A 288,358-nucleotide genomic window follows, 5' to 3' on the forward strand; every position below is an offset into this window, starting at 1 on the left:
CAGCACCTTCCTACTTTGTGAGCACCTCAGGGTTCATCACACTCAGGAACAGAGCAAATTATGTTTTAACACTTTGCCTAACTGTGATATATGATGTAAAATGATTTGTGTTCATACAACGTAATGTGAAATAATTCATGTTCATGTAATATAATGTGAAATAATTCGTGTTTGTAATCGGTGGTGTAAAAACATTTGCGTTTTAGAAGAAATACGGTAACAGTCACTCAGGCTTGGAAATAGAGAAAAATGTTCAGGAATTGTAAACACCCTTGCTTGAAACTCAAGCAAGGACCAAAATTTGCAACAGAAAGAAGGGTGACTCTGAGAAGAGATAAGCCCACTCCGGAGATGAACTTGACAACTGATGAAAGGATTAACACTTGATATGGATCTAGCCTTCATCATCTGGGGTGTACATCCCAATACAGGATTCCCAGAAATCGAATCAAGTATTCATCTCTCCTCCTCGGAAATCTGTTCAACCAAGGAAAGGCAGTGAGGAAAGGACTACATGAATTTGGAAAAGAAATTGGAAAGACAAAGGAAGTATGAGGCAATGCCCTGTCCAGCCGAAGAAACTGTATATAAACTGGTCCTGCAGAGACTGAATTTGTGAACAGGGGAGCTGTAACTGGATTTCTTAGAGATCACGGACATGATGTGTTGTGGAATGAGATTTGAGCTGTCCCAAACTGGGCCTCAGATTTGGGCCTGCTAGGCCTCAGATTTGGGCCTGTGTAGAAGTAGATAAGCTTGTGGTGCAGTTAGAATTTAGGTTAAGGTGTGTGTATGAATTAGACAGGATAGTTAGAGCAAAAGTATGGTAGTTACCTTAAACTAAGATTGTTTACATTTTTGTTCAGGCTGAATGCCAATTAGAATGCACCTGAAATTGTAAATTATTTCACACTGTATAAAACCAGCCATTTAGAGAATAAAGAGGAGAACGTATGATCTGACCATATTGGTTGTACTCTGTGTTACTCGGTCCAGCCTCCATTAATAGAGCCCTGGCAATAGGAAGCTCCGGTGCGATAGAGGCCAAAGCTAAGTTCACCCAGTGCCGACCCCGGGCTCTACACTGATTTTTGTTTGTGGCTTTTTCTAAATTCTATTTTGTAAATTATTAATAAAATTCTTTATTAATTTAATTGGCTACAGATTTATAACACCAACCATGACTATTTTGGGATAGAGCACCACAAACTGCACAAATCCCTTGGCCAAACACTACCCAGGGACAGGTAGCATTGGTGGAGACCCCTTAAAAGAGGCAGAGCAGGTTTGGCTGGACTGACATGCAGAGCATTCCCTCGTCCCTTCTGCATGCTCCATCCTCTGAAAAACACTCTAGCCATGGCTTGCTCTGACCTTCCTTTGCACCTCCAGTAGCAGTGATTTCATTGCCTGAGCCACGGCTGCCCCTGCCCATGCAGCCAGCTCCTCCCTTGGGTCTCACAGTGATAACAGGAAGAAGCCAGGGGCTCAGGAGCAAGTCCCTCTCCAGCAGCCCAGAGCACATCCAGGCACTTCTGACAGCCCTGCAAACCATCCACATGCCCATCCCACACTGTCAGGGACAAGATCAAGAGCAGAACCAAAATTAACAGTTAACCAAAATGCCATGTGAGGTCGTGTAAAAGAGGTGGTAAAAGGGGAATCGACTTATCCCACAGTTAGCTGACAGGAACTTCAGGATCTTGAATTACTCCTTTAGATCAGATTAGCAGGTCAAGACCACAATGACCAGGAGCTTCTGCCAGACTGTCACCAGAGATGGAGTCTGGCACCCCATCAGGCAGTGGGATCCATCAGTCTCCTTAAAAATAATTAAATTATCTGTCTATATCATGCTAAAAATGATCACTCTTCAAAGGCTGTAAAAACAAGTTTCAGACAAGAAGCATGGAAAATGCACAGAGATTTGACTGTGCAGGATGAGCTACAGAGCAGTGGTTGTTATTGTTATTATCGTTACAGTTATCACTATCATGCCCTCACATACAGGGGCTCTTTGCCCCCCTAGGAGTGACTGTCTGTTGTGGAGGTCTCTGCAGAGGGAGGTGACACCAAGACCATCGAACAGCCATGCATAGAGCAGTTGGGTGTCCCCTCCTTCCCTCAGTGCTCACATCCTACCTGCACTCTGTGCTGAGACCTCTCAGTGATCCTGCCTCTCCCTCATCCCTTGCTTGGCCCTCCAAAACTGGAGACTTCGGCTCATGCCACCTACAGCACCTGCTGCCATCTCCCCTCTACGCCTGTCACCTGCATCCCCCAAAGCAGTGGCTCCACAGGGGGATGAGTTAGTCACCAACTCCAGTGGGCTTCTTTGTCTGTCCCTGGAAAAGACATAAATTATTAGTGGTGAAACCCTTCAGCCTTGTGTCCCAGCAACAGCGTGAGGGGAAGCAATAGCTTCCTCTTGAGCATTGCCACAGAGCTGGAGCGGGGACTCTAATGATGAGAGTTTTTCTCCACTTTTCTGCTCTTTTTTACATTTTTTAAAAAACTGTTTATTTGTGGTCATACATTTGGTGTCTGCAGGGTGGTTTCCATAAATGTGGCACAGCTTTTACAATACTAAATAAAGCAGCATGCAAATCCCATTCCCACATTTGCAGACTTGGAGTGTTTAAAAGGTGCAAGACCAATGTCTCTAGTTATTCTTTCACCAGCAGATATGCTGCTGCTAAACATTTGTCTCCAAGCTGTGTGACACAGCCACCCCATGCAGCCAGGTTCATTTCCCTGTTTGATCTTTCTGCTAAATCACCTCCAGCTTTAAGGCAATCCCTGTTATATTAATGAAATTTCTCCCTCCCAAAGTAGCTTTGTGTGTTATTGAAATGAACAGGGCTAATGCCTTTATTAATATTCAACTCTTTATTAGAGAGATCAGCTGGTTGGGGGAGCCTGATGATGTTTTCCCATGCTGTAGCAATCCAGAGGAACAGGAAGCGCCCCAGTTCACTACTCAGCTGCAGGCAGTAGGTGCTGAGTCCTTGTTCCCATGAGAACAGCTAGAAGCTCTCTCTGGTCAATCCTGAGGAGGCCGAGTGGTGCAGGTCTGTTGCTGAAGTGCAAAGCAGCAGACATCAGCTCTTTACCCTCATGGGAAAACCTCAAGATTTTCTTTCTGAATCAGTCATTAGAGCTGGCCCAGTCCCCATGCCTGTCAGACAGTTAATAGATCATGGCGAGTCTTCAAACCAGGCCAGGGGGTGCATCCACGTCTTTCTCAGCCAGGGCACCATCTAGTTCCTCTCTGCTGCATCCAGCTCTCCATCTTGGGGTGCTTTTCTTCTCAAAGAACTCTCCCAAGATTCACAGGGTTAGTTTTATTTGCATATGCATCCTTCCTCGAGTAGGCGGGGGTGGGGGGGAAGGGGGGGCTAGGTGAGCTCTGATTACAGTAGATAAAATCAGGACAATCAACTACCTTTTAACGTGCTAATTCAGAAATGCAGGACTGGCAGGATATCTGCCCAGTAGGGCACTACAGCCTCCGTGAGGACGGTGCCTGTCTTAGTCCCGCCACATCCCGCCATGGACGGGGTCACCTGTCTCTGAGGTGCCGGGGCACCGGCGCCTCCCATTGCCCCTTCCAGAGCCCCGCAGAACCACGCTCAGCACTCCTCCCTGGCAAGCCACGGCTCCCGCCAACAGCGACAGGGCCGGGCGGTGGGGCTGCCGCTGCCCAGAGGCGGGGGCCGCCACACCAGCAGCTGCAGTGGCTCCGGCAGCCGCCAAGGCATGCCCCCAGGGCAAGGCCCCGCCTATGGCGGCAGGGGTCCGGCAGTGGATCCGTCAGGGCTGGGGGCGGCAGCAGCAGTCCCAGGAGTTCTGGAGGCATAACCCTGTTACATCTCAGGCCACGGCAGCCACACAGGGGCAGCCTTTGGTGCACTCACACTCACTGAGAATTTGTTCATAACATTATGGCCCTCTGGACTGGTCAAGCCCCCAGCACCATCCTCATATGCCAGAGAAGAGCCTGGCGCCACGGATTTCTTCCCCATTGTTACTCTCAAAAAGGTGTTACCTCTGCCATGGCTTGAAAAGTGGGTCACCATTTCCTTGCCCAGGCCTCAGTGTCTCTTGCTTTGTGTGGGAGCATCTCAAGGAAGTGAAAGGGCAAGAATCTGAGCTCACACAGCTGCTACTGCCCCTCACCCCCATGCCATGGGGAAAGAAGACAAGGCTGCCCTGTACCCCCAGTCTTGGGCACTGAAATGCATCCAGCTTAGAGCAAAACATCTCCTGTTCCCCAGACCCAGCCAGGCTGGCTGGTGGGAGCTCAGGACAGCAGTGCCCCAGATCCTTTCAGAGCTGTGCCTTGGGAAGAGGCAGCAATTAAGGAAAGAGCTGCTGGTCACAGGCACAGAGAAGCCTCCTTTTCTGCCATCAGTCCTTCATTAACAAACTAGTGTCACCCCACAGGCCTGATCTGACCCTCCCTGCAATTAACCAGGCCAATTAGTGCCTTTACTCCTCCATAAGACACCATCTCCCTGCCCCATGCTGCCCTGCCTCACCCTGTGAGCCCCCAGCATTTGCTGGAAGCACTGGCGAGGGCTTCCATGGCCACTCAGGTGGCGGTGCCCAGCCTGGGCTTGCAGTATCATCAAGGCGATTAGCAGATCCTTCACAGGGGGTTTCACACCCCCAAGGCTGGTGATACCAGTGGAAGAAATCCTCTTCCCTTGCTCTCCTGTTCTATCATCCTTGCCACGAGCAGAACAGTCAAGAATCTGGAGCAAGGGCCCTGCCAGAATGATTCAAGAAAGCAAGATAGTGGTACTTTGGTGGGGTGGAAATAGTATTCCTCTCCTCTGATGTGGTCACAGGAGGCTGAGACCAGCAAAGCCATCCCTGATGCCTCTGTGGCACTGCCATGGCAAAGTGTCCAAGCTGGATACCACATTCAGGAGATATTTATCCCACACAGAGTAACAGGCAATAGCACTAACTTACACCATGGGTCTGGCACCCTGGGCCAAATCCTGGATTGTTCCACAAGTTTCAGCTCAAAATTATGAGTCACTAATGTCATCATTCTCCCTTTACTTTTTTTTTTCCATAAAACTTTGTTTTTCCATCAAATGGGAACAAATGAACCAAATACCAGGAATTTTGCTAGATGGAGTCCAGATGACAAGTTCTCAGAAAACTGTCAGCTGCTCAGATTCAGATTCAAGAGACATCATCCAATGTTAACCATAAACTGATGCCTTGGAAGGCTGACCTGAAACAGAGACTGGACAGAGCTAGAGAATAAAGTAGGCATTTATTGAAAGGCCTCCAGGATTCACCTTGGGCAGCACAGGAACCTGACCAAGGCTGCACCCAGGGTGGACTAAGAATGGTCACGAAATGGCTGACCGGTCACAAGATCTTACATTTTTATAAGTTTTGGTCCATTTGCATATTGGGGTTTAAGTGTCCAATTACAGCTTCAGGTTGTGAGATCTCATCCTTCTTGTTCCTCCCTTCAGTCCACCGTTGTTTATGCTTTTGGGCCTGAAAGTTGTCCTTGGTCCTCAGCAGGAAAGGATTTGTTTTGTCTACCTGCTCTGTGAAGAGAGCTTACTAGCACTTAATATGAGGCTCAGAACTACACCTAAGCAGCGCAGAATCTAAAAACATGAAAGCTAAAACTTACGGCATCATTTCTCCCCTTTAGAGGCTTGACAATGTGAAAAAGGCTTGTTGTGTGTGTGGCTCTATGCAGATATTTACTATATACAATAATGCTGGATAGAAAAGTTATGCTGTATTGACATTTGAATAATATAGTAAATGTAGTTTTTAGCATTAAGTTTTAGTAATAAAAGAATTGTGTGTAAGATATTTTCTTTAGCTCAAGAAGGAAAAAAAATAAAAAAAAAAGGGAGAGGCCCAGAGGTGTTTCTCAACAGAGATAACAGTTACAACAAGAAGAAGAGAACCCCCCCTTAGGACTTTCAGAAGACAAGAGGCATATCTCCCTGTATCCACAGAAGCCACCTGGTCAACCCAGACTGAATCCACACGAACCACCTGGTCAAGCCCAACTCCTGGACGCCCAGGATTAGAAGGGGGACTCTGGGCAAACGGGTCTGTCTTAAGATAAAGATTGCATAATTTTGAAATTTTGGTCTTCAAAAAGGGGACATTCCTCCCGAAGGAGGCCCTTCTCCTTCACAGCCTTTGTCTGAGAGGGAGGGGGGACGGTAGACCCGGGCTACCTTCTTTGCTCTTATTTGCCTCATTATTTGTCCTGTCTCTGAAAACTTTTTAAACTTTTATTATTGTATTAATTTTTTTGTAACCAATTTTTATTCTTTATTAAATTTTCATAAATTTCAAAAAGCGAGTGATTGGCGTTTATCACAACAAGGTCTTCTCCTTGTCGAGTCTCTATTCTAACTATCTACTAATAATAGGTATTCAATAACAAATAAGTATCTAACAATAGTAAACAGCCAACCATAATAAACATCTAACCATAGATCAATATCTAATAACAGTAAACATCTAATACCAGTAAATATCTAATTGCCGAGGCCGTTTCTACGGGCTATAGGTCTTAAAGGTCTAAGAACATTTTAAGGTCTAAACAGAGTTGTTTATTATATGAAAGCATGTATTTGAAGGTGCGTGAGTCCTAAATGAGCAGTCTTACAATGTCACAATCAGTTATAAACATAAAGTCTTAGCAAGCAAATTCTAGTAAAGCATAGAATTTAACATCACAGCCTCCAGGTAAAACAGCCTTCAATTCCTGACCCCAAGCAGGGTTTCCAGCCATGGGGTCGCAAAAACAGAAAGGGATCACGAAATCACAAATCCTAGACAGGGGTCCCGGCCGAGGGGATCACAGTAACAGAAAAGGCCCTGAGATTCAGAACCTGCACAGAGTCCCCGGCCGCGGGGACCCGATGGCAATGGGGGTCCCGAAGTCCCAAATCCCACGCAGAGTTCCTGGCCGCAGGGATCGCAGAGACAGGAAGGGGGTCCCAGGGTCGCAGAGGCAAGAAGGGGTCCCGGGGTCCCAAACCCTCGCAGAGTCCCCGGCAGACCCGAACAGAGTTCCGGGGCAAACGCTGCAAGGGGAAAGGGAAGGGATGGGACCCCAGGGCCCAGACCCCAGGCAACAAAGACTACAATAGATGGTACCTTTAGAATCCCATTCGGCTCCCTGGCAGGGCTCGTTCCTCAGGCTGCAGAAGGTGGAGGTTGGATCGATAGATTGGATTGCTCAATCGATACTTTCACTTCCAACCCAGAGGCTTTTTATCCATAAGTTACAAATGCATATTCATATCTTTATCTGCACACTACCCAATCTAGGTGCAATTTTCTAAGTTCGTAAAACTACGAAAAACTACGAAAAGCAGCATCAAAAACCTACGCATATAGCATATCTGTTAGTGCAAAAACTATCTTACTAGAGTAAAAGTTCTATCTTATTGTGCATAAAAATTCTATCGTGTTATGTGAAAAACTCTATCTTAACATACATAAAAAACTTTATCTTATTTGTGCAAAATTCATACCAAAAATTATAAACAGTATTTTTGTGGTGTCTAAACCCTGTCACTAGGCCTGAAGCTCTGTACTTCTACACTAACAACTAGGCACTTAGGGCATGTGAAGCTTAAAACTGAGGCTTAGATTTCTACTTTATGTGTGTGTGGCTTTATATATTCTAATTTTTCTAAAGGTTTTAATTCAATCCCTTCACATTTCACTCTCTGTGGAGGATCCATGGAAACATGGACTCCAACATCTAATAATCGATAAACATCTAGCAATAACAATGATAAACAACAGTAATAAACATCTAACAGTAGTAATGTCTGGTACAGTTAGGTATCATGCAAAGAAGAATAATGATTATTGTGAACAGTTCTTTAAGCACAGAGGAGAAATCATTTAAAGCATGTTTTCATATGCATCAGTCTATGTTTTTACGGTTGTTTCAGGAGCAGAAGCTTTCTTAACTCTGGAATAGTGAATCCAGGGTCCTTTGCTAGCAATTTTGACTGCAGTGAGGATGGTCAGCAGAACTTGGAATGGTCCTTTCCACCTGGCTTGTAGAGGATCATTGTCCCACCACTTAACATAGACCCAGTCTCCAGGTTGGAAGGGATGTGCAGGTGTGTCTAGTCTTATGGGTCTGGATAGCACGATGTAAGTCTGGAGCTTCTGCAAAGTGGAACTTAAGGCTATTAGATATCTCTGTAAATCAAGTTTCTCTTTCATATGAATTTCACCTGTAAAATGTGGGATCTGATATAGTCTGCTGTAGAATATTTCATAGGGACTAATATTATCGCTCCACCTTGGTTGAATGCGGATTCTCAGTAAAGCTATAGGCAAGATCTGAACCCATGTCATAGATGTTTCCTGACAAATTTTGCTAATTTGTGTTTTGAAAGTCCCATTCATACGTTCAACTTTACCACTCGCTTAGGGTCTATAAGGTGTATGCAGATCCCAAGTAATTTCAAGAATCTGGCTAACTTCTTTAACTACTGCTGCAACCAAGTGTGGTCCCCTATCTGATGACATCCCAAAGGGAACCCCAAACCTTGGAATTACATGGTTGAGCAAAACTTTCACCACTTTCTTGGCTGTAGTAGTGCGACAGGGGTAAGTCTCTGGCCATCCACTGAAGGTGTCAACTAACACCAGTATGTACTGGTATCCCTCCTTGCGTGGTAACTCTGAAAAATCTATTTGCCAGTAATCTCCAGGAAGATCCCCTGGTTTTGTTACTCCTAATACAACTATTTTCTTCATGTTGGGGTTGTTTTTACAGCAGATTTCACACTTGTTCACTACTGATTGTATGTCAGTCATTCTTTTTCCTACTACTACTTTTTTAGATGTTTCAGAAGGTTTTCAACCCTGAAATGTGTGTTTTCGTGTTCTCTTTGAGCTAGCTCTCGCAGGATCAGGGGTGGGGACTACAACCTCATTTGCTGGTGTAACAGCCCACCCACTTTCTGTGATCTCAGCTTTGAGAAACTTGATTAGTTTGTGGTCTGCTTGGTCATATTTTGGGGTGAACCCAGACAAATCAATCTACTTTTGTGGAATTACTGCAAGAATACCTTTTTCTGCAATCCCTTGTGCTGCTTTATCAGCAAAGCGATTTCCCAATTCTGGAGTGGTTTTCCCTTTTTGGTGACCTTTACAATGCAAGATAGCTACTTCTGCAGGTTTTTTAATGCTCTTTAAGAGGACGAGTATTTGTTCAGCATGTTTGATTTGATTACCTTGAGCATTCAGCAGTCCTCTCTCTTTCCAGGTGGCTCTATGGGCGTGGACAAAACTAAATGCATATTTAGAGTCAGTCCATATATTAGCCTTCTTTCCTTTGCTCAGGTTTAGGGCTCTCGTTAGTGCAATGGGTTCAGCTATCTGTGATGACACATCTGCTATCAGGGCCTTTGCTTCAATTACCTTATCCTGTGTGGTTACTGCACAGCCTGTCATCCTTTTTGCCATTTTTCATAAAGCTGCTTCCATCCGTCAAAAGCTCCCAAGATGGATTTTCCAGGGGCACATTTTTCAGGTCAGGTTGGCTGGAATAGACCTCTTCAATTATCTGTAGACAGTTATGTTCAGGCTCATTGTCAATTAAGGTGGAAGACAGAAACATGGCAGGATTAACAACAGAAGTTGTTTTCAGGGTAACATCATCCTGTTCTAATAACAGTGCTTGATATTTAAGCTTCTGGTTACCAGACAACCAACGCCCCCCCTTTTGTTCCAGTACAGCTGCTACAGCATGGGGTACATATACTGCAATGTGTCGCCCAAGGGCGAGTTTTCGGGCTTCCTGGATCAGGAGGACAGTGGCTGCCACAGCCTTCAGGCATCCTGGCCAGCCCTGGGCAACATTGTCTAGCTGCTTGGAAAAGTAGGCCACAGCCCTCTGTTGGTTCCCAAGGAGTTGTGCTAGTACCCCCAAAGCCATATTCAGTCCTTCATATGTAAAAAGTTCAAAAGGTTTAGTTAAGTCTGGCAGTCCCAGTGCTGGAGCTGACATTCAAGAGTATTTCAGCCGTTTAAAAGCTGCTCTGGTGTTTTCAGTCCATATGATAATTCCTTTTTTGGCTGCTTTTAATGCCCCATATAGGGGTTTTGCCAGCAGTCTATAATTTGCTGTCCACAAACAACACCAACCTACCATTCCCAGGAAAGTTTGCATCTCTCTCACAGTATGGGGCTCTGAGAGTCGATAGATGGTTTCTTTCCGTTCTTTGCTGAGCTGTCGGTGTCCACGGAAGATCTCAAGCCCCAAGTAAACTACTGTCTCTTTAGCAATCTGTACTTTGTCTTTAGAAACTTTGTACCCACTCAGTCCCAAGAAGTTTAATAAACTTACACTGTCATATGCAATCATCTCTAGTTCTGGCTGCAATCAGGATGTCATCCACATATTGAAGAATAACTCCTTCTGACTCCTGTCTTCTCCAGTCCTCTAATTCCTTTGCTAGCTGGTTTACAAATATTGTGGGGCTGTTCTTGTAACCTTGCAGTAAAACCGACCATGTGAGCTGTTTTCCTCCCTATCTCAGGATTTTCCCACTCAAAAGCAAAGAGCTCCTGGCTGTTTTTATGTACAGGAATGCAGAAAAAGGCATCCTTCAGGTCTACAACAGTAAACCACCCTAATTCCTCTGTCAGTGTGGTCTAAAGGGTGTAGGGATTGGCTACCACTGGGTGTATGTCCTCAGTAATTTTGTTAATTGCTCTTAAATCTTGTACTGACTGATAACTCTTACCATCTGCTTTCTTAACAGCTAAAATTGGGGTGCTGAATTTGGACTCACATTGCACTAATAAACCATGTTTCAGGAATTTTTCAATTACAGGTGCCAATCCCTTGCGGTTCTCTAATTTGAAAGGGTATTGTCTTTGCCTTACTGGTGTGGCTCCTGGTTTAAGTGCAATAGTCACTGGTTCTGCTCATTTGGATCTTCCTGGGATATCACTGGCCCATGCTATTGGATTTATCACATTTCCAACTTCAGCAGGGATTTCACCACATTTTTCCTGTATAAAAAGTGCAGCAACTTGGACGAATTTAGATTCAGGAATTACAACTTGTACACCCTTCTCCTTTTTAAATTTAATTTCTGCTTCCAATTTCTCTAGCAAGTCCCTCCTCAGCAATGGTTTAGGGGAGTTAGGCATATAAAGGAATTGATGGGTTACCCAGTGCTTCCCCAGCTTAAATTTTAAAGGTTGGAAGAAAGGCCGTGTTTCAGTTACCCCAGTAGCCCCAACAACATGTACAGTATCATGACTTAGTTTCCCTTCTAAGGTATTTAACACAGAATAAGCAGCTCCAGTATCTACCAGAAATTCAATATTCTTTTTCCCCAGCTTAGCTACAATCAAAGGTTCTGCTGGGGAAGAAACCTTTGGTCCCCATCACTCAGAACCTGAGTCACTTGAGTTTTGCACCACTGGAAGTTGGGGAACTGAGGATTTTTCTTTCAGTGCTCGACAGTCCTTCTTCCAATGTCACCGCTTCTTGCAGTATGCACACTGGTCCTTCTCTGTAAGGGAGGTTTTCTTAGATGACTTTTCTTGAGTTGCTTTCTTACTAGGTTGTGTTCTAACCTTTTCAACTGAGCCTCTATCTTGAAACACCTTCCAGGCAACCTCTAGCAGTTTATCTATGTCTTGAACCCCCTCTATCTTTTGCAGCTTTCCCCTTATATCATTTGAAGCTTGACCCATGAACAAAAGCATTAGATGTACTTTGCCATCAGTTGATTCTGGATCTAAGTCTGTGTATTTGATGGCAGTTTCTCTTAGCCTGTTTAAAAAATCAGTGGGTGATTCATTATAATTTTGCTTTACTTCATAAATTTTTGACCAGTTTATAGCTTTAGGGACACCATGTTTTAACCCATATACCACAAGGCTTTGATATTGTTTTAACCTTGCCAATTGTTCTGGTGTATTTGGATCCTATCCCAGATTTTCAAGGGGGAATATCTGTGGGACAGTGCCTTGAAGTAAACCACTTGCAATGCTTGCCTCGACTGAGGTAATGATGGCTTTGTTCACCATTCTTCTCTCAGTAGGGCCAAGTAATGTGTCTGACATAGAGTTCAAATCAGCCCTTTCAGGGTTTTGTGAGTTAATTGCCCGTTCCACTGAAACATGATATTAGAAATTAGAGGATATTAATCATAAAAATTAGAAAAAGTTCATTAAAAGAGTAGGCATTCAGATGATGTATTGCTGCCCTTAGAAAGAGAGAAACAGAAGTATGTAGGAATGCAAGGATGCTTGATAAGAAAGAGAATGCTTACCCAAAGCAGGAGACAAGAATGCAAGTGAACCAAAGATACTAAAGATAACAGGCGCCTTGCACCCCCAGGGACAGATAAAACTGACCTTACAGCTTGAACTATGACCAGAGCATCAGTGAGCATGTGCAAGGCGGCAGGGTCAGAAGTTCACCTCGAGAGGAAGACTCCTTCCTTCATCGCCGAGACCCCCGAAGACGACCACCAGAGACAACTGCGCAGGCGCAAAAGACTGATGAGCTAATTAGCATACGAAGCGGAGGGGGGGGAGCCAAAGGATGAATATGCATGAGGGTATTGTGAAACTCAATACATATGTAACATTCCAGAGGATAAAAGAAAACGTAAAGTGAGCGAAAGGGCGCATGCCTTTGAGAATTATCTCACATCACGCCCAGCGCTGAATAAACCACATACCTACTTTAAAACTCGCTCTGCCTCCGAGTTTGAGAGTCTTTCCGCGCGTCACCACTAACGCTGCTACTTTATCTGGGTTCTCTTTATACTTCCCCACAGTAGTTTTCCACTGTTCTAACACCATAAGGGAGTATGGAACTATCACATACATTGGCCCCTGATTGTCGACAGCTTGCCTCAATGGAGCTTGTAAAACTGGTTCTGTTCTTTTTGCCCTGGTACATTTAGCAATCGGGCTACATTCTCTGATAGCTCGTCTCGCTATTTTACCTCTCCTTCGCCTGCCTAAGGCAGGAATCTGCTCAATCTAATCCTCCTTCTCAGTATCCGTCCCATCCTCCCCCTCAGAGCTATCTGATTCTGTTGTTTCTGTTGTAGCATATAATCTGTTTCGCCTAGTCCCGATCACAGGAAGAGCCATACAGGATTTACAACACTGCTGGTCCCAGGCTGTGGGCCTGCGCACCCCAATGACATCATCTGAGGCAGCTCCCTGGCATTCGGGGTTGCTATGGAAACTCATAGGCCTGGGAGCAGAGGAAGCACTACTCCTCTCATAGGAGGTTCCCTCTCCGCCCTCTTTATAGAAGGCTTTGCCCGCCAGCTCCTCCTCTAGGGGCGGTGCCTGGGCTGCATATGCTGGCTGTCCCCTCCCCCCTCCTCCTTCACTGGCTGGGAGCCTGCCAGGGACACGCCCCATCCCGCTCCCCCTTGTTCGGGTGGCTGTGGCACCAGCCTGGCCGCTGGTGGCAGCGGGAGAGGGGGGGCCGATCCAACCTGGAGCTTCAGCAGCAGCGGTCCCTCTGTTCCAACCACGGGCTGTGGCGGGAGTAGGGGGGTCAGCCCAATCGGCGCCGGTGGCAGTGGCTGCCACAACCCTTCCCCACCGCCTGCTTTGATGTCGGTGGTGACGGTGCCAGCGGGAGCAGGATCAGGGGTGGAGGAGCCCGCTGCGCCATCAAGGGCGGCACTGGCAGGGGCGGGACCAAGGGTAGAGGGGCCATCGGGGGTGGCACCGGAGGGACTTGGGGTGGAGGGGCCTGCGGCACCATCGTGGGTGGCATCGGTGGGACCAGGGGTGGAGGGGCCCCGTCCGGACCCAGGCTCGAGTTCCCCCTCAGATCAGGGGCTATGAGGTCGAATTCCGCCTCCTCCTTGTTTTTACATTCACTATTCCACATCAACTCATCATTTTCCTTACTTTCCCCCTGTTTCTTCTTTAAGACCAATATATCCAAGACTCCTTTTTCTCTGGCTCTTGGCAACAAGCCAACACCATAAAGAGCCTAGCATATTCTAGCTTGTCGAGACATGGGTCTTCATGTATACGGAAGATTAAACTTGATATCAACTTTTTATCAAGACTCCCGAATTCAGGCCACATCTGGTCATCAACTAATTCATAAATCAGCTAGAGTTTTTCTGAGAGTCTAGTAAATTTAGATTAAAATAATAAGAAATCCCCTCCAGTTAAATCAGTCCAGTTTTTCAAAACTAATGCCAGGGGACTATCTCTTGGGATGTTATTACAATATTCACAAGAAAATGTACACCCCACACCTCAGCAGTTATGAGTGAAAAAGTAATTAAGGGGAGAGAGAAAGCAAGCAAGGATGGGATTCCAACTCCTGCCCATTGGAGCCATAGAGCAGGAATTTACTCCGTGCACCACTGCTGGCTTCACACCAATAGCTCTGCAATCTAACCCTGTCTTTCAGAGAGCGTCCTCTCACTACCAGCGGGGAGACAGAGAGCACTCCACCTGACCCTCGGGCCCTTTCACTAACACCTAACTCAGGTGCTGAACAGAATACCTTTTTATTCAACTACTCACGTGCCTCTGCCAGGTCCACGGAGCTTTAGATTCTTGGGCTCTGATACCTCCTGGGCCACAGCTGGGGCCACCCTCCTCTCAGAGTGCCAGCAGGAGCTGGGTGTTCCTCTGGTCCAGGGGAGTTTTTCAGATGCCTCACCATCCCGTCTGGGTCACCATAAACTGATGCTTTGGAAGGCTGACCTGAAACAGAGACTGGACAGAGCTAGAGAATAAAGTAGGCATTTATTGAAAGGCCTCCAGGATCCACCTTGGGCAGCACAGGAACCTGACCAAGGCTGCACCCAGGGTGGACTAAGAATGGTCACGAAATGGCTGACCGGTCACGAGATCTTACATTTTTATAAGTTTTGGTCCATTTGCATATTGGGGTTTAAGTGTCCAATTACAGCTTCAGGTTGTGAGATCTCATCCTTCTTGTTCCTCCCTTCAGTCCACCGTTGTTTATGCTTTTGGGCCTGAAAGTTGTCCTTGGTCCTCAGCAGGAAAGGATTTGTTTTGTCTACCTGCTCTGTGAAGAGAGCTTACTAGCACTTAATATGAGGCTCAGAACTACACCTAAGCAGCACAGAATCTAAAAACATGAAAGCTAAAACTTAAGGCATCAAAACAACAGGGGCAACAAAATGTCTGGCAGATCTTGAAGTGACATGAGATGCCTGCGCTCTGCAACAAACCCATTTCACACCACAGGAAAGGTTACCACTTTAATCCACTGCTGGGTGGAATGTAGACAAATGTCATTCTTCACATCTGTAATTAAACAGCCTCTTGCTTTGCTATCCAGTCCATGTTTATTTTCCTATTTGCCAACATGGTGGATGGTAATATAATATGACACTGAAGGGATACAGGCTGTTACAGGCAGGCTTTCCACTTCTTTCTAGTGATTTGCCTGCAGAGAGCTGGAGCGAAGGGTGGTTGTGTTGCTTGGATCCAGCAGTGATTTCCTTTCTGGATGTGCAGCATCTTTGCACACTGAAATAATAATAGCAGACAAGAGTGAAAGCAAACAAAAACAAATGGCAGAGATCCCTAAATGTGTTGACTTGTTGCAAGAAGTTGCTGAGGTCTCTGCTGGGCTCCTACAAAAGAGAAGACAGCAAGTAAACTGGGAGGTTGAGGCTAAATCTGTACTTCTGCTATGAAAAATCTGGTTTTCAACACTGATAATGTGCTGGATCACTTGGGAGAAGTCTTCCTTCTCCTTTTGGCCACCAAGGAACATCTGAAATAATGCTGGATAATCTCTAATGGGGCCCTTCCTTCCCCACAAAGTGCTCTTGGGTACCAGCACCAGCTTCTGCCCTACCACACGGCACCCAGGAGGAAAAACTCCACTCCAGCAAGAATGTTTTTTCTCTTTCCATACTTTTTGGGCTGCAGTGCTGGCACATGGTTCACAGGGAGCCTAACCAAGAGTTGGACATGATGACTTTGCAGGGAATGGCATTATCTGTCAGGAAGGACTGTGGGATACATCACTTTGCAGCCCCAAGGCATGACCAAGTACTTCAGATCCTAGCATGTTCTCAGCTAAACAACAAGATGTTTATTTTCAAAAGTATACAGTGTTTGACAAAATAAATGTTATTTGATTAATACCCACTGCTTTTCTAGGATTTTTTTTTGGAAGGCAGTTAAATTGCTGATTGTATAAACATGTCACAGTGCTTCTTCTTCCTATGCCAAAATTTTAAGTTACTTCATCTCCAGGCAATGCCTTTAGTAACATTTTGACAAGCCTATTTAGGGGGTTGTTTGTGGGTTTGGGTAGCTTTTTTCCCCCAACTTTTACTTCTTAGGGAGGTCTCCCATGAGCAAGCCACAGGCTGAGGCTGAGCAAAATCCACCCTTTCTCTTCATATTGGGACCTTCACCATGTCCCGAAGAGAAAACCCAAATTCCCACACTAAGAACCAGCGAGCATCCTCCAATGACATAGTTTTACCCCATTCCCTTCTGGCTGCAGATTTCATTCCCCATTACCTCCATACCTAACTCCTTGCTAAGGGAACAAATAACACACTGGGAGAATTTGTGATTTTTCTGGTGCCCAGCTGAGTCACCCTCAGCTGTGGTGCTCAAACTTAAAAATTTCTGGGTTTCTGGGAATGGACACCTGCTTCTAGGGGGTGTGGTGTGTAATCTGGTAAAGTTTTAGCAGCACTTGTCAATCATTAAGCTGCAGTGCTGCTGGAAAGGTCAAGAAAATTCCCACCAAGGCACCCAAGTGTTTGGGAACCAAAGGATATTTCTGGGCTGCTTTAGCTTAGGTGAGCTGGAGAGCCTGCAGGGCAGGACGTGTCTGGTGGGTTTGGCCAGTCCCACCACTGAGCTATGTGCTCCAACATGGGAAGGAGGCATTTCAGCAGCACACCTGGCTGTTTGGAGCATTTTGAGTGTTTGTGTGGTTTCATATATTTTACTTTAGAGACTTACACAACATCCCATATGTGGTCCCTGCTGCAGCCTGCTTGTCTCCCTGCTCCCTTGGTGTCTCTTGCCCACCATCACCTCCTACCCATCTTACCATGGACCAGTAGATGCCAACAAAGCAGAGCAGGAGGCAGTGCAAGACAGTCACCTCCTCCCTCCCAGCACAGCAGTCCCCAGTGTGCCACCCCACCAGGACCCTGAGCTGTGCACCAACCGAGCACCCTCCAAGGCTGGGGAGCAGCTGGAAAGTGCCCTTTTGGTTGGTAGCATCTCCCTTGCTGTGCCCATAGCTCAGCATGCACCGGTTTGGACTGAAAAGCAAATCAAAATACCTGACAGCACAGGATTCCACCTGTCCCCCTTCTGCAGACCCACAGGAACATACCCATGTCCAGCTGCCAGGTTTCACTGATGGTGCTCTCTGCATCCTCCATGCAAGGGGCATTTTGTTTCAATTGGAAGCCTCAGTGAATCCAGCCCTGGATGCTTGTTAGGCCTAGGCTCCAGAGAGTTTGAGGGCTTTGCTCATGGAGATGAATGAGGAATTCTGAAAATCTCCCTGAAAAACAAAACTGAGACACTCTAGATTTCACTTCCCCAAACAGCATGAGCCATAAGCACCAGCTGTTTCTAGCAGCTGTTCAGTGTGTTAGATTTTACCATTCTAGCACTAAACTATTAGTCAATTGATTAATGAACTGGAACTTCCCATCCAACAAAAATATTTTGGTTTTAAATGATAATTTGATGCATGGTTAGTGCAGAAATACATTACACATACTAAGCACATGTTTGCATCTCATCACCACCCTCAGACACAGGGAAAGGTGTCAGCTTCATCACCTTTTTAAGGCTGCTTGCAAACCTCTCCAGAGAATGCAGTTTTACCTTTAATGCAGTTTTTTATTTTGCAGAATACATGAGCGGTGATGCTGTTTAGTCCTGCCCACATGTGGGATGTGCATGGGGCAGCAGGCTTCTGCCACCCCACTGCTGCCAGTGGAGCTTAAAGGAGCTGCAGAACTGGCCAGGAAGCATTAAGGTTAACTGGCAGGAGTGAGGGGTCAACCACTTGAGACGGGAAACATTCCCAAGGTTGCCAGGCCTTTTATCTAGTGCTAGCACAAGGTCCCAAGTCCACGAGGCACCATTGGGACACAGTGCTGGCAGCTGCACCGAGAAGTCCATGGCTCTGCACAGGGAAAGCCCCCTCCTCCTTGACTCATATAAACATATTATCATATATATATGTATACTCATTAATAATATATAATAATATCAATAATGAAAAAATTGAAATAATCACTACTGTGTATTATCAGTTAAACCTGCATGCCCTGGGACAAGATTTGGAGTTCAAGGTGCACATGCAGTGGGGAGGTAACAGTGCCCATTTCCTGATGGAGGGGCTCCATCCCATGGCAAGGCATGTCACAGTACACAGAAATGGTGTAGAGAAACAAACAGGAAAAAAATTTTCTTATTTCTCATGATGGGAATGAAACACTGCCCAAAACTGAACATCAGCTTTATTCTACCTCAGTGGCCAGGGTATTCCTTGCAAACCCCCATTAAAACATGTGCACAAAACCAGGGCAGGGGAAAATTCAATAGCTGCTTTTTCAAGTTATAATTCATTATTTTAGAAACTTGGCAGATAGTGGGCTCAAAGGTTGTTTTTTGTGATCTCTGATCATAACAAAGTCTCCAGCAAGCATAGCTTTGCTAAACAGCAAAGGGAAACTAGGCTCAGCGTGCCTCAGAGGGATCTTCTGCTGAGAAGCATCAACATCATGCTGTGGTGATGCAAGTGGGAGAACCCATCAGGCTTTGTGAGACACAGCAAGGCACAGCAATCTCCTCAGAGAGAAAACACTCTGGACTTGTACCAAAAAACTGCTGCCACCGTCTCATCCTGCTGCTTATCTAAGGAAGCAACAGCACACAGAATATTCCTACATAATATTAGAGATGATGTTCCTGCACTGGTACCAGCGATACCTGGTGAGGCAGAGGCAGCACATAATCTCTGAACAAACCCAGCAGCCCACTTCCACCCCAGCGCTCCTGGGGGATGAAAGGAAAATGATCAGAAGGGAAGAAGCGATTCAAATTCAAGTGGCGCTAATAAAATATTCCCTTTGGTGGAGCAGGGGGTCATGGGCTCAGCCAGCTGCAGCATGGAGAGCTGGGATGATGCAAAGAGCTGGGCCAGAACAAGAGCTGAGCAGCAGGAAGGTGAAGAAATGCCTCTGCCAGCACCACCATTAGCTCTCCCTTGCACTGCCCCATGCACCAGGACCCCTATGACCCAGGGGTCAAAGCACAGTCCCAAGAGACAGAGAGGATTGCAGTTTTGTTTGTGAACATGTAAAACATAAAATACAAAAACATGTAAAATACAAAACCGCATCACAGTGCATGGATGCAAAAAATCAGCCCTTACAGGAATACCGCATGTCACCAGCACTGCTCGAACATCCCCAGCAGTCACCCTGGTGTGGATGGGACATGAGGATTATGAAACCCAGAGGACAGGTCTCTAACAATTAACCATCAGGTCCTGCCATGGGTTAGCCCAGATCTGCTCCTTTGCATCAGGAGTGGTGAACTGGGAGTTAACATCTCCATGCAGAGGAGTGGGGAAACAATCATCTCTCCTTCTGCCGCAAACCCAAAGCACTTCACACAATTCCAAGACTTCAAATCAGAGTCAGACAGATCAGCTCTGCCACTTAGACTGGGTAAAGTTTCCACTCTCCAAACCATCTGACTGCATGGTTTGGAATTATCTACTTTCTCCTAAACATAAAGCTGCTGTAAAAGAGGCCTGATGCACACAAATATTTGAAGCATGCACATGTGTGTGAGGGGCTGTATACACACGTACGTGCACGTGCTGCAGCTTAAGATACTGCAGATATAAACGCTGTAGTAAAGGCGGTTCTTAAACAGAAATATGCAACCATCTTGGCCAGAAACCAAACCAAATCCAGCCCATTCATTTAATCAGACCAAGTCAAGTCTTTCCCTGTTGTCCCTGAGCTGGGCCCAGTTGGTGTTCCCAGGCTTCCCACTCCAGTACAACACAGGCTATTGTCTCACACACATGGGAGGCTACTTCCAGGGCACTCCTTATAGAGCAATCAATCTTTATTTTAGAGATAGCTTACGTAAGGAACATGCAAAGAAACACATGAGTAAGTCTCATCTGCCTCAGGCTCCTGTAAATCCTTTTCTTTTCCCCTTTCATAGCACAACACGTTGGACAGCCATTGCTCACCCTGCAAAGCACAGCGTATACATCCCTGCCATCTGTCCTTTGGCTCGAGCTGTCTTTGTAGGTTTCCCACGGGAAAGAAGGTGCTTCACTTCTGAAGAATGAAACCAGGTTGTTGCATGTGTCAGAGGGATGCTGGTGGGGATCAGCCACCTGCACTGAAGGGCTTCACAACCTGGCTGGGAGGTGAGCAGCAAAATCACCTGCAACTTGCCATGATGCAAGTGGGCTTTGTGCCCAGGGGAGAACATCTCCACCACAATCCCAGTGCATGACAGCTTCTCTTCCACAGCATCTTTCCTCCTGTCTGATCTTCTCTCTCCCCTGTCTTCACATGCTCTCTGTTATGTCCTGAACAGATTCCCAGGGGTGAGACTTGAATTTGGAGTAAGTACAAAAACTGCTTGAACTACAGAAAAAAATCTGTATTAAATCAACTAGGATCAGGGGTATGATATTTGCTGAGAGTATTTCATAAACCATAGGTGTTCTGTACCCCATGCATGTTCGAACAACTCAAAATGAAATATGGTCTTCACCTTAACAGCAAGGGAGACCTCAGTGTTCAAAAACTGCGAGGAACTCCTGGACTCCGACAACAATTTAATATGAATCTGCTTATATTAAACAGGATTGTCTTTAAAAAGCACTGTTAGATATTTACTAGTTTGCCATGAACCAACACTTTTTTAATTTGGGGTTTTTTTTCTGTGAAGAGTCTTGAAAAAGTGATTCAGGTCATTTGTCCTGTTTTTGGAAATGTGCATATATTTCAGAAGAGGTTCCAAATATCTTCCTCACTAAAAAAAGGCACGGAGAGACACGGAGTGATGACACCAGCACTGCTCATGGCTGGTGGCCCAGCAGCAGTAGGAGGACCAGGGCAATGGCAGCAGCAGGACTGGGGTGGGTGGCCGCACTCCCAGGGTCACTGCTGGGGACTGCAGCACCATCTTTGCTTTGCTGATTCAGAAGCTGCTTATTTGCAGATGTCGTCCATATCCAGGTCATACGCCAGCTCTGAAAGCAGAAGGAGACAGGTGATTAGTAACAGGTGGTGTGTGTCAACATTTGACGCACAGCACATCCAGCCCCCCCAAAAACTGGAGTTCTGGGGGAAGCCCGTGCCACAGCTGACGGCAGCTGGATCTGGGTGCAGTCAAACGTACCATAGGGCTTGATGGGCCAGAGGAGATCAGCCAACATCTTGTCAGTCCTGTACTCACCAGTCTCAGTACCCTACACCAAATCTTATGCTCGGAGAGACCAAAAAATCAGAACTGTGAGGTGCTCCAGTAAGAAAACAAAAGAGATAAGGGATGTGTCTTACTGGAGAGCTACTTCCCAAAGAAAACCAGCTGAGCTTTAGAGGGGGTGTTTAGCAATGCAAATTGCATCTGCTCCCCAGGCACAACAAGGATGTATGCAGGAGTGAGGAAATCCTGGTGAGCACTAACACTTCCCCAAACCCAGAGTCAGCAGAAGGCCTTGCTCACCAAAATCTCCTGGATGTAGGACCTGAGGAGCTCTGCATTCCTGCAATCTTATGTAAGTGTGCAAAATATGCTTCTTACAGCACTGAGAATACATCCCATCCCTGGTCCACTTCATCAAAAGAAGGAATGTGAATGGATCATGCACTCTGGGCATGCTGGTGTTGCAACATGGAGACTGAGATGAAGCACATATGGGTTTCAATCTAAGAAAACATCCAGTATAAAAGTTTTGATAGTCCTGGCAGAGGAGCATGACATTAATAGAGGAAAAAGCTTGTGGCAACCTGTTGCTGGTGCCTTTCAGAACGCGGTCCCGCCCTGCCCAGGCTAGCTCAGGCACCGTGGCAAGCAGCAGGTACAGCTGGCGAGCAGTGCAAGCCAAGCCAATCCAGTGGGTTTTTGATTCTGACAAGACGTTGAGGCACAGGTGGCAAGGGGCAGACAACGGCGGAGAATGAAGAGAGGAGCCGGCTGAGTAAATCAAAGGGGGTTTATTTGAGGGGTCAGGCGGAGCCTCCCCACCTGCCAAGAACTTGCTCAGACCGAGCCAATTTTGGCTTTTTTTGACCCCCTTTTATTGGGGGGCAGTACAGAGGGTGGTGAGGAGGGTACAACCAATTGGGTTCAACACAGGAGAGGCTAGGAAGGTGACTGACAGAAACGAAGACCACACACAAGGGAGAGGAGGGTTTTTTCCCTGAACCTAGCCTATCACTCGAAGCCCCTCACAGAACTTTCTAGCTCTGAGGCAGGGCTCTGAGATGACAGGCAGGCTCCAGGGAGGAAGGGGGAAAGGATTGACACCTAACAGTTACTGAGGGAGTTCCAGGGGCAACTATCAGGAAGACAAAACTGGGGGTACAAGGAACAAACCATCTTACAAAGAACTTAGAAAAACTTAGAAACTATAAAGAACTCATTAACACACCACTACAGCAACCCATCACTGGCTGCGAGGGACCTGCTGTGCAGTAACTCAGTCACCCTTGTCTTGCTGGGTCAGGGAAGAATAAAGAAGTCCAAATAAACAATATGGAAAGACAAGACACCAGCAAATCTCAGGGCCAAGAACAAAGAGGAAAAAGGTGTTTTAAGATGCCATTAGCTAGATCTACCTGGGGCATTTGAACCTGTCAATCAGCTGGACTGAGTGAGTGAGTCTCAAGGCAGTGGGGCCATTGCTCTTCTGCTTGTGCTGCTGCCATCTCCTTCTGGGGTCCAGGTTTCTCACCCAAATGGGAATCAGTTAAGCCTGTTTGTCTTACCCTCAGAGCCTGGCCTTTGGAGTTGGAGGAAACTGGTAGTTTCCATCAGAAGAGACCCTGGCTCAAGTCTTTTACAAGCCTCCTGGATCACTAGCATATTGGAAAGGTTTGGATCATCCCACCCCACCCCTGAGAAAGAATCCGAGACTGAATAAACACTCTGTCTAAAAAATTCCACATCAATCCAATGAACACCACTGCCAAGGCAAACAGGCAATATTTCTTAATCAAAAAATACCCAAACATTGCAAAACAAAAGCAGAAGGATGTTAGCATGACAGGTGAGTCATCCCAGGCCATCAAAGAGAGTCAGAAATGGCTCAAAGGGAGCAGTTATCCATCCACACAAAGGGCCAGGTGCAAGCAGAACCTGCCTGGTAAACTGAATTATCAAGTAGGTTCCCACAAATACTGCAATTCCTCTTTACCCCAACTTTCCTGCTTTTCTTCTAAATTGTACAGATATGTTGCTGTCCTCTGGCACTGCACAGCCATGGGAAGAGCAGAGGAAGAAAGGTGCCACCTTGAAAGGGATGTACTGGGAGACTTCCCAAGCACAGAAAGAACAAGTCCCTCTGGCACGAGGCATGCTCAGGCTTCAGGGCAGTTTGGGAGCAGCCTGCCTACACCACCTTATTTTCCCAAGCTCATTTCTGGAAAATAAGTGAAGGGATTTGGAGTTAATAAAATCACAGCAGATTATTTCACAGTTGCTTGTTTGACACGACTCCTCAGCTGGCACAATGTTGGATCACAACCTGTCCTAGTGTGTTTTGGAAGGTATTTCCACACATTACAAAGGCTCCTGAAACCTAAAAGATGCTCTATGGGGTCACAGTATTATCAGGTACCCATATGCTCCCAGACCAGTGATCATGAGAGCATTTGGGGCAGAATATTCTCTTACTTGACATCCTAGCAAAACTAAAAAAGTCCCCAGGAACTGAGTAACTACTCTTGCCTTCCCTTTAGAAAAGAAACTTGAAACAAAGGAGTGTTTCAGCAAGGTCCTTAACAGCACAAAGGGTTTTGATGGCCTCATTTACAGTCTTGTTGTGGGATGTAATTTATGAGATTTCCTGCATGGTCTCAATGCAGCAGTTGAATCCTTGTTGCGGTGCCTTTAAGAGAACTCAGTCTCTCTGCCTGCCCGGCTAGCTCAGACACTGCAGCAGGCTAAAGGTACAGCCAGGCAAGTCACACAAGCCGGCTGATCCCTGTGAGTTCTTGTCCTGAGAGGCTGTGTGAGGCAGTGGAGAATGCTGACAACGACAGAGAAGAAGAAGGGAGGAGCCAGTCCAGTAAAACGACAGATTTATTTGGTGGTCACACGAGACCTCCTTACCACCTTCCAGATCCTCAAACTGCACCCCCGAGGCGCTTCTGACCTGCCATTTTATACAGCAGTGAAATGGGGCGTGGTAAGGAGGTTACAACCAATGGGCTTCAACCAAAGAGGTGGTACGAACATGGGGTGACATAACAGAAACCAATCAGGGACAACAGGGAGGGGTTTACACAGACCATGAGAAAAGATTGACAAATAGCTGAAGAGTTATATAACTTGGGGAATTCCAGGATAATACCAACAGGGGAAAATGGGGTACAAGGAACATACCATTGTACAATCAACCTGCACAAACCCAACAAACCTACCATGAACTTAATTCCACACCACCACAAATCCTGTTGGAAATGTTCAGCCAGGACATACCAAAATGAGTGTTCCAAGCATATTCTTTGCATGGAAACTTTTCAAATTCTGCGATTTCACCTCAACTTGAGTAAGGATAATTTTTTAAATCATAGCATTTCACCCAAATGGGGATGGTGATTCTCTCGCTATTCCCTTCTGGTCAAATTAAAGAGAAGGGAACAGAAACCCTCTTGTCATCAGAGATGAGAGTGCTATTTTCCTCACTGTGTTTGACTGCTTCAGAAGTTTAGTGCCTCGGTGTGCCGTTTGTTTTCACTGTTCCTTCCATTGTATCCTACTCCTTATTTGTACCCAACTGTATTTTTAGGCATGATGGATTTAGCCAAACAACTTTTATTTTGTATTAATAATGGATTTGTAACCCTCGCAAATCCCTTTCACTTCTAATGACCTTTTCTACATCAGAGGAAAGGAAAATAAAAAGTATGAGCCTCTAACAGACCTCAGCCAGCCAATCCAGCCAATAACAACATTAAAAATATACATCACAGAATTGGTAGGGTTGTAAGGGAGCACTGCGAGTCATCTGGTTCAAACTCCCTGCTCAAGCAGGGTCATCCCAGAGCACATGGCACAGGATTGAGTCCATGACATTTCTTGAATATCTCCAGTGAGGGAGACTCCACATCCTTTCTGGGCAACCTGCTCCAGTGCTCAGCCACTGCACAGTAAAGAAGTTCTTCCTCATATTCAGGTGGAGCTTCCTGTGCATCAGTTTCTGCCCACTGCTTATATTATTGATAATAAACATATTTCAAATCCAGGAATCCAAATTAGCAAATGCTCTAAACCCAGTAGTTCTTGAGAGGGGTCCATTATGATTTCCAGCTTTTGTTAGGAACCCTGGTTAGACCAGGTCACCTCCACATCCCTGCACCTCTTGCTCCCACAGCCTCCAGGAGTGAAAGAGCCTCGGCATAAGGGATGGAACTGCAGGACGGCTGGTGAGGTAAACAAAAAATAGCCTTCCACATACTCCATTTTGGCCACTTCCACCCAAAACTTTGCCTTTATGCTGCAAAATAACCTGAGAGAAGCTACTCCTCTGCCTCCCCTCTATCCAGCCACCTTCTGCATTAAACATCTCCACCAGTTCAGCTCTGATCACTCAATTCACTGGCATCAGTTTCTCAGTACAAAGTGGCCCTTTGGCCTGTAGAGACTTTCAGAGTAGAGCAGGAAACTAGAAAAATCTGTTTCTATTTATAATCAGTCAGAGTCCAGGGGGTATTACCAACAATCTGCACTAATTAAAAATTCAATCTTCACTCATTTTGGTCTCTCTTGTCCTCTGGGCTGCAGATTAGATAATCCCTTTAAAATAATAGTCAATCATTAGCTCTGCTTTTTTCTCCCCCTCCTCACACAAGCTGAGTGTGCGTGCTGTTTCCTGGAATCCTCACACAGCTGATGAAAGGTCTCCAGCTGCACACAAGCTGGTATCTCTGGAAGCATCTTTTGTAACCAAAGCCCCTCTAACACAAAGCTGCTGCTCTGTGCTCCCAGGATGGCAACAGCTACAATGGCCTCGCAGTGTGGATGACAAAAACCCGTCGCCAGCTCTACAACATGCACTTTCTGCATCCACAAAACAAAGCAGTGACATTTTCCCATGGATTAGGACTAGAATTGGGCATACTGACTCTGCACAAGCTTATTGGGCAGGAATCATTGGAAAGCTCTTGCTGAACCACACCAGCTTTGGAGACAGCTACAAAATATGGCTGAACTGGGAGAAAGTTGGTTTGAGTTGGGATAAAATGTCCCATGGCAGCTGGCACAGCAGGAGCCGGGAGAAAGAGTACTGTCACATAGGCTTTCCTCTGCCAAATCCAATGCTGCCTACCAAAACACCCCTTTTCACCCCAAAAAGGACATGGCCTTAAGCAAAGAACTCCTAGCAAATGTCTGGCAAATGACCTCCAAGAGCCCTGCTGCCACAGGCTGGCTCAGCTGCTGCCTAGAGCCCATAGCCAGGGAATGTCATGCCCCAACCAGGCATCTGGGCTGCCTGCCTACCAAGCTTGCCCCAGCAGATGGTTCCAGCGATGGACCCAATATAGTAACAGAGCCATAATGGATGGCCAGGCATGAGAACTGCCTCCCCCTGGCACTTGATAGCTCTGCCAGTGCCTCCTGCAGCCGTGAGGGGTGTGAGGGGATCCTGACACAGGTGAAACCATTAAGCCTAACACAGCGTGTTTACAGCCAACAGGGCTGCTGTGGTGATGGCCCTGGTTTGCAGATGACGGAAACACTGTGGTGTGAAGGGAATGGATCATGTTTCCAGTGAGCACAAAATACATCAAGTAGAAATGTAACAGACAGGTAGGGCAGCTTGGCAAGTTTCTGCATCTGCCAGCATCTTTCCTTCAGGACTGTTTTTTCTTAGGAAAGCACATGCTACCATTGCTACTGAAAAAGACAATCTCCAGAGTTCATTGCTTTGTTTAGTTTTTTTAAGCAGCAAGCATCTTCAGTGTGGGGAAGAAGTTGCCAATAGATGCAGTAGACTGGCTGTCTCCAAAACAGGACAGAATTTCTTAAAGGGAGAGATGTTTGAGTCAAGGCCAAACTGTTGACTCATTACAAGGTGAAGCATAAAAGCCTGTGATTCCACAGACCGGTCTGCCTGACCTTGGTTCCCAAATCTCTCCTCTACAGTACCAACCATTTCACTTTCACAGGTATTTACACCTGAAATGTAGAACAGTCCAATTTTATCCCAAACGTTTCCTGCTGGAACAACAAAAGCTCTGCTCACCTCAGCCTGCAGTTATCTGGTTTTCTCATGCAAACAGCTCTTATTACAAACACACCTCTGCCTCCCTAAAGACAACACCTGAAGCCATCCATTGGGTTACATGGCACCAACAGACACAGCTGATATTCCCAACAATCTGCTTCTCCAAAAAACCTTAAACTCTTCCAAACACCTAGCCAAGCATGGTTTCATCTCATAAGGGAGGTTTTCCCCTCTAGCTTATTACCATTAAAATCCTGGAGCACCAACAGGTTTGCAAGTTATCTCTTGCACAACGAGCTGCAACAGCCCAGCCATAGGTGCGGCCGTGCCAGTGTGTAATTAAAGCGCTGAGCCAGGGCTGGCCGTGGTGCTTTTGTTGGCACAGATCACCCAGATAAATGTGCAGCATGTGCATGGTCTTGTGCCTCTGCTTTTCCACCTCCTCCACAGCAATTTAGGGCATGTGGCTCTTGGCAATATGAATTTGGAAAAAAAAAGAAGAAAAAATCCAGCTCAGCATCACCCTGCCACCATTAGCAACATGGCCAAGAGAGCCTGGCATGGCTCAGCAGCAAGGGGTAAAACCAACTTCCTGGGCAGAAACCCAAAGGAATCAGGTTTGGGATTGCTGATTTGCAAACCAAAACTTTTACCCCACTTGCCTGTTTGCCACCTCTCTGCTGCTGGTGCGCCACCAATTGCCCATGGCCTGCAGGACGTGTTCACCAGCGACCCAGAGACCACAGGTCCCACCACAAACCCAGGACCAACAGGGGAGGAAGTTCCCCTAGGACTGATGCTCTCTGGAAGGCAGCAGTACATTGATTTGGGGGGATCCAGATGTGAGGAAGGTCCATCTCAGTCCCACACCAGGGGTTGAACCAGGTGCTGTTCAGGGTACATGAGGCAATGAGCTCTGAGAGGCAGCCAGTATGCACACCCCGGCTCCCCAACCTCCAGTACTACCACAAGTCTCTCCACACACGTTTGCAAGCTTTTGATGGGGTGAAGGGACAAAACACCCTCAAAACCCAACACAGTGTACAGGCAGAGGGGCTGCACCACGACCCAAATTCCAACAATTGCTCCTTCCCCTCACCTTGGTCAGAGGCTGGTGGCAAGGAAGGGCCATCATTTAGGACCTGGGCCTATGTTTACTTTGAAAATATACTCTTTACATTCTTCTTTGCCCCTTGGTTTGTTCTAGGTCTACCCTGAAGAGAATCTGGCATCTGCAATTGCATTCCTCGTTTTCCCCTTGGCAGAGCGTGAAAGAGTTTCTGAACTGCACTCGTGGAGCGGAGCCACAAAAACATGTTTAGCAAAATGCACTCATGTGTTCTATTAAAAATTAACAAATCTCATTAGCATTATTAATTGAAAGTGCCGGAGTCCTTGTACTTTGCTGATGAAGCAGCATTACCCTGGTCTGATATCCAGATGTACAGTCCAGAAGAAGAGCTGCTACCTAAAGGAGCTTAGAAGAATAGCATTGAAAAATAGGGAGATAAACATGTACAGCCAAAAACATCTACAAAGACAGGAGTCAACAAGTAAAAAGAGGAATAGCTGGAAACAGAAGAGAATAGAAGTGAAATTATTTAAGTGGCAGCAATACAGGACTGGGTCAAGCAATGGTCTTGCAGATCTCCCAGTACCTCGACCCACCCAGATGTGGAGTAATCTTCTTCCTGCTTGGAGACCTTCAAGATCTAAATCACAGAGATCCCTTCTGATCACTCTGCTGTCACCTGAGACATCTCCGTACAGTCTTGATTTTGGGAAGTAAGGTTACCAATGATAGCAGAGCAAAATTAAATGCTTCGTATTCCCTCTAATGACTGAAAACAACATACTCCCATCTAACTGAAATTTTCTTCTTCATGTTTTCTTCCCCAAAAGCTTTTGGATATGACTGGGAGAGGAAGCTCTTTCTTGCTACATGCTAGCCTTCAACTCTCTAAGCTCAGGACATTCAGTGACATTACGGTATTAGCAGGACCTGACAAAATGCAGTCGGAAGGAAAATGAAATGGTTGCTGCCTTCCAGATGTTAGCCACTAAAAGCAGCGCTCAAGGCAGAAGAATATGTCTCAGTGCTTGATTAGAAAGTTCATGGTGGTGTTATGGCACCCAGGAACATCTGACACTTTCCTTTGTGACTCACTGTGTGTGGAAACTGAAAAGAACAGGGCATATGCCTTTATTAATATCCAGCTCTTTATTAAAGTGATCAGCTCTTTATTAAAGTCATCAGCAGGATTGCAGAGGCCAATCAGAGTTTTCCACACTGCTGCAGCCATCCGAAGGAGCAGGTGCTGTCCCAGTTCATCACTCCACTGCAAACAGTGGGTGCCAAGTCCTTGTTCCCATAGGAACAGCTAGGAGTTCTCTCTAGTCAACCATCAGAAGGCAGAGCGCTGAGGGGTCTGCCACTAGAGTGCAGAGTCAGCTCCTTACCCTCAGGGAAAAACCTTGAGAGTTTCCCATTGTCTAAGTCACTTCAGCTAGCCAGTTCCCATTCTATCCAAGCTTCTCATAGGTTATAGTGAATCTTCAAACCAGGCCAGGGGGTGCATCCACTTCTTGCTCGGCCAGGGCACTATCTAATTTTCCTCTGATGCATCTAGCTTCTCATCTTGGGGTGCAGTTTCTCTAAAAAACCCTCCCAGGATTCACAGGGTCGGTTTTATTTGCATATACAAATGCATATGCATTTGTCCTGGTCGAAGCAGAGGTATTCCTGCTGAAGGAGGTAGTTACAGAGAACAATGACAGGGCTATCTAGGCAGGAGCTGCTCCTTTTCACATTTTAATGAAGTAGGAGAATGCTGCCGAGCGACTTTCCTTCAGGGCAGCTTCCCTCCATCCTCAAACTTGCTGGGGTGTGGGGGTTACCTCTAGCCGGGAGAGGGTCAGCTGCTTTCGAGGGACAGCAGCCTCACCCCAGCTGTGGGGTTCTCTGCAAAAAGGAGAAACCTCAATTTTTCTTGAAGGCTGGGTGACGGCACAAATTGGGAGGAGGAGAGGTTGCATTCTGAGAGCTCAGAGCTCTTTTAATATGCTAATGGGTGCTCTGTGTTTTCCTCTGGGGGGGATGGCGCAACTGTCTTGCTATGGGGCTAGGACAGGGATAGCCCAGCCCCCTCCAGGACTGGGAAATTTGTTCATAACAGAAACCAGACCTGAAAGTGCCCAGGCTACAGAGACATGGGGTTTGTGGCATTCCTGCTTCAAGCAGGCAATCCGGAATGTGCCTCTTCAATTAGAGGAGACAAGGACTTTGTGCAGTGTTTATATTCAGTGAAAAATCCCTGGACATCCACCAGGCTACAACTCATGATGCCAAGGGAAGTATCTCAAGTGAGATTTCAGGTCAAAACCTGTGCCGGTGTGTGAAATTTGGTTTATTAAGTTTGTTATGTCTTCCTTTGTTCCCTCTCCACCACGTGTACCCCTGCAGCAAGTTACGTAACTGTCAGTTTTCTGTCAGTCATGAAGCCCGCGAGTTTTTGTATTTCTCCCCACTTCCCTGGTTGGTAAAAGTTAAATATCGCACCTGTGTAACGGTCCCTAGAATCCCCTTTATTGGTTGTTTTGCTTTTACCCCTCCCTGATACCATCTAGATAAAAGTTTACGCAGAACCGCCCCTCAGGGCAGTTGCGAGAGCAGACGCAGGCTCGGCCATATCGCGCTTGCCGCACAATAAACGCTGCTACCTCACTGCCTCCCATCCTGCCTCTGTTCGTCACTTTAACATCGCTGCCAAGGATCTCTCAAAACAAAGAACCCACAGGAATCAGTATCGTCGCATGGCGCACAAACTGGTCCTCGTCTCTAGTCATGGTGTTCCGGGCTGGCCGTGCGTGGAGACGCTGAGGTCTCGAAACACAGCACCGTGACAAAAACCCAAGAATTTGGGTTGTGCATAGACATACATGCTCAGCTCACAGTAGAGCTGGCAGGTAGGCTCAGGCATGGTAATACTCCATGATCCTCTGCTCAGCCTGCTTCTGCTCCTGGAGAAATGTTGCAATGTGGTTTTATGGTTTATTCCTGAACCCCTGTTTCTTCCCCTGGGTTTCTCCTCCCAGCTATGTCAATCCTTCCTCCTCTCCCCACCCAGACCCCTGCCAATCTCCAGAGCCCTGTCTGTTACCAAAAAGGACGTTCCCCTCATCCTGGGGGAAATCCAAAAAGGGTGTTGAGTGAGTGGGCAGATTTAAAAGATGCCCCCCCTTCCCCCCCCCCCCCCCCCCCCTTCTGGAGGGTATTGGGCTATCCAGATGTCCTTCTTCCCTTGAGAGCCCCCCTCCCCTGCCTAGCTGGTGGCCTCTCTGGCAGAGGGATAGCGGAGGAAGAGCGGACCCTCTGCAAAAGGCGGCTTCAACCCGCCGCCGCTGGGGCTCCAAACAGGTCTGAGCTTGTCACCACCTGCCCGGCTCTGCTGCCTGCAGCATCTGGCTAGCCAAAAGCGTCTCTGTGGAACACTACCACAGCTGCCACTCTCTGGCTCAGCCACTGGATTTCGGGCAAGCCCGGGCTAGCTCTGTCCCGTTCTGTTCGTACCACCAACAGGGAAACTTTGTGAGGTTTTGTGCTCTGACACTGCCCAGGATCACCAGCATGGATGGACAGCAAGCTCCCCCCATCCATGCCAGGGAAATATTTGCATAGAGCAAGAGCTGAGGTGAGAGAGCTGCCAAGGGAAGGGAGCCAAATGGCAACAGCATTGCCTGGCTTTTTTCATTGTGTTAACCTGCATAAATAACAAATTAAAAAAAAATCCTGGACCTGCATTAAAACAAAATTAAAGAGACTTCAGCCTATAAAAATGTGGTAATGCAGAAAGTCCTGGGAAGCATCACAACACCCAACTTTTCCACTTTATATAGAAGAAGGTTTGGGTTCATAGGCTGTAACGTTTTAACAGCTTCAGGACATTTTCCCTGCTCTGGAAGCAGCTCCAGGAACAGCCTCTGTAGTCTGAAACCAGGACCTGGATTTGCACTGCATGGCTGTGGAGAAAGACCCAAATTAAACCCAGCTACTCACTGGGTGCCTGTAACATCTGACAAAAACCCTGGCTGATTTCTGCTCTCTGCCTCCCATCCAGGCCAAGAGCAAACCTTGACCCCAAAGCACTGGTGGAATGATGGTGCTGAAAGCTGGATCTGAATGGTGGTGGCAGTTCCAATGGGAATAGCAGTGTCATCCCTACTGAGCACCAGGACACTGCAGTACTTGGGCTGTGCTGGACCTATGTCATCACACTTACACTTTCTTGGGGGCCCAGGGCCTCCCTGTCATGCTTGGGATCATGCTGGAGCTCAAGAAGACTACCTTGACTGCTCCCACTCCAGAAGGAGGGAGCAAGGGATGGAGAGGATTGGCTCTGGGCTTCTGCCTGGCATCTCCCCGGGTCAGCTTGTACAGCCACAAGAAGATGCCAGGGACAAGGAGACACTGCTCATGTGGGAGAATCCAAATTGTTCTGGGGACACCTCCATTCACCCAGCAAGCAGTGAGACATGGAAGTGACAACTCAATATGGCTCCAAGGTCTAAGCCCACAAATGCGTCCTTCTCCATCCTATCTGAAGCAATCATGGCTCTCTCTTAGGAATGTCACAATCACAGAGGAAAACCGAAAAAAAAAAGGCTATGTAATCCAGTTTGTAAATCCCTTCAGATAGACAAAATCCTCTCTAAAATGGATTACAGAGATTAGAGATAAAATTTTCCTGGAAAGCAAGAATTGCATTTCTGCCTCCCCATCTCTTCATTGCCGCAGAAAAAAAAAAAAAAGTATTGCTTGTGGCTGCCACCCCAGCTCACTCCTCCCATTGTTTTGGTTCGGAAAGACAGGTATCTGTCAGGGAAAACTGGAGTTTCCCTTGGAATGGAGAATGTAAAACCCCTCCCTCCAAATTATTACAGTTTTGCAATTAGGAGCTTTTAGGCAAAAATATGGGAATAGAAGTAACAGTTCTTTACTAGGAATATTAAAAATGCAAATACAGTAATACAAAAAAAAACCCCCAAAAAACTATCAAGCAAACAAACAGAAAACCTAGAAAACCCTGAAGGAGTCAGGAATACGACCTGACACCCTGTCGGCCAGTGTGGAATCCCCCTGTACTGGTTTCAAAGCAAAACCAGTGAGACTCCAAGTCAGAAATACAATTTAATAGAGAGAGAAGAAACAAACAACAAAAAAGGATTAAAAAAAGGATTAAAATAAAATAAGATAAATGCAACAGTACAAAGGACCACTGACAGAGTCAGAATGCAAACCTGACACCCTGTTGGTCAGGGTGTTGGAAGCAGCCCAAAATAAGTCCTCCCGGAGTGACAGATGTGGCTCCGTTGAAGTAGAGATGATCCTCAAGGAAGGGTCCAGTCATCCTCTGGGAATCCAGTGGAAACAGGCTCCCTTGGTGTTTGGGATTGCTGGTTTTATCCTGGTGTAAAGGCTTTCGCTCCTCCCACTGAGTGGAGCATCTCACAATGGAATGAAGTAATGTTATCAGTCATGTGAGAGGCCTTAAATGGCCCATTCACAGGTGATATCCCTCAGAGGAGGATGGGTGGAGGAAGAGCTAAGAAGGCACTGCCTTATCTGGTGTTATCAGGTGTCCCATTAACAGAAAGCATCCGCCCTCTTTCCACCCCTAGAATTACAAGATATAAAGAACAGTATCTCCAAACTGACTTCAACAGTGTTGTGGTTGCGGGGGAGGTGAATTTTTCTAGGGGGATGTGGGCAGTCCAATCAGTAATCAGCTTTTCTGCTAGCACCTGGATTGGTCACTCGGAGGTTTGGACACGCCTCTGAGGACACAAAGAGTTAAAAGCAGGACCCCAAGGGGGTTCGGCCTCTTTTTGGATCTTGGTTTCAGCAGAGAGACGTCTCAGGTCTCTTTCCTCTGCCTAGCTACGAGGCCGGGTGGGGGAGGGGAAAACACGTGGTCGGGCTCAGGTAAGCCGGAGCTCCGGGGGGGAGAAGAGAGTGGACAGGACGGGAACTGAACTGCCTCGTCCAGGATGGAGGGGTGGAAAACTGTGGAAGTGCCTTCTGTGTGTGCTCACCCCCTCTTCCCCCCAAAATCCGGGAGAAGGTGCCTAGCCACGTGGGGGTTGCCCAGCCTGGGAGTGCCTCAGCCCGCACCCTGCTGGGAGATAGAAACTGTTAACTCTTGCTTGGCAGAAAGAAACTTTTCTTAGACATTGATTCTCATGACTGGTGATTTCAGAAAAAAAGAGAAGGAAGCGGCCTGGGACTGAGGTGATAAAGCACGATTGGAAGGAACCTGATGGGCAAAGAATGAGAGGAGTAGCTTTCTGAGCTGGACTTTTCTTGCATAATGTCAGCCATGGACTGAACTTGAGTCTCTTTTGAACATAAACTGCATTTTTGGGTGGATACAGCTGCCCTTGCTTTTGCTACAGTGACTGGCACTTGAAGAGTGGAGCGAGCAGAAAAGAGAGGGGGAGGGTGTGGTGGCGCCCTCTGCCCTCAGGGCAGACCTGCTCTCAGAACCTCGGCCCCTGGGTAAAAAGGGGAGAGCTCGGCATGCAAGCATCCTTAAAAGAGCCCTGTATGCAGTTTTCAGCTTGTGGACAGCGGTGAGAGCGCTGGACATAGGAAAAAGAGAGAGTCACCCTGGCAGACTTCTCCGGGCGGTGCCACGGGTGACATGAGAACACATAAGGGGTAGACCTGTGTGTTCTGGAGAACAGTCTGTGGTGCGAGAGAGACTCCTCTCTCCCTTGCTGAATTGAAGATTGGTTTGTTTGTTTTTGAGTGGTGATTGTTTGATCTAAAACCCAAAGGTTTGGTCTGTAAAGAGTAATGTGTGGGGGATGGAAACTGGGAGAAGAAAAAAAATGTCCTGGGAAGTTTTTATTTCTGTCTCTGTGTGTGTTTAAGAGTTTTTCTGTTGCTGTTCTTATGTAATGTAATAAAGTTTTGGTGTTTTTTTTGTTTTCAAGATTTAAGCCTGCTCTGCTCTGTTCCTGATCACATCCCACAGGAGTTGTTAGAGAAAAAACATATATTCATGGGTGCATTAACATCTGGCCAGTGCCAACCTATGACAAACAGATAAAAAATAGAATACACAATTTTGGTTACATTTTTCAGCCCAAGACACCTCCCTTTTCTAGGAGGCTGAAATCTGATCTTACTCTCCTTGTGTTAACCCCTCCTTTGACCCAAACCCTAAAACTCCGCCACTTCAACACCCTATAAAACTTCACAACTCGGCTCCTGTGCCGTCCGTTTTTCAGCCCCTTCTGTTCCCCCTTCTGTTCTTACCCCCCATACCTTCGTCTCCCTCCCCGGTCCGGGGGAAAAATAAAAATGGATCCTCGTGCTTAACCAAAGAGAGGCTTGTGTCCTCAGTTTCCCTGCCGGTGGCTGTATCTCTAGACACGATGGTCACTGTTGCCATGCGATGCAACAGGTCAGGGTGTTGGAAGCAGTCCAAATAAGTCCTCCTGGAGTGACAGATGTGGTTCTCTTGGAGTAGAGATGATGACAGATGTGGTTCTGTTGGAGTAGAGATGATCCTGAAGTGGCGGTGAGATGAGTCCTGTCTTCCACTGGGAATCCAGTGGAAAAGAGGATGCTCTGCTGTTCTGAATCTCAGGTTTTATCCAGGTAGGAATGTTTGGCTCCTCCCACTGGGTGGAGCATCTCACAATGGAATGATTTAATTTTATCAGTCATGTGGTGAGCCTTAATGGCTCATTAACAGCAGATATCCCCCTGGAGGGAGGATGGGTTGTGGAAGAGATAAGGAACATTGCTCTCCTGGTTTTAACAGCTGGCCCATTAACAGAAGGCATCCACCCCCCTCCCCCCTGGAGTTACAAGAGATAAAGGCAAAAAACATCTCCCCAACTGGTTTCAACAGAAATAGAATACACATTTTTTGGTTACATAACCTAAGACACCCATCCATCATCCCAGATTTGGGGAGCAAAAGCAGCTCGCTCCAGCCCCTAAAAACAGCAGAGCTTTTTCTACCTGACTTTTCATAAGCAGAATTTTGGGGCACAATCTGCTTCATATACCTTAGTCTGTGGAAAACGTGCATCAGTGGTGGGAAACCTGCCTGCATCAGGGAGAGGAGGGAACAATTGCCATGCTTCTGCAAGAGTTTTGGTCCATCCCTACTCCAAACAGGCACCATGTGGTTGTGCAATATACTGCCATGGTTTTGTGAGCTGCAGGACTTGCACCCAATCCTGTGGGTGCCTCGCAGAAAAACATTCTCTTAAATCAGAGTGGTCTTCTAAAAATCACCTGTGTGCCAGTGGTGACAATGCTACCAAGAAGAGAAAGGTCAAACACCCATGTGGGGATGATATAAAATTATTTAACAGCCATGCCATTATTATTCAGATAGATAAATTCATCATTTTGTTTAATATTTTGACTCAAGTATCCACAGTCAGTGGTGGTAGGACAATTTTCTGTTGGGAATTTTTATTTCATGAGAGTTTTTGTCCTTTCCTTCTTTTTTGGAACAACAACAACAAAAAGGGATTGCAATATTAGCATTCCCGGCAGAGCACACATTCAAGTGCCTGACCTGTTATTGCTCAAGGACTTCTGCAGCTGCAGATGCCTGTTTGGAGCTACAGTTAGGTCACTTTGAATGATGCTCATAGCATAAGGATCAAAACACTCACAGCTTGATCAAAAGGACATTTTATGAACATTGCAGCCTGAGTTAAGTGCTGATTTGAATACTTAGGTTTGCCCTTATATTACCTCAGCTTGGTTCTAATAAAATTAACTCCCTTTTAAATAATGCACTCAGTTTTATTGGTTTCATGTTTTTGTGCCTTATGGCTTTAAAAACATATTCTCAACCCCTTTCCATCACATTGGGAATGTTTAGCTGTTTTGGCATCTGCAAATCAACATCTTTGTACAGAGGAATAATAAGGGTTGCTCCTTTGTATCATTGTTCCACATGCTCTAACCTGGATTTTTCCACCAAAGGTTGGGAGGTTTTCTTTCTGCCCACAAAACAGGGCAACCAGTCACTCTTTCTTTTCCCAGGAAGAATTACCACCTGTAAATAAACAACTAAAAACTGAACTAGAAGCACCAGCAGCATGAATTCTCCTTTGTAAAGAGACAACAGGAAAAACAAAGCAGCGAAAAATCCAGTCTCTCCTCTGCATTTCACTTGCACATTAGAGACAAAATGAACTTACAAGTCCAGGACAGGGAATGTCTTACTGGTGCAATACAGCTGCTAAACTGTTCTTTAGAGATATTCATCTCAAAAGCCAGAACAGAAAGAGCATTTCCCCCCCTTTTACCCCTTTTATTTATTTCTCTCTCTTTTTTTTTTTTTGTTTGTTTTTTTTGGGGTTTTTTTGTGCTAACTCAGCTGAAAATCACATTGAGATTGTAATTATGGGAAGGTCTCATCTAGTAGATTTGTAAACTCTGCTATCGGCTTGAATTACTGGAATTAGCAAGGCTAATTTAATGTTACTGTTCAAAATAGCTCAGATTTGGAATTTCTTAATGGCCTTCAAAAATGAGTCTTTATGCATACTGCAATCTAGGCTTCATTCTTAGACTAAATTCCTTCTCATAGATTTTGTGAATGACCTCTTTTGTAGCCAACACAAACTCTGTCCAGTAAAATAATGCAAGGACTCAGAATGAAAAGAGATTAGCTGTTCCCTGCTCCTGTTATTTTAAAGCAGAAATAACTTTGGCTTCTACTGATTCATAGACAAAGCTTGAAATGCAAAGCATGCTCAACTCCAGATTCAGCATGAAAAGGACCTTAAAATATTCCTGAGTGCAAGTAATGGACTTATAAGAGGGATGAAAAGAGGCACTTTTCACAGAATCCCAAGCTCTTTAGTCCTATCAATAATCTTCCTTAAGAAGTTCATTCCATTTACATATATTTCCCTTCCAAATATCCTACCTGACTCTTATGAAATACGTTTATGCTTTTAAAGTGTTAATTTATTTCTGTTAATGCTTGATGATGTAAAATGTCTGTGGATAACCCAGAGCATGAGCAATGGTGTCACGAGGGGATGGGCCAGGGAGCAGTTCTGTGCAGTTAAACATATGAAAATTGATAAATGAGGAGGGAATTTTAAAGACTTGGTTAAAAGCATCTTTTTTAAATAATGGCAGTTCATTGTGCTGGAACTCGACATACCTGCAATCTGTTGAACTCTTCTTAATGTTCACATTTAACACCCACAAAAACAATGCTGAGAGTACGAAAAAAAAAAAAAAGTTTTATAGACAGCAGGAAGGAAATTTGCCTAGCTCTCATAAGCTGCCAAAGTATATCAATTTTTAGCGCAGTTTTTCTACACTTTGAAAGATGGTTTACTCTAGAGCCAGCATGAAGCAACTAGTGACAATTTTCCCTCTTTGTCTGAAGAAATTGCTGAAAAACAAAGGGAATTCAGGAAAAAATCACAAAAGTCTGTGTGGGCATAGCAAGGAAGGAGAGAGATGCTCCCTTTTTAAGGAGTGAGGGGATTTTTTTCTCCATTTGGCTCCCTACCCCCAGAATAATTTGCACTGACTGGAGACTGTCAGCAAGGAGGGGAAATAAGATGTTTGGGGCTACATCTGCCCATAGCCCTCTACAAGACAGCACCAGGAGACCAAAAGACCCCCAAACATAGTGACAGGATGAGTGGCCACACTGAGATGACCGTGTCTGGTGTGTGGTTCTGGCCAGTGATGATTTTCATAGACCAAAGCAGATTTCACACTGCCCAAGAGACCCAAGGGTCTCAAAGCACACCACAGATATAAATTACACCCTCCACTTTGAAGAAATTAAGCACTGAAACCTTCTGGTCCCTGAGAGCCAAGCACAAGCCTCCATTCACTAATGGCTAAAACTGAGCCAAGGTTGTGATGAGGTTTCAGGAACACTGACAGGCAAGCTGAGAAAAGCACCTCTGAGTGCCCTGAGCCATCCTGAAAATGCAGAATCCTCCCCCCAGGATACTTCTAATTCCTCTGGACATGTCCCAGCAAGTCCTCCTGAGAGGGCAGCCATTTGAGGTTTGGCTCTGAATCACTCTTTATGGCAGGGCATGGAAAGCTGACACTCCAGGAAGCTGGGAGGGTGAGGGCCAGTCCCATCCTACAGTTACCCTTCAGGACATCTGCTCAATCCCTATTTCTAAAGACTCCTCAAGAGTCTCTGACATTAGCAGTCATTTTTCCTAATAACAAACTGGACACCTCTGCTGAGACATACTCGTGCCAAGAAGTAACAGGAGCTACTCACATCATCCTTGAAATGAACAGGGCTAATGCCTTTATTAATATTCAGCTCTTTATTAGAGTGATCAGCTGGGTGGTAGAGCCCGATGGAGTGTTCCACACTGCTGTAGCAATCCGGAGGAGCAGGTACTGTCCCAGTTCATCACTCAGCTGCAAACAGTAGGTGCCGAGTCCTTGTTCCCATGGGAACAACTAGAAGCTCTCTCTGGTCAACCCTCAGAAGGCAGAGCGGTGGAAGTCTGTCAGTGAAGTGCAAAGCGGCAGACGCCAGCTCATTATCCACATGGAAAAACCTCAAGAGTTTCTCTCTGAATCTGTCACTCGAGCTGGCCCAGTCCCATTCCAGTCAGACTCTTAATAGATCATGGCGAGTCTTCAAACCAGGCCAGGGCGTGCGTCCACTCCTTCCTCGGCCAGGGCACCATCTAGTTCTCCTCTGATGTGTCTAGCTTCCCATCTTGGGGTGCTGTTCCTCTCAAAGAACCCTCCCAGGATTCATAGGGTCAGTTTTATTTGCATATACAAATGCATATGCATCCTTTCTGGTTGCAGCAGAGGGAATTCCTGCTGCATTCTTGCTGGAAAAGGTAGTCACAGCAAAACAATGACAGGACCATTTAGACAGTAGCCACTCTTTTTCACATTCTAATGATGTAGGAGAATGCCACAGGGCAGCTTCCTCTCATCCTCAAACTTGCTGGGGTGTCAGTGCTTTTGTCATTTCCTGCGGGGCTACATCTCACCTAGCCGGGAAGGGGGCCAGCGGCTCCCTAGGGGCAGCAGCATCACCCCAGCTATGGGGTACCCTGCAAAAAACCCCATTTTTCTAAAAGGCTGGGTGACAGTACAAATTGATGGGACGAGGGGGTTGCATTCTGAGCAATTAGTAACTCTTTGAATATGCTAATAGGTGCTCTGCATTTTTCTCTGTGGGAATGGGGCAGCTGTCTTGCTATGGGGCCCACGACAGGGATGGCACAACCCCCCCCCTCCCCCCCCGACAGGGGGTTTACCATCCCTGGAAAACGCTGGGGGTTCCAGTGCTCCCCATTTGCTCTGTTCGGAGCCCGACCATTGTTCTCGCCAGCAGCTGCTGTGCCTGTCAGGGCCGCATGGCATGGCTGTGGCTGCCCGGCAGCTGGTGTTCTAGAGACATAACCCCGCCTGTCGTGGTTGCGGGGGGGGTGAATTTTTTCTAGGGGGATGTAGGCAGTCCAATCGGTGATCAGCTTTTCTGCTGGCACCTGGATTAGTCACTCAGAAGTTTGGACACGCCTCTGAGGACACAAAGAGTTAAAAGCAGGAGTCTAGGGGGTTCGGCCTCTTTTTCAGATCCCGGTTTCAGCAGAGGGACGTGTCAGGCCTCCTTCCCCTGCCCGGCCACGAGGCTGGGTGGGGGAGGGGAAGCACGTGGTCGGCAGGTAAGCCGGAGCCCCAGGGGGGGGAGAAGAGAGGGGACAGGACTAGAACTGAGCTGCCCCGTCCAGGATGGAGGGGTGGAAAACTGTGGAAGTGCCTTCTGTGTGTGCTCACTTCCCCCCCCCCCAAACTCTGGGAGAAGGTGCCGAGCCACGTGGGATTTGCCGAGCCTGGGAGTGCCTCAACCTGCAGCACTCTGCCGAGAAAAAACTGTTAACCCTTGCTTAGCAGAAAGAAACTTTTCTTAGACATTGATTCTCATGACTGGTGGTTTCGAAGAGAGGGAAGCGGCCTGGGACCGAGATGATAAAGCATGATTGGAAGGAACCCGATAGAAGAATGAGAAGAGTAGCCTTTAGAGCTAGACTTCTCTTGCATAATGTCAGCCATGGACTGAACTTAAGTCTCTTTTGAACATAAACTGCATTTTTGGGTAGATGCAGCTGCCCTTGCTTTTGCTACAGTGACTGGCACTTGAAGAGTTAGAGCGAGCAGAGAAAAGAGGGGGAGGGTGAGGTGGCGCCCTCTGCCCTCAGGGCAGACCTGCTCCTGGAACCCCGGCCCCTGGGTAAAAAGGGGAGAGCTCGGCATGCAGCATCCTTAAAAAGCCCTGTATGTAGTTTTGGCCTATGAGACAGCGGTGAGAGCGCTGGACATAAGAAAAAGAGAGAGTCACCCGACTTCTCTGGGCGGTGCCACAGGTGACATGAGAACACATAAGGAGTAGACCTGTGTGTTCTGGAGAAGAGTCTGTGGTGCCAGAGAGACTCCTCTCTCCCTTGCTGAATTGAAGATTAGGTTTTTTTGAGTGGTGATTGTTTAATCTAAAACCCAAAGGTTGGTCTGTGAAAAGTGATGGGTGGGGAGGTAGAAACTGGGAGAAGAAATGTTCTAAGAAGTTTTTATTTCTGTCTCTGTGTGTGTTTAAGAGTATTTCTGTCCCTGTTCTTATGTAATTAATAAAGTTTTGGTGGGGTTTTTTTTGTTTTCAAGATTTAAGCCTGCTCTGCTCTGTTCCTGATCACATCCCACAGGAGTTGTTAGAGAAAAAACATATATTCATGGGTGCATTAACATCTGGCCAGTGCCAACCCATGACACCGCCATATCCCAGGGCCACAGCAGCAAACAGGGGCAGCCTTTGGAGCACTCATACCCACTGGGAATTCCTTCATAACAATCCTTATTGCTTCCTTGTGTGTTGTTGGCTGCTGGGCTGCTGTGTGACCCATTCCTGGGTGTGATATCCTCCAGCCCCATCCTCCCAGCTTCTCCACCTGGAAGAGGCATCCCCAGCAGACCCATGGGAAGCAGATCAATGGGCAGGCACCCCAACATGCAGAGGTGGTCCAAGATGCTCCAGAAACCATCCTCACTGCAGCATTTGCTAAGCTGGTATCCTCTGCTGGAAAAAGCCCACACATATGACATGGCCTTGGTCACTCTCCGGCAATGCTCTAGTAAAGAAACAAAACCCTCTCTGCCTCCTGATTCCCCTGTTTTGCTCCATTAAGGCTTGCTGGATGCCTCCCCATCTTTCTATCTGCCTGGATGACTTCATGTCCTCTCAGAAGCTGGACGAGCCATTTGCCCAGGGCACTCAAAATGGATTTAGAGGAGCAGCCTTCAAAACCACGAACATCTGCTGTCACTGTTTCTTTTGCAACAAATGCCTGGATAAAATAGGTGACAAGTGCATTAAAAAAATATGATACCTGTGCTGCAGAGAGCTGGAAGGCAAAGGGGGATTGCCAACCCCTGCAGCTAAGAAAAAGTGGTGGCTGTGCTGGAGCTGCGGTCTGGGAAACCCCTTAAGACCACATGGGGTGTCAAATAGGAGTGCTGGGCTTGCAGGGTGTGAGAAATCAGGTTGTGATTTGTGTCAACCGAATAGCATCCACCTATGTATGTGTGTCTGCGGGCAATGCGGACACAGACCATGGGATTATTATAAAGAAGAGTTTTAAAAATCAGCTAAGTAAGGCATGGAAGTGGGGTTTAACAAGGCAACTATATAACAGTAGACTTTCAGTTAACAGTTTGTTTTAACAACAAAATTGTAATTGCTTGTAAGTAATTAATATAAGCTTTAAACTACCTTGTAGTATAAATTTTGTGAAAAATAGGGTTATTTAATTCATGTTTTATGGATAATTATAAACTGGAAACTGTAATATACTGTATACATGTATGATAGATGTGTACGTGCTCCACCCGTGTGCCTCACAGATTCCCGTTGAGCACCTCTCCTGATTTTCCAGGTCCAGAAATAGAAGGTGAAAAATACAAGGCAAAAACGCTGTCAGAAGAGATTCCTGAGAAGACAACATCGCCAACCTACCTACACCCTGACTACTTGCGGCAAGCCATCCACGCTGCTACGGCCATTAATCACCTCAAAGCAAGGACTGAATCTGGACATTAGCACTTGAATAGGGAGCGAGGGACTCTTTCAGGGCCTAATGAAAACACTCTTAATTGCCGGTGCTTAACAGAAACTATGGGGAGAATATTGCCGAAGGGGAAATAAAGCGTATTTAAACTGAGTCCCTAAGCGGACAAATTTGTGTACCCAGCTAGAGACAGCAGACTGCCAGGCTCTGTGTCTCAGAGGTCACCCTTGGCTATTTTCCCAGGAAAAACTCTGTCAAGTAGGTATCACTGTTTGTGGGGGTTTTGTTGCCTAAAATTCTGTGATTTGATTCCTATCCAAATTTTGTGATTTGAATTTTTATTAAACCAAATTATTGAATTTGGAAATAAATTGTCCTGGCATTTATAACAAATTTTAAACTATCCTTCGTACAAGTTATAAATTGGGGGTTGTTATAAATGCCAATCCACAAGTCCAATTAAAATGTAATTTAGTTTATTAAAAGATCAAATTACAGAATTTTGGTAAAAATCCCCAGTGAAGTTATGTTGACGATTGACCCGGGGAATCGTCAAGGGTGAACTGGGACACAGTATCTGGCACACTGCCGTCCCCCCAAAGTTCACAAATTCACCTTGTTTGGGGCTCGGGTTTTATACACTTTATTTTGCCCCTGGCACTAGATTTCCCCATATTGTCTTTGTTCCCGGGACTGGTTATTCGAATTCATGGTCGTCTCTGGTAGGCTGAAAAGATTTTCCTCCACTACTGCGAGGTGTCAATTTCGGGCTTCCCATGGGTGAATGGAAACTGAAGTTTATGAATGGAGGGGCGTTCTTCTCTGGGGATCCGGGCGATGATGGTGCTCTGATGGCTTTCCTGCCCATGGGAGGAGAACTGATTTCTTATCTTAATGTGTCCTTCTTTCAGATGCCAATCTCCTCATCTCCAGTTCCCGGCACCTTATTGTGTCCCCCTGAATAGTGGTTACTGGGTGGTGCCGCATAGGAATGCTAATTCCATGGCTGGCTGGAATTTAAGTTACAATTTATTTTATATTTTACCAAACCATGATTATATTATGTTATTGTTATAAATGCCAATACGATATTCCAATTAAAATAATAATTTGGTTTATTAACAAAGACCGAATTACAGAATTTCGGTAAACCTACCAACAGCAGAGATACTTGACAGTCTTTTTCCCGGGAAAATGCCAAGGGTGAACCATGAGACACAGAACCTGGCAGTCTGCTGTCTCTCCTACGGTTCACAAATTTGCCCGGTTTGGGGCTTAGTTTTTATACACTTTATTCTGCCCTTGTAACCGAGTTTCTCAGAAGTCGTGGGCATGATGTGCTGGGGGATGGGATTTGAGCTATTCCAAACTAGGCCGAACTAGGCCTCAGGCCTGGGCCTAGTAGGCCTCGTACGTCCAACATATGTAGTACCAGATAAACTTATCTGGTACTAGGAATGTGTTAAGGTATGGACATTTACAGAATAGAAGTAATTACACTGAAACCCGTAGCTGCCTTAACTCTAGATTGTTTGCATACTTTTCTACTCTCACTGCCTATCAGAATGCACCTGTTCTTGTAAACCATTCTGTCTGTATTTAACCCGCCATCTCAAAGATTAAAGCGAAGAACGTGTGATATACCCACATTGGGTTAGACCCCGTTCTTTAGTCCCCGATCTTTAACTGTTCCCAGCAACATGCCCTCGGCAATATTTCCCCATATTTCCCTTTGTTTCCCGGCTAGCTATTCAAATTCAAGGGTGTCTCCAACCAGGCTGGAAAGAGTTCTTTTCTTAGTTCATATGTTAATGTCCAGTTTCTAGAGATCCTTATGGCTGATGAATGGTCGAGATATGGATGATGATGCTTGATGATCTGTGAGGGTGTCTTGATAGGTCTCCCGGTGCTCGAGGAAGCTGCCGGTTTCCCGTAAACCTATTGTCTCTTTCTGAATGTGAGTTTCTCGGGTGGTGCCTGCCTTTTCAACATTTTGGTTTAGCCAAATGTTACAAGGTGTCCTGAAACTTACATTTTCATATAACACACACAGATATACAGTTTTATAGTTTTCAATAACATTTCATTAACTATAAAAACATGAATTAATCATTTCACATTTTTCACAGTTATTATCCCCAAAAAACGCGAATTAACCCGCTACATTTATTACAGGGTTTTTTTGAGTATGGAAGAATTTGTAATCACTTAAAAAGGGGAAGTAGGACTAACATAAGCTGAGAGGCTCTAAACATGCTGACTTTGGGTTTTGTAATCACTGAGAGAGGGGCCCTACGAAGACACCTATTGAGAAATCCTAGCTTTAAGAACTTGCAAAATGTATGCTGACTAACAGAATAAAATGCTTGCATAAGCAAACTGTATAACCAAAAATAATGCTAGTGGAAAAAGATATTTTAAAAGAAGAATGGGAGGCTGGAGAGACATCAGAAGACCATCTCGGACCACGACCCAAACAGATCTTCAAAAACCACAACTGCTGATTATGAAGAAAAGCAAGTAGAAAATAACTGAAAATTTGGGGAAGTGCCTAGAATGATATAAGAAGACTACCATTCAAGACCTGAATTTGTGTGTTGGTTGGGGCAAAGACCCCCCCATGTACCCAGTGCTGTCAGTTGTTCACCCTCTTATTGAACAAATTAATAAATTTGCTATATTGCTTGATGTATTGGCAAGTCTAGCTTTTCATTTATAAGACAGGGCAAGCAGGAGCTGGGCAGGAAGCAAATTCAGAGAGATCAGAAACAACAGGAGTTTCTCAGCGCACGCCTGCCTTTACCCTCCCAAAAACTTGGAGGAGCAGGTGAACAGGCACACCTGATCTGCAGGTCAAGCAGAGGCAGAGGTAGTATCCCCATGTGCATCCCATCCTGCCATGGAGAGATGTCCAGCGAGGGATTCCTCAGAGTAGGGCTTGCTCTAGGGGTTGTATCTGTTAGCTTTGCTTTAGGGTTAGTGCCATCCTGCAGCCATACAGTCCCCCAGTGTAGGTTTCAGTGGGATGGAGGGGATTTAGGAGCCTCCAGGCAATCCCATATAGTGGTCCCAGTTACCCTGTATCCTATATAACAGGAGCTGGTTAAGTATTTTTACAGACGGGTTTCTGCTCCTTAATGTATGCAACTGGTCAGGGTGAACCTTAGTTATTAGCAACTGAAATCAGGCTCTAAGATCTTGCTTTCCAACCCAAGCACAGAAGTAATTTTTGTTCCGTGTGTAGCAATACTGCCTTGCTATGTCCTTATTTTGGGATTTTTTTTTTGGGTACACAGAACCATTTTTCTTTTTTCCACATTTTCAAATGAGTTCTGGCAGTAGGAAGTTGTTTGTAAATCACACAACTATTTGTTTTACTGGAAACATCTGCTTTAACACATCTGTCTTTTAAAAAAGGCCAATTTTTTTTAAAGAAAGGTATTAAGCTGCAATGTAAATTGGGCACATCTGTTTATGAATCAATAGCACTGCCTCTAGTGCACCAGATCACATGGATCTTCAGGGGCCTGATCCAGCAAATTAGAAACTCACAGCTTGCTCTGCTCCCTTTTCCAGCACTCCTCTTCCGAGAGCACTTCTGCCTGATTTAATAAATTAAGGCCACTAAATGAGAGAGACCTATTTAGTGTCTGCTAATAATATTAGGTGTCTGGCCCAGCAGACAATCAAGTATCAACAAGAGACTTAAGCTGGTGCTGAAGTCCACAGGCACCAGAGGGCCAAGTTCAATGCAATTATTTACAGCTGGGAACTCCAGGTTGCACCAGACCCACTCTGCCCGTGGTGCTGTACCACCTTTGCTGCCTTCAGCTGCTCAGGGCTGCCATAAAAAACATTTAGAGAAGCCAAATAGAGGGAAAGACATCAGCTGAACCTCCAGGATCAAAACCTGATCCACCAGTTGGTATTTATTCACTGGAAACAGGAAGGTGGGCAGACCTGGGGGACTGGTCTGAGGCCCAGGAAAAACCATTCAGCTCTGGTAACTGCAGTGGCTGGAGAGCATCCCTGATGATTCTGGGGTAAATAAAGCCAATGAGGGGTGGGAAGGAGGGAATCCAAACCAGCAAGGAGATGCCTGGAGAGGGCAGATTCAGGACCTCCATTCCCACAAGAACTGCCAGACTCCAACTGTCCAGGACAAAGCTTTCTGACTGTCACCAAAGCCCACACCTAAATAAAGCTACAAGAGTCAGGAAGGGACACGGAAGGCAACGGTGCATCAGATGCTCCCTGAGAACAGGTACTGGAGCACAAGTGGGGAAGTTCGCTTGTACAGGGAAGGGGAGAGGAGAGCGTTTTGGGTATAAATGCATTTTCACATTCTCTGGACATACTTTAGCAGTGATTTATGTGGACAAGAGAAGAGATACTGCAGGTTGTGTTCTGTGATGGCTTTGGGGAGCACACAACATCTTTTTTTTATTTACTTTTCACTGGAATGATCTACAGAAAACCAGAAGAGGATGAGCAAACATACCGAAGCTGCAGAGCAGACAGCAGAGAGTTATCAAGGAGACAGAGGATATTACTCAGATTCTGATAATAACCACTGGCTCCCACCTGCCAACTGCAGGCTGGCTGACACAAAAAACTCCAAAAACAGGCTGGAGCAGATGTCTGCCTCCCCATGCAGGAAGTGTCTCCAGTATCCATGAGACACAAGCAAAATAGCTTAGAGTCCAGCAATTTTACACAGACTTGAGATAACTGAATTCAAACAGGAAGGAGGGAGAAAAAAAAAAAACAAAAACAGTAAAGCAAAAGGATGTGTTGCACATTGCAGTTGTAATTTACATTTTAGAAATCCTGCTGGGACTTCTGCACTGGACTGAGGCAGTGACAGATGCCCTGGCAATCTGTCCAGCTGCTAAACCTGATGCTCAGCAGCCAGCAGTACCTGCCACTGCAAAACATCCGTCCCCACACATTGCAGAACCACCAAGGGATGCAGCAGCATTGTGGGCACTCAATGGTGCACAGGGTCCCTCAGCACCCAGCAAAGACTCAGCCCCAAGGCAATGCTTCAGGCACCAGCTCCCACCTCCCTGGAGATGGGATACACAGAAAGGGCCCTCCAAGGAAGGAAGGTGTGGGAAAGGGAAGGTGCTGGTGGGTTTGCATTCAAGCTCTGTGCTGGACACAGGCCCAGCCTCCTGCAGGAGGGAAGGGCAGAGCATTGTCCCAGGTCTCACAGGAAGCAAAGAGCAAATGAAAAGCAGGAACAGACAGCAAGATGTCATTGAGAACCCCAAATACCATCAAAGACACTTTCTGAAACAACAGAAGCTGGTCAACATGCCAGATTTCCATTCCCATAAAAGAAGGGGAGTGTGCTACTGCTCCAAAGCAGAACAAAAGCAAAAGATGTCCAAATCTTTTGTTGTTTAAATTAAAAAAAAATTAAAAGGCAAGTTGACATACAACTCCAACAAAGTCCAATCAATTCATTTTTTTTCCCTGTGGTATAATCAAAAACATAATTTCAAGCAGACTTTTAGACAAGAAGCTGCTGTGGAGTGAAAGCAGACAGCATTACCTTGTGCTTCAGGCTGCTGCTGCTTCACTTTCCTGCTGCAAGAGCAAAGATTTCAGTTTCTTCCAAAACAAGAAAATCCCATCCAAAACTCTAGCATGCTTCACTGCCTCCCAGTTCCAGCAGAGGCAGTTTGCAACACAAAGTCTCCCATCAGAAAGTTTCTGGCTTGCCCTAAAAGCAACATGAGAGGAGATTAAATTTTGAAGCCAGGGCACTTTTGCCTCAAGGAAGATGCCCCAGAGACCCAGAAAAGCTGGCAAAGCCAGCAGACTCCAGAACCACTTGGTTGCCTGAAATTGGTTCCTGTGGAAGAAACCCATCTGGGCCCTCCTTCGAGCTGTGAAAGCCCCAGGGCAGGAAAGGAGGGAGAAGGCAGAGCACAGCAAGTGGCAGCCACTGCGTGGGAAGGAGGACATCCCACATCTAGTTCACAGCTCATCCATCCCAGCGGGAAGGGTCAGGGATCTGCTGGAGATACACAGGGAGCCTGTGCTCAGGCAAACACACCTAGTTCAGTTCACATTATTCCTGGTGTCAGCCCCAGCAGATGTGTGCACAGCTCAGGGCTAATGCACAACAGCTGAGGAGAGCTCCTGCCTGACAGATGATGGATCCCCTGTTTCTGGAGCACATGGAGCAGTGTTGACTCAGTAGTTGATCCTGTCCTGCTAATGCACCAACTGATGAGTGATTTGCAGGCCAGACCCAAATCCATACTATTTTCACTTGCAAAGCAAGGGGTGAGAAGACAGAGAGAAATGAGGATTTAAACACCAGGATCCTAGGAGGCTTCTCTGGAGAAGCATCCTTCTTCCCCTTTCCAATACCTTTTTGGCAAGGACTGAAAAAGAGGCTGCTTTCTGGGCAGGTCTGTGTTTCTTTCTTCTGGAGACCAACAGGAACCAGCAACAGGCTCTGTAGTCAGTCAGGTCTGTGCAAAAGTCCAGCATGGGCTGTCCATTGATTTAATTTTGAAAACCTCATCTCAAGTAATGCCTCTTCCTCCACCCAGGTTACATCTAGATCCCAACATCTTCCAGATATTTAACTCAGAGCTTCATTTAATCAGGCTTGATTAATTCATAGTCACTTATATTTATGGAAAGATGTAAAAACTAATTTTCAAAATGCAAGTGCTACTGCCTGCAGCATGTAGGGACCTGTCGGATCCCAGGTAGGGAGATGCTGCCATGCAGACTCTCACTCAACCACATCTAAGTAAACACCAGCTCCCCAGAGCTCCTGGTTGCTGCCACAATGCGATGCTGCAACTTGCACTGACAGGCCATTGCCACAATAACCACCTGCACAAAAACAAACACATTTGTTCAAATTTGAAGAGGGGAACCAAGAGGTCAGGCTTTTTAAGACAGCCTGGAGAATTTGAGCATTCTTCCCTATTGGGCTCAAAAAGTACTCTGAAAGTTGTACCCAAAATGTTTCCAGTAATTGAGGGTTTCCATGATCCACCTGACACATCACCTGTTTTCCTGGACATCTTCAGGGCAAGAGGATGGACAGCAGTTCAGCCGCCACAGCTGAGAGACCAGGGCTGTTGGAGTCTAGAACATCCCTCTGGCCACCCTGGAGGGTTTGGAGACCGGACAGGGGGGTCTGGGATCTGTACAAGGGGGTCAACCAGCCCCACACAGATCCCAGGAGGACACTGACTCTGATTCCTGTCCATGGGAGTGAACACTCACATGCAGGAAGAATCACAAATCCTAAGAATTTAAAATAAGAAGTGGATAGTTTATTATAGAATATAAATATAGAAATTAGGATTCTTAGTATATGGGGCTGAAGAGACAAGATGGAGGAATTGGGGAGTGGCCCCTGTGCTCCTTGTTCTTGCTCTCGTCCCCCATCTTGTGCTGAGTTGGGTTTTAGAGATTGGCTTTGAGTAGAACTGACATGTTAGTATAGGTAGTAGGTATTGGTAAAATTTTGTAAATAAAAAATACGTCTCGGACAGTGGTTGGGTCAAGGGTACCGTACTTAAGGTGCGGGGCTCTCTGATCCGCCCCAGTCCGCCGCGTGTCCTGCTCTGCTGGGGATGCCTCACAGAGCTGAGAAAGAACTAAGATAAGGTACCCTGCCAGGGAGGCCTGGCAGAGTTGAAAAAGGACTGAGATAATGAAGAATAAACAACCTTGGAAATGTGCACTGGCGGACTCAGCTTGTCGTCTCTACCTCTGGTGTGAAACACTTCGGGCAAAGAGAAGACGGAAAACCTTATTACCTCGGGGAACAGCAACCCCGAGGAAACTCCTAGGGAACAGCAACCCTGGGGGAAAAACCTTATTACCTTGGGGAACAGCAACCCCAAGGAGAATCTCAGGGAAAGTTAACCTTGAGACAGGGCCTCCTCCTATGCACTTTCAATGATACAGGGCCACCTGGCCCAACATTCGTTTTGTCTTCAGCTATTGACATAGTTGTATTTCCCCTAGACACTTTCTAGACACTTTTTGGACAAACTTGTTTTATAGTACTTGATGGACCTTGGTTCTGTGAACTTGTCTTCTTTTGTCATTGAAAGGGACCTTAAAGACCATTTAGTTCCACCACACTTGCCATGGACAGGGACCTTCCACTAGAGCAGGTTGCTCAGACCCTCATCCAAGCTGGCCTTGAGTACATTTTCTGAGAACAGGAGCTGCAGCAGGCATGGGGCAGGAAAGGGATGGCCCAGCCCTGTGCCCACAGGACATGCTGTGATGTTTGACAGCTGAGTGCTGGTGCACTGACACAAGTGCTGGGCACACACATCAGCCAGAACAGCTGGGACACACTCCAGGGCCAGAGCCCTCTTCCACAACGCTGAGCAGGGCTGTGCCCAACAGCCTCATTTATTACATCCCCATAATCTCTGTTATCAGCTTACCTGCAGTAAGGCATTAGTAAAAGCCAAGCCACTCATTAAAGGGGCACCCTCTCCTATGTGAGAAGTCAATCAACATGTTATGTTGTTATTGGGCTCGCAGACAAACCTCTCTTTGTACAAAAAAATGTGCAGATATGGTGCCCTGACTGTCAGGGTGTCCTATCAGTGTAAGGCTATCTTGTTGGGCCTTTAGCAAGTAGCACCTGATCTGCTTCTGTCTGAAATATACCTTTATTGTTGTCCCTTAAAAAGAAAACCAGTTAAATTATTTTGCCTCTCCACAAGGAAAAGCAGAACAAAAAAACCCAAAAACCAAAAACCAAGACTGTATCCAAGTCAGGAATTGTTTCCCAGCTTCATCAGAATTCATGTGTTTTCAGCCACAAAAAACAGATTCATCATCCTTTAAAGATAAATATGGCCATCAGTATTGCAACTAGGCACATTTTTGTGTACTTGAAATTGTTTTGAGGTGTTCAATCTTGGAAGATGCTGCACTCAGTAAGAATTTAAAGAAACATTAGCTCCCAAATTACACTGTTGAAAAGTATCTCCTTAGACACCCTGGCATAGTACAAACTGTTATTCAAACGTGCAGCCTAACTAGAGGGTGAGTGGTTTGCCAGCAGACTGGCATTATAAACATCTGGGAGTGATGAGCAGTCACAGATTCCCAAAGACCTTGGCACATTTTTACATGTTATAGCAGTAGCACCATCTCATCTGGCCTTCAGTGTGTTTCCAGCCCAACAGCCTCACCCAGTCACCCCACACTGAGCCCACAGACCAGCCTCATCTTCCAAAAGAAGGATTTAGACCAATGTCTGCTCACACTGGGAATGTGATGTATCATGTGATTTATGAATATCCCCTCCTCTGATTCAGCTTTTAAAAAAATGGTACATCACTCTTAGCTTTGGATCAGACTGGACCGAGGCAGAGGAAGTCCGAAAAATATCAGATACAAATTGCTCAGATGGATCTGTAAGCGCAACTCTGAAAAAGTTAAAAAACATTTAAAAAATGAAGTGAAATTGAAACAAACAAACAAAAAAATAGAACCATGAGATTAATATGTCCAGTGGATTTACTTGATGATTCCATAGATGGTTTTTGTATATATGTAGTTTTTCTCAAAGTACAGATTCTGATAGATGGCTTTCTAGTTCTTCAGTTATAGAATTAGTGTTTCTTTGGAGGAACTCAGGGCACAGAGGTCACAAGAACCCTTAAAAATGTACACACTGTGCACAGTGTGAGGCCTGCAAGAGTCACAGCAGCACAGCCAGCTGAAGGATGCTACGAATAAGTCCTTCTCCAAACACCACCAATAATTTTCCCAGTCTGTCAATAAAAAAAACCCAACATTTTTTGCTGACATGAAAAGTAAATTAATGAACTTGCCACTCAATCAGAGGGTCAGTCAACTGTTACATGACTCCCTCTCCATCTTTTAGCTTTTATTTAGATGATGATGAGGAATTCTAGACTTTGAACCAGATCTTCATTAAAAGAAAAACTCAATAAACACGAACATTTGAAATAGAAAAGCAATAATCAGACTATTGCACTGTTTTTGCCAGCACAATTCCAACTCTTCCATCAGGATAATCTAGCTGACATTTGGCCTTGTAATTTTTTCACTCTGGGACAGGATGAATGTCTTGAAACAGCACATTTCTGCTATCCTTGCTTCAGTCAAGCATTCAACAGCACTCTCTTTGGAGAAGAAAAAAAAAGAAAAAGTAAAAAAGAAAAGTAAGTTTCTTGTTATAAATGTCCAAGCCAATTTTGATTAATAAAATAATTTTTATTAATTAAAGAATTATAGATCAAAAAATTTTGGTAAACCAGCAATCTAAAGTGCAGTGCCGATAACCCAGGATTGACACTGGGTGAACAGTAGCCACAGCCTTTGTGACCTTCCCCTGTTCACGAATTCCACCCATTTTCAGGGTCCCCTTAAATAGCCTTTATTTAGCCTGTGGTCCCCCAGTTCTTTGTTCTATTCGGCGAAATCGCCCATTAAACCGACTCTCCAAAGAAAGATGAAGAATCATTTCAGTTTTTCATTCAGCTCCTTCTTTCACTGAATAGACATTTTGGGGGAAGATGAATGCTAATGTTGGGGTTTAAGCTGATGAATAGAGGAGTGTCTCCTTCGATGCAGTTGCCGAGATAACTCTTAATGACTGAGCGATTTGCAGTCCTTATTGCCCAGAAAGAGTTGCCTCGTTTTTTTCTTCTGGTTAATGGCTGTAGCTCTCCACTATTAACTCCACCTAGCCAAGGTTTTGTTTTCTGAAAAGCAATCTTTACAAGCCTGGGCTTGCCCAATTTTTCTTGTTGCAAACCCCGGCTTGCATGTTACATTTATTTTATCCATATAAACTGCAAGAATATGTTATTAAAACACGAATTATCCTAGGTCATTTATAACATTTCTGCTACTAAAATGATAGTTAGAAGCCCTAAAGCTTTTAGCAGATAAAAAGCCCCATGGGAAGGATGCTGTCAATCCAACCCGGCTCACCTGGTGCCTGAGCCAAGGACAGGCCAGCCCTGCTGAAGGCTGAGCAGAGCCACGCACAGTAAATATTGGTACAGCATACATGATATTTGTCAGTAGGACCATCCAAGCCTGCAGGCTGTTCATCAGGATGGGACAACAGCCACGTGGCCCTGCACTGTCAGCAAAACCCACACAGATGGGTGTTATAAGTACATATTACGTTATTGCCTTTTCACAAATAATAAAATGAATGCTATATGTATAATGTTGGAAAACTTTGCTGTATGAATATAGTTTCTTTTATTTCTGCTATTAACAAGACTTAGTAGTGTGATATATATATATACTTCTTGGACTATAGCATGGTGTGTAGAATACTTTTGTTTATGTAGCTAACTCAGAAGAATGGTAAAGATAGTCAGGAAATTTCCCCACATTCTTGGATTATCCTATCTGGATGAAGATAACAGTGACAGGCACCAAAGGAAGAATTTATTGCCTCTCCATTATCAGGGAGTGTGGGGGACAGAGTGGAGCCAAAGGAGAAATGGAATGTGCTGCAGCTGATCCTGACGATAAGAGAGGGACTCAGGGAGACATTCTCTGGGTTGTGAGCAGATCCAAGCCGGAGGCAGGAACTCCTCCAGTTTATTTACAAAAAGAAACTTGTATACACCTCCTATGATGTCCATCCATTGGAGGACCAAAGTCCCACCTTTCAATTCCACTGGCCAAACTAACTGTCTATTACCTTTATTCCTCCCATCTAGAAATATGTAAACAAAGAGAGACAGTTAGCTAAACACAGCCAGTGTTTACATTAACAGGCGTGAGAAAGCTGCATATTCTCTCTCAATATGAGCATGTGACATAAAGGAAAAAACCTCATGGCAACATCTCACCCTTTTAAGTATATTAAAAAAGAAAACAGAAAAAGAAAAATGAACAATAATGTTACAGGAAAAAAGAGAAAGAAGAAAAAAAAACACACCTGTATAAAGTTCACCGACCTTCATTTAGGTAACGGTGTGAGGGCTACACGTTGGTCTGATTCTGCCTTTGCTACCCAGGGTTTCACCCTGAACCCCTTGCAATAACCTGCTCAAAATATCTCGAGCATAGTCTAACATAATTTAACCAACAACCCTCATATGTTTAAATTTTTATAAGATACAAGGGAATATATGTTGCAAAAGGCAGGAGCATTCCAAGAAAAATTAACCACTCAATTCAAAATTCTGAACCCCAAAAGTTCTGTCCCAAAACCACAACCCCAACAACATGCACTTTCCCCACAGAGGTCAAATGGCTACAGTACATAAAACTGAACCATAGCAAACAGTTCCTCTGAGTCCATGATTAACAGTCCACTGGCTCTCAGCATCACACTGCTCCAATCAGTCCTTGTCCAGCAGCTCCACAGGATCCAAAGTCTCTATGGAGGCCATATAGGAAAAGAGAGGATGCCAGTCCGTGTCCATGTCAATCAGATCTCGAAGAGGCTTCTCTGATGGGTGGCACTAGGGTGGCACAGGGTGCACAAGGTTTCAGGATCAAACAGGATCAGTCCAATGCACCTGAGGCAGCTCAGCAGACTTTCAGCGGCCGCCTTCTTGGCAAAGATCGCAGAACCTGAGGATAGAGAACTTAGAAAACACAAATTGAGCAATTGACTTTTTCTCAAAGAATGCATGATATATAGGATGTGGACGTAGAAACCCACTGCAAGGTCCAAAGAAAACTGACCATAGCTATGTGGCAACATCAACACTTCCTACACTTGAGATGATGGCTGTAAACCAGCCAGAGAATTTTGCTCTTGTTCTAGAGCTTGGGAAACTGTTTCGTTCCCCTGATGTCTTCGGCTTTTTCTTCTTCGCCTCCGACTTTTCAGGCTTGGCAAGGGCTCGGCATGACCCACTGCTTTGCATGTTTCTGCAGTATGGTCTGGATCCCCACATTGTGCGCAGAAAAACAAGGGAGTCACTTTCTGTGCCTCCTTTTCCTGTTCTCCACTAGCCTGAATATCTGCCTGTGTCTTATGTTCCTTATTCAGCCTTTTATCAGCTGGCTGTGAAGCAGCCGTCAGGGCAGGCACTATATAATCACAGGTGTTTAGAACTGCACAGGTCTGGATCATTTCCAGGACATTAGAAGTCTCTTGAATGGTTTCCAGGAGCCTCTGGCAAGAAGAATTAGCATGTCTTCTTGCTAATTGCTCTACCAAAATATTTCTCAAAATGCTATCCCTGACTCTCGTCTTTAAAAAATTCATCAGACGATATATAAACTTATGAAAGGCTTCCTCTGGCTTCTGTGCTATGTCTGAGAAGTCTTGCTTTGGGGAGAAGGATAACTTGGTTTTTATCAATGCAGATATCCCTATGCATCTGCACGAATCTAAGACAGTGCGAGAAAGACCAGTCTGCACATCAGGGCAAGCATATCCACTCCTCCCCATAAGCAGATCAGCTCCGACCCCAAACAAGGGATCGTCTCGAGGCAGGTGGCTATTTTTGACAGCCATTTCTCCAGCTAGGAATTTCCAACTTCTCTCAAAGGTAAAAACCTGTTGAGGTTCAAACATCACTGATGCAAAGCCTCTTATTTCATAAGGAAATATGAGATTCTCAAATTCTGCACTTATCCATTGAATTGCCTCAGTGAAGCTTGTATTATTTTTTGCCACGTCCCTTAATAAGGGAAACGGGACTACCCACGATGAGGCATCGTGGCTATGATGCTGTGGACCCATGCCCACAGCTCCCTGAACTGGCTCGTGCAAAGCTGCATCTTCAGGCAGCAGCTCCGTTATCTCAGCAGCCTGATTCAGCTGGGATACAGGACTAAAAACCTCATCCGATTTCATGACAGGAAAAGCGTGCACATCAGACAACGCTTTCGCCCCGTTATCATCCCCCACCGCCGACTCGACCCCGCTGGGAGGGCGGGCGGGGGATAGTGACACGCTCAGCCTCTGCTCTGAGCAGGGGGGTGCTCGTCGCCCTGGGCGGGGGGGGTGGCCGATGGGCCACTGCTCTCAGCTCCTGCCCGGCCAGCCGATGGGTCGGTGGGCGGGGCCAGAGCCGGCGGCAGCTCTGCGGCTTCAGTGCTCAGCCCCGCCCCCTCTGAATGGGGAGGGCACGCACGTCGCGGGGGCTTCGGCCGGCGGCCCCCCCCACTCCCCGCGGCACTGGCGCAGCGCTGGGACAGGGCAGGCCGGTGGCGGGGGGGGGGCGGTGGTGTGGCAGACCCTGCGGCCGCGGAGGCCGGGGGCCGGGGCGGCGCAGGGGCCGCCCCTGCCAGGTTCCTCTGCTGGAGCACGCGCGGCACGGAGGGGGGCGGGGCAGGGCCAGGTGGCCCCCTCGGCTCCCTGGCTCCCCACGCGCTCAACGACGCTGGGACCGGTCCAAAAAAAGCTTCACAGCCCTTCCAAAAACCCCGCTGGGCGTGCCCAACCCCCGACATGGGGGCTGGGATCTCCTGCATCGGCTGTAACCCTGAATCAGAGCAATCCTCGTCATCAAAGGCGACGGAGCTCGCAGGGGAAGTTCTGCTCTGTGTCGAAAACCCAGAATCAACTTCATATTCTTCTCCAGACTCTTTTAAAAGCAAGAAAACTTTCGCCCATTCTCCTAAAAGAGCGCTTGCTCTCATATTTCCGTTCAGGACGGATGAAAAAAGGCTTTTCCCCAGGGTTTTCCACGGCCCAATATAAAGTGCATTTTCAGCACTACAAAAAATTCCATGGGCTTCTCCCCAGGCATATAGTTCTCTTACGTGAGTCCTCGTCAGGTCAGTGTCACGGGACATCAGAAGGGTCTGGAACAGTTCCAACAGAAGTTTCTTCTCTGAGAACATGGTGGGTTGCTTCTTTTTGCAGCTGTGAAAGACAGATTTTTTTTTTTCTTCTTTTTTTCTTGTCTCACTAGCTTGCTTCTTATCCACGATTGGGCGCCAGATGCCGCAGCTGATCCTGAAGATAAGATAGGGACTCAAGGAGACATTCTCTGGGTTGTGAGCAGATCCAAGCCGGAGGCAGGAACTCCTCCAGTTTATTTACAAAAAGAAACTTGTATACACCTCCTATGATGTCCATCCATTGGAGGACCAAAGTCCCACCTTTCAATTCCATTGGCCAAACTAACTGTCTATTACCTTTATTCCTCCCATCTCAGTTAGCTAAACACAGTCAGTGTTTACATTAACAGGCGTGAGAAAGCTGCATATTCTCTCTCAATGTGAGCACTTGACATAAAGGAAAAAACCTCATGGCAACAGGAATGGGGGCAGGTTGGGGGTTAAAACAAAGCAAAAGAATGTTTGAATAATGCATGAAGGTCTATGAATATGCAACATGCGGGTGCATTTAAAGAAATGTTTTCTGAGTTAGCCCCATGCTCTTGGCTGAATGCCAAGCACCTGGCCGTGAAATGAACAGGGCTTATGCCTTTATTAATATTCAGCTCTTTATTAAAGTGATCAGCTCTTTATTAAAGTGATCAGTTGGGTGGTAGAGTCCGACAGGAGTTTTTCACGCTGCTGTAGCAATCCAGAGGAGCAGGTACTGTCCCAGTTTATCACTCAGCTGCAAACAGTAGGTGCCCAGTCCTTGTTCCCATGGGAACAGCTAGAAGCTCTCTCTGGTCAACCCTCAGAAGGCAGAGCGGTGGAAGTCTGTCACTGAAGTGCAAAGCTGAAAGCAGGGGCTCTATTTGGGGTTGGAGAGGGAGCAAACAGACACGACCAGTGTGGTTAAAACATACGTTCTCCTCCTTATTCCCTCAATGGCTGGTTTTATACAGTGCAAAATAATTTACAGTTACAGGTGCATTCTTACTGGCATTCAGCGTGAACAAGTATGTAAACTATTTCAGTTTTAGGCAGCTACCTGTATCTTCACTGTAATTGCCCTATACAGTCTATGCCCACACCTTAACTTAATTTCTGATTGCACCACAAAGCTTATCTACTTCTATGCAGGTCAAAATCTGAGGCCTAGCAAGCCCAAATCTGAGGCCCAGTTTGGGATAGCTCAAATCTTATTCCAAAGCACACTGTGCACACGATCTCTAAGAAATTCAGTTACACAAAGCGGCAGATGCCAGCTCTTTATCCACATGGAAAAACCTCAAGAGTTTCTCTCTGAATCTGTCACTCGAGCTGGCCCAGTCCCATTCCAGTCAGACTCTTAATAGATCATGGCGAGTCTTCAAACCAGGCCAGGGCGTGCGTCCACTCCTTCCTCGGCCAGGGCACCATCTAGTTCTCCTCTGATGTGTCTAGCTTCCCATCTTGGGGTGCTGTTCCTCTCAAAGAACCCTCCCAGGATTCATAGGGTCAGTTTTATTTGCATATACAAATGCATATGCATCCTTTCTGGTTGCAGCAGAGGGAATTCCTGCTGCATTCTTGCTGGAAAAGGTAGTCACAGCAAAACAATGACAGGGCCATTTAGACAGTAGCCACTCTTTTTCACATTCTAATGATGTAGGAGAATGCCACAGGGCAGCTTCCTCTCATCCTCAAACTTGCTGGGGTGTCATTGCTTTTGTCATCTCCTGCGGGGCTACATCTCACCTAGCCGGGAAGGGGGGCCAGCGGCTCCCTAGGGGCAGCAGCATCACCCCAGCTATGGGGTACCCTGCAAAAAAACCCCATTTTTCTAAAAGGCTGGGTGACAGTACAAATTGATGGGACGAGGGGGTTGCATTCTGAGCAATTAGTAACTCTTAATATGCTAATAGGTATAAGCTGAGGCCTGGTAGACCGGGGGCTAGAGGAACGTGAGTCCGACCAATATGGTTATAAGCACGTACTCCGGTTTATTTCCCGAGATGGCGGGTTATATACAGAGAGAGTCGTTTACAGTTAGCAGGTGCATTCTGATAGGCAGTGAGAGTACAGAAGTATGTAAGCTATTGCAGTTTAAGGCAGCCACCGTGTCTTCTCAGTAACTGTTCTATGCTATTAGCACTCCTACCTTAACACATTCCCAATACCAGATAACCTTATCTGGTACTACGTATGTTGGACGTACGAGGCCTACTAGGCCCAGGCCTGAGGCCTGGTCTGAGGCCCAGTTTGAGATAGCTCTACCTTAGGATATAAGTTTTCCTGCTCCTGCTACAAATAGGTGCTCTGCATTTTTCTCTGTGGGAATGGGGCAGCTGTCTTGCTATGTGGCCCGCTACAGGGATGGCACAACCCCCCCCCCCTCCCCCCCCGACAGGGGGTTTACCGTCCCTGGAAAACGCTGGGGGTTCCAGTGCTCCCCATTTGCTCTGTTCGGAGCCCGACCATTGTTCTCGCCAGCAGCTGCTGCGCCTGTCAGGGCCGCATGGGGTGGCTGTGGCTGCCTGGCAGCTGGTGTTCTAGAGACATAACCCCGCCATATCCCAGGGCCACAGCAGCAAACAGGGGCAGCCTTTGGAGCACTCATACCCACTGGGAATTCCTTCATAACAGCCATATTTTACTTTATTCTGTCTCCTAATATTCTTTTTTATAATTAAACATTTTAAATTTTACCAAGAAAGTAAACCTCGTTTTTTACATGGGGATATCTTCCACTTGTGGAAGGAGTATTTTAGAAGTCATTCAGGTATTTGAGAATTCCTGCTTCAGCAGAGGGATGAACAGCCCAAGACCCAGCAGGAAATGGAGCAGAGCAGCATCAGCAGATACAGGTGCTGGGATAAGGGCACCCTGGAAGCACTGGCAGAGCAGTGATCACTGTGATAAAGGATAGGAATGCATCATCTTGTAAATATTTTAACTAGTGTTAGTCCGTCTCCCAGTACACACATGGAGTGAGCCTCGGCAGACTGATTGCTATTCCCAGGTTGGGAGTATCTCCCTTTCTAGCATAAATGCACATTTCTAAGGAACTTTTCCCACAGAAATGAGCAGCAGAAACCAGGAGGGCAGCATCCAAAGTTACGTTGGCTGGCCTCCCCCTCTGCCATTCACAGCCACCACCTTGGCAGGGAAACACCCTGGTACATTTGACCTCCAAAATGAGCAGCCTCAGGGAGGGAGCTTGGATTGATGGCACTCTCCTGAAACAAACCTGGGAGAAGACAGGGTGAGGGGTGGAAGGTCACCAAAGGCTGAGCTGTAGGAACATCTCAGCACTGAGACCTTGAAGACATGGAATGTTTTTCTGGGCATTGGCAGCTGTTTAAAAGCAGAACAGGATGAAAGTTGCAACTCACAGGGTTTCAGAGCAGCTTCCAAAAACATGGTGCAAGATAGAAAACACAGGGGTCCCACTCTGTGCCCACACAGGGCACGGCCACCACACAAACACAGAGATCTCCACTGCCCTGTGATGTGCGTTCCAAATTCCCATTTGGAAGCAACTATGCCTTTAACATGGAAAAGGGGGCTACCAACAAACAGCCTTTCCACCTGGGAAAACACCCCACTTGGCCAGCTCAGAGGCAATATTCAAGCCTGCAATTTGATGATGAGAGCACTCAGAAAAAACCCAGCCAAGAGGATAAATCAGTGGCAAAGCAAGCTAGAAGTTACTAAAGAGTTACAGATCTGGGTAAGTCAAGGGGGAGACTGTGCTGATCCTTCAAAAAGCACCTAGGTATGGCATTAATTGCTGGAAACCCACAAAGGGTCTGGCAGCAAATGGGCAGGGTGCAGGAAAACATGGGGCTTCCTTGGGGGCTTAAGCTACAAACTCCCTCTCTCACTTAGAAATAGCCAAGGGACAGCTGAGAGCAAAACTAACTGCAAGTTATTGCAGCAGGAGCAGCCAGGCAGGGGAGTTGTTTTACACACACACAAACTTCCAGAGCCATCTTTATTTATTTTTATTGCACACATCTATCCTTACATATCTCATGGGATGAGGCCAACTTCCCTTCCCAGGACAAACTATTTCTACTTAATTCTGCCAAATCCATCTGTTCCCAAGACAACTTTTGTTGCTGCCTAACACAGATATTTTTGAAGAGTAAATCTTCCCCTCAAACTCCCAATCCCTTCCCCAAGTTGCTGGATTGTTCAGAATGCTCTCTGTGTGCTTCAGCTACTAAAACAGATCTTTTCCTCCCAGCAAAGCTTGTGAGGAGCCCAGGGGCACAGGTGAGCTGGAACAAACCACCTTTGCAAAGCCCCTGCAATGTCTGCACCCCCTCCCCCCCAGCATTTGATAAAGCCCACACCTGGCACAGGAACCTGTCCAGCATCCATGTTTTAATTTCAGGCACCCTGGCAACGACCTCTGGTTCCAAGTGGCATCTGGAGTGAGCACACCCACGGTGAGCTAATTAGTAGGTGGCTAGCTGGAGCATCAGCAAAGCACCAACCACCCTGGGCTCTTTTTCCTTTGGGTGCCTGGTGCAGGATGACTGACCCCAGCAGGCTGCGAGCACGTTTGCATCACAGAGCCTGGAAGACATTTGCACTGACTCATAATTTGGGGGGAAATACTATAATTAATTTGCAGACATGATTTGCCATTGGTGTGGCATAAATATATGTGTGTGTATGTACAGACCTCCATTTTTAGAGCTGCATGGCCAGGGTGCTGGCTCCATGGGTACTCCATTGACAAACAGGATGCACTCTTCTCTGAGCTGGGAGGTTTTCAGTCCTCCTCCTTATTGTAAACATCATCTGCCTTCAAAACCCTTAATGTGTTGCAGGTGTGACAAACAATAAAAGACCCATCATAAAAAAAAAAAAGGCTGCCATTGTGTTTCCCACTGGGGCAACATAATAATGAATTTATTAGCATATAGGGGTCACCAACATATGTTTATAGTCACTCACAAACTTTTGACTTGACAGTTTACAAGTATATTTAAATCATTAAAGTTTAGGTTGACTGTCCAGTTATTACAGGCTCATTAAAAATAGGAAACAAAGGTTACATTTTATACAACAGGTGAGAAATCTAAACTAGTCTGCATTTTAGACTGACTTTTTTTCCCCCTCTTTTGCTTTTATTTCATCTCCTTAAAGACCTTCTGAGGGGACATCTTGGTGAGGCCAGTGCTCAGCAGATGTTTGCAGTTAGCTGGCAGGACCAGTGGCACCCCTATCGGGGAGCAGGAGAAATTCCCACTGCATCTGAGAGATGCAAAGACCTCAGAGGTGGCAAACTCTGCCAATGTTTTCACTCAACCAACAGCCAAAATTGGTGCCAGCCCAAGACACTCACCTCTCCTCCTCCTCAAGGTATCACGGAGTCCATCTGCAAGGTTTGGGAAACCCTTTGGAAGGGTGGAGCTCTCCACTGCCAATTTCCTCGATCTGAATAAAGCACCTGAGAAAAGGAGGGAAAACCCCCAAACTGTGTCCCTTGACTGCAGACCTCGAGGGTCAGCAGAAGGACTCAAACATGCTCAAATGGGGGGTTGGGTTTGACCACTGCACTACAACATAGCCTGCCATCCATGTTCCTACTTTAACACTGCAGAGAATCCATCAGGGGATCAAACCAGGGACTCAGTAACACAACCCCAGCCACTTCCAGTCCCTTCTGTCTCTATTACAGGGTAACCACCTTAGGAAGGAGAGAGATAAAGCCACATCAAATGTAAAAGTTCATTTTGTAAACTATTTCCAGATTTCAAAGCTTGGCATCATTTCAAATAGGCATGCTACCCTAAAATTTAGAATTTGTGGAAGGAGGGGGGGGAAGGAATGTGGAATGGTTTCTGGTCCCTTTTATTTCTTGCTATGTACATGTGATATGACAGAAAAAAATTAATTGAAAAATACCTACCCTTTCAAAGTAAAAAGAAATATCATTCTCAAAAATGTTGAAAGTGAGTATTTCCACACCATCAGTAACTTTTCCTGGGCTGGTTTCCAACATAAAACTTGAACAGAGTCACAGTTTATATTCAATACCAACCAAATAGAATTCTGTCACTGTCATATCACCTTCACCTTTCTGCTCTAAAGCAAAACACAAAAAAAAAAAGATCATATGGCATGGGCAAGCAAGGAAGAAGGTCTCCCTGACGGCACAGGTCATGCCCTCTGAGCTCAGTCAGTGCCTTAAAGCCCTGCTGGACAAACTCCACACTCTCAGCAACCTGAAAGACTTTACCTGCCAGGAACCCCAAGCCCCAGAGACACAACTGCTTTAAAGTTAATATTTACCCATAGAAAAGGCAGCAGCAAACACCCTCCAGCAGAGCAGCACAGGAGGACAAGTCCTCTTTCCCTGCTGCATGTTCCTGTACCACAGTGACAAAAGGGATCTAAGTTGCCAGAAGGGCAAGTTACCAGGGAGATCAATACAGTGAATAACCTAGCCTAGATAGGCAGAATAAGGCAGAAAGGATGATATATCTGACTTGAGAGATCATTGTTGATAGTGTGAGGAAGGCTTTAAGAGGAAATTAGAAACACATTAAAAATAGCATCAAGGTGTGACACAAAGATCATGGAAAATGAAACATGTATCTCTGCTCTCAGCACAGGACACTGAATCACCTGTATTTATTGAACATAAACTTTGTTATTTAGTTCTTGGATGAAATTAAGTGTGTTTTATCCCTCTCAAAATTCTATGTTTCTCTTTCAGACTTTGAGTGGAGGACTTGAAAAGTCTTTTCTTTCCCTTACTTAATATCTGAATGTATATCTGTATTTTATGCATTTTACATAATGTGTCAATAATCTTTGATATGAGACTGGCATTTAATATTTCAGCTCTCACTTCATTAGGATATTTTAATTATACCAGACCAATGGGAGGGAATTTATAAATATCTGTGCTTCGTTTAGGAGCCCAAATTTGCCTTTTAAACTTCAAAGCTGCAAAGCTGATTTTATCCAGGTTCAGTTGTCTGGTCTCTCGAAGAGCACTGTGTTGCACTGGAACCAGCATTAGCTGGGCCAGGCCTCCAGACCACAGACCAACATCCAGCACTGTTCATCCATGCTGGACACAGCCTTTAAAAGCCTGGACTTGCTCACACAAGCAAACCAGATGATGCTGCTGAGCTCCACAGAGTCATCAGTGGGTCTAGGAGAAGGCCCACACCAGCAGCACATGTAACTGCCCAAGTCACAACTGGTCCTTTGCTTTCTCCTCCCAATGGGTGACCAGGGGCTACCTCATTAATAACATCAGGAGTGCCTAAGGGCTGTTTTCAGAGCAACCACAGACATGACTCACACTGGCAAGCAAAGTAATTTTTAGGCTCCCAAGTACCTAAATCACTTCTGCAAAACAAGCCTGAGGTATTTGCAAAAAATCATTGGGGATTTCTAAACCCTACATCAGAAATAACCATCATTTGCTGCAGTCAAACAAGCCTTCCTGACTTTCTGATGCCCTCCAGGAAGCTGAGAAGCTCATCTCAAATTTCAAGATTGTAGGCAGCAGTGGGAAGAAGGGGGTGACCCTGGGACCTACATCAGATTTTCACCTTGCCTCAAATCCTCTCCAATGGGCTGCCCTCAATACACCCCTACAGAACCAGTCTGGAAAAGCAGAGGCATTTATTCTCCAGCTGCTGCCTCGACTGGCACCACAACCAGCCAGCACAATTCTGGGAATCTGCGGCCTCTGGGCTGTGGCTGTGGAGGGCATTGGGGGTGCCTGCAGCAAGTGAACCTGAGCAGACCCCAGGGAGCAGCTCTCTATCACCAAAACCTATAACCCACAGAGGGGCAGTTGCTGCAATACCACCATCCCCATCACTTGCTAAGAACCAGAGCTGGTTCCTCACTCGCAGCTCTCCATCCCCAGAGCCTCTGCTGCACTCATCTTCATCGTCGCGGTCTCCACTCTCCTCCTCTGCGTTTTTTCCTGGAGCTTTTCAACAGGGCAAAGTCTTCCCTCTGAGCAGCTGAAAGACATGAGGAGCCACAGTCAATCAGCTGCTTCCCTCCACTCTTCCTGCTGCTTCATCCTGCACTCGCTGGAGGAGCGAGTGACATGAGTGGGACAAAATTCAGTGGAGCCAGGAAAATGGAACAAGACCCCAACACACTCCTTGTGCCAAAGTGAACCTGAGGAGCTCAGGTTCACTCATGGACAAAGCTGCACAAAACTTCAGTGGAAGAAACAAAAGGAGGAGGCAAAACCACATTGAGTCATTCTGCCCTTCGGCTTCTGCCCAGTGAGAATCACATGAGCCCTGCAAGACCCCAATTGTTGCATCGTGCAGCTGCGTGTCCCTGAGAGCAACCTGCACCTCAGGGGCTTGGAGCACTCTGCTAATAAAGAGCTGACAATAAAGGCGAGGAGATGGGGTCCCGTTTGGAAATCTGAGGGCTGTTTATTGTTGGCGCTTGCATCGTGGGTACAGCCTCAAAAGTGTTCCAGGGACGAGAGATGAAAGGGGTCCAAGGGCACAGGGTTATAAACAGGACAACTAGGGCGGGTCTTGAGGTCAGGGTCCAATAAGAATAGGAAAAAGTGGTGCAAAGGGGTAAATATAAACTAAGGGGACTAATGGGGTTACAGGGGTGTAACACTGGGGCAAATTTAACCCAATGGGGTTCAAGGGAAAGAAGAACATTCTGGCATGGGTGCATATATGGTAACAGGGTGACATAAACTTAAACCAATAGAACAACAAAACCTAAGAAATATTAACATGTGGCTGCAAAGCCCCATGGGAGGGAGGTTTTCCTCACCATGACCTAAAAGGGTAGCTTCCCCATTTGCTTCGGTCCCTCCAGGGTTGAGGCATATCTACCTTGGGGATAAGCCCCTGGGCCTCCACAGCCAATGTCACCAAAGCTCTGGGGTCAGCTACAAAATATATGTCCAACGGTAGGCCAGATAGGAAAAAAACAGTAGCAAGAGGAACCTCCGTTCAGGGAATCTCACTACTTTCAGGGACTCTCACCCATTTTAGGTGTAACACATGAAAGGAAATGGCAGATTTCCCAAGTCTGTATGGACCCCACACACATAACCTAAAAATCTCATTTCTCACTCTTGAAGCACAGAGGATGCTAGTGAAAGTTTTTGAGGTAGCCAAGTGACACAATTAAAGCATCTTTTAAAGGATGTTTTAATGCTGGCTCCTAAGTAGCAGTGAGAGTTGCACATCACTGAGATGGAGATTTGAGAGCCTCCCCTGAGCATGGGGTCAGAACCACTTTCCAAACATGGGTGGGTGTGGAAAACGTGAGATGATTAATTCATGTTGTTATGGTAAATTGGAAAATTATAAAGCTGTATAAATTTATATCAGGTAAAAGTCTATGTTTCAGGAGGTTTCTGCAGCAGATGGTGAAACTGACCACCCTGAAAATCAGGCGTCTCCATTCAGAAGGGAACAAAAGACTTTGCAGCCTTCTCAAGTATTGGGAGGGGACCTGTTGAGATGAGCCGGTATCAGCAACTCACACCTCTACGGCTCAGAGCAGGTACTCTCACCAATCAAATGCTACGTGCCAACAGGGACTCTCACCGATCAAATGCTACGTGCCAACAGGATCATCACACACTTCTACGACAGTTACATTACTCAAAGCAAGGACTAACTCTGGACATTAGCATTTGAATGTGCCAAGGGGACCCTTTCTGGATTTAGTATAAACAAAGTTAATGGCTGGTGCTTAGTGAAACAATGGGAGAAAGGTTGCCGAGGGGGAAGTTAAGGGTATTTAAGTTAAGCCTTTGGGTGGGCAAAGCGTGAACCCAGTTAGAGACACCGACTGCCAGGTTCCGTGTCTCTGGGTCACCCTTGGCTCAACTTTTCCCGGGAGAACTTCTGTCAAGTAAGTGTCGCTGTTTGTGGGGTTTCGTATTGTTTTGTTTTTATTACTTAAATTGTTATAATTTGATTTCAAATTTGTGATTTGAATTTTAATAAACCAAATTATTGAATTTGGCAATAAATTTGTCCTGGCATTTATAACAGTGGGAGATCCTCACACTCCCGTCACAGCACACAGAGGGATTAGGCATATTATAAACTATCAGCTTCCTCTCTTTGCTGACTTTCCCGATTTTTCTGTTGCTGAAAGCAGCTGGCTAATCCATCATAAACCCAGATTCCCTTTGAAAAAGTGTGAGTCAGCCTATTAATATACACTGAAAATTTTTATCACTGCCACTCTGCTGTTAAAAGCTTCTTGAATTTAATCTCAGCGCTAAGAAAAAAAAATGAAAAGGATAAGTGTGGAAAATAGGGTTATTTAATTCATGTTCTATAAATAATTATAGACTGGAAACTGTAATATATTGTATAAAGGTATGTGTGTCTGCTCAACCCGCACGTTTCACGGACTTCTGTAAAGCACCTCTCCTGATCTCCCTGGTCCAAAAATAGAAGGTGAGAACACGAGGCACTGATGAGACAATGAGTACCGATCAACCTACCCTTGCCTACGTGCAGCGAAAATTACCAGGACTTACACCAGTCGAATGCTACGTGCAGAAGAGTCATCACACACTTCTACGGCTCAAAGCAGGGACTTCCACTGATCGAATGCTACCTGCGGAGGAATCATCACACACTTCTACGACGGTTCAATTACTCAAAGCAAGGACTAACTCTGGACATTAGCATTTGAATGGGCCAAGGGATTCTTTCAGTAATTGAGTATAAACAAACTTAATGGCCGGTGCTTAGTGGAAACAATGGGAGAAGGGCTGCCGAGGGTGAAATTAAGGGTATTTAAGTTAAGCCTCTAGGTGAGCAAGGCGTGAACCCAGCTAGAGACACAGATGGCCAGGGTCCGTGTCTCTGGGTCACCCTTGAGTCATTTTTTCCCGGGAGAAATTCTGTCAAGTAAGTGTCGCTGTTTGTGGGGTTTTGTTTTGTTTTTTTTATTACTTAAAATTCTGTAATTTGATTCCAAATTTTGTGATTTGAATTTTTAATAAACCAAATTATTGAATTTGGCAATAAATTGTCCTGGCATTTATAACAATAAGTAACTGTTATAAATGCCAATACAATAATCCAATTAAAATATAATTTTTAATTTATTAAACAGGATCAAATTACAGAATTTTGGCAAAACCACCCACAGCGGAGATACTTTGACGACTGACCCGGGGAATCGTCAAAGGGTGAACTAGGACGCAGTATCTGGCCAACTGCCGTCCCCCCCTGAGTTCACAAACTGGCCTTGTTCCGGGCTTAGTTTTTATACACTTTATTCTGCCTCTGGCAAAAATTTCCTCATAGTCCTTTTGTTTCCAAGCTAGTTATTTGAATTCATAGTCGTCTCTGGCTTAGCTGAAAAGAGTTTCTCCTCTGCTGCAAGGTGTCGATTTCTAGTAAAAGTTCATCTCCAGAGATGTTGATGATGATGGTCCCCTAAGGGTGGTGTTCCGGATGAGGGTGTTTGGATGGCTGAAGATAATGAGCTGAGGAGTCTGTCATCCAGGGAGGGGAAGACTGATAGCTTATCTTAATGTGTCCTTTTCTGATGCCAAAGAGAAGGCCAGGTTTTCCCTGTAAGTCCTTTGTCTCCTTTCTAAATGTTAATTCCAGGGTGGTGCCTGCTTGTGTCTCAGCGAATTTTTAAGGCAGACTGAAACTTAAGACTATATTCCCCTATAACATATATATACAATGGTTTTTATAATTTCTAACATGCCATAACCCATAAGAACACGAATTAACATCCCTTATTTTTCACAGTAACAGAGAAGATACTGCAAAATGGGAGCTTTCCACATGCTTCAGGGGTTTGGTTAGTTCCATCTCTTGCAGCAATATCCATGCCTTGCAAGGCATTTTTAAATATCTGGAATCTAGGTTTGCCGAGGCCATTTCTACAGGTTAATAGATCTTAAAGGTCCAAGAACATTTTAAGGTCTTATACAAAGTTGTTTATTACATGAAAGCATGTATCTGAAGGTGCGAGAGTCCTAAATGAGCGGTCTTACAGTCTCACAATTGGTTATGAGTATAAATTCTTAGAAATAAAATTCCAGAATAAACAGTAGTCTTAACATGGAATTAAACATAACATTCCAGCCTTAGGATAAAACAACCTTCAACTCTTGACCCCAAACAGGGTTCCCAGCCGCAGGGATTGCAGGGACAGGAAGGGGGTCCTGGGATCCCGAATTCCAAACAGGGTTCCCGGCCGCGGGGTCGCAGGGACAGAAAGGGGTCCCGGGGTCCCGAACCCTCGCAGAGTCCCTGGCAGCCCCGAACAGAGTTCCGGGGCAAACGCCGCAAGGGGGAAAGGGAAGGGACGGGACCCCAGGGCCCTGATCATGAGAGACAAAGACTACAATAGATGGTACCTTTAGAATTCCATTCGGCTCCCTGGCAGGGCTCGTTCCTCAGGCTGCAGAAGGTGGAGGTTGGATCGATAGATTGGATTGCTCAATCGATACTTTCACTTCCAACCTAGAGGCTTTTTATCCATAAGCTACAAATGAATATTCATATTTTTATCTGCACACTACCCAATCTAGGTGCAATTTTCTAAGTTTGTAAAACTACGAAAAACTACGAAAAGCAGCATCAAAAACCTACGCATATAGCATATCTATCAGTGCAAAAACTCTATCTTGCTAGAGTAAAAGTTCTATCTTACTGTGCGCAAAAATTCTATCTTGTTATGTGAAAAACTCTATCTTAACATATGTAAAAAACTTTATCTTATTTGCGCAAAATTCATACCAAAAATTATAAACAGTACTCTACTCTATTTTTATGTCTAAACCCTGTCACTAGGCCTGAAGCTCTGTACTTCTACACTAACAACTAGGCACTTAGGGCATGTGAAGCTTAAAACTGAGGCTTAGATTTCTACTTTATGTGTGTGTGGCTTTATATATTCTAATTTTTCTAAAGGTTTTAATTCAATCCCTGCACTTCTCACTTTCTGTGGGAGATCCATGTAAACATGGACTCCAACATAGGTTATATTTTTAAACTATTAAGCTAGCCTTAGAAAACAGTTTCTAAAATATTTATCTCCTGAAGTTTATACAGCCTTGGAGGAATGCCTTTGGCATCTGGCTTGTCCTATCCACAGCAATGTCCACATACCTTAGTGTTTATATTAGAGGAGCATAACATAATGAAAAACAAATGGCTCCATGTGAGACCCCTTTGGGTTCCCCAGCTGCAGCAAACCCTGCAGCAAAGCTCTCCCTGGCATGTTGCTGAAGTCTGCCTGGTGTGAGAACCATGCTGTGTGAGTCCCACATCCATGGTAGCGAAATGCAGCTCATCTCCTCAAAACTCAGGGCATCTGCTTTCATGGCCTCCAACAGGCTTTGGCTCAGGCTAGTTAAGTTCACTTTTCAGGAATTTTACTTTGTTTGGACATTTACAGGCCTCTCCCAGAATATGGTGCAACCACAGAAAAATAACAAATAAAAAGGCAAGTGCAGCGCTGGGGGTAACACGGAAGACCTTGCCCAGGAGCTGAACATGACAACCACCTAAGCCTTTACATCATCACTTGTACTTTGGTCCTCCAAACAAAGCTCCCAGCTAACAGCAGTCCTCAGATGAGGTGGAATGAGGGTCTCCCATGCACAGCAGCTAATTAGCACATACATCAGTTCAAACCCAGTGCACCACTACCAAAACCCAAGCCCATCGTGCTGGAAGGGGCCGCAACTGTTCAGCAGCAGGATGCTCGCTCCTCTGTGGGATGCTCGCTCCTCTGTGGGATCCTCGCTCCTCTGCATCCCAGGAACAGAGCAAGCCAGATGGGACCCCACCACGCAGCCCAGGTGGCACAACTTTCATGACTTACCCTAAAGAGCAGAGGAACTTTCTGGCAGAGAGAATTAATCGTTGGGATATTTTCAGATTTAATAAGCTCAGTGGGGGGCAAGGGAAAATCAGGATTTTTCAATTGTTTGTTTTCAAACATTAAAATAACTGAGCATTTCTTGTAGCACTGCTTTTTTCCTTGGCATGTCATAAATTAGCAGCTTAATTTCTATGCCTTTGTATCCACAATAAAAGAGGAACTTTCTGAGAAACATCACGTGGGCCCCAACTTTGGATCAAATGAACGTGACATCCCTTTGCCAAACTGTTCTTTCCTTTGCAAGGAGAAAAGCTCCATCCTCAGGCACGCCCTCCCCAGCTGCTGATAACTATAGAGAGGTTCAATAAATTTTGCAGCTGCTTGTGGGAGATATAGAACCCATGACACAAAACCAATGGAAGAGTTAGCAGGAGACCAGGCATGGGGTAGAAATCCCACTCCATTCCATTGGTACATCCAGACCCAGGAATGCTGTTGAATGTCTCATCTTCATCCAGAGCAGCAGCCCTAGTCCCATTCATCAACCATTCCACAACCTCCCTGATGGTTTGCATGCTTTATGAAATTATATTTGGTGTACTGAACATAGATTCCCCATCCTTAAATAGCAAGCAGAGCTGACTGTACCCTAACATTACAGTTTATTCATGTCCTGTGGTTTAAAGCCCATGGTAAGAGGCAGGAAAATACACAGTCTGGTGATCACTAAAGTAGTATGTAACAGTGAGATAGCTTTAACTTAATCACAGCTCACCCAGCTGTAAGAGTTTACTGTCATATCTGCTCTTCTTTGTTAAACCATAATGGCAAAAATACACTGTAACGTAGCCGATGTAAACTGGAGCACTCTGTGGGAGGCTGGGCACACACATCCATGCACCTCCAAGGGGGCTGCGGGGCTTTCCTCCCCCATCCACACAACCACCATGGCAAGAAACTCCCTCTGCTCCTCACTACAAGTTGTAATGGATCAGGCATCCATCAGTTCTATTTCCAACCCCATCCCTTTTAAACCATGACCCTCTGGATGGGTAGGGTGGGCAGTGCCAGGGCATTGGAAGGAGGGATTCCAAGGGACACTGGGCAGTCACATCTGGTTTCCATGTACTTCTTCGTTGTTTGGCTTGTCTTGTGGTCTCTCTACAGCCTAAAACACAAGGCAGATGGGAACGGTGTGCCGAGCCTTCCTGCTAAGAAAGGTCCCCAGGGCATCTCTGCGTGATTTACACAATTATTCATAACTGTACAGTGACCAGACAAAAACAGATGCAGCAACATGGGGTAATGACTCAGCTTGTCTTGGACAGGCCACTGTATGCTGAAATCTTTTTAACTCCTCATTCTTTACAACCACTTTACTCAGAGCTCGCCATCTCACCAGCCCACTGAGCCACCTGGTCCTATTTTTCCAATTTTAACATAAACAATGGGAGCTGAAACATACTTTTTTATCATTAATCTCCCATCTCTGAAAAGAGCTCAGCATCATGTTTCTTGGACTGCAGTTTAATAGCTGTTTTCTCCTTTTGGAAATAAGCCTGCAGTATTGCAAATATCAATTTGAGCAATACCCAAAATTGTGCCCACAAATTCAGATTAAATACTGCCAGCAAGCTACAAGCACTGTGCTCCTTTAGGGCAGAAATCATCCCTTTCAACACACTTCAAAAATATGTAAAGAGAACAGCCAAAGAGATTATTAAGGGGAATAAAATACTTTTAGAAAAACATTTCATTCCTTCATGAGTTATGGGGAGAAGCCTGATTAACATTTGTAATCTTTTGGTGGACAGAGCTGTCATTTAATTTAGCTTGCATGACTGAAAAAATTTAACAAAAAGTGTTCCAGAGAGTTTCGCTGAAATTCTTCACATGTTTTTAGTAAGCCTCTGGAATACGATCAAACCTAAAAAGCTGGAGAGGATGAACACTAAACTTTTAGCTAAAATAATATTCAGAATTTAAATATATGCTTAATAATCAAGTATTCACATCCAGCAGAAAAAGTGCCTCAGTGCACAAATGACTCTGGAGCCCCAGCCATGTGTCCATGTGCTCCTTGGCATCAGAAAGGGAACCCTGGAAACTCATCCTAGCAGTGAACACCAGCTCCTGGCTCTGCTAGAAACCTCCCAAAACTCAATGAATTTCACCAACTCATGACTGCTTGCAAAGCACAGGATGCCTTCCTTCAGGAGCCTCATAAGGAAGAGTTTTGGAAGAACAAAGGTGTTCCCTTTCATCACTCCAGCCACACGCTTTCAACTACCTGACACAGGTACTGAGGTACTTCTCACACAACTCCCGAGATTCCCAACAGATCAGCTTTTTCTATTTTAAATTCCAGTCTGCTAAAAATATTGGTTTTGAGGGGTGAAAAACTAGATCTTATGTGGCCAATCCTGACCTTGAAATCTGAAATACCAAATAATTTATATGTGGCTTTTGAATCAGGGTAGCATCATGGGAAACATGCAGATTTTCACACAATACTGTTCCCTGTTAACAGCTCATTACAATGTACAGAAGTATATTTCCATTATGAAACACAGCTGGGGTTGTTTTGCTTATGAAGGTCATTATCTGATCACAGGCAAGAATCAGGGAAAGGAACCCATTTTATAATGCTGAAGTTGTGGACTTTTTCAAAACTCACATGTTTTGAATTTGGTGGCCTGATCATACACAAGCATGCAACAGCAGAATCGATTCTCTCCATTTCCTCTGCTAATTAGCCCTGCAAATAGCATGGAAAAATTATCTTTTATTAGCAAATACTTTATTATTTAACCAACTCTCATTAAAGTGCTGGTGCCCTCCACATCACATTTCTATTTCCCAGCTCCCTTAGGTTTATCCACTCTGTGGAGAGGCACCTTGGTGGCACAGGAGTGTGCACCATCACAAACTCAATGCAACATCAACAGCACCATTCTTTTCATTGCTTCTTTCCAACCTCCAGAGAGCCTTCCCCCTCCTGGGCAGCAGCAAAATGCAATATATATTACAGAAAAACTCAATGTTCCCTGGTACCAAGCACCAAACTCTATTTGAAAATAAAGATAGTTAAAACTTTAAAAATATCTGTAAATACCAGGATCTGTACTTCTGTCTATCAAGAGTGAACACATGAGTGTGTGCACACCAGCAGGCACCACTGCTCTTCTGATCACAGTGTTGGCCCATGGACAGAAGAACACATTTTGGGAGAACATCTGACTTGTGGTTTCCTTATGATCCTTCCAGTTGGCTGCACCTTGGCAGCACAGACATGGCAGAGAAGAAACCTGTTCCTCATTGAACTCCTACTTCAAGCTCAGCAGAAGAAAGGATGATCATTAATCAAAAGTAAATAAATCAGACTTCAGAGATGGAAAAGTAATTTTCAGTGCTTGGAAAAATGATGAGTTAGACATGGCCATTTTCTCAGCTGCTCTAAAGACCAATCCTGCATTTCCCTGTGCTGCCTTCTTTGAGACATCACAGGTTGCTGCGGTGTGCGTTTCCCAGGATGCACATGGCAGCATTGGGTTGCAACACATTCCCCCTGGGGAGACTCTTCCTCCCCGCTCAGGAACTCCGATGGTCTCAGCAAGTACTTTTGGGGCACAGAGATGAAGCAGAGGTGAGACAGGTCTTGGGGTAAACTAAGGAGATTTATTAAAGGTACAACTGAAGAATAAAACCTAAAAGCTGAACCCCAAGAACCGGGAACACACTTCCTGCCGTGGGTTTTATAGACAGGGCAATACAAAGCAAACAACCAATGAAAGTGCACTCAGGGAGGAGTCTAAGGCAGGAATACAGAACTAAATCCAATGGGAATAGCAAAAGCAGTGCAATGATACAAAACAGCAAATGATATATCAAGCTAAGGAAGATTGGCAAGGAAGATTCTAGCAACAGAGGCAGGGATACAGAGAACTGACACATAACGGTATGCATAATTTAAATCATAACACACAAATGAAATAGAAAGCTAGCCTGAAAACTCAAAGCAGAAAACCCACACCACAACAACAGGTTTTGTATGGATGCTGAAAACCTGATCAGAGAAATCAGGCAGCAGCAGAGTTTGTGAGAAATCGAGGCACATAACTTTCTCACACTGGCCTGATAAATTGTGAGGCGGAATCAAAAACAATCCTTGGAAGGTGGAAAACCGTTAAGGTGGAATGCACCATTTGCAACAGGCCGTCTCTACAGGTTAAAAGAACTTAAAGGTCCAAAAGCATTTTAAGGTTTATGCAAAGTTGCTTATTACATAAATGAATAGGTCTGAAGGCAAAAGTGTTCTGAATGAGCGATCTTACAATGGTTATGAGTATAAAATCCCAGAAAGATGAAACACCGGGGTAAACAGCAATTTAACACAGAATTTAGCACAGAATCCCAGCCTCAGAGAAAAGCAGCCTCCCGCTCCAGCTCCTGTCCCCAAGCAGCATTCCCAGCAGCAGAGCCTCAGTGGCAGGAAGGGGTCCCGGGGTCCCAAGCCCCGAGCAGCGTTCCTGCTGTGTGCCACAAAAGCAGAGGAGGACCCTGGACCCTGATCCCAAGCGGCAAGGACTGCAATAGATAGTACCTTTTAAATCCCATTTCAACTCCCCGGCAAGGCTTTTCCCTCAGGCTGTGGAAGGTGGAGGTTGGATCGATAGATCGGATTGATCAATAGATACCTCCACTTCCAACCCAGAGGCTTTTTATCCATAAGTCATAAATACATATTCATACCTTTATCTATAAACTACCCAATCTGTCCAATTCTTAAAGTTCGTAAAACTATGAAAAACTACGAAAAAACAGTATCGAAAAACTACGAAAAACAGTATCAAAAACCTACGCATATAGCATATCAATTAACGTAAAAAGCTCTATCTTACTAACATAAAAACTCTATCTTATTGTATGTAAAAACTCTACCTTATTGTACGTAAAAAACTTTATCTTACTTGCATAAAATTTATATCTAAAGTTATGAGCAGTACTATACTATATTTTTGTTATGTCCAAAGTTATCACTAAGCCTAAAGCTCTAAAATTTACACTAGCAGTTAGGCACTTAGAGTGCATTTCCTTAAAGTTAAAGCTTAAATCTCTACTTTATGTATGCATGGCTTTATATATTCTAATTTCTCTAAAGGCTTTGATTCAACCCCTGTACTTTTCTCTCTCTGTGGAGAATCCATGAAAACATGGACTCCAACAGTGGAAAACCGTTTAAGGTGGAAAACTGTAAGCAGGTGGTGTTTTTTCTAACTTGTTATTTACTTGGGAAAATGGTCAAGGGGTGTTGTTCTGAATGTCCAATTATTTCTCTAGCTAGGAAATGTCTATAAAAGAATGGAGAAACAATTAAGATTGGCTCTCTTTGCCTTCTGAGAATGGAGGGTCTGTGTCATTGTCTACTGCTGTCCCTAATCCTACAACAACAGGTTTGTGCTACTGGGGCTGAACTCAGCAGACCAAGCCCCAGACAGCTCCTCCTGCCTGCTCTGAGCAGCATGAGCAAGGGACGGCCCTGGAATTCCCTTCCCACACACTGATCTTGAGTCACTCTTGCTTTGTGGATCTGCACCAGTCCATGGTGATGGGTGACTAAAGTTGTGAACTATAGGTCTGAGCTTATGTTGTGGCTCCTTAGCCATAAAAATATTTTAGTCTTTAATTCTAGCACTCAAAATACCTGGAACAGGAAAAATCCCTACCATGCCTCACTTGGGGTTTACCAGCACAGCAGGACCCACTTTACTGTCTTCACAGGCTCCAGAGGAGATGCTCTTGGCTGCCAGTAAATCAGTTTTCCTGGTCACTCTCCTGATAGCACAAAGAAGCTGGTGACAGAAGTGAATTATTGACCAAAGGGTGGCCCTACTTTATGGATCATCAGCTTGATTCCAGATTAGCTATCCAAACTGACAGCATCCCTATGGGTAAAGGAAGACAGATAAAGACTCCTAGAGTGCTGGCAGTCATTAACACGAGTCTGCACTGGACAGTAAATCTCTTTTGGAAGCAGAAAGGGCTACCAAGGCATTATGGATTGCTCTGGTTTGGTGAGGGCAGGCTGATGCCTGGGACTGGATGCTCCCGTGGACGTAAAGCCCTGGCTGGCACCATGGAAGGCACAGGGACCAGCTCCTGTCTGCTGTCCCCCAGGCAGGGGAGGTGTCACTTCCCTGGCCTGAACAAATGCTCATTCATCACCAGGCACATGTGAAAAAGAGATTACTCAGGCTTTACGATCAGCTCATTCACCTTATATCCAGTTCCTTCCTCTTCCACCCCACCTATTTATGGTTTGTTTTTGTGCAGCAGTAGGAAGGAACAGGACAGTGTGGGTGCTGAGCAGGGCTGAGGTGTCTAGCCCAGCCTGATGGGGTCCTGGGCAGTCCCTGTCTGCTTCTGGCTCATTCCCTGAGCCCTACATCGATGCCAATGCTGGAGAAATGCTGCTTTCCTCTTTGGGCTACGACAGCCCCTTCTCCTATTTTGCCTTTCCAAGCCTTAACTATCGCTGGCCCTTCAGCATCCCTTCCTACATCTGCTTCCATCAAACACAGACATCCCTCAAACTCAAAAAATCCAATAATTAGACCAATCATAAAACATGTGGTTAGACCAGGCAGTAGATGATGCCTTCAGCACTTTGCTGGAGTCTACCTGGACCAATTCCTCTCAGGATCAGAAAGACTTTCATGACCTACCACTTCCCTAGAAGCAATATAGCAATGCAGCTATTTACTGCAAACACCCCCTTCCAGCTCTTCTTCATTTTGCCTGGGCTGATCAGGCACACTGACTATCCACACCTGTTAAGGGTGGTGGAAAAGGTTTTGCAAAGATGCTCCCTTGCTTGCTACCTGCAAGGGCTGTCTATCTTGTCCCCTTTCCACATTGTTTTTCCTCTGGCATCATATCCCTGCTCCTTCTTCCCAAAAAGTTTCTCAGTCTCCTACCAGTAGCCCCAGCTGCCTTTTCCTCTCCTTTCCAGTTGCTCTGCATCACTAGAAATAAGAACCTGGACCAATTTCTCCACCTCTTAAGCAGCCACCCCTCAGGGTGTTGGCAGCTGACTGAAGGAGGGGTGTGGGAGCCTACATGGGCCAGGACCCATTACTGCTATTATCCATATTTTCCCTGTTTTGTTTAGTTTTGTTGGAGCAGAACCCCGCTCTTCTACCCAGACACCACTCAAGAAGGCCCAAAGTTCATGTCACCAGAAGATGAAACATGAGACAACAAGCAAAGTAGGAGTACAAGAAACAAGACAAAATGGGCAGAGGTGGAGCCATCAACCACCTCATTGCCATCACATCCTTCAGACATCTGAGCAGGGATGGCCTGGATGCAAGAGCACCTAGAAGGACGTGCAGGTCTCACATCACCTCGAGCCATTTGCTATAACAGCCTCATGGTTCTGTAGAGGGGATCAGCTGATCAGGTTTGGTAGAGGTGACCCAGGCAGGGGGTGCAGCAGCCAGGGGTTCCCACAGCCTCCTCCTGCCTAGCCCAGCCCAGCCTGTTGGAGCAACTGGAAGATTTCCTCTTGGCTCAGGTTCCAGCACACATGGCGGCTCTCCAGCTGTTGGCGATGTCTGCAGGGCTGCCTGTGAGACAAACATCTTGTCCTTGGCACCAGGTAGGAAACAGCAAGCTGAGAGCTGGGCCAGAAGGATTTTTTTCCTTCCTCTTCTCTTTCTGCAACACAAACCCCTCTCTCAGCCGCTTTCCTTTCCCCCTAAAAGCTCCCAGTGGAGAGGCACTCCTCAAATCACGTATTTTTGTGCAGTGTTGTGTTGCACAGAGGTTTCTGCCAGAACATCAGCTTGAGTTACCCTGGCTGCATCCTGCCCTCCTGGGGGCTGCTCTTTCCAAGCTTTACTTTTGTATTCACTTTCCTTCAAGGCTCTGGAAGCCCAAAAAGCAACTACAAGCAGTTCTGATAGATGTCCCCTGGTCCACAGAGCTTCACAGAGAACTGAACAGCTGCCTTATAAGCCAGTTATCTCCCATCAGACAAGACAACCTCAGTGTGGGGTATATATCAAGCTGTTGATTTCAGCAGAGACTTAAATCAGTCAGGGGGAGGAGGACTATGGCAAACATCCCCAAACCTGTTAGCTAGGCAGGATCAAGCAGCTGGTCTCTAATTAATAGCTGATGGCTGGACTGGCTCCTGGGCAAGGTCTCAGCTCACCTCTGTGTTCAGAGCACGGATGCTGCCTGCAAAAACAAAAAAACTCCAGGGACACAACTTTTCCAGTGTCAATATTGGCACCTAGGATGGGTCTACCAACAGGATAAGGAACCAGCCATCCAGGCTCCAGCATGGGCACTGCTGACACACTGGGGTGCAACTCATCACTGATGCTGAATGTACCCAACAGAAAGGCTCAGGCCTCTGGAGCTGCAGGAAGGAGGAGCCCTGCCTGGTGTGGTTCTTCCACACCCAATGGACAGATACCAAATGAACAGCTGAAGCAACTCAGTGTTTAAATTAAGTTCAAAACTGGTGACTTTATACCCTCCCTCAGTGAGACGCAGCACTCACTGAGGAAGCCCTGAAATGCACCTGAATTGTTAAAAAACGATATGATCATGGACAAAGACCCTCTAACTAAATAAAGTTAGAAAGTGGTATGTTAATTCACCTGTGGGCAGCACGGGAGTCATCTCCAAAAGGTGTGACCACCCTGAACAAGGTTCTTTTCCCTCTATTTATTTCCCAAGATCTTACATACAATACATATACATAACCCCAGCACCTCCCATCCCCATTCAATATTAAAATGAGGCTATTGGTCCTTCATGGATGCTCAATTCTTCTCTTGAATTGGGTCGATGGTCTCGAATTGGGTCAATGGTCTCAAAGGATGAAGTCAGGAAAGTCTTTATCAGGTCTCTGTGACCCTCTGGCACTATCCAAGGCCCCCTGCTTTGTGATTGATTGGTATAGAGTCTAGGTGCTGGCCATTGTTCTCACTGGTTTCAATCTGTTCTTATAACAGTTCACTTACTCCACTTTCTTCTATAAACAAGCTCATAATAGCAAGCAATATAACAATTAGCTCTGGCTTGAGCATCTAATAATCATTAACCTACCATTTGCTTATCTGACTTACATCTTGATCAATATAAATTGTTTTTAACCCTTAGCTAAAATCTTAACTCTAAAAATCGTGATTCACACCTACATGAGTCTCACCCTCAGCTTTTAGATTATGTGCTGCAGGAAAAGGTCAGTAAACTCCTTCCCCACCCACGGGCAGGAGGCATTCAAGGGGTCTTGCCAAAAATAAAAGGTAACATCCAGCCCATCATGGTATTTCTTGGTGGCTTGAACACCCACCCACTGCCAGCTGCCTCCCACTTCCTTGCTGACCCTGCTGCATCAGCAGCACCTTCTTACACGTCCTCAACCAAGCATATTTCCTTCTCTTAAATATCACTGCTGGAAATACAGCCAAGCGAGACGACAAGCAACAAATCTTGCTGCAACCCAAACTTCTCTCTTTGCTCACAGTTTGATGTGCTGCAAGGGCCATCTCATTGCATGGAGTCCAGCAGCACGAGCACATAAATACTAACCAGTCTCTGCAGCCAGTTAGAGGTCAAAACCAAGCCAAGAATTTTAATGAGCAACAGCATTAACCAAGAGTCTTCCTGAGCCATGAGAGGTATTTACACCTGCCCCAATGCAGTCAGGTAAAAAGGGTCTCACTGACTGGGAACAGGGTTTGCCAGCACAGGGGAAATACCTGCCACAAGTGTGTCTTGTTCCCCCTGCAAGCACAGGGCTTAGGTGAAGTGGCAGAATTGCAGTGGGGAAATTCCCAACTTCAACCTGCCCAGCACATGAAGCAGCTCAGGGTGCAGTGGGAATCTCTCAGGCATTTGTGCCACACTACCTGTACACCATGCCACAGCTGGGCACCACATTCCCACAGCACAGCCCAGGGCTGGAGAAGGAAATTCTTGTCAGAGCTGTCCCTCTCTGCCCACAGCGAGTCTGACAGTGCTACCTTTTCCTCCTGCCCCTGAGAACATCATCACTAATCAGTCCTACACCACCTCAAACTGGAATCAAAAGTAACATTGTTGTTATCAAGGCTTTTTCTTGGGAACAAAAGCAATTGGATTTCTTCTGCAGCCAAGAAGACCAGAGGTTACTGTTGCCATGAGTTTTGCTAGTTTTCTGAGCTTTCATATTAAAGTAGAAGTTTTCACTTCTCATGCTCTGTTCACGCAAACAAGAGATTGTTTTTTGTAAACACTCTCATTGTTTTGCATTCTTCTTGATGAGAAGAGAGTGTTGGTTGACAGTCCTTTTGACCAATGTGGTTGAGAGGTGGGAATTCCACCCTCCAATCCGTGGTCACTTTTCTACAAGTACATAATACAATGAAATAAACAAATCAGGGCCTTTTGGCCCCTGCTCCGATTTCTGCAAAGTTCCAAGTGTCTGTGTGGTCATTTCAGAGTGGCAACAGCAACACCTGGTGCCCAACTGGTCATACTGCAAGCTGTGGGACGAGAGCTGACTTTGCCATTGTAGAAAGAAAAAGAAAAAATTTCCCAGTGCTTCAGTGATGGAATCCAAATTTTCTTCTGATGATCAGCTTGTGCTGGAACTCTTTCAGTCCTTTTTGATGTGCTGCGGAGCAGCGCTGCCCAGGGAACACGTGAGAAAATTGTATCTCTGGGGAAAAGACCATGGGATTTTTCATAATGCTGAGAAGGCGCTGTCAGTGGCCCTGTGGAAGACTGTGGGGAAAAGTCTCTTTGCATCCATTTTTGATGGAAATCTGACTGCGGCCACGCTGTTGGGATTTTGGAGTCATTTTTTTCTGTTCCTTCGAGAAACTGCTCCGGACTCAGACTCTGGAATTTTGACCTAGAAAGACAACTCTCAGTGCGATTCTGAGAGCAGGGCAGGCTCCCCTGCGGGCTGTGTCCTTGTGGACGATGACCCATCTGAAGCGGGGCCCAAGCCATGGCTGGGGGTTTCTACCCCTGTGTCAGTGGTTGCGGGTGGCCAGCACAAGTGTTGGGAGGGGTGCTGGGCTCTTCCTGGTCCCTCTCCTTGGGCACTGTGTGCCGGTGCGCCCGGTACACTGCGGAGGGAGAGCGTCCCGGTTCCTATGCCAGATCTGGGACCGGCAGTGCCTGTTGCGCAGACTCTGGATGCCAGCAGTGCCCCCCCCCCCCCCCCCCCGCCCCCTCCAGCCCTAGGGTGGGGACGGAGGAGCCTCCTGTGCCTGTGCCATTGGAGGACGTGCCGGCGGGCAGGATCTCTCCTGACCCACCAGCAGACCCTGCCCCCGTGGGGGCAGGGCCACCCCATCCCACCCCATGGGGTCTGTGTCATTGGAGCAGCCCTGCAGCCTGTCCCCTGCCCGCGTGGCCTCTGCCCCTGCGAGCCCCACGTCTTTGCCACCACTGCCTTTCCCCAGCTGGCCCCTGAAGGCTGTGCCGGGGCGGGCGGGGCTGGATCGCTGTCAGTTTTGCACGCCCACCCTGCACTGGATCGAGATGCGTTGTCTTGCCCTGCACTGCAGCCAGGTCCGGTCGGTGCCGTTGTGGAGCCACTGCCTGAATGTGCGGCTGTGGTCTGACTGGTCCCGAGAGCTTGGGCGCAGTTTTGCAGCCTCACGGTCTATCACCGCGAGCCTAGCTAGATAAGGACACTCAGGAGACAGAGGTCTGGGTTCATGAGAGCAGCAGGGCAGGAGAGCGAGAGCCCGAGTTTATTTACAAAACTCAGTTTTATACATTTCCTATGGGGCCTGTGGATTAGAGGATGGAATTCCACCTCTCAATCCACATTGGTGAAGCCAACTGTCAATCACCTTTCTCCTCCCACCTAGAAATATGTAAACAATGAAAGACAGCTAGCAAAACATGGCCAGTGTTTATAGTAAGGAGCGTGAGAAGCTGCACACTTCTGCTTTAGTATGAACACTCAGCAAACTAGGAAGATCTCAGGGCAACAACGGTCATGCCGTGCCATCATGGGAGGATGTGCCTGCCTTCTGAGATGAGGTGGCCAAGAGTGATCTCGGTTTTTCTGAGGTCATGCAGTTGATCTGTGTTAAATTTGTGTATTTGTTCCTTCCATTTGATATTAGACACCTGGTTCTGGTGTTATTTGGACCTGTTCGGGTTTTCGTTTTTGAAGACAATTGGAGATGGCTGGCTACAGAAGTGGCTGCCTGAAATGCTCAATTGTCTCAGCAAGATCCCATGTTTGGGGATGGAGTCGATTTGCTCACGGGGAAAGGTGATTTTTCTTATCCTGATGTGCAGCTCGGTGTTCCTCAAAATGTGCTGAATCAGTGCCAGAAAATAGGCATAGCAGCACTGGTGAAAACAATTGTATTCTCTTCTCTAAAGCAGGACTTTTTGACTATAGTCCAAGGGCCAAAAGAACCTTTTTTGCAGTTTGTGGGACGATTGGCCGAGTCTTTGGAGAGGCAAGTTGAGGATGATGCCGCAGCTGGGCCTGACGATAAGAGAGGGACTCAGAAGACATTTTCTGGGTTGTGAGCAGATCAGGGCAGGAGGCAGGAACTCTTCCAGTTTATTTACCAAGAAACTTATATATACCTCCTATAATGTCCATCCATTGGAGGATTATATTCCCACCTTTCAATCCCACTGGCCAAACTAACTGTCCACTACCTTTATTCCTCCCATCTAGAAATATGTAAACAAAGAGAGACAGTTAGCAAAACATAGCCAGTGTTTACATTAACAAGCGTGAGAGAGGCTGGATATTCTCTTTCAATATGAGCACTTGACACACAGGAAAAAGCTCATGGCAACAGGATGACACTTTGAAACAGATTTTGCTCGAACAGTTTGCGAGGATCAACACTAATGCTGCTTGCAAGAGGCTCCTTGGAAGCCTTCCTGAGACTTCTGGTGTGCTGGACATGATCCAGGCCTGTGCGAATGTGGACACCTCTGACCTTAATGTGTCTGCCCTGGCTGCTGCCCCACAGCAATCTAAAAAGGGGCTAAAGGGTGGGCAGCAGACACAGGCAAATGCTCAGACCAGTGGAAAACAGGGAAAGGAGGCACGGAAGGTGACTTCCTTGTTTTTCTGCGCTCGGTGTGGAAAGCCAAATCATACTGCGAACATATGTAAAGCAGTGGTTCATGCTGATGGCCGACCCTTGCTGAGCTCAGGAAATGGGGAGCGGAGGACGCAGGGGAGACGCGCCCGGAATCAAACATTTCCCCAAGCCCCGGAGCAGGAGCAAGTTTGTTTGGCTGGTTTGCAGCCGGCACCTGCAGTTCAGCAGGTGTTGATGTCAACACAGTAGCAATGGTCATTTTCTTTTGTTTTCTCCCAGGAGCCTCAGTCCGTCTTGGCTGCCTTGGTTGTTCCTGGATAGGGGGTACACTTAAGTACCTCCTGCCCAAAGTAACCCAGGCGAAGCTCCCAGGCACAGGCAATACTTAGCAAGCTCAGTTATCAGTGATATTCAGCTCTCAGCAGTGTTTAGCTCTTTGCAGTGCTTCTCAGCCCATAAGCTTGCTAAGTGCCTTGGCAGACGCAGGGAGAGAGAGGAGAAGCGCTGTATGAAGTTCCACAGATGAATCTTTATTGGCATCCTCCGTGAAGGGTTTCAGGGACAGCTCTTCTACTGAGCTGGGCAAAAGTGGGGTTTTTATAGGGTACTGAGGTTTTGAGAAATGGTCCAATGGAATGAGTTGGGGTAGAAAGTGACCTATTGTCTTACAGGGAGATAAGAGAGGGTCCGAGCGCGGAAGAGGGGTTATTTGGCCTAGTCACCATGACTAGGCATTTCTTTGCCTTTAGGCGACTGACCGCCAGAGAGGCCTACTAGGCCTCATGGCTGCAACAATTCCACTTTCTGTATTTAATAAAAAGGCGTTCCAAATAGTTCTTTTAAAGCAATGGACAAGGCAGGAGAACATAGCTAATACAATGACAATTACAATGAAAATCCACAGAATTCCTTTAACAAAAGATGCAACCCATCCTGTTAATCCCCACTGACCAAAAAGGTCATTGACCCAGTCGGGGTTCTTTTCTATTTTTAAGTTCTTCACAAGTTCTCTCAGTTTTTGGATGTTTGCGTGGATAGATTCTGAGCGTGACGAGAGATTGAAGCAGCACATCCCTTCAAAGTCTTGGCATCCATGTCCGTGGGCGAGCAGCAGAAAGTCAATCACTGTGCGGTTCTGGAGAGATGCATGTCTTGTGGTTTCCTTGTCTTTTAAAAGATCGCTCAGGGCAACAGATGTAGCATTGGCTTGCTTACTAAGCCAGCAGCCTAGGTGATTTATTTCACCAAGGGCCTTAGCTGCAGCTACCCATGATAAGAATAGGGAGACAGCAATTCTTTTTGGTTTATTCCAATTGTATAATTTAGGATCGCAATTTTCATCAAATTCCATATAGGATCTTTTGTGGCAATTTGCTTCACTTTCTTTTTTCCAATTATGTAACAAGGTAATATTTGGAGTGAGGGTAGAAAGTCTCCCAAGGCTACAGGGACCTCCCTGGAGGTGTGAGGGGATCCCAGCCCATACTCCGTCACCACAGATGAGAAACATTCCTTTGGGTAGTACTTTGGGATGGAGAGAGGATACAGATATCACACGAGTGGTGTAATTGCACCAATCCGGATAGTTATAGGCTTTGTTAATGGGTGATATGTCTTTTCTGTATGTGTTTTTTACCTGGTCAATTTCTGGCCCATTATTCTTTGGATGTGTAAAGTAAAATTTGACACAGTATGTTGCTTTGGTGGACCCCAGCAAGTCCAATTCTTGGGGTTCCTCTAGAGCATTAGGCAACATTTTTGTCCACTCATCCCAAGTATCTACCGCGTTGGGTCTCTTACCTGTGGTGTGGAGGAGCTCTGAATTATAGACGGGCCAGTCATCTGCTATGAAAGGAATCCCTACTAGACATGTGGAAAGCAGGTTATCAACACTGCCCATGGATAAGCACGTTATCCTGTTTCAATGTTTTTGCTAAGGTTACCCAAACATTATGGCTAGGCTGTGGGCTAATCCAGCTGCAGGCATACAGTACGGTGAAGAGCATCCAAGCAGAAGTGAGGAGAGCACCAGTTTTCACCTCTGGACATGGATAAGACTTCTGATAGGGAATATAAGCAAAATTTGTTATCTTTTATTATGGGAGGGGAGGGTTAGGGTTTTTTCCCTCATTCCTTTCCTCTGTTCCTTCCCCCCTCCCCCCCCCCCTTTTTTTTTTTTCTTCTTTTTTTTTTTTAATATATATATACACAAGGGATGGGTAAGTGGGTGTGAGGTTAGGAGTTTTTGGTAAGAGTTGAGAAAGGGAATAATAGGGGTTTTTAGGGTAAATTTTTTTTAAAAAAGGTAACATATAATTCAGAGAACAATTTTGTGTTCAGGCTATGTCTGGCTTATAGCTTGACTGATGCAGTAGAATGTTGTTCATCTTTTCTGTTTCTTCTGCTGTCGTGTGATGGGTCGGTTTTTTCTTCGGTATGTGGATATTTGGCGACGCCTTCATCTCCAGGCAGAACTTGTCTGGTTTTGAGGCAGTCTTGTATTTGACTCAGAGGAATTCTTGTCAGTGTTTGACTGAGTAGTGTTTGTGGTGCCTAGGTATGGTTTTATGTTTTTTCCTGGGTACCATCTTGGGCCAGATGGTAGTGAAACACACGCATATCCTCTACCCCAAGTAATTAACTGGAAAGGCCCAGAAATTTGATGAGTCTCTGGGTCCTTCACTAGCACAGGTGGTTTCTCAGCAAGCTTTGCTTGGGTGGTATTCGCAAAGTGGCGAAGTACTGGGGGGTCAGGCTCTGATGTTGTGCCATTTAAGAATCTGATGACATAGAGAGCCTTGCAGAGTCTTTCAACTGGAGATATGATTTTTGTTTCACTTCGCTGCTGATTAAGGACTCTTTTGAGGGTTTGATGTGTTCTCTCTATGATGGATTGTCCTGTGGGATTTGCAGGTATGCCTTTCTTGTGTTCTATTCCCCACTCACTGAAGAATTCTTTTAACTTACGAGAGGCATAGGCAGGTCCATTATCTGTTTTGATCTGTTTTGGTACTCCCAGGGTAGCAAAGGCAAGGAGGAAGTGCTATATGGCATGCTGTGTAGTTTCTCCTGGATGAGATGATGCAAACACTGCTCCAGAAAACGTGTCAACCGATACGTGCACATACTTTGACCTTCCAAAAGGTGGGAAATGAGTGACATCTGTCTGCCACAGCTGGCAGCTGTTAAGTCCTAGGGGATTGACTCCTGTCCCCACAGATGGTATCTGGTAGCTTTGGCAGTTCGGGCACGTGGCAACAATAGCTTTTGCTTGATCTTTTGAGAGCTTGAACATTCTGATAAGGGCAGCTGCATTTTGATGATAAAATGCATGTGACAACTTTGCCTGGGCAAAGATGTCAGGGATGTTAGCAGTCTCTATTTCCATGGCCAATGTGTCTGCTTTCCTGTTCCCTTCTGCGATGATACCTGGGAGGTCAGTGTGTGACCTCACATGCATTACATAGTAAGGTTGCTTTCTGTGGGAGATTAAGCATGTTAATGCAGAAATCAATTGGTGTAACTTTGGATTGGAAACGTCTTTGAGAAGGGCTTGTTCTGCCCTCATAGCTATACCTGCAACATATGAAGAGTCTGTAACGAGATTAAAGGGTTCATCTTCGAATTTCTCAAAGGCTCTGACAACAGCTGCTAACTCTGCAATCTGTGGAGATCCCTCCACAATTTGGACATCAGATTCCCATTTTTGGGTCTTAGGGTCTTTCCATGTCATTACAGACTTGTGGGATGCCCCCGAGCCATCTATAAAGACTGTTAGAGCTTTGAGAGGTGTTCTACTCTGTACTAATTTTGGGGTCAGATTAAAGGTTATATTAAAAAGTTTATCTTTTGGGATATGGATGGAAATTTGGCCTGTATAACTATCTAGGGCGTACTGGAGATTTTCATTGGTCTGAAGCAAATGCTCCAGGTCTCCGCTGGTTAATGGCAAGTATATGCATGTGAACTCACACCCTGTGAGAGAACGAAGGCGAGTTCTGGCCTTTTTTATTAGATGTGCCATGATTTCTTGGAAGGTGGTAATTGTCTTTGTAGGTTGGTTGTTTGTAAAGATCCATTCAAGTATCAATAAAGGGTCTTGAAGCTGAGTATCCCATTGGAAAAACAGTCCATGGAACCGGGGTGCTTTTCCTAGAATGACAAACTGGAAAGTCAGGCTAGGCTCGAAGCGATGGGCTAGGTGTTACGATAGGGCTTCATGGACTTTGGTGATGGCATCTCGGGCTTCTGTTGTGAGAGTGCGTGGAGAGTCCAGGTCTCCGCTGCCACAGAGAAGGTTGAACAGGGGAGCGAGGTCCTCTGTTGCAATTCCTAGCAGGGGACGTACCCAGTTGATGGATCCACACAGACTATGTAAGTCTCTCAGGGTTTTTGGGTCATCTCGGATGACTAGCTGCTGGGGTACGATGGTCCTTTCCCGGATCTGGAATCCAAGATAAGTCCATGGGTTGGTGTATTGTATTTTGTCTTCATGGATCTTGAACCCTGCTTTTTCTATGGTTTCAATAGTCTTTGTGACCTCTTTGTCTAGGTAGGCTTTGTCTGATGCACAGACCAGGATATCATCCATATAGTGGTAGATTATTGCATCTGGAAATAGGCTCCGAATGGGAGACAAAACATGAGCAACGTACCATTGGCATATGGTCGGTGAGACCTTGAGACCTTGGGGAAGAAAAAGCCAATGATATCTTTTGAGTGGAGCCTCTCTGTTAAGAGAGGGGACAGAAAAAGCAAACTGTGGAGCTTCCTGGGGGTGCAGCAGAATGCTGAAGAAACAGTCTTTAATATCTATGATGGCAAGTGTCCAGTCTCGAGGCAGCATCGATGGTGAAGGCAGTCCAGGCTGAAGGGGGCCCATGTCCTCAATCACCTCATTGATTTTACACAGGTCCTGGAGGAGCCTCCACCTGTCTGTTCCAGGCTTTTGCAGTACAAAGACTGGGGAGTTCCAAGGGCTGGTGGTCTCGACGATGTGACCTTTGGCAAGCTGTTCTTCTACAAGGGCTTGTAGTGGGCGCAGTTTTACTTTAGGGAGGGGCCACTGTTCAATTCAGATAGGGGTTTGGCATTTCCAGGTGAGCTGAGGGGTTTCTGGTAGTGTGTGCTCCTCAGTGGCCCCAATTAGAAATACCAACTGGGAATGTGTAGGGAAGCTCCCCATTGGGATAGAACATCCCTTCCCCAAAGGGTGATGGGGGCTCTTACCACAAATGGGTGGATAGTTGCCAACTTGCCTTCAGGCCCTTCGACGAGGACCTTGTGCTTGCTTTGCATGGACACTGTAGCTCCACCGATCCTTGAAATCATACCTGGCACTGGTTGTAGTTCCCAGTTTGCTGGCCATTCTGAGTGGGCAACGAGGCTTACAACTGTGCCCGAGTCCAGGAGTCCCAGTCAGTGGATCTTGTCCCCTTTGCAGGATAGGCCACACTCGATGGTAGGCTTATTAGGTCCCAAAACTTGTGCCCACATTGCTATAGGGTTTAGAGGAAGCTGTTCCTTGTGTTTTTTTGGGAGTAGAAAGTCTTGTGCAATTGGAGTTCCCTTTAAAAGAAAAAATGGTAAGTCTGTGCAGCACAGCTGGACCAAGATTTCTTGACCCGGGTGCACTGTTTGTAATGCTGGAAAAGCAAAAATTTCATCCGGGCCATTAAAGGTTTCACCTATAATTAAGATGTCAAAAGGACCTCCTTTTGGCCCATACTTGCCAGTAGGGACACGATAAACATCTCTTTTTTTTTAAGTCAATGGATAAAGCAGTTACCAGCTGGCGCTGGGTTCCTGTCTGTATTGCACTGTATGTTGGATCCCCTTCATGTGACGTGGCATCTCCTGGAATGATGCATGGTTGGGTCTGCATGGCTTTTGATTTGTTGTCTTGGCGTGGAGCCTGACCACGCTCCGCTGGCAGTTTCCCCAACGCTGCTGGAAGCGCTGCTGATTTTGGGGTCTTTGGTAGGTGTTACAGGGAATTTGGATAGGTGACCTATCTGGACAGTCCTTTATAAAATGTCCAAAATCTCCACAGTGAAAGCAGTGGGTCTGGTCTTTGGAAGTCACTACTGCAAATGCACCAGAAACTCCTTCTGCAATACCCTTAGCAACTGCTTGGGCTACTGTGTTTTCAGTGGAGAGGTGATGTGTACAGCTTTCCACCATTTGTTCTATGGTAGGTTCTGTATCCAAGGGTAAGGCTCTCAGGATAGTTTTACATTGTTCATTAGCATTGCTCATGGCAAGTTTGCATAACAGTTCTTTTCTTGCCTCTATGCTCTGTTTCTGTTTATCCAGAGCATCTTTAATTCTGACCACAAATTTGATAAAGCTTTCATCTACTCCTTGTTTAATATTAGAGAAGTGTAGGGTAGGGATAGAGTCATCTGGGGTAAGAAGTAAGGAAGTCTTAGCTGCAATAGCCAGGTCTTGTATTGCTGCCTCAGACAAAGTTTTAGCTTGATCTGAGGGTTTCTGCAAATTCCCTTCTCCAGCCAGCTGTTCAACTGAAAAATTTGGTCTTTTAGGATCTTTAGCGTATGTGTCTGATAGTATTTTTAATTGTTTTTTCCAATGCCTTTCCCATAGCATATATTCTGCTGGGGATAGGAGGCAGTGGGCAATATTCTTAACATTGTGGGGTATTAAAACATGCACTGAGAAGATATCTTCTAGGAAAATTTTAAAAATATGTGAACTTCTGCCATGTTCTTTGGCCACTTTTCAAAGTTCTATGAGGTCTTTGTTTGTATTAGGTTCCCACATAATCCTAGTGGAGGCACCACCTCTTTTCCCCTTTAAATAAGTTATAGGGAAGGCAGAAATTTTCTGAGCCAGCTCCCAGTCCCCTGCTTGAATGGCTTCCATTTTAATTAAAGCCCATCGATCAATGTCATCTGCATCAGAATTGGACTCACTATCACTACTGTCCTCAGATGAGGAGTGCTTTTTCTGGCGTTTTGGAGTGGCATTTTGCAGGGGTGTGGGGTGCTGGAGAGAGGGTGGCAAGATGTGGCTACGGCAAGCGCAGTTGGGACAGGGTTGAGGGGCATGTAAAAGTGGAATGCCAGTATGAGGTGTCTCAGAAGTGCCGTGAGGGTTTTGTGGCTGCAGGGTCTGGAAATAAGGGAGCGGAGGGGGGGTGGGGGCAGAGTCTATAGGGACAGGCACAGTTGCATTCGAAGGTACCGTGGGGGGACGGTGATGGCCACACATGAGATAAGCAGGTTCTGCAGGTTCTGCAGGTTTTGCAGGCACGCAGGAGGGGTTTGGGAGCAGCGCGAGGGAGGGGGAAGGGGGCAGAGCGGAGGGGGGAGGTGGGGACAGCATGGAGTTCTTTTTCTCCATCCCGGGGGGGCAGCTGAAGGTGGAGCGACCGTAGGAAGGGGGGCCGAGAGGCGGGGGCGGGGGGCTTGCAAAGAAGGCGTGGGGGTGCCGGGGGCCGCTGTGGTCCCTGGGGCGCAGGGCAGGAGCGGAGCATGAGGGGCGGGCACGGCGCATTCAGGCCCTACCCCCCTGTGGCGGCCAGCATTTGGAGAGAGAGGGGGAAGATTAGCATTTGAAAGGACACAGTCTGGCGGGAGAGATAAAGCTGGAATGCTCTCTGAGGGGGGACTTTGAGATTTCTTAATATTTGTTTGTTCTACTACTTTGGTAATATTATGAAAAATGGGTAGAAATCGTGTAACAGAGAAGTCTCCATTAATTTGGGAAGTGTATATTTTTATCCCCACTGAGTCCCAAAAAGAATCTAAGGTGATAGAGTGTGTATTAGTATCTGGAAACTGGGTAATAATCCATTTTATAAACTTTTTCAAGTTAGTTTTTAAGAATTTACTTTTAGAGAAAGAAGGGTTGTTAAGGGATAGAATTTCTAAGATTTCTAAATATAAGTGTCTCTCGTTCTGGGATCGTTTTAATTTACTATTTTTTGATCCCATTCTAATGTGGTCCCCGTTCCCCTCCCAGCAGAAAAAAGAGGAAAAAAAAAGAAAAAGAAAAAGACCCAAGTAAAGTAGTGCGCAAAAAAGGCTGTAATATATTTACTCTTCAGCCGAATGTGGGCCAAAAACTGCTGGTAGGGTGGTCTGCCAATGTCTGACTCCTCAGGGCTGGAATGAGAGGGTCGTCAGACAGCTTCTGCAGAGAAATTCTTCTATAACGGAGAAGTTATCTTCAGAAGGGCTCTAGCGAACCAAGGCAGTTACTCTTTGCAATGAAGGCTGTTCTGCTGGGCTTTTCTACCCAGTTAGTGCGCCAGGTTTTGTTTTCTCCCAGTAGCCTCAGTCCGTCTCGGATGCCTTGGTTGATCCTGGATAGGGGGTACACTTAAGTACCTCCTGCCCAAAGTAACCCAGGCGAAGCTCCCAGGCACAGGCAATACTTAGCAAGCTCAGTTATCAGTGATATTCAGCTCTCAGCAGTGTTTAGCTCTTTGCAGTGCTTCTCAGTTCATAAGCTTGCTAAGTGCCTTGGCAGACGCAGGGAGAGAGAGGAGAAGCGCTGTATGAAGTTCCACAGATGAATCTTTATTGGCATCCTCCGTGAAGGGTTTCAGGGACAGCTCTTCTACTGAGCTGGGCAAAAGTGGGGTTTTTATAGGGTACTGAGGTTTTGAGAAATGGTCCAATGGAATGAGTTGGGGTAGAAAGTGACCTATTGTCTTACAGGGAGATAAGAGAGGGTCCGAGCGCGGAAGAGGGGTTATTTGGCCTAGTCACCATGACTAGGCATTTCTTTGCCTTTAGGCGACTGACCGCCAGAGAGGCCTACTAGGCCTCATGGCTGCAACAGTTTTCAACTCCTGCGAAGTGCACATTTGTAAAATGGTTTCCACACCCATCCCTTGTCACAAGCCAAAGGATGGTCATGATGGTTCGTTTTGATTTCAGAGTGCAAAAAGAGGCAATGAGAACTTAGTTCAAGTAAAATCAATTGTATCTTTATTGATACACACAATTATGCGATAGAAGAGAAGGGAAAGAGAGAGAGAAAGAAAAGAGGAAAAGGGGGGGTTATAGCTACTGACTAAACAGACGAGAGTCCTCATGACACTGGAAACCAAGACCACCTTCACAGTCCTCGTGGCGCACATCAATAGACCGTCTTGTCCGCTGGGGAGGCCTCAGAGGGTTTCCTCTCTGGAAGTGATTATTATAGTTCTTTCTTGAGGTGAAGGGCAACATGCCAAGAAGGAGGACGGTCTCGTGGGCATTGCAGGTGTTGTCTTCACAATAGAAGGGACGGTGTGCCCAATCCTTCACAGCAGGTATGGTCGGTACAGAAAGAGCAATCACCCCTCCGCAAACACGGCCCAGGAACCGTAACAGCCCCCCATTGTTCATGCACAGGTCTCTGAGGAGGGAGTTTTGGTCCAACGGGTGCACCTGCAGGGAGAAACTTGGGTCTCACCTTGGTCAGGCCAGAATTCCTGTGCTGTGGCCCAGGGTCCATGGGGGCCTCGGCTTCTGACAGTTGTGAGGCAGATGAGGGACCTTTTGGACCGACTCTTACACCCCCCTGTCACATTCTCCGAGAAAATTCATATTGCTCAACTAGTGTTTTTTAAGTTTTCTGTCCTCAGGTTCGAGGATCGGTGTCGTGAATGCGGCTGCTTTGGATCGGCCGGGCTGCCTCAAGTGCACTGCATTGTGATCCTTTCTGACCCTGAAACGCTGTGTACTCTGTGCCACCCCAGTGCCACCCCATTAGAGATGCCTCTTTGAGATCTGATTGACATGGGCACAGATTTGGTCATCCTCTCCTTTTCTGCATGGCCTCCCCAGTGGCCTCTGAATCCTGTGGAGCTGCCTGTCATGGGATTGGGTGGAACAGCCCCATGCTGTGTGAGCCAGCAGGCTGTGTTAATCGTGGACTCAGAGGAACTGTTGGCTATGGTTCAGCTTTATGTTACTGTAGTCATTGTGACCTTTGCAGGGGGAATGTGCAGGCAGTTTGAGGGGTGCAGATTGGGACAGAACTTTGATTTGAGTGATTTTTTTTCTTGGAATGCACCTGCCTTTGCATCACACAGAGATTTGGTTGAATCATTGTTGAACGTGCTCAGGGTACTTTGGAGCAGGTTCCTGTAAGGGGATTCAGGGTGAAACCCTGCACAGCAAAGGCAGAATCAGGCCAACAAGCAACCTTCAAACCATGACCACAAAGAGTGATTGAACTTGGTACAGTTTTTTTCTTTTGTACAATTGTTCATTTTTCTTTTTCTGTTTTCTTTTTTTAAAAGTAAAAAGGGTGAGATGCCGCCATGAGTTTTGCTAGTTTTCTGAGCTTTCATATTAAAGTAGAAGTTTTCACTTCTCATGCTCTATTCATGCAAACAAGAGATTTTTTTTTTGTAAACACTGTCATTGTTTTGCATTCTTCTTGATGAGAAGAGAGTGTTGGTTGACAGTCCTTTTGACCAATGTGGTTGAGAGGTGGGAATTCCACCCTCCAACTCACGGTCACCTTTCTACAAGTACATAATGGAATGAAATAAACAAATCAGGGCCTTTTGGCCCCTGCTCTGATTTCTGCAAAGTTCCAAGTGTCTGTGTGGTAATTTCAGGTGAAACACCTGTCTCCCTGCCGGAGCTGAAACCACAGAGACAAAGTTGAAACCCTTCACATATATAAGACCACTCCAGGATCCACCTCTGAAAACAGGCATGCAAATACACCAGGTACAAGCAGTCTCTGGCTGTTTAAAAAAACTCAGTGTGGATGACCTGTGGATACAGCATTCCCTCAACAATCCTGATAACCCTGGAGGTTTGCCATAGGGTCCTGATTTATTAAAATATGAATATGGATCTAATATCAATATCCAACTGTGACAGACAAAAACTCTCTAACAGTTAAAGTTAGAAAATGCTTTTTTTGATGCTGGGCAGTGCATGGGATATCTCCCTAATGTGCACTGCAAAGATCACAGGTAATTACAAAGCCTTTTATTTAGAAAAATGTTGAATACACAAAATACAAATGCATATTCATACCCGGTCACTTCCTCTTCTCCACTTCGTATGCTAATTGACAAAAAGGCTATTAAACATGGTTAGTTTGTTCCCTGAAATGGGTCAGTGGTCCTTTTGTGAGGAGTGGTCACCAAAAGGAGGAAGTAAAATGAGTCTTCCTCGTTCTAAACTTTCAACCTTTTCAATGCAGATGTGATTGATGAATCCTTGGAAACTCCTTGTTTCCTGGTTTCCAGGACTATTTCAGTGGGTTTCTGGAAACAGGAGGTTTGCAATTGTCTTGTGTCCCTGGGGTCTATTGATTAGTTTCTCTGTTTTTCATAATACACAAACATAAAGTTGACAAGCAATGAGTTACTAGATCCAGGGTAGCTTATCTTAAATCCAGTTTCTTTTAACCATCCTCTAACTTTTAACTGATTTCAGCAAAGCTTATCTATTCATTTCAGCTAAATCAGCAACATCTATTGTTAACTGTAACCTTAGCTTTTCTCAAAGCTTCAAAATTAGTGTCTCATTTCCCCACTTCTTTTTTGAAATGAGTAAATTCTTTTACTCAGTATAGTCTTCTTCATCTACACAAGCCATATGGCTAGTGTCTCTCAAGACCAAGCCATATGCCTTTGATAGTGATGTTAAAGCTGTCCCTCAGCATCCTCCAATTCCAAACAAGTATTACAACAGATAATACTAAACTTATGCTGACCAAAATAAGCAACACAATTATAGGGTGGACTAAGGCATTCAGTATACCTGTTGCTGTCGGTGACCACCCAAAAAGCACATCCCACCAATGATGAGACAAATGTTCCTCAAGCTTTTTAAAAACCCCTTTGATGATCTCTGTGTCATGGTGTTTAAGATTTCTCTCAATTTGTGATGTTTCATCAATTGAGCAACTAAAGTCAAATTCATTCCTATGGGCACAGGCAATATCTCCTGCACAGTGGCTAGGTTGGCTTTTATATATTGATGTGATATTACAGGTGCCCGATAGGAAAAATCACATCCTTTAATTCTAACAAAATTGCAAACACAAACTGAATTGACTCTCATCTATAATTTGGTTGTCTATCCTTATGATGGGCCATGCAGTCCTAAGACAGACACAACCTTGTCCTGTGTAAAACAAAGGCTGTCACCATACTAGTCACAGGGTTATAGGTGAAATTGACCAACACCCACCAAGACTGAAGTTCCCTCTCCATATCAGAGGCATTGTCCCAAACAATTTTGCGAATTTCAGCAGGGAATGTCCCCTCTCCACTTTCTCTGATAACTGCAGCAGCCACTGATTGCATCCACAGTTGTGCTTGAGTACACCCTAGAGCCAGTGAGATGTTTTCACTAGCTGTGCCTAGCACATTAATTATTACCTCATGATCTTGCTCCTCTGTATTTTCCCATTCTGGTAATATTTGGGTCAATTTCCAATGATGGTTACCCAGTGCTAGTAGAGAGGATTGCAAAGGTTGTTGTAGTTTGACTAAATCGCTCCCTACTGAGGTTAATTTATTCATCAGCACTTCTGAATCTATTGTGTTCAGCACTCCCAGTCCTGTCCCTAGCAACCCAGTGAGATCCCTCTTACTCCTAAAATTAGGAGGCATACTTTTTTGGAGCCAAGTGGTCCAGTCCATAAAGGACTTCCTGAGAAATGTGGCACATTCTGGCCAAACGTGAGACACATTTACCTGTGCTCCTATTTCTACTTGTTTCAAAGACCACTTTGGGTTAACTATCTGCTAAGGCCATCTCTACAGGTTAATAGATCCTAAAAGTCCAAGAACATTTTTAAAATTTTTTGCAAAGTTGTTTATTACATAAAAGCACATATCTGAAGGTGAAAGAGTCTTAAATGAGCGGTCTTACAATAGGCTGTGAACAAAAAGTCTTAAAGAATAAAATACTAGAATAAACAACAGTTTTGACACAGAATTTAACACAACATTCCAGCCTCAGGGTAAAACAACTTCTAGCTCCTGACTCCAAGCAGAGTTCCTGGCTGCAGGGTCGCAATGACAGGAAGGGGTCCTGAGATCACGAACTCCAAGCAGGGTTCCCGGCCACAGGGTCGCAGTGGGAGGAAGGAGTCCAGGGATCATGAATCTCAAATAGGGTTCCTGGCCGCAGGGTCACAGTGACAGGAAGGGGTCCTGGGATCACGAACTCGCACAGAGTCTGCGGCAGCCCCAAACAGAGTTCCGGTGGGAAGCACCTCAATGGGAAAAGGAAGGGGACCCCGGGGGCCCTGATCTCAAGCAACAAAGACTACAATAGATAGTACTTTTAGAATCCTGTTTCAGCTCCCTGGCAAGGCTCTTTCCCCAAGCTACAGAAGGTGGAAGTTGGATCGATAGATCGGATTGATCGACCAATACCTCTACTTCCAACCCGGAGGCTTTTTATCTCTATGCTACAAATGCATATTCATACCTTTACACACTACCTAATGTAGTTTCAGTTTTCAAAGTTCTTAAAACTACGAAAAACTACGAAAAGCAATATCAAAAACTTACGCATATAGCATATCTATTAGTGCAAAAACTCTATCTTGCTAACGTAAAAACTCTATCTTGTTATGCATAAAAACTCTATCTTAATGTAGGTAAAAAAATTTATCTTATTTGCATAAAATTTATACCAAAAATTATAAACAGTACTCTATTTTTGTTATGTCTAAACTATATCACTAAGCCTGAAGCTCTGAACTTTTACACTAACAATTAGGCACTTAGAGTATGTTTTCTTAAAGCTGAAACCTAAATCTCTATGTATGTGTGGCTTTATATATTCTAATTTTCCTAAAGGTTTTAATTCAACTTCTACACTTTTCACTTTCTGCAGAGGATCCATGGAAACATAGAGTCTAACAACTATCAGCTTCTGAACTCCTGTCTTCTTAATAGCATATGGCCCAATTCTGGTAACTACAGGAGTTATTTGTTCCTCTACTTCTGGAATAGCTGGCATCTGGGTGATCACAGCCTTTCTTGGCACTGGTGGAGTAATCTTAGTCTGGTCCTTATGGAGCTCAGTACATACCTGGGTGATGTTAAAGTCAATATCATACCCTCTTATTGCACACCCCTCTATTTTGAGCCTAAACTGAGGACATTTACTCAAGCATTTGTCACAGCATACTCAGGACTAATCTGGATGGGTCTCATGGGTGGGTGGTAAGCCTCGTGGAACCCAGCCTGTATGAATGCATACTTGCATCCCCAAACATTTCTTCCTTCCCATAAGCTTGCATTAGTGACTTTTAGCATCTTGTTTAAAGCCTTACGAAAGTAAGGGTCCTAAGCTCTTCCTTGACATTGGTATATCCCAGTCACATTATACCTACATGGTATTGCGTTGACTCTTTTTATGGCTAAGGTAACTACTATAATAGTTACAACTTTCCACATAATGTCCATTGTTGCGGTGTGTTTCCTGCTAATGGTTTTTCCCTGCCCCCCCCGGTTTGGGTCAGTCCTCCCTTTTCCCCAGACCCCCAGAAACCATCTACATCCCCTCCCCAGAGACATGTCTGTCACCATGAGATTTTCCTAGTTTGCTGAGAGTTCATATTAAAGTAGAAGTGTGCACCTTCTCACACTCGTTAATGCAAACAGGAGATTGTATTTGTAAATATTATCATTGTTTTCACATTCCTCTCCAAGGAGAGGAGAGGTTGTGTGACAGTCCCTTTGACCAATGTGGTTGAGAGGTGGGAATACCACCCTCCAATCCATGGTCACCTTTCTACAAGTATATAATAGGAAGTAATAAACAAAGGGCAGAGATTCTTCTCTGCTGCTTCTGCTCTCCCAAATTCCGACTCTCCACGTGTTACTTGAGCGAGGCTAACAGCGACACATGTCCATCAACAAAAGGGGTTTTACTCCCCCAGGGGGATTCCAGAGAAAGGTGTCAAATGATAGGAGAAAAACAAAGGAAGTTCCCCCCCCCAGAAGAACACTGGCCCACCTGAATATCTCTCTACCTAAATTGTCTCCTCCCCTGCCCCCTCGTTGGTTGGTTCCTTACCCCTTGCTCCCACTCCTCCCCCGAATAAAAGGGACCGCAGACCTCGTGTTCTGGGTCTGTGGGGGTTGTTTGACTGGTTCAAAGCCCATGCAGGGGTTCAAATAAACTTTGGACTAAGAAAATCCCCCCGCAGTCCGGCTCCTGCTCCTTCGTTTCGTCCAGTTTCTCGGCAAGTAAACATCAGGGAAAGCAGTCTCCTTTTCCCGGTTCCCTGAGGGTCTGCCTCTACAACCGCCAGTCTTTGTCTGGACAAGTCGGGACTTGAACCAACACATGGTCCAGGTTTAACCAATCTCAGCCACTGAGCCAAGAGAGGTATCTCTGCAAAGAAATTGCAGCAGCTGTCTCTCTGTGGTATCAGCTGGGACTTGGCAGCCTGTAGGAGTCCCGTTCCGTGTTGCAGACTAGCAGCACCGCAGTCCATAATAACTGTTAGTCCATTTATTTGTGGTTCCAAGTGAGCTTCAGCTTCAGTTCATTATCGCCTGGTGTGACCTTCCAAATTCCCTCTGGGGCTTTCTTCACTCGGGAGTGATGGATCCAGGCCTTCTGTTCTTTGATCCTGATTGCTGTGAAGGTAGTGAGGAGCACCTGGAATGTTCCTTCTCACTGCAGTTCCAAGGTCTTTTCTGCAAAAGACTTAATGTACACATAATCCCCAGGTTGTACATCATGTACTGGCCCATCTAGTTCCCTGTTTTGAGCTCCAGCCACATATCTCTCAATTTCTCTGAGTTGTTTATTTAGGGCCATCATATATCTATGTAGGGTTTCTTCCCCTACTTGAATGGGTGTTGTTCCCTCTTGAACTGCATATGGCTTCTTATACAATATTTCAAAAGGGCTTAGTTTCTCTTTTGCCCTTGATTTTGTCTGAATTCGCAATAATGCCAAAGGGAGAGCCTGGGGCCAGGGCAAATTTGCTTTTTGCCCCAATCTCACAATTTGTTGTTTGATCAAATGGTTCATTTTCTCTACTTGCCCATTAGATTGAGGGTGGTATGGGGTATGCAATTCCCAGTCTAGTCCCAGGTGGTGACTTATTTGCTGTACAATTTTTGAAATAAAGTGTGGCCCCCAATCTGAGGATATGGTGGCTAGAACTCCAAATCGTGGTATTATTTCTTGCAACAATGCTTTGGTCACTGTCATGATCCAATGGATGGTCGTGATGGTTCGTTTTGATTTCAAAGTGCAAAAGAGGCAAAGAGAACTTAGTTTAAGTAAAATCAATGTATCTTTTATTGATACCCACAATATGCGATAGAGGAAAAGGGAAAGAAAAGAGAGAGAGAAAAAAAAGGAAAAGGGGGGGTTATAGCTACCGACAGCAGACGCGAGTCCTCGTAGAGTGGAGCCAATAGACCACCTTCGCAGTCCTCGTGGTGTGCCAATAGATCCGTCTTCTCCATTGGGGAGGCCTCAGAGGCTCTGTTTTAGGGGTGCTTATTTTAGTCCTTTTTCAAGGCGAGAGGCAACAGGCCAGGAAGGGGGGGAGATCTCATGCGTGTTGCAGAATGAAGGAGCAGGGCAGGCTGGACTTGGTCAGCACAGTCAGTTTGGAGCAAACACAGCTCCAGAAACACGGCCCAGATACCATGACAGTCCCCACTGATTCTGCACGGGTCTCTGAGGGAGGCGTCTTGGTCCAGTGAGTGCACCTGGAGGGAGAAACCTGGGTCCCACCTCAGTCAGGCCAGAACTCCTGTGTTGTGGTTTAGGGTTCTTGGGGTCTCAGCCTCTGATAATCGTGAGACAGATGAGGGATCTTCGGACCGACTCTCAGTCACCTCTCGGGCCTTACCTGTCCTGGCAGGAAAGGCTTTTGGCCATCCTGAAAAGGTATCAGTTAACACCAATAGGTAATGATACCCTCCCTTTCTGGGCAGTTCTGTGTCTCGGTTTGAGGGGGAGGTGAATTTTCCAGCAAGTTGTGGGCAAACCAATCAGTGGTCAGGTTTTATGCTGGCACCTAGGATAGCCACTAGGAGGTTTGGACACGCCTCTGAGAACACAAGGGGTTAAAAGCAAGGACTCCCAGAGGGTCTGCCTCTTTTAAGTTCCAGTTTCAGCAGAGAAACATCTTTGCCTCCTCCCCCGCTCAGCTTACAAGGCTGAGTGGGGGTGGGGAACCATGCGGCCAGGCTGAGGGGAACCATGTACCTGGGCTGAGGTAAGCTGGAGCCCCGGGGGGGGAAGAGAGTGAACAAGACTGGAGCTGAGCTGGCCCCATCCAGGATGGAGGGGTGGAAAACTGTGGAGGTGCCTTCCGTCCGGTCCCCACCCCCCCCACCCTCTGGGAGAAGGTGCCCAGCTGCGAGTGGGAGTTGCCAAGCCTGGGAGTGTCTGAGCCTACAGCCCTGCCGGGAGCCAAGAACTGTTAACTCTTTCTGAGGCAGAAGGAAACTTTTCCCAGACATTGATTCTCATGGCTAGTGGTTTCAGAAGAGAGAGAGACAGCCTGGGACCGAGATGATAAAGGAAGATGAAAAGAACCCCAGATGAGCAGAAATGGAGTGGCTTTTAGGCTGGACTTTTCTTGCATAATGTTAGCCATAAACTGAACTTGAGTCTCTTTTAAATATAAACTGCATTTGGGTAGATGTAGCCGGCTCGACTTGCTGCAGTGGAGCAGACAGAGAAGAGAGGAAGAAGGTGTGGTGGCTCCCTCTGCCCTCAGAGAAGAAACCCTCGGCCCCAGGGGAAAGATGGGGAGAGCCTGACATGCAAGCATCCTTAAAAAGAGCCCTATATGCAGCTTTAGCCCATGGACAGTGGTGAGAGCACTGGACATGGAAAAGAGAGTGTCACCACGGCAGACTTCTCTGGGTGGTGCCATGGGTGACATAGAAACACATAAAGGGTGGACCTGTGTTTTCTGAGGAGCAGTCTGTGGTGCAAGAGAGACTCCTCTCTCCCTTGCTGAATCAAAGATTAGTTTTTTTGAGTGGTGATTGTTTGATTTAAAACCCAAGGTTTTGGTCCATGAAGGGTAATGTGTAAGGGGTAGAAATTGGGACAGGAGAAGAAATGTTCTGGGAAGTTTTCATTTCTGGGTTTTTTTCTTTTCTATTTCTGTTCTTATGTAATGTAATAAAGTTTTGTTTTCTGTTTTCAAGTTTTGGGCCTGCTCTGCTCTTTTCCTGATCACATCCCACAGTAGTTGTTAGGAGAAAAAACATATATTCATGGGTGCATTAACATCTAGCCAGTGCTAACCCATGACATTCTGTAAAATCAATTTGGCATTCTTGCCCAGGTCTACAACCTTTCCCAATTTGTCCCACTTTAGGCTTTGGGTATTTTTAGAGTTAATTTGGAGGCAAAGGCTACACTGATGAGTTACTTGTATCACTGTGCCCTGCAGTTTCCTGGCCATAATTCTTTCTTTCAAATGGTTATACAGGGCATCTATTCCCCAGTGTGTTTTCTCATGTTGCCTCTGTACTAATGGTCAAAACAAATAGGAGGGTACTAGAAGTTTCCCTTCTTCTGTTACAGCCCATCCCTCCTGGTTATAACTTGCCTTTTCTAACTTAATAAGTTTCTTATCCTTTTTATTGTATATTGGCTTACCCTCAATAGAAATTTTTCCATCTGGAATCAATGCTGCCTCAATTATCTCATCAGGCATCTCACCTTTTGCTGCTTCTTTTGCCTCCCTATCCGCCAGCATATTCCCTTCCTCCAATTCAGAGCTCACTTTTTGGTGCGCTTTAATGTGCATGGTGGCTACCTTTTCAGGTAATGGTACTGCATACAATAGTCTCAGTATTTCTTGGGCATGTTTAATATTCTTCTTTTGTGAGTTCAACAGTCCTCTTTCCTTCCAAATGGCTCCATGTGCATGAACTACTCCAAATGCATACCTTGAGTCCGTATAGATGTTAATCCCTTTTCCTTTTGCCAGCTCTAGGGCTCGAATTAAGGCTATTATCTCAGCCTTCTGTGCAGAGGTATTTGTTGGTAATGGTCCAGACTCTATTACCTCTCTGCTTGTGGTAACTGCATACCCAGCATGCCTCTTTCCACTGATGACATAGCTGCTCCCATCAGTAAACCAGGTCTTGGCATTCTCAGGCGGGGTATCCTTCAGATCCAGGCGACTGGAGTAGGTGGCTTCAATGGTCTCCAGGCAATCATGGATCACTGGTTCTTACATATTTCCATTGAGGAAGGAAGCTGGGTTCACAATGTTAGTTACCACAATCTCAACATCATCTTGTTCTACCAGTATAGCTTGGTACTTCAGGAATCTCTGTGGGGAGACCCAATGACCCCCTTTCGCTTCCAGGACTGTAGACACTGTGTGGGACACTAGCACAGTCATCTTCTGGCCCAGGGTGAACTTGCATGCCTCTTGGATGTTCACCGCTACTGCTGCAATGGCTCTGAGACACCCCAGCCACCCCTTAGCTGCTGTATCCAGCTGTTTGGAGAGGTAGGCAACTGCCCTTCGGTACGGGCCTACATTTTGTGCTAGTATTCTTAAAGCAATTCCTTGCTTCTCATGAGAAAACAAAAAGAACGGCTTACTCATGTCTGGAAGTCCCAAGGCTGGTGCTGACATGAGGGCCTTCTTTAGCTGGTCGAAGGCTCGAGTTGCTCCTTTTGTCCACTGAAGATCTCTGCTCCCTTCTGTGATCAAGGCATACAGAGGTTTAACAAGCAATCCATAATTATTAATTCACAGTCTGCACCACCCTGTCATGCCTAGAAAGGTTCTCAGTTCTTTCACTGTCTGCGGCTTTGGGGTCTGGCATATTACCTCCTTGAAATCTTGTCCCAAGGTTCTTTGTCCAGCACTTACTTCATAGCCCAGGTAAAACACTGCTTTACCATCTGAGCCTTCTTTTGGGATACTTGATACCCTTGCATGCCCAGAAAGTTTAGGAGGCTTACCGTCCAGTCCACGCATGTTTCCTGAGTCTGGGTGGCTATTAAGAGGTCATCTACATACTGGAGGAGCTGTCCTTCTCCTGGAGGAGGTTCCCAGGACTCTAAATCCTTTGCAAGCTGCTTCCTAAATAGGGTAGGAGAGTTCTTATATTCTTGCGCTAATACACACCATGTGAGCTGAGTTTTACCTCCAGATCTAGGGTTTTCCCATTCAAATGCAAATATTTTCTGGCTGGCTTCATGGAGAGGTAGGCAAAAGAAAGCATCTTTCAAATCTAAAACGGTAAACCAGGTTAATTCGGGTGTTAAACGGGTTAACAGGGTGTAAGGATTGGCAACTACTGGGTACAAGTCCTCAGTTACTTTGTTAACAGCTCTTAAATCTTGTACCAACCTGTATGACCCATCAGGCTTCTTCACTGGCAAAATAGGAGTGCTGAAATAAGAGTGACACTCCCTCATTAGTCCTATCTTCAAAAAGTTTTCAATAATTGGACTAATCCCTTCTCTATCTTCTTTCTTTAGAGGGTATTGTTTAACCCTTACTGGCTGTCCTCCTTCTTTAAGTTTAATCTGTACTGGTAGTGCATTCTTTGCCCTTCCTGGTATATCACAATCCCACACTCCAGGAAATACATGATCTATTATTTTCCTGAAATTTTCCTCTTCATTTTGTCTTGGGTTGAAAAATGTAACCAAAAATGTGTATTCTATTTTTATCTGTTGGAACCTGTTGGGAGATATTGTTCTTCTTGCCTTCTGTTAATGAGACAACTGATAACACCAGATAAGGCAGTGCGGCCTTATCTTTTCCTCCACCCATCCTCCTCTGAGGGATATCACCTGTGAATGGGCCAATTAAGGCCTCTCACATGACTGATAATGTTACTTCATTCCATTTTGAGATGCTCCACCCAGTGGGAGGAGCCAAAGCCTTTCTGTTGTAGTCCATGTTTCCATGGATCCTCCAAAGAGAGTGAGAAGTGCAGAGATTGAATTAAAACCTTTAGAAAAATTAAAATATATAAAGCCACACACATAAAAGAGAGATTTAAGCCTCAGCTTTAGGCTTCACATGCCCTAAGTGCCTAATTGCTAGTGTAGAAGTACAGAGCTTCAGGCCTAGTGATAGAGTTTAGACATAACAAAAATAGAGTAGAGTACTGCTTGTAATTTTTGGTATGAATTTTGCCCAAATAAGACAAAGTTTCTCACGTATACTAACAGTTTTTACACATAACAAGATAGAATTATTACACTAGTAAGATAGAGTTTTTGCACCAACAGATATTCTATATGCGTAGGTTTTTGATACTGCTTTTCGCTGTTTTTCGTAGTTTTACGAACTTTGTAAATTGCACCTAGATTGGGTAGTATGTAGATAAAGGTATGAATATGCATTTGTAACATATAGATAAAAAGCCTCTGGGTTGGAAGTGGAGGGATTGACCAATCAATCCGATCTATCGATCCAACCTCCACATTCTACAGCCTGAGGAACGAGCCTTGCCAGGGAGCTGAAATAGGATTCTAAAGGTACCATCTATTGTAGACTTTGTCCCGTGGGATCAGGGCCCTGGGGTCCCTTTCCCCTTCCCCCTTGTGGCGGTTGCCCTGGAACTCTGCTCGGGGCTGCCGGGGACTCTGCGCGGGTTCGGGACCCCGGGACCCCTTCCTGCCACTGTGACCCTGCGGCCAGGAACCCTGTTTGGAATTCGTGATTCCGGGACCCCTTCCTGCCTCTACGATCCCTGTGACTGGGAACCCTGCTTGGGATTCATGATCTCAGGACCCCTTCCTGTCACTGTGATCACTGTGGCTGGGAACCCTGCTTGGGGTCAGGAGTTGGAGGCTGTTTTATCCTAAGGCTGGAATGACAAGTTAAGTTCTATGTTAAGACTACTGTTTATTCTAGTGTTTTATTTCTAAGACTTTATGCTCACAACTGATTTTAAGACCAGTCATGTAGGACTCTTGCACCTTCAGATATATGCTTTCATGTAATAAACAACTTTGCATATGACTTTAAAATGTTCTTAGACATTTAAGATTTATTAACCTGAAATAAATCTTCCTTTTTAACCCCTCCAAAGTTCCAAGCTATCTCAGGCCTTCTAAGGCTGTGGAGGAATATTTCATAGACAGGAAAAAGGACCCAAAAGAGGCTCTGACCCTCAGCTGCAGATCAAGATGTTTATTCCAGGTGGTCTCCAGAGGGAAAGAGGGCATGCACAGAGGAACAGGGTCTTTTCTCAGCTCTTTCCAGGGAGGGGCAGTTTGGGACACAGCCAATGGGGTCAGGAAGGGAAGGAAGGGTCAAACTACATGGTACAAGCTCTAGGGGTCCCTGAGGGGGGAGAAACCATTCCCACAGGGGAATGTAACATTAACCTGTAGAGACAGCCTTGGCACCTTTCCACCGGGATAAAACCAGCAATCCCAAGCACCAATTAAGCCGGTTTTTCCATTGAATTCTCGAAGGATGACTGGACCCATCTTGCCAGCACTGGACCCTTTTACCTACAGGATCATCTCCACAGAACAACATCTGTTGCTCCAAGAGGACTTTTTTTCAGACTGCTTCCAACACCCTGACAACAGGGTGTCAGGTCATATCTCTGACTTGGTCAGGGTTTTCTAGGACTTTTGTTTGTTTGCTTGTTTGTTTTTTTGTCCTACTGCATTTGTATTTTTTTTTTTAATATTCCTAGTAAACAACTGTTATTCCTATTCCCATATTTTTTGCCTGAAAGCTCCTAAATGCAACATTGTATTGATTTGGAGGGAGGGGTCTTTACATTCTCCATTCCAAGGGAAACTCCAGTTTTCCCTGACAGATAACTGTCTTTCCAAACCAGGACAATTTGCAACTTCAATTTCTTTGGTTATCATCATTAAACTTAACAGTTCTACATATTGTTGATCTTTTACCTCCAAAATAATTTCCCCATTCTTAAATGTTATTTTTGCCTCCAGCTGCTCTAGCAGGTCTCTGCCCAAAAGTGCAGATGGAGCTTTAGGCATGTATAAAAATCAGTGAATTCCCCACTTTTTTCCCATTTTATACTTCAATGGTTTGCAAAAATAAGTTCTTTCAGATTGGCCAGTTGCCCCTTTTACTATAACACAGTCATTGGTTACAGGTATTAGGGCCTTATTCAACACTGAAAATGTTGCCGCTGTATCTATCAAAAATTCCACCTCTTTCTCTTTGTTCCCCAGTTTAACTATAACCAGAGGGTCCTCTGGGGTAGGGCCCCCTGGTTGCCCTCAGTCCTCTTTTACATGAGAAACCACTTTTTCCCCTTTCTGACCACCTTTTCTATGTTCATCACCCTTTCTTAATTTTGGGCACTGTTTTTTCCAGTGACAAAATTTTTTGCAAAATGCACATTGATCTTTTCCCAGTCGGGGTGGTCCCTGTTTCGGTGGATTTTGTCCACGTTTTCTTTTTTCTCCCTCTTTTACTACTGCTACTAATTTCTTCATCCCTTGTTTATATCTTTTTTCTCAGTTACTAAAAACTCTCCAGGCCTCATCTAGTAAAGCTTCTAAATTCTGGCTGTTTGGACCCCAGATCTTCCGGAGCTTCTGCCTGATGTCTCCTGTAGACTGTCCTAAAAATAAATTTATTAATTGCTGCGTCCCTTCATCAGATCCAGGATCTAGGGTGGTGTGTCAGCTCATTGCGTCTTGCAGGTGATCTAGAAATTCAGAAGATGTTTGAGAAGGGCCCTGTTTGATAGCATATAAGGCTGACCAGTTTATGGTTTTGGGGATTGCTCTTTCCAGCCCTTTTACTATCAATTCCTGGTATCTCTTTAACCGTCCCAACCCTTCATCATTATTAGTATCCCAAGCTGGGTCTTGAAGGGGAAGTACTTCTTTAACGTCTTCCTGTGTTGTTCTACAATCATCCTCAGCCAGATCCTTAGCTACTTTCAAAACTAATTGCTTCTCAGTTTCTGTTAGGGCATCAAGCAGCAGTTGGAGGTCTGCCCAATCAGGTAAATGCTGCTGAATCATAAACTTCATTTTCTTAGGAACCCCTATTGGATCACTTCGATAGCCCTTAACACTCTTTTCCCAAATTTCTAAATCAATCCAGGAAAAGGGAATCCTAATCAATTTTGGTTTTCCATCAGAGGTCATTGTTTGCCTTAGAGGTGCTTGTATGACCTCTCTGGTTTGTTTTCGGGTCCTTGATGCTATAGGTCCTTGTGTTGGTGGAGGGTTAAAAAATATAATTTATGGGTTGAGGTATGTGTGGGGGGAGGAAAATAGAGAACGTACAACTGGAACTTGACGCAGCTAGCTCAGAACAAGCGTCAGCTTCTGCAAACAGCTCCATGCTATTGTAATGACCGAATCAAGTGTGACTGCAACTCAGGGGATAATTGAGAAGCATTGTTTTAACCAAATCAAGTGTGGATCAGGGTAGAAGCGTAGGTATGATTTAAGATAGTAACTAAGGAATAGGATAATCAGTATCTAGGGGTGGGGGTTAGTTAACATGTGCATAATTTAAACTATAAAAATCACGAATCGACTCTGTATTCTTTGGACATCAGATTTGGGTGTATTATCACCCCTGTGTCCCGCGCGCTGGAATAAAGAACCGCATATGATCGCCTTCGTGTGGTTATATGTTTTCCTATGCTAACACTTGTGGGGGAAGTTTGGGAGCTGGTGGGGGAGGTTCAGGTTCATCCCACTCACTGTCACTGCTAGGCAGTGGTGGATAAAATTTGGATGGTTCCCTGGGTTCAGGAGTGGATGGAGAAACCCCTACCTCAGCTGCTGTCTTTCCAAAGGAAGATGAAGCTAAAGATGAAGCGGGGGAGGTTGCAGTTAATAATAGTTCTGAGTCTGCATCCTCCACCACCCTCCTCCTTTCCTGCCTTTTAGGGGGTGGTTTAAGTATGTCTTCTGTCTCTTGTTCCAAACCCTCTGCTAGGTATACCTTGTCAGGATATGTGAACCTCTGATTTATTCAGCAGGTACTGCAACACCATTTGGGCTTCCCTTCAGTAACTTTATGGTCCTTTTCAAGGGCCAACACTAAAGGATCAGATGGTGGCCTCATTCCACAATCCCTTTGCCACTCAGGGTGATCCCTAAGAGTAAAAAACATATCAGCACAAGCTACTTCCTGCCACTTTTGTTCACGGTGTAGGAAGAGCATTAGCTGCAATAGAGTCTCAGTGCAGTGTACCATTTGCTGGCCACTTCACCTGTTCTTCCAGCCTATACAGTGGCCACCACTGTGTACAAAACTTAACAAGCTCCCTTTTGGTTTCTGTACCCCCATAGCCCACCAATTCTTTCCAGTGTGTCAAAATCTCTTTAGGAATCTCTTGACTTTCACTTGCTCCCATCCTTAATATCCCTCTGGTATAAAGATATACTGGGCACTCTCCATCCTAAAGATTTCCACTGGCTTCCCTATATCTCCTGCTCCTGGGCATATACTTTTCCTGAAGAAAGAAGCAGGGTTTATACTCACACACACACCACAGGAAGGGAAAAGCTCCTTTTTATTTTAATCTAAAAGGAAACAACAATCAAACAAATTGACAACACACACACTTGTCCCCTCTTCCTTGCTTAAATTGCTGATTACAAATCGCTATCGAACCAAGTCCTCTGTCATACCTTGCACTGGCTATATTGCAGCTAAAAATGCGCTCAAAAATTGCAAGCAGTTTTACACATACTGCAGCAAGAGTAAAGGTAAAACCCAATGCAAATCCTGTCGAGCTGTAATCAGAGTACAGATGGGGACCTTGCAAAATACCAACTGGGCTTTGTCCAGATATTAACAATCCCAAACATACACACTCAACCAAAAATTTTAGCAAAGTCTCCCCATAAGCCAAAGGACTCAAGTGGGCACACAGCACAAATCCCTCTGCAAGAGGGAAGTGGGGGGCCGACCCTGGTCCCACACTGTCCCACAATCCTCTGCGGCCAGGAATCACCAGTTCCTAGTTAAAATACCACTCCACACACACCGGCAATCTCAAAACCTCACAAGCAATCAAGTATGTTCTTTCACAGTCAAGACAAGTCCCCACAATCAAAACCTTTTGGGGTTGAGCGGGGCTGGTAAAACACAGTCCAAGACTACAAAACCTAAATCTTTCTGCTGGTTACCAAGGTCATACGGGCATAATTTCAAAACTTCACACCACTCATTCTTTTACACACAAAATAAACAGCTTATTCACCCACAACTGTCTTCTCCACTTAACAGCACACTGGTTAAATATCATTGCCAGCCACACAAACAAAACTCACACACAGCACTTCCCAGTGGCACATACTCCAGGCACGGTATAAGCACTGCAAATCCTTCCGCTTTCCCAAACACAAACACAGATATCCCTCCACTGATCAGGTGAGGGTTTTAAAATTCTTCCACAATCTTTAAACAAGCACAAACCTAAAACACTTACCCAGACTAATAACACGTTCCAAAAGCACACAGATCAAGGTGCCTAAAATGCAAATCCACGTAGACCACAGCACATACGGCACACCAATAATTTTACTGCCTGAACAAACAACTACAGCCGACGTGCCGGGACCCCAATTACGGTCTCCTGCGACCCGGTCTGGGACCACTCGCGACCCAGAATTCACAAACCACAATCCCCGAGCCTCTTTTAAACCACAAACTAGATTGGAGCCACAACTGCTCCTAAACCACAAGGCTGGTGACCCTGCTGCTGCTGCTGCTCCATCTCCGGACACCTGGTTACACCTGGTGCCATTACCGGCTCCCACCTGAAACATAAACAAGCACAAAATACTAGACTCTGCAGAGCTTACAAAACCCAATCAGGCCTCTGCTTTGCATAAGACTTCTCTTATGACTTATAAGCTGCCTGTATTCAAAGGTACCCATTTCCAATATTTATTAAGCATACCTTTTTGTCCATAGTTTTGGCAGATTCTGGTCTTTCCTCTGGGGTTTCAGTGGGGCCGCTGGAGCCCTCTTCCCAAAAAATTCTGGGTGGGCCCCCAGAGGGGATCCCAGACCCTGATGGCCCCTCGGCCAGAGAGAGCAGAGTCCCACCAGTCGCCAGATAATTTATTAAAATATGAATATGGATCTAATATCAATATCCAACTGTGACAGACAAAAACTCTCTAACAGTTAAAGTTAGAAAGTGTATGTTTATTGCGATGCCGGGCAGCACATGGAATACCTCCCTAATGCGCACTGCAAAGATCACAGGTAATTACAAAGCCTTTTATTTAGAAAAATGTTGAATACACAAAATACAAATGCATATTCATACCCGGTCACTTCCTCTTCTCCACTTCGTATGCTAATTGACAAAAAGGCTATTAAACATGGTTAGTTTGTTCCCTGAAATGGGTCAGTGGTCCTTTTGTGAGGAGTGGTCACCAAAAGGAGGAAGTAAAATGAGTCTTCCTCGTTCTAAACTTTCAACCTTTTCAATGCAGATGTGATTGATGAATCCTTGGAAACTCCTTGTTTCCTGGTTTCCAGGACTATTTCAGTGGGTTTCTGGAAACAGGAGGTTTGCAATTGTCTTGTGTCCCTGGGGTCTATTTATTAGTTTCTCTGTTTTTCATAATACACAAACATAAAGTTGACAAGCAATGAGTTACTAGATCCAGGGTAGCTTATCTTAAATCCAGTTTCTTTTAACCATCCTCTAACTTTTAACTGATTTCAGCAAAGCTTATCTATTCATTTCAGCTAAATCAGCAACATCTATTGTTAACTGTAACCTTAGCTTTTCTCAAAGCTTCAAAATTAGTGTCTCAGTCCCGGCAGGTGATGTCTGCTGTGGGCAGGTGCTGGCTCTTGCTGAAGAAGGAAAGAAGGAGTTTGGGTTTGAAAAATCAGCTGACAGTCAGATACCTTTAGATTTAACTGCATTCTCATTACCGAGGGTCACTCTTCCCCAATTTAACTGCTCTGGCAAAATTCTGTCAGTACCACTTGCATACAGAGTGGGAGAGCATTTACCCGGTGTTAATGGGAGCCAAGACACAGCTAAAAGGACAATAGAATTAGTACTTAAATACCAGGCCTAGACTCAGTGGAGCTGTAGATTATTTTGTGTACTAAAGAAGAATTAACGGATCCATTCTAAAATGCAGTTATCATTAAAACAGAAATCTTCTGTCATTTTATTTAATAGCCTTAGCAAAAAATAATTGCAATGTCTGGTTGCTTTTCAACATGTGGTTTTAATATTTTAATTGTTACAAACTGTTTAATAATGATGAACAAAATGCGTGTTCATGTAATTATTGTATTTATTAACATTTCTTATGATAGATCATATTGTGTATATATAGCACTTGAGACATTGTAGTGCTAACTTATTAAAGATGGAAAATGAGTCAAAAGTGACTCACTTTGGTGCAATTTAAATACTGTATTTTCAAGTGATTAGGGTTGTGCCTTGCATTATTTACCAGTCTCGCAGTTTGCACATTTTTCTAATTAGTATGCAGCTTCCTCTGATGGGAGAATTAAAATACAGTGGGAATAATAAACCTCAGAGAGCCTGGCAGGATCAGGGAAACTTTCACCAAATCTGTCAAAGTAATGGATTTTTCTGAAGGGGAGATATATTCCTGAAAAGTCCCCAGCTCCCCAGGCTCTCCCATAATAAATGTCATATTTCCCTGTGTGCTCTGAGCAGGGTCTGGGTCCCTTTGCCACCCCAAGCTTGTCTCCCTGTGGTGAGGTCAGGCCCTCCTCACTGGTCCCTGGTGCTCCACCACTCTATTTTGAGCAGAGGTTGCAGGGGACTCAGGCACAAGAGCACCACACTGTTCCCAGGCCTATTTTGTTTACATTTGATTCAATCAAGTTGTGGCCTTTTGGCCTCTTTCCAAATTAACTTCTGGGTGATCTCCACCAGCAGTCAGGCCGCCAGGAAACAGCCCATTAAACCTACAAACAAATATGAGACATATTGGTTGATCAAACCAGCTTCAAATACAGCTCTGGAAATGCCAGGTGGTTTTTTTTTGTGAACTTCAGGTCTATTTTGTCTTTGGTCATTCACACCTCTGTGCCTCCTGCCTTTTTTTTCCCCTCCTAAGTATAGCTGTGTGTTTTACTGCCTCATAAAACTTCTAAATTTTGTTCTTATCCTCCTGCAAACCCCTCTAAGAGCAACATAAGTCTCTTTCACACGGGGCTCACTGCAGGACTGGGTCTTTACACTGAGCGCATGAAGAAAGGCAGTGAGACCCTGCTTGGGGGAACAGCTGTAATACTCCAAGAAATTGCGTCTTCCCTTTATTTCCAAGGAAATAAATGAAAGGGAGTTTCTCAGGGTCTGTGAAAGCATATTGCCTGGGTTCTCATCACCAAAGGGTTTATTTTTTCAAGAACTTATATGGTACTTAGATTTCTGGCTACAAAATATGCAATAGGATAAAAACACAGTCCCTATATGGGGCAATAAATTACAGATCGTTTGATGTGGAAACCAAAGAACTGTCAAACTCCAGTATATCCGAAATATTCTAAATGAGCCCTTAACTCAAGTGTCTGGAAATGTACATGTTTCCAGGCCATTCAATTTTGTAAAGACACATCTTCCCCAGCTGTTTCCTTTTATGGATTTTACTATACATTTTTGATGTGTTTTTTTGCCTCCTTTTCTTAAAAAATTGTGCTCTTCTTCCTCGAGATAGTACTATGATAAACACCACGGTTTACCCAAGCATAAAAAGAGACTGCAACTGGGCACAAGCTTAAAGAGGTAATGACATTTAGGATGAAGTAAAGCATCTGCTGCAACAGTGTCAGAGCCCCATAGGCACTGCAAAGGACATAAAAGTCATTTCAGGACAGACAGGGACAGGAGAGAGGACCAAGAGTGTCACATCAGCCGATTTGGTACCACAGATCCCTGCTGCATCCTTGCACCAGCATCACTCAGGTCCTCTGTCCAGAGCCTTCTGTGGAAGAGGATGACCAACAGGAGGTCACCAGCGTGGCAGGGCTCCCAGGACATGGAACATGTGACACCACACCTCCTACCTCCATGCATAGCTATTAAAACCTGAAGCTCATCCCCATCTATCAGCCATTCAAATGTCCCATGGCCAGAGGAAAATGGGAGTGACCAGAGGAAATGGCTCACCCTGCACACAGCTTTCTGCCTGGGGATGTTACCAAGTCACAAAAAATCTGAGTAAGATCCTGTACTGACACTGAATAACCTTTCAGTTTCAATATAGTTTTACTCAAGGGATGAGGGAAAACCCTTCTAGCTAGAAAGACCCCATCCACTCTGGGAAATAAGTTAGGAACCAATTCCAACTCATTTTCCTGAAGGTGACCGTTAGCCTCCCAGCTGAGATAACAATGCTAATATTTATGGATGGGCTGTTCATGCCTCTGGGCACACAACAAAAATAAATCAAAGCTTGATAGATATTTAACAGAACTGGGGGAAAAAATCCAATATGGCAATAATAAAGTATCTCACCCACTAATGCACAAAAAATAGCATCGGTCACAAGCACATGTTTGGGTGAAACAAAAATGGTATGATGTGATGAATGGGCAGCACTGAGGGCGACTCATCCAGAAAGGACTGACTTGAGACAGCACACAACTCAGGCACTGTGCTTTATTCATTCATTTATTTTAGCTTGATAGGTGCTCAAAGCAAAAAAAAAAATACAGTCTGGGGCACTTTCCCTTCCCCTTTTCTCTGGGTTAGGTTTTCTCTACTTCTTTCAATCCCCGTGGGTTTAATTCCAATGCACAAACCCCATTCTCATTTCAAACTGCAAATGTTGGATGAGAATTTCTCATGTGAATGTGAGTACATTTACCCAAATTAGGTTTGAGATGACACGGACTAAAGAGCAAGCACAATTTGCACATACAACACTGAAAGAACAGACACTTCCAGCAGCATGAGCATACTGGAATAAAGGCAAAGTCATTGACAATTTACAAATATTTAGCAAAAATCTCCAAGTAAAAATAAAAGCTGTGGACCTCTATGAGAATTGTACAACAGCATGGTTCCCGAGTCTGCTCACACCCACAAAATCCAGGCTGTATCTCCAACATAACACACTGGGAGGAAGCCACAACATTGTTCAAGATTCACAATTTACAGGTAGTCACATGGGAATCCAGTTTACAGCTCTGAGCACCACAAAGATGGTCTTTTCTCCAAAAGATCCTGGATGTCTGAAAATCCTTAAAAGCCACTGTTGGCTTGAGCTTGGTGGATAAGGAGATTTTCAACCCTCTACAGCTTGGGAGTTCCCACTGCTTCCCAAATCTGAAGCCAACACCTGAAAGACACAACTATAATTCATCCAGAGCTGCTGTTCTTTCCACATTTAATACTCTTTGGCAATCAAGATGCATTCCAGATGTGAAAGAGAGCTCAAAACTTCCTTCAGCCAATAAGTGTGATGGTAAGCTCTGACACCTCAAATCCCAAATTTAAGTAACCTCCACGGTTACTTTCCTCATATATAAGCTACTGACCATAGACTACAGGCTCTCCACAGGAATAGAATCATATCATAGAATTAAAGATTGGTTTGGGTAGGAAGGCATCTTACAGATCATGTAGTTCCAATCCCCTGCCATGAGCAGGGACACCTTCCTTAGACCAGTTTCCTCCAAGCCCCATCCAGCCTGGCCATGAACACTTCCAGGAACGGGGCAGCTACAGCTTCTCTGGGCAGGCTTTGTAACTAATTTGCACTAATCACTTCCCATTTTCTCCTGATTTTATTCTCAGTTCCTCTTCTTTTTCAAACACAGCTTTACAAGAGGGTTTGACATTTTTCAGGCTCTTACATTTATGCTCTTCAAACCAAAACAGCTTACTTGCCCACCATAACATATTCCAACCTGACACTGCAAGACAGTGGGGAGGAAGCACTGTAAGACATCGTGACTAAGCTGACTGTATTCACCTCCTCACCACAATTTTTCTCTGAGCAGTAGCTGACAGAGACACTCTGCTGCTGCAAACAGCTGAGTTGAGCACAGCAGTGTTTACCCAGGGTCTCCCACTCCACAGACCTCCACTCCTCAGAAGCTGAAGCTGTTCAGCAAACACCTAACTTGACCCAGTCAGGCAGCCAGCATTTCACAACCACTTTATGTCAGCAGTTTTAAGTACATATTAACCATGTCTTGTTCAGTGCAACTTTCTCGCTGTGAATGGCAAAATATCATTATCACCTGCAGGTTGAAGCCTGCCCTATACCCCATTTCATAGGGAACTGATTATGCTATTTCCCCTGCTTTTCCCCTTCTAATAATTATGGGCTGTTGGCAGATGGCACTGTTCGGCACAGGGAGCGTGTGGGAAGGCAGAGCAGGCTGTAGGGCCGCTGCTCATGGCAGCTCCCACATTGTGGGGTGCTCCTGGGGACCCTGAATCCCTCGCTGCATCCTGCTCCCAGACAGCACCTAATGAGGCATGTCTGCATTGGAGGGCGCAGGGGTTAAAATGGGAATGGCTGTGAAAACAGTCCCTGGCAGTCTCAGAGCAGGAAAGCAGAGGTTAGCAGAAAAGTTGCTAAGCCAGCAACTCCAAACAGAGCAGCCCTCACAGCCCACCTGGCTGGGAAGCAAAGCTGGGCTTAACCCCAGAAACCCACTGCTGCCCAGAGCTTCGTGCCAGAACGACCGTGGGCAAAGTCCCCACTGGGAAGAGCTCTCAGGAGAGATGGGGCAGCTCAGCTGTGTTAATCATGTTACTGTTACAGTGCGTGCGCAGTAGCACGGTCCTAAAGAGCAACTCGTGTCTCTAAGCCTGGAGCACAGGACTGTAATGGCACTGATGGATACGGCAAAGGGACGGGTTCTTGTTTGGATATCCTAAGACTGTTTATTCAGGGACATGAACAAGGAACAGCAAAGGGGTCCAGGGACGCAGAATAGAGGTTCAGGGACGAGAACCAGGATCGAGCTGAGGGCACAAGGTTATATACAAGACCAAAGGGGCAGATCTGAGGGTCAAGGGCCAATAGGAATAAAGGGAAGTGGTGCAGGGGGGTAACTAGGAACTGAGGGGAACCAACAGTGTAACAGGGGTGGAGTACTGTGGCAAAATTAAGCCAAGGTTAAAGGAGGGAAGAACAATCTGGAAAGGGTACATACATGGTGAACAGGGGCTGAACAGGGACGACATCAACTAACTAACCAATAATGTAACAGAACTTGAAAGATATTATCATGTGGCTGCAAGGACCCATGGGAGGGAGGCTTTTCTCACCATAACCTAGAAGGGTGTTTCTGCCTGTTTGCATCGGTCTCTCCAGGGTTGAGGCATAACTGCCCTGGTGGCAGGCCCCTGGGCCTCCACACGTTACCACCCGAGGATTCGCCCTGTGAGGTCCCAGTGCTGTGTCCTGGCAAAGCAGCAAGTCCAGGCTATCCGCCTATGAAAAACATCTCTATGAATCACTGTGACATCTACATTCAGTGACACAGAGAGTAGAGCAGAGTCCAGACACAGACCGCAGCCCCACTGGCCTAAGGCTGTGCTGGGGAAGGTTCAGCCACAAGCTGAATGCTCTGCAGAGCTGCCACCTAATTCCCTGGCAGCAGCAGGGCTTGTTCACAGGCCTAACCTGGCGTGGCATAATGGGTAGAGACAAGATACCGCTTGTCCCAGGAAGGATGCCAGGTCTGAGGCAGTGGGAAGGAAGCTTTCTCCCCAGCAGAAAGGATCTCATCCAGCTCTGCCATTTCCCCATTCAACAGTAGCTTGCCCCATTACTGACTGGAAGAGAATGCCCAGGGAGATACAGCAAAGAAAAAAGTGGCCCTTATTTCCTAGACCTCCACTGCTAAGGGCATGGATGCCCAGCAGAAGCATTCTTGTACTGTGTTGCGGTGTGTTTTATGATGTGAGAATTCATTCCTGTTCATGGTTTTTCCCTGAGCCCCTCCGTGCCAGGTTTGGGTCAGTCCTCCCTTCCCCCTCTTCCCAGACCCCCAGAACTTTCTATATCCCCTCCCCAGAGCGCTGTCCATCAGCGAAAGGGTTTTACCCCCTCAGGGAAATTCCAGAGAAAGGCGTTGAAGGATAGGAGAAAAACAAAGGAAGTCGTTCCCCCCCCCAGAAGAACACTGGCCCACCTGAATGTCCTTTGTGAAAAATGTGAAATGATTAATTCATGTTCTTATGGTTAATGATAAATTGAAAACTATAAAAACTGTATATATATGTGTGTTGTATGAAAGTATAAGTTTCAGGATACCTTGTAACGTTTTGTTAAACCAAATTATGAAAAAGGCAGGCACCACCCCAGAAGCTCACATTCAGAAATAGACAAAAGGTTTACGGGAAAACCGGCAGTCTCCTCAAGCACCAGTCTCCTCAAGCACCGGGAGGAGACCCATCAAGATAAGGTGGCAGGACCATCAACAGCACCAGCCGACACCCTCGCCGAGCATCAAGCATCATCATCCATATCTTGGACCATTAATCAGTCAGGAAATCTGCCGAAACCAGAAATTTACACCTTACCGGAGAGAGGGGACTCTTTTCAGCTGAGCCGGAGACACCCATGAATTTGAATAGCTAGCTTGGACACAAAGGGGGAAAATGAGGAAATATTGCCAAGGGCAGAATAAAGTGTATAAAAACCAAGCCCCAAACCGGGCAAATTTGTGAACCTAGGGGGAGACAGCAGACGGCCAAGTTCTGTGTCTCGAGGTTCACCCTTGGCATTTTCCCGGGAAAAAAACTGTCAAGTATCTCCGCTGTTAGTGGGTTTATCGAAATTCTGTAATTCGATCTTTTGTTAATAAACCAAATTATTTTAATTGGAATATTGTATTAGCATTTATAACATCCTTCTACCTAAGTTGACTCCTCCCCTGCCCCCTCACTGGTGGGTTCCTTACCCCTTGCTCCCACTCTTCCCCCGAATAAAAGAGACAGGAGACCTCGTGTTCTGGGTCTGTGGGGGCTGTTTGACTGGTTCAAAGCCCATGCTAGGGCTCAAATAAACTCTGGACTAAGAAAAACCCTCCACAGTCCAGCTTCTTCTTCGTCTCGTCCAGTTTCTTGGGCAAGTAAACATTAGGAGAAAGTGGTCTCCTTTTCCCGGTTTCCTCAAGGGTCTGCCTCTACAGCCGCCGTTCTCAGTCTGGACTTGAACCAACACGTGATCCAGGTGTTGCTGCTCTCAGCCACTGAGCCAAGAGAAGTATCTCTGTAAAGTAACTGCAGCAGCTGTCTCTCTGTGGTATCAGGTGGAGACTCAGCAGCCCAAAGGAGTCCCATCCCGTTTTGCAGACCAGCAGCCCCACAGTACTGCAGCCATGCATCCACACATGACCCAGGCACAGGCTGAGTCCTGGGAGGCTGCACCATGCAGAACCACACCACATGGCCACATGTGGCCTGTGGGCCTGGTGCTGTGCAGGGCCAGAGTAGCACCGGCTCTGCACACAGGGATCCCAGAGCTGCTGCAGATGGAGACACCCAGGATGTCTGTCTGAGCCCAGAGTGCGAGGGAGGCCAAACTGATTTGGAAACCACCCACCCCGGAGACATCCCTGCTGGCACGTCTGCAACAAACCTGGTTGATGTGTTTCAGCTTGTCAATAATCTGGCTGATCACTGGCTCTGGACCTTTCATCTTCACCTCATGGTTGCCAGCCTGAGCTTTTGCTCCATTCCTTGTGATCTGGGGGCTGCACCTGTAGGAATGAGAACAGAGAAGACCACAATGTGATGGGCTAATAGAGAGGAGATCTTTAAAGTTCAGTACGAACATAAATAATCCCAAGACAGGCACCAGCCCTTTCCAAAACAGAGATCACAAGACAGTATATAATGACAAAGAAAGGACAGAAGATTCCCATAAACATTTTTGCTCTGATTTTGCAAAGCAGCAAGATGATGTAGTTGTATCACTTGAGGACAATGAAGTCTTTTCCAGTCCATTAGTAACCAAGGAAAATGTTAAACAGTATAAAATAGAGATAAATATTTTCACATAACTTGCACCCAAGAGTCCTAAAAAGTTGGCTCAGAAATTCTGGCTTGCTCATGTTTGTTTAAAATAAATCCTGGCAGATCACAGAGACTCCAGTACAAGAGCAGTAGTGTCATGCCCCCAGCCAAAAAAATGAGTGGGATGACCCAGTTAACTGCAAGTTGATTAACATAACATCAAACTATGTTGCAATGTGCAATTTTGTGTTTTAATACCCTATGGTTTATTCCCTTCTTCTCCCCGGAGTGATGGTTTAGCCTGGGTTGTCTGTCTTCCCTGATACCTACCCTTATTCCTGAATGTTCCCTGTCCATCCTCCCTGGTACCAGCCCCTGCCTGGACTGCCCCTTGGGGAATCCCCTATTCATCAAAGCTCCATTAGTTTGTTTATATAAACCTCCTTATATTAGCCTTCCCATTGGCTTTATGTTTTGTAAACTTCACTTTGTGTCCCTCCCCAGTCTTGTCCCTATTTGCCCCTTGACCCTAAACCCCACCTAGATTCTGTCCCTTAAAACCCATGGTCCTGGCTTTGTCCCTTGTCTTCACCTCTGCACTGTATTCGAGTTATGTGACGTGATAATAAAGAAATCTCTGACTGCATATGAAGTCCACTTCACTCCTTTCTACACTGACCCAGCGGTGACCGCTTAGGACTCTCAGGACCCTGGGGGTTGTGTCATGCCTCCGCAAAGGGCCATATTACCAGGCATGCGACGGCAAACCTCCTTGCAAAATAATGACTATCACTGATGTGTGATTTCAATTAAAAATAATTAAAGCATCAGAATATAATTAATGCTGTCAACATTGCTAATGGAAAATAGGTGTTGTCAAACAATCCTGATTTCAGTCTTTGATGAGATCCAGCCTTAGGGATCAAAGTAACTGCTCAGACAGAATGTACCTTGACTTTGGTACAGTGCTGGGCTCTGCACCACAGCGTATCTCTATTTACATGGGTACCATGAGAGTCAGCAAAGCCCCCCCAGACTAGATTAAACTGCCAGGGCAGCTCTGCAGAGGAGGGTGGTCAAGCTGCATTCAGATTTTTCATAGGCACTTAGGAAAGAAATATGAATTCACTTGCTGCGAAATTTATGGAATGACAAAGTTTACCAGAGTGATTAAAGGGAGGGGAAGAGGGACAGAACTGCTGCATGCTTGCCTTTGGATGAACACGTCCCTACACTCAGGACCTGGGTAACAGCTGATGATGCTCCAGCATAAGAGAAGCACCAAACTCAAACTCAGGTTTGGGCCAGAGCAATCGGCTGCCACCACTGCCTGCTGGCAACCACAGCAGTGGCACAGAGCACACTGGTGCCTTCTTGAGCTCTGGGCTGCTGTCATTCATCACAGCCCCAATGATGGGCTGTGGTGCTCTACAAGCACAAAACAAGTCCTCATCTCCAAGAGCTGGCAGCCAGGACAGGCACTACCAAACCCCAGCACAGCCTCCGAAAGTGAGATCACCAAGATAACACCAGCATCAGTATGCTTTACTGTACATCTGTTTTTCCAGTGCCATGGGGAAAGACCATGAATTTTCCTTTCTGCATTCATCTCCTACACACTGTGTTTTCACCCAGCTCCCAGCACCAGCCCTAGTGGCTGCCTCCCTGTCTGTCAGCTCCCTGCTCCCCTGCCCAGCTAATCTTCCATCCTCATGCTGCCAGGCAAGCTCAGGCAATCACAGTCAGCCCATTTCACATGGGTTTTGGGGAGAAAGTGGGACTTTAGCAGGCATTTAAAGAAGGGGAGGGAGACAGGAGGGATGGTGGTGTTAGCGTAGGAAAACATATAACCACACGAAGGCGATCATATGCGGTTCTTTATTTCAGCGCGCGGGACACGGGCATACAGTGCCCAAATCTTGTGCCCGAGAATACAGAGTTGATTTGTGATTTTTATAGTTTCAAATTATACATATGTTAACTAACTTCCACCCCTAGATACTGGTTATCCTATTTCTTAGTTACTATCTTAAATCATACTTACGCTTTACGCTGGGTTTTACTTGATTTGGTTAAAACAATGCTTCTCAATTATCTCCTGGGCTGGAGTCATACTTAAACAATAGTATGCAGCTAGTTGCAGAAGCTAACGTTTGTTCCAAAACTATCTGTAAAGTTCAGATTGTGCATCTTCTACCTTCCCCCAACTACCCGCAGTTAGCTTAAACAGAAATTATTATTTTAACCCTCCACCATCAGTGGGGCCAACTCAGGGAGGATGCTTTACTAGGGTAGAAAGCAAGAGGCATGTGGACATGTGGCCACAAGAGCTATCAGGGCACACTGAGGGGGTTGGGGATACTCAGGGGCTTGGCTTAAACTCTAAACTGGAGGATGAGATCTACTCAGACGTGAGGATGCAAAGGCAGCCTCAGATCTATACTGGTGCAGCAGCAATCTGTCCCAACCTGAAATACTCACATAATTACAGAACTGAGGCAGATTTGCACTCCAAGGCTATCTCAGAGCAGAAGTTCCATGTACAGGAGCTCTCTGCACCTCTGTCTGGGTCCCCAACACTAGACATTCCCTATATGCATCTCCAGTAATGGCTGGCAACCCTGCAAGATGCTGCACTGAAGAGATGACACAGGAAAAAAGAACAGGAGAAAGGAGGTGTTTGTGCCTACAGCACAAGAACACATGCCTGTGTATATTCCTTTTCCAGACATAAGCAGCTTTTCCAGGTACAGGCATCCCTGCAGAGCAGATTCATCAGCTTGGCTCTCCCAAGCCCCACCAACTCCTGAACATGGGGGCAGCTGCCTGCACAGCCTTCCCACCCCCTGCCTTCAGCACCAGCACACCAGCTCTGCACCCCAATAGCCTGTCCCTGGGGCCTCCTGTTAGGACTCAGCATTTTGCAAAACACCTTTTTTTAAATAGTTGCCTTATCCTAGTGTGAGAGATATGACTATGATTCGTGTCAGAAAAAATATATATGTAGTGATGAGATTGTGCCATGGGAATGAAGACTGGTACAAAGAGGAATTCTGAGAAACTGCCAGATCAGGCTAAAGAGAGGAAACAACTGGATGGAATATGGAGAACAATAGATGGAAAATTGAGCAAACATGTAAACTGCTTATACAAGCAAAATTGTGTGAGAATCTAAGATCAGCAAAATGAATAAGGAAGACTTCGCCTTCCTCCCAACGACCATCAGAGAGAGCTAAAAGACCACCAAGAAAGAGCCCACACAGCATACCAAGACAGTAGGCACCACAACGGGAAATGGGGGGGGGCTACTGAGAACTGCTGAGAAATGCTTACACATTTGTAGGAATATATGGAATAAATATTTGCAGAACTAACAGTCAGTGTGCGTGTTGGTGGAGCACAAACTCCCCTCGCACCCAGTGCTGCTTGCTTGCTTTTTGCCAAACATAATTTAATAAATAACTAAAATTTAGATTAAAGATTGGAGTATGGATTTAAATTTCTAGCAATTTGATGACCCCAATGTGATCTCAGTATCCCCGAGAAGGAAAGCTGGCTCTGAGGAGGCGCCGCACTTGAGTAAGTGGCCTCAGAGGCAGTCTGGATTTCACTGGGAAATTGGAGAACTTTGAGACAAAAATCGAGCAAGGAATCTGAGCTCCCCATTTACGCTGCAGCCCAATTCACTCATTATTCTAGTGCACGAAGACCCGGACAAGAAAAGAGGACTGTAAGTATCGCCCAGTTGGGTGGGGTATGACTGGTGTATGAGTGTGACACGACCTGGTTGTGAAACGAGTGCGGAGTCCTTCTAATCTCAGTTCCGTCTCCCCATGAGGGGAACGGCAGGTGAACAGACAAAGTGGAAGGTGGGATTCCTGGGAGGAATCGGGGGCTGGAAGCATTAGAGAGGCACCGGTCGGTAGGAAATGGGTCAAAGCTCAGGGAAGGGCCAAAACTCAAGTACCAAAAGACCCAGGAAGGGTTGGGGTATGGAAAGGAAGGGGAGACGATTGCCAGAAATTCCCCAGGACAGTCCCTTGGGGTTAATGTTAAGGCACTGGGACAATTGGAAGTCCTGCTGAGAAAAAAGTAAGGAGAAAATTATTCAGTATTGTATGGTAGAATGGACCCAAGAAATTATTAGGAAGGACAATTTGTATTGGCTCATGTTTGGGTCTTTTGAAGGTTGGATATGTCAAGCCTTAAACCTTGATGTTAATAATAAGGAGCCATTTAATCAAGAAGAGAGTGACTATGCTGCTCTTTGAGTGGGCTGAGGCCCACAGCACATATATACATCAAAACCAAAGGAGAAGAAGAAGAAGGGGGCATGGGACCCCCTAGAAAATCAACCCCCCCATACTTAGCTCAGCTTGCGGCAGCAACCCCGCCTCCTCAGCCACAACCTCCCGCTCTGCCTGCAGCAACAACCTCACCCCCGGAGCCACAACCTCCTGCTCTGCCCGTGACATCACCCCCACCCCTACAGTCACAGTCTCCAGCAGACCTACCTGGACCCATTGCACCCCTATTGACACCTGATTCCCCGCTGGCCCACAGAACTAGACGGAAGGAGAAAGGAAGAAATAGGAGACGAGATTATAGTGAGGAAGAGAATTAAGAAAGGGGAGGATTATACCCCTTACAAGAAGTGTCATTGGCAGGAAATACTGGAGGTAACCTGGCAATAGGGTTTGTATTGGTGCCACTACAAACCAGCCATGTAAGAGCATTTAAGAAAGAGATGGGGAGACTCTTGGATGACCCATTGGGAGTATCTGAAAGGCTAGACTAATTTTTGGGACCAAGTATATACACCTGTGTGGGCCTGACATTGGTCTGAATTTAGGCTTCAGGCTCTGCCAGTGTCTGTGTGAAAGGCAGGCGAGCAACTTTCTCATGTTAGCCTGAGAAATCTAAAGGAGGAATTCAAACAAACCTTGGGAAGTGAGAAACCATCCGCAGGTGGTGTTTTTCCAACATGTTTACTGGAAAGAAATGTTTACAAAAGGGTGTAGACGCTGAATAACCAATCATGTTCTTTGTACCGAACTACTCTATAAAAGTAGAATTTAGAAGAATAAAGTTTGCTCTCATTTTTACCATCATGGAGAGTCATGTTGTTATTTCTGTGCCGTCCGAAAACCATAGCAACACACCTGGATGGAAATGCAGGCCATTTAAAGCATACTATTTACTACAGAAGAAAGAAAGATGATTAGACAGGCAGGTATGAGGATATGGGAGTGAAATAACCAACAAGGGCCACCAGCTGACAATAAATGGCCGAATGTAGTCCCAAATTGGAATCATAACAATGAAGGTGATCGATGTAACATGGTTGATCTCCAAAACATGGTAATTTAGGGGATTCAGGAAGCAGTTCCCTGAAGACAAAATATCAATAAGGCATTTAGTGAACACCAGGGGAAAGATGAGTCCCCAACAGATTGGCTGGAAAGACTGAGAAAAAATATCCAAATGTATTCAGGACTAGATCCCGACATTTCTGTAGGTGAAGCACTGTTAAAAACTCATTTTGTGGCAAAATCTTGGGGAGATATCAGGAAAAAACTAGAGAAGTTGGAGGACTGGCAGGAGAGAGGGTTACAGGAATTGTTAAGAGAAGCTCACAAAGTGTATGTTAAAAGAGATGAAGAAAAGGCTAAAGCAAAATCTAAGATCTTTGTAGCAGCAGTACAGGAAACACAGAAAGGCGAAGGATGGTCAACGGACTCAAGGGAACCAAGAAGGGTCTTATAGGTAGCCAGAGACAAAAACACTCTAAACCTGACAGTCCAGTGGCTATAACCTGCTTTTATTGGGGGAAAAAGGGGCATATGAAGAGATTGTAAAAAGAGAGAAATAGACCAAAAAATGTTTGAAGAAGATCAATAAAGGTGTCATGGGCTCTACCTCTTAAGGACAAAAGTAGTAAAAGAGCCCTTGCTAAAGTTAAAATTAGGTCCCCAAGAGGAGGAGATTGAGTTCCTGATAGACACAGGAGCAGAAAGATCAACTGTTCAGAATATCCTAAGAGGATGTAAATTGAGTCCAGAAAAGATACAAGTTATTTGGGCAAAAGGGGAAGCCTTTAAAGTTCCAGTAATTAAGAATGTATTAGTAGAATCAGCCAAAAAGATGACAGTGAGTAATTTAATATTAGTACCTGAAGCAGAGTATACCCTTTTGGAAAGGGATTTGATGATACCCTTAGGCATAGGAATTAAGCCACACCAAAATCAATTGAAGGAGCAGCTGTATAAGCTGACAGAAGAAGATGAGGAAAAGATATTGCCCAAAGCATGGCACCAGGCCAGGGAAATTGGAAAATTTGGTATAGAACCTCTGAGGGGGCTGTTCCCTGAAATTCTCCTCCCGGTTGCTGTTCCCCAAGGTATATAGGGTTTTCAAGCTTTTCTTGCCCGAAAGGTCCTGCGCCAGAGCCAGAGAAGACAGAGTCTGCCAGTCTGTGCCTCCAAGGTTGTTTATTCTTTCATTATCTCTCAGTTCTTTCTCAGCTCTGCAAGGCGTCCCCAGCAGAGCAGGACATGCGGCAGACTGGGGCAGATCAGAGGGTCCCGGACTTTATGTACAGTGTCCCTGACCCAACCACCATCCAAAACATACCTTTTATTTAGAAAATTTTACCAATACTTACTACCTATGTTAACATGTCATTTCTACTCTAAACCAATCCTTGAGATCCAACTCAGCAGAAAATGGGAGACGAGAACAAGAACAAGGAGGACAGGATCACTCCCCAATTCCTCCATCTTGCCTCTTCAAGCCCATATACTAAAAATCCTAGATTCTACATTTACACTCTGTGATTAACTAACTACTACTTATTTTGAATTCTCCCAGCTTGTGATTCTTCATACAATGTGGGCATTCACTCCCATGGCCAGGGATCAAAAGCAGTGTCCTCCTGGGCTCTGTGTGAGACTGGCTGACCCCCTTGTACAGATCTCAGACCCCTCTGTCCAGTCTCCAAACCCTCCAGGGTGACCAGAGGGATGTCCTGGACTCTGACATCTCCCCCTCCTGTTTGCACCAAAAACACTTCTCTGCCAACTCTGTTCATGGCCCGCCATGTGCATTGAAGCAAACACAACACAAACATCAGAAGAATCACAAGCCCCAACAAGAAATACACAAATACTTTCAAAAGTTCCCTCCACCACGGTGAAAAGTTAAACAAATTGAGCACTCCATCCATCCAAGGCCAAATTTTCATTTCAAGCTGGTTCACACCCTTTTTCCAACGGCCTTATGTTCTCATTATATCTCTTCAAACTCATCCACTCTTGTCCAGGTGTCAGCAATGAATAATCAATTGCTGTTCTGTTTTCATCTCACACTGTCAACATCAGTTAAAAAATCATTCAGTGCAAGAGAAGTGGCATGGGCATACTTGTTCCACCAAGAGCCCCTTTGACCCATGTCTTGGTTTGAAAGACAGGTATCTGCTAGGAAGGGGGCAGGACCTCTCTAGAGATGGAGAATTCAAATCCCCTCCCTCCAAATTATTCCAACCCAGAAAATTAAAGGGGCTTTCAGGCAGAGGTATGGGGATAGAAATAACAGTTCTTTACTAATATATATGACAAAACAACAAACAAACAACAACTACAGCATTAATAATAAACAGAATCAGGAACTTTGAGGGCTTTCTTTCACAGAAGCCCAGGGCAGTTTGATCTCGGTGCCCCTGCAGGACTCCAAGAGGCCAAGCTGGAAGGGAGGAAAGTCCCAGGCTGGTGGATGAGATGAGGAGCTCTGCACTGGTAGCTGGAGCGGCAGGGGTGTCCCGGCAGGGCTGGGCAGTGCAGGGCTACAGAGTAGCAGGAAAACCTCAAAGCTCCAAAGAAGGGGAGGCGGTGGGGGGAGGGCTGGAGAAAGTGAGCTCAGGATTCCTGGGTACATGAGCAGATGACAGTAGATTTCCCAGGATGAGGCAGAGTGATGGCCGTGAACTCTTCCTGCAGCGAGGGGCAGCTTGACTGTCTTCCTCAATGCTGAGAGCAAGAGTGAGCCACTGCCCCCCCTCCCCAGCTCTGTCTTTTACCTTTCCCAAAGCTCGCGTTATCTCTCCCCTCTGAGGGAAATTCCCAGACACTTAAAACAATAGGTGCAGCCTTGTGCTGCCATCTCCTTCAACTACTCCCTTTCCTTCTGGTTAAGTACTGTCATTAAGGTTTCTTAGCAACTTATGGGAAAACATTCTGTAAGTGAAAAAGGGGCAAATCTAACCCCCAACAACCCAATTGTGTCACAATCATCCCTGATGCTATCCGCATTGCCATCACAACTTGGATCATATTGTTCAACAGATCTTTTCCCTCTTGCTCTCTTATCAATGTCATGCTGGGTGTTAACAAAGAAAGTCTCCCATTGCTGCATGGATCACTCTTGACATCTGCAGAAATCACAGACTGAATTCTGTCTCCACAAATGAAAAAGATCCCTTGTGGCAATTGCATTGGAACCTGGCTCAATAGTTTGTCCGACATCTCAGTGTAGTTACACCAAGATGATGCACTTTGACAAATCATGTGATTTGGAGTGACATCTATGATGTGATCTTTTTTGTGTCACTCCAGGAAAGACCAAATTTTTTTGCAAAAATTCTTTTTTGCTGAATCAAAAATTTTTCATTCCTGAGGTTCACAAAGAACCACAGAAAAGAATTTCATTCTAACATCCCATTTGTCCACTAGGTTGAAAATAAACTGTGAAATTGCTGGAGGGATGTCCTCTGGGATCGACTACTTGCTCGATCACCTGCCCACTAACAAACTCATAAAACATGTTGAAAAGAATTTCCCTGATCTTGAGTATATCAAACGAAAGATGTTCAACTCTGATGCATTGGCCAGAGTTTCCCAGCCATTCTCCCTTGATTGAATCATGGGTGAAACCACCCCACTGCCTAAGGCAATCGGTGAGAACACAAGGCACAAGACACTTGATTGAACTGCATGTTCAAAGGCCTCACTCTCTGTGGGAATCTCTGAAACACAACACCACTCAAGTCCCAAGAGAAATCCCAAGTCCCAGAATCTTTTGCACACCGAACAAAGAGATGTCCGCAGTCTTGACACCAGCTCACGTCTGCGTGCTCGCTTCTCCGTTTCTGGGACCAGCGTCTGATGCCGTTGACTTTGGCAGAGGTTCTCGTGCCTTGCTGATGCTCATTTTCAGCTCCTGTGAAAACACAAGCACAACCCCTGCCCCAAACCTTCAATTTAAGTGGTTTTCCAATCCATCCTGTCTCTGGGTTTTTGCTCAAGACTAAAGGATTCTCTTCAAATTTCTCTTCAAGTTCCACTTGATGATCGGTGAAGTGGACTCTACAAAAGAACTTATCAAAATTTTAAAACATACTAAGTTTTCCTCCACATTCAAAATTCCACTTAAAATTCCATTCAACATTCTTCCCCTCTCCTTTTGAACCATGAAGGTTATTTCAGTTTTTTTGCGATATAAAACATGACATGAGTACTATAAAACATAACAAAAGACTTCAATGAAAAGAATGCTCAACACAAAGAAAAAATTCGGCATACCAATGAAAATGAAGCATAATTATCAAAACATTTTTGCCACCACCTCAGAGACTGCAAACTGATGAAATACTTTCCTTCAGTGAAGATCCTGATACCCTTTCCTGGGCAAGGATATCAGGTTTCATCTCAAAGTTGATTCAGCTGTTATATTAATAGGATCAAATTGCCAAGTCAAAATAACTTGCATATTATTTTTTGGTGCAGAAACCTCTGGGTTTGTTGGCAAACAACATCTCTCCAAGTTAAAATCAGGGTCTGGCCAGGACCCAAACTTCAAGTTGGAGTGATGTGTTGCCTATGAGCTTTTTCCTGTGTGTCAAGTGCTCATATTGAAAGAGAATGTGCAGCTTTTCTCACGCCTGTTGATGTAAACATTGGCCATGTTTTGCTAACTGTCTTTCCTTGTTTGCATATTTCTAGATGGGAGGAGGAAAGGTAACAGACAGTTAGTTTGGCCAGTGGAATTGAAAGGTGGGACTTTAATCCTCCAATGGATGGACATTATAGGAGGTGTATATAAGTTTCTTTTGTAAATAAACTGGAGGAGTTCCTGCCTCCTGCTTGGATCTGCTCACAACCCAGAAAATGTCTCCTGAGTCCCTATCTTATCGTCAGGATCAGCTGCGGCAGTGATGCTCTTTAATACATCTTTTAAATAAAACCTCTAACAGCAATGAACATAAAATGCCCAAAATACAACAAACTGTCATAACATTTTTACACAAAAGAAACACTTAAAACTTAAGATGAAAAATTGATCAGATCACTCAGGAACTCATCTTTTCTGAAACTTTTCCTGAAGACAGTTGAATGCCAATTGGAACAATCACAGGATCAACAGCTGATGGAAAATCATCAATGATGCTTCAGGTATCTCTCTCCAAGACCTTCTGAAAAATACTTTAAAATTTAACAAACGGAAATGCAGTGCCTCTCCTCACACAAGAGGTACCAAAACAAACCCCAAATCTCATTGAAAAAGAAATGCATAACACAGTTAAAAAATAAAATGAAACTTCAAAACTACATGCAGTCTGGAAAACATTGTATAAAATATACAAAATTGACTACAAAAGAAACAAACCATATACCCAAAATGAAACTTAAAAAATTCTGACTTGCACTTAACAACACAACTACATTTTTCAACAACAGCATTTACGAAATGCTTAAATGGCTAAAAAAAAATAGAAAAATTCAGAAATGACAAATGTCTTTTGAAAAACCATATAAACAAGTGACAAAACATAAAAACCTGACTGTAATATCAACTTATAAGTACGATTTTAATATATATATTCACAATATATAATCAATACATCAATACTTAACATTTCAACAAATTATATTTCAGGACTCTCATACACTTATGAATTCAAAATTAAACACAAAAGACTAAAACAATTCACAACCAACAATAAAATCAACCTTATTTATCAGTGTTTCATCATCATCATTTCAATTGAAACTGTCTCATTTCTAAAAAGAAATAACCAAACTTTGCAAATTAAACAAACATACCTTTTATAAACTTTAAATAACCTTTTAAATTAAACAACACTTAAATTCAACATAAACAAATCTTGATAAAAAACCTACAAATTGCAGTAACCTTATAAAATCCATATATAGCAAACCAATAAAATATAAATTCATTACTAATTAAACTTCATGAAACAAATATAAACTTAAACTCATCAGGGCCCAGACTTGAAAGAAATGTTAAAACAATATAATTAAAAATATTTAACTCAAACTCAAATCAAACCATACAAATATCAATCTCAACAACCTTAAAATGTGCAAACATAACCTAACTCAAACTTGCACACAATGAATAACTGGCTAAAAACTCATTTCCATTTCATTTTCTATTTTCTCTTCTTTATGATAGGATGTCCCTTTCCCACATTGTGTTTCCCACACAATGATGGATTGCTCCACAATAAAGGGACAAATGATTCGGGGTTGATGAAAACATTGAAGGGGTCCCTGGCACAGCTGACTCCATGCCAATGTGATGCAATGGACATGTTTGTAAAAAGTTCTTAGCCCTGATCACCGTGGCTTTTGGGTGTTGCTGCATGTTTCTTACAAATTTTGAACACTGTCCGTTGTTGTGATGCAACATTTTCTTCCCCCTCTCCTGGCTGAGGATTGGAGAACTGCAGTCCTTGTGCAGCACGCTTAGAAAAAGCTGTTCTTGATGGAGCAGATTGCTTGGATTTTGCTGTGTAGCTATCTTTTGCCGGAGAAAAAGGTTGAGAAAAATTTGCAGGAAAATCTTGGGAAAATTCATAGGCACAATCTCTGTGTTGAAGGAAGAACTGTTTCACGAAATCCTTTGAGAGTAGAGTTGTTTGAAAAGCAGTTGGAATTCCTTGTGACGCTGTGATTGTGACAATATCATCATCATCACTATCAGTTTCTTCTTCTTCTTCTTCTTCTTCTGGGATATCATGATCTGTGTCTTCTTCAAAAGTTGGTAAAATTCCTTTTGTTGTCTTTGAGATTGTTGCTTTTGCCTAGGAATCATTTTCTTTGCAGAGGTTCTTTTTCTATATGAAATTGGGAAAAAATGCTGTAATTTTGGAGTTTCGCCACTAGGTGGCACTGTCATTGATTCGGCTGGGTGCGGTGACCCTGCGTTTTGCTGTAGTTGCTGCAGTTTTGTAATTGTGCCACTGGGTGGCGCTCGCGTAGTGCCGGCTGGGTGCAGCGAATGTGTTTGCTGTTTTGCTTGAATTGTTGCAGCGTCTTGACGTTGCTGCATAATTGCTTTTAATTTCGGTCGTGCGCCAAGGTTGGATGCTGATTTTGTGTGATCTTTGATGGTGTGACTCGGATTCGAGACGAGGTTGCTGTGGCAGGATCCTGCTGTCTGATCACTGCTGTAAGAAACCTTTTGCGCAGCCTGTTTGCCACTGCCTGTTGCCATGAGGCAGCTCCGGTGCGGCCGCCCTGCCACTGCTGATGAGAGGGAATGGGAGGAGCGCTGATTGCGTTTGCTGTGGGGGGGCGGTGCCCAGAGGGAAATCCCCACCCTGGCTCTGCCTCGCCCCTATCTGCACTGGCAAGGGGGGGTTGAAAGAAATGACTTGGGTGTGGCCATGCCCCTCCTCTGCCTGCCCTGGCGTGGCAGTGCCCGAGGAGACGCCCTCTCCCTGCTCTCTCCCGGGGTCCACCCCACCCTGATCCGCACTGCCGCTCGGTACGAATCCCGCCAGCACCCGTGCATCCTGGATCCGTGCTGCCTGTGCTGGACCAGTTCCCCCGGTCCCTGCCTTGCTTTCCAAGATCTGCGTCATCACAGTGCGTCCTGCCCGCTCCGCAGACGAGCGCAGTGTCCGCGGTTGTCTCTTCTCCCACCATTGTCCCGCGATCCGCGAAACCGTGCTGCATGTCTGCAAACAGTTCTTCCCAGTGGTCCGCGTCCCCCCAGCGCAGGGTGTCCCCCAACTGCCACCGCATGCGCTGTGTGTGGCTGCATGGCTTGGTTTGGCCCTGCTGATCTGCCCTGTGCCCTGTGCTCCTGCACGCGGTGGGCCGAGCAGGACTGTAATAAACGCCAATCACTCGCTTTTGGGATTTTTGGAAATTTAATAAAAATAAAAATGGTTATATAAAAAAATAGTAATACAAATACAATAAAAAAGGTTAAACAATTTAGAGTAGGACAATTTATGAGACAATAATAACAAAGAGAACAGCCCGGGCTGGGCCTCCCCCTCTCTAGACAAAACCCAGCTAGGAGAAGGCGACGTTAGAGAGAAATCTTTCTCTTTTTGAGGACCTCCTTCATGATTATGCATACTTTATTTAAAACAAACTCGCTTGCCTGGTTCTTGTCAATAACCCTCTGCTAATCTCTCTTGGTGTCTCCCAGTCTGAGTCCGGCTGGGAAAGATGTCCTTTGCTGATTTAAGGAGATATACATCTCTCCCTCTGGAAAATCCAGAGGTTCCTGTAACTGTTATCTCTGTGCAAAGAATTTCCTGGTTATCTTCTCTTTCTCTTGAGCTAAAAAATCTCACACACATAGTTTTTTTTATTTTTGATTACTAAAGCTTAATGTTAATTACAAAACTACATTCACTATATTATTCAAATGTTAATACAGCATAACTTTTCAATCTAGCATAATACATATAGTAAATATCTGCGTAGAGCCATATAATATGCCTTTTTCACAGGACGAATGCTCCATGCGATCCCTCTGCTGCCTTCCCCTTCGTCTCTGCCTGTCCTGCTGGGGGGGGGGGGAGCAGCACAGGGCTTTTCCGCGGCTTTTATCCCTCCGTGTTTGATTGGGGGGGGGGGGGGGGGCTGAAGGGACATGGAGGAGGGGTCTGTGTCGGGTTCCCCGCGTCTCCTTCCTGGGGCACACGCATCATGGCGGGGGGACAAGCCTCAAAAAAAGATCCATGTCCTTCTGCTCAGTAGGGTGGATCAGGAGTTTCAGCCTTCTTGGGATTGGTGATAGGGTGTGTGGGGACCGTGGGGACTCTAGGAAACCTGGGGAAAGCTGTGCCTGTTGAGATTTCCCTCCCACATCTCCTGTACGAGTCAAGTGTGCTGGCTGACGCCCGGGGTTCACCCCTGACTTTCCCGAAATTAAGTAAGAACCACTTTTTCTGCGCATTCACCCATCGCCACCGCGCCTCCTGTCCCGCCTTCCCCCAGCATGGCGACAGCGCCCACCGTCGCTTTTGCATCCGCTTTGAGCTGTGCGGGCATGCACGGCCATTGAGCTTGCCCTGTGTTTCTTGGTGTAAGTTGTATTTCACAAAAATGACACAGAAGTGATTCGTTCTCCTCACTTTCCTGCTCTGACCGCTTCAAAGGCGACTGTGAAAGCTCGCCTTCTCCCCATTCTATTTCTTCACTTTCTGTTTCGAATCCTTCCTCCTCCCTGCTAGTGTTTTCTTCCCCGTGCCCTCCCCCATGCTGTGTGTGTTCACGCGTATCATGGCGGTGCAGCTAGTGTCTCCTGCCCTTCCCCCTCCTTCCCTTGTTGTTTTGCCATGGGGGATGGGGAGGGCAGCACGAGATGGCTGCGGGCCGTCTGTCTCGCTGTTTGTGAAAAATATGGGATGTTAATTTGTGTTCTTATGGGTTATGATATGTTAAAAATCATAAAAACCACTGTATATGTATTATATGAGAATGTAACCTTAGTTTCAGCCTGCCTTGGAATTCACTGAGATGGAGGCAGGCACCACCGTGGAATTTCCATTTAGAAAAGAGACAAAGAATTTACAGGAAACCCTGGCCTTCTCTTTGGCATCAGAAAGAAGGACACATTAAGATAAGCAATCAGTCCTTCCCCCCCATGGGCGGCAGAGCCATCAGAATACCGCCATCAGAGCACCGGCAGAACCATCAGAGCGCCATCATCGTCAAAATCTCCGGAGAGGAACTCTTTCCATTCATGAACTTCAATGTCCATTCACCTACAGGAAACCAGAAATTGACACCTTGCAACATAGGGAGAAACTCCTTTCAGCTGGCTGGAGACTACTATGAATTCAAATAACCAACCCTGGAAACAAAGGGACTATGAGGAAATCTTGTGCCAGAGGTGGAATAAAGTGTATAACATCTAAGCCCCGAACAAGGCAAATTTGTGAATTCTGGGGGGACGGCAGTGTGCCAGTTTGCCCGTTGACAATCCCGGGTATATTGTCAACGTAACTCCGCTGGGGGGGGATTTTGTCGAAATTCTGTAATTCGATCCTTTTTAATAAACCAAAATTATATTTCTAATTGGACTACTGTATTGGCATTTATAACACTGTTCTTGCCGGGGTATGGGATAAGGTGCGGAGTGGGCAATGGAGTTTGAGTTCTGGGGCACTCAAATGTCTCTGCCTAGGTTTACACATGAATGCAGAGGACTCAATTTTGTAAAATAACATATCAAGGTTTTCCTGCAAAGCAGGATAAATGAGGAGCTGTAATCTTCCTGGGATTGGTGAGGAGGTTTGTGGCAGGCTTATAGATTGTGGGGATGTCAGGGAGAGTATTAGTGACTGATCTTGAGCATCCCCTCCCCTTTCTGGGGTTGCAGTGGGGATGTGGGCTGGCTGTTGCTCAGAGGGCTGGGAATTTGATTCCTTTTTGCCTCTCTGCTGCCATGGGAATTTTAATTCTTCTGTGGAATGCTGTGATATTATTTCCAGCAATACTCTTGCTGGTGCCAACAATTTGAGAGCTGCTTTATCTCTCATTGTGGCTTTTTGATATAGCTTTCTTTTCACCTCTTTCCAAAATTCTGTTTGGAACAGTAGTTCACCCAAGAGTGGGGAGGTGACAAGAAACTGGTGGGATACTATTCAAAATTGCTAGACCCTGTGAGCAGGGGATGGCCTATATGCTTACAGGCGATAGTGGCTACTGCCTTATTAGTGGAGGAAGCTAGGAAAGTAACTTTTGGGGCACCTTTAACTGTGTACACTCCACATAATGTACGAGGAGTCATGTGCCAGTTGGTAGATAAATGGCTGACTGATACTTGAATTCTGAAATATGAGGCCATCCTAATCCGTTCTCCAGAGTTAAAACTGAAAACAACTATTGCCCCAAATTCAGTTCAATTTTTATATGGGACGAGTAGTAGGAAGGAGATAACTGTGTAGAATTAATAGACCTACAAACAAAGGTTAGGCCAGATTTGAGTGATGTAGAATTACCATCAGAACAGTATTTTATAGACGGCTCATCCCGGGTGATGGAGGGGAAATGAAAATCAGGCTATGCCATAATAAATGGGGAGGATTTGTCAGTTTTGGAGGTTGGAAAGTTGAGCCCTAGCTGGTCAGCTCAGGCATGTGAACTATATGCTTTACTTAGGGCAGTAGAATTGTTAAAAGGGAAGGTAGGAACTATTTATACAGACACAAAATATGCCTTTGGAATTGTACACACCTTTGGGAAAATTCTGAAGGAGAGAGGGTTAGTAAGTACTCAGGGAAAAGGGCTTATTCACCAAGAGCTAATTTCCAGAGTACTGGAGGCCCTGGAAGAGCCGAATGAGATAGCTGTAGTGCATGTGAAGGGACATAAAAACGGGATAAGCTACCATGCTAGGGGAAACAACAAAGCAGACTTGGAAGCCAAAAACATCGCTTCTGCCTCAGGAGAGGTTAAGTCATTAAACATGTTGAAAGAAACTGAAAAAGAGAACGTTCCAAAGAAATATAGCATACAAGAGGAAGAGGCTATACAGAAATTAGGGGCAAAACAAGACCAAGGAAGGTGGGTTTTACCAGATGGTAGAGAAGTTTTGCCTAAAGCCTATGCATGACAAATTTTAGGTCAGCTACACCAACGCACTCATTGGGGAACTAGAGCCTTGTGTGATCACTTCTTAAAGTATTTTGGTTGCATAGGTGTATTTGATCTAGCTAAGCAGATCACACATGGCTGCCTTACCTGTCAGAAGGTCAACATAAGGGTCATGAGGCAGACTCCAGCAGGAGGAAGGAGAATAGCCTATAGACCTTTCAAGAGATTACAGGTAGATTACACTGAACTCCCAAAAGTCAGTAGACGGAAATACTTGTTGGTACTAGTAGATCACCTTACCCACTGGGTAGAAGCCGACCCAAAATGAACAATTTGCACCATTACACAAGTCATTTGAAGCAGCAAGGCAATGGGCCCTGCTAGCTCCACATCTTTGAGCATGTATTGCAAAAAAGGAGATGCATGGGGACCCGCTACATCCCACCAGCCAGAGACATGGTCCTGTGGGACTTGGGTGCTTTGGGGGACACTTCCTCCAAGCTGAGACCTCCTGGTGGGCTCAGGTACAAGGGGGGCACCAGGTCCCCTCAGCTGTGCCACTCTCTACCCCAGCACTAGCCTGGAGTGGCCACATTCAGGCATGTGGGATGCAGCCAACCAAAGGGTTAAAGGCTTTGAAATGTAGCTTCAGTAATCAACCTGCATTCCTCAAATGCCAGAGAAGATGGAAAAGGCAGCTGGCACCCCTCCCTGCAGCTCTGGCCAAGCAGCCAGGCCTTAATAAGGCAGAGAGATGCCTTTGCAGCCCCCAACAAGCTGGGGGTCCGAGGACAGTACCCATGCAGGCTCCTCTGCATCTCCCACAAGCTGAAGGGTTGGTGGGTTAGCAGGCAAAAAAAGTCACCTTCCTCCCATGTTCTTTAGTCAGTGCAGAAAAGGAGAAATCTTGGAGCCATCTCGAGCTGTTTTCAGCTTTTGCCAATAAAACAGCCCCTTCTGCAGGACACTTGTGCTACTTCATGAAACCCATCTCATGCCTCTGCCATGGTGATTGATACCAGCATGGAACAGCAAATATGCACAGTGGATAAAGTTCCCCACCCTGGTCCCTGGCGGTCTCTGTGTGGAAGGGGTATCAGTATTGCAACATGAGCGTGGTCTGGCTCACACTTCATAAGCAAAGTCCAAAATACTTTTCTCTTTGACAAGTCTCAACGTCAGTCAGCAGCATCTCCTTGTCTGGACTCCCTGGGTATGGGCTCTTGCTGGGGATGTGGTATTTTCCAAACACAAACGTCACATTGTTAAATATGCTGATAAACAGCCCTCATTAAAAATTACTTTAAAGACAACCACCTTATGAAAACACCAACAATCTGAAGTTTTCTGTGGGGATAGTACAAATGCAGACCCTTTCTGCTTTTTCTCATTCACCAGACATAAATGCCAAAGTATGCTGTCAAATTGAGGGATTTTCCTCTCCTTTCCTCTCCTTTCCTCTCCTTTCCTCTCCTTTCCTTTCCACCATCTACAAATGTCTTCTGAGAATGTTTGATCTTTCGAGTCTAAATGCAGCTCATTCCAAGCTTTCATTTCAGAGAAAAGAAGACAAGGTGTCTGTCCTGGTTTAGGACAAAATTAGGGGAAAATCTCCACAACTCCCTCCCCCACCACCGGGTTCAGGAGGAATTTCCTCAGAGGAAAAGTGGAAAAAACTTGTTTATTGAGAAACAACGAAAAAAACACTCCCCAACACAAGAAAAACAGTCCAAGATGACAACAAATGTTTTCACCAGTCCAAGAGAGGGTGAGCAGTCTCTGCTGGGGAGGGTGCCAAAGCTTTTCTCAGGTGCAGACTCCGGGGGGGGGTCCCTTGACGTTCCCGAATCAGGGCCCGAAGCAGGTACGATGTCTTCAGGGAAGGGGAGGAAGGAAAGAAGGGGGAACACAAAAGCAGAAAAATGGCAAAAAACAAGCAAAAAAAGCAGAAAGCAAGAGAGCAAAGCCAGCAAAGCAGCCTAAAGCTAGCAGCAAGCAAGCCAAAAGCAAGCAGCCGGGGGAGGGGCTCAGCTATAGACAAAACAAACTGAGAACATGGGAACAGAAACACACGATTTGGGATACAAAGCATGAAAATGTCCTGTCACCCCAGGACATTCCACCCCTTATCCCATATCGTGAACATGTTACTGAACACAATGAAAAAACTTTCTTCTCACTTGCTCAAACCTTCCACACTTACACATTTCCTTCCGTCTTACTTGCTCAGACCTTTGACACTTTCACGTTTCCTTCTGTCTCATATCTGTATGATCTAACATACAGACAATGGTGGTAACGCTCAGCAAACAATGATATCATCCCACAATCAGATCTCCCTGAGGTACACAACGGGTTGTCCCATCTTTCTGCATTATCCACCAGGTATAACCTGGTCCTTGAGCAAAGACAATCCCACGAATGGGTTTGCCTGTACTCAAGGCAGGATTAATCCATACTGTCTTCCCCAACAAACCTCTGACATGGGCCACTGGGACTTTATCTCCATCTACTATATTAAGGGGCTCAGACTGGGCAGGACCTGCTCGGTTGGTGGAACCTCGAGTGTTAACTAACCAGGTGGCTCTTGCTAAATGCTGCTCCCAGTTCTTGAAAGACCCCCCACCCAGTGCTTTCAAAGTGGTTTTTAACAATCCATTGTACCTCTCCACTTTACCTGCAGCTGGTGCATGGTAGGGGATGTGGTACACCCACTCGATGCCATGTTCCCTAGCCCAGTTGTTAATAAGATTATTTTTAAAATGAGTCCCATTGTCTGACTCAATCCTCTCAGGAGTACCATGCCTCCAAAGGACCTGCTTTTCAAGGCCCAGGATGGTGTTGCGGGCTGTAGCATGAGACACGGGGTAGGTTTCCAACCATCCCGTACTGGCTTCTACCATGGTTAGTACATGGCGCTTGCCTTGGCGGGTTTGAGGCAGCGTGATGTAATCAATCTGCCAGGCCTCCCCATACTTGTACTTGGACCACCGCCCCCCATACCAGAGGGGCTTCACCCGCTTAGCCTGTTTAATGGCAGCACGTCTCACAGTCATGAATAACCTGAGAAATGCTGTCCATGGTTAGATCCACCCCTCGGTCTCGTGCCCACTTATAGGTGGCATCTCTACCCTGGTGGCCTGAGGCATCATGGGCCCATCGTGCTAGGAACAGCTCTCCTTTGTGCTCCCAGTCAAGATCTATCTTCAACTCCCCTATCTTTGCAGCCTGATCTACCTGCTGATTGTTCTGCTGCTCCTCATTAGCTCTGCTTCTAGGGACATGGGCATCTACATGGCGAACCTTCACAGGTAGTTTCTCTAACCGGGTAGCGATGTCTTTCCATTCTTCAGCAGCCCAAATTGGTTTTCCTCTGTGCTGCCAGTTCGCCTCCTTCCATCTCTTCAGCCATCCCCACAGAGCATTGGCTACCATCCAGGAATCAGTATAAAGGTAAAGTTTTGGCCACTTCTCTGCTTCAGCAATGTCCAGGGCCAACTGAACGGCTTTGAGCTCCGCGAGTTGACTCGATCCACCTTCTCCTTCGATAGCTTGTGCAACTTGTCGTGTGGGGCTCCATACGGCTGCTTTCCACTTCTGGTTCATCCCCACAAGGCAACAGGAACCATCAGTAAAAAGAGCGTAGCATGTGTCTTCTGCCGGCAGTTGGTTATATGGTGGAGCTTCTTCAGCACGGGTCACTTGCTCTTCTCCCTCTTCACCAGTGAGACTGAAGCTTTCACCCTCAGGCCAATTTGTAATTACCTCCAAAATCCCAGGACGATTTAGTTTCCCAATTTGGGCGCGCTGTGTAATGAGGGCAATCCACTTGCTCCATGTAGCATTGGTGGCATGGTGGGTGGAAGGAACCTTTCCTCTAAACATCCACCCCAGCACGGGTAGTCGAGGTGCCAGGAAGAGTTGCACCTCGGTACCAATCACTTCTGAAGCAGCTTGGACTCCTTCATATGCGGCCAAGATTTCTTTCTCTGTTGGGGTGTAGTTGGCTTCAGACCCTCTGTAGCTCCGACTCCAGAATCCCAGTGGTCGGCCTCGGGTCTCACCAGGCACCTTCTGCCAAAGGCTCCAGGACAGGCCATGGTTCCCGGCTGCAGAATAGAGCACGTTCTTCACCTCTGGTCCTGTCCTGACTGGGCCAAGGGCTACCGCATGAGCGATCTCCTGCTTGATCTGGGCAAAGGCTTGCTGCTGTTCAGGGCCCCAATAGAAATCATTCTTCTTACGGGTAACCAAGTAAAGAGGGCTCACAATCTGACTATATTCAGGAATGTGCATCCTCCAGAAACCTATAGCAGCTAAGAAAGCTTGTGTTTCCTTCTTGTTGGTTGGTGGGGACATAGCTGTGATTTTGTTGATGACATCAGTAGGAATCTGGCGCCGTCCATCTTGCCACTTCACTCCCAGGAACTGGATCTCCCGAGCAGGTCCCTTAACTTTACTTTTCTTAATGGCAAAGCCAGCTTCCAGGAGAATTTGGATGATTTTCTCTCCTTTGTCAAACACTTCCCTTGCTGTGTTCCCCCACACAATGATGTCATCAATGTACTGTAGATGTTCTGGAGCCTCACCCTTTTCTAGTGTAGTCTGGATCAGTCCATGACAGATGGTAGGACTGTGCTTCCACCCCTGGGGCAGTCGGTTCCAGGTGTACTGCACGCCCCTCCAGGTGAAAGCAAACTGAGGCCTGCATTCTGCAGCCAGAGGAATGGAGAAAAATGCATTAGCGATGTCGATTGTGGCATACCACTTTGCTGCCTTGGACTCCAGCTCGTACTGGAGTTCCAGCATGTCCGGCACAGCGGCGCTCAGCGGTGGAGTCACTTCATTCAAGCCACGATAGTCCACAGTCAGTCTCCATTCTCCTTCAGATTTACGCACAGGCCAGATGGGACTGTTGAAGGGTGAGTGGGTTTTACTAACCACCCCTTGGCTCTCCAGCTCTCGGATCATCTTGTGAATGGGGATCACAGCATCTCGATTTGTTCGATACTGCCGGCGATGCACTGTTGAGGTGGCAACAGGTACTCGTTGCTCTTCTACCTTCAGGAGTCTTACTGCAGATGGGTTCTCTGACAGTCCAGGCAAGGTGTTCAATTTCTTAATGCCCTCTGCCTCCACGGCAGCTATTCCAAAAGCCCATCTGAACCCCTTAGTGTCTTTGTAATAGCCATTCCTGAGATAGTCTATGCCCAGAATACACAGAGCCTCTGGGCCAGTCACAATCGGATGTTCCTGCCACTCCTTCCCGGTCAGGCTCACCTTGGCTTCCAATAGGGTCAATTCTTGTGATCCCCCTGTCACACCGGCAATGGAAATAGGTTCTGTTCCCTCATGTTCCAATGGCATTAGGGTACACTGGGAACCAGTATCAACCAAAGCTTTATATTTCTGTGGCTCTGATGTGCCAGGCCATAGAACCCATACTGTCCAAAAAACTCGGTTTTCCCTAACCTCTACCTGGCTAGAGGCAGGGCCCCTCTAAGCCTGGTTATCCTTCTTTCCTGAGACATATGTCTTGGAGGTTCCTTCAAGGGGATCGGACAAGGCATCGTCATCATTATGCCTGACAGTTCGACTATGGGCAACTGGAGCTGCTTCTCTTTTCTTACCTTCCTTCAATTCACGCACCCGTTGTGCCAGAGCAGCAGTAGGCTTCCCATCCCATCTCCTCATGTTTTCTCCAGACTCACGTAGGAAGAACCACAACTCAGCTCGTGGGGTGTACCTTCTCTCCTCAACAAGGGAACGTCTGCGTTGGATACTAGGGCCTCTAATTTGTACAGCTGAGATTTGGAGGAGGTCCTCCTTAATCTCTTCCCTGAGTTTCTTACGACTTTCCTCTATTTTATCTTCTAATTTCTGCAGTCGTGTTTCCACAGCTGCAATTCTGGCATGAGTCGGGCCATGTACAGCATCCGCATATGCCCGAAGCTTCTTTGCCATATCGAGCACAGTCTCATATATCTCATCCCGCTTCATTATTGCTAGAGCAGAAGCGTATTCAGGTGGCCCAAGGTGCACAAGTTTCCTCCACATTACAGGTGTGCACGGTACGAAGTCCGGATTCCTAGTTGTTATGTCATCTGAAAAAATGATCTCTACCACTGCCATCTCCCTCAGGCATTGGATCCCCTGTTCTATGGTCTTCCACCGTGTCTGCTGAATATAGAGGTCATCTGCACACAGGTATCTTTGTGCTACGCTGTCTAGGACCCGTTTCCAGAGGCTGTGAGGGCTAGCCCTCCTCATCATGCCTTGGTCGATGACAGGATCATGTGACAGGGATCCTAAATGCCTCGCTTCAGTGCCATCCAGAATGGTAGCCTCCCCTGCCGCATCCCAAAGGCGGACTAGCCAACTAATTATAGACTCATCGGGCTGTCGCCTATAATCCTTCCTTAGGCCTCGAAGGTCCTTCAGGGAGAAGGAATCGATATTGGCTCCGGAATCTGTGCCACTTGCTGTGGTCTCTGATGTTGGTGATGGTCCTTCTCTTGGATCATCATCATCCTCCACCCTTCGGTCAGTCTTGCTTTTGCACTTTCCACCTTTTGTATTTGCAGCAACAGCCATTGGTTGGGGCTTACTGTCTGGTTTAACTACTGGCCTGGAGCCTGGGATGTTTGCTGCAGCCTGAGTGACTGGGACAGTAACTAATTTATCTCCCTGTTCCCTTTCCTCTATCTGCTGCCCTACAGTATCTAGCAGGGTGCGATAAGCATGTGCCAGGGCCCAGCTCACTGCAAGGATCCTTTCCTCCTTAGTGTTAACATGGCACCTCTCTCTCAGATACTTTACCACCTCAGCTGGGTTCTGAATTTGTTCAGATGGAAAGTCCCAAACTACAGGATCAGAAAACTCCTTTAAAATTTGGCCCATATCCTCCCATTTCCCACACCACTCAGAATTCTTCACCCTTGGTTTCACTCCTAAATCAGGAGTCTCACCAGCCCCTCTAGAAATCTCAGCCTTCATCTTATATAAACTGCAGACAGTATAAAGAAAGCTTACTAAATTAAATGCCAGAAAGATGGTGTCCTTGGCAGTCAGGGAGGACCAAACATTTTCTAATAGAGATGTAAACAATTCGGAGGAGAAGAAGGAAAGCAAAGGCTGAAAAGCCTCCTCCCCTGCTTCTCCCCTAACAAACTGAGTACACAACCACAACCATGAACCATACATTCCTGGAACCGATAGCAACATTTTTATAAACCTCTTGCAAATCATCACAACCAAGCCCAGCCCGATAAATATTCTGGTTAGTGTCCCACTGCTACAAAAGCTACGCATTAGGGACAATACCGGAGCTATTTCTGGATAAGAAAATAAACTTAGGGACCACAAATGTATTAAAACTTCAAAGAACCCTAATGACCAGAAATAGAGGCAGGCTTTCACTGCAAATGACATTATACCTTCAAAAAGAGACATACCAATATGCCCACAAAACAACTGAAACCAAAATATTATTAAAGTTTTTTGCACTTTGGATGATCGCCTCCCCGTACGGGCCACCAAAAATGTTTGTCCTGGTTTAGGACAAAATTAGGGGAAAATCTCCACAACTCCCTCCCCCACCACCGGGTTCAGGAGGAATTTCCTCAGAGGAAAAGTGGAAAAAACTTGTTTATTGAGAAACAACGAAAAAAACACTCCCCAACACAAGAAAAACAGTCCGAGATGACAACAAATGTTTTCACCAGTCCAAGAGAGGGTGAGCAGTCTCTGCTGGGGAGGGTGCCAAAGCTTTTCTCAGGTGCAGACTCCGGGGGGGGGGGTCCCTTGACGTTCCCGAATCAGGGCCCGAAGCAGGTACGATGTCTTCAGGGAAGGGGAGGAAGGAAAGAAGGGGGAACACAAAAGCAGAAAAATGGCAAAAAACAAGCAAAAAAGCAGAAAGCAAGAGAGCAAAGCCAGCAAAGCAGCCTAAAGCTAGCAGCAAGCAAGCCAAAAGCAAGCAGCCGGGGGAGGGGCTCAGCTATAGACAAAACAAACTGAGAACATGGGAACAGAAACACACGATTTGGGATACAAAGCATGAAAATGTCCTGTCACCCCAGGACATTGACAAATGTTTTTTAAATACATGGCAATGAGTGTAAAATGTGTGTTAATCCTACTCAGCCCTGCCAGGCTTTGAGATGAGTTACTACAATAGCCTGACATGTGATTTAGAGAAAGTAACCCTGTAAGTCAAGCATAAAGAATTACACCTTTTAGAAAAAGGAAAGTATGTCATTCAAATAATAATTAATTTATGCCTGCCTTCCAGTTGCAAATTATTGAAACGCATCTCCAGTTTAAGCAGCACAGTCCCTCACAAGCTCTCTCTCTACTACCTGTGTTCACTGAATTATACTTGTCAGAGAGAGTGGGCGGGGGACAAAACAGATTTCATTGCACAAGAGTAATAACTGAGTTTGAGAGAGCAACATTCCCCCAGACCCCCAAAGCTGCTCTACATTTCAAGATGTGACTTACTACAGATCATGTGGACTGGTAACACTGAGTCCTCACCACACAGGAGGCAAAAGAGATAAAAAAAGGGAGAAAGAGAAGAAAAGTTTTGCCTCCAACTCCCCCCCCCCTCCTTACAGGAACCCAGCTCTTACCTCCAGCTGGTTTTCACGGGTCAGTAAAGGTGGATGCAGTGGTGAAGCTAACATTTTACTCTCTCACACTGCAAATTTCTGGTTTAGTGAGACAACCTCAGTGTCACATTACCAGTGGAAGCATTGGGGGGCCAAAAGGCTTGAAAAGCTGTTTCCAACCCACTCATCCTGCCCTGTGGTCAGGGTGTAACTGCTGGATGTGCCCACAAGCCTCCAAGAAGAGGTGACAATTCTTTCCCTGATAGTTTCCTCTCTAAAGACAGATTGTCCAAAGACATCTGGTCAGTCATACCTCATCCCAGACATGGGCTGGGTGTGGGGTGCAGGTCCACCCCAGCTGTTCTCTTCCATATGGGTTTCGTGTCCCCATCATTCCATGAGCATATGCAGGCGTCTGTTTCATGGGACTGCAAGAGGCAGGGGAGAGGTGGAGTGTATGGCTCTCAGGTGCCTTCTTGGCTTTGTTTGCTTGCTTGCAGAGAGTCCTTGCAGTCATTGCAGAGCTCGTGATGCTGCAGTCAATTTACACCACCATCAGCTCCAAACAAGCTGCTTCAAAAGCAACCAGGAGGATTGTTGCCATGAGGTTTTCCTGGTTTGCCAAGCGCTCATATTGAAAGAGAATGTGCAGCTTCTCTCCCGCTTGTTAATGTAAACACTGGCCATGTTTTGCTAACTGTCTTTCATTGTTTACATATTTCTAGTTGGGAGGAGAAAAGGTGACTGACAGTTAGCTTGGCCAGTGTGGATTAGGAGGTGGGGATTCCATCCTCCAGTCCATGGATATTATAGGAAATGTATATAAGTGACTTTGTAAATAAACTTCGGAAGTTCCTGCTTCAGGCCCTGATCTGCTTCGCAACTCAGAAAATGTCTGTGGAGTCCCTTTCTTACTGTCAGGCCCCGCGGTGATAGAGGATCCAACGCTCTCAGTGGGGAGTGTTCTCACCTAATGAAAAAGGAACCATTTTCTGCTGGATTTCCAAATATCAACACCTGGAAGCCTCTGAGAGCACCCTTGGATCCTGCTGTCAGTTCCCTGCCAAGAGAAGTGCTACTTCTTCCCATTTGCCCCACACAAATCTCTACAGCCAATGAGTGTGCTGCAGATGATGGCTTGGTCATAAATGTGAGGTCTCAGGGAGATGGGACTTCAGAAGGAGCAGCAAAAACTGTAATATTCATAGCAAAACAATGGGAGTTTATAGACAGCCTGAAGTCTCCTGCTATTCTTATTTCAGTTCAAGACAAATAGATTATGGGAAAATTGGCTAAACCTGAGACCAAGCAGCAGGATAGAAGAAGATTCATGATCTTAATTTCTGAAATACTCTGGAAACAAACATGGCCACTCAATAACCCACTGAATTTGCCTACTATCCTTTCATTATAGCTTATACTTGCTACAAAGCTGTGTTTTATGTGCTTGGAAAGCTATACAGCCCCCTCTTTGGGCATTCCATTGGATCAGATATTTTGCAGCACTGCCAGAAATAACAAAACCCTTCATGAACTAAAGGGTTATTGCTGGCATGGAATTTCCTTTGTTCCAATTACAGAATCTCATTTTTCTGTCTTGCTTCCAATTGTGCTTTCATTGTTTATGATTTGTATGATTACAACAAACCACAGTACGTTGGCAACAGCAGGGAAATATGGGACTTCTAGCTTGAAGAAGAGAATCTGGCAAGGTGCTAAAAATATATTAATTTTGAATTGGTACAAAGAAATGTTATGCTTGTGATTTAGATTAATGTACGCCTTTGTCTTGAGAAATTTGGAAATGGCAGCATCTAACAGTAAAGCTTAATGTGCTTACAAGTTTTGCAGTGGGCAGATGTTGCTTTCATTCTATTCAGAACAGCTTGAAAAGAATATACTCATGTAAGCAGATTATTAAACTCTGAGAATCGAGATTTAATAGGCTTTTAGTATTAAATGTTGCAAAACCCTGATACCATATATAAAGTTCAAATCACCTTTGAGATTCCAGTGCTGAGCCTCCATAGAAACTAAGGTGAGTTTGATATCTCAACACCTACTTGACTTAAGCTGAAGGCTTTGAATGAGCTAATTACTCAGTCAGGACTTCGGTGATAAGAATCGACCTCTGTTTTTTCTCTACTTGAGATGGAGATAAGGATAAGAGGCTGGACAGCATTTCACCACCTAACATCACCAGCAGGAGGTCTGGTGAGAGGATGGGGCATGAAGACAGAAGAAAGGAGGGGCATCACAGAAACCCTCGCTTAGGCAGGTTTAAGCTGTTGCACATCCACCCTGCCTACATGCCTGTTTCAGGGAAGTGCCTGGAACTGAGCCCAGGAAAGCTGCAAAGAGGTGCACAGGGATGCACACAGACAGAGGAAGATCCAGCAGGTCTGGTCCTCAGCTACCACAAACTCCCAAGCACCATGACCCCTCAACAAGCTCTTTGCAAGTCGTGAAATGTGCTACTTGTGGCTTTTGCTATGAACCTTTGTGGCATCCCGTAAAAGCACAGTGTGTTTTTGCACACTCTGAAAAGTGTGAAAAACAAGAATGTGTTGCCTTTTATTTTTTCTTCTCACTTCAGCTTATGTTTTTCAACCATGCAACAGGTCAGCAAAAGACACAAGGCACTGTTCTGTATTACAGAAAAAGCAACCTTTCTTGTGTGGTTGCCACTGTTTGCAAGCAGTCATTTCAAGGCACCATGTCCTAAATCCACAATAGGGATGACAAACTATTAACCCACAGATCAAACCTCAGGAAGGAGAATGAATTCTTGCCATTAGATAGGCCAACGTGGAGAAGCAAGTGATCACAAAGTAAGATTCAGTTAAAAAAACAAGGGATTAAAAGCAGGATAAAATACTCCAGCCAGCTGCACTGCACTGGAGCCCCAAGCATGCCACCTTCAGTCAGGGCAGAGGGGCTTAAGAGCAAGGAGGAGGCAGAGGATGGTTCAAGGCTCAAATTGGGAAGTGAGACCCAGTGGAAAGGCATTGAGCACATCCAGTCCATGGGGAGGAGAGACACTCTCATTGCCTGTGGGTAACAAAGCACTGGGATAAACAGGACAGAGTAAATACCAAGCCAGAAAAACCACAGGAGAAGGACTGCAGGGTGCAGAAGGGACTGTTTGCATCAAATAGCAAGATACACATTGTTGATATTATCAAGTCCTTGGGCACACTGGCAAGGGCTGTGAAGTTGCTATTCCAGGCTTGATTTAACGTTATAGGAAAAGGGCTTAGAATAACTAACAAATTTTGTCATGACAGGGAGGTCTGGAAATGGATAAATCAGTAGAGCTCTTTTCTAACTTAATGAACACTCGGGCACTACATTAGAAATGCAAGAGGTAAATAGCCACAGTCCCTTCAAGAACATGATCAAATTCTGGACATGCTCATACAGATGCTCACACCAACCTTACAGACCAAACAATGTTCAAACAGTTTTATCCATTGCCCACACAGCACCAGACATGGAAACACATGGAAGCATAGGATCCACCCAACCATCACTCTGCCCTAGTCTTCATCTGACCAGCAGATTCAGCAGGAGCTTTCTAGTTTATCCAGGAACCCAGGGATTGCTTATGCCCTGCTGTGTTGTCCCTCCAACAGAGACCAGGGTTGAAGCCACTCACGAGGGCCAGGGCTTGTGAATGTGAGGCTGCTCATGTCTGTCTATAAAGGGCCTCATCCACCCAGTCTTCCAGGTCGGGTGGCTTGAAGCAGAGCTAAACTGTAACATCACCTGTCTCTGCCCTCCCTTTAATCCTGACCCAAAAGCTCTTGGCCAGCTCCTCATCCATCCCCAGGTGGAACTTCAGGCACTCCAGCTGGTCACTGGCATAGACACCCCATCCTTGTCTCTCCCGCTTGTCCTTTCAAAGAGCCTGTACCCTTCCATGCCAACAGGAACCATCCCACCATGTCTCCACCATCCTTCTTTCTGGCAGCCACCATATATGTGAGACAAGCACCAGGACAGCACCCTGAAATTAATACTAGATATTCAAACCACACCAAATTTCTTGCAAAAAATGGCAAGATGGCGTCTGATCACCAACAGACACACACTAGTCCAGCAGGAGAACAGAATTTCTCCAGTACATAACACACATTCTCAGAACAGCTTGAGTAAGAGCTGCTACACCATGAACAGCTGCTTGGGTCCCTCTTGGGGAAAACACTGAAATAAAGAAACTGGCAGCTTGGGGTACTCAAGCACTGTTACCTTATATGCTCCTGATTTTCAGGAATCCTCCCAGGCACCCTAAAAGAGATGCCAAGCTGGGAAGTCCAAGCACATGAAGCAGCCAGCTTAGAGATCATTTTAACTATGTTTGCTTGTACTTGAAACATTCTGCAAGTGAGTCCTGGGAGAAGAGCACCCTTGACCATTATCTTAGCTCGGCTTTATTTAGCTGAGGTTTTCTTGCTCACAGCAAAAAAATCTCTAATATCTGCCTGCAAGGGAACTGTCACTAATATTTCATAGGAGCTGGCAGAGGTGGCAACATCTGTGCAACAGATCAGAAGGGGCAAGGAGAGGAGTGGAAAGGCACACGCTCTTCAAGCGCAGTAGAGGATTTATTCCTTAACTCAACAGCCAGGGCTGAAATCTTGGTGTCCCCTTCATGCACAGAATTTATCCTCTCCCTGCCTTGCCCCCCTGCATGCCATGGCATCTACGTGATGTGCCATATTGTGCCCACGATGGTCCCCTGGTATTCTTAACAGAAAGCTGAAGGCCATTTATTACCTGAAGTCATGTTTAATCTGCAAATAGCTCTGAACTTACATTTGCTGGAGGATCTGGACTCAACACCCTTCCATTGCTACCACTTCATCCAGCTGTGGCATCAGCAGGACCCAGACGAGGGCCACTGGCCATGACCCCAGTGAACTGTTACAAGCCAAGACCTCACCCTAGATTCCCCTCTCCAGAGCTGCAGTGTTTATAGCCCTGCTTTAGAAGTTTTAATTAACAATCAGTGAGATAATATTGAAATAATCTTTTTCTTTCCAATTGAATGTCTCAGGCATGGAAACTCAAGATTTTCCAGAAATAAGTACCAATAGAGGACACATTTTTCACTAGACAACACAAGTACATTTTACTAAGCATGTGATCTTAGATGTTGAGTAATTTTTTTTCAAAATACAGTTTGATGCTATTTTGGTCTATTCAGTGTTTCAGGTCAGTATTGCAAGTACAGGCTAATTACCACCTAAAGTTACTGGTCAAGAAGTCATAATTAATATCTCAACATTTCACCACTTCCTGATTTTATTTCTATTTCTTCCCTTTTGCAAACTACTTAATAGCAAAGGATGCTTTGCAAAGTAGAGTGATTACAGGAGACATGTATAATTATAAAAAACATTTCCAAGTTCTATTTCCACATTATTTAATGTTCCCAAAGGGCATTTTTTGCAAGAAAAATCTCCATTTCTTTTAACCCTTCCTCTTTATGGTATGAATCCTGCACGTGCCTGCCTCTGTTAACCTCGATCACCACCAGTATATCCTCCAAAATGGCTAATGAGGCAAGGCAAAGTAGCCATAGCACAAGCTGGACCTTGGTGTGAATGGCTCCATCCAGTGAGGACAACCAGGACTTAGTGGTGGGAAGGTGGTCAAAGGGCAGCAGTGGCACCACCAGAGTTCAGTGGTCCTCACCTCCTCCAGCTGAGAGGCATAGCAAGGAGAATTTCAACAAGGGAGTCTTCCTTGACCCTCTCTGAATGGGGCAGGGGATGCCAATCACGCTGTCCTGCTACCACTGCATGGAGCCTGGCTGGAGACATCCCCACCCCATGCAGTGCATGGGGGCAATGCTCTTGCTGCTGCTGTAGAGGAGCCATCCCTGGACTATGGTGCACTCTCCCATGGGAGCAATGTCAAGCTGCTACTGCTCTCCTGTCTCTGGCCCACCCTGACCAAATCCTATCATGGATGCAGAGTTTTTGCTATGTAGAAAACTCAGTGGAGGGCAACACACAACCACTTCTCTCTGTGCAGACATCACACATCCATCTGAGCTGCAGTGCAGCTGGACACTTCTGCACAAAGTCCTTAAGGGAGCAAGTCATATCCTGGTCAGACTGCTCCTGTGCCTGGTTAACAAAAGATAACTAGGATGGGGGAGATGGAGGGCAATGGAGATGGGATTCACCTCTCCATGACTTCTTGTCCATTACAGCAAAGGGTGTCATTCTGAACAGCAGAGCTGTGGCTGCAGATGTACTCTGGCAAGCTGCTGTAAAAACTGAGACTTCAACTTTGCAATCAGTTCCCTGGAAGAAAGGGAAAGAAAATGGTGCTCAGTTAAAAGAAGAAAAGATGAGGTTGGTTCATTTTAATCAGTGAAGGTAGTCACACAAACACAACATTAAAGCAGCTAGGTGCAAACAAACCATGAACCATCAGTTTTATTTCAGAACCAAAGTAGCTTTTTGTGGTTTTTCCTTGATGTTATTCAAAGGCTGAATCCATGTTTCCCAGAGCAAAACAGATGGTGATGGGGAGGGATGTGGGAGCAGCAGAACCTCAGCCCAACTTTGCACCAGGCAAAAGTCAGACACAGTCTCTCTCTGCACTCTCACAGCACCTAAGGAAAGGTGCCACTGGCTCAGGCCACGCATCCATGGGGTACATCTGAGCAGCAAGGGCTCAGGCTGTAGTGTCCCCTCTGCTTTGCAGAAGGCAACAAAGGCCCTTCAGGGGCTTTGTCTGGCTGACATTGGCCATTCAGAATTGCTGCAAGGGCAGGTGACATTTTTGGTGGTAGACCAGAGGTAATATTTTAGCACAGATCTGTACACATGCCTAAGTCTTTGTTTCATGCTGCACCAGCAAAAGGACACGATTTCAAGGGATGCACTGGGTTGGTGTCTTGGTTTGAGGGGAAGTGAGTTTTTCAGGAAGCTGTGGTCAAACCAGTCAGTGGTCAGGTTTGAATGTTGGCACCTGGAGTGGCCACTGAGGGGTTGGACATGCCTCTGAGGACACAAGGGGATAAAAGCAAGGACTCCCAGAAGGACTTCCTCTTTGTGGTTCCGCTTTCAGCAGAGGAGCATCTTCTCCCCTGCCCAGCTTTCAAGGCTGGGTGGGGGAGGGGGGGGAACCATGCGGCCAGGCTTAGGTAGGCCAGTGCCCCGGGGGGGGAAAGAGAGGCAACGGGACTGGAGCTGGGCCAGCCCCATCCAGGATGGAGGGGTGGAGAACTTCTGGAGGTGCCTTCCGTTCCCCCCCCCTTCATCCTGTCTCCTCCCCCCCCAGGGAGAAGGTGCCGAGCTGCGTGTGGGAGTTGCTGAGCCTGCAAGTGCCTGAGCCTGTGGCCCTGCAGGGAGCCAGAAGCTTTTAACTCCTGAGGCAGAAGAAAACTATTCCCAGACATTGATTCTCATGGCTGATGGTTTCAGAAGAGAGCCTGGGACCGAGATGATAAAGGACGATGAAAAGAACCCCTCGATGGCTAGAGGTGAAGAGGAGTGGCTTTTGGGCTGGACTTTTCTTGCGTAATGTTAGCCATAGACAGACCCTGAACTCTCCTGAGCATAAATAAGACTGTATTTGGGTGGATGCATTTTGGCTCAAAACCAAAGACTTTGTGGCCTCGTTCTTGGAACCCTCGGCCCCAGGGGTAAATGTGGGGGGGACTGCTAGTCCCAATATGAGAAGATGGCTGGTTTTTGGTACTTGGCCAAACATCCTTAAAAGAGCCCTATTGTGGTTTTGGTCTATGGACGGTGGTGAGAGCACTGGACATGGAAAGGAGGGTGTCACCCTGGTAGAATTCTCCAGGTGGTGCCATGGGTGACATGGGAACACGGGAGGATGGACCTGTGTTTCCTGTGGGGGGTCTGTGGTGCGAGAGAGACTCCTCTCTCCCTGGATGGATTGAAGATTGGTTTTTTTTGAGTGATGATGACTTTGATTGGGGAACCCAGGGTTTTGTTTTAAGCAAGTAAGATGAGGGTAATGTGCAAGTGCTAACCGTTCGAGCATGTAAGGGATGGAAATTGGGGGAGGAGAAGAAATGTTCTGGGAGGTTTTCATTTCTGTTTCTGGGTGTTTAGGTTTTCTTTTCTATTTTCTGTTGTTATGTAGTTTAATAAAGTTTTTTTTCTATTTCAAGTTTTAGGCCTGCTCTGCTCTGTTCTTGACCACATCTCACAGTAGTTCATGAGGAAAAATATACACTCATGGGTGCATTGGCATTTGGCCAGCACCAACCCATGACAGTTGGCCATGGGATCACAGTCTGCATTCAAAGGGGCAGGTTACACTCATGAAAATGGCTCAGTTGTAGGAAGGCAGGAGGAGCTGCAGGAGCAGTGCTTGCACCACAGAGAGGATGTGAATCAGGCTGCATCCCAACCCTGTGCCCTCCCTTCCCAGCAACAAGGATCCCCAGCTGGTCACCTGCAGCAGTGGTCCAGAGGGCCAGAATACAGGCTGACCATGAGATCTCTGATGTTGCCAGAGAGGTGACAGAGGCTCTGGGAGTGGGATCTAACATCCCCCCAGCCTAGGTCCGATTCCCTCAGGGACACTCAGCAGCTGCCACCAGGGAATAGTAGCAGATTTAATTAGGTAAATAGCACCAAAAGTAAGATAATATGAATAGCAGGGACTGGAGGCAGTAAGAATTGGCTTCACAGTCGTCTCATTTGGTTTCAGCACATTTCCCCCTTTGGCAAGGGATTATTGCTCAGCCTCCTTTCTCCCTGGGAGGAATGATGAGGAATTAGCACCTGGAGCAGAGAGTGCTCTCAGGAGCATCCCCTGTGTGCTGTATGGGGGGTTGTCCGTGCCCTGCCAGCTGTGGGGACCTGCCCTGCAGTCTTAGGTAGTTTGGTGTGCAGAGGGGTGTCCAGCTCCCTCCATCCCTCCTTGCTTTGGGATTCCGTGGGGTTCCCTCTCCAGCCAGAGACCAGGACAGCCAGCTGAGGGCAGGTGACACAAAGAGGAGGAAGCCTATGCTCTGTGTTGCCTTTTCGCTGCCGAGGAGCATGTTCCTGCAGTGCTGGGGTTGACACAGCCCCCACAGGGAGAGCCGCAGCCCGTGGAGGAAGAGGGTCTCTCAGGTCCTGCCTCTGACCACCACAGCACATCCTGCATGGGCATCGCATGCACTGACACACCTGTCACTGCCCATGCAAATGAACAAGGGTTTGTCTGATGAGTCAAAGCCCCTCCAAAGGGTGGGAATTCAGCCTACAGCTCTCTGCACAAATGCAAGGGATGCTTAAGGCAGTCGCCTCCTGCCTGAACCACCTCCTAGATCCATCTCCTGCAGTGGGGCAGAGGTCCAACCAACATCATTTGGAAAGCCAAAATGAGGTGAGACCTGGAGCATCAAATATGGCAAACCCCAAGCAGGAGCCTCACTGCCCATGGCACTCAGCTCCTTACATCCTAGGCACTGCCTTGCTCCTCTTCCACAAACCCCAGCAAAGCTGGGGAGAACAGGTGGAAGGAAACTTTCCTGGGGAGCAGAGCTCCCTGCAGGGCAGGGAGGAACTCTGTATCTGCAGGTATGAACCCATGTAATTCATCTAGGCAGATTTCATTTGCCTTCAGAGTCTTCAAAGGACATATCTGTCAGAGTCTGGGCTATGTAACCTCTGACATGTTGAGACAATGGAGGAATGCAAGCCCTGGTGCTGTATCTCATGGGAACCATATCAAGAATGTGGCCCTGTTAGCCTTCAGAGAGAAATCCACCCAACTTAGTCTATTGCCAGTTTCAAAAATTGCCAAGTTTGCTTGTTGCTCTTCCACAGGGATTTTTCTTTTATTCAAGACAGAAGTAAAGGTACTGCGTATCTCTGTGTGTACTTTCAGATCCAGAGGGGAAATGCTGTTCCCTGACGCATCAGTGTGAGCCCACTTAATTACAACTTCTACTTACATGGGGAAGGAAGCACAGGGTGCAGTGCCAGCAGAGGAGGCACCTGCTTCCTTTGAAAATATTCAGTAAAAGGCTGTTAACATATTTGAACTACCATAAAACACTACACAAAAAGCATGAAACACATTCCCCTTACCTACACACAGTGTAACACGTAACAATTCAGGCTGGAGTGACCATTTCTATCTATAACTATTGGCGATTGATGAGAGATGGGAAGACTGATTCAGTGATCAGAATTCCACTTTACTCAGGTTTCCCAAAAGCTTATATACTATTTCAAACAGGTTAATAATTTCTACTACAATAATCAGGTTAAAAATCACACAGAAAACTCATGCATTTTACAACAATTCTTTGCTTGCAGAAGTTGATTGAATCTTCTCTCTTCCCGTAAGCAGGTGTAATCCCATCCTCTGTAATTTTCACAGTTCTGTTTGTTCCTGCCATGGCATCTTGGTTATCAAACTAGCTATGCTAATCAAGTCTGTTTGACTCTCTGTCTTGTGAATTCCCATATATAACTACACCTGTAAGTATTTCAGACACTATAGCAGTGCTCAAGAAACCCAGACAAGGCATTTGGTGTATTAACCTGGGTGCACTAGGTGAGAAAACCCATATAGATGCCTCATTGCACTTCAGAGCCCACCACAGAGCAGCTCTGATGCTCAGAGCCAGGTTTACGGGTAAGGGAAATAAGGTGCTTTCCCATCTGCTTGCACAGGACCATTCCATATGGTGGTTGCTCCTGCAGTGCATCGAGCAGGCACTACACTCACCCTGAGCATTTTCACCTCCTCCTGCTCGACAAAGTTTCTTCTTGCTCAATGTGAGTCACTTTCAGGACATTCTTGTCAATGAAAAGGTCTTCTGGATAATTAGCTGACTGAATCTGCCTCTGCTGAGTGTGGCCACATAACTGGCTGATCTGGAAAACACAAACACAGCAGTGTAAGGAAGTTTTGGGACTGCAGGAAAACAGCTGAGATGCACACTGGCACCTGCACGTGAGCTGCCACCATCCTGTCATCCCCATCTTGCTCATAGCTCAGCAAGCACCTGAAAGCAAACTTCTGTCCTAAGGTTACAACCTGGCTTTTGTATAAATATCCACCTCCTGGGAAGGAATGCAGGAAGCTTCAGGCAAAATGTCAGGGCATTGAAGTGCCCCTGTGGCTATCAAAACCCCTGAGCTGCAGGTGTGACAGGCAAATCTTCCTGCGTCAAGTAAAACTTAGGCTGGCAGGAGGGGGCTTGAGATGTTCCCTGCTCCTTCCTTCCTGAACACCACAGCATCTCAAGACTCTGCACTCTAGCTCTCTAGTTAGACTTTGAGGAAACACCTCCCCTCTGAAGGAAAATCCTAAGATCCTGGTTCTCCATCTTGAGGTAGCTCAGCATCTGCACATGCTGCACTGCAGATGCCCAGGGATGAGCACCATACACATCACTACTAATTAAAAACCCAGGGCCTAAAATACAGCAAGTGTTGGAGCTACAGCCCAGTCATATCGTGGGAGCTCCTGATTAACAGGGCTCTGCTAATGGCACAAATCAGCTCATTAGCATACAGATAATTCGGAACCAGCTGCAGCAGTGAGGGAAGGAATTCAAAGTGCCTCGTTCAAGCTCTCTCAAGTCCCAAGACTCATCCAGCAGTGGCCACTGCTCCAGCCCCTGCTGTGGATGGGTTTGCCACCATTTCCTTCTCTGGGGCACTACCAAGGGACATCTGCCCCTGTGGCACCACTGCCACTGTGAAAGTCTCCTTTTTATTCACCCTGTGCTGCTCTTGCAGGACTCATCCATGCTGGGTTGTGAAAGGAGCTTGGCTGATTTCTGGGACCATGAAGGCACCACAGTTAACACCACCCTCACTTTCTCTGAGCCTCATCCCACCACCCACATCCAGGCTTGGGACCAACCACACACCCATAAAATGCCCGTTCCTTGCAGCACCTCATTTATCTCTACACTGTCGCTGTGAGCCTCGCCAGAAAGACACACTGGAGCCGGAGTTTGGGTATCTCAGAGCAGCAGGGGAGAAAATCCCCCGCCTTGTTTATTACTTCCTATTTTATACTTCTAGCAGGGTGGCCATGGATTGGAGAGTGGGCATTCCCACCTCTCACCACATTGGTCAAGGGGACTGTCACACAGTCTTGTTTGTCCCAGCATGGAATGTGAAAACAATGGCTATGTTTATAGAACATAGCTGGTGTTTACATGAAAGGAGCGTGAGAAGGTGCAAACCTTCTACTTTAATATGAACGCTAAGTAACTAGTAAAATCTCATGGTGACATTTCACCCTTTCAACTGTTACAAAAAAGAAAACAAAAAAAGAAAAATGAACAATTGTACAATGGGAAAAAAGATAAAAATAACAACCTGTACAAAGTTCACCGACCTTCATTTTGGTCATGGTGTGAGGGTTGTTTGTTGGCCTGATTCTGCCTTTGCCGTGCAGGGTTTCACCCTGAATCCCTTTGCAGTAACCTGCTCAAAGTACCTCGAGCATATTCTACAGTGATTTGACCAGACAACCCTCATTTTCCAAATTTCTATATGATGCAAAGGCAATATGATGCAAAGGCAGGAGCATTCCAAGAAAAAAATCACTCAAATCAAAGTTCTGTCCCAAACCGCAACCCCAACCCACATGCACATTCCCCACAAAGGTCACAATGGCTACAGTAACATAAAACTGAAGCATCGCAAACAGTTCCTCTGAGTGCAAGATTAACACAGCCTGCTGGCTCACACAGCATCACACTGCTACACCCCATCCTGCAACAGGCAGCTCCACAGGATCCAAAGCCACTATGGAGGCCATGCAGAAAAGGAGAGGATGGTCAATTTTGTGTTCATGTCGATCAGATCTCAAAGAGGCTTCTCTGATGGGTGGCACCAGGGTGGCACAGAGTACACAAGGTTTCAGGACCAGACAGGCTCACAGTCCAGTGCACTTCAGGCAGCTCAGCAGACTTGAAGCGGCCGCCTTCATGACATCGGATCCTCAAACTTGAGGACAGAAAACTTAAAAAACACAAGTTGAGCAATTTGAATTTTCTCAAAGAATGCAACATGGGAGGTGGGTGTAGAAACCATTGCATTTCACAAGAGTCCTAAATTACCATTGCTACTGTGGTGACATCAACACCTCCTAAACTGCAGATGCTGGCTGCAAGCCAGCCAAACCAACTTGCTCTTGCTCCAGAGCATGGGAAACTGTTTCGTTCCCCAGACGTCTTTGGCGCTTTCTCCACTTCCGACTTTTCAGGCTTGGTAAGGGCTGGCCATCAACATGAACCACTGCTTTGCATATGTCTGCAGTATGTTCTGGCCTGCCAAACTGTGCTCAGAAAAACAAGGGGGTCACTTTCTGTGCCTCCTTTCCCTGTTTTCCACTGGCCTGAACATTCGCCTGTGTCTTATGTTCACTTTTCAGCCCCTTATCAGATGGCTGTGGGGCAGCAGCCTGGGCAGACACCTTAAGGTCAGAGGTGTCCAACACCGCACAGGCCTGGATCATTTCCAGGACATTAGAAGTCTCAGGAATGCTTCCAAGGAGCCTCTGGCAAGCAGAATTAGCATTGCTCCTTGCAAATTGTTCTAACAAAATTTCTTTCCTCAACTTGCTTCTCCAAAGAATGCATCAGACGCCTTACAAATTGAACAAAGGTTTTGTCTGTATTCTGGACTATACCCAAGAAGTCTTGCTTTAGAGAGGAGGATAACATAGTTTTTATCAGTGCAGATATACCTATGTGTCTGCACAGATTCAGAACAGTCTGAGAAAGGCCAAACTGCACATCAGGGTAAGCATGATCGCTCCTCTCCGGTAAGCAAATTAGCTCTGACCCCAAACAAGGGATCTTCTTGAGACAATTGACTATTTTGGACATCCACTTCCATGGCCAGTCTTTTCCAATTGTCTTCAAAGGTAGAAATCTGAACAGGTCCAGATAACGCCAAAGTCAGGCATCTAATTTCATATAGAAGGATCAGATCCTCAAATTCAACACTGATCCATTGTATGACATCAGAAAAACCGACATCACTTTTGGCCACGTCCCTTCAGAAGGGAGGCAGATCTGCCCAGGACAGGGCAGCGTGGCCGTGAGGCTGTGAAACCACGCCCACAGCTTTCGGGACCGACTGGGGCACAGCTGCACATTCAGTCAGTGGCTCCGCCAGCTCAGCAGCCAGACTCGGCTGCAATGCAGGACCAAAAAGTGCGTCCCAATTCAGGGCAGGGCGAGTGTGCACCTCTGACAATGCTCCAGCCTCACTTGCCCCTCTCACAGCCGGCTCGGGCCGGCTGAGGGAGTGGGGAGGTGACAGAGACCCCACCTCACTCAGCCTCCGTTGCATGCGGGGGCGTGTACATTGCTCTGGGCAGGGGAGCGTGGCAGATTGGCCAGGGCTTTCTGCCCCCTGCCAGTTCAGGGGTGCTCAGGACCGGGCAGACAAGTCCCAGTCAGGAGGGAATGGCGGCGGCATGGCTGCTGCCCCCGCTCCCCACTCAGCCTGCAAGTGCTCGCCGGGGGAGTGGGAGCGCGGCATGGCTGCCGCGGCGCCCAGCCCCTGCCCTGTGGGGTGTGAGAAGGTGCAAACCTTCTACTTTAATATGAACGCTCAGCAACTAGTAAAATCTCATGATGACACCACACCACACTGAATCAAGGCAATCCCAGTAAGTTGCACACCAGAGGTTAACAGCACACCCACTGCCCAAAGCTACAAGCATCTGATGTATAAAGAGAAGAGATTAATTCTGTTCTATGACATCCTACATTTGAATGGGCAAATAAATTAGTAATGTCACCTCTTTCATTATCAAGAGCAGCAGTTTGTTTGCTCAGGCTGCCATACAACAAAGAGTAAAATAGAAACCTCCTGGGAGCTGGGCACTGCAGTTTCTGTTTACATCACGGTGAGAAGTGATGCTGCCACTGGTCCTTCTGTACCTGCAGTTTCCTCTGCCAAAGCAGTTCCTCCTGCAGCTGCCAGGGGAGCAGTTTCTGCAGCATCTTACATGGTTTTTCCTCTCCTGTCCTCCCTTGGCTGTGCCTCCTCTCTGCCTTGCCAAAACCAAGTTTTGCAAAAGAATGTATTAGCCCTACTGCCCTCCCTAAATCACTTGGCAGGCTTCAAAAACAGAGGGAGGGATTCAGAAAATGGATTACATATTGGGGAAATTTTTTTGCCTTTTGGGCTTTCTGTTAGCACTGTTATAAACGCCAGGACAAATTTATTGCCAAATTCAATAGTTTGGTTTATTAACATCCAAATCACAAAATTTAGAACCAAATTATAACAATTTCAAACAATAAAAACAAAACAATACGAACCCCACGAACAGCAAACTTACTTGACCGAAGTTCTCCCGGGAAAAGCAGAGTCAAGGGTGACCCCAGGGACACAGGACCTGGCAGCCAGTGCCTCTAGCTGGGTTCACAAACTTGCCCACCTAAAGACCCAACTTAAATACACTTAGTTTCCCCCTCGGCAACTTTCCTCCCATTGTTTCTCTAATCATCGACCATTAACTTTATTTACATTAAATCCCGAAAGGGTCCCTGGGCACATTCAAATGCTAATGTCCAGAGTTAGTCCTTGCTTTGAGTAACTGCCGTAGAGGTGTGTGATGACCGGTGTAGCGTTTGACCGTTGCGAGTCCCGATGAGCTGAGCTGCACGTAGGCAGGAGCAAGTCGTTCTCACCTTCCATTTTTGGAACCCGGAAGATAAGGGAGGTGCTTTCCAGAAGTTCGTGAAACGTGCGGGTTGAGCAGACACATACATATCTTTATATAATATATATCACAGTTCCCAATCTATAATTATTTATAAAACATGAATTAAATAACCATATTTCCCACAATTCCCCCATTTCTTTTCTTTTGTCAATAATTTTAATTCATGTTTTGTATTTTACTTAATTGTTTTTCCTCCTTGGAGAAACACCTGATCAGCGATTCCTGAACCATGTTTGCCTTTTCTGCTTTTCTTCTATCTTTCCAATTCCCATGTCCTTGACTGCCTCTGAGTGCCAGCTAGTTACTTGTGCCTTAACAGGGGTAACTTTTTGGAGGAGCCTTAGGTCACAGGGCTAGCCCTTCACCAAGCGCACAGCCTGGTTCACACCCCCTAGAGTGATCCGCAGAAGCTTCCCTCTGTCTGGCCCAGCGTCTGTCGGGTTGCAACCGAACAACGGGGAAGTTTCTTCGCGACAGCAGGGGCTCTCTGCTCGGACCCTCGGGGTGGTTCGGACGGCATACCTCCTTTTCAAAAATTCCCCACCGAGATTACTTTACTTGTTCTGGCACTACATTAGTTCGACGGCACTTCGTGGCTAACACTTGGGCCTTTAGATCCAATTTTCCCTTTAACCCCTTTTCGTATATTGAATACCACCCGGGATAATTTGGTTCTATCAATCCCAAACGTGTGGCACAGTTTAAGAATCGCATAGTCAGAGTCTGTTTTTCCTCAGAACACCTGGGGCATAACCCCAGCGGCCCCCCCACCCCCACTTGCAGTGCACCACCCAAATTTCAAGACAATAATTGTATTTGAAATGGATATATGGATTGCAGGGGCATCCAGGTTCAGAGCAGCGCATGGATATTTCTTCTGCCATTTGTTTCTGATATCCTGGGGTTGGAGTTCTTTCTCTTTAAATTTCTGGAGCTCCGGATTCACCCTTCCTGATGTTCTAACACCTTCCTTCTGGTTACCCTTCCCTCTCTCAGTCCTCCTTGTCGGGTGGTTATTAAGTTTCCTTTGAGGCTCCTCTAGGCTGCAGCTTAATGTTTCCAGGGTGTTGGCATCCTCGGTGCAGCCGGACCCTCAGATCTCCGGGGGAAGAGATGACCTTCCATTCGGGGTTTTCCCTCGGGGCTGTTAGTTTCTTAACCCTGGAGGCGTGTCCAGCCTCTTTCAGCTGTTCGGATGGCTGTATCTGTAGTTAAAAGGACAAGAAAGGGTCCCTCCCAATGAGGGGTTAATGACACCGCTTTCCAAGCTCTGATCAGTACTTTATCTCCTGGTTGTATCTCATGAATATACATCGAAATCTTGCAACTTCCTCAGATTGAATTTACCTAATACAAAATTCCAAACCAGCCCAATACTACAAGAATATTGTATAGAGAGAATCCCTGTCATGTCTACCATTCAGAAAATCTGAATATTAGAACAAGTTATCTAATAGTACATTCACACCTTTACCATAAAAACAATTTTGTCCCTGGATCACTATGATTCTCACCTCACTATTCACCCAATGTACCATACAATCCAGAATTTTTCCCCTTTTTTGTACTGTTACAGGAAAAATCAGAAAGAAAATTTTACTTCTTATTAAACGAGGTTTATACTGAAACATACAAACAATTCTTTTTACATCCTACCAATACTTCTGACAATGTCCACTGGATATATAGCGAGCAAACAATAAACACTAAGACTGCTCCAAATCCCATAGTATTAACACAGGTTTTAGCTTTTTAAAGAAAAATTCAGTTTAAAAAAATCATAGATGAGCACAAACAATTTGGGCTTATTTCAAGAATCAAACTCAGCACATTCAGAGTGATTTGGCATACAGACAAACATTCATAAAACCCAGTATCCTACAATGCTCGGTGACAACAGCAGTTTCCAGGACAATCAGCTGTTAAGGTTACACACATCCTCACTCAGTTTCTACAGTCTCAGTGTAATGAGTCTGCACTACTGCTAATTAACTGAACTACAAATTTATATTCCAGACCCCTACTCAGCACATTCTCAGATACACACAGCCAAAAGAAGGACGCAACTTGAGTGAGACAATGGGACCACCTTGTCCCTATTTTCGATGTGCACCCTGCCATGGCCATTCTCACTCAGCCCCCAAGAAGCATCTGCCTTCACAACTGCTTCTCACCCTTGCTTCAGCCACCCCTAATGATCAGCAAAATTAACACAATTCCAGAAGCACTATCGGACCTTTCAGCTCTGCTGTTAGCTTGATGGCGACACTTCTTATTTTGGTTTGTTCTCACAGACAGGATCAGCTGCAGACCCCTATTTCAGCGTGGCAAGATACAATCCTGCAGCAGTAGCTGAAGTGACTTCTTCACTTCATCAGAGAGCCAATTCAAACAATCAGTGAGCAGTAAGCAAAATTTGTACAAATTAAGAGAAAAACTTAAGACCTCACCCATAATCCTGGGGGAGTATTTTAACAAGACAGAAAAAAAACAAAGCACACCAAATAGAAGAAACTATTACAAAGAGCAGAACTTACTCTGTAATAAACCATACATTACTTAAATTCGGAACTTAAAGCCCAGAAAAGTTTTCCAAAGCCAGGAGTCACTGTAAACATCAGGCCCCGGTAATCAGACAGCTTTATCTAGTACAATTATCAGAACATTAACACTACTGCTTTTTACTTCAGTCCAAAAAAAAACTTCACAAACTTAGCCTTTCTTAACAAACAAACTCGAGATAACTTGTGCCTAATTCCCAAAGTAAAGCTCCTGTATTTGCTATCCATTCTTGCGTATTATTAAACTTAAATACACAAGCAAACACTGACCAAACTTAACACCGGTGACAAAATGCTGCCTCTCATACATCACTTACTCTCCACCCCTGAAAACACAGGCACCAGGGCAACCTCAAGGTTCACATCCTCCAAATTGAGGAGCAAGTAAGAAGACATAATATCAAAGGGACAACACAAACCATCTCCTTCTAAGGAGTCAATAATTAAAATTAAGAATCCCGGTTCCCAACTAGATAAAATACATACAGAATAGGAACTGCAAAGAATAAAGAAAAATCCTGTAACTACCAACACAGAGAATTATACCACTTTCCCAACTTAATACTAGAATCCTGACTCCAATTACCATTCTAACACTATCTCGACAGAAAGATTTAGTTTCCTGCCTCTCAACAGCCACTCTAATTTTGGCTTCACCGGCCACATGCTTCAACCTTTTGAAAGAAAAACTGAAACACACAAAACCCTTGCAGTACACTGTCTGCTAACACAAATGCCATATTCCTGCTCAAGCTAACAATCCGAATTCAAAATGTAGCAATTGTTTTAAACATAGATGAGCTACATCCACCATACTATCAACCTTTTGATCTGCACAAAATCCTCACATGCAGCAGACAGACAACTAAAAGGAAGATATATTTTCAGCTTTTCAAGAACAAACACCTAGGTATTTCCTACGCATAAGTATAGCTCTCATTCTTGGTCTCTTCTCTCAATACTTTTATCCATTTTTGCTTCCTATTTCGCCTTACAGGGCGGTTTTCTGTCCCGGGCAGCCTCGTCTAATCACTTTAAAGCTGCCGCTTTCCTTCGTCTCCCGGCAACCATGGACTGACTCGCCCTGCCGCTTGCGGGAAGGGGCGGGTTTCGTTCCATTCCCACGTTAGTGAAAAGAAGAAAAAAAAGAAAAAAAACAACTCCGCCGATCTCGTCCAGGAGAAAAAAAACTCTTAAAGCAAAATACACAACTCTAGGGAGTCTCCAAAATGTATTCAGCCTGAAGTAAAAGATCTACCACCACCAAGGAAAAGAGTAGGCAAGATTCCTTTTAATCCCTTTTCTATCTTTTTCTCCTTTTGCAGACTCACGTGAATTCTCGCATTTCTAATTTGCACGCTTCCCAACACCACTAGTTATTCTCTAATGCATTCCAATTCACCTTTGGTAATTTCTGTTTTGCTCTACTGTCAAATTTCTTACGGGAATGCTTCTTTTCCCCCATTTTTCCTCCCGGGCCATTCTTGCTCTCACACCAACTGTCCCACCCCGAATCCCTCCCGGGCTCTTCAAGATCTCCTTACCCTTCTTCTCTTTTTCTCCATATTTTAGCGTCGGTGGCCGAGGTGCGGGGTCAGGACCAGAAACGGGGGCAGGATTCCCTCTCGGGAATCTCCTTGAACGGGAGGGAGGTTTCTGGAGTGGCCGCTGAGCTCGGGGCTCCGCATGGGTCTCGGATGGCAGTGCTAACTCTGCCCCTGAGAAGGCCGGGGAGGAGGAAGGGGTAGGGGTAGGGGCTGGCAGGACGGGGGCCACCGAGCCGTGAGAGAAGTTTATCCCGTAGTCCAGTTCATTCCGTGTTTCCCTTTCCTCAGAACACAGCTTTACTCGTACCTCATACCATAACAGAACATATGCCAATTCCTCAAATTCTCTCCTTTTCTTCTTCGCTACATGTTCCCACAGAGCTTCCCACGCCCATTCGTCAAAAGTACCAAACACAGGCCATATAATATTAGGTCCTATCTCCTTTCCTCCCCAAACATTCATACACAAATAAATCATCCGATCTTTAGATGCTCCTCTCCTAATTGGGCATTCTTGCCAACCTTGCAACAACTTTCCTAATGGACTTTTCCGAGGAATTTCAAGAGCAGCCCTCGCTGAGGTTTCCCTTAAGGAATCCTCCCGATCTCTGCTGAGATCTGATCCCATACTCCCCGTGGCACAGAAGTTATGGGATACCAAAAATTAAATCCCGAGTTTCCGAACTCGATGCCGTTAACTTAATGATCCAACGGATGACCGTTCCGTGGATGTTCGGTTAACGGCGGGGCTCTGTAACCGCCACCGAAAAAATTAAGCGACCCCCCTGGTCGCGGTCAAGAAGGCTTACTCGTCCCCGAACTCAAAAAGGGACGTCCTCTTTCCTTCAGGACCCCCTGGTGACCTCCCCCACCCCGTCGGGTAGCACTCACACACGAAGCGAAATATCACGCGTTCCAATCGCTTCCCCGTCGGTCGGCCGTGTCCCTCGCGGGAGCAGCGGAAACGCGACCTTAAGGTCCGCTCTCGCTTCGTGATAAATCACGTCTCATTCACACACACACTCACACACACATACACGTTCTCAAGCACTTGGTCACCCCCACTCAACCACGCTATACTTACGGTCCTTTTCCTGCGTGGATTCTTCGTGCACTTAGATTTTTACGAGTGAAACAATACCGCGGTTCCAGGGGAAAACCCCTGCTGAGTTCCCGAGCCCCCCCAAGCTAGCTTGTCCTAATGCCTAATTCCTTTGCTGTTGTGGGTTCTGGGTTCGTAAAGCCAGTTCGTTCTTCCGGACTTACCCGCTCTGCCAGGCCGCTTTTTACGGCGGGGCGCCCCCCGGTCAGAAGCAGGGATCCGTAGAATATTCAAAACTGGCCCCGCTGTTGGGCGTCAAAATTGTTATAAACGCCAGGACAAATTTATTGCCAAATTCAATAGTTTGGTTTATTAACATCCAAATCACAAAATTTAGAACCAAATTATAACAATTTCAAACAATAAAAACAAAACAATACGAACCCCACGAACAGCAAACTTACTTGACCGAAGTTCTCCCGGGAAAAGCAGAGTCAAGGGTGACCCCAGGGACACAGGACCTGGCAGCCAGTGCCTCTAGCTGGGTTCACAAACTTGCCCACCTAAAGACCCAACTTAAATACACTTAGTTTCCCCCTCGGCAACTTTCCTCCCATTGTTTCTCTAATCATCGACCATTAACTTTATTTACATTAAATCCCGAAAGGGTCCCTGGGCACATTCAAATGCTAATGTCCAGAGTTAGTCCTTGCTTTGAGTAACTGCCGTAGAGGTGTGTGATGACCGGTGTAGCGTTTGACCATTGCGAGTCCCGATGAGCTGAGCTGCACGTAGGCAGGAGCAAGTCGTTCTCACCTTCCATTTTTGGAACCCGGAAGATAAGGGAGGTGCTTTCCAGAAGTTCGTGAAACGTGCGGGTTGAGCAGACACATACATATCTTTATATAATATATATCACAGTTCCCAATCTATAATTATTTATAAAACATGAATTAAATAACCATATTTCCCACAGCACTCATCCCTCTCATAACATTTACAGGTAATCCCCTAGTGCAAGCAGACAGGAATAGGAGGAAATCACGGGACAGTGGGAGACCTGGAGAAGGGCATTTAGGATCTGGGACCCCCCCCCCCCCACAGTGGAATGGGTCTACATGTCCCATGCTCTCTCTATACTGGCTGGTGCCACTGTCCCCGCAAAGGGTAGACCAGCAGGAGAGCATCAGGATGCTCAGGGGTCTGTGGGCTTTTCCTCTGCCCAAGTCAGAGTTGAGACCTGCCATGAAACCTCCTCCAAGGAAACACAAGATACACAAAAGCTCCAGGACAATGGGTATAGAGGAAGCAATGCCACAAAGCAGCATCACTGCACCCACGCTCTGCACGAACACACAAAGTGGAGGAGAGAAGTGGGAAAAGGTCAGATATTTTAAGCTGCCGTTTGTGATGACTCCCTTTGATTCTCCCCAGCTCTGTGAAAATCCCCCCAATCCCTTTCCAAAGCCCAGCTTTCAGCTGGCAAAACCTATCAAACCCTGGGAGAAGAGCAAGTCCAGGATCTAAGCTTTTTCCCAAGGATGCAGAGAAGTGCTGAATAGGAGGGGAGGATCTGAACCACAGTGTGAACAATGGCAGCACCCGAGAGCGTGCTTCAAACAGCAAAGGGACCCAGCAAAATGGAGATGCTTCATGTCCCACCCAGCACTAGAGTGAGCTCAGTCCCTCTGCTCCCAAGTCCTGCACAGGCACTGCGACTCAGCTGCATCCTCACAGCCCCGCAAGGCATCTAAATACCAAGGCTCCAAGATTCATCAAATCAATAAGGCTGGAAAAGACCTTTACAATCATGGAACTCAACAGTTGATCATCAAGTCAAATCATTGATCATCAAGTCAAATCATCGATCACCAAGTCCAGCCATCCCTCCTGTATGGGATAAAACCACAAACAGGATTGTGTTAGCAGTGACACGGGACAGCAGATGAAATCTTTATGGATAGAAGGGTGCACTGCTCAAACTTTCCACCAAGTTTTTACTTATTTATTTATTCAAGCACCAACTAACCTTTTCAGAAAAAAACCCCAGCCCTGCAGCCCATCTTATGAAGTCACAGTGAAATATTTGTCACCCTTTAGTCAAACAAAAACCTGGCTGAGATTTGAACTTAAAATAAAGTGAGTGAAAGTAGAAGTAACAGATTGCCTGCTCATTTGCAGGGGTGGCATCGTGTATGCTTTTTTGGGGAGGGAAGGATTTCACAAACCATCTGCCAAAGTCTGCTGGGCCACAAGCAGTCCTAGGACAACAGCTCAGAAATCCTATTTCAATCTTTCCTTCTTTTTGAGTCCGCACTGCAGGCTCAGGAACACATGAACACAGTTTCCCAGTCTCTTCCTAACCACTGCCATTTTAAATCAGTCTCCAAAAAGAAAAGAAAAATGTCACTATAGAGCAGTCAGAGAAGGGACAGAGACAAGCTCAGACCTTGAGGAGAAAGTGTGATGATTCAGCTCTCCAGGTATTGCTTGCTCTGGCAGGAGCAAGGACAGTCAGCTCCCCAGCATGGTGGTGTGTCTGCAAGAGGGAGAGCAAAAGGAAGGCAGCATCTCTAATCCAGTTGCCAAACTTGTATCAAGCAACAGTGTTTGATATGTGGTTTCCTCTCAACATACAAATATAAATGTGAAATTGAAAGCAAATCAACAGAACAGAACCACTGGCCCTTCTCCTCGGGCTCCCCATGCTACCAGGGGGATTGTAAATATACACCAGCCCTTAACTAAAGTATAGTCAGTGCAAGAGCTGTGCCTGAATTCAGAACAGGCTGAAGTTTGACACATTAAGCCACAAAAAAATGACTAAGTAAATCAAATGACAGTGTGTTTTTTAGGCAACAGGAGTTTGACTTTGTTTTTAAAAGAATCTGCCAGGCCACTGAAAAATTACTGCAAGGGGACACCAGGCAAGAAAAACCTTACCAAAGCCCTGAGCTTTTACAAACCCCCAAAGCCACCAACACTGTAGAGGTCCAAGCAAAATTTCTCTGCCCCAGCTCATTAACAGACAGTGCTGGTTTTGCACAGAAGTGATTTTTCTAAGAAAGCTGCAGCAAAACCAACCATTGACTAGCTTTAAATACTGACAACCTGATTAACCAATTAAATATGGGGATACCCCTCTGTGAAAACACAGGTTAAAAACGGCAAAATCCCGGGAAGCTCTCTTCCAGCCTGAGAAGAGGTAAGCCGGCCCCGGCTCCCTCCTTGCCGTGGGAGCTGGGCCGGGCGGGCCTTGTCGAGGGGCCAGGTTCCTTCCCAGGAAGCCCGCCAGGCCCTGGGCCAGAGCCGGGCCCGGCAGCTACCGGGCAGGGGGAGGGGAGAAGAGAATGCCCCGTCCTGGCCGGATTGGGCCCAAGCGGCCCCTAAAGCCACCCCCCCACTGGGGCCCCAGGAGTCTGAGACGGGCGGGCCCTGCCAAGGGGCCAGGCACCTTTCCCCCTCCTCCCCCCCCCAGAGGGCCTTTCTGTAGGATCCTTCACCGTAAAGAGCTCCGGCCCCTGCTACCAAGTCATATGGCCAAGGGAGGGTGGGGGCAGCTGTGCAGAGTGGCCCCGCACCTGGAGTTGGGTGTAGTTGGGGCCCCTGGGATACTGGTGTAGCCCCGGCGTGGTCTGAATTTACCACCTTCAGCCACTGCCCAGGAAACACCATCATGACCCTCTGCAGACCTGGGAGAAATAATAACTCTTTCTTTGCACAGATGAAACTTTTGAGAGACTAATCCTCTCTTAAGTGAGAGAAAAGGACAGAGTGAAGACACGTAGAGAGACAATATGAAGATATCAAAGTCAGTGAAGGAGGAGTTGAATTTTAGATGGAAAGAGAACAAGAAGATGCCTTGATTTTAGGCTGAAATTCTTTTGTAAGCCATGGTAATGGACTGTAAAATACTAGAATATCCCTCTAAGTCGTGGAAGGCATAGATGGGGAGATGAGAGTATTCAAATTGTGGATCTGAGCAAAGGCATTTGCAGTGAACTAAGTAAATACTGAAGTAGTTGTGATCTTATGAGAAGCTTGAACAGATAGAGAAAGAGATGAGACGAAGATGAAGATCTGCCCCCAGGAAAAGATCTCTGTTCCTAGAGATGAAGAAAACCTTTGCTTTTGAACCATTCATCTTTAAAATGGTACCCCATGAGTTTACATGGCCCATTATGCAGCTGTGGGAGGCTGTGTGACATGGGAGAGAATTCACAAATGCACATTCCCTGGCAGCTGCTTTTGTGAGAATTAAAAAGACACAAGAGAACTGTTCTTTCTCGTGGGGAATTTTCCATGGCAGACCAAGAGAGACTCCTCTCTCTGAGAGAACTGATGAAAGACTATTTTAGAGGTGGTAACTGACCTAAGGTCTAAGTTTTGTCTCTGCACGTTGTCAGAGAGAAAGAAAGGAGTTTGTGAGGAAGAGGAGAGGTGTTTTAAAGGTTTTATTCTGATTTTTATTTTTTTTTCTCTCTTGTAGTTTTGTTAATAAACCTTTCTTTATACCCTTTAAGTTTGAACCTGCTTTGCTTTTTCTCCTAATCCTATCTCACAGCAGAAAGAGTAAATAATTCTAGTAGGCACTCAAATCACTACACTAATTGGTGCCATGACTCAGATATAGAAATTGGTGAACCTGAAACCACTACACAGACTCACTAATTACCCGATTTAATTAGCCTCCTCCATGTGACCCAGGCCATGAGGGGAACACTTTGCCTTCTGAGGACCACTACTCCCTGCTCCACTTTTTTATTCCAGCCACAGGAAGATCCCACATCCAGGCTGAGCAGAGCTCCTGGGGACTGCCTGGGGCTGGCAGTCCCCATGCCTGATGGGGAAGCAGCTGGCTCCCAACACCCACAGGAGCTGCACACCTGTAAGATTATGCTTTAGAGGGAACATTGATTTGAGAGGAGCACAGGGACAAGGCTAATGGAGTAGCACTATCAGCCCACTTTACCACTTCCTCATTAAAGATAAGACGTGCCTGATGCCTGTAGGGAACGATGCACTGCCAGCAGCCAGGGACCAGATCCACCACAGCTGCTTCCAGATGAGTTGATGCATGGATGTAAAGCACAGCACTGATCCACGTGGGTACCTGCCAGCCCATGGAAACTGGGATGACTGGGGTTAATTATCAAAGAAATGGTGACCACAGTAGCAGGTTCCGTGCAAAGCATCACAGCCTCCCTGCAGCTGATGGAGGGGTGTGGATGCATGGCTGGAAAAGCAGGGACATGTGCACAATCCTGCTCTTAGCTTAAGGGATGAGTAGAAGATGAAATGTCCTTGAACCATTTCTTAGATGGGATAAGGAGGAAGTAAAGCTTGGAACAATAGCTGTAACAGGATGCTAGACAGGATGCATTGACCATAAGTTAGGGAAGATTTGCAGCATTTAGCCTTGTGGACAGAGCTTCTGAACCAATTATGTATACTGCAAGTGAAAAGAACAGGGCATATGCATTTATTAATATTCAGCTCTTTATTAAAGTGATCAGCTCATTATTAAAGTCATCAGCAGGATTTCAGAGTCCGATCAGAGCTTTTTTTCCAGGCTTAGGAGACTTGAACTCCCTGCCGGGGTGAGGTTGAACATCCTGCGAGAAGATGGAGGTTGGATCGATGACACCTGAACTCCGTCCAAGCCTTCTTTGCCTCCCTTTTTGTTTATCTGGCTGCTCTTTTTGCCTGCCTTATTTTGCTCATCAATCTTGCTTGCCTGCCGGGATATGTTTAAACTCTCTCGGGGACAGCCCGCCTGCCTGCTGGGACATCGTGCCCTATCCTGCCAGGGACTTCCCACTTGCCCTATCAGGGATCTTCCTTGCCTGCCTGTTGGGGCATCCTGCCCTGCCCGGGACTTTTTCTCACCTGCCTACTGAGGCATCTTGCCCTGCCATGCCGGGGACATTACCTTGCACCTGCTCTACTGGGGATCATCCCTCGCCTGCCTGATGGGGCATCCTGCCACGCCAGGGATCGTCTTTCACTTGCCTTCTGGAGCAGCCCTGCCAGGGACCTCTCACCTGCCCTGCTGGAGATTTTTCTCTCACCTGCCTTCTGGAGCAGCCCTGCCAGGGACATTACCTGCCCTGCTGGGGATCTCGTCTCACCTGCCTTCTGGGACAACCCTGCCAGGGACCTCTCACCTGCCCATGCTGGAGATCTCCTGTCACCTGCCTTCTGGGGCAGCCCTGCCAGGGACCTCTCACCTGCCCTGCTGGGGATCTCGTCTCACACCTCAAGAACCTTTGCACGCTCGAAGGGGCCCTCCCCCAAGGAGGCGCCTCAGTCACTCTTCTAGGCCATTCGCTTCCCTCCGTTCTCAGCCGGCACCCTCTCGGGAGACTGAAAACGCTATACTAGGAGGTCCACTTTTGCTCTGGGGGTCCGAGCTGCTGGACCCCATCTCACTCAAGCACTCATTCACTCGCCTCCCATTTCGGCCACGGATTTATCTCATCCATCCGGCCTTCTTCTGCGTTGCTTGGTCCCACGCTGATCCCAGGGTCCGGGGGTAGCCAGCAATTCCCAAGGATCCCTCGAAGCAGATGATCGTCCTCTTCGGGGGTGGTCCTTTGTGGGCGTGGCTATTCCGGATGAGCCCTCAATTGAAAAGAACAGGGCATATGCCTTTATTAATATTCAGCTCTTTATTAAAGTGATCAGCTCATTATTAAAGTCATCAGCAGGATTGCAGAGTCCAATCGGAGTTTTCCACGCTGCTGCAGCCATCTGAAGGAGCAGGTGCTGTCTCAGTGGATGCTGAGTCCTTATTCCCATAGAAACAGCTGGCAGTTCTCTCTGGTCAACCATCAGAAGGCAGAGCAGTGGCAGTCAGCTCTTTGCCCTCAGGGAAAAGTTTCAAGAGTTTCCCATTCTCTGTCTCAGTCAGCTCAGCTGGCCAGTTCCCATTCCATTCAGGCTCCTCACAGGTCATGGCCAATCTTCAAACCAGGGCAGGAGGTGCATCCACTCCCCGCTCAGCCAGGGCACTATCTAATTCTCTTCTGACGAATCCAGCTTCCTGTCCCGGGGTGCAGTTTCCCCAAAAAAACCTCCCAGGATCCACGGGGGTGGCCCTATCTGCATATACAAATGCATATGCATTTGTCCTGGTTGCAGCAGAGGTCATTACAATAAACAATAACCAGGCAATCAAGGCCGGAGCCACTCCTTTTCACTTTCTAATGAGGTAGGAAAGTGTTGCCAGGCAACTCCTCTTCAGGGCAGCTTCCCTCCCCACTCAAACTGGCTGGGGTGGGGGGTTAAACAGGAAAAAACCCCATTCCTCCAAAAGGCTGGGCGACGCACCAACCGGGAGGAGGGGGGCGGCACTCCCAGAGCTCTCCCAACATGCCAATGAGTGCTCCATGTTCTCCCCCGGGGGGGGGGGGGGGGGGGGGGCGGAGCTGTCCCGCCACGGGGCTAGGACAGGGACAGCCCAGCCTTTTTTTAAATTTTTTTTTGACCGGGAAACTTGTTCATAACACAAGGACGTGTGAACACTATGGTTTAACCAATGATCTTCAGAGTTAGGTGCATGATATGCTTAGCACAGTACAAATGTAAGCCAAATAGCTGAATAAATGAGCAAGATTTCTAACTCATATTGAGTGCTGTCTTGACGCTGGCTGATTCCCTGGCCAACAGAGGGGCACTTCCAGCCTGGCTATGGCAGGATGGCATTGCTGACACCACTGAGGCTCCTGATGAACCGGCTCTGCTGCCAAGGCACAAGGCAGCCTGGCCACATGGGGCAAAAACATCTTACCTTGCACATCAGCAAGGAAATCCAGGGGTAAAAGGACTGGAAAGCAGCACACTGGAATCCTCAATGCCAATCTGAGCTTTGCTTTTAAGAGTGTTGGGGGTTAGATTTGCCTCTTTTTTCACTTACAAATTTTTTTCCCATAAGTTTCCAAGAAACCTTAATGACTACTTAATCAGAACAAAAGGGAGTAGTTGAAGGACATGGCAACACAAGGCTACACCTACTGTTTTTAAGTCTCTGGGAGTGTCCCTCAGAGGGGAGAGATAACAAGCTTTGGGAAAGGTAAAAAGACAGAGCTGGGGGAGGGGGGCTCACTCTTGCTCTCAGCTTCGAGGAAGACAGTCAAGCTGCCCCTCGCTGCAGGAAGAGTTCACGGCCATCACTCTGCCTCATCCTGGGAAATCTACCGTCATCTGCTTGTGTACCCGGGAATCCTGAGCTCGCTTTCTCCAGCCCTCCTCCCACTGCCTCCCCTTCTTTGGAGCTTTGAGGTTTTCCTGCTACTCTGTAGCCCTGCACTGCCCAGCCCTGCCGGGACACCCCTGCCATTCCAGCTACCAGCGCAGAGCTCCTCATCTCACCCACCAGCCCGGGACTTTCCTCCCTTCCAGCTTGGCCTCTCGGAGTCCTGCAGGGGCACCGAGATCAAACTGCCCTGGGCTTTTTTGTGAAAGAAAGCCCTCAAGGTTCTTGGTTCTGTTTATTATTAATGCTGTAGTTGTTGTTTGTTTGTTGTTTTGTCATATTTACTAATAAAGAACTGTTATTCCTATCCCCATACCTCTGCCTGAAAGCCCCTTTAATTTTCTGAATTAGAACAACTTGGAGGGAGGGGATTCGAATTCTCCATCTCTAGGGAGGTCCTGCCCCCTTCCTAGCAGACACCTGTCTTTCAAACCAGGACAAGAATAAGAACATTTTAAAGGTAATTTTCCAGATGATTTAGAAGAAAAAAAAAAAAAAAGACAAAAAAAAGTAGCTAGTCAGCTTCTCCAGCTTCTCCTTGGACAAGAAGAGAGTGCATTAGACACTGCTGGATACCTGCTGCTGCCACTTCTCATTCAGCCCAGGAGCTCCACTCTGCTCTAAAGGAGAGTTTGCTATATTTGACCTTTGCTTAAACTTTACATGGAGTTTCCATTTGTCTTTTCTATGAACTCTTCTGCTTATAGATTCATTCTCCAGGAAGACACAGTATTTTTTTCCCCTCAAGGGGATGGCCTCATTTTTGAAGATTTCCTCCCATAATTTCCCTTGCTCTCTGAAGTTGACATAAGTCATTTTATACTTATTTGTGAGTTTCCTTTGGGAGAAGCCACACATTAAACTGAAAAGACATTAACTATTGTAACTGATTTGAGCACAGCTTCTGAAAGGGTGATTTACTACAGTATGCACAGAATAGCAAGAGACAACAGACGTGCTGTCTTTGGAGGAACCAAATTGTGCCCACTAAACCCCAAGCATCCTTCAGTGATGGAACCCAGTTTGACCTGTGAGGCTGAAAGCCTCAGTAAGGCAGCTGCTTGATTTGGTGTTTCTTCCCCAATTCTTTTTAATAACCTGCTCCACTACACATCACAAGTCTTATTAGCATTATAAAGATTGCATTTGTGCCCCGTTTATCTTCAAAGTCACCATAAAAGTGAACCTGAAGTCTATTACTCAAGTGCTGCTACAGAATTCCGCTTAATGAAATTCTAAAGGGCTTAAACAAAAAATATACATTGTGAGGATGTGGGATAGAACATAAACTTTTAAATAGTAGTAACCAAGCACATTTACCATTTCTACAGGTGTAATAAAAATGCTTATATATGTTAATGTTTAGTCTGTGGTTAATGTTTTGTCTTGTTAATTTCCCCAGGGCTTTTATTACTGATTTAAATCTGCCACACTGCCCCAGTGATTGCATCACCTTCCACAATGGGTGCTGGGCTCTCAAGCAAACACTGATTAACAGGAGTGGAGAAACATTTGGCTAGGACAAACACTCTTATTATATACTTCTAATCATTAGATACATTTTGTCAGGAAGATGTGAAAGAGATAGTTCCCAGCTCCCTCACTCTTCTCATAGCAGAAAAATGAGATTATGGGCATAAAAATGAATTTACAAGCCTTTATTTTAGGAAGCACATCATTATTAACTAAGTAATGACTGTTCTTCTGGTTCCAGGCACCCTATCACCGTGGGGCCTGATGGTAAGAGAGGGACTCCAGAGACATTTCTGGGTTGCGAAGCAGATCAGAGCCTGAAGCAGGAACTTCCGAAGTTTATTTACAAAGTCACTTATATACATTTCCTATAATATCCATGGATTGGAGGATGGAATCCCCACCTTCCAATCCACACTGGCCAAGCTAACTGTCAGTCACCTTTTCTCCTCCCAACTAGAAATATGTAAACAATGAAAGACAGTTAGCAAAACATGGCCAGTGTTTACATTCACAAACGGGACAAACTGCACGTCTCTCCCTCAACCCGAACACTCGACACACAGGAAAAAACCTCATGGCAACAGCACCCAAGCAGAAAGAACAGAGTATGGTAACACAGTTGTCTTCAATGAACACTCAAAATATATTCCTCATTAATGGAGTACTAAATGTTATTAATCAGCTCTATAGTATTATGATCCCCATTATTCAGACTGCAAGGATTGCATAACAGCATCCTAACTCACTCATGCAGAGACAGGAATCAGAGGAAGTGACTTACTCTCTGTGCTGAGAACATTTAATAATGTATCACCCTTAAATAACGCAACACTATAATGTGTAAAATGCACACAAAGAAACACTAATGCTTAAAATAAGAGTGCCTGTCATACCAGTGCCCGCAGTGACGCCCAACACATGCTGCAAACATGCGCTACAAATGCTCAGGGACCCCTGCAGCCACCAGACCAGGTTGTGCTGAAGGCTATCACCACCTGGTTTGAAGACCAGGTCCTTCAAACTGCTACAGAACCACAGAGGCATTAAGGAGGTATTTTTCAAAGTAAATATAACTTATTTTTTCCTAGAATGGTTTGGGTTGGAAGGGACCTTAAAGATCATCTAGTTCTACATCCTGATTGCCACCCTTCATATAGAGGATCACAAAATACTTTGCAGAGGGTCAGTGTCACAGCGGAAACATGGGGCCCAAAAAAGACTGATGGGACTGGTTCTCAGGGCAAGGAGCAGGATATGCTCCACACACAGCCACATTTGTCAGAGGATGTGACAGGGTTGACACATCAGCTGGCAGGTCTGACACATGGCATGGTTACACCGTCACTCTACCCCAGAGACTGCATAAGGGTGAAGGTACACCAGCTCAGCAGAGCAGTGGGGAGCATAAGGGACTTTTTATGGGTTTCAATCCTTGGTGCCAATTGCTGAAGCTGGATGATTTCCACCTGCACATCCCTCTGCTGTGTCAGGGTTCACATGCCTTATAAACTGGAAAGAGACAACCACTGCAGCTCCAATCACTGCTCCCGTTAGGACATGCCACCCTGTCCCCAGGAGGATGTGATGGCCAGTGTACCACACACATGCTGCAGTGCCGCAGTGCCTCTAAAAGCCTCTGGCTCTCGCCCTGAGCTAGCCCAGGCACCGGGACAAGGCGCTGTCCAGAGTCAGTCCGCGAGCCGCGCGGGCAGAGCGGACTCCGACAGGTTCTACGACCCTGTAGGAGCTTATGAGGAGATGTTGAAGCGGTGAGACAGAGGAAGGAAAGGAGGATCCAGGAACAGTGCGGCAGAGAGTTTATTAACTTAACTCTAAGCCCGGTTCTGGACCTCGATTTCGAACTTACACAGGGTTTTAAGGGGAGCAGAGGGGGGGGGAGAAGGGGGTGGGGTTGGCCGCCTCCAGCCAATGGTTTACAGTCTCTAGGGAGAACAGAGGGGGAAGAAGGTGCTTCGGACCAATTAAAGAGAACTGGGAGAGGAAAACTAAAGGCGGGAAAGATAACTGACAATTAACTGATGAACACAGGTGCAGACTAAAAAATACCCCTCGTGAGGGAGAAGGAAAGGAACAAAGGAATATTAATTAGGGGGGGAGGGTAGGAGTATATAGAACTGAACTTTTACAGATAACCAAATCTTACATAAAACAGTAAATTCAAAAACATGCACTGCCACACTGCAGCACACAAGACACCTCCACAGTGTCCCACCAATGTCCTGATTGTTTTCCTTCCATGGGTTAATTGGTGTTGGAGTCCAGGGCATCCCTCTGATTGCCCTGGAGGGTCACGGACCCTGTCAAAGGGGTCTGGGACCTGAGCAGGAGGTTTTGAACCTGTACAGGGGGGTTTGGAATCTGTACAATGGGGTTTGGAAACCTTAGCACAGAGCCCAGGAGGAATTACAAGTCTCAAGACTGTGAAATGAGTAGTAGTTAGTTTACCACAGGGTGAAAAGTAGAATTTGGTTTTTTTTAGAATGGAGGCTGAAGAGCCAAGATGGAGGAATCAGGGCGTGGACCTGTTCTTCTTCCTTCTTGTTCTTGCCCTCCATGTTCTGCAGTGCTGGGTCACAAGAGATTGGTTTAGAGTAGAGATGACATGGTTAGCATAGGTGATAGGTACTGGCAATTAGTTATAAATAGAGAATACGTTATGGACCATGGTTGGGCCAGAGGAATGGTACAAAAGGGTTGAGACCACCTGACCAGGGGGGAGTCGCCACGAGGTCTCTGCCACAGCAGGAACCTTGGCAGAGCACAGAAAGAACTATGAGATAAGAAAGAGTAAACAACCTTGGAAAACCTGAGATGGTGACTCCTGACTCTTCTTCTGCTTCTGACGCAAAGTGTTTCAGAGGGCAAAAGACATTTTACCACCGAATCTCAGGGATAAGAACCCGAGAAATGGGTTTCCTTGGCAGATTTCTGTGGGTTTTAATGTTGCACCATGTTTGTTCCTACAGCACTACAGAAAGGAACAATGCAAGAAAAATGAATTCCTAGTAGCTTAATTTAGAGAGGAAAAACAGATATGTGCCATCAGTCTGGAACACAAGCCAGAGTCAGAGCCTGTAACAGGGTATTTAACAGCAGCCATGCCAGTTGGGTTGCAAATGTGGTCACTACCTACCAGTCTCTCTTCCTCCCTGCAGCCATGAGCCCAGATTCAATTATTCTTTGAGAAATACTTTGTTAAATAATTAAAAAGTTACTGCATTACTTTTCCTCTTTTTTTTTTCCTTAAACCAGATCTATTCAATTTTGGAAGTATAAAGCCATTATAATCTGTCAGCTAGCAATTAGCTACTGTACACTGTTTATTCTTTAATATAATCTTTGAGTAGAAGGGCAATATTCTCAGAAACGCAGCATTAACGTGTTCCTCGATGACTTTAATATGGCTCTTTTCAAATTATTGCTCATAAAATCTCAGGGAAGAAAAATTTAATGATGATATCCCATCTCCTTAATTAGTTCTCTCTCTCAGCAATCCAACACCAAGTGTAATATTTAAAACAGAGTGCACAGGGCTTACCACTAAATCTGCTGTAACTGGTGATATCAATGCCTGTTTTGCAGCCTGCACACACCATGCTCACAGGTACACGCAGTTTTTCAGATTTATATTTTAATAATGCTTGTACTTAAACCATCCCAAAGGTTTTTACACCACTGAGTATTTTTAGCTATAAAACACCCTTCTTCCTTCCTATGGTGAATGGAAACCCTTCCTACCCCAAAGGGTTTGGTACTCGCCATTCCTCCCCACTCACCATCCCTTACTGTCACCCTACTTATTTTAACCTTCAGATAGGAATAATCCCCCCAGCAGCAACTTTTTTCTCCCTCCATCCACCTTTCTCTTTCCAAACACCACTCTCTGCTAAGACAACAAGGCTGGAGCCACAAAAACTCTCCAAACCATTTCAACAGTTAAGTTGCTGAATTTCTTCAGCAGAAAAATTACAAGCATTTGTTTTCCAGCAAAGCTCAAAACAACCTCTCTTGTTATGCAGCTCCTGGCAAGGAGGGCATGAGGCTTTCCCTATGGCCATGCCATGGACCTCCCCAGTGCAAGTCTAAAAGAGAAGTATGATAATTATCATTAAGGGAAAATGGTAAAAGCATCTTCATGCAGCAGAGATTAGCTGCTGGTAAAATTAATCCATTCAAGGCCAACAAAAGGCTTGGGAAGTCCCTGTATTCTTTTTTCTTTTTTTTTTCTTTTTTTTTTTTTCTTTTTTACTTCATCTGTTGATTTTTTTCTTAGTTTTGAAGCTACCAGATCCATAGCATTTTTTTCTCCCTGACAGTCAGGCCTAACCTAATCCAATTAAAGGTCAGCACCAAGATAATATACCCAAAACACAGCAAACAAGGTAAAAAGGCTCCCATTAGATTTTTGCTCAATAAAGGAATTACATTTTTTCCCAAAGACAAATAAGGCTTATTGAAAATGTAAATCATTCTTTTCTACAAAGATAGAAATATCTGCAGGGATTTTTTTGAGACTGTTGTAGGACATCTTGTTTTTACATATATGTGGTTAGAACAACTGAATTACAGAATGACTTTGTTAGATTAGTTTCTGCCTGATTGAGAATATCTTTATAATGGAAATCAGTGTGCACTTTTAACCTTGTTACAATGCTATATGTCTGATTAACGTATTAAAGGGACTCACTCAAGAATAAGTTTTGCAGACAGAAATTAAATTAATTCAACTTTATCGCAACACCTTTATTAACAGCATCAAACAGAGGACTAGTATTTGATTATGAGATGTGAATTTCGATAAATTGATATACAACAATTCCAAAATGAGGTAGGAGAATCATTAGATGGGAAAAAAAAATTGACTAAATACTTGTAATGCATTTTTGTTTATCGTCATTACTTTCCACTCACCTTGCAAGTTGCAAGCTGGGCATTTCCCCAACTCATGGAAAAGATAAACATCTTGCACTAAAATCTACAGGTGGAGAGTTACCAAATTTCCTTCTGGCTCCAAACAATGGGAAGTGCATGAAGCGAGGCTCAGAGATGACCTTCCTGGATGTTTTTTAGCCTCTGCTGGGCAAACCCTTTTGTGCCCATCTGCACTGAGCTCATGGTGCCATTTTGCTCATCAGAGCCACCTCAGCATCAACTCCTGCAGCCACCACTGCTCTCGAGTGTCCTCTGCTCCATGGATTTTGGGCTGTCCCTCAGGGAGGAGACAGAGGATGGCTGACTTAGATATCAGCACAGGCAGTTGGGTATCTACAGGAATACCTGCACTCTGCTCTCTGGAGAGCAGCAGCATGAGGTTTATTTGTACAGTGATACAGATCACTATGTGCAATCCAGGAGTTAATAAGCTTTAGAAAGACATAACTTAGAGCACAAGTTATCCTCAGTAACCATCCGGCTCTCCAGGTGGTTGTCTCCAAGTTGCTGGCTCAGAGCATCCTCTCAACCTTTGCCAGTAGCAAGGAAGAGAATTGGGTGTGAAAAGTGATGAGGTTAGAAAGATACACCTGCATAAAGAATTGCAAAAATTGCCAACATCTGCCTTGCTTTTTCTTTTATTTTTAAACAGAAATAACTCTGCCCAAGTAGCTGTAGGCTATCAGCACAGCTTCCTGCAGCCAGCCTGCTCTTGTTTAAACAAGTCTTTGGAAGAATAATGCAGTTAGTAGCCAACTTCACCTACTGAAAGTAGGCTCCGTGCCCTCAGGGGCTCAGTAGTGGGGCAACACAACAGGTAGGGATGGAAAAGGCCACCAGTTCTTTTTGCAGTAGTCTGATAAGGCAGTGAAGACCCGGCAATGAGGGGTGCACTGCTGCAGCAGGTGGATGAAACATCTGCCTCAATTGTTTGTTGAAATTTTGTTCCCAGCTAAGCAAAGCATATTTAGCATCTTTCAAGCCTGGTACCTCAAAGCCACTTTACAATAAGATGCAAAAATTATATAATTCACAGCACCACACAGAGGCAGAGAATTCAAAATGAAGCAAACCACTCATTGAAACCCAGCCTCTCATCCTCTCTAGCGCAAAACAAAACACCGCTGCTCCGCCTGGGCAGCTCTGGGCACTATTTCTGCTTTGCAGAGGGTCACTTTTAAGTTTCTGGTTTGTTCTTGGCTCATTCATCAGCACTGCTAATGGGATAGTTCTGGTTTTAAGGCCGCAACACTCACAGGGGTTACTGTCACTGGAAGTAAACTCAGCACTGTTAAGATGAAGGATGCCCAGTGAATGACCTCAGATGGAGGTCTGAGTGGAAACTACAGTCACAGATAATGAGGCCAAAAGAAGGTTTAGCATAAAAAGCATAGAGAGATGGATACTGGTGACCACAGCTCTGGTGTTGCAAAGATGCGGGTCTAAGCAAGGATAAAAATCTTCAGGAAAGGAAATGGGCCAGAATGTGTTTTACTAATAAAGCATGTGTGCGCGGTTGCAGGAGGCTACAGCAATCTGGGCAGCAAGCAGGGAGCCATGTCTGCAGGGCTGATGCTCAAGGGTTCAATCTCTCTGGTAAAAGAAAGATGTGTGGGCAGTTTTAACAGAGAGTTCCACAGGCAGCTTGTCTTGGGTTGAAAAATGTAACCAAAAACGTGTATTCTATTTTCATCTGTTGAAACCGGTTGGGAGATATTATTCTTTATCTCTTGTAACTCTGGGGGGGGGGGGATAGGGTGGATGCCTCCTGTTAATAGGACAACTGATAACACCAGATAAGGCAGTGCATTCTTATCTCTTCCTCTACCCGTCCTCCTCTGAGGGACATCACCTTTGAATGGGCCATTTAAGGCCTCTCACATGACTGATAACATTACTTCATTCCATTGTGAGATGCTCCACCAAGTGAGAGGAGCCAAAGCCTTTCCACCGGGATAAAACCAGCCATCCCAAACACCAAGTTAGCCTGTTTTTCCACTGAATTCTCAGAGGAAGACCAGACCCATCTCGCCAGCACTGGACCCCTTTTTCCTACAGGATCATCTCTACTTCACAGAACATCTGTTACTCTAGGAAGACTTATTTGGACTGCTTCCAACACCCTGACAACAGGGTGTCAGGTCATATCCCTGACTCTGTCAGGGTTTTCTCGGACTTTTGTTTGTTTGCTTGTTTGGTTTTTTTTGTACTACTGCATTTGTATTTTTCTTTTTTTTAATATTCCTAGTAAAGAACTGTTACTCCTATTCCCATATTTTTGCCTGAAAGCTCCTAATTGAAAAATTGTAATAATTTGGAGAGAGAGGGTTTTTACATTCTCCATTCCAAGGGAAACTCCAGTTTTCCCTGACAGATACCTGTCTTTCCAAACCAAGACACAGCTCCACAATTCCATAGTAAGTGTACGGGGCAGTGGGACGTCTGGAGGGACTGAGTTAAGAATAAAGGCAGTTCATACCATGGATATCACTTCTCTGCAGGCTGCTCAGAAGCCAGGGGGATCACCCCACACCTAACAGTCTCCTGTTTCTGTCATGTACCAGCTTGTAGCATCCTTCAGGTAAACCAAATCTAAATCTCAGCAAGGACCCAGAGCATGAGGCTGGTTTAACTCTGAAGCAAGTTCAGCTGCAAAGCTCATTTGCAAATACAGCCCCAGTGAAAGGGCTGTGCCTCAGCCCTCCACTTTCAGAGGGGCAGCTCCTCCCTGGCCAGCACGTCTCACACAGTTTTTGATGAAGATGAAGCCTCAAGACACCCGGAGGGAACTTTCTGATGCTGTGATCTTTGGTTCAGAATGAAACTCAAGTTTTTTCTGCTTAAATCCAATCTATTTCAAGACCTCCCATTATGTTCTTGACCATTATAATTTATTAAAATCAGACAGTCTGAAATTTCAAAGCTTGAAGCTCAGAGGTGAAGGAACAGGTACCCCATACATCCCCTCCTGTAATGCTTTGCATGGCATGACCACCAGCTCCCTCCTCTCCTACATACCAAAGCATCCCAGGTCAAGCTGTCCAAGCCAGCTGTGATGGGAGCTAGGAAAAGAGATGAGGAAAAAAAAGAAGCTGTTCTGTGCAGTGAAGAAAGCTGCAAAACATTGCAAAGCTGTGTATCCTCATTTCCAGCTGTTTAGACTGTATTCTGCCCCACTTACTCTGGGAGTTGTTTGTACTGATGCCAGGGCATCTCAGAACCAAATATCTTTTTAAACACTCGGGAGCCAATTGCAAAACTACCAATTAGCTCCTCCACTAAAACAAGGAACATGCCAAGCCACAGTACATGCAGACAGCTACACAGAACCAGTAATTAATCTGCATGAGGTCTTTAGGCTTGTTCTGACTTCAGCTTGGAAAAGATGCAATACCTCCCATCACACTCAAACCTGCATGCATCTCACTTGCAATGCAGCCAACACGTGATCTGAAGGGAGATCAAGCCAGGCTCAATGGGTGCTCTATGATATTCCCACCCATAAAAGGCAGCAGCCTTAAAAAGCTCTTTTTAAGCCACAGGGTAGTGAGGATGAAGTTGCCACCAGCCAAGTGATCTGTCTTAAGACTGAAGTCAACAAGCAGATTCACATGATATTCAGTGCAAAGTTGGGTTGGACATCAAATACACTGTCAAAGGATGCTCCATGTGCTGCTGTGTGTGCATGCGGGGAGGAAGGGGCACTGTCAGCAGCTACCTTCTACTTTTTATTTTAAAAAAAGGCCTCACTGCAAATTCCCTTGAAATGGCACATCTCAGAGGCCAGAACACGTCCAGTTAAAAGGACAAAGGGAGAACAAAAAAGAAGAGTATAGTATAAAAAATTACAAATAGAAGCAAAATCAAATGCTATTTTTAAATTAAACCTCTGCTGATGTTCAGTGCCACATCCTCTGGCTTTGCAGTGACAGGTTTGAGCATCACTGGCCACTGCTTCCACCCAGCAGCTCTGCAGAGCCCCACACACTCAGTCTGCTTCATCCAGACCCAATTCAGTGACAAATTGACTCAAAGCCTTGCCATGCCACCAGGGCAAGCAGGAGGGCACACCAGTGTGCCACTTTGCCCACACTGGAAAAGGACAACCCTGACCAAAGACGTGCTACCCTACATTCTCACAGGCAAAATTCTTGCTAGCAGTGAATTAATTAATTAATTGTGACACCAATGGTCTCCCTCCCCAGGCCAGACAAGAGGTAAAGCTTTCATTAGGCTGAGAATAACCTCTGAGTCTCACTCGCTTAGAGAGACAAGTGATGGTCAAGAGCATTCATGCCAAAGTCCCTTCCAAGAATGAGATGCAGGCCCCTAATTTGCTACTGCATATTTGAATACTAAACCAGAGATTTAAGTCCTGCAGCAGTGTGCTAAAATAGCTGGATCAAATTTGTTGATACTGGGTTACAAAACTGCAGGCATGAATAACTTTTGCCCTTATTCTTTCAGCACTAGCCAAGCCACCAACTTGGGGATATCTAGCTCAAAATCAACACCTTGAAATTCAGTGCTTTGCCATATGCTTCCCCAAGTGTCAGAAAATCTTTACAACCTGAAACCTCTTCAGACAGCTAATCATAGTACTCCCAAGGTCTTTTCACAGGAATGGGAATGCTGCTGATACTGTCCTCATAATAAAGTTTATTTTCATCCTGCAGGGGGAACAGATGCTTGTTTTAACATGCTTATCAAGCACCTTAAGCTGCCTATCACAAAATGGATAACAAAATACACAGTACACACACCTTGGGATAGTTCTGAGGGGGTCTGAGATCACTGAAAACCAAAATTTCACCTGTATTTCTAGCTTTAAGTGAAAAATGGAGCTAGCTACCAGTGAGTATTAGAGAATAGCCTGGGGATTAAACTTTGCCAATAAAGAACTTGAAAATACAGAGGCTGTACATCCAGCTGACTCTCCCAGGGATAATGCCAACAAAAAGCAACCCATATTAAAAGTACAAAGAAACCAATCTCAGAGGGAAAGACTTTCTAAACAGCACTGTAATTTTAAAGCTTTCCCCACAAATCTCTTGCCAGCTCTAGTACAGACAGAAAAATCCATTAGCAGATAGGAAAACTAACCGGTGTTCCATGCCTGTACAACCTGCTGAGCAAAGCAGTTTCCAGCAAGTCACCAGGTGAGATGGCCCCAAAAGCAGCTCCTGGGCAGTACTTGGGGAAAACAAGCCTAGCATCACTGTGCTGACAAATGTACTAAATCACTGTGTATGGCAATAGGTGATATTTTCATTCCTGGGTGTGGGCCTGATATTTCTGGGTCTGAGAGATTTTAGTCTTCTAGTAGCTGCTAACTTTTTTCCCAAGGGAAAATTTCTCAAGAAAGCTTCTTCCCAAAACAATCTTGGCAAACAACTATCCTTTCTCAAAACAATCCAGGTGGTGTTTTGCCTTTCTAGTTCTCATAAAAAAAATTTTAGTGTTTCTCTAACCAACGGGATTAGAGAGGTGTTGTTCTGATTCACCAATCACGTTAAGTCTGTATCAGAACACCTTATAAAAAGTAGTAAGAATTAGACAATAAAGCCTTTCTATGCTCTTTGCCGTCTGAAATATTTGGAGTCTCTAATATTTTTTTTTTTAGTTCTACAACCACACCTGGGTGCCAAAAGTCCCTTTATTCACATATTCTTGATTTTCAACCCTGTGTATCTGCTGGAACTGCTATTTTGAACACACACTGTGGCAATGTTTCTGTGGTGCTACAATCAACCAAAGTACCTGGTTATCTTTACATGTTCACGAACTCCCTGCCAGGATTCCCTAAAAATCTAGGGAAGCAAGGGTCCAGTTTTCCTGACTCTGAGGCTTCCCAAGGCCATCAGAGCTGGGTTCACACCAAACACTCTCCCTGAGCCAGGTGAGGTGAACACTTCAGCTTTGGGATAACATCAAACCCAGCCTGCTCAATGACATCACCTCCACAGCATCCCAGCAGCACAGCTGTATAACCTAGTTAACCCAGACCTAAACAGTCTTTTAAAGGTGTTTGCAGGAAAGTAAAGCAGCAGGGATCTGTTCACAGGACGAGCACATTGGGAATTGCATGCTGTTCCCATATAGCACTGGCACCTTTCTGCTTCCATCCTTCTGACACATGCAAGTGGTTAAACAAAGCTCTGGTTAATTCTGCAATTTACTAGGATTTTCTAGAAACTCAGTCATCAGTTCTGAGTGAAAAAAAAAAACCCTTTGCTGATCTCCCTGCACTTTCTTATCTAGGCAATGTAGGCAATGCTCTGCAGGTAGAGCTGCACCAACGACTGCAAGGGGAGCAGCAGGGGCTGGGCATCTGGGTGGCATCAAAAATGGGGTAGGCAGCAGGTTGAGGGAGGGGATTCTGTCCCTCTACTCCACTCTAGTGAGACCTCACCTGGAGTATTTCCTCCAGCTCCAAGGCCCCCCAAGATAAGGACATGAACCTGTTGGAGTGAGGGTGACAAAGTCGATCAGAGGTCTGGAGCATCTCTGCTATGCAGACAGGCTGAGAGTTAGGGTTGTTCAGCCTGGAGAAGAGAAAGCTGCCAGAAGACCTTACTGCACCTTCCAGTGCCTAATGGGGCTCCAAGACAGCTGGAGTGTGACTCACTACAAGGATATGGAGTGATAGGACAAGGAGCAATGACTTTAAGCTGACAGAGGTTTAGCTCAGATATTAGGAAGAAATTCTTGACTGTGAGGGTGGTGAGGCCCTGGCACAGGTTGCCCAGAGAAGCTGTGGCTGCTTCATCCCTGGCAATGTTCAAGGCCAGGGTGGATGGGGCTTGGAACAACCTGGGACAGTGAAAGATGTCCCTGCCCATGGCAGGGGGGTCAGGACCAGATGATCTTTAAGGTCCTTTCCAACCTAAACCATTCTATGATTCTAACCTCAGAGGAGATCAACTTTTACCTATGTAAGACCCTCTGACTGTCTCTCTTGTAATTCCAATAACCGAGAAAGCATTAACTTTTGGAAGTGCTGGGGTTGAATATTTTATTAAGCTTATTTGTACTGCATCTTTCCCAGTTGTCTTGGTTTGTGGTAAAAAGCACAAACAGACTAAAATCATTCTTCCCTACACTCATGATTAAAATATCTAGAAGAGGTGGACATACTAGGCAGATTTTCAGCCAGGGAAAAGGTAGGAGATTAGAAAACTAATATAGATATAGGCCTAGACAGCAATTTTTTTTTCTCAGTGTGCTCTGAGAGCCAGCCTGATAAAATCTTGCATGTGGCCAGAATGGAATAAGCTATGTGAAGATTTATCAAGTCTCTGAGGGTGTCCTGCACTTCTCAGAATGGCTTAAAATAATAGCAAGATGGCTCTCCAGGGGTATTTTGTAAAGCAAAAGGTTTAATAAAATATAAAATAACAAACAATACAGAAACAAAAGAACAGCCAAGCACAGGTGTCAGAGAAACCTCTGACACCTTGCTAAAACACCCCAAAAAGCCTAGAGCACCTCTGTGCTCATCCTTAAGTACTGAATGATCGAGGAGTGTTCTTTTGGCAAACTGCCAATAGAAATAGCTACAGTTTTTGAGAACCATCCTAAAGATCCAACCAGGTCTTCTGTGCTGACACTGGGCCAATTACAATGAGAAGTGTATGGAAAATTCTAGTTTAACTTCCTTACATCTTCAAAGGTAAATTGAAAATTTTTTCCTTATATAAAAAACACCTGCTTGGGTGTGGAAATGCATTATTACACCAGCCTCCTTGATAAAGTATTTTAGTAGCAGGTTTTAGGGGTGAAGTTTTTAAGCAGACAAAATGTAGAAATAATAAAGCCCTAACACACATCATGGCTGACAAATTAGCTACTAAAGCAAGGTTTGGGATGGGAACTGTTTACTGCCACATAACTGAATTCACTCTTCTGCACTTCTGTTTACAGACCAGGAAAAACACACAGGCTCCAATTTAAATGCATGTCTGGAGGCACAGTTTCCAAAAGCAGATTTACAGCAGTATGGCTTCCTCCTCTTGAGGACTGTAGAGCTCCTCAGAAACCTACCTGGAGGCTCTGCAACACCTCTGGAGCTCAAGTTCATGTGCCCTTTCTAGCCAGGTCTGCTCCAAGCTACAAATGGGTCCAGGTCTGTGTGTGAATGCCCACACCCAGCCTAGGGGTAGGTGGCAATGGGGAATAAGGAACAACCACACGGAGAAAAGATGCTCAGTCAGGTAACACGCTGTTGGGAGTTAGATTTGGTTTTTTTCTTCTCACAGAATTTTTTCCCATAAGTTTCCAAGAGGCCTTGATGACTATTTAGTCAGAACAAAAGGGAGTAGTTGAAGGACATGGCAACACAAGGCTACACCTACTGTTTTTGAGTCCCTGGGAGTGTCCCTCAGAGGGGAGAGATGATGAGCTTTGGGAAAGGCAAAAAGACAGATCTGGGGGAGGGGAACTCACTCTTGCTCTCAGCGCCGAGGAGGACGGTCAGGCTGCCCTCTGCCTCTGTCTCGTCCTGGGAAATCTATCATCATCTGCTCGTGTACCCGGGAATCCTGAGCTCGCTTTCTCCAGCCTCTCCCCCCCCCCCCCCCCCCCCCCCCCCCCCCCCGCCGCTGCTTCTTCGGAGCTTTGAGGTTCCCCTGCTACTCTGTAGCCCTGCACTGCCCAGCCCTGCCGGGACACCCCTGCTGCTCCAGCTACCAGCACAGAGCTCCTCATCTCATCCACCAGCCCGGGACTTTCCTCCCTTCCAGCTCAGCCTCTCAGAGTCCTGCAGGAGCGCCGAGATCAAACTGCCCTGGGCTTTGTGAAAGAAAGCCCTCAAGGTTCTTGGTTCTGTTTATTATTGATGCTGTAGTTGTTGTTTGTTTGTTGTTTTGTCATATAGACTAGTAAAGAACTATTATTCCTATCCCCATACCTCTGTCTGAAAGCTCCTTTAATTTTCTAAGTTAGAATAATTTAGAGGGAAGAGATTTGAATTCTCCATCTCTAGAGAGGTCCTGCCCCCTTCCTAGCAGATATCTGTCTTTCAAACCAAGACACACGCCTGAGGATCTGAACTACCAGGAGGCAAAACCACTGCTGCAGAAATGCTGCCAATGCTGTGATAAACAAAAGAAGCCCTAAGGACAGGCAAGTGCAGTAGTGTTGTTATTCATGGTATAATCACTATGGGCATGGAAGATAAATTTTCCATAATTCCAGAGGATTTTAATGACAATTAAATAACCTGTCATTATTCTTAATACCATGCAGGTGAACTGTACTTTGCCTACAGAGGCAGTGATGGCCAAGGTCAGTAATAAAAGAGGTAAATATGAGAAGCCAGGGCAAGTGTAAAAACCCACATTTTCAAAGACAACCCCTGTGGCATTTCATACTTTGGTATGACTACAGTGTCTAAAAAGAATCATATTTACAGAATAACAGTAAATATAATGTTTGCTTCCAGGTATATTCTTTGTAACTCAATATGTGCTGATAAGTTTAACAGAGAAACTTTCATCATAGCACAGCTAAATAAAAAAGTTGCATTCTATCATTTACAAAGTGATATCTTAGAAAGATATTTACCACAGATTACCCCAGATCCTGATGCAGCTCAGCTATTAGAGTCAGCCCTCTGAAATACTGTAGTTAAGACTGTCAGTGCTTCCACTATTGCCTTATTTCTCCACTAAACAGCTCATATCCTCATTTGTAAAAAAAACAAAACAAAAAAAAAGTTGCTTTGGGCTCAGGTCTGACATAAAATCCTTAGCTGAGTGTAAGAGCCCGAATGAGAGATGTGGGACAACTGGCAGCTCTTAAAAATGATGTTTATTGCATAGACGAAGTTACAGCATTTGTGGGTCGTGGGTATACAGAGCCAAGCGGAAAGCTGCCAGCTACAGCATATAGGCATGCCTGAAGCCAATTTAGTTCTGGTTACAATGCATTATATAGTTTTCTTTGCTGAGCATCTTAATACATAAAAACCAATCAGCATCATACACAATACCTTTACCATTACCTCTAGCCTATCATAACTGTTATCATTACCATATTATGTTACAGTTTAAGCTTAAAGTTGTTTTTCTGTTTTCTTGCAGTGGAAAATTCTTAGACGTTGTTTCTACTTGGTAAAAACGTTTTTTGTTTGCCTATGGTATCTTTTGCTTTTCTTAAGACCTATTTCTGCTTGCTAAAAACATCTTTGTTTGTGGTCAACATATCCTTTGCTCTAGCCATAAAACCTCTTTCCAACTCGACTTAACCTTTGCTTTCTTAGTTGTCCAGTAACAACTGGCTCAGCAATTCTTACTTTAGACATCTTTTATTCTTCTATACCAAAACTTGCTTCTATTTCTATTTCACTTACAGGTTTTACATTCAGAGAGCCTTCTGCTAAACATTTATATCTGTAAAACTTTCCTGTTAAACTTTTATCTTCCCCAACAGCTGAGCAACAACAGTGTTTTGAAAACAAACTTCAAAAACCCAGTGCCCATTCTTTTTTGGTGACAATTGCCAGGTGTCATGGGTTGGCGCTGGCCAGATGCCAGTGCACCCATGAATGTATGTTTTTCCTAACAAACTACTGTGAGATGTGGTCAAGAACAGAACAGAGCAGGCCCAAAACTTGAAATAGAAAGAAAACTTTATTAAACTACATAAGAACAGAAAATGGAAAAGGAAAAAAAAAACAAACCCTAAACACACAAAAAAACCAGAAATGAAAACCTCCCAGAACATTTCTTCTCCTCCCCCAATTTCCACCCATTCCACACTCTAACTTTTAACACTTACACGTTACCCTCCACCTTACTTGCTTAAACCAAAACCCTGGCTTCCCAATCAAAGTCATCATCGCATGGCTCTCGGTAGGGCCGCAGGCTCAGGCACTCCCCCACACAGCCGGGCACTTTTCTCCCGGTGGGGGGGGAAATGGGGATGGAAGACACCTCCACAATTCTCCACCCTTCCATCCTGGATGGGGCTGGCTCCGCTCCAGTCCCTTTCACTCTTTTCTCCCCCCGGGGCACTGGCCTACCTCAGCCTGGCTGCACGGTTTCCCTCCCCCTCCCCCACCCAGACTTGTAAGCTGGACAGGGGAGGAGGAGACGATGCGTGCTCTTCTGAAACCAGAACCCAAAAAGGAAATCCCTCTGGAAGTCCTTGCTTTTAACCCCTTGTGTTCTCAGAGGCGTGTCCAACCCCTCAGTGGCCACTCCAGGTGCCAACATTCAAACCTGACCACTGATTGGTTTGACCACAACTTCCTGGAAAACTCACTTCCCCTCAAACCAGGACACCAGGCAACTGGCTTGTTTGGCTTGGATTTTTTCTTCTTCACTCCAATAATGCAAAAATGTCTCTAGAGCAAATAAACAAATTACTGAAGTATTAAATAATCAAGAAGAGTTATGTTTAAGTAAGTCTTTAGCTACATCTGGCACTAATTAATTCCAACAGTTTTACCAAGTACAAAAGCACCGAATGGTTTTGTAATGCCCAGTAATTTTTTATTGCAAAGGAAGTCAATTTATGTTCTGGTTTGGCAGAGGATGGGCAGATTGTAGCTCTACTGCTTTGTGTTGACTTTAGTGGTGCTCCATCTACTTGTCCTCCCACAAACACATTCTCTGTAGACAGATCGGGGTGTCAATATTCAGTAATGTAAGGGACAGTCATGTTTGTTCACTATGTACATGGACATCTCCAAGAAAAAGTGCATTTTTGTTGTTGTGCCAATAAAAGAAAGACATGGGAGAACAAACACTGATCTTTTCAGGACCCTACAGCAATGCCCAGGTCTGTGCTCACAAAACCTGGCACATGGCCCACATGCACAATGCTTCTGCTTTGCTTTAGCACCTACAGGCATGATGGGTTCACTGATGCAAAACATGTTGGATGCTTTTGCTCACAATTGAATGTGTCAACAAATCTTTTGAGATTAAACAGGCTCACTCTACATATAGAAGTAAGATTTGTTTCTTACTGCCCTGGAAATTCCAACTGGGCTTAGGGTTGAGCTGGGTTTTCTCTCATTATCAACTGTAACATGAATTCTCCATTTCACCTGAACTCAAGGTAAACCTACAGTTACGTCTCTGCTCCTTTGCTGTTCCAGAGAGGGTTGACTGATGGTTCTGGCTGATGTGAGAACAACTTCCCCTGGCTCCATGGCAGCAGAGCTGCTGCTCCTGACTGTCAGCTGGAACCTCCCTACACAAGTAGTGCATAGCAGGCTGCTGTAAAACAGTGATTTTCTGCAGAAAGGGACTCAGGCAGGTTAAACACCAGTGTCCTGCACTGTACCCTGGAGCCTAACATGCTGCCCACAAGTCCTGCCTGGGCCATCTGCCCAGGTTACCAACCACCCAGCCCAGCCACAGACTCCTCCTGATCTCTGCAACACAAGAGCAATCCAACTCAGTGTAATTTGGTCCCTAAACCCTTTCTAAGCAGTGGCGAAAGCTTGCTCCATGAGAGTCAAGCTACCTGGGGTGGGAAACCACCCAAGTGCCACCACATTATTTCACAGCCTGCACAAGTGTGGTGGCTGAGCAGAGCCAGCACAAAGAACAGCACAAAGTGCTGCTGGCTTAGTGCCACACAGCTCAAAGCCCACAAGCCGATACATTTCCATGGTCCTCCCTAAAAAAGATAAGAGTTACTTACAGTGCAAGTAGTACAGTGACCTACATAAACACAGTTCTTTTGTAAACAAGAGTCAAGAATGGCAGGAACAAGCAGCTAACAGGGAAACAATGTCAGATTTTAATCATCATTGGCTTTAAGGAAACTATTACAACACTCCTGCACCTTTGCCCCATCCCCAACTCTTTCCTACCTACATGGAGCAGCTCAATTGGGTCTCAAGAAAAATCTCCTCTGCAGAACAAGCATCATAGTATCACAGTACATTTGTCCTTGGTGTTCAAATGGAGCAGCAGGATTTTCAGAACAAGACAGCCTCGGTTTCTCAGGAGGCTCAGAAATTCACACAATGTGTTTTTAAAGAGTCAAGTAAAAATAAGAAATAATCTCATTAAATGCAGCCCAAAACTGGATGAATTATTAAAAAATGGAGAATCAGCTCTTTGGTAAATCAGGGGATGCTACAGCACATGCCTCTGCTTGGCATCTATTTGGAGGCACTATTTTGTGATGTTAAATGAGGCAGGAGACACCTGGAGAGCAGGACCAGCCTTTCAGAGCTACCCAGAGCAAGCACAGCACTCAAGGAAAACTGAAGATGCTGACACATCTCAGCTCCCAACCTCACACTCCAAGGTGAGTCCAGACCCTTCTGCTCTGACAAACCCGAAAAGAGTCAAAGCCCTTAATGGACACCCAAGCCCTGCAAACACCAGTTTCAAATGCTACTAAAAGTTTTTTTGAAGATCAGAGGGGGAAGGAAGGGGTTGGTAATTGGAGCATTTGTGTTTTATTGGCAGGAGGAAAGGGACAGCTTGGTTTCAACACAGAGTTTGTGTACAAGCCATAAAACTGCAGAGAACTACTCACAGCAGTCGAGAGCTTCCCTTCATTCTTCTGCACATGGATTGTTATGAACAAATTCTCAGTGAGTGTTGATGCTCCAAAGGCTGCCCCTGTGTAGCTGCCGTGGCCCGAGATGTGGCAGGGTTATGTCTCCAGAACTCCTGAGATGGCTGCCGCCGTCCCCAGCCCTGATGGATCCGCTGCTGGACCCCTGCTGCTATAGGCAGGGCCCTGCCCTGGGGAGATGCCTTGGCAGCCACCCAGAGCCACTGCACCTGCTGGTGTCGTGGCCCCTGCCTCCCGGGAAGTGGCGGCCCTGCCCCCTGGCTGGGAGCAGGGGGGGAGTGCCGAGCGTGGTTCTGTGGGGCTCTGGAGGTGGCAGTGGGAGGCGCCGGTGCCCTGGCGTCTCAGAGACAGGCGACCCCCATCCCTGGCGGGGCTGGGCAGCCATCCTGCCGGTCCTGCATTTCTGAATTAGCATGTTAAAAGTGAGTTGATTGTCCTAGCTGTGTCTACTGTAATCGGAGCTCACCTAGTTCCCCCCCCCATGCTGCCTACTTGAGGAGGGCATATGCAAATAAGACGAACACACAGCACGCTGGGAGAGAGTTCTTTGGGGATGAAAGGCACCCCAAGATGGAAGACTGGACATGGTGAAAGATCCAGGTGATGCTCTCGCCGAGGAGGAGGTGGATGCACCCCCTGACCTGGTTTGAGAACTCACCATGATCTATTAAGAGTCTGACGGGCGTGGGGACTAGGCCAGCTCAAGAGACAGAGACAGAGAGCGAGAAACTCTCAAGGTTTTTCCATGAGGGTAAAGAGCTGATGTCTACTGCTTTGCACTTCAGTGACAGACCTCCACCGCTCTGCCTTCTGAGGGTTGACCAGAGAGAGCTTCTAGCTGTTCCCATGGGAACAAGGACTCGGCACCTACTGTTTGCAGCTGATGAACTGGGACAGCACCTGCTCCTTCAGATTGCTACAGCAGTGTGAAAAACTCCTGTTGGACCCTACCACGCAGCTGATCACTTTAATAAAGAGCTGATCACTTTAATAAAGAGCTGAATATTAATAAAGGCATAAGCCCTGTTCATTTCATGGATGACAGCATCGCGTACCACAGAGAACAGGCTCAGGAGGACATGCTCCATGTCATAGATGCTGTGCATGCCTCTGGTCAGCCCCTCCAGAGACCCAATGCACTCCTTCCAGAGGTTATGGATCTCCAAGATGCCCACCAGGCATCCCTGCATCACTGCTCCACAGTAGCCAGCACAGGGCTTGGCCAGAAGCAGCCCTTGGCAGTAGGAGCAGTACCACATCTTCAGCAGTGCCTGCCCACAGTCTTTGCTGAATTTCAGATGGTCAGTAGTGTTTATCACCTCAATTCCCAGGTTCAGTGCCTGCAGAAAGACTCGTGTGGCCTGCAGGGACTTGGACACCTGAGTCATCTTCATCTTCAGGTAGTTCCCAAAGACTTTGAGGTCTTTCCTGGCCTCCTGCAGACATTTGGTCATTTCCACAGAGGGATTGGGGAAGCCAGGATTAATCAAGTGAGAGTATACCAAAGGGAACAAACTGTCAAAAAATTCATTTATCATGTCATTGACACTGATGTCAGAGCCCAATATGTACAGCGAGATATCAGTAAAAAGTTTTCCAACAAATTTAAGAGTCCTGGGCCCCATGCTCTGGTAGTAGGTCCTAAACATGCTGCTGGTGAAGTTTCTTGCATGCTGCTCTACAATTTCGAAGGCTTCTGCAAAAAAGAACAACAACAAAAGAAATGTTATTAGAGATGGTGAGCTCAGAAACAGGGAGGATAATGTTCTACCACATCACTGCTGCCAGGGCTGGCCTCATCCAGCCTGCCTTGGGCCTGTAATAAACGCCAATCACTTGTTTTAGAAATGTATGAAAGTTTAATAAAAATAAAATGGTTATAAAAAATAGTAATGCAAATATAATAATAATAAAGGTTAAGCAATTTAGAGTTAGGACAATTAATGAGACAATACCAGCAAAGAGTACAGCCCAGGCTGGGTCTCCTCTCCCTAGACCAAAGTCAGCAGGAGAAGGACACCGTTATAGTAGAATTCTTCTCTTAAGAGGAGTCATTTCATGATTATGCATATTTTATTTAAAACAAAACAAGTTATCTGGTCCTTGTCAAAAACCCTCTGCTAATCTCCCCAGGCGCCTTTTAGTCTGGGTTCGACGTGAAGTGGTGGTCTCTGTTGATTAGGAAGCCATAAATCTCTCTCCTCTGGAAAATTTAGGGGTTTCTGTAATTGTTATCTCTGTGTGAAGAATTTCCTGATTATCTTCTCTTTCTCTTGAGCTAGGAAGAATATCTCACACACATAGTTTTTATTTTTGATTACTACAGCTTAATGTTAATTACAAAACTACATTCACTATATTATTCAAAAGTTAATACAGCATAACTTTTCAACCTAGCATAATACATATAGTAAATATCTGCGTAGAGCCATATAATATGCATTTTTCACAGGCCAAACACCTGCTGGCATCCATGCCTGCTGCAAAACACCAGCATCAGTAGTTTCCAGGGGAAATGCATAAATTCTTTAAACAGAAGCTACATTTCAAAATGGCAAAAATACCCTATGATCTAGTTAACATTTCAGCTTTTAATGAAAATATTGATTAAAGAAAAGGGCTAGACTGCAATTTCTTTCTTTCCTTCCTTTCATATTGATTTGAAAATAACAGGAATTCTATCTCCAGACTTAATTTAAGACAGAGATAAATGACAAACTACAGTGTTTAAAATCAGGAAATAGTAAATGCTGACAGTCCATTATAAAAAGGAAAATACTTATAGGAGTGTTATAAATGACCTAGGATAACTCGTGTTTTAATAACATATTTGTGCAGTTTATATGTATAAAATAAATGTAACATGCAAGCCGGGGTTTGCAACGAGAAAAATCGGGCAAGCCCAGGCTTGTAAAGATTGCTTTTCAGAAGAACAAAACCCTGGCTGGGTGTAGTTAATGGCAAAGAACTACAGCCATTAACCAGAAGAAAAGACCACGGAGCAACTCTCTGAGCAAGGAGGACAGTTGGAGCAACTCTTTCTGAGCAAGGAGGACAGTTGATTGCTCAGTCGTTAGGAGTTATCTCTGCAACTGCATCGGAGACACTCTTCTATTCACCAACTCAAACCCCAACATTAGTATTCATCTTTCCCCGGAATGTCTATTCAGCAAAGGAAGGAACTGAATGAAAAATGGAAATGATTCTTCATCTTTCCATGGAGAGTCGGTTTAACGGGTGATTTTGCTGAATAGAACAAAGAACTGGGGGACCACGGGCTAAATAAAGACTATTTAAGGGGACCCCAAAATGGGTAAAATCTGTGAACAGGGGAAGGTCACAAAGGCTGTGACTACTGTTCACCCAGTGTCGATCCCAGGTTATCGGCACTGCACTTTCGATTGCTGGTTTGCCAAAATTTTTGATCTGTAATTTCTTTAATTTCTTTAATTAATAAAAATTATTTTATTAATTTGGAAATTGACTGGCCATTTATAACAGGAGTTTAATCACAGACAATATTCTGACTCGGTCCCTGTAACAGTGCGTCTTTTTTGGAGTGTAGCTACAGCCTAATTGGATCTCAGTCAGCCTCTCCAGTGGAGAAACTGCTTGAGAAGAATTAAGGCAAAGCAATCAAGCCCACACATCCACACACGTTACTGGCTAGCTCAAGCAAGGAGAGGAAGAAGGCCCTCAGCCACCAGATAAGTTCCAGCGAAGTTCATCCCATGTGCCGAAGGAAATCCATGGGCCGAAAAGGGAGGATCATGTGATTTTTCTCAGTTATATAGTGTCTCAGGTTCATGGGTGGTACAGGAGGGCAGGGCAGGCGGCAAGTGACTATAGGGAAGACAGAAACTGGACACCAGGCCCCACAGCCAATGGAGGACCAGGGAAAGGAGACACCATGGGGGAGTGATGGACATTGGGAAACCCAGGGAGCAAATTAAGCAATGTTTGCAAGGAACCATGGGGGAAAAGCCTTTGTTACACCTGGAAGGGGTATCTTTAATCTTCGCTTTTCCAGGGCAAGGCTGTTGGGAATTCCTTTAAGGGTAGAAGGGACTCCACAGACCCCCAGAAGGTACCCTCCACCAAGTGTCCTCAAAGCCACTGGGAAAGCCCCCACAGTGCTGCAGTTTTCCCAAATGCACCAGGCTCATTTCAACTGCAGATCCAATGTTTCATTTACCCTGGCTGTGAGCTGCTCCATTGTCCAAAGCGGTGCTGAGAGCCAGTAGTGCCATGTCCACCTGTAGGTGCCCAGTCAGGAACACTCTCATACATATCAGGTTGTCCCACACTGTCCTATGAAATTCAAGTTTTAGACAAAGACTGTCATTTTGCTAGGAAAAATCACACTGCATTTTCCCATCTCTACCTTAAAAGACTTTAGGACTTTTAGCCTACATCTCCTCCATAAGGTGAGCAGGGAAGCCCTTGTTGGTGGAGGGTTAAAAAAATATAATTTCTAGATTGAGCAATGTGTAGGGGGAGGAAAGTAGAGAACGTACAACTGGAACTTGACGCAGCTAGCTGGGAACAAGCGTCAGCTTTGGTAAACAGCTCCATGCTATTGTTTTAACCAAACCAAGTGTGGATCAGGGTAGAAGCGTAGGTATGATTTAAGATAGTAACTCAGGAATAGGATAATCAGTATCTAGGGGTGGGGGTTAGTTAACATGTGTATAATTTAAACTATAAAAATCACGAATCGACTCTGTATGCTTTGGACATCAGATTTGGGTGTATTATCACCCCGGTGTCCCGCGCGCTGGAATAAAGAACCGCATATGATCGCCTCTGTGTGGTTATATGTTTTCCTACGCTAACATTTTTGGCGACCCAGGACGGGACCTTGTGGGCGCAGCCAGGACCCCGCGACCCGATCACGCTCCAGCCGGCACCGGGTGATTTCTCGGGGAGCCCATCGGAGCCGCGACCCTCGCCGCTCACAACGACCCCTGGTGAGAGGTAAGGTTCTTTATTCTCTGGTCTGGGGGCCTGCCATTAAGACGCAGCGAAAGCTACGCTTGGTTGGGCAAAAGGAATTCCTGGTGGTATTGCCTAGGCAGCCGTCCGTCAGACATCGTGAAAGCGTTGCAGGTTCGGCATCTGTGGTTTTATGTATCTGTAATATGGAGAAACTAAAAGGGTTAAAAGAGGTTTTGGGCAGCAATAATGCCTCTATACCAAGTTCTTCTCCGTTGGGTTGTTTGTTGGCACATTGGAAAGAGGGGAATTTCGGTCAGGAATTACGAAAAGATAAGTTGATTGAATATTGTAATGTTCACTGGCCAAAATACGCTTTGCCTGAAAATCAGAGGTGGCCGAAAAACGGGTCTTTTGATGTGAAGATTATTATGCAACTTAGATCGCTTTGTACACAAGATGGAAGGGTAGAACAATTACCATATATTGACTTATTTCTGTGCTTGCTTGAGAAACCGGTTTTGTGGCTTGACAAAATGAAAGCAATGAAGCTTGAGAATAATAAGTGTCTGGCTTGCGTCCAAAATAAGCATTGTATGGAACATGCAGTTTTAAGTGAAATTTTAAGGGGAAAAAGAGATGAACTGGAATCGGAATTATTGGTATCTCCCATGGCTCCCGGAACCACCACAGCCCCCTCAACACCAAGTTCTACCCCGCTCACCCTGACCCCACCTGATTCTCTTACACCCCCCTCGCTCGCGCCAGCACAATATGTTTCACCCCCACCTTTGTCTGCTAAAGGTAATTATCCTCCTCTGCCTGTGCCAGCCGCTCCTCCGCTTGCCCCTCCTCTGCCTGCTCAGAGAACCCCCCTTCTCCACATACACCTGCTCAAAGCTATCCTGCTCCCCCGCCCACACCCGCTGAAAGAAAATATACTGATCTTCAAGTAGACAGTGAGCAAGGAAGAACTCAGCTTGCCTTTATTTTTCTGGGTCAGGCACAGGAAGATATTAGGAAAAAGCTACAGAAACTGGAAGGTGAAGAGTTAAGAAACTTAGATAAACTCCTAGAGGTTGCCTGGAAAGTTTATAATAACAGGGACAGAGAAATTATCAAGAAACAGGGGCAAAGCCTTTTGGCAGTCTTACAGAGACAGGGGCGGGGACGTGGTAGAGGTGGTCGTGGCGTTAATAGAGGTGGCTTTGGCAGAGGTTCTGGTCATGGTAGATTAGGTCTGAATCAGTGTGCATATTGTCGGATGGAGGGACACTGGAAAAGGGAGTGTCCAAACCGGTTTAGCCAGAATGGTCAGCCTCAGTTAGACAGTATGTTTAATCAAAGTGGTGAGCATCAGCTGGATGGTGTAGCCAGGGTCATGGTTTTACATGAGAGGGAGCCAGGATCAAGAGAGCCCATAGTGACTTTGCATTTAGAAGGAAAAGACGTAGATTTTCTCACTGACACGGGGGCCACACATTCTGTACTAAATTATCTTGAGGGGCAAATCGCGAACAAGTCAGCAGCAGTCATTGGAGCCACAGGGAAGGAGGAGGTACGGCCATTCTTGCAACCCCTAGAATTGAGCTTTGAAGATAAGATCTTGACCCATGAATTCTTATACATGCCAGACTGCCCAACTCCGCTCTTAGGGCGCGATCTACTGGCAGCACTGGAGGCAGTGATTACTTTTGAGAATGGTGAACTCGTAATGAAAATTCCGGAGTCTAAGACAGGAAAGATTTTGATGATAAAAGAAAAACCAATTTCTAATATTCCTAAAGAAGTAGAAGATGCAGTAATTCCCTCTGTCTGGGAAACAGATGTACCTGGAAAATCTAAATTGGCACAACCGGTACATGTAGAGTTAAAAGAAGGAGCAAAGGCTGTACGAATCAAACAATACCCTATAAAACCAGAAGCACGACAGGGAATAGCAAAGACCATTGATAAATTTTTAAAATATCGAATTCTAGAGGAATGTATATCGGAATACAACACCCCAATTTTCCCAGTGAAGAAACCCAATGGTGAGTATAGACTTGTACAGGATTTAAGAGGTATAAATGAAATAACAAAAGACATCCATCCAGTGGTTGCCAATCCCTATACATTGTTAGCATCCGTAAAAGAGATATATAAATGGTTTACTGTAATTGACTTAAAAGATGCTTTCTTCTGTATACCCCTTGACCAAGAAAGTAGGAAACTATTTGCCTTTGAGTGGGAACATCCAGAAAGTGGAAGAAAAACTCAGCTCACCTGGAGTCGATTACCGATGGGGTACAAGGGGTCGCCCACTCTCTTTGGAAGTCAACTGGCAAAAGAACTGGAAATCTGGACCAGAGAAGGGCAAGTACCAAGAGACCAATATTTATTACTCCAGTATGTAGATGACATTTTGATTGCAACAGAGGAAGAAATGACCTGCATAAAGGTAACCACTGAGATCTTAAATTCACTAGGAATGGGAGGGTATAAGGTATCCAGAGAAAAAGCACAAATTGCCCAACAGACTGTGATTTACCTGGGATGTGAAATCTCACAAGGGCAGAGAAAACTGGGTACTAATCGTATTCAAGCTATCTGTGCTATTCCAGAGCCTCAGAATCTACACGAGCTGCGGATCTTCCTCGGAATGACAGGGTGGTGTCGCCTGTGGATCATGGACTATGGACTGATTGCAAAACCCTTGTACGAGGCTCAGAAGACGCAGCCGTTCACCTGGGGCAAACCACAGAAAGAGGCCTTCCAGAAGTTAAAGGAAGCACTGACAACTGCTCCTGCTTTGGGGTTACCTGATCTGTCTAAAGACTTTCAGCTGTACGTGCATGAAAGGCAGCGACTGGCACTGGGAGTCCTGACCCAACAACTGGGAAGCTGGAAAAGGCCGGTGGGTTACTTTTCCAAACAACTCGACAACGTAAGTGCCGGATGGCCTTCATGTCTGCGGGCAGTGGCAGCTACCGTGCTGCTGATACAGGAAGCCAGGAAGCTCACAATGGGAAGACACATAGATGTCTATGTGCCACACATGGTAACTACAGTCCTGGAACAAAAGGGGGGCCATTGGCTCTCTCCAAGCCGGATGATGAAGTTTCAGGTAACCCTGACTGAGCAGGATGATGTTGCACTAAAAACAACTAACCTCTTGAATCCAGCTCTATTTCTAGGTGCCACAGCTGAGGAAGGTCCATTAGAGCATGACTGTCTAGAAGTCATCGAGCACACTTATTCAGCAAGAACAGATCTGAAGGATGTCCCCCTGGAGCAACCAGAGTGGGAACTCTTTACAGATGGAAGCAGCTTCATGGAGAACGGAGCCAGATACGCGGGATATGCGGTAACTACAATTGATGTAGTAATAGAGGCAAAATCACTACCACCTAACACGCCTGCACAAAGGGCAGAACTAATCGCATTAACCAGAGCACTCGAGCTGAGTGAAGGGAAGACAGTGAATATTTGGACTGATTCCAAATATGCCTTTGGAGTAGTGCATGTACACGGAGCTTTATGGAAAGAAAGAGGACTGCTGTCCTCCCAAGGGACAAATATTAAACATCAAGATGCAGTCCTACAATTGATAGATGCAGTACAAAAACCTGAACAAGTAGCAATCATGCACTGCAAGGCACATCAATCAGGCAACTCCAAAATTTGTGAAGGAAATCGAAAAGCAGATTGGGCAGCCCGTCAGGTAGCGCGAGAGGTGCAGAAAACAATGGCGTTGATACCATCAAGACTTAATATCTCTCAATTTAATTTGCCTCCGAAGCCAAACTATACAGTCGAAGATGACAGACTAGCACAACTGCTGAAGGCACAGAAGAACGCAGAAGGGTGGTATGTAACCGCACAAGGGCAAATAGTGGTACCTCCTTTAGCAATGAGAGAAATTTTACAGGTAAAACATAATGAGTGTCACTGGGGTGCAGAGGCGTTGGTAAAGTGGTTAAGACAATACCTAATCTCAGTACGGATGCAAACAATGGCCAAGTTAGTAATGTCTAAATGTGAAATCTGTCTGAAAAACAATCCCGTAGCTAGACGACAGGCACAGTTAGGCAGAATTCGGATAGGAATAGAACCAGGAGACTATTGGCAAGTGGATTTTGCAGAACTGCCAAAAACTCGGGGATACAAATACCTGTTAGTAGGGGTTGACACGTTTTCTGGATGGCCAGAAGCCCTTCCCTGTCGCACAAACCAAGCAAAGAAAACAGTTAAGTGGTTATTACAGGAGATCATTCCCAGGTTTGGGGTGCCCCTAGGGATATCATCAGACAGAGGCCCACACTTCATAGCCACGGTGGTACAATAGGTAAGCAAGTTATTGGGATTATCTTGAGACCTCCACACACCATGGAGACCCCAGTCAAGTGGGCAAGTAGAAAGAATGAACCAGACACTGAAGAGGCAGATCAGTAAAATATGCCAGGAAGCCAAACTGCAGTGGCCACAGGCTTTGCCGATCGCATTGCTGAGGGTTCAGATAAAGCCTAGGAGTGGGATGTCAGTTAGTCCTTATGAAATATTGTATGGGAAACCATATGAATCTCCTAACCCCAATCCAAATGTTCATGTCACAGGAAAACAAGATGTGTATAATTATGTTCTGTCCCTCGGGAAAACTCTAGCTCGGCTTCGAAGTGTTCTCGTGTGGAACAGACCACTGGCCCTGGAGAATCCAGTCCACAATATCGAACCAGGAGATGAGGTATACATCAAAACCTGGAACGAAGAACCACTAAAAGAGAAGTGGACTGGTCCCCATCAGGTACTGCTAACCACCTTTACAGCAGTCAAAGTGGCTGGAGTGGAACCCTGGATACACTACACACGTGTGAAGAAGGTCCCTCGTGGAGTCCAGTCGTGGGCTGTAGAAACTTTTGGACCAACAAAGCTGAGGCTGAAACGTCTGTAACTGTTCAAATGGTATTGGTAACTGTGCTCATGCTCTTCCTGTGGGTAATGTTAATTTCATGGATACTAATGTCACCAGTAGGGATTGCTGTTACTTTGGGATATGGGATACAGAAGGGTCAACTAACAACTCTTCATTCTAGAATGAAGAGAGAGATACAGGCAAAAACACAAGTAATAGAAATTTCTAATGAAATTCGGGCTGAGAATGTAATGATTGGATTGGTCAGAGACTTTGCCAAAATGCATAATACCAGCAGAATAACGGCCTGTCTGCCAATACCAAAGGCAGCAGGGGACCCAGTAAGCTGGGGAATAATAACATCAAAATTACCTGAAATAGGAGTGAACAAAACAATTAACTGTAAACAAGTACCAGAGTCACGGGTGGTGGTCAGAGAATACTGGAAGATAACAGAGGATTCCTATATGCAACCCATGAGAAAGTCAGAGTGCATTCTTAGTAATGGCAAATTGGGACAAATCATAGAGTGGTGGGTTAAGGACCAAGACCTTGCAAAATGGCAATGTTGGTTTCTACGCTATCAAAAGATCAGGGACAACGCTACAGAAAGTGTTGTGGTGTGGAAATGTGAAGAGAAGGATTGGAAAGGACTGGAACCTTGGGACAGTGCATGGTCTGTGAGCATCCTCCAGAAATTCCAATATATGGAAAGCACACCCTGGTGCATTAAATGGAAAGGCTCTGAAAATGAGACAGATCCCACAGTGGCAAATACTGATACTAGCAGTCAGAAAGAGGCAAATAAGGTAAGTTGGTGGGTATGTAAGAAAATTTATGATTGCACCTCTGACAATCTAGAAATGAAACAGTGGTCACCATTGGCAATAGCCTTACGAATTGGTTGTGCCTGCAGGAAAATTAAACACAAACAAGGCAAAATAGATTCTAAGATTATAGTAGGATGTAGCAGGAGTACAATTCGAAGTCCAGGACCATTTGTATGGGCAATGAGTGATGGCACATGGACAACACACTTGCCTATGGACGGGGAGGTAAGAGAAATCACCCTGGGCCTTCCCACTTTATGTCCAATTTGGAAGAAATCCCCATTTAACAGGAGCAGTGAAGCCTTGCAAATAAAAGCAAAGCGAGACGTCTCAGAAGACAAGAACCCAGATGACACTTGGAAGGAACCCTCTAGTGGAGTAAAGATTGGGTGGGCCCTAGAATCCTTGTTTGGTCCCATTGCAAATTATCGAAATAGAGAAATGCTATATAGACTCACAGGTCAGGTAGACAGATTAGCAAGAATCACACGAGAGAGATTTAAGGAACTCAATGTGCAATTACAGGCCACCACCAAAATGACCCTGCAAAATCGTTTGGCTTTAGATATGTTACTTTTGAAAGAACACGGAGTGTGTAGATATTTAAAGGGACAAATCGACCATTGCTGCATCCACATCCCAAATGTAACTGCAGATGTAGAACATGACATCAGTCAGTTAAAACAAATAGAGCATGAGGCACAAAAGGAACAAAAGGATTTAGCTACTAGCTGGTTGGGTAAAATCTTTGAAAGATTAGGATGGAATGTGAGTTCATGGATAAAGTCTATCCTTGAAAATCTGATAATTTTACTGATTATATTTTTAGTAATTTGGTTAGTTTACAGAATCCTGAAGAGAGAGATACAGAAAAAGGCATCTTGGAACAGGACCATAATGAAGGCATTGGCACGGAACCCAGCACCTTCAATCCGCAACAACATCCCGGACAAAGCCTATGACAACAGAGGATTTGAAGATGAACATCCAGTATGAACTCTGAAGCCTAATGGACTGTATTAAGTGAAAGCATTTACACTTAGTATATTAGAGTGAAAATACTTTCAAAGGGGGGAATGTTGGTGGAGGGTTAAAAAAATATAATTTCTAGATTGAGCAATGTGTAGGGGGAGGAAAGTAGAGAACGTACAACTGGAACTTGACGCAGCTAGCTGGGAACAAGCGTCAGCTTCGGTAAACAGCTCCATGCTATTGTTTTAACCAAACCAAGTGTGGATCAGGGTAGAAGCGTAGGTATGATTTAAGATAGTAACTCAGGAATAGGATAATCAGTATCTAGGGGTGGGGGTTAGTTAACATGTGTATAATTTAAACTATAAAAATCACGAATCGACTCTGTATGCTTTGGACATCAGATTTGGGTGTATTATCACCCCGGTGTCCCGCGCGCTGGAATAAAGAACCGCATATGATCGCCTCTGTGTGGTTATATGTTTTCCTACGCTAACACCCTCACAGTCACTGCACAGTTATTCCTTTAATTATAGCCCTCCTCATCAGGAGGCTTCCAAAATATCCATACCCCACTATAGAAGGACAACGTACCTACACACACACCAGTTTGCACCTTAAAGCATTAGAAGGGGAGGCCATCAGTGCAAACTAAAGTCTTTTTCTTTGGCCAGCTTGCTCTACCAGCCCATATCTCACTCTCCAGGTTACTATTCATAAAATGCTAAAATTAATGAACAGCCTTTCAGTTCACAGATCACTGACACCCCACGATGTAACTGCTCTCAACTCTGTCAGTCTGGAAACACACATCCTGGCTCAATTTGCATGAAAATTATTCATGTTCAATAATTAAAGGGAATGTTTAGTTTTTAAAGCCATAAGAGTTATTCCCCTCATTTGTTAAGGCTGGAATGCAGCTGAGCATGGCCTGACACATCTCCACAGGAGTTCAGTATCAACACTGTCACAAGCAATGTTGAGCCTTGCTGCTCACCCTGCATAACCTCTTGCATTACTTAAGAGCTTTTAAGACCATCACATTGATGCCTTAGGTTTTAGCTTTCATATTTTCAGATTCTGTGCTATCTAGAGATGTAGTCCTGAGCCTCATATTAAGTGCCAGCAAGTTCTCTTCACAGAGTAAATAGACAAAACAAATTCTTTTCCTACTGGGGACCAACTTTTGGCCCAACGACATAAACAACGGTGGACTGAGAGGAGGAACAAGAAGGATGGAACCTCACAACCTCAAGCTGTAATTGGACAATTAAACCCCAATATGCAAATGGACCAAAACTTATAAAAATGTAATATCTTGTGACCAGGCTGCCATTTTTTTTCATGTGGCCATTCTTAGTCCACCCAGGGTGCAACCTTGGTCAGGTTCCTGTTCTGCCCAAGGTGGATCCTGGAGGCCTTTCAATAAATACCTACTTTATTTTCTAGCTCTGTCTAGTCTCTGTTTCAGGTCAGCCTTCAAAGGCATCGACATCTCCAGGACTTCCAGCTCTTTCTGGGTGCACCCTATTCAGGGATGCCTGGAAGAAAAGGGTGCTGTTGCTGCATCCCACCCCAGCATGCAGAAAGATGTGGTGTAAGCAGTGATCAGAGCTAATCAGAAATGACTGATATACTTCTGCAAACAGTGTGTCCATCCCATCTGGTGCCTACACACCTCCCAGGCATTCTGCTGAAGCATTTTGTCCACAGCTCCAGACACTCACACCAGGACTGTCCTGGCAAGCCAAGAACAACCATCTGTGTTCCCAGGTGACAGCAATCCTTTCTTCCTCACAACACGGACCAAGGGATACAGCGGTGCTAGGACACAGGACCCCTCCCTTCCTGCCTCCCTCACCATGACAGCCGGCATCCCACTCCTCACTCCCAGATAGAGGATGGCAAAGCTCTCCAGGCAAGACAACAGCAAGTGTGACACACTGGGCTCTGCAAGCAGAGCAGTTGCACTATTGCACTATATCAAATGCTGGTTGCTATGGGCCTGATATTTCTGAAGCCTGAGAATTGCTAGTTTTTCCAAGGGAAACTTTTCAACAGTTTTTCCTTTCCCAAACAACTTGGTGTAAATAATTATTCTTCCCATAACATTTCTAAGTAAACAATATTCCTTTCCCATAACAACCTTTCTCCCAGGTGTTGTTTGTGTGATTTAACCAATGGAGAGGTGTCCATCCTATGGACCAATAATGTGCCTTTTTAGTGCAGCATGTTATAAAAAGGCTGAATGAATTGTAAATAAAGCCTTCTGATTCTCTTCTGCCTTCTGGAGGCAAGCATTTTTATTTCGTGTCCAATAGTGACAGGTTGCACTATTATTAAAAGTTTAAAACAACAACAACAAAAAAGTCTCTTTAAAGAGGACACATGGATTACAAAACTTTTTCCCCTCTTCTTTATTCTCAAGAATAGCAGAATAGCTTTTGCATCAAAAAGCACAAAGAAGTTTTTGGACCAGTAGTTTTTTTGACAACAGTGGAGACGGTGCCAGGATTTTCATGCTGTGCCTCACCATTCACCTTTACCCTCTTCTCTGTTAGTTCCCTTTAGAAAAAGTCATCACTCTTTTGTTTTCTTCCTCCTCTGTGCTTTGCCAGTTATCATCAGAGCCAAAAGACTCTTAACTGATTGGAAAAATATTCCAAGCTCCTATGCAAACCTCCTACAGCAAGAAGGGCTTCAGAAAGGAATGGAGAACAGTGGCCTATCAGAGGAGCATGCACACACAGTCCCACTGCCTTAAAGGTCATGACACACACATAATTTTTATTGTAATAACTGGCTGAGAAAGTCTATTTTATGTGCCTTGGAGCTTTTGCATATATCCATTAGAAAGCGCAACAGGCATTATAAAAGCATGTGGAGACTCCTGCTGCCCTATTAATAGATGCAAGAAATAATAAAACTTTGTAAAAAATAAGTTTTACACATCCAAAATCTCTCCCACCCAGCTCCCAGAGTAATTGCTTATTCTGAAATATTCCTCAGAAAGCGCTGGCTGCAGGAATTCTAAATCCCCAGCTGCCAGCAGCTGCAACTACCCTCAGCCAGGCTCCAAGCTCTTCAAAGGGGAGGAAACTTTGTGGGTCAGTCCCCTGTGCTCCTACGAGGGAACCTCACAGGGACTCGGGGGGATGCTGCAATACAGACGTGACACAGGCTTCTGATCCCCCATAAAATCCCACAGCCTGGATTTGCTGCTGGTAAAATCTGCCCCACTCATAACACAACATTATTGAAACTCATTGCTGTAGGACAATTCAATCTTTTCTCTCTTCTATTTTTTATTTCAAGGATATTTTCAAAAGTTGCCATTTAAGGCAGCTGTTTTGCAGGTCTGGCTGAAGCAGTGTGAATACAAAGCAAAGCATCAGACTTACTCCCAACTTCAGCAGGCAAAAACACTGCACAGCTTAGCAGGGCTCACATTTTTCAATCTCCATCACTACAGAGTACACACACAGATGCACACACAGCAGAGTATAAGATGTTCCTTTAAACACATTATCAACAAAAGAAAGGCTCAGGATAATCTCCATCCTTTATTGGATGTGGGGAGAAACACAGTGACAAAGGATGAAGAAAAGGCCGATGTACTTAATGCATTCTTGGCCTCAGTCTTTAGTAAAACCAGTTTTTCTCCAGGTACCCAGCACCCTGAGCTGGAAGACAGGGATGGGGAGTAGAACAAAGTCCCCATAATCCAGGAGAAAATGCTCAGGGCTCTACTACACCACGTAGATACACACAAATGGGGCTGGATGGGATCCATCCAAGGGTACTGAGGGAGCAGGCAGAAGTACTCACGAGGCCACTGTCCATCATTTACCGGTAGTCCTGGTTACCCAGGGAGGTCCCAAGTGACTGGAGGCTGGCAAATGTGACAGTACCTGGGAGGGTGAGATCATCTTGAGTGCCATCACATGGCAAATACAAGACAACCAGGGCATCAGGCCCAGCCCCACATGGGTTAATAGTCCTGCTTGACCAATCTCATCTCCTTCTATGATAAGGTGAGCAACTTGGTGGATCAAAGAAAGGTTGGGGATGTTGTTTACCAGGACTTTATAAAAGACTTTGGCATAGTTTCCCACAGCATTTCTCTTGGAGAAACTGTCTGCTTGTGGCTTAGACACCTGTCCAGGAAAGAGAAACCAAGGGAACATTTGCAGGATGAGAGCCAGAGCATCATCACCAACCAAGCATTGGTGCCCTGGTACTGTACATCTGTTGACTGCCTCAGTCAGGGGCACTTTATCAGGAGTCCCAAAGGATGAATGAAACAGCTGAACCTACTCTAGACCACAGATATCAGTCTCTAGTTGAAAAGAACAGGCTATTACTTATTTTTCAGGCTGGACTCTTGCTGAAGTACCTGGAGAGGAATTGCTGTCTGATTCCAGCAGCCACAAGGGAAGGACTAAGCTCTTTTCAAAGTGCAAAAATTCCCCAGAACACATCCCAGGGAGAGCTGTGTGGCCGCTGCAAACCGGCAATTAGAGAAAATAAATCGCAAAAGAGCATAACAGTGCCCTGAGTGGGGATTACTGGCAGGAGAAGGAAATTGCTGTGTTCTTAGTCCAGATAATAAGAGTCTGCTGCTTAGTAAAAATGCCAACTTTCCTGAGAAAGTGCATTGGCTCCTAAGCTGCAGCAAACTTCAAAGGGGTTGGCTTCGGGGCCAGAGCAGCTCCAGATTAACCTACTGGCTGCCCCAGGCTGCAGGAGGCTCCAGCCCAGTCTGCCACTTGATGGGTTTATTTAGGAGATAATGTGATGCAGTTGCCCTAGCCACAAGGAGCCAGTACAAGTGACCCCAGTAAGCCATTCCCATACGGCATTGGAGAGGAGAGGAGAGGAGAGGAGAGGAGAGGAGAGGAGAGGAGAGGAGAGGAGAGGAGAGGAGAGGAGAGGAGAGGAGAGGAGAGGAGAGGAGAGGAGAGGAGAGGAGAGGAGAGGAGAGGAGAGGAGAGGAGAGGAGAGGAGAGGAGAGGAGAGGAGAGGAGAGGGCCAAAACCTGATGGCAGCTGCAGAGCTGGGGCAGCTACAGACATGTACTTCAAATTCCAAGCTCAGCAAATGCTGCTTCACAAGCAGCTGAAGGTGTTTGGAAAGGTGAAACAAGGTCTGCCCTCCTTCTGCCTCCCATGCCAGCTCACCAAAGACCAGCACCACAGGAACCACGTGGAGCCACCTCCACACACCACTGTGACCACTGAGAGGAGGGACAGCAGGGTCTCCTGTGGCAGTCAGGCACCAGGATGTGCCATAGGCTTCACGCTGCCCCTCCAGTAATGTGCTGCTCTGGTTCTGCTGTAAAGACAAGATTTCAACAGGGACAGTTGCCTTTCTCTGGGTGTCACACTGTCTTGGGTTACAGCACAGCAATCAAGTCCTCTTTAGCAAAGGCTCAGCAAAGGTGATGGGGCTGCACAGCAAAACCTGCTGCACCAGCAGCTCATCATCCATGGGGACCGGGGAAGGGAGCAAAGATAGGTGGAAGTGCTGGACTGTGTGATCCGTGCACCCCCTCAGCACACACTGAGCATTAGAAGGCATTAGAACTGCACCTAAAACATTGATTTTCCTGCTTCTTGACATCTAGACACATAGATCCTGCAACCGTAAACTCTCTCTGAGCAGGGAAGCTCCTACCATGGCTATTCCCACTTATTCTTGGGAGCTGAGCTCCCAAGTCCCATTTTCACTTTTGCGAAGGATTGTTTGCTTAAAAGCTTGCCTCCCCACACACAATCTTATCTCAACCACCAAGATATCTCTTCACAGTGGAGGAACTACAACCTTTGTTATTCCACTACCAAGAGTCAGTAACAGCAAGTCTCAGGGTTTTTTGAGGGAAGAAAACCAGGCAAGTAATTCTAGACAAGGTCATGGTATCACCACCATTTCCCTATGCCCTCAGAAAACTCCAGGGCCATTTCCTCCAGGAGTGTGTGGCAGAGTGGTGAATCCTCATGCATTATCCCAAACTTTAAAATGAACAGAAAACTGATTTCCATGCAGAAGAAACCTCCCTTGAGGTCAACACAGATCACTGGCAGTCAGCTGAATTTCCCTCCACAGATGATGATGCATTTTATGATTTCCTGCACCTTCCCCAGGATGCTGCTGCTTGGGATCACTACGGGCTGCAAATGTGGCACACAGTGATTTCCTGTCCTGTACACGGGACCATTTTCAAATCTGACCAGATCCACAAAATGCACTTTAAATGTCTTTTAAGCATGGATGTGCTTCTCCTGCCACAATGAATCTAATCTATGATGCAACTGCTCCAGGGCAGCAAGTGACCCAGCTCCTGAAGCTCAGTGGTTTTGCTGAAGTCCCTCTTTTAGGCTTTGATGGCTCTCTTCATGTCCCTGAGTTTGCTCCCCAGGCCTGTCCCTGGAGGGTCTCTGCTCACAGGGCCTGACACCAAACTCTCTGCACAAGGCACAGCAATAACTTCAGGGGTCAGAGAGCCTCTGGTCTGGTCAGATTTCATATGCCTTGGCTCCACCTGATCTCTGGCACTTCCCTGCTGATGGCAAAACCTCTCCCTTCGCATCTCAGGACACAAATAACAAATCATCTGGAGAGAGCTCAGCACGGGAATCTCTCAGCCCGGAAAAATTTTCACCCTGAGACAAAAGCATGGGTGTCCAGGCAGGACATTGGAAAATCAATCAGTTCATTAATCTGTTCCCAATGCAATCACTGCATTTCCTGCAGGCCCAAGGTTCCCAAACCTTTAAAAATCCCTTACATCTAAAAGTCAAAACTGCTCAGCCCCTCAAAAACACTACCAATGTTCATGGACTGGAATTCAAATGTTCATCAAGCAAATGCTAAAAGTTTGGGTGTTTGTAAGCTCAACCAAGTATTTTTTGACCTGACTCTTGCTGTGACACTGCTCAGAAGTAGCAAAAGAAGCCACAGGAATCCTTACGTGAGTGAACTCTAAAAAGAGGAAATGCTTCTTTAATATCTCCAATGAATCAGACAGCTTCAGCCCCATCACAAGAGCCTGTGTTCCCAAAACAAAACAGAGCTCACCAAGAGAGGAACAACTGTTTGTTATAATGGCCTGGCTGCCACAGGCACTACTGGTGAGATGAACCCCAAGTCATTTTTCAAACAGCAGGTAATATTTATTTACCAACTTGCAAAAGGTTTGCAATATATTGAGCAGAAAGGAAACAAAACCAAAGAGAACTTCCCCTGGAAGCAATGAGAGCAGCCTCCAGATTTGTTCTGTTATGATTTACACTACACTGCAAGTTTTAACATTATCTGGAGACAAAAGCTCTTCTAAGCGCTATAATTACTTTTGTCTATGGCATAACTAAACCCATCAGATGGTGTCACTGCTGCTCTTACAGGGTTTGTTTCACTGAGCACATTTGGGTTTAAAGCTTAGGAAATGCTTTTTTTTCCCCAACTATGACACAGTCTTTTGGATTACTTTTACAATATTGTCACCATAAAAAATAGTCTGAAGCTCCCAAGCTTATGAGATTAGCTTCAAAGCATTAGTAATAAAAAGTAGAGCAATTCCATTATTCTCTCTTCTTAATTTTAAGCCATCAATGTTTGCACTTTCTACCTTTGTTCCATCAGCACCAGTCCAAGAGAGCAAAGATCCAGTCTTTAAATGAGACAGGGCTCCTTCCAGCTCCATGCCCACTGTCTTCACTCCCACAGGAGCCAAGTTACAAGTTTCCAAGACAGTGTTGCTCACCAGCCAATGCCAAATCCTTTTGCCTTTGTCAGAAAAGCATCTTCTCCTTATTATCTGTTTCTAACTGTCTTGGTTTGAAGGGAAGTGAGTTTTTCAGGAAGCTGAGGTCAAACAAATCAGGGGTCAGATTTGAATGTTGGCACCTAGAGTGGCCACTGAGGGGTTGGACATGCCTCTGAGGACACAAGGGGTTAAAAGCAAGGACTCCCAGAGGGACTTCCTCATTCTGGCTCTGCTTTCAGGAGAGGAGCATCTTTTTCCTCCTCCCCTGCCCAGCTGACCAGGCTGGGTGGGGGAGGAGGGCCAGGTGGCCAGGCTGAGGTAGGCCCAGGCCCTGGGGGGGGGGGAAGAGAGAGAATGGGACTGGAGCTGGGCCAGCCCCATCCAGGATGGAGGGGTGGAAAACTTTTGGAGGTGCCTTCCGTCCCCCCGTCCCGTCTCCGCCCTCCCCCCCAGGCAGAAGGTGCCGAGCTGCTGTGTATGGGAGTTGCCGGAGCCTGTGAGTGCCTGAGCCCATGGCCTTGTCGGGAGCCAGAAGCTTTTAACCCTTTCTGAGGCAGAAGAAAACTGTTCCCAGACACTGATTCTCATGGCTGGTGGTTTCAGAAGAGAGCGAGACAGCCTGGGACCGAGATGATAAAGGACAATGAAAAGAACTCCTCGATGGCTAGAGGTGAAGAGGAGTGGCTTTTGGGCTGGACTTTTCTTGCGTAATGTTAGCCATAGACGGACCCTGGACTCTCCTGAGCATAAATAAGACTGTATTTGGGTGGATGCTTTTTGGCTCAAAACTAAAGACTTTGTGGCCTCGTTCTTGGAACCCTCAGCCCCAGGGGTAAATGTGGGGGGGACTGCTTGTCCCAATATGAGAAGATGGCTGGGTTTTGGTACTTGTCCAAACATCCTTAAAAGAGCCCTATATGCGGTTTTGGTCCATGGACGGTGGTGAGAGCACTGGATGTCACAGTGGACACGGAAAGAACCACATGAGGACACGCTGGTGAGCGAAGCAGGAAAAAGGGGCGAGTTTATTTACAAAACTCAGTTTTATACATTTCCTATGGTGCTCGTGGATTGGAGGATGGAATTCCACCTCTCAATCCACATTGGTCAAGCTAACTGTCAATTACTTTTCTCCTCCCACGTAGAAATATGTAAACAATGAAAGACAGTTAGCAAAACATGGCCAGTGTTTATAGTAGAAAGTGTGATAAGGTGAAATTTCTGACTCCAATATGAAGAACATTACAGAAGGCTTAAAAAAGTCTTCAAAACCAGAGTGACAACTGGACATGGAAAGGAGGGTGTCACCCCGGCAAACTTCTCTGGGTGGTGCCATGGGTGTTGCCATGAATTTTCCTGGTTTGCTGAGCGTTCATATTAAAGGAGAAACGTGCAGTTTCTCACGCTGGTGAATTGTAAACACAGGACCATGTTTTGTAAATATTGGCAATGTTATGAATACTTTCTCCAAGACAAGGGGAGGTTGAATGACAGCCTCCTGGACCAATGTGACAGGAGAGGTGGCGATACCCTTCTCCAATCCATGGTCACCTTGACACAGATATATAATGGAAAAATAAACTAAGGGCAGGGTCTTTCTGCCCTGCTGCTGTTGTTGCACCCAGATCTGCGTCCCCAGTCTGTTTTCCTGGTTGGGCCTCCACGGTGATAATGGGTGACATGGAAACACGGGAGGGTGGACCTGTGTTTCCTGTGGAGGGTCTGTGGTGCGAGAGAGACTCCTCTCTCCCTGGATGAATTGAAGATTGGTTTTTTAAGGGATGATGACTTTGGTGGAGAACCCAGGGTTGTGGAAGGTTTAAGCAAGTAAGATGAGGGTAATGTGCAAATGTTAACTGTTGAGCATGTAAGGGATGGAAATTGGGGGGAGGAGGAGAAGAAATGTTCTGGGAGGTTTTCATTTCTGTTTCTGGGTGTTTGGGTTTTCTTTTCTATTGTCTGTTGTTATGTAGTTTAATAAAGTTGTCTTTCTATTTCAAGTTTTGGGCCTGCTCTGCTCTGTTCTTGACCACATCTCACAGTAGCTCATTAGGAAAAACATACACTCATGGGTGCACTGGCATCTGGCCAGCGCCAACCCATGACACTAACAAAATGCCAATCTCCAAAGCCATTTATTTTTAATTGTTTAGCTTATATGGTGCCCTGGCAGTTTGAAATACACTCCCTGAAGTTTCTAATAAAAGTACTATATGATCCATCTCATTATACCCACTCAAATTGCCCTGAAAATACGTTCCTATTCCAGTCCAGGTAACAGTCCAACTGTTACACAATTAGTCACACTGTGCTTCTCCCATTTAATATTTATATCCTGCACACAAAATCTTTGTTAATGCAGACAGCAGAGCTCACCAACACAAGCTGCTACCAGCCCAGAAGCAAAGAAACAAGAAATGCTGGTGCTCACAGCTCCCCATTTCCAACCAGCCCCTACCTGGAGAGAGCTCAGTGCAGTGCTCTGTACCCCACACTGGCATCCACAAGTCATGACAGCAAGAGGCAGGGTCAGGGGTGCTGGAATGAACAACAGACAAGGAATATTTTTTGAGGGGCACCAGGATGCCTTGAGAGATCCCTAGAGATCCTTGGGAGTACCCAAGTCAACACAGGAAACTTATGCTTCAAGTGAAAGTTAAAAAAAAAATAAATCTCGCAGCAAACACCTCACAAGAATGACTGCAGTAAAATCTTTTCTGGGGCTTCATGACTGAACACATGGCTTTGGTGTTTTTGATTAAATATTGGTTGCACATCCATTGTATAATTTGTTTTCCCAAGCATCAAGAAAGATAACACTTTATGCCATGACAGATGTACGAATGCCTAACAGATTCCTGAAAATTTAATAAAGACAAAATTATAAATGCAAACAGTTGAGGCTGGTGCAAGTGGTGGGTGAACATGATTCTTTATCAAAATCAAAGGGCAAGAGGAATAAGGGCCTGGAGAAGCACACTGAAATCAAGCCCTGGGAACACAAGCTGGAAAAGTTGAGAAAGAGGATGCAAGAGGCTTCTGCAGCTAAAAGGTTGCTCTGGTAGAGGTAAAGGTTGTCCTGTAACCTGTCAGATGAGAGAAAAATAAACTTCGCTCCACGCCCCCCATGCCTCCATCCTGATGCTGAAACCCACATAAGGCCTGGGGTTCAAGTTCACCTTCCCCATTTTTTTATCCCAAATACTTATTTTCTTTGCTCCTAGTATCTCTTACCTCTTCAATTTGCTGCAGAGACAACAGACTGTCTACAACTCTTATTTCAAGCCAAGTTCTCAGCCAGGGAGCACAGCCTAGTGCAGCAGGAATAGCTACAAAAACCTTGGGAAAAAGACCTCTCTGCCCTGGGTAACTGAGCAGATATCACAGACCCAAACATTTTACCACTGCAAAAACACATCTAGAATTGTTTTGTTTTTATTAAAAAAAAAAAAAAAACCAAAAAAAAACCCAAACAAAAAACCCAAACAAAAACCAAACAAAAACCCCAACAAAACAAAACAAACAAACAAAACAACAACCAAAAAACCCCAATAAAACCCCGTTATTTGGTCACCCACATAGCCTTATTTTACTAATTCGAGGCTGCAACATCCAACTAATAGGGTTATCAAGATATCAAAATAGCAGCATACCTCTTCAAAGATGAATGACAAGCCACACATCAAGCAGAGGGCAAGTGATTTCATGCACACTCACACTAATTTACAAGCCAAGCATTTCTAAAGACCAGTACACCAGTTTGCATAGCTCTTTCATTTATTTTAAACTAAAAGTTATAAGCAACTTCTGAAAAAATGCAAGCCTAACAAATTCCTTTATTCATCAGAATAAATGAAGATAAAGTAAGCCACCAGGTTAAGTTGAGCTTGTATTAAAAAAGTTGAAAAAAATTCTTTGGAAGTGCATTGGTCTCAGTAACTTTAGAGCAAGGCAGATCTGAGATGGGCTTTCCAGGCTCCCTTTCATTCCAGAGGGCTTTTATCAGCCTGTTAAGTCTCCAACAATGGAGACCAGACTATTTATTTAAGCAGCAAATTCCTTCCTTAATAATCTCTCCTGGCCAAATTCTCTTTAAAGTTACCTCAACTGTCTGATGAAAAGCAAATGGCAGAAGATCAGTTCTTGATCCGATAGTAACACTTAGGATTTGCACTTATTTCAGGGTACCTGTTGACCATTCTTTAGTCACTCCAGCCCCTTTATTTGTTATCCGTTTCCTACCTGTGCCGGCAAAACTTGGGAAAGCCATTTACTCAGTGACATATAGCAACCAACATCGCTATAATTCTTCCCCCTAAGGAGTGACTGTTTCCAAGACATGGAACAATGTCCAGATTCTCAAAAGTAATTCAGTGATTTTCAAGCTGGTTTTGTCTCAAGACACCTCAGAGAAAGACAGAGGTTTCCAACATGGTGATAAGACCATGGATCACCTCAGGAGTACACTTGCAACAAACCACTGCAATGCTCCCTGGCAGCACCTGACCCAGTGAGCATATGCAGAATATTTTAGCAGCATCTTGCTCGACAGGGAGAAGGGTACCCAACCCCCTCCTGTCTGAAACAATACGGGGGCTGACTCAGGACACCACAGCCACAGCAGCACCTCTGTAACAGGACAAAGGGCATGCCAGGCATACAAACTCCAGGCATTGAGACACTAATTTTGAAGATTTGAGGAAAGCTAAGGTTATAGTTAACAATAGATGTTGCTGATTTAGCTGAAATGAATAGATAAGTGTAGTCGTGCATTTCTGTACCCGAGCAGGTGTTTCTATATAAGGAAGTTAAACTGGAATTTTCTATAGCCTGCTCGTTGCAATTGGCTCAGTACCAGCACAGACACAGTGATAGGGCTTTGGAAGTGCACCTCAAAGCCTAGTGTCCATCTCATTGGGCAAAGAGCCAAATAAGCCCACCTAGACCATCGAGTATTAAAGAGCCAGCTCAAGGGGTGCACGAGGCTTTTTGGGAATGCCTTAGCCTGTGTAACTGTGCTTGGTACACTGTGCTCAGCTTATCTCTTTGCATTTTGTAATGTTTATTATTTTTGCTGTTATTAAAACTTTTATTTTACAAAGCATATCCTGGGAAGCCATCTTGCTATTTTATTAAGCCATTACTCCGCTGGCTGGACCCTCGGAGGTATTGAAAGAAATCTCGATAAACAAGGACTCGGCATCTACTGTTTGCAGTGGAATGATGAACTGGGACAGCACCTACTCCTTCAGATGTCTGCAGCAGCGTGGAAAACTCTGATCGGACTCTGCAATCCTGCTGATTACTTTAATAATGAGCTGATCATTTTAATAAAGAGCTGAATATTAATAAAGGCATATGCCCTGTTCTTTTCAGCAGACAAGAAAAGTAAAACCTCACAGTGTATAAGTTTTCAAACTTAACAATTTTATTGCCAATCACATTGTTCTTAGGGCTTTAATCATGATTTTGTAATGCCTTGATGTTTTGGGAACTGAAAACCACATGCTTCCACTCAAGTGAGACAGAAAAACATTTTGCAAATTCATCTTTCCTATAAGTCACTCATGTTCCATCCTCATCTTCTCCATTAAAACAAAAAAATACCCAAATCTCCCAAAGACTGACTAGCTTAAGATATGGTGCCATAAAACCCCTGAGCATTTTTACTCCTTCTCTTTCCAGGGCATCAGTGTAACCCTACCCTGATTTGAGAGAGTCACAGCCTTTACATTTATATATTAACAAAGCCAACCAGTTTTAAAACATGGGCATCTTACCCTTCCCCATTTCCCAGGCTGACATGCCATTTATCGCCAGACCCAACGAGCAGTATATAAGCACAAGATGCCGTTCCAAACAGCCACAAACCACAAATGATTCCTCCCAGATGCAGCACTGGAAATTCAGATATGTTTTTCCCACAGGCTGAGCAGCACCAGAGCCGGGACCTTGCAGGGGCTGGGGCTCCCACCCTCCCCATCACTGGGGTGTGATGGCACCTCCAGAGCCAACCACATTCCAGTGTTCGCCTCCAGAGCTGGGAAAGGAAAATTAGGGAGAAAAAGCTAATTTCCTTTGATCTTGAATGAATTATTAGCTACAGTTTCTGTCCTAAAACAAAGCATTTCTGTTGGCTTAATCAGCATGAAAGCAATGCAAACTGAACAAGAAAAAAAGTTAGCAAGTGGCAGGTTCGTGTTTAGCAATGCCAGTACATAAAGGAGGGGGGAAATAAATAAGAAAAAGAGTATTACAGGAAATGTTGAGGGCTTGTATCTGAGCTTTGCCAGTGTCACGATCCGAAGGACGGTCGTGATGGTTCGTTTTGATTTCAAAGTGCAAAAAGAGGCAATGAGAACTCAGTTCAAGTAGAATCAATGTATCTTTATTGATAACCACAATATGCAGTAGAAGAGAAGGGGAAGAAAGAGAGAGAGAGAGAAAAGAGGAAAGTGGGGGGGGGTATAGCTACCAACAGCAGACGTGAGTCCTCGTGATGCTGGAGCCAATAGACCACCTTCGCAGTCCTTGTGGCGTGCACCAATAGATCCGTCTTCTCCATCAGGGAGATCTCAGAGGCTCTCTTTTTCGGGGAGCTTATGTAGTTCTTTTTTCAAGGCGAGGGGCAGCAGGCCAGGAAGGAGGGGAGACCTTGTTAGTGTTTCAGGTTTTCTTGCACAATGTAGGAGCAGGGCAGGCTGGACTTTGCAGCAGGTACAGCACAGTCAGTCAGAGCAAACACAGCCTCTGCAAACACGGCCCAGGTACCGTGACAGTGTCCATTGTTTCTGCACAGGTCTTTGAGGAGGGCATCTTGGTCCAGTGAGTGCACCTGCAGGGAGAAACCTGAGTCCCACCTCAATCAGGCCAGAACTCTCGTGTTGTAGTTTAGGGTTCTTGGGGTCTCAGCCTCTGATAATCGTGAGACAGATGAGGGATCTTCGGACTGACTCTTACAGCCATTCTCACTTAACAAACAGAACATCATTTTGATTCCTCACTGTTTTTCGTGAAAGGGGACTGGTAGTCCCCACAGCTGGTTTCTCAGCACATGCATCTCAAAGTTTTTCTCTCTATCAAGAAAGTGGACAGCAACATCAACTAGATGGTAGAAAAAAAAAAAAAGTAATGAAGCAGAAGCTAAATTTCTTCTTGTCCTTCACATTCCTGTGTGAGCCCACTCCTGCATCAGTCCACTCTTCTTCCAGCCCAAGCCTGAAGTCTTAAAACCCTGCCTGCAGAGAGAATTAGGCTGGATTTATTGCAAACACCTCCTCTGGACACTTGTAAAGCAATCTGAAAGCACCTAATGGATTAAGGATTTAGCTAAATTGGTGAAACACAATAAAGAGATTAAGAACATAGTCAATCACAAGCAATTGAATTAGCACATCCTTTAAAAACTACAGCCATCAGCAAGGTCAAGAAGTAACTACCAAGCAGGGGAAAAGTAGAGCAGAAATGCAGGGTAGAGAATGGGGTTTCCTCCAGCAGATTGAGGGGAAAGTCTCTAGGTGCTGCACAGGGCAGCCAACACTGCAGGGACACAGCTTTCCATTTCTGACAGGAAACCCTTGGCACGAGGAAGCAGTTGGTCCAAGCTCACCTGTAGAAATGAAAGCTCACATTACTACTGGCCATTTAACTTTGGAAAGTGTATTCAAAGAGAATGAACAAGTTTAAAATAGCACATTGTTGGATGCAGACCCATTCCCATGGGTGACCATCTACATGGATACCTTCAGGATCCAGCCAAGACCTTATAGGATCATCTCACAGCCTCATCTGACCTCACTACATCTCACCAAATGGTGTCACAAAAAAAAAAAACCACTACATGAGGCTGTGTCCAAGAGTTTCATGTGCTCTGAATGTGCAAGGTCTTTTTGGAGTGTGGCAAGGCACATTTTTTCTTAGATTTTACTGCATATTTCCATGTGTTTCCCTGAGTCCTCTTCCCCTCCATCTCCACTCCAGCACACTCCACTGGGAGATGCAGGGGAGCTGATTGCATACTAGCCTCTCTCCCTGATGGCACTTCTCCAGCTGGGCTGAGACATGGTACAGGGAGGTCTTTGGGTAGCAGAAATTGAATCAGCTCAGGGAAGTTACAGCAGCAACTCCATCAGCCCACAGATGGCTTGGCACCACCTTGCACTAGCTGCAGCATCTTCCAGCCTAACTCACAAGAAAAGGCACACACAGCAAGGTCATATAAATTAATAATTATCTAAGAGCTTCTGCCCTTTTCTGCCTCCAGAAAAGAAGTGAGGAGGGAAAAAACTTTTAACTGCCTTTTTTTTTTTTTTTCTTTTTTTTTTTTTCTTTTTTTTTTTTCCCCAAATCTCCCAAACTAGTTTTCAGGGCTGATCCTGGGCTCTGTTTCAGCCACAGCCTTAGGCCAATTTGACTTTGTCACTTCACTGTCACATTGCCTTTAATTTATATGACCTTGCTGTGTGTGCATTCGTCAGCTCTTTAAAATGCATTTAGCGCAGCCAGTGTAAAAAGCCATTGAGCCAAGAGTGTGCACAGGCACGGTTCAAGAGGTGACACAAATGTAAAAGTTAAGTGGGAGGAAATCAAAACGTCCCCTCTGACTATTCCCACAAAAATAAAATGCCCCTCACCTAAGTGCTGCGGTCTTTTGGTTGCAGTGACCTCACACACAGGGCTGACCATTCCAGGAAGGCAGGACCAGCTCCTGGCCACAGAGGTGACCAACTCTGGGGCACCTGGGAGACATGGCCAGGATCCCCAGAGAGGGACAGGGACCACTCACTGCATGGATGCAGCAGAGTCCCCTCGGGCACAAAGGACTCACTGCTCCCACTACACGATATTTCCACCCAAGCACACGCACAACAGGTCAGAGCCAGCATTTCACAGCTCAACATGGTGATCACTGTTCTGCTCCTTGTGCTGTTCCACATGCCACAGTCTGCAACACCAAGGCTTCCAAAGACAAACAGGAAACAGGGTTCAGGAGGCACCAACATTCTTCCCCAAAACCCCAGAAACAGGTCCCTAAGTTCTTATGGCAGGTGTACCTAAGCCAGTCATATAGTGACCAACTGTCATTAATCTGTATTCACATCTTTTTCAGAGCTTTTACTGTTTTATCTGGTCTATAAAATAAGGCTCATTTGAATATATTATTTTTCTAAATCTCCGTGGCAATTTCACACCTTGAGTAGATGTGACTCAGCCTCAGCACTCACCATCTGCCCACCTGGAGACTACAGACCTCCATTTCCAACTTCTTTTTCAGAGAACAATTTCACATTTGGGTTAACTCTGGGAGTTTTTTCCTCCCCTGCATTTCAAGATCATTACAATCCATCCTATAAATCAGCCTGTCCTTTTAGTGCAAGTATTCTGAAAAAAAAGTCATGTAGCTGTGAAACTTTTCACTCAACAGTGGCCACGCTCCAAAAGCAACTGGAAAAATGTTACTTCCACTCTGACAAACAAACATTGATTTTTAATTGCCTAAAAGGATGAGACAATTTCCAATTCTGTTAAGAGATTACTTCTTTGGAATAAGTATTTATTGATACCTACATCTCACCTACTTAGTCATTTACTTTCTTAAAAATATGCACATTTTAAAATGGGTTTACTTTTTCTGCCATCATAAAACAAGCAGGCTGCATTTCTCATTCATGAGAATTTCATTTTTAATCTGCCATCTCAGACAGGTTCAGGCTGCATTTGTGGAGAGGACAGGCATGAGAAAAACTTTACTTTTAGAAGAAAGACTGAAAAAAGCTGAAATAAACTCTCAGTCTCCCCATTGTGTTTGCCTTAGAGAATCCCACAAGTCCTTGTGGCAACAGATGCAATTTGATGTTCATACCGGGTCCTTGAGTCACATTGTTCCCAGAGCACATTAACTTGACATTTAGAGATACTGTTTTTTAAAGCCATTTGAACATTAGTTCCTGACTATTTCTGGTCTTCAAGGCAGTAAGAGGAGCAAGGGTGGTAATTTCTCCCCCATCAGAGAAAAAAAAAATCAACCTCAAATAAAAGCTTTCCCTGGAAAATGACAAAACATATCCCACAATCACAGCAGCAGAGACACAGGGCAAGCTCCACTGCTGTGCCAGCTACATCAAATGGCCCGGATGGAGCCTGCTCCAGGTTTTTTGGGTGCACCTTTCATGCAGCGCACACTGGCTTGGGCTCCACTGCTTGCAAATTCAATGCAGCTTGTTGCTAAAGCTCTGCTAAAGCAGCACAAGAACCAGCAACACCAGGCATCTCAGCAGGGGCTCTGTCATCATCTGCCTGGACAAGGAAGGAGCCCAGCCCAGCACCATGGAAGGGTTTAGTGACATGCTTGAGCCCATTATTTTTAAAGGATTTGTCCATTTTCTGGAACTGCTGTCCCCCAACACCAAGAAAACAAATTATGCCCCATTTACTACACTCAAGAGAGCAGTCAAGCATGTGCTGTGCCAGCTGAGGGCAAAATGATGCCATCCATGGAAAGCTAAGAGAGAATTCAGAGCAGTTAATTCCCACAGGACTGCACTGCAGGAAGGGCTGATGGTTAATTAAAAGCTTTCACATGATTTCTGGATTCTTGCTTTCCTCTCCAGGCACCCCATATCAAAGTATTACAGATTAAAGTTACAGCTAAAAAAAATATTAATTAATAAAACAGCATTAAAACAACTAATAGCATATTACAAGTCCTGGCTGCTTGATGATAATATAAAAATCCCTCAGTGCAAGTTGGGACAGTTGCTTGGGGCTGAGCCAAGTCACAGATACATCCTCAATATCTCTGCCAGGACTTCAGCCCATTAAACTCAGAGCTCAGTTCCCAACCTAGGCGGCCACCACATCCATCACACAGCATCTGTGACTACCAACATCAGTGCAGGAGAGGCCAGAAATCATCCTTCCTGACTCATTCAGGAAGATCTGCTTGATGCTGCCTAGTTGCATCCTTATCCTCTCCACATCCTGTTACCCCCGTGCTGGTAAAAGAAAGTCCACCTGCCCTAGATCACCTACCTTTCTGCCCATCCCTACCATGTGCTGTTTCTGTACCTCTCTTAAGGGCTCAATTCAGAAGCAATGCAAGACTCTGCCATGAGGAATAAGAAGAGTTTCTTTTATGCTCTGGCAAAGAAAGAAAAAAAAAAAAAAAAAGGAGGAAAAGAAGTATGGCTCCTGTGTTGATACAGGTCTCAGGCACCACACATCCAGTTGGCACTGACTGCTTCATTGTCAGGACTTTCTGAACAGGATGGTGACCCAACACTACAGGTGGCAACTGCAGATCTATTGCATTGAAAAATAAATGTTTTGCAGTCTTGCAGGAGAGATGCCAGGGTGATTTTATCCAAGAATGCCCAGGGCTAATAAGCTGCTAAGAGGAATGCTGGAAATCTGCCTTGGTAAGAATCTCTTCCTCAGCTCTCCACAAGGAGTTCATGGATAAAAGGGATCCTCAGTATTGTTGTACAAAGTGGTTTTTAATACCCTTCTCGCTGCAAAAGGGACCTTCAAGCAGATAAGCCAATACCTCACATCCAGCACTTAACTGCTGTGGGGATGTGTCAGCCATCCCAGCTCCAGGGGCTGTGTCCAAAACCTTCCATCCTGCAGCTGGTAAGAGCAACAGAAATGGGGCAAAACATCGGAGCAGCCCCCACAAGGGGCTGAACAGAGGGAGGTAAAGCAGCAGGCCAGCAATTATTAGCCAGTTATTGCTAACACTGGGCCATTTTTTTTTTAATTTTTAAATTTCTGAACTATTGTGCTGTAGAGCACATCTGTCCCTCTGCAGTACCTACATTCTGCCCCTGGGACACCTTCAGGTTAGCAAAGGACCAGAACAAGAACCACCAAGGTGCCTTCAACAGAGGTGAGGACAAGAGAAGAGCAAGACAGCAATGGGTGGGTACAGGGCAGAGGTGAGCAAGGACCAGCAGCAGGAACTCTGTGACCTGTGGCTGCAATTGATAATTGTTTTCTCTGCTTTGAGAAAGAGCTATTCCAGAAACTTTTATATGAGGGTTACTAATTTCTGGCTTGTAGTCCCAACTGACAGCTGAGCCCAAAAAGCCTAACACTGCAACAGGCACATGCTCTAACGAGTCCATCCAGCTGCACCTGGGGAGAAGGAAATTTCCTCCCTTTGCATCCTTTGCAGAATGAGGTATGAGCAGCCTTCACTCCTATCTGCACACACCACTCTGCTCACAGCTAGTTTAATAGCATCATTCCTAATTCAGGCACACACATGAAGAGTGAAACAGATCCTGTGTGCAGAAAAGTGGTATTTACTGATGGAGATAATTTTTGCAGCTGATGGACTAGAACTGTTCCCATTGTGTGCTCTAATGCTGTACTACTAACAGAGCAGGTATTTTCCTGCTTTTCCTGTATTTCCTCTAAATCCCAAACAGATGGGTTTGTTGTACAATTAGTCACCCGAATCTGCCACATTAGAAGCAGGAATTTCAATCCAGCCCAGCAGTCCATCTTGTCCTTTTTAAGGCTTCTTTCAACAGACCCCCAGGATCCACCCCTAATACTGACAGGCGAGCAATGCAAGACAGAAGAGCTGTCATAGATATCCATGGGGAAGAGTTATTCAGAAAGACGTGCCTTCTTCACTTAAAAAAAAATAATGCACAAAACAGCAGTAAGCTCATTCAGTCAAATAAACCCCATGTGCTGAGTTGTTGCAGTGCATTTTGGGGGGTCTCCCGGAGGGGTTCCTTGGGGGGGTTCCCTGGGGGGCCCACCTAGGCTGTGGGTTCGTTGGCGGCAGCAGGCAGTCAAGGAGATGCCACACGGCTTCTGGAGGTGCTAGTTACAGGAGGATTTATTAGAGGTCCCACACCAGGGAGCAGCATGGTTTCTGAGGGAAAAAGGGAGGGGGGAAAGGGGAAGGGAGGGGAAGAGAGGGAGAGGGTGGGGAGCAGGGGAGCAAGAGCAAGAGGCAGAGAGCCAAAAAGAGCAAAAGAGAGAGACTTCTCCCTGCCCAGCTTAAGAGAGAGATTCAAAATGGGCGTGGAAAAGGACTTGGGCCAATGGAATTACAGATACATGATACTTCAGGTGAGGGTTACAGATTTGGAATGAACTGTACACTTTAGAGGGGTGACACAGAGCATACCATTTCACAGAAATGCAACACTGAGTTTCATCAGTACCTGCGAGTTCCCACAGACAGATCCTCTCCAAGGTATTTTCACACTTCAGATTTGTTTTCCTTTTAGGAAACAAGTGATTTAGGGCTAAAGCAGACATCTGGCTGTCATCATTGCTCCTGTGTTCTCCATTATCAGACTCAGACACTTTTCTCACTGAGCTAAATGACAAACAGAATCTGTGATTGCCAATACCCCATCAACTGATACAAACACCCAGCACCACCCTCCAAAGGAATATGCTAATATCTGTCATTCAGCTGAGAGGAAAAAGGATCTAAAATGTTATTAAGGAAGAACAGCCCTGGCTCTTTGGAGGGGGGCTGAAGCTGATGACTGACAAACAGCCAGCTACAGAAATGCATCGAACTTATCAAGAGTAAATGTGTAATTGCACACACATGATGCCACATATGGGGCATCCCACAACAGCAAGCCATCTGCAGGAAGGGAATATTTTTAAGTCATTCAGAAAAAAAAAAAGGGGGGGGGGGGAGGCATTTTCTCATTTCCTCTCTCTAATTTTGGACTTTTGCATCAATTTTTAGCAACAATACCAAGAGGGACAACATGTGCTCTCTGGTTTGAAAAACTTTAAAGCTTTCTTCATCTTATCTTACTGAAATGAGGTGTTGTAGTTTAGATTTAGGGGGGTCTCTGGGGAGGGTTCCCCTGGAGCCCCCCGGGCTCTAGGTTTGTTGGTATTCACATGCAGGCAGGCAAGGAGACTCTAGACGGCTGGTGAGGTGCTGATGGGATGAGGATTTATTTGGAGTTTGACCCCAGGAAGGCAGCATGGTCACTGAGGGAGAGGGGAGAGGAGGGGGAGAGAGGGAAGGGGAGAGGAGCAGAGCCTCCGGAGGCCCCCAGGTATCGGGATTTCTCCCGATAACTCCGAGGGTCCAGCCAGCGGAGTCATGGCTTAATAAAATAGCGAGACGGCTTCCCAGGATATGCTTTGTAAAATATAAGTTTTAATAACAGCAAAAATAATAAACGTTACAAAATGAAAAGAGATAAGCCGAGCACAGTGTACCAAGCACAGCTACACAGGCTAAGGCACTCCCAAAAAGCCTCGTGTACCCTTATGCAGGCCCTTTAGTACTCGATGGTCTAGGTGGGCTTATTTGGCTCTTTGCCCAATGAGATGGACACTAGACTTTGAGGTGCACTTCCAAAGCCCTATCACTGTGTCTGTGCTGGGACTGAGCCAATTACAGCGAGCAGGCTATAGAAAATTCTAGCTTCACTTCCTTATATGGAAACACCTGCTCGGGTACAGAAATGCACGACTACAAGCAGCCAATCTTTTAACCCTTCTAGTTAGGACTCTCCTTAGAGTCCTAAAGGCTAGGAAAATCAAAATGATAAGAACAACCAACAAAACATCTTTTACAACTGATGACATCCGCCCTGGCAACCCCCAGTCCTTAAAGAAGTTCCCCAGCCAGTCTCCTGCTTCCTGCTTAATCTCCTCAATCATATTCTTCATCTCTTGAATGGAATCGAGGATGCTCTGTCTTCCACTGGATAGACTGAAGCAGTGCATCTCTTTGAAGTCCTCACACTCATGTCCCTGCACTACTGACTGAGTCAGAAGAAACAGAAAACACAGGAGTTCTAGCCTCATCTTGGGGGTCGGGAGGATGCCTTTAAAAGATATCTAAAAATAACATGCACAGGTTAGTAAAAAACAACAATTAAAACTTATCAAAACAATCTGTTTAAGACTGAGTTAGGGATAACACGGGATGTGGGTCTCCCACTTCCTTTGCGTCGTCACCTGGAGGAAGCAATTGTAACGTCATCGGGTCAGGAAGGTAGAAGTGGGGCCTCATTCGGGGCTTTCTTGTCCCTTGGTGGAACATAGGGTTTGACCCATTTTTGTGGGGACCCATTTCAAACCTGAGGGGGTGGATACGCAAGTGTATCCTCGCCCCCAAGTGACCAAATTAAAAGGCCCCTGGACCTTCCAAGTCTCAGGGTCCTTCACCAGGACTGGCAGTTTTTCTTCGAACTTCAACCAGTAACTTTGGTTGAAGTGCCTGACAACAGGTGGATTAAGATTTTCAAAAGAACAGTTAAGAAAGTTCATTGTGAACAGAGCCTTACAAAGCCGTTGGTGTGGGTTGTTGATTCTGGCATCTCCTCTCTGTTGTTCCAACCAATGTTCCACCCCCTACTCCTGCAGGAAATTACCAAACTCCTTGGAGGCATAAGTTGGGCCATTATCAGTTTTGATCACTTTGGGGATCCCCAACATGGAGAAGGCCTGCACAAGGTGTTTCTGTGCATCAGTGGTCTTCTCCCCTGTGTGGGCCTAGGCATAAACAGCGCCAGAGAAGGTATCAACTGACACATGAACATATTTAAATTTTCCAAACTGGGGGATGTGTGTGACATCTGTCTGCCACACCTCAGAACTGCCAAGCCCTCTGGGGTTGATCCCTGATCCCAACAAGGGTAAAGAAAACTTTTGACAGTTTGGGCATGTGTTTATGATCGCCTTGGCCTGATCTCGCCTTAGACAGAATTGGCAGACCAGACCCGGGACATTCTGATGGAACTGTTCATGGCTTAGCTTGGCCTGCTGGAAGATGTTAGGTAGGCCAGCCAGCTGCACAGGAGTGACTAGGGAATCTGCTCTGCGGTTACCCTCCGCGATGAAACCGGGAAGGTCAGTGTGTGACCTCACATGCACAATGTAGTATGGTTGCTCTTGATGGGAGACTACGTACATCAGCTTCGAGAGCAAGTTGAAAATGGCCGGGTTCGAGACTTCTTTAAGAACTTCATTCTCTGCTCTGGACACTACTCCAGCTACATAGGCCAAATCAGTAATCAAATTTGTGGGTTCAGAACTCTTCTCAAAGGCCCTGACGACTGCAGCCAACTCAGCAACTTGAGGGGAACCCTCAACTATCTCAATGTCAGCCTCCTACTACTGAGTCTGAGGGTCCTTCCAAGTTATCACTGACTTGTGTGACCCTCCGGATGCATCTGTAAAAACTGTCAAAGCTTTGAGAAGTTTGCGGCTCTGTCTCTCTTTCAGAATCAAATTAAATTCTGAATTAAATAATTTGTGACTAGGACAATGGATTGAAATTTTTCCTGGGTAACTATCCAGAGCAAACAGCAACATCTCGTTCTCACAGAGCAACTGCTCCAGAGTCTTGTTAGTCAGCCTTCCAGTCGACAATTTAATTGGCACATGAATGCATGCAAACTCACACCCTGCCAGTGGTCGCATCCTGACCCTAGCTTTGCTGATCAGCTGGGCCATCAACTCCTGTGGTTTGGTGATACTCTTGAACAACTGATGACTGAGGAACACCCACTCTATGATCAAGAGGGGGTCCTTCTGATCCTTGTCCCACTGAAAAATCAGCCCGTGCAGATGTGGCAATTTTCCCAGAATAATGGAACTGAATGGAAGTTCTGGCCAGCAACGATAGGCCTGCCAACTGGACATTGCCGATTGAACCCTCTCCAAAGCCTGCCAAGCCTCCTGAATCAGAGCCCTCGGAGAATCCTGCTCCTCTCCCCCTCTCAAGAAATTGAAGAGGGGGGCTAGGTCCCCTGTGGTGAGTCCTAGCCAGGGCCTGACCCAGTTCAAGGATCCACACAGCTGATGGAGATCCCTCAAAGTCTCAGGTCTATCACTGATTGCAAACTTCTGAGGTGTTATGGTCTGGCTGGCATTCTCAAGACCTAGGTACCTCCAAGGCGGAAGCCTCTGGACCTTTTCCTGCTGCAACTCAAATCCTGCAGCGGCCAAAGCAGCGATAGTCTCATCCAGGATTTGTGTAAGTACATTGTAGTTGGGGGCACACACAAGCATGTCATCCATATAATGAAGGATGATGGCCTCCCCCGCCTTGGCACGCACTGAGGTCAGTATTTTGGCAACGTACCACTGGCAAATACTTGGCGAGTTCTTTAACTCTTGTGGCAAAACCCTCCAGTGATAACGTTTCATGGGCGCCTCCCTGTTGATGGAAGGCAATGAGAATGCAAACCGCAGTGCATTGCCTGGGTCTGAGGGAATTTGGAAAAAACAATCTTTTATGTCAATGACAGCCAAATTCCAATTTTGGGGGAGCATTGAAGGAGATGGCATACCTGGTTGCAAAGACCCCATGTCCTCAGTGACCTCCTTAATCTTCTGAAGGTCGTGGAGGAGATGCCACTTGTCCTTCCCTGGCTTTTTGATGACAAACACTGGAGAATTCCAAAGACTATTTGTTGGTACAATGTGACCTTTGGCCAATTGCTCCTTGTTGGGGATTAGATTTGTTTCTTTTTCACTTATAGAATTTTTTTTCCCATAAGTTGCTAGGAGACCTAACGACTGAGTGCTTGACTAAATCAAAGAAGTGGCCAAAGGGGATGGCAGCACCGCGCTACACCTATTGTTTTGGGGTCTCTGGGAGTTCCCCTCAGAGAGGGGAGATAACGCGAGTTTTGGGAGAAGTAAAAGACAGGGTTGGAGGCAGCTTCGCTCTCTTGCTCTCGGCACTGGGGAGGACAGTGAGGCTATTGTTTGCTGCGGGAAGAGTTCATGGTCACCACTCCGTCTCGTCCTGGGAAATCTACCATCATCAGCTTGTGTACCCAGGAATCCTGAGCTCACCTTCTCCTGCCCTGCTGGGCCAGCCCTGCCCCCACCGCTGCTGCTTCCTCAGCACTGTTTTGAGGCTTTCTGCTACCCTGTGGCCTCGCACTGCCCTGCCCTGCTGGGACATCCCTGCCGCTCCAGCTACCAGTGCAGAGTATCTGATCTCATCCACCAGCCCAGGACTTTCCACCCTTCCAGCTTGGTCTCTCGGAGTCCCGCAGAGGCACCAAGATCAAACTGCCCCCGGGCTTTTGTGAAAGAAAGCCCTCGAGGTTCCTGCTTCTGTTTATTATTATACTGTAGTTGTTGTTGGTTTGTTTTCTCATGCATACCAGTAATGAACTGTTATTCCTATCTCCATACCTCTGCCTGGAAGCCCCTTTAATTTTCTAAATTAGAATAATTTGGAGGGAGGGGATTTGAATTCTCCATCTCTAGGGAGGTCCTGCCCCTCCCTAGCAGATACCCATCTTTCAAACCAAGACACTCCTCCATGAGTTCATTGAGCGCCTTGAATTTCTGCTTGTTTAGCGGCCACTGGTCCATCCAAACTGGGGTATCATTCAACCAATTCAGTCTCTGGAAGGGGCACTCCTCAGTGGCTGCAAGTAAAAATCCCTAGGGTTTTTCGGGATCTCTAGTTTAACTCTCCATTGGGACATGGCATCTCTTCCCCACAAGGTAAATTTAGAATCCAAAACAAATGGGTGCAAAGAAGCCAGTTGCCCATCTGGTCCCTCAATTTGCACAATGCTCTTTGACTGTTTTGCCAATCATGTGCCCCCTATACCTGTAACCTTGCCAGCCACGGGTTGCAGCTCCCAATGTGACGGCCATTTGTGTGATGGTATGACCATCTCTTATGACCCCATGTCCATCATTCCCTGTAGTTGGATAAAATCCCCCTCCCTCTTGAGCGCACACCAAATTATGGGTTTGTTCTCTCCCACCATTTCTGCCCAATAGACTGAAAGGTCCAGATCATCATAGGGCAGTTTGGGCAGTGGTATGGCCTGGGCAATGACTTGGCCCTTTGGTAGGAAGAGGAGGGGATGGACACAGCGTGCCAAGAGAGAGCCGCTCCAGATCTGATGGCAAAACTACTGGAATGATCTCGATCTCAGGGGGAGTGTGTTTAGAATTCCCAATAACAAGGTACTTACTGTCAGTCTGCTGTAGATTTGTCACCTGTCCAGGATCAACAGTGACCACTTGCCAATCCGGTGTATCAAAAAGCATACCTGTTGTCAACTCAAGCCTAGATGGTTCACTTACACTCTTAGTTGTTAAAAACCCTGAGGGTTCCTTAGGGTCTGTCACGAGCCAAAGGATGATTGTGATGGTTCGTTTTGATTTCAAAGTGCAAAAAGAGGCAATGAGAACTTAGTTCAAGTAAAATCAATTGTATCTTTATTGATACACACAATTATGCGATAGAAGAGAAGGGAAAGAAAAGAGAGAGAGAGAGAAAAGAGGAAAAGGGGAGTTTTTGCTACTGACTAAACAGACGAGAGTCCTCGTGACACTGGAAACCAAGGCCACCTTCGCAGTCCTCGTAGCGCGCGCCAATAGATCTGTCTTGTCCGTCAGGGAGATCTCGGAGAGTCTCCTCTCTGGGGGTGATTATTATAGTTCTTTTTTGAGGCGAAGGGCAACATGCCAGGAAGGGGGAGAGATCTCATGGGCATGTTAGCGTAGGAAAACATATAACCACACCAAGGCGATCATATGCGGTTCTTTATTTGAGCGCGCGGGACACAGGGGCATGCAATGCCCAAATCTTGTGCCCAGGAATACAGAGTCGATCTGTGATTTTTATAGTTTCAAATTACACATATGTTCACTAACCTCCACCCCTAGATACTGGTTATCCTATTTCTTAGTTACTATCTTAAATCATACCTACGCTTTACCCTGGGTTTTACTTGATTTGGTTAAAACAATGCTTCTCAATTATCTCCTGGGCTGGAGTCATACTTAAAACAATAGTATGCAGCTAGTTGCAGAAGCTGATGTTTGTTCCAAAGCCAGGCTACATCAAATTCAGATTGTGCGTCTTCTACCTTTCCCCCCTCAACTACCCGTGGTTAACTTATACAATTTTTTTTAACCCTCCACTATCAGGCACTGCAGGTGTTCTCTCACAATAGAGGGGGCGGTGTGCCCGAGCCTTCACAGCAGGTACGGTCAGTTAAGAAACAGCAAACACCCCTCCGCAAACACGGCCCAGGAACCGTAACAGCCCCCCATTGTTCATGCACGGGTCTCTGAGGAGGGCGTCTTGGTCCAATAGCAGCAGCTGCAGGGAGAAGCTTGGATCCCGCCTAGGTCAGGCCAGCGGCCGAGGGTCTGTGGGGGTCTCAGCCTCTGACAGTCGTGAGGCAGATGAGGGACCTTTGGATCGACTGTTACAGGGTCCCATATTTTCCCAGAATTTGATTACCCCACAACCCTGACCATCCGGCAACCTGTCCCATTTGTCTTGTCACGCGGGACAGGCTCACGCTCCCCCCCTAGTTTTTGGGGGCTGAAACATTCCCCTTCTCCCCCTCTCCCACTGCTCCCGCCTGTGTGTGTGATATTTTATCCTTAAAGGGACAAAAGCGCATCACATGTCCCTCCCGCCCACACAGGAAACATTTGACCCTCCCAGCCACTGGTGGTCGAGATAGAATGGTGGCTGGTGCTGCAATCCAGCCTCTGAGCCTGGGCCCTTTCCGCTGTTCTGCTGGGTCCATGATGGCTCGCTTCATGCAGGTCTCAATGAGGAGGTCCAGGGTTGGAGGTGGATTGACAAGAAGTCCCAAGATGATCCTCTTGCAGACTTCACTGGTATTGATTTGAGCCACCTCCGGGATCATTTTCTGTTGCAGATCCTGGTTCTCTATTTGACTCTCCACACTGCATGAAGCCTGTCGATAAAACAGGCTCAGAAGAGGATTGTTTAGTAGAAATGTAGCTTTGCCTAGGATCTTTAGTTGGCATGGTTTGAAAAGCCTTTTCAGCAGAATCCTTCACACAATCAAGAACAGGCCAAGAGATTCTCCCTGCCTGCTTGCGTGCCTCAGACCACTCACCTTTGCCACTTATATGATCAACTGTAATAGGATTATTTTGTGTGTCAAGTGTGCATTAGGGGCTTTGTAAAAACTCAGGGAGGAGGTCTTTGAGTAACTTCCTCCATGTCCTTTCCCACAGAGTATATTCTGCGGGGGGAAAGGAGGCATGAAAATAAATCTTTGAGGTCACCAGGGACCAGCACATTTGAGGAAAAGGTGGACTTTAACAAGCCTTTAAAAAATTCACCTTTCCTACCAAATTCTTTCTGAGCTCTGCAAAGCTCCTTTTTATTTTGATAAGAGAAGGATTCCCATTTAGGGTGAGTACCCCTGCCATTATAGGTAACAGGAGCAGTAAAAGGAATGGCCTCCTGTTCCAGGTTCAGGTCCCCGGGCCAGTCACTTCCAGGTTCCGGACTGTGAGAACTGGATGTGGGACTGTGGGAACCAGAAGTCAGAAGAGGGTGGGTGGAGCTACATGAACAAGGGGCGAAAATCTAGGCAGAGTTACCAAAGGGGGCAGAGATTCCCGGTGATGTCATTGGGATGGAGCAATGGGTGGAGCAAAGGGAGAGGCCGGGTTGATTGACACAGGGGGAGGAGCCTAAGGGGCTGACCCAAAGGAAGGGGAGGTACCCGGGGGATGGGACTATTAGGTGACAGGAAGGGGTTGGTAGGAGGGGATGAGACAGGGAGAAAGGGATTGTGGGAAGAAGAAGCATATGCTGAGGGGGGCCAAGCCATGTGGCCTCCACCATCTTGTGCCCTTCGGGGGCCATTTTGTGGGTTTGGGAACAAAGGAACAACCTGAGGAATTATCAACTGGGGAAAAGGGGTTGGTTTGAGGGTTTGGGGAAAGGTCTCTGGTAGCTGGCACCATGCTACCAGAGCTAGGGTCCTGAGAGGGTTGTAGAAAGCCAGGAAGCCAGTTACAGCTCTGCACTTTTCTATCTCCGTGGGTTGCTTTCTCCAACCCGCGCAGGGTAGGAGAAGAGGAATTAGGACAGAAGGGCTGGGGTAGAGGGGCTTTGGGGAGAACTGGGGACAACTGCAGTGGTTGTTTCTCCACATTCCCTCTCTCTTTCTCTCTCTCCTGGTCTCTGACCGCCAATTGAATTTTCACAAAGGATAGAACTTATCTCCACAAGAATCCCCCTTCTGAGTCAAATTCGTTAAAACAGTTCCCACAGCATGCCAAAATATCACAGTTCTAACATCTTCGGGGGACATTTGTGGAAAATGGAGAAACAGCCATCTCACAAACCACTTTAAAACACCCCAAGAAAACTTCATCCCTCCACCCGCAAGGGCTCCCGCAACTTGGACAAATGTCTCCCTTTGCTGCGCAGAGATCTGAGCACCCATCCTGCCCACACGACATCGTCCAGCCCTTACTTGCAGCATAAATAGAAAAAAAAACAAACACAAAAAGAGGTCCAGCGACCACCTGGGATGCCGCGGCATTCTGGTACAATGTGCCCACGCCCCGGCGGCTTCTTGTGCCGTTCCACACTGCACACTGGCTCCGCGCCCGCCGTGGCTCTGCTGGGACGACTGTCACCGAAGGGCTGGTGAGACGCAGCTAGCTCAAAACTCCAGCCCTAGTGCCAGGAGTACTGCTCTCGGCATGCCAGCAGTCTGAGAGATGGTGCAGAACAGTCTGTCTCTGCGGCGGTGGTCTTTATAGTGACGAGGCTTGAAACGAGGAATTAGAATAGGCTCTCTCAGATGTTTATTCTTCAAAGAAGGTAAGCGAGAGAGAGTGGGCAAGGTCCCACACTTGACTTTTAACCAGGGGGCAGAGGGGGTGGTACAGATAAGTGATTGGCTCGGGTTAATACAGGGCAGGGTCAGAAAAGAGGGACAAAGGGACAGGGGAGGGGAAAACCTGGAGTAAAACCCAAGACAAACCAGACACCGGAGGGTAACAGGAGCAAACCATAACTTAAACTGAACAAAAGCCCATTACTACAGACGACTCCCGCCAAGCTGCGACCACACAAACAGCCCTCCGCTTCCCGCCAAGCCCGCCAAGCTGCATGGGTCCGTGCCGAGCCCTGCTGGCTTCTCACTGCCCGTGCCGGCTTCCCACCAATGGGATGGCTTCTGCCACTGCCACCCGTGCCGTGCTGGTGCCTGCTGAGCCCTCAAACCACGCCGAAACCTCGCACCACAGATTGCTGGCCCCTGCCAACCCGCTGGGACAGCTGCCGCTCACTGCAAGCCCACCCGCACTTGCTGGACCCGGCGTGCCACCAGAACATGCCGTGCCCCACACCAACCGTGCCAACCAAGCCCACGCACCGGCCTCCTCCTGCTCACCAGATCCTAGCAGCGCTGGAAAGAAAAAGCTGAGAGTAGGTCCTCGACCCTGGGAAAGACCCTCCGGTACTATGGAGGGCTGCCTTTCCCCCTCCAGCAGACTGCACCGACCAAAAAGCAGGCAGCTCAGACTGGAGCGCTGACATGCCACAGGCTACATACAGCCTCCTTGTTGAGCACCAACTGACGCAAATGCCGGGGAAACCCCAGCTATCTCAGACTCCCCCAGCACATATCGTGTGGGGCCGCCCCCGCATCGATTCGGGCTCGGGTGGCGGTTAAAGCAAAGCTGCTGAGGTCCACAGCAGCTAGGCTGCTCTCAAACGGCAATTGATCATGCTGCACCATGGATCGACGCAAAGAACGGAGAGAGAGGGTCTCTCAGGGGCATCTCAAAGGTTTATTCCCTCCAAAGGTTGCCACAAAAAGCCAAATATCCTGCACTTACAGTGTCTTTTTAAACAGGGGAGGAACAGGGGGAAGATACAATTTTCCAACCAATCAGGGATACAACAGGGAGAGGAGTGAGGAGGGACCCGCGGTCTGACAGCCTACAGGGAAGGCAAGGGGGGTGGAAAGAGTCACGTGGGCCAACGGGGTGTCGAGGAAAAGGGGAATTCCAGGGTGGAGTTTAGGACTGACAGGGATTTCTCTGGAACAAGGGGTAGGGATAAGGGAGGATTGACATTAGGAGAATAATGTAACAGGTGTGTCTGGGGGGTTAATGATAACTGGACAAGGGAGGGGAAAACCTGGGGTAAAACCAAACATTTCAGGGGGTAACAGGAACAAACCATCGGGAGAATAACTTAAGGATAACTTAACAAAAACACACCACCACACTTTGGAATTTCAAACAAATTAGGAAACAACATTACTGCTTTTTACTGGATCTGGCTTCACAGTGGGATCTGACATTATCTTGACAATGACCCCCTGTGAAGATGAAGTATATTTATCAACAAGGAGATGTGTTGTTGGGATGCAAAATCCCTCTGGGCCCCATCCACACAGGCCCAGGGGTGTTCAAAGATGTGAGGGCTGAATTAAAACCTTCAGAGAAACTAAAATACATAAATCCACACAGATATGAAGTAGAAATGCAAGTTTAGTTTTAAATAAGTAGAGAATATTTTAAGTGCCTTAAACAAATAAGAGCCTGTATTAGTAAGAGGAGCCCTAAAGCCTAGTTTAAAGTTCAAGTAGCATTACCTTTTGTAAAGTTAACTAAGTTCTAGTCATAACAAAGCATAATGTAGCCTTGCTAGCATTCCTATATAGAACAGATAGAGTTATATACACAGAATTTGTGTAAGAAATTACAATTACTTTTGCACATCAATCTTAGATTCAGATAGGTCCAACAAGGCAATAGTAGACTCGTGTTTGTAACTGATTGGTTAAAAATAGAATAAAATGCACTGCTTTGAGAATGCTAGCCGACACATGAAACACCAATCACGGATGCCGCTGTTGTTGCTGCTGCTGGGATTGCTACTGATAAGATGCTGCTGCTTCTGCTTGGGACGTAGGGACTTTATGCTAGAAGGCTTCCTGCATACCGGCACAGACTGTAACAACTTTGCTTTTATGAGGCTGATTTTAGTGATGCAATAAAGGACTTTTACAATTACCCAGCTTTTGGTCTTCAATGAAGACATGCCAAAATCTCGACGTCAGTGTGTCAAAAGCAAGTAAAAGCTTCTAGAAACATGGAACAAAACCAAGTGGCAGCCCTTTCTTTCAGTTATTCTTCTGAGTTGTACCCAAAGTCTGCTGGCAGGAAGAAAAAGAACTCACATTTTAACTGAAAACTTTCCCTAATGGAAACTCATTTTCCCCAGTTTTCACTCCAGCATTACTGACTTCTCTTGAGGTGTTGCCGGAGATCAGCCGGAGTCAAGACAGCACTCAATATGAGTTAGAAATCTTGCTCGTTTATTCAGCTATTTGGCACACATTTATACTGTGCTAAGCATATCATGCACCTAACTCTGAACATCATTGGTTAAACCATAGTGTTCACGCATCCTTGCAGTATACATAATTGGCTTAGAAGCTCTGTCCACGCGGCTGGATGCTGTGAGCCTTCTCCAACTTATGGTCAGCGCATCCTGTCCAGCATCCTGTTATGGCTATTGCTCCAAACTTTACTTCATCCTTACCCCATCTAAAGAACAGTTCAAGGACGTTTTGGCTTCTACTCATCTTTTAGGCTAAAAGCAGGACTGTGCACATGTCCCTGCTTTTCCAGCCATGCATCCACATTGGGGTAATAAAGTCTAGGATGCAGTTAAATGGAAATAAGGGGTGAATCCCATCCCATCCATGTACCAACAATACTGTCATGTTCTGTAGCACCTCCAGCCCCAAGTCCAAAAGATGCTCTCCCCTCGCAGTGTCTGCAGAAGCATTCTCAAGGTGACAATTGCAAACTCTCTGACTTCCATCAGGACTGCAGCATTAGCCCCATGAAGATCTGAAGCTATTTTCCTGAGCACAGGCACATCCATATGGCTTGTCCTTTTGATGTGAGGGTAGCAAAAGCAGGTTTGTCGTGGAGGAGAAAGCAGAAGACTTGCTCCCAGATCAGATGGAAAGTCACTGTGTTAGTTGTCTGCCAGCAGATGTAGTAAGAGCCAAGTCATTGTCTCATATCCAGGATGATAATTTCCCTTGTTACAACTGCTCACACTGTAAAAAATTCACTTAATCATCTACCTGCCTCAAGCTTGTGAGTAATGAGGCAGGATCGTGTGTAGCTGATTTTATCAAATGCTCTTATGAAGTTCTTCACTGGGAAAACCCTGAATCAATTAAAACACCAAGGAGAGATGTAGGAGAGGGATTCATACTCCCCAGTAGATGTTTACCAGGTTATAAACACGTTTCACTTACTCTGTGAATGGTATGGATGAGCTCCATGGGGACAAGGTCAGCTGAGCCATGCCTATAACACAGGAAATCACTGTGGGGCAAGGGAGAAAAGAAAATCCTGGAGCATCTGTTGACACACCTGTGTGTTTTTGGCACATACCTGGCAGTCTACATGGGTGTGTTTGGCCTGGATTTCTCATCCCTGCTGTGCTCCTGTTGTGCTGCCTACAGAAGAGTTGCATCACTCTAAATCTTGTAGGTCCTGCTGGAACCAGGAGCCACAGGCAATGATTTCTTCTCCCTGTCAAAATGACCCTTCTCATCTTATTCTGCACCCTGCAGAGGTTGCTCTTTCAGGTTTTCATAACCGTTTGTGGAGGAGGAGAAGGGAGAAGCTCTTCACTATATAACAGTACTCGCACATAGCCTGATGGAAAAAAGAAAAATGCATTTGCTATGGGGCACTGGGAGATATGATGGATTGCCAGGTAGCAGACATCCCTCCCCATTTTGGCAGGATATTGTATTCTGTGAGCTGTACAGGAATGCTGACAGATCCAGAAAGCATTAGCCTTTTTCTCACCCTAAAAAGCAGTAGCTGACAAATCACTGACTCTCTGGAGTTTGTTGGAAGCAGATCACACAGCAGAAGCAGTGAAGCCTTCAGAGAGATAAATCACTTAAAGACACTGCAGATGCCAGTAGGGCTGTACATCAAGAACGCACAGACAAATCACTTTCAATGTCCAAAATGAGATACTTCAGACCTAGAACTTTTTTCCAAGTATGTACTGGTTTCAGTCACACATCAGAAATGTCTCCCAGAGCCTTGGAAAATCTCTATGCTCCAGTCCTAGAGATCTCTTTTTTTACAAAGGGTTTGATAAGTTTTCTCTCCTCCTAAAGAACACAAAGTTGCAGAATATTTAATGGGATAAAATCCTATCCAGATCCAAACAAGCTCTTAACTGTGGATGAGGCACAGGTTTTGCAGGGGGCAGCTGGCTGTATAGCTAACCATGCAGTCACCTGAAGGATTTTCCATCTTTTGTAAAATTAAAAGTGCACAGACACAGTTGGTGAGGCTCAAAAGCTCCTCCACACACCCTCCACCTCTAGAGAACCCAAAGCAGAGCAGAAAAGGATAAGACGCAGTGTGCTGGAGTTAGAGCCACACTGGTGGTGGGATGCAGCCTTCAGGGAGGAAGGATGTTCATAGCACTCCTCACCACTGCCCAAGGTGCAGCACCCCTCTCTTCTCCGGCACCCAGCGAGTGGGGCTGAACACTGGCAAAGCTCCCGAGTACAGGAGAATGACTTGAGACTCAGCTCTGCAGAGGGAATCAAACAGAAGTGTTGGGGGTTAGATTAGTTTCTTTTTTACTTATAGAATTTTTCCCCATAAGTTGCTAGGAGACTAACTACTGGGTACTTGTGAGTGCTTGACCAAAACAAAGAAGTGACCAAAGGAGATTGTAGCACCTGGCATCACCTTTTGTTTTTGGGTCTCTGGGAGTTTTCTCTCAGAGGGGGGAAATAACGCAAGTTTTGGGGCAGTTTTTTTCTCTTGCTCTTGAAATCGGAGAGGATGGTCGGGCTGCTGCTTGTTGCAGGAAGAGTTCACGGTCATCACTCCGTCCAGTCCTGGTGTTAGGAACGAAAGAAAAAAAAAAAACAAAAAAAACAACAACAACAAAAAAAAAAACACCCCACAACTGACCCTCTCCTGGCTAGAGTAACACCCCCCACACCCCAGCCAATCTGAGTAGGGAGAGCTGCCCTGAAGGAAAGTTGCCTGGCAACTTTTCCCTACCTAATTGAAATGTGAAAAGAAGCTGCCCACACCTAGATAGCCCTATTGTCCTTTGTAACTACCTCATTTAGCAAGAGTAACCTCGGCTACGACCAGAACAAATGCATATGCATTTGTATATGCAGATAGGGCAGGGCCGTCCCCGTGGATCCTGGGAGGTTTTTTTGGGGAAACTGCACCCCGGGACAGGAAGCTGGATTCGTCAGAAGAGAATTGGATAGTGCCCTGGCCGAGCGGGGAGTGGATGCACCCCCTGGCCTGGTTTGAAGATTGGCCATGACCTGTGAGGAGCCTGAATGGGATGGGAACTGGCCAGCTGAGCTGACTGAGACAGAGAATGGGACACTCTTGAAACTTTTCCCTGAAGGCAAAGAGCTGACTGCCACTACTCTGCCTTCTGATGGTTGACCAGAGGGAGCTGCCAGGTGTTTCTATGGGAACAAGGACTCAGCATCCACTGGGACAGCACCTGCTCCTTCAGATGGCTGCAGCAGCATGGAAAACTCTGAATGGACTCTGCAATCCTGCTGATGACTTTAATAATGAGCTGATCACTTTAATAAAGAGCTGAATATTAATAAAGGCATATGCCCTGTTCTTTTCACTGGGAAATCTACCATCATCTGCTTCTGCGCCCAGGAATTCTGAGCTCGCCTCCTCCTGCCCTGCTGGGCCAGCCCTGCCTGACCGCCGCTGCTTCTTCGGCACTGCTTTGAGGCTTTCTGCTACTCTGTGGCCCCGCACTGCCCCTGCTCTGCCAGGACATCCCTGCCGTTCCAGCTACCGTAGCGGAGCTTCTGAGCCCATTCAGCAGCCCAGGATTTTCCAACGTTCCAGCTTGGTGCTCTCGGAGACCCGCAGGGGCACCAAGATCAAATTGCCCCAGGCTTTGTGAAACAAAGCCCCCTCACGATCCCTGGTTCTGTTTATTATTAATGCTGTAGTTGTTGTTGTTTGTTTGCTTTGTCATACATACCAGTAAAGAACTTATTCCTATCCCCATACCTCTTCCTGAAAGCCCCTTTAATTTTCTAAATTAGAATAATTTGGAGGGAGGGGATTTGAATTCTCCATCTCTAGGGAGGTCCTGCCCCTCCCTAGCAGATACCTGTCTTTCAAACTAAGACAAGAAGAGATGGGAGAAAACTATTCACCATGCACTGTTGCCACTGCTGGGAGCAAAGGGCAGGCGTTTCTCAAGCTGATATTTTCATTTATCATCTCCTGGTGATTAATCAACAGAAGAGACATCGCCAGGAGCCAGCCCAGGAGGGATCAGTCCAGAGCATTTGCCTGTGGAAATAAAGCGCTGCCAACAATTACCAGCCCAGGGCTGCCACACCACAGGCACCCCATTCACACACAGAGCTGGGATGTAAAATCACAGAGCTGTGGATCAGCTCTGCACAGTGGGAGCAGCCTGACAACTTCAGAGGAGGCATGGGGGGCACTCTGGATATAACTCCAGGGAGATGCAGCACTCCCAGTCCCCTGCACAGGCTGAACAGCACAACACAAGCTCTGGAGCTGCTGGAGCAGAGGTGATGTGGTGCACAGTGCAGGGTCAGAGGGCAGAGCCAGACTGGACCTTTTCAGTCCAAGCAGACCAGGCAGCTCCAAGTAAGAGCTGTGGGGCTGCATACGCTGACAGTCTCATTGCACAATGAGGAGAGCACACAGCTGTGAGATGGGATTTACAGAAGAACCAATGGAAGTTATATTGCATATATAAATTGTTCCCTCTCCAAAGAAGGACATGATGTATTCAGGTGCAGTTCCAGAAGTGCTTTTTTCCTGTGCAGTGGCACTACAGAAAAACTTAATTTATGCCTTATTAAATTATTTTAATGCTTAATATTATATGTAAAAACTCTATGAGGAGATATAATAGAGGACTGTTTCTGCTGGACTCATGCAGAAGCTGTCTCCAGTCACATGGTAATGAGGCTTCTCTCTCATTAAGGAAAGGTCACTGCACTCCATGGCAAGGAGAAAAAATTGCAAACCAAAGGAATTTCTGTTTTTACAGCCACTTTCTCCAAGTACCCACCGGGCCCCTGGGGTTTTTGTGAGCCTCACCCTGCAGAAGAGAAGTGCCTGATGTTCCCCAGGTGCACGTTCTGCTTGCGATGGGGCACAGCACTGTTCTACCCCTCTGCTGCAGACACCTCTTGCTCCCAGAGGCTCTCTTGGCCTATTGGGGCTTTTCGTGCTCGAGGTCTTCCATCACAGATGTAATGTCTGTGCTGAGCACAACTGTGTCCCAGAACCCTTCTCTGCATGGGAGGTGAGGGTTCCACAAGGCATGCAGAGTTGTCCCTTGTCATCAGCAGCTCCCTCGTTATTCATCCCTGCTCCAGCCCATCTCCCTGGGAGACCACAACCTTGCACTGACTACTTTTGTCAGCTGCATTCATGGTCTGACTCTTCCAGAGATGATGCCAGCAGCAGCTGTCCAAGAAGCCATCCAAGTACTCCTGGATGGCCAGGCTCAGAGCTCAGCACACCTTGGGCTTTTCAGAATCAGCATCCTCACTTGCATCTATGAGGATATTAATAGATCTCAGAGGGCTTGGTGTTGGAGTCCATGTTTCCATGGATCCTCCACAGAGAGTAAAATATGAAGGGATTGAATTAAAACCTTTAGAAAAATTAGAATATATAAAGCCATATATGCATAAAGTAGAAATCTAAGCCTCAGTTTTAAGCTTCACATGCCCTAAGTGCCTAGTTGTTAGTGTAGAAGTACAGAGCTTCAGGCCTAGTGATAGTTTAGACACAACAAAAATAGAGTACTGTTTAGAATTTTTGGTATGAATTTTGCGCAAATAAGATAAAGTTTTTACGTATGTTAAGATAGAGTTTTTCACATAACAAGATAGAATTTTTATGCACAATAAGATAGAACTTCTACGCTAGTAAGATAGAGTTTTTGCACAGATATGCTATATGCGTAGGTTTTTGATACTGCTTTTCGTAGTTTTTCATAGTTTTACGAACTTAGAAAATTGCACCTAGATTGGGTAGTGTGCAGATAAAGATATGAATATGCATTTGTAACTTATGGATAAAAAGCCTCTGGGTTGGAAGTGAAGGTATCGATTGATCAACCTGATCTATCAATCCAACCTCCACCTTCTGCAGCCTGAGGAAGGAGCCCTGCCAGGGAGCCGAAACGGGATTCTAAAGGTGCCATCTATTGTAGTCTTTGTTGCCTGGGGTCTGGGCCCTGGGGTCCCATCCCTTCCCTTTTCCCCCTGCGGCGTTTGCCCCGGAACTCTGTTCGGGGCTGCCGGGGACTCTGCGAGGGTTTGGGACCCCGGGACCCCTTTTTGTCTCTGTGACCCCGGGACCTCTTTCCTGTCTCTGCGATCCCTGCAGCCAGGAACTCTGCGTGGGATTCGGGACCTTGGGACCCCCTTCCTGTCACTGCGACCCCGCGGCTGGGAACTCTGTCTGGTTCGGGATCCCTCACTGCCTTCGCGACCCTGCGGCCAGGGATTCTGTGTGGGTTCAGAATCTCGGGACCTTTTCTGTCGCTGTGATCCCCGCGGCTGGGACCCCTGTCTGGGATTTGTGATTTCGTGATCCCTTTCTGTTATTGCGACCCCACAGCTGGAAACCTTGCTTGGGGTCAGGAATTGAAGGCTGTTTTACCTAGAGGCTGTGATGTTAAGAATTCTATGCTTTGCTTATTGTTTTACTAGAATTTTGCTTGTTAAATTCTATGCTTTACTAGAATTTGCTTGCTAAGGCTTATGTTTATAACTGATTATGAGATTGTAAGACCGCTCATTTAGGACTCTCGCACCTTCAGATACATGCTTTCATATAATAAACAATTCTGTTTACAACCTTAAAATGTTCTTAGACCTTTAAGACCTTTAACCTGTAAAACAGCCTCGGCAGCTTGGCTATTAAGATTGCATCCTTCTTGCACAAGCCAAATATTAATTTAATAAAAGAACCCAGTAAGATTTAACACTAGTGCATTTGAAGGCATTTCCCAAAGAATAACTAATTATCCTGCTGGACACTCAGGCAGGTTTCACCACTGTGAAGGAGGACAGTTTGTCAACAGAAGGGAAGTTTTGTTTTAAAAGGAGCCTCACTAAACGTTCACATTTGTCTCATTTCCAATCAGTTAGACTAATGAACCACCTTACACAGAGATATTTATTCTGTTTTTAAATGCTAAATCATTCCTGCTCACATGTTTGGGGTTAGATTTGTTTCTTTTTTACTTATAGAATTTTTCCCATAAGTTGCTAGGAAACTAACTACTGGGTACTTGTAGGTACTTAAGCAGAACAGAGGGGCCAGAGGGGAGGAGTTATAGCACCTGGCTACACTTCTTTGGGAGTTTCTGTAGGTGGGGGGGGAGATAACATGAGGTTTGGGGGCAGGTAAAGGACAGGGCTGGGGGCAGCTTGGCTCTCTTGCTCTGGGCATCGAAGAGAGAACGGCCAGGCTGCTGCTTGCTGCAGGAGGAGTTCGCTGTTACTACCCGTCTGGTCTTGGAAAGTCGACCACCATCTACTCGTGTGCCCCAGAACTCTGAGCTCGCTGCCTCCTGCCCTGCTGGGCCAGCCCTGTCTCGCTGGTGCAGCTTCTTCAGCACTGCTTTGAGGCTTTCCACTACTCTGTGGCCCTGCACTGCCCAGTTCTGGGGTACATCCCTGCCGTTCCAGCTACCACCGATAGAGCTTCTGATACATCTCATCCACCAGCCCAGGATTTTCCACCACTCCAGCTTGGTGCTCTCCGAGTCCCAAGAGATCAGACTGCCCCAGGCTTTGTGAAACCAAAGCCCCTCGAGGTTCTTAGTTCTGTTTATTATTAATGCTGTAGTTGTTATTGTTTGTTTGCCTTGTTAGACATACTAGTAAAGAACTGTTATTCCTATCCCCATACCTCTGCCTGAAAAGCCCCTTTAATTTTCTAAATTATTATAATTTAGAGGGAAGGAATTTGAATTCTCCATTCCAAGAGAGGCCCTGCCCCTCCCTAACAGATACCTGTCTTTCAAACCTGGACAACACAATTCATAAATGTCAGACCTGTCAAACAGTTCTTCAGGGATTTGGTTTATATTATTACTGTTAAACATGAAGCAGAAATTGAGAAGTGGCAAGTGTGATGCAGAGGTATTTTCTTCTGATTCCCCTTGTCCTTTAAATGAGACTGTAAAACCCACCTGAACTATGGGTGTCTCAAGTAGAAATTCCCGCCAAATATAGAAATCACATGTGAGCATGTTACAGGAACAGGATAGAAAAGAAAGGGAGAACAAGTTACTGTGCTCCATCCACTTCTCCATGTTGTGACTGGTGTAGGGCACTTCAAAGGTTTTCCATAAACTCAGGGATTAGTGCAATTAGGTCAAAACTTCTCATTAATGAAGAAGGAACAAAGCTGTTGACAAATGACTCCAGAGAGCTTGGCCAGCAATGGAAAAAGAAAATAGAAACAAGCCCAAGCTTGTTATTTTTAGTGCTTTGGGGTTGTTGAAATCAGTCTCCTGGTACTGGAGGTGTGGGGGACCTGGCTGGGCAGGACTTGGAGCTGACTCTACCCAAGAGAGGATCCAGAACCATAAAACGTAGGCAAGAAGACCAGAGACTAAGGCCCTGCTGGGGGGGGGGCATCTCCAGAACAACCCGAATGCAAGTGGCATTTTAGGACATCATTTTAACCTCAGCCTAAGTGCAAGCATTTAGAAATAACAGTGACCACAATGTATTATTCAATGGTCTCTTTTAGAGGAGAGTGAATATCACCGCAAGGCCTAACCAGAAATGAGACTGGGGAGACAGATCTGGGTGGACAGAGCATGCAGGGCAGAAGACGAAGTTTATTTACAGAAACCCACTTTTATACATTTCCTATGAGGCCTGTGGATTGGAGGATGGAATTCCCACCTCCCCACCACATTGGTCAAGGGGACTGTCACACAGTCTTGTTTGTCCCAGCATGGAATGTAAAAACAATGGCTATGTTTGTGGAACATAGCTGGTGTTTACATTAAAAGAGCGTGAGAAGGTACAGACTTCTCCTTTAATATGAACGCTCAGGCAGCTAGGAAAAAACCTCATGGCAACAAGTGAATAATTTAAACAATACATGCTTAGAGCTGAGTGACTTTACCTCCCCTTGCCCTCCTTTCTCTTGCTTCACCTTCTCTGAGGCCAGCAGTAAATGTCCTGCTGATTTTGTTGGAATGGAGCAAGCAGCATTCAGGTCTTACCAATGGCCTTTAGGGATTTTTCACCATTAGTTGTTACATTCCCCTGTGGGAATGGTTTCTCCCCCTCAGGGACCCCTAGAGCTTGTACCATGTAGTTTGACCCTTCCCTCCCTTTCTGACCCCATTGGCTGTGTCCCAAGTTGCCCCACCCTGGCAAGAGCTGAGAAAAGACCCTCTTCCTCTGTGCATGCCCTCTTTCCCTCTGGAGACCACCCGGAATAAACATCTTACTGCAGCTAAGGGTTAGAGACTCTTTTGGGTCCTTTTTCCTGTCTATGAAATATTCCTCCAGAGCCTGAGAAGGCCTGGGCTAGCTTAGAACTTTGCAGGGATTAAAAAGGAGGATTTATTTTCAATTAGTGACCTGGGAAAGAATAACAAGGAAGATCTTAGGGAGAAAGAGGTCTGGCTCTATTAGAAACTGCTCTCACAAATGAGAATTGCTGTCATCAGTATTTAGTACTCACAAAGTGAGTGTGGGTTGCTTTATTTAGCTTCCCCTGGAAAGCAAGACTGATTCAGCAAGAAAGTATGTTGTGGTGCGGTTTTGTTCATTTATTTCATGTGAGTTTGCTATGTTAAATGGTTTGTTCTTTGTACCCCTATTCCCACTTCTACTTGGTTGTACCCTGGAATTCTCCCTCCTCCGGTTACCTGTCTGTCAATCCCCTACTCCCCCTCCTCGGGAGCCTGCCTGTCATTTAGGAGCCTTTCCCCATAGCTAGAAAGTTCTAAGGAGAGCGTCAAGTGATAGGTTAGGACCAGAGGAGGTCCCTCCTTCCCCTGCTGGGTTGGTTCCCAAGGTTTCCTGTTATCCCCGGAGCCACTCCCAAATCACCCCTGGTTGGCTGATCCCTTACCCCTTCCCCTTTCTCCACCCCCCCTGTAAAAGCTGCTGTTAGCCAGCAATTGTCACCCTGCTAGAGCTGAGGAGGTCTCGCAAGAGACACCAATAAACTCTTGTGACAACTCTGCAGTCTTCCTTTCCTTCTTTCCTTGCCTTTGTCACCTCCTTCTACCTGTGTCCTCCGGCGCTGCTCTGGACAAGGACTCACCGGGCGGTCCAGCTTGCTTGCCTTGCTGGCCATGCCAAAAGCCACCATGGTGCCAGAGCTAGCGAGGCAGGCTTGAGAAGGTATCTCAAGCAAGCAGGCACTGCGACAAAAGTATATTCAGTTTAAGAGCAAAATACCTCATTTTTGTGTGATACAAAGCACTGAGCCAATACAAGCACACTCCATCAGTTCAAGCACCTTGCGAATGCATAAAAGGTTCACTCTGTTCTGCAGAGTTTCTGCCAGACCAGGCACTGCCAAGGGAACACAGACCTATCCTCACTCACAGGACAGGAATCCTGCCAGAGAGCTCCCACTGCCAGCACAGTTCTAACACCCTGCACATGGGCCAGCAGCATTCAACCCTTTGGGACCCCTATCCACAAAATGACAACTCCAAACTGCAAAGCAATGCCATTAAAAGCAGCCTTGCCTGCAAACCCCTGGCTGAATTCAGCCAGGAGTCTTAGAAGATAAAAACTTGAGTACAAAAGGAGTCACTGATAGTCTGTGCCAGCCTCTTAAGCATCGACAGGAGGGAAGACCAAGCAGAGGTGAACTTTGAAGTGTTGGGATTTAGAGTGTGGAAGCTCCACTCGCTTGCAGACCAGACAACCTTGGGAGCTCCTTCACTGCCTGGGTCCCACACCTCTCCATTTACAACACAGGGTAATGATTTTACTCTGTTTTAATGGGACAGCAAGGAGATAAATTCATAAGTATGCTGAAGAAGATCAGCAGTGACCACACAGAGGTCACCCTCACACCTCCCTTGGTGACAACTGTCACCATGAGATTTCCTAGTTTTCTGAGTGTTCATATTAAAGTAGAAGTTCTCACTTTCTCACGCTCTTTCATGTAAACAGGAGATTGTGTTTTGTAAATATTATCATTGTTTTCACATTCTTCTCCAAAGAGAAGAGAGGTTGTTTGACAGTCCTTTTGACCAATGTGGTTGAGAGGTGGGGATTCCACTCTCCAATCCATGGTCACCTTTCTTAAAGTATATAAGAGGATGTAATAAACAAAGGGCAGATTTTCTCTGCTCTGCTCTCTCTCACAAGTTCCAAGTCTCCGCGTGTGGTCATTTGAGCGTGGCAAACAGCGACAGACAACCCAAAAGGACAGGGCCAGAGATGCCCCTGTGTCTTCCTGGGATTCACATAGATTTAATACCCTGGAGAAACTGCATCCTTTAGTAACTTGTGAAAATCATGAAGATGGTCAGATTCCTACCTTGGAAAAAGGCTTTGACAAAGCAGCTAATTCCCACTGGCTGTGCTCAGGCTGTAACTGCAACACCAGAAATCTCCAAGGTTCTAAGAAGATTAAGATGGCATCTTCATTTCCAAATGGATTTCCACATTTATTAGATATTCCTGATAGAAATGTACGAGTAAGACAGATCCAATTAGCTCATTTAATGGTCTTGCATGATGAGATTGGCCTAACTATCTAAGCACAGGGTTTTGCACAAATAAAAGAGCATTCCCATAAAATAGAAAATTTAATTTAACAATTTGGAAAGAAAATTGACAAACTTTTGAGAAAACAAAAACTCCGGCAGCCCCAAGCCCAGGATTTACTTGCCTTACATCAGCAGTCACAGTGGCATAACTGGAGAGTGGGAATCAGCAAGAGCAGGGGTTGCCAGAAGTGCAGGTTGTGTTTTCCTGGCCCATCCTCTGCCGAGGATACATCTGTGGCACAGGACACATTTCTCCCACAGAGCTGCAACAGCTCCACCAGATTGAAGACACTAATAAAAACTTTAAATGGAGCCAAGGTGTCCTCCCAAATGCTTCAAACAGGAGGACATGAAAAATTATTTGAGAGAGCAAGCAAACCAGAAGCATTTCTAGGAGGAGTTGACTGGAACAATCTACATTGATTTAAATCTACTGGTGCCTGCAGCTCTGCAGGCACAGCCCTGAGGGCAGGCAGGGGTTGGGCAGAAATCAAGTTTCGAACAGCAGGAGGGCACAAACTCACAGTGAAAGATGGCCAGGGCTCCAAACACCAACATCTTGGACACTTTCCCCAGCAGCCACCTCTGAGATTTTGGGGGTTTCCTTTCTATTGTTCTTCTCTGGGGTTTTGATTTTTTTATTTCCCAACCGAAGCTTTGAAAAACCTGGAAAAAGCAGCAGAGCAGGAGAGAGCAGGACAGAGCCACACTGTGAGGGTTTCCCATCACATCTCCTGACTGTATCATTCTCAAGGTAACAGACTTGGGGTTTTTTGCAGTCACTGTGTCTGACTCTTAGAGATTAATAATATCCAGTAGGCTTTTGCCCACCAGCAATCACATTGCTTCACTGAGGGCCTTGGGCTTTCTCCTCATCCCTAGCTGTTCTGTCACTTTCAGTGACATGTTAACAGACAGCTGCTCTGCCAACACTGGACTGCGAGCACGAGGATTCCCTCAGATACATAAATTGCAGCTGGTACTGTCGGTGAGAGTAAAGCATTTTGTTAGTGGAGCTGAAGAGGGCTTTGGAGAGGAACATCTCAGAGGACTTTCTTTGGAGCCACTCATTGGGCTGCCCCTGTCCCACTCTCATCCCCTGTGCTCTTGCCCAGGGCACTGTCGGAGTCCATGTTTCCATGGATCCTCCACAGAGAAGTGAAAAGTACAGAGATAGAATTAAAGCCTTTAGAAAAATTAGAATATATAAAAGCTTTAAATGCACAAAGTAGAAATCTAACCCTTAGCTTTAAGCTTTACATGCCCTAAGTCCTAGTTCAGTGTAGAAGGACACAGCTTCAGGCCTAGTGATAGAGTACATAACAAAAATAGAGTAGGGTACTGTTTATAATTTTTAGTATGAGTTTTATGTACAACAAGGTAGAACCTTATGCTAGTAAGATAGAGTTTTACGTTAATAGATATGCTATGTGCGTAGGTTTTGACGCTGATTTTCGTAGTTTTACGAACTTTAGAATTGTACCTAGATTGGTTAGTGTGTAGATAAAAAATATGAATATGCATTTTGCAATTTGGGATAAAAAGCCTCTGTGTCAGTCAGTCAGGGGGACGGATTGGAGGAATTGGTCGAGTGATCAATCTGATCAATCGATCCAACCTCCACCTCCTGCAGCCTGAGGAAGGAGCCTTGCCAGGGAGCTGAATGGGATTCTAAAGGTATCATCTATTGTAGCCTGGCATCTGGGCCCTGGGGTCCCGTCCCTTCCTCCTGCGAGTGTTCGGGACCCCAGGGATCCTCCCTGGCCCCTGCGATCCTGTCCCTTCCCTTTTCCCCTGTGGCGTTTGCCCCGGGACTCTGTTCGGGGCTGCTGGGGAGTCTGTGAGGGTTCCTGTCTCTGCAACCGGGAACTGCAAGGGTTTGGGACCCCGAGACCCTTCCTTGTCCCTGTGACCCTGCTTTCGGGAACTCTGCCAAGTTGGGGACCCCTCCACTGCCACTGTGATCCCCGCAGCCGGGACCCCTGTCTGGGATCTGTGATCTTGTGTTCCCTTTCTGTTATTGTGACCCCACGGCTGGAAAATCCTGCTTGGGGTCAGATGGGAGGCTGATTTACCTAGAGGCTGTAATGTCAGATATGTGCTTTGCTTATAGTCTTACTAGTTCTGCTTATTAGGAATTCTGTGCTTTGTTTGCTGTTTCATTAGAACTCTGTGTGTTAAGATTTCTATGCTTTAGTTATTGTCTTGTTTAGACTTTGTTTGCCTAGGTTTGTAATTGGTTGTAGAATAAGGCCGCTCTCAGAACTCTTTGCCTTCAGATATGTGCTTTTGTATAAATAAACTACTTTATTTAGATACTAAAATGCTGTAAGACCTTTTAGATACTTTATACCCGTACAACGGCCTAGGCAAAGTGGTGCCCCTCGTTTTATGAGCGGCGTACGTTGCTATACATGAGCATCGGCCAGGTCTCTCCAGACGACTGCTCGATCTAGCTGTTAGGATGAAAACAGCCTTTCCCGCGGGAACTTTATACAATTAATCGAATCTTGAAAGGAAAGATACGGTCGGCTTGTAAAAGCTTTCTCCAGGACGCTGGCTGTCTAGGAAAAGCTGCCGTACCTACTAGCAAACTTTATACAATTAATCGAATCTTGAAAGGAAAGATACAGTCGGCTTTTAAAAGCTTTCTCCAGGACGCTGGCTGTCTAGGAAAAGCTGCCGTACCTACTAGCAAACTTTATACAATTAATCGAATCTTGAAAGGAAAGATACAGTCGGCTTTTAAAAGCTTTTTCCAGGACGCAGGCTGTCTAGGAAAAGCTGCCGTGCCTACTAGCGAAATATAGGTCTGGAGTAATTCTGAATATGGGACATAACTTATCTAAATAACAAAAACATATTTATATTACTCTAAAACTGCTACTTTATCTGCTATTCTGTAACTGTACGATATAGGAATTAAATTGTTTCATGAAGCTACCAGAAGGGACAAAATAGTACCACTGATATTACCAACTTGGAGACTGTTTGTAGAACTTTTTAACTAATCACAAATGGAAACTGTAAACTTAGAACTTACTTTTTTCGGTACAGCTGTATTGCAAACTGTTGAGGTGACCCGGGACCGAGATTCGCTTCTAGGGGCGGTGGGGGGCAAAGATGAATCTCTGTTTGTTATGAACGAAAAAAAAAAAAACAAAAAAAAAAAAAACAAAAAAAAAAAACAACCACCCCACAACTGACCCTCTCCTGGCTAGAGTAACACCCCCCACACCCCAGACAATCTGAGCAGGGAGAGCTGCCCTGAAGGAAAGTTGCCTGGCAACTTTTCCCTACCTAATTGAAATGTGAAAAGAAGCTGCCCACACCTAGATAGCCCTATTGTCCTTTGTAACTACCTCATTTAGCAAGAGTAACTTCGGCTATGACCAGGACAAATGCATATGCATTTGGATATGCAGATAGGGCAGGGCCGCCCCCGTGGATCCTGGGAGGTTTTTTGGGGGATACTGCACCCCGGGACAGGAAGCTGGATTCGTCAGAAGAGAATGGGATAGTGCCCTGGCTGAGCGGGGAGTGGATGCACCTCCTGGCCTGGTTTGAAGATTGGCCATGACCTGTGAGGAGCCTGAATGGGATGGGAACCGGCCAGCTGAGCTGACTGATGTAGAGAATGGGAAACTCTTGAAACTTTTCCCTGAGGGCAAAGAGCTGACTGCCAGTGCTCTGCCTTCTGATGGTTGACCAGAGAGAACTGCCAGCTGTTTCTATGGGAACAAGGACTCAGCATCCACTGGGACAGCACCTGCTCCTTCAGATGGCTGCAGTAGTGTGGAAAACTCCAATCGGACTTCGCAATCCTGCTGATGATTTTAATAATGAGCTGATCACTTTAATAAAGAGCTGAATATCAATAAAGGCATATGCCCTGTTCTTTTCATGTTTGTTCTAAAGCAACAAGGGTTTGTTCCCCCCGCTGCCGAGCCCATGCCGCGGCCCGGGAGCCGCGGGACAGAGGACGATACAGCATTGTCGCCGCTCCCGCGGCAGCCCGCGGCTGCCGCAGCTCCACCGCACACAGCCGCGAGCTCGGGACCACAAACACAGACTGCGGCATGGCCAGAGCCCCCCTGCCAGCTCCAGCCGCGGACCCGGGCTGCGGAGGGACTCCCCCCGCCACACAAAAGCCCGTGCTGGGAGAACCCGAACTCTTCGGGAGTCCCGCCGCAGCCCACCCCCGCAAGGATCATGGATCGTTCACAAACCGAACCTCTGCCGTCCTTTACACCGCTGCACGGTCCGGTGGCAGCCGTGGCTCTCATCCTACGGGAGCCGCCGCTGCCGCCGCCCGACCACGGCACGGGAGACTGCACCTAACCTGTCACAACCCATCGGACACCGCCACCCAGGAGCGCGACCGCGAGAGCCGCTGCCAGCACCCACGCCGCCATCACACGACCACGCGGTTTGTACTGCCCGCGGAAAAGAACCAGCGCTGCGGAGTGACGTCATGCCTGCGCCAGCCCACACCGTCCTGCCTTCAGCGCCTGATCCTGTACCTGTGAGCTCGGACTCTCCATTGACCCCCCCGATCCTGCACAGACCTCGGACAATACCAACGCTGCAACAAGAGGGGGGAACAGGGGAGGGCAGGCACCAAAGTAAAACAACCACACAGGACATCCGTGAGAGACACCATAAGACTATTATGCACCAAAACACAGACATAAATAATACTTGCTCGGACAGTGACTCAGATTTATTAATTTTAGACCCAGCAGACTTAAACTGGGAAGCAGATTTAGTCACTTCTAACATAGAACACCCTTCATCTCAGCCTGAATGGAGGCTTCCTCTAAGAGGGACTCAGCAGGAGTCCCTGGCTGCAGAGCTGTTTGTGGCTTTACCAGTCAGGGATGGCAGACAGGGTGTCAACTTATTACAGACACTAAATCATGGGGACACTGAGGATCCTGCTTGTGAAGCTCTGGTGTTGACTCAGTCAATAACAACCGCAAAAGAGACGTATCCAGACATAAAGCAGGGAACATTAGAGACATTTCTCATGTTTTTAGATCACCTGATAGATGTCATAGACACACAATGTAACAATGACCTGGCTTGTCTTTATATGGAAAATTTCTGTCCAGCATCTCTTCTGGACTTTTTCAGTCCAGTTGCAGGGAAACTAGTCACCACCAAAAAGTACAACAACATCTAACTTGTACTCTAATTAATACAGAAATACATTACCATATGAAGCACAATCACAATGGAGAGTAGAATAGAAATGGATTTAATAGAAATGGACTTTTAATTAGTCATTTATTATATATGTATGTTTGAGTTAAGTTATATTTTAGTAATCTGTTAATATTAAGATAAACTTTTATATAGTTTAGTTTAAGTATAGTCAGTGTGGTTTAGTTTAAGTATAGGTTAAGTATTGTTCAATTAAATTATGTTAGGTTAAGTTTAAATTCTGTTAAGTTTAAGTTATTTTTAAGTTTTGGTAGGTTTAAGTTTTATAAGTTTTAAATAATATTAAGTCTATATCCTATTAAGGTTTTTATCACATATGAGTTTTGTTAAGATTTATTCATATTAAGTTTGTGTTGTTTGTTTTTAAGAAAATATGCTCATTTTATTTGTAAAGTTAAATTAGTTCTAGAGATAAGATGCTTCACGGGAACAGCGATGATGAAACATTGGAAAACACCTATTAGAGGATGGAAGAAGATGAAAGGTTTGGAAGGTTTGAAAGGTTCTATCTTTAGCTGCATTTCACAAATCCACATTGGGATTGTTGACTGTGAGCTGTTTTAGTGAAGTTTCCCTTTTTGTAAGTTATAAGTATATGATAGTTTAGAAAAGTATCATTTCAATTTTCTAGGATGATTAGTGTTGATATATTAATTGTTAAGATCTTTGTTTTAGAAATGTATAAAGGACCTCACTCCAGTTTAGAGCCTGAGCCTTGGCCAAGCCCTGACTCTATCTGGATGGATGTTCTGCCAAAATCTCAGATGGTTTCTGCTTCAAAAAACAAATTCAAGTCATTTTGACTTGACAATTTGACCCTGTAAAATGACAGCTGATTCAATTTTCAGGGTGGACCTGAGCATCTTGCCCGGGAAAGGTGGTCTGGGTCCAAACTGAAAAAAGGTTCCAAAAGCTGTCTGCAGACTCTGAGATGAAAGCACAGTGTTTTAGTAATTAGTAATTTTCTTATTTTACATATGTAATTGTTAGAAGTCACCAATTATGCCTGTTCTTCATTGTTGTACCTGAATTTTCCTGATTTCTGTCAGTACTTAACAGAGTTATGCATTTGTTTAGAGTACCTGTGCACTTATGTAATATTCACATCAATCATAAATATTGCCCAGTCTACCAGCTGGTGCAATTTTCTGTATTTACAGGAGCTGTCAACTCATTAGAATGGAGAAGTGTAAAATATCCATCAGTCAGTAGATGTTCTTTAAGTGCAATTTTACACCGGTACACACAGGGAAAAGTTTTTTTTTAGTTTAGAAATCTAGAAACAGGACAAATTGAAGGTACACTTTCTCTATTAACCTGGGGCGAAGGGCTTGCTTGTGTTTCTGCAGATTTGAGCCCAGGTGAATTCTAACATAGAATGTGAAGAAGACAGCGAGCACAGAAACACGCTGACCACTCCATGAACAGACGAGCAAGCACGCAGACGTGAACTGCGCAGAGATTCTGATTTGCACCTGCCATCGTGTGCTTCAGTCACAAAAGACTTTGGACTTTGGGGATTTAATGTGGGAATCTGTAGTAATGTAGAATTTCTGTTAGTACATGTGGGGAACAATTGTATGTTATCCTTTTGCCTTTTGCTTTGCTTGCTTTTAGCAGCACAGATTTTTTTTTCCTAGTTAGCCAAACCTAAAACTAATATAGATGATTAATAAGGTTGTTAAGAAAGTCTACATGTGTAAACAAAGAGGGGGAGATGTCGGAGTCCATGTTTCCATGGATCCTCCACAGAGAAGTGAAAAGTACAGAGATAGAATTAAAGCCTTTAGAAAAATTAGAATATATAAAAGCTTTAAATGCACAAAGTAGAAATCTAACCCTTAGCTTTAAGCTTTACATGCCCTAAGTCCTAGTTCAGTGTAGAAGGACACAGCTTCAGGCCTAGTGATAGAGTACAGACATAAACAAAAATAGAGTAGGGTACTGTTTATAATTTTTAGTATGAGTTTTATGTACAACAAGGTAGAACCTTATGCTAGTAAGATAGAGTTTTACGTTAATAGATATGCTATGTGCGTAGGTTTTGACGCTGATTTTCGTAGTTTTACGAACTTTAGAATTGTACCTAGATTGGTTAGTGTGTAGATAAAAAATATGAATATGCATTTTGCAATTTGGGATAAAAAGCCTCTGTGTCAGTCAGTCAGGGGGACGGATTGGAGGAATTGGTCGAGTGATCAATCTGATCAATCGATCCAACCTCCACCTCCTGCAGCCTGAGGAAGGAGCCTTGCCAGGGAGCTGAATGGGATTCTAAAGGTATCATCTATTGTAGCCTGGCATCTGGGCCCTGGGGTCCCGTCCCTTCCTCCTGCGAGTGTTCGGGACCCCAGGGATCCTCCCTGGCCCCTGCGATCCTGTCCCTTCCCTTTTCCCCTGTGGCGTTTGCCCCGGGACTCTGTTCGGGGCTGCTGGGGAGTCTGTGAGGGTTCCTGTCTCTGCAACCGGGAACTGCAAGGGTTTGGGACCCCGAGACCCTTCCTTGTCCCTGTGACCCTGCTTTCGGGAACTCTGCCAAGTTGGGGACCCCTCCACTGCCACTGTGATCCCCGCAGCCGGGACCCCTGTCTGGGATCTGTGATCTTGTGTTCCCTTTCTGTTATTGTGACCCCACGGCTGGAAAATCCTGCTTGGGGTCAGATGGGAGGCTGATTTACCTAGAGGCTGTAATGTCAGATATGTGCTTTGCTTATAGTCTTACTAGTTCTGCTTATTAGGAATTCTGTGCTTTGTTTGCTGTTTCATTAGAACTCTGTGTGTTAAGATTTCTATGCTTTAGTTATTGTCTTGTTTAGACTTTGTTTGCCTAGGTTTGTAATTGGTTGTAGAATAAGGCCGCTCTCAGAACTCTTTGCCTTCAGATATGTGCTTTTGTATAAATAAACTACTTTATTTAGATACTAAAATGCTGTAAGACCTTTTAGATACTTTATACCCGTACAACGGCCTAGGCAGGGCACCAACCACAAAGCCTTCAACATCCTCCTTTGACACCCCAAGAGTCCTTGCTTTGCATTAAAGTCCACAGGTCATAAACCCATGGGTATTATTTGCTACACTGACAAATCCATATTACTTTGTTCTTCACATCATATATTCCCACTGGGCATTTGCTGCTACATGTCCATAAAAAAAAAAAAAATCAAGGAGAGGCATAAACTCAAGTCAGAGGTAGCATTAACAACTATCCATCAAACTCCAGTTAACTCTGAACATTTTTTAACCACTGGAAGCTGTGTTAATTTGCACAGTAGCCAGCAGGCAGAAGCTGTGAAGTCAGGTGAGACCACGGTGGTAGATCCCCATGGAGCTGGTTGACAGCACCATGATGCTGCTGAAAGCATCCCTGCACTCAGGGGGATGTGGGTACCAGGGCAAGCAAACGCCACAAACCTGTGGCTGGCAGAGCAGCAGCACAATGCGAAAGGACATTTAATATGCAGAGCTAATATTGCCATTAGAGCAAATGGAGTTTGCCCAGAGGAATAACAAAACAGTGAAATAGTTGCAGGAGATGCTGGAGGGTTCTCCTGGGCATGGGGGATGATGGTGCTTGGGTGGACTCTGCACATCCAGTCCCTGGGCACGTCCATCCTCATTCACCGTATCCCCCTTGGCTTTTGGGGGACAAAACCTGGAGGGGGCTGCAGCAGTCAGTCCTCCCCGAGCCAGAGGGAGCCTGGAGCTGGAGAATTTATCCACTGAGCTGAAGATTTCTCGATGCATTTTATTTAGAAACAGCCTGCCCTCATGTGGTAAATGAAAAACCAGGAGGCTGAAAATTTTGTACTAAAACTGTCCAGCAATGTGTCAGGGCAAGGGCCAGGAGCCAGACAGGGAGAAAATCTCTCACAGCTGAGTCAAACACAGATTTTCCTCAGTCCTTTTTGTGCCTACTTCCCACCTGCACAGCACCCACTTCTGCTGACCTGGTGATTTCCAGATAGCCCAAGGCAAGTGCCCTGACAGAGCCCCTGTGTGCCCAGCACAGAACCAGGGCTGCAGCACCCACTCCCATGGCTGAGCTGGTCTCACAGCACGGGCATGAGGGGCTCCACAAAGCCAAAGCAAGCCCTCCATGGAGGCAGAGCACTGGGGCTACAACAGTCGAAATGAGGAAAAACCTCATTTGCTGTCAGTTTATGGGCAGAACAGAAAGTAGATTTTCTTGAACAACTCCAGTGACACTTTCCATGAGGGTGCAGCCTTTGCTCAGAAAGGCAATTGCATTCACATCACATAAGGTGGTTTCTGGGCAGCCTCTTGGAGCAGGCACAGCTTATCGTGACAGGGAATAAAAGCTTTACCCAGAAACAACACTAACCGGAATAAATAAAATCAAGCTGAGTAAGAGCCAATAAAGCTGTAGTTTCCCCACCCAATCAACTTTTTTTACATTGATGATATGCACAAATCTTCCAAACCAGCATTGAAAAACCAGCTGTGATGCAAGACCAGGCTCACCAAGAAGCAGCTGGGACAGTAACACAGGGGTAGCAAGGGATGCTGCGGGCCAGGAGCCAAGACTGCCTAGTAGCCAGCCCCAGTGAGAGCTCTGGTATGGAGCTGCAGCTCATGGATCAGACAGGATTCCTTGATATGCAAACAGGACACAGTGACTCCTGTTTGGGGCTTGCAGGATCCCAAAACCCAATGAGAAAACAAGAGAATGTACCTGCACATCACCCCGAGAGCCAGCACATCCATAATGCAGCCCCAGTCTCTGATGGAACACAGGCAGAGCTGATTCTCACTGCTAGTTGCTTCTGAACAGCATGGGAAAAGCAGAACAGAATCCCACAGTGGAAAGGAAGTTGAAGCGAAGCAAATACTGCCCAACATAGATGCAGTTTCTAACCCCCGGATCAGAAGAGTCCCTGAGGTCTTGTGCCACCACTCCAAGACATGCTGGGGAAGAGCTGGTGCCCAGCTGAGCACCAGAAGCAGATATAGAGCCCCAGGGGAGGCATCTTCCCACTTCTTCCAAACACCTTCATTCAATGCTTCTGTTTGCAAAACTCTGTGGATGCTGACAATCTGGTCAGAGAGAAATCTTCAAGAGAAAGTCAAATAACTTTCCCATACATTGGTCTGGGGAGCTGTGGGAAAGCTCAGTGAAGGAATTAAAACAATCCTTGCACCTGGTGTTTTGCACTTGTTATTTGCAAGATGTTTACAAAAGGGTGTCGTTTCTAATTAGCCAATGATGGTGAGGGGTGTTGATTGAAGGACCAATCATGTCCAGCTATGTCAGAACAGTCTATAAAAGATGGGATTTCAGAATAAACTTTGCTATATACCCTCCAAGAAGTTTGGAGTCTTTGTTGCTCATTCAGCTGTCCCTAATACAACTGCACCATCTGGTGACCCCGGTGTGAAGTGCAGCCAAGACTGAACACCGTAGTGTGTCACACGGGTGACATGGAAACACACAAAGAGTGGACCTGCGTGTAGCAGGATGGTTTATATCATAAGGTAGAGCTATCCCAAACTGGGCCTCAGACCAGGCCTCAGGCCAGGGCCTTCTAGGCCTCGGACGTTTGCCCTACGTAGAAATAGATAAGCTTGTTTTGCACTGGGAATTGTGTGAACCTGCGATATAACCATATTGGTTTGGACCCTCTTTTCTCTAGTCCCCGATCTTATCTGATCACAGCTTTCAACTGGCGCCCTCTGAACTGGGACAGTGTTTTCTCTTAAATGAGTTTTTTTTTCTCTTAAATGAGGTTTTTGTTTTCTCTTAAATGAGATTTTTTGTCACTTGAATGCGGAGTTTTTGCTTAGATGCAGAAAAGTCCTTGTGCCTGGAAAGTGAATGTGTGCTTGCATACACCTGTTCTGAGCTGGCAAGGCAGATCGGGGAGCGATTGCTGACTGGGTCGTTTGGAAGGTCCGCGGTGCCCCCCCACTGCTGACGGAAAGAAGGTAAGCAGCGATCGCAGAAGGAATCAAAAAAGACTTTAAAAAGAAACGATGGTAAGAGATTACCCTGCTGTTTTTCAGCGTGTAGCTATCGGTGCCTCCCAGGGGGGCGAAAAGATAAGAGCTAATATGGGACAGTTAACCCTATGGGTTCAGAAAAAACGAAGGTTGAATCGGCTGTTGCTTCGCTTTAGTGAAGCAGGATGGAAGGAAAAAGGAAAATTAATATGGGACGCTGTGGTTTTACAAGGAAAAAGAGCAAAGAATTGTTCAGAATTAAGTGTAATTTGGAAAAAAGCAATAAATACCTTGCAAACATTCACTGCGAACTGTAAAACTGCAATTTTAGCCACAGAAAAGACGTTTCCCTGTCTTTCTGGTTCAAAAACGTCCCTCTCCGAGCCAAAAGAGATGAAAAAGCTGTCTAAACTAATGAGGTTCTTTGGTCTGCATTCCGTGCATTCTGAGAATGAGAACACGGCTTCCCTTTGTTCGTCCCTGGCTGGCCATGCGGGCAGAGGGCAGGAAATGCCTTCTCCAGCTCTCAAGCAGAATGAAAGCAACCAGGAAGTGCCTCAGCTGCCAGACCCCAGGGGCGTGGTGATAGACGAGAAGGCAGGCGGGGCCGAAGGCGGAGCAGGGAGAGCGCAAGTGATGCAGCAAGGAGGCGGATCTCAGGGCGGTGCTGGAAGCAGGGCGGTGTTAGATTCCTCCTCACAGGAAAAGGAGCTGACGTCATCACACACAAAAACAACTAAGATGGATGCTCCTATGTCAGCCCCCGAGAAACCAGACCCAGCTCGACTGAAAGCTCCCGCACCCCTGCAGTCTGCATCAACGAAATCTATCACTCTATCGCTACTTCTCGACACGGGTGTGAGCAATCCTACTATAAATCAACTGCACTGGCCAACGGACTGGTGTTTGAGATCTCCTTACCCCCCTTCAGTGAGCACAGAGCCTGTCAGTATGGTCTTTGAAGACAAACAAAGCATCGTAACTCGACCTTATGTCATGCCAATGCCCAAAGAGCTTCCAGGATTGTTAGGCAGAGATAGTCAGAACATACAACAAGTGAACATTGCAAGAAAACACCAGAAAAAGAAAGAGCAGTCATTTGTCCCTCTGTTGTAAAGAAATCCATCATTATGTAAGAAATGCAATGTGAAAAAGAAACATCCTATCATGAAAAAGATAAAGTAAAAAATGAAATAGAAATGAGTTTTTAGCTAGAGTTATTAATTCTGTGTAAGGATGAGTTATGTTTCTACATTTTGATGTTGTTAAGATTGATTTTTTGTGTGATTTGAGTTTAAATTAATTATTGTTAAACATATAATTTTAAGGTTTGTTTTTAAGATTTGGGCCCTGATAAGTTCAAGTTCAGTTTAAGTTTATATTTAAGTTTTAAGAAGTTTAATTAGTAATGAATTTATATTGATTTGCTATATATAGATTTTATAAAGTTAATGTAAGTTGTAGCTTTTGTTAAGATTTACTTATGTTAGATTTAAGAGTTAGTTGATTTAAAGAGTGATTTATAATTTACAAAAGGTATAGTTGTCTAATTTGTAAGGTTTAGTTATTAAAAAAGGAAACTAGATTTAAAATTACATGAAAAATAGTCATTAGTGCCCTGCTAGCTACTTTTGAGTAAGTGGTGCTAGGAGGGCTCTAGCTGACAACTCCAGCTGGAGTAGTCCCTTGCTTTACTGCTAGGTCTTCCAGTAGTTGTTTTTGAGAATGATTCTCAGAGCTGAACAAGGCCCCATCTCAGAACTCTCAGCGCTGTTGTCCTGCCTAGAGAGGTGGGTGCAGCTGGCTGAAGCCAGCCCCTAGCACATCTGTTTGTGCAGAGAGGCTGTGCTACTGCTCTTAGATTTGGTTTTCTGTGCTGGGGGAGAGAGATGAGGGAAGGCTGTCTTGCACATTAGTTTTTACTGCTTTTTCACTCCTGAAGTGGGGGAGTGAATGGCCTGGGAGAATCTGTTTTTATGACCCCTCCTTGGCAGGTTGAGGCGGTGACCAGTAGGTCATTTTTCAAGGAGTTTGTGCTGGCTTAGTCCTAGGAGAGCATGTCCTGTGCTGCAGCGATGGGGAAGCACAGTAGTGTGCCCAGGGGATGAGTTTCAGAGCCTGAGGGCTGTGGTGGTATGTTTTGTTCAGTGATGGCACTAGTGAGAGAGCTGAGAGCCGTGATGTCCCCATGCCTGACAGAATGGGACAAGGGTAGGGGGCTTTAGCCAGTAGGACTTTTCAGTCAGTGTGAATTTTGAGGGGGTCAAGATAGGTTATAATAGAGGGAACTTGAATTCAGGGCCATGAAGGCCCAGCCTTCTGCTGAGCAAAGTCATGTGGCACAAGTTCTCTCAAGCTGAGTGACCTTCTCCCAGGTTCTCCAAATAGCAAATCTTCCCAGCTTCGACCACAGCCAGTGAGTTGAGAATAATGTCTCCTGAAGCAGCTAAGTAATCTACAAGCTGAAATCGTACTAGTAAAATCCATGTTTGTCAGCCACATAAGAGCTTTTGGAAACATGATTCATGGCATTTTGAACTACCCAAAACTCAAGAGACAGTTAGCAAAGCCAGCAAACTTCCTGGGCAGGAGGATGCCATGGCAGCAGCTGGATTTGCATTCACTTTCCCTGCTGCTCTGTCTCAAAATCCAACTGCCTTTAACACCCTCTGTACCCGCTTTCCACTTTACTAATGCTGGTGAGCTCTGTTCATGTTCAGCTGCGTTGCAGAGAAGAGTGAGGCACAATCCTGCTTCAGATGTAGCTGATGTAGCTGTGCACACAGATCCTCCCAGAGAGCCAGGATATGCGCATGTGGAACCACTTGCTGGGCTGGCACTGGTAGGCAAACACTGGTAGAGCTAAGAGGATGAGAAAATGAATTTTAAGCAGCACTGGAAAGCAGAAGAGAGTCTGCCAAGAATTCCAGCCCCTGTGCTGGGAGTAAAAGACTCTCTTAATTTTCCCAGTGTGCTAGATCAGGTCCCAAAGTGAAGGGAGTGGCATCAGATAAGGAGCAAAGCTGCGAGTAGCAGAAGGATAAGATTAGCGGCGGCCATGACCCCAGACCAGGTTAAACAGATGGCAAAATCTGGCTACCCAAAATTCACTGATAATCCTGCCAGCAGTAGCAGTGGGGCCAAGAAATTTTTTGAGAAAGGTCTTAGGGCAATGAGTGAATAGACAGTTTTCCCCAGTGAAATAAGTTTGGCATTATAACTGTGCTTCACCTTGGAGGGGTCTGGCATGGACAGTGTAGACAGGTGTAGGCACACACGGAACACATGCATTGTTCTCTACAACGCCTGGATGTGACAAATGCTGCTCCCCAAAGCATGCTTCTGCCTCCTTATAATCTTCACCTAGAGCTCTGTATCTGGACACCAAAGGACATCTGTTTTAGACTGGCCAGAGAACAGTAGCATATAACCATAAAAAAAAAAAAAAAAAAAAAAAAAAAGAGAGAGAGAGAGAAAGGAAGGAAACAGTTTTAACTGAAATGATGATGGTAGAACATTAATAAAGAAAATTTAAAATGATACAATTTTATTGTTGTGAATTGTTCTAGTGTATGAGAGTTTTAAAATATAATTCATTGACATGTTAAGTATATAAATTGGTAATACTTGTAAGTTGATTTTATAGTTAAGTTTTTATGCTTTGTCATTTGTTTAAAAGGTTTTCCAACAAGCATTTGTCATTTTAAATTATTCTATTTAATTTTTAGCCATCTAAGTATTTTATAAATGTTTCTATTTACCTTTTAGCCATTTAAATATTTCATAAATGTTATTAGCAGATGTAACTGTATTGGTAAGTGTAAGTTAGAATTTTTATTAAATTTCATTTTAAGTATTTCCTTTATGCAAAGATATTATGACAGTTGTCTTTTAGGCATTTTGTGTTTATTGTTGTTAGAGATTGTCTTTAAAAGATATACTAAAGAACATCACTCCAACTTAAGGTTTGAGTTCTGGCCAAACTCTAATTTTAACTTGGACGGATGTTGTTTGTTAACGAAGCCCAGAGGTTTCTGCTCCAAAAGTAATATGCAAGTTATCTTAACTTGACAATTTGATCCGATTAAAATGACAGCTGAATCAGCTTTGAGGTGAAACCTGGTATTCCTTGCCCAGGCAAAAGGATATCAAGACCCCACTAAAGAAAAGCGTTTCAGCAGTTTGCAGTCTCTGGGGTGATAGCAGAAATGATTTGATAATCACTTTTCACTTTCATTAGTATGCAAAACTTCTATTCTGTTCCCTTGCCTTTGAAAATGCTAATTCACATACCAGGTCTGTTTTAGGTTCTCTTCTGTAAGCTGTAGAATCAATAAGATACTAACAAAAGCTGCCAAAGCTGAACCAGACAAGAAAACAGCAACAGAGACGCATCATTGCAGCTGCGTTTGCAGGAGGTAACATCAACTATCCCAGTAACAACAGAGAAGTCTGCAGCCATGATACATCACCAGGCGGTGAAGAAGAAAAAGAGACTACAGATGATCTTGAGACTTTATATTCAGAACCTGTGTAGGAATGAATAGCAAAGACTGAACACTGTGCCTTTATCTTTTTGCTTTTAGTAGCTAGGATCTTAAGATTTTTTTCCTGGGTAATTCAGATAGCGCTTGCTTGTAACGATATATGTGAAAGTAGCCAGCCGTGTCACAGACCCAGTTTAGATAGCTCTAAAGAAGAGAGGGGATTTGTAGCAGGATGGCTTATATCCTAAGGTAGAGCTATCCCAAACTGGGCCTCAGACCAGGCCTCAGGCCTGGGCCTAGTAGGCCTCGTACGTCCAACATACGTAGTACCAGATAAGGTTATCTGGTACTGGGAATTGTGTTAAAGTATGGGTGTTAATAGCATAGAACAGTTACTGAGAAAACACGGTGGCTGCCTTAAACTGTAATAGCTTACATACTTCTGTACTCTCACTGCCTATCAGAATGCACCTGTTCTTGTAAACTATTCTGTCTGTATTTAACCTGCCATCTCAAGGAATAAAGGGGAGAACCTGCGATATAACCATATTGGTTTGGACCCTCGTTTCTCTAGTCCCCGATCTTATCTGATCCCAGCTTTCACCTGCGTTTCCTGAAGAGCAGTCTGTAGTGCAGGAGAGACTCCTCTCTACCTTGCTGAATTGAAGATTAGGGTTTTTTTGAGTGGTAATTGTTTGATTTAAAACCCAAAAGTTTAGTCTATAGAGGGTAATGTGTAAAGAGTAGAAGTGGGAGAGGAGAAGAAATGTTCTGAGAAGTTTTTATTTCTGTCTCTGTGTGTGTTTAGAGTTTTCTATCTCTGTTCTTATGTAATGTAATAGTTTTGGTTTTCTGTTTTTTAAAGTTTAAGCCTGCTCTGCTCTGTTCCTGATCACATCCCACAGTAGTTGTTAAAGAAAAAACATATTCATGAGTGCATTAACATCTAAGCAGTGCTAACCCATAACACGTAGATATGGACAGTCTTTGCAGCTGAGACTAAAGAACAAAATTATCTTCGCATCCTTTGTGAGAGGTACAGATCCTTGTGATAACGGGTTGAACCGGCCAGAGAGCTGGTTGGGACAGCATCCCAGCGAAGCTTGAGCCTGTATTCCAGAGCAGACCTCTGCTTAGGTGGGCCGCTGGGTAGGGGTTTTTCAAAAAATGAAAAATCAATCCTCTACAGAGGAACAGATCATGCTTTCTGTATGGAAGGACGCATTACCGCGCATGGGGGTCGCTGTATCAGACGACTCCCTGCACAGCCTGCTCCACTGGGCGAAGGCTCATGAATTTTTGGTAGACGCCGAGACCGCCTTAAGTCTTGCAAATGGCCATGGAGCAGCCTCTGCTGCAGACAGCTGACACTGCTGGAGCCGTTGTCCCTTCAGCCCCTCCACTTCCATCTGCAGGGTCAGCACCAGCATCTGCACCGCCTTCTCCCCCTGCTGCATGCAGAACTGCTGGCACCGTGCCTCCTGCTGCCACTATGCGGACACCCATAGTGTCCGACATTGTTACTCCCCTCGCCTCAGCGCTTCCAGCCCACCCGACCCCCCTCCGCTCCCTTCAGGCCAACCCACGTGCCCTTGCCCCGGAATGCGGACAGTGATACTGATGAAGATCGAAGAGATAGGCTTGCCCTGCAGCACGGGGGTGGCCTGGAAGCTGAGTGCCAGCACCCACACATTGCGAGATCACCCCAGAGCCACCTGTGGACACTTCCACCGTGTCAGGTGACCGTGTGACCAAAGCACCCAGGACGCTTTTGGGAATTGGTCAAAATGTGAGCTCTGGAATGGGGAATTGGGACTTAGTAGAGAGGATGGGGATGCTCGAGAGCAGAATTATCAAGACCATAGATGCAGGACAGAGAGACACAGGGGAAAGTTAAGTAGTCAAGTAGTTGTTCCAGCATCTGAAGAAGGTATGCAGGTAGATCAGGAAGTCAGTGTAGCCCCACAAGGGGGTGTCCAAGCCTTCCCTGTGTTTAAGGCTGTTCCAAATATGGGACAAGTCGACAGACATGATGTCATAGCATGGAAAGTCGTACAGGATTTACAAGATAAAGTAGCAAAATATGGGCTTGGTTCTTCAGAAGTTATGTAAATTATTAGGATGTTTAACACTGATCTGCTTGCTCCATTTGATATTAAACATCTAGGGCAAGTGTTGTTCCAACCTGTGCAATTTAGAGTTTTTGAAGACAACTGGAGGCAAATAGCTGATAAGGCCACAGCAGATAACATGCTATTGCCTCAGGATGACTCCAGATATGCCGTTGGAGTACATGCTTTTATGGGGAAGAGTATCTTTTCTAATCCTGATGTCCAGGCTACCTGGGACCCTCAGATTCTCAAGCAGGGTCAAAAGATAGGCATTGGGGCACTGTTAAAAAACCATTGAAACGGCTGCTCCCAAGCCACAATACGTGAAAATAACCCAAGGACTGAAGGAACCATTTCTGCCATTTGCTGAGAAAATTGCAGCAGCCTTAGAAAAGCAGGTTGAGGATGAGAACTTGAGACAGATTTTATGTAAACAATTAGCAACAGATAATGCCAATGAAGATTGTAGAAAGAGGCTCTTCCAGGGGACCCAACATTAACAGATGTGGTCCAAGTGTGCTCTAAAGTGGGTTCCATAGACTACAAAATGTCTGCTTTAGCTGCTGTTATACAGCCAGCCCAGGCATGATGCAGGTGTGGAAAACAGAGACGTGTGAATACTGAGTGCAAGCAAAAACAGGTAAAACAGAAGGAGAAATGAAATAAGGGTCCTTTCTTGTGTGTTAAATGTGCAAAGCCAGGTCATTATGCAAACCAATGTAAGTCTAGATACCATGCCAATGGTCAACTTTAGGCAGGCTCAGGAAACGGGAGGAAGAGCACAAAGGGGAACTGCGCTCCGACACAAGTAATTCCCCAGGGCATGGTACCAATACAGGCTTACTCACCCAGCTTAGGGGTAGTATCCAAGGAGCAGCCAGGGTGGATGTACACACTGCAGCAACAGTCATCTTAGAATCTTGTCGTGTATATAAAGTTCCCCTGGATGCATTTGGACCTTTGGGTCCCAGACTGAGCACACTGCTTATGGGAAGATCTAGTGCAACCCTTCAATGGATCTTTGTGCATCCAGGAGTCACTGATGCTGACTTTACAGGCCAAATTTGTACCATGGTTTCCACACCCACCCCTCCTGTCACTATCCCCAAAAAGACTCGCATTGCTCAACTTGTGCCTTTTCAGTCATGTGTCCCCACAACTGACCAGCGGAGTCATGGGGATAGAAGCTTCAGATCTACAGGATTGCCACAAGTTTTCTGGACTGCAGATATTTCTAATCAGCAACCACATATGATATGTACCCTGATTCTACCAGATGCAGGCCTGCCTCAGATCTTTCTTCGAGGTTTGATCGACACAGGCACTGATGTGACAATCATCTCCATATATGCGTGGCCTCCTACATGGCCTTTGGTTCCTATAGGTTCAGCCATCACAGGGTTGGGAGGAACAATCCAGACCTTTCTAAGCCAATGGTCTGTGCTGGTCAAGAATGCAGAGGGACGGACAGCTGCAGTTCGGCCCTATATCACTGCAGCTCCACTCAACCTCTGGGGGAGGGATGTACTGGTAGCCTGGGGGGTACGGATTGGAACACATTTTTTATGGGGGCCGCTGTGCTAAAGGGTGCACAGTATCCTATGTTGCCTTTGCAGTGGCTAGTAGACAAACTCATCTGGGAAAATCAGTGGCCCTTGGCAAAAGAAAAGTTGGTCGCCCTTCGTGAATTGGTCCAGAAACAATTGCAACAGGGACACATTGAGTCCCTGGAATACTCCTGTCTTTGTAGTTAAGAAAAAATCTGGGAAATGGAGGCTGTTACAGGACCTCCGGAAAATCAGTGCAGTGATGGAAAGCATGGGGGCATTGCAGTCTGGTATGCCCTCACCCACCATGCTCCCTATGGGGTGGAAAATTTTGGTCATTGTTTGGAAGGATTGTTTCTTCACAATTTCTTTGCATTCTAATGACAAGCCGAAATTTGCCTTTACTGTACCTGCGCAGAGGTGTCAGTGGAAAGCTCTGTCTCAGGGCATGAGCAATAGCCCGACTATTTGTCAGTGGTATGTGATTCAGGCCTTGTCCGGAGTCTGTGAGCAGTTTCCTGAAGCATACTGCTATCATTATATGGATGATATCCTGGTGGCGGCATCCACCCAGGATGAACTGCTGAAGATACAGCCTCAGCTGTTAACTGCTCTGCATTCTTATGGGCTGCAGGTGGCTCTGGAGAAGGTTCAACAGCATCCTCCTTGGAAATATTTAGGGTCAAAATTTTGGATCAAACCATTCAACACCAAGAGGTGCAATTCACGGATTCTATTAAGACTCTGAATGATACTCAGAAATTGCTGGGTACCATCAGTTGGTTATGTCCTTAATTGGATGACACAATTGTACCCATTGTTCAACATTTTAAACGGGGACCCTGATTTGAATTCACCTCGGAAATTGACTACTGAGGCACGACGAGTGCTGCAGGAAGTCCAAAAAGCTGTTTCTGCTCATAAGATTCATCAAGTAGATCCCTCCATTGATATCACTGTTTTCATTACCAATCCAGATTTGCATCCTACAGGTATCGTTGGCCAACGGAATGAACAATGGTCCGATCCTTTGCACATCTTGGAATGGGTCTTCTTGCCCCATCAACTGAAAAAGAGAGCACCCACATTCTTTTAAATGATCGCTCATTTGATAATCAAATGATGTCAACAGTGTTTGCAATTAATGGCAGCTGATCCTGCAAAAATTATTCTTCCAGTACAACAGGAAGACTTTGAATGGAGCTTTGTTAACAGCACTCCTTTGCAAAGTGCGCTGCAAAACTTTTCAGGGCAGATTGCTTATCATCTGCCCAGTCATAAGTTATTGCAGTTGGCAAAATCAACAAACTTGTCTTTGCAACCAAAAAATAGTCGGGTGCTGGTGCAAGGACCCACCATCTTCACTGACAGCTCAGGAAAAACAGGGAAAGCCATTGTTACTTGGAAGGATGAATCTGAGTGGCAGGTGCTAGAAGGCCACGAGTCAGGCTCAGCCCAGTTGGTTGTGTGAAAAATAGGGTTATTTAATTCATGTTCTATAAATAATTATAAGCTGGAAACTGTAATATATTGTATAAAAGTATGTGTACGTGCTCAACCCGCATGCTTCACAGACTTCCGTAAAGCACCTCTCCTGATCTTCCTGGTCCAGAAATAGAAGGTGAAAATACGAAGCACTAATAAGACAATGAACATTGACCAACCTACCCCTGCCTACGTGCAGCAAAGATTGCCTCAAAGCAAGGGTTTACTCTGATCGATCACCTACTTGCGGAAAAGTCATCACACACTTCTACGGCTGTTAGATTACTCAAAGCAAGGACTTACTCTGGACATTAGCATTTGAATGGACCAAGGGACTTTTTCAGGGCTTAGTGTAAACACTCTTAATTGCCAGTGCTTAGCAGAAACAATGGGAAGAGTGCTGCCGAGGGGGGAAATAAAGCGTATTTAAGTTGAGCCTCTGGGCGGGCGAATTCGTGTACCCAGCTAAAGACCAGATGGCCAAGGTCTGTGTCTAAGGGTCACCCTTAGCTCTTTTTCCCGGGAGAAACTCTGTCAAGTAGGTATCGCTGTTTGTGTAGGTTTTTTATTGCTTAAAATTCTGTGATTTGATTCCAAATTTTGTGATTTGAATTTTTAATAAACCAAATTATTGAATTTAGAAATAAATTGTCCTGGCATTTATAACAATTTTGACGCCCAACAGCGGGGCAAGTTTTGAATATTCTATGGACCCTTGCTTCTGACCGGGAGGTGCCCCGCTGTAAAAAGCGGCATGGCAGAGCGGGTAAGTCCGGAAGAACGAACTGGCTTTACGAACCCAGAAACCACAACAGCGAAAGTATTAGGTATTAGGACAAGCTAGCTTGGGAAGGGGTCTAGAACTCAGCAGGGATTTCCCTGAACCGCGGTATTTTTTTCACTCGTAAAAGTCTACGTGCACGAAGAATCCACGCAGGAAAAGGACCGTAAGTATAGTGTGGTTGAGTGGGGTGACCAAGTGCTTGAGAACGTGTATATGTGCGTGTGAGTGTGTGTGAAACGCGTGATATTTCGCGTGTGAGTGTTACCCAACGAGGTGTAGGAGTCACCAGGGGTCCTGAAGGAAAGAGGACGTCCCTTCGAGTTTGGGGACTAGTAAGCCTTCTTGACCGTGACCGAGAGGGGTCCGTTAATTTTTTTGGTGGCAGTTGCAGAGCCCGCAGTTAACCGAACATCCACGGAACAGTCATCCATTAGATCATTAAGTTAACAGCACCGAGTTCGGAAACTCGGGATTTAATTTTTATATAGTATCCCATAACTTCTGTGCCACGGGGAGTATGGGATCGTATCTCAGTAGAGATCGGGAGGATTCCTTAAGGGAAACCTCAGCGGAGGCTGCTCTTGAAATCCCTCGGAAAAGTCCATTAGGAAAGTTGTTGCAAGATTGACAAGAATGCCCAATTAGGAGAAGGGCATCTAAAGATCGGATGATTTATTTGTGTATGAATGTTTGGGGAGGAAAAGAGATAGGACCTAATCTTATATGGCCTGTGTTTGGTACTTTTGACGAATGGGCATGGGAAGCTCTGTGGGAACATGTAGCGAAGAAGAAAAGGAGAGAATTTGAAGAATTAGCATATGTTCTGTTATGGTATTGAGTACGAGTAAAGCTGTATTCTGAGGAAAGGGAAACACGGAATAAACCGGACTACGGGATAAACTTCTCTCACGGCTCGGTGGCCCACGTCCTGTCAGCACCTACCCCTACCCCTTCCTCCTCCTCGGCCTCCTCAGTGGCAGCGTTAGCGCTGCCATCCGAGACCCATGCGGAGCCCTGAGCTCAGCGGCCACTCCAAAAAGCTTCCTCCCGCTCAAGGAGATCCCCGAGAGGGAATCCTGCCCCCGTTTCTGGTCCTGACCCCGCACCTCGGCCACCGACGCTAAACTATGGAGAAAAAGAGAAGAAGGGTAAGGAAAACGAAGGGTGGAAGAATAAATCAGACAGGTATACACCAGTTAGAGCCCCGGCTAAAACCGGGACCCCCGAAGGAGATCTAGAAGAACCCGAAAGGGATTCGGGGTGGGACAGTTGGTGTGAGAGCAAGAATGGCCCGAGAAGAAACATGGGGAAAAAGAAACATTCCCATAAGAAAGAACAATGTACATTTAAGCTAGACAGTGGAGCAAAACAGAAATTACCAAAGGTGAATTGGAATGTATTAGAGAACAACTGGTGGTGTTGAGACGCGTACAAATTAGAAATGTGAGAATTCACGCAAGTCTGCAAAAGGAGAAAAAGATAGAAAAAGGAATTAAAAAGGAATTTCGCTTACTCTTTTCTTTGGTGGTGGTGGATCTTTTACTTCAGGCTGAATACATTTTGGAGGCTCCCTAGAATTGTGTATTTTGCTTTAAAGAGTTTTTTTTCCTGGATGAGATCAGCAGTTTCTTAGTTTTTTTCTCTTTTCACTAACATGGGAAAAAGGAACTAACCCCCCGCAAGCGGCAAGGCGAGTCAGTCCATAGTTGCCGGGAGACGAGGGCAAGCGGCAGTTTTTTTAAAGTGACAGGACGAGGCTGCCCAGGGCAGAAAACAGCAATGTAAGGCAGAATAGGAAGCAAAAATAGATAAAAGGATTGAGAAAAGAGACCAAGAATGAGAGCTATATTTATGCGTGGGAAGTACCTATGTGTCTGTTCTTAAAAAGCTGAAAATATATCTTCTCTTTGGTTGCATGTTTGCTGCATGTGAGGATTTTGTGCAAACCAAAACATGTTGATAGTATGGTAGATGTAGTTCATCTATGTTTGAAACAATTGCTACATTTTGAATTCAGATTGTTAGCTTGAGTATGAAGTAGAGATATGGCATTTGTGTTAGCAGACAATGTATTACAAGGGTTTTGTTTGTTTAAGTTTTTTTAATGTCGAAGCATGTGACCAGTAGAGTCCAAATTAAAGCTGCTTATAAGAAGTGGTAGTCAAGAGGCTAGAAACTAAATCTTTCTGTTGAGATAGTGTTAGAATGGTAGCTGGATTCAGGATTCTAGCATTAAGTTGAGAAAGTGGCATAATAAAGTGGTGTCAAATGATTCTTTCTCTGGATTAGTAGCAGTTGCACTTGCTGGACGGTAGCTGAGAACTGGAAATTTTTTGGTCAAACGTTAACTTCTGCAGGGTGACTGTAGGTATGGGGGCAACACACTGGGTTTATAATATTGTTCAAGTCTCATTGCCCAGAGTGGTTGTAAGGCCAGGCTAGACAGGGCTGGTAGCAAAGTGTCCCTCCCTGTGGCAGGAAGATTAGAATAAAAATAAGCTTTAAGGTCCTTCAAGTCACATATGTGCCCATGTAATTTTCCTTAGAGGGAATTATGAGCTGTGATTTCTCTGTGTTGGTAGTTACAGGTCTTTTCTTTCTTCTTTGCAGTTCCTATTCTGTATGTATTTTGTCTAGTGGGAACAGGGATTTTCATTTCTAATTACTGATATCTTAGAAGGAGATAGTTTGTATTGTCCCTTTGATATTATGTCTTCTTTACTTGCTCCTCAATTTAGAAAATATAAACCTTAAGGTTGCCCTGATACCTGTATTTCAAAAATAGAGAGTAAGTGATGTATGAGAAGCAGCTTTTGTGTCACTGGTATTAAATAGTCAATATTTGCTTGTGGTCCTTCAAACCATGTATTTAAGTTTAATAATACACAAGAATGGATAGCAAATACAGGAGTTTTGCTTTAGTTTAAAGAAAATAGTCATAGGTTAACTCGACTTTGCTTGTTAATAAAGGCTAAGTTTGTGGAAGTTTTTTTTAGGACTGAAGTAAAAAGCAGTAGTGTTAATGTTCTGGCAATTGCACTGTATAGGGCTGTCTGGTTACTGGGGCCTGAAGTTTAAAGTGACTCTTAGCCTTAGAAAACTTTCCAGTGTCTTAAGTTCCGAATTTAAGTAATGCATGGTATATTACAGAGTATTTTGATGCATTTTAACTATAGGTTTTGATGCCTTCCATCCAAAACAGATGAGTTAGTCTTGCTACTTTATTCACTTCTTTTGATAAAAGCTGAAGAAGCTCAGACCTGCAATAAGTTACAACCCTGATGCTCCTTGTATAAATCTTTCTAGAAGTGCCTGAGGCGATGCCATTTCTATATTGCTGTCAGTGTTGTTCTTATAGCATCTGTATATGTCGAGAATATTTTATAAGTAGTAAAGGAGTAGACTCTGTCATTTGTGGGGTCATTTCCTTTTATTTGGTATACCTTATTTCTTTTATGACTTGTTAAAAGTATTCCCCAGGATTATGGTTGATGTCTAAAATTTTTATCTCATGTGAATGCTAATTTTACTTAAGAGGCTATTCTTCATTAGAAACATATTACCTGGAGCTAGTCTATGGGATTTAAGGTTGTCTTAGTGTTTACTCTTTACTTGTTGTACAGAATCCATGTACCAAGCAGCCATTTTCAGATGTATTGGTAGACCCATCCTGTTAGTTTTACTTTCTCCCTGTAACAGTACAAAAAAGGATTTTTGAATTTTGTATTGAATTATTTAAATTTTGGATGATGTGTTGAATCATTTTTTTATAAACGAAAGATTTTAGATTGTATAGTACATTGTTTTGCTTGTATGAAGATGAATGTGTGAATTGTGAGGTAGAAAATCATAGTGATCTAGGGACAAAATTGTTTTTATGATGAACGTGTGAATGTACTATTGGATGACTTGTTCTAATATTCAGATTTTCTGAATGGTAGACATGGCAGGCATTCCTTCTGTAGAGTATTCCTGTAGTACCGGGCTGATTTGGAATTTGTATTAGGTACGTGTTCTTAATTAGTAAATTCAATTTGGAAAAAGTTGCAAGATTTTGATATATACTCCCTTGGGATTTGCTATTCACGATATACAACCAGGAGATAAAGTACTGATAAGAGCTTGGAAAGCGGTGTCACTAACCCCTCATTGGGAGGGACCCTTTCTTGTCCTTTTAACTACAGATACAGCCATCCGAAAAGCTGAGAGAGGTTGGACACATGCCTCCAGAGCTAAAAAATTAGCAGCCCCGAGGGAAAACCCCGAGTGGAAAGTCATCTCTTCCCCCGAAGATCTGAAGGTCCGGCTACACCGAGGACGCAACCGCCCTGAAGAACATCAAGCTGCGGCCTAAAGAAGCCTCAAAAGAAACTTTGTATCCACCCGAAAAGGAAAACTAAAAAGAGGGAAGGGTAACCCAAAGGAAAGTATTTCTCCTTAGTCATACAATCTTAGAAATTGCGGTCTGCTGGGAGTAGTGTGGGTTAATCTGGCAAATACCTGAAATTCGGCCGACAGGGGGGGATAGAGTGCGAAAAGCATAGAAGTAGAGAAATTGATCCAGTAAAGCTCCTATTGTGACAGAAAGGCAACTCAAGCTGTCCAGGGAAAACAACCCATCAGAAAATGAAGGAAGGATCAGGAAGGGGGTCTGAGCAACCTGTTCTTGCTGTTAAGAAGAACCTGGAACCAGCCATTGGTGGCAACCCAATGGGCGTTGGCCTAAACAGAGGAACTCGTCTGTAGACTTCCCTACTGATCATAAGCTTAACTATAATACCTACAAAGAGTCAGTACAATGAAACTGGACTCAGCCTGGGGATTCCTGGAAAAGACGGTCTTAAAGTTGACATGATGTCCAAAATAGAACTCCCTCAAAAGGGAAATCTGGATGAGGGAAGGAAATTGATTAAAAGAAACTCCAGCCCACAGACCTTGTCTAAAGATTTATAGCCAGAAATACCCTCTTCTTTCAAGAGTACCCCCTCAGAAGGAACCTTGGAGGGAGTGGTAATCACATGCAACCCGGCTCAAATAGCAGAAGCTGAAATGAAAATCCACGAATTTCTAATCAGTATACAAACTGAATTAAAAAGGCTGCAGAAGATAATGGAACTGGTGGGAGACAACACTCCAAAAAGTAAAACCAATTTAATTTGGACTGAAATAGAAAATTGGGCAAATGTGCAGTCAAAGAGGGTGGACTGTCTTATAAAAAGGGAAGAAGAAAATATGTTAAGCAAGCTAAAGAATCCGGACACCCGTTTTTCAATATAGGAGTAGATAATAAAAGGGAGAGGAGAAATAATAAGATTATGTGCTATGGGAATGATATAGATCCTGGTAAATCCCAGATTTACCATGAGAATGGGAACTTTTAGAAGTATGAATACAAAAAAAAACCAAAGAAAAAGGGCTGCTCAGGTTTTAAAAAGGTTTGAAATACAATTTGGGAAGAAAGGTGTTAATAGGCAGTAATAAAGGAAAACAATAAAGCAAATACAAAACATGAATTAAAATTGTTGACAAAAGAGAGAAATGGGGGAATTGTGAAAAATAGGGTTATTTAATTCATGTTCTATAAATAATTATAAGCTGGAAACTGTAATATATTGTATAAAAGTATGTGTACGTGCTCAACCCGCATGCTTCACAGACTTCCGTAAAGCACCTCTCCTGATCTTCCTGGTCCAGAAATAGAAGGTGAAAATACGAAGCACTAATAAGACAATGAACATTGACCAACCTACCCCTGCCTACGTGCAGCAAAGATTGCCTCAAAGCAAGGGTTTACTCTGATCGATCACCTACTTGCGGAAAAGTCATCACACACTTCTACGGCTGTTAGATTACTCAAAGCAAGGACTTACTCTGGACATTAGCATTTGAATGGACCAAGGGACTTTTTCAGGGCTTAGTGTAAACACTCTTAATTGCCAGTGCTTAGCAGAAACAATGGGAAGAGTGCTGCCGAGGGGGGAAATAAAGCGTATTTAAGTTGAGCCTCTGGGCGGGCGAATTCGTGTACCCAGCTAAAGACCAGATGGCCAAGGTCTGTGTCTAAGGGTCACCCTTAGCTCTTTTTCCCGGGAGAAACTCTGTCAAGTAGGTATCGCTGTTTGTGTAGGTTTTTTTATTGCTTAAATTCTGTTATTTGATTCCAAATTTTGTGATTTGAATTTTTAATAAACCAAATTATTGAATTTAGAAATAAATTGTCCTAGCATTTATAACAGTTGAATTGAGGGCTGTTGCCATGGCAACCCAGTGATTTCCTCAGGTACCTCTGAATTTAGTCACCGATTCTGCTTATGTAGCAGACATAACCAAACGTTTGGATTGCTCACTTCTAAAAGAAGTCAAAAATGGAGCTTTGTTTCAGTTATTGAAAACTTTGTGGTGTGCAATTCAGGCTTGAGTTCATCCATATTACATCCTACACATTTGAAGTCACACCAATTTACCAGGTTTCATAACAGAAGGTAATGCCAGGGCTGACAGGTTAGCTAACCCTGCTTGGGTAGCACCTCAGCCTGACAAAATTGCACAAGTCAAGGCGTCTCATGATTTTTTCCATCAAAGTGCTACATACTCTGCTGAAGCAGTTTCAGTTAACGCCAACTGAGGCTCGTGGCATTGTCAGTTCTTGTGCTGTCACGGACTTGTTGCACCTTTACCAGTGGGGGTAAACCCCAGAGGCCTAAAAGCCTTGCAGCTTTGGCAAATGGATGTCACTCATATTGCCCAATTTGGCCGACTTAAGTATGTGCACGTGTCTATTGACACTTTCTCTGCTATGTGGGCATCTGCTCATACTGGAGAAAAGGGTCGCAATGTTATTGCCCATTGGAGGCTGGCTTTTGTGATCTTAGGCATACGGTCTTCTGTGAAAACTGATAATGGTCCCACCTACGTCTCACAGAAGACACAGCAATTTTTATGTTCATGGGGAGTGTCGCATGAATTTGGTATTCTGCATTCTCCAACTGGTCAAGCTATTGTTGAATGCGCTCATGGCACTTTAAAGCATGTTCTGGAAAAACAAAAAGGGGAAATGCCTGGAGAAACCCTGCACAGTCAATTAGAAAAGGCTCTATATACAATTAATCACCTTACAATGCCACAAAATTAAAAAATCCTGTTATTTTAAATCACTTTCTTTCGTTGCAGTCTTCAGACAAGATGCACCTGCCTCGAGCGAAAGTCTGGGTACGGGATCTAACCACTAATAAGTGGGAGGGCTCGTGTGAGCTTATCACTTGGGGTTGTGGATATGCATGCGTTTCCACAGATACTGGGGTACGGTGGATACCTGCAAGGTGTGTTTGCCCTGACTTGCGACACCAAAAGCAGAATGGAGCCAACAGGCAACCTTCGAATGATGATCAGGATGCCGATCATCAATCGGATGGTTCTTCTACAAGTAGAGAATGAGCACTCTATCTCTACTTTTGTTTCTGGAGTAGTCAGTGTTGACAAGTTAGACCGCCAGTTCTTCGAGCAGACTAACGATGTTTTTGCTGTATTAGAATTAGTAATTGACTCCTTGCAAGAATGAACAGCAAGACTTGATGTTGGTTCATGGATGTGATTGTGAAGAATTTGATGACATGTGCTAGAGAATCTCCTTGACCACTTTAAGTCAGTGTCTGATTAAGGTTCTGTTTAGTAACTGGCAAATTACTAAAGGAACCCCTTGTGTTGTGTTTGTTCTCCTTTCTGCGAAGGGCCCTGCAGGGGATCACAAATGCTGCCTTTTGCTTTAAAACAAAAAGGGGGAATTGTGGATGCTGACAGTCTGGTCAGAGAGAAATCTTCAAGAGAAAGTCAACTTTCCCATACATTGGTCTGGGGAGCTGTGGGAAAGCTCAGTGAAGGAATTAAAACAATCCTTGCACCTGGTGTTTTGCACTTGTTATTTGCAAGATGTTTACAAAAGGGTGTCGTTTCTAATTAGCCAATGATGGTGAGGGGTGTTGATTGAAGGACCAATCATGTCCAGCTATGTCAGAACAGTCTATAAAAGATGGGATTTCAGAATAAACGTTCCTATATGCCCTCCAAGAAGTTTGGAGTCTGTGTTGCTCATTCAGCCGTCCCTAATACAACTGTGACAAAACTCCATGACTGCAGTCCAAGCACCAATGACCTGTTCTGTCCTCGTCTCACTTGTGCAGCTTCAAGGCCTCCCCGAAGGCACTGACTTATGACAGTCGATAGAAAATAAGGAAAAATGCAAGGAAAGGCATCAGTCTGGATGGTGGTCATGGCTTTTTTATAGCCTAGACAAGCAGCAGCTGCAGTTTCACCTCAACATCCACATTGTACATGAGTTTCTCACAGCAGCGGGTCCAACAGGCAGTGCTTTCTGAGGCACCTCGGGCAGAGCAGCTGCACAAGGACGTCTAAGTGCACAGAGCAGGACGCTCACACAGATCCACATCCAAGAAGTTCTGAGACCTGCTAATCCCAGTCTTCTGCCAGCAATCTTCCAGCAGCTGGAGCACCAGCACTGCATCACAAACTGCCTGAGTGAGAAACTATGAAAGGCAGCATTGCAGCTCTGCCCACAGCAAGCAAAGGCTCTAATTCCATTTTATCTGCTTTTCATCACCTCCTAAAACAAGTCAGGCCCATGTTTTAGTTGGAGAGTGAGGTGTAACTGAGTAAAAGATATTTTTGGTACATAAAAATAATTCTGAGCAGGTCTGTTTACGATAGGGCTGCCTCAGGAATGACCCGTCAGCAGAGCCAAGGCAAGGCAGCAATCAGGGTTAACACCAGGGTATTTTGCTATATTTACTGCACTAATAGAATTGCACAGGAAGGAGCAATGAATGACAAGCAATTCTCCTTCCATCCCCACTGCTCACACATGGGATTGGTGGTGGAAGAGCCACACTGCTGATGCAGCCCTAATTCTGTTAGTTTTAAATTTTTCTTCACAGCTAACCACTGCTTTTACTGCAGATGAAGCACTTACCATGAAGCCTCCCCAAAACAGAGGGTGAGCAGCCATCTCATTCTTCTTTCTTATCTCCTGATAAAGAGAACTACAACATTTTTAGCCAATCAAGCTCTGTCATATGCTACTCTTGGGTTGAAGGATAAGCCTTAACATTTTTTGGCTATAGGGTCGATTTATAAGGTTTTATAAGGTTTTCATCATCATCACCATTTTGTTTCAGTAGAAAATGGTCCTTTGAGGAAAGAAGTATTTGGAGGTTTGCATAAACTTGGAAAGAACGCAAAGACTAAATTCTTTTTCCATCCTTCTGCATCCTTTTCACTCCATATCAGTGCAAATCCGCATTTTTCACCAGTGAAACCAGTAAACTTCTGTTGGTACAAAGGACTCTTTTTAGTAAGGAAATAAGAGGGAAATTAAAAAGAAAGTGAGAAGCCATGTGAGAGGCCAGTCCTGCAGTCTCTCTGAGGAAGAGCAATGTCTGGAGTAGATGGGCAAGGCAAACCTCCTGGGTCAGTGCTTCCACATCAGTCCCCAATTCCTCCCACATCCCAGCTGGAAAGCTGCAAACTCAGCTACAGGAAGCACCAGTTTGCAGCTGAAGGTCCATCAACACCTCCAGCAGCCAACCTCAGCACAGGGATCCAGGCTGGGATTTCCAAGTCACTTGCAGGGATTTAAGTGCCCATCTCCGAGCACTAAAAATGAATACAAGTGGATGTTCTGGGAGCCAGTGCTACTTCAAAACCTGCTGCTTATTAAAGCACCAACGGGCACCTGCAGCACAGCTTGGTATGGGAAGGGACAAGGGAACATACATGGAGGAGTGGTCTGGCCTTGGAGGAAGGAAGGGTGCTGTGGGTTCAGGGCAGGAAGATCTTTATTTTCTTGTCATTGCTTCAATGAAGCTCTGGGCAGGCAGACAGGCTGACAAAGAGTGGCCTTTGAAATCCCAAGAGATTTGTTACTTCTTTGAAGCTTTCAATCAACACCTGCCAGCCATTTGCTGTTGCTGCAGGGTACCTACCCAGGAACCAGCTTGGGTGCTTCCTCCAGCAGAGAACAGCACAAGGATGGTACTTAGCACCAAAGAAACCATTTCCATTAAAAAAACAAAACAAAAAGGTTTTAAAAAAATCATTTCAGCTCTGTATCACCAGAATAACAAAATGGTAATTTCCAATTTCCTCTTCTGTATTATTTTATATATATGTGTGTGTGTGTGTGTGTGTGTGTGTGCGTGTGTGTAAAAAATTATTGATGGTTTCCTCTTTGATTCAGTAGAGTAATTCTCTACATTTTATAAAATCCTTTGGCGAATGAAACTTAACCTTTACAAAGCATCACTTCTAGTGGGAAAGGCAATTAGCCAAATAACTGGTGTCTTATGACCTGGCTGTAGCAGCTAGCACACTGACTGCAGAAGTACAGCAACTTAAATCCCTAAGTAGATGTAAAAAGGCAAAAAAGAACAAGGCATGTTATTGTGATGTATTATCACAAGGATTTGATACAAAAGCCAGGAGGAGACAAGTGCAGGTGCAGCACATAATCACTTTCTCAGCCAGCGGGTCCTGGTCAAGAACTGTTGAATCTGGACAACACTTAGTCCAGTGACCAATATTAGCTAATTAGAAATACTTACTCCTCTCTGTCAGCTATGATTCAAACCTAATAACATGTGGAAGCAGAAAAAAAAAACACCTCAGATTTTTTGGACGTGACTGTGATTACTCTGAAAAAAGTAACTTGGGAGCAACCAAAGATGATGGGCAGCAAGCACACAGACCTTGTGAAAAACTCAGCAGTTAGAAGTGCTTACCTGGGTGTACTGCACTGATTTAGAGATGAACATGCTATTTAAAAACCACTCTGAAGACGATCAACAGCAGAAGAGCAGAAGATAATTTTTAAAAAACAAGATAATTCAGAAGTATTAAGAATTATCTTAACAAGCTTCCCTTGAGAGAAAAACAAAGCACCCACTGGGTGCTCCCCAGGATAACCACTGATTACAGCTGGGAATAACCACACACAGATTAAACAACAAAGTGTTGTGTGACAGGAAGGAGACTGAAATAATATGAATTATCCCCACTCTATAAAAATAGCCCAGGCACTCTGATGCTAGAAGCCCTCTGGAGTTTCCAGAACAGTTATCTCTTTCCATGAACAGCCCTCATGTCTCAGTGTGCTTGTACCTATTTATGTACTTGCAGTAAAAAAATACCAGCGCCAACTCCTTTCTGGCATCCCACTCCCAGGAATAGCCTCTGCAGCAGCTCCTGGAACAGCCTCAGCCACTTAGCACCAATGTCCAACAGCCACACTGTGGATGCTGAAAGCCAGGTCAAAGAGAGAGATCAGGCAGCAGCCAAGTCTTTTCCTCTGAGGAAATTCCTCCTGAACCCGGTGGTGGGGGAGGGAGTTGTGGGGATTTTCCCCTAAATTTGTCCTAAACTAGGACAGCATGTCACATAACTTTCCCACACTGGCCTGAGAAATTGTGAGGGAGAAGCAAAACAGTTCTTGCAGGTGCTGTTTTGATGACTTGCTGTTTACTTGCAAGGTTTTTGAAGGGTGTTGTTCCTGAATGGCCAATGATGGCGAAGTGTTGGTTTGAGGACCAATCATCTCTTGTTCACTCGGAACTGTCTCTAAAAAGCACGATGTGCAATAAAGATTTGCTCTTGTCTTTCAGAAGACCTGAGTCATGTTGTTATTTTTGCTGTTTCTAATACAATAGCGACACTGCACAACGGCTCCAACAACTTCTCATGGGTTAAAAAAACCTCATTTAAAAAGCAGTACAGCTGCCCCTGCACCGGCACAACAACAGCAGCACTGCATGCATGGCCAGGGGGATTCCATTCCTTTCCTCCTTTGCTGGAGCACTGGAACACCCAGCCTTGCATCCCCACAGGGCTTCCCATGGGAGAAAGGGCTGCACAGAGCATCCCAAAACAGATGGGGGAACTCCCACTCCAGCTTTTCCACAGGCAGGGTCAGGGCAAGCCAAAAGGTACGTTAGAAAAGCCCAAGATCCTGTGCATTCCCTCCTTGCAGGGAGCTGAAGATAAAACTCCACAGCTCCAGAAATGGAGTGGATAACCCACTGCACAGCTCTGCACATCCCATCTCTGCATCCTTCCTCAGAGTTCAGATATCCAAAATACCCAAACCCATCATTCTCAGGCTGGTTTGCTTTGGAGTAGAGCTTGTTTGTGGGGTTTTTCTGAGCTTTTTCTGTCCTTCTGGAGCTCCACCTGATCATACAGAGCACCCAAAATCTCAGAATCAAGGACATATCCTGAAAAAGCTCCCAAAGCAATGCTCTGGGCTTAAGACAATGCAATTCTGCTCAGTGCTGCTAGTATAAAAAACAGGTCATTTGTTGCTGCAAAACAGCAGGTTCAGCATTTTTAAACCTTTAGAAACCTAAGTCTTGACACAGAGACTGGGGCAGCGTAAAACAGGCTGTAGGCTGGGCACAGCTGTGAGCAAGGCTGGGAGACCTCCTTAGAAAGGGGGTTCTGCAATGTGTAAAAGCCAATAGTTTATCCTCAGTAAGAGGAAAGGACAGAGGAGCTCACAGATAAAACAGATGCCTCAATGGGAGATGCAGTGATGAGTTAGTTCAGAACCAGCAGACTGCTGTCATATGGAGCCTCTTTTCACACTATTTCACTCCTCATCAGACTTAGAGATTTGCTCAGGTGATAATGGGAGCATTTTTGACTTCCAAATTCTGTAATGCAAATACTCTGCGGGTTAACCCCTCCTCACCATTCCACCACCAGCCCTGGAGAGGCATCACCTGCCCTGCTGTGCTGTCAAGAACCAGAGCCTGAGAATAAAATCAACTTACCACAGGGCACCACATTGCAGAAGCTGCTCCCAGGGAACAGATCTCACTTCCCCCTGATGCCTCAGCTGGTTTACAACTGCAGGAACATTCAGCTGGCTTCCATATTTCAGCATTTTGAGCAGTCAGTGAAATCCATGCAAACCACCCAAACTGCACACCACAGGCTTGTCACGCGGAACAGATTGTGTAGATACCAGCACAGCACAACACAACATCTATGCTGCTAATGGAGAGCTTTCACTCACGGGAACAGACAACAATCCCCCTCACTCAGTAACTCCAACACCACCCCACTCACTGCTGAAGCCATTGGTGATCTGCCAACAGCTCAGCCTGGCTGGGGTGGTTTTGGGGTGCCCTTCTCAGGCTCTGGCCCACACAGTGCTCAGAAGCCCTCACTAGTGACACACCCGGGATGACTACACCAGCCCCTCACACCAAACACTAGCTGTGCTGAACACACACTGGGTAGCACAGAATTGCCTCCTGCACCCACCCCACCAATACAACTCTGCATCATCCCAAAACCACCAGTAAGACCCCATGCAAGAGCTGGGTGCAGCTCCAGTATTAGCAATACAAAGCCAGGCTTGGAGCATCTCCCAAGAGTGCACTAACACCATAGCAAACTTGAGTTCCATTCCCGGCACAGACACATCCCAATGCCTTCCACCCAGCTGGGGTATGGTACACTACAGTAAATCACAATTAGCATACACTCTAAACCATTGTTCCTCACTGTCACTAAGTGGTGCAGTCAGAAGGGCTCCACAATTAGGGAACATCTTTTCCTCTTATTTGCACAGGGATTTGAAGACCCGATTACAGCTCTCCAGGCACAAGGAGGATTACAACTCAGCCTTAGAATTAATTCTGAGGTAGAAAATCATCCAGAGCCACCAGCTGCAGGGACACCCTCGCAGGAGTTCTGCAGTCATGCTTCAATCAAGAAGGTATTGCTGTGCTTGGCCTGTTGCCTTCTCTGCTGCTCACAACCACCCCCAAACCACATCTGGGCATGGGACACTGGGGACAGGCTTCCATCAAGGACCCAGTGGTATCAGCCCAGCTGGCCACAGTAAGCCAGACCAGTAATGAGATTCTTCTGAATCTCGCAGTATTTTAGCTGGGGGAAAAGGTGTTGAAAATTCGCTGGTGTTGCCCACCCACTTTGCAGATCACATCTGCTTGTGCCGAGGCAACTGCTGCAACCCCACGCCACGGTGCTGGGGCACATCCACAAGTTTGGCCACACAATGTGCATGTAACCACATAGTTTAAGGGCAGGCTAGGAAAAACACCCAGAAACTCAAGAATCCAAGCAACCCTCTCATCCCTATAACAGATGAACCACTCAAAAAAGGCTAAAGCCAACCCAACATTTAGCACAGGACACCAATGCAGCAGCAGTCGCAAAACCACCATGTCCATCAATCATTGCACATCCACAGCTCAGGCTCAGTTCCCTCCCTTGCCAAAGCACCCAGATCCCATCAATCAGCACAGAGGCTCTCCCAGATCTTACAGCTTCTACAGCAGCCTCAGCTCCAGCCTCACATCTGGTCACACCATTCTGCCAGTCTCTGAAGCTGGGACAAACCAAGGGGTCCCCACTCCCAGGGCAATTCCAGATAGGATGCAGTTCCACTCCCGACTTCAAGGCTGAGAGTCAAAGGGCTAAAAAAAAAAAAATGGAGCATGACCATGGCTTAAGGGTGAGCACTGAGTGGACATCCTTCTGGCCTGGAGAGAAACATCCCCCTTCCTAGCAAAGATTCTCCCTGTATTAGCAGCAGCAAGATGCACCTTCTTTAAAATCAAGGTGGAAGAGGTTGTTGGAGTCTGTAACCCACTCTCAGCAAAAAATGCTCCTTTATTTCTTACTTGTCTACTCCAATCATACTTAGTGAAATCCATTAAACACAGGTTTTATTTTAAAATAAGTTTTTATTGGTAAGTCCACCATAGTCATTTACATATTACAGGAAGAAACCCCCAAAATGTGCTTCCGTTTACCACAAGTGTTCATGAGGCTTCTTTTTC

The 288,358-nt window shown here is 45.6% G+C and overlaps 2 protein-coding genes, 1 long non-coding RNA gene and 1 pseudogene across 11 annotated transcripts; 2 read left to right on the top strand and 2 right to left on the bottom strand.

The window, feature by feature from the left end:
• Positions 1-21,145: 21,145 nt before the first annotated feature.
• On the bottom strand, positions 21,146-222,413 carry LOC134565255 (glypican-3-like; annotated as a pseudogene).
• Positions 200,317-205,417, top strand: LOC134565254 (uncharacterized). 2 transcript variants are annotated; one of them, XM_063424765.1, is made up of 2 exons: positions 200,317-200,822; positions 202,986-205,417. In XM_063424765.1, the coding sequence occupies exon 2, from the start codon at positions 203,062-203,064 to the stop codon at positions 205,105-205,107; it is 2,046 nt and encodes a 681-aa protein (XP_063280835.1). In that variant the 5' UTR covers positions 200,317-200,822; positions 202,986-203,061; the 3' UTR covers positions 205,108-205,417. The 2 variants fall into 2 exon arrangements, with proteins under 2 accessions (XP_063280835.1, XP_063280833.1); XM_063424763.1 differs by having other exon boundaries at positions 200,318-200,822; positions 202,982-205,417.
• A 12,067-nt stretch (positions 222,414-234,480) lies between the features above and the next one.
• LOC134565257 (uncharacterized) lies at positions 234,481-263,491 on the bottom strand. 8 transcript variants are annotated; one of them, XR_010083837.1, is made up of 7 exons: positions 261,801-262,257; positions 252,403-252,544; positions 251,647-251,789; positions 244,263-244,401; positions 242,788-242,939; positions 242,525-242,626; positions 234,481-241,722 (listed from the first exon to the last, which is right to left on the bottom strand). It is a non-coding gene; the product is annotated as an uncharacterized LOC134565257 (long non-coding RNA). The 8 variants fall into 8 exon arrangements; XR_010083842.1 differs by having other exon boundaries at positions 234,481-241,112; positions 241,317-241,368; positions 241,456-242,939; XR_010083839.1 differs by having other exon boundaries at positions 234,481-241,225; positions 241,317-241,368; positions 241,456-242,939.
• On the top strand, positions 262,500-268,096 carry LOC134565256 (uncharacterized). The gene is made up of 2 exons (XM_063424766.1): positions 262,500-263,050; positions 263,129-268,096. Exon 2 carries the CDS (start codon positions 263,177-263,179, stop codon positions 264,179-264,181), a length of 1,005 nt encoding a protein of 334 aa, XP_063280836.1. The 5' UTR covers positions 262,500-263,050; positions 263,129-263,176; the 3' UTR covers positions 264,182-268,096.
• The last annotated feature ends 20,262 nt before the right edge of the window (positions 268,097-288,358 follow it).

Source organism: Prinia subflava (genome assembly GCF_021018805.1).
Source record: "Prinia subflava isolate CZ2003 ecotype Zambia chromosome W unlocalized genomic scaffold, Cam_Psub_1.2 scaffold_43_NEW, whole genome shotgun sequence".
Lineage (NCBI taxonomy): Eukaryota > Metazoa > Chordata > Aves > Passeriformes > Cisticolidae > Prinia > Prinia subflava.

Bases quoted from the DNA above. Each gene is read 5' to 3' on its own strand.
- LOC134565254 (XM_063424765.1), top strand. From the start codon at position 203,062: ATGGGGTACAAGGGGTCGCCCACTCTCTTTGGAAGTCAACTGGCAAAA.
- LOC134565256 (XM_063424766.1), top strand. From the start codon at position 263,177: ATGGGACAGTTAACCCTATGGGTTCAGAAAAAACGAAGGTTGAATCGG.